Below are 288,358 nucleotides of genomic sequence, written 5' to 3' on the forward strand. Positions count from 1 at the left end.
GTTGTTTCTTCTCAGGCAGTATTAGAAGAAGAATCTACCTGAGTTTGTGTATGATCTTAGCGGACGTAACTAAGATCCATTTGCTGTTCTCGGCCATTCTGAGGAGCGAGGTAACTTCAGAACAGGGGACAGCGGGCAGGGTTCACCTGCAAAGAGGTATGTTGCAGTATATTATTTTCTAAGGAATGGAATTGACTGAGAAAATACTGCTAATACCAATATAATGTAAGTACAGCCTTAAATGCAGTAGTAGCAACTGGTATCAGGCTGTTATGTATGTATGTTGGCACTAAAGTATTTCTGGGGAATGGCACTTCACTAAGAAAATACGGTATACATATAACTTATAGCCTTTCTGCAGTGATAGCGACTAGCAACAGGCTTTTATTATTATTTCATATATTTAATCGTTTTTCTCTCTGAGGTACTTGGTGAAAATTTATGGGCATTATTTTCCACTTGGCTGTCGTTTATTTTCAATAAAATCAGTTTACTGAGCTTCCCCACTGCTGTATTATGAGTGGGAGGGGCCTATTTTGGCGCTTTTACTACGCATTAAAAATTCAGTCACAGTCTTCCTTATTCTCCCTGCATGATCCAGGACGTCTCTACAGAGCTCAGGGGTCTCCAAAACTAGTTTGAGGGAGGTAATCACTCACAGCAGACCTGTGAGACTGTGCTTTGACTGTGATAAAAACGTATTTATTTGATTTGTCAATCGTTTTTTGGTGTTAAGGGGTTAATTATCCATTTGCTGATGGGTGCTATCCTTTGCTAAATTAATGCATTTCATATGAAAAATTGATTGCTATAACTAAACCGGTTCATTGTTATATCAAAGTGACAGTTTTTTTGTGTGCTTCTTAAAGGCACAGTAACGTTTTTTTATATTGCTTGTAAATTCATTTGAAAAGTATTTGCCAAGCTTGCTAGTCTAATTGCTAGTTTGTTTAAACATGTCTGACACAGAGGAATCTCTTTGTGCAATATGTTCAAAGGCCAAGGTGGAGCCCAATAGAAATTTATGTACTAATTGCATTGATGCTACTTTAAATAAAAGCCAATCTGTACATGTTAAGCAAGATTCACCAGACAACGAGGGGGAAGTTATGCCGACTAACTTGCCTCACGTGTCAGTACCTGCATCTCCCGCTCAGGAGGTGCGTGATATTGTAACGCCAAGTACATCAGGGCGGCCATTACAAATCACTTTACAAGACATGGCTAATGTTATGACTGAAGTTTTATCTAAATTGCCAGAACTTAGGGGTAAACGAGACCACTCTGGGGTGAGAACAGAGTGCGCTGATAATGCTAGGGCCATGTCTGATACTGCGTCACAATTTACAGAACATGAAGACGGAGAGCTTCATTCTGTGGGTGACGGATCTGATCCAAATAAACTGGATTCAGACATTTCAAATTTTAAATTTAAGCTGGAGAACCTCCGTGTATTACTAGGGGAGGTGTTAGCGGCTCTGAATGATTGTAACACGGTTGCAATCCCAGAGAAAATATGTAGGTTGGATAAATATTTTGCGGTACCGACATGTACTGACGTTTTTCCTATACCTAAGAGACTTACTGAAATTGTTACTAAGGAGTGGGATAGACCCGGTGTGCCTTTCTCACCCCCTCCTATATTCAGAAAAATGTTTCCAATAGACGCCACCACACGGGACTTTTGGCAAACGGTCCCTAAGGTGGAGGGAGCAGTTTCTACTTTAGCTAAGCGTACCACTATCCCGGTGGAGGATAGCTGTGCCTTTTCAGATCCAATGGATAAAAAGTTAGAGGGTTACCTTAAGAAAATGTTTGTTCAACAAGGTTTTATATTGTAACCCCTTGCATGCATTGCGCCTGTCACGGCTGCGGCAGCATTTTGGTTTGAGTCTCTGGAAGAGACCCTTGACACAGCTCCATTGGATGAGATTACACACAAGCTTAAAGCCCTTAAGCTAGCTAATTCATTTATTTCTGATGCCGTAGTACACTTAACTAAACTTACGGCTAAGAATTCCGTATTCGCCATTCAGGCGCGCAGAGCGCTGTGGCTAAAATCCTGGTCAGCTGATGTGACTTCTAAATCTAAATTGCTTAACATACCTTTCAAGGGGCAGACATTATTCGGGCCCGGTTTGAAAGAAATTATCGCTGACATTACGGGAGGTAAGGGCCATGCCCTGCCTCAAGACAGAGCCAAACCAAGGGCTAGACAGTCTAATCTTCGTGCCTTTCGTAACTTCAAGGCAGGAGCAGCATCAACTTCCTCTGCTCCAAAACAGGAAGGAACTGTTGCTCGCTACAGACAAGGCTGGAAACCTAACCAGACCTGGAACAAGGGCAAGCAGGCCAGAAAACCTGCTGCTGCCCCTAAGACAGCATGAAGTGAGGGCCCCCGATCCGGAAACGGATCTAGTGGGGGGCAGACTTTCTCTCTTCGCCCAGGCTTGGGCAAGAGATGTCCAGGATCCCTGGGCGTTGGAGATCATATCTCAGGGATATCTTCTGGACTTCAAAGCTTCTCCTCCACAAGGGAGATTTCATCTTTCAAGGTTGTCAACAAACCAGATAAAGAAAGAGGCGTTTCTACGCTGTGTACAAGATCTTTTACTAATGGGAGTGATCCATCCGGTTCCGCGGTCGGAACACGGACAAGGGTTTTACTCAAATCTGTTTGTGGTTCCCAAGAAAGAAGGAACCTTCAGACCAATATTGGATTTAAAGATCCTAAACAAATTCCTAAGAGTTCCATCGTTCAAAATGGAAACTATTCGGACAATCTTACCCATGATCCAAAGGGGTCAGTACATGACCACAGTGGATTTAAAGGATGCCTACCTTCACATACCGATTCACAAGGATCATTACCGGTATCTAAGGTTTGCCTTCCTAGACAGGCATTACCAGTTTGTAGCTCTTCCCTTCGGGTTAGCTACGGCTCCAAGAATCTTTACAAAGGTTCTGGGTTCTCTTCTGGCGGTACTAAGACCGCGAGGAATATCGGTAGCTCCGTACCTAGACGACATTCTGATACAAGCGTCAAGTTTCCAAACTGCCAAGTCTCATACAGAATTAGTACTGGCATTTCTAAGGTCACATGGGTGGAAAGTGAACGAAGAAAAGAGTTCTCTATTGCCACTCACAAGAGTTCCCTTCTTAGGGACTCTCATAGATTCTGTAGAAATGAAGATTTATCTGACAGAGGTCAGGTTAACAAAACTTCTAGATGCTTCATTCCATTCCACACCCGTCAGTGGCTCAATGCATGGAGGTAATCGGCTTAATGGTAGCGGCAATGGACATAGTACCCTTTGCACGCCTGCATCTCAGACCACTGCAATTGTGCATGCTAAGTCAGTGGAATGGGGATTACTCAGATTTGTCCCCTATGCTGAATCTGGATCAAGAGACCAGAAATTCTCTTCTATGGTGGCTCTCTCGGCCACATCTATCCAAGGGGATGCCCTTCAGCAGGCCAGATTGGACGATTGTAACAACAGACGCCAGCCTGATAGGTTGGGGCGCTGTCTGGAATTCCCTGAAGACTCAGGGATCTTGGACTCAGGAGGAGAGTCTCCTTCCCATAAATATTCTGGAATTAAGAGCAGTTTTCAATGCCCTTCTGGCTTGGCCTCAGTTAGCAACTCTGAGGTTCATCAGGTTTCAGTCGGACAACATCACGACTGTGGCTTACATCAACCATCAGGGAGGGACAAGGAGTTCCCTAGCAATGATGGAAGTCTCAAAGATAATTCACTGGGCAGAGTCTCACTCTTGCCACCTATCAGCGATCCACATCCCAGGCGTGGAGAACTGGGAAGCGGATTATCTAAGTCGCCAAACTTTTCATCCGGGGGAGTGGGAACTTCATCCGGAGGTCTTTGCCCAAATACTTCGGCGTTGGGGCAAACCAGATCTGGATCTCATGGCGTCTCGCCAGAACGCCAAACTTCCTTATTACGGATCCAGGTCCAGAGACCCGGGAGCGGTTCTGATAGATGCTCTGACAGCACCTTGGGTCTTCAACATGGCTTATGTGTTTCCACCCTTCCCGATGCTTCCTCGATTGATTGCCAGGATCAAACAGGAGAGAGCATCGGTGATTCTAATAGCGCCTGCGTGGCCACGCAGGACCTGGTATGCAGATCTAGTGGACATGTCGTCCTGTCCACCATGGTCTCTGCCTCTGAGACAGGACCTTCTGGTGCAGGGTCCTTTCAAACATCCAAATCTAATTTCTCTGAGGCTGACTGCATGGAGATTGAACGCTTGATTCTATCAAAGCGTGGATTCTCGGAGTCAGTGATTGATACCTTGATACAGGCTAGGAAGCCTGTTACCAGGAAAATTTACCATAAAATATGGCGCAGATACTTGCATTGGTGCGAATCCAAGAGTTACTCATGGAGTAAGGTTAGGATTCCTAGGATATTGTCTTTTCTACAAGAAGGTTTAGAAAAGGGCTTATCCGCTAGTTCGTTAAAGGGACAGATCTCAGCTTTGTCCATCCTTTTACACAAACGTCTGTCAGAAGTTCCAGACGTTCAGGCTTTTTGTCAGGCTTTGGCCAGGATTAAGCCTGTGTTTAAAACTGTTGCTCCACCATGGAGCTTAAACTTAGTTCTTAACGTTTTACAGGGTGTTCCGTTTGAACCCCTTCATTCCATTGATATCAAGCTGTTATCTTGGAAAGTTCTGTTTTTAATGGCTATTTCCTCGGCTCGAAGAGTCTCTGAGTTATCTGCTTTACATTGTGATTCTCCTTATCTGATTTTCCATTCAGACAAGGTAGTTCTGCGTACTAAACCTGGGTTCTTACCTAAGGTAGTCACTAACAGGAATATCGATTGTTGTTCCTTCATTGTGCCCTAATCCTTCCTCAAAGAAGGAACGACTTCTGCACAATCTGGACGTTGTCCGTGCCCTGAAATTTTATTTACAGGCAACTAAAGATTTTCGACAAACTTCTTCCCTGTTTGTCGTCTATTCTGGACAGAGGAGAGGTCAAAAGGCTTCGGCTACCTCTCTCTCCTTCTGGCTTCGTAGTATAATACGTTTAGCCTATGAGACTGCTGGACAGCAGCCTCCTGAAAGAATTACAGCTCATTCTACCAGAGCTGTGGCTTCCACTTGGGCCTTTAAAAATGAGGCCTCTGTTGAACAGATTTGCAAGGCTGCGACTTGGTCTTCACTTCACACTTTTTCCAAATTTTACAAATTTGATACTTTTGCTTCTTCTGAGGCTGTTTTTGGGAGAGGTTCTTCAGGCAGTGGTTCCTTCCGCGTAAAGATCCTGCCTGTCCCTCCCGTCATCCGTGTAATTTTAGCTTTGGTATTGGTATCCCATAAGTAATGGATGACCCGTGGACTGACTACACTTAACAGGAGAAAACATAATTTATGCTTACCTGATAAATTCCTTTCTCCTGTAGTGTAGTCAGTCCACGGCCCGCCCTGTTTTTTATGGCAGGTCTAAATTTTTTAAATTATACTCCAGTCACCACTGCACCCTATAGTTTCTCCTTTCTCGTTTGGTTTTCGGTCGAATGACTGGGTGTGACGTAGAGGGGAGGAGCTATATAGCAGCTCTGCTTGGGTGATCCTCTTGCACTTCCTGTTAGGGAGGAGTTAATATCCCATAAGTAATGGATGACCCGTGGACTGACTACACTACAGGAGAAAGGAATTTATCAGGTAAGCATAAATTATGTTTTTTATATCTCACCCCCTCTGGTGCCGATCGCTGTTAAATCCAAATATTTAGTAAAAGAAACTTACTCACAGCCGCAGAATAGCCCAAACAGAAGCAAGCCAAGCCCCCTACTATAAGTTCAAGGGTACCTTACTTCTGCGATCGGTCACAGGCTGCTTCACCTCCTTTCATATGGCCTCAATGAAAGGGGAGGGAGAGAGGAGCTTCGACAGACACCATCAGAAGAAAAGACACTGTTCCGCAGTCGGTCCTCCGGTCTCCTGTCAAACGCGGCCCAAACTCGCCACCTCCCACGCAGCACCGGTGGGGGAGGGGGAGGCAGCCACAGTGGTTCAGATGGGAAAGAGAAGCCAAAGCACGGACCAGAAGTCGGGCCTCCGGATTCCTGTCCAGCGCAGCTCAGGCTCACCACCTCCCACGCAGCACCGGTGGGGGAGGGGGAGGCCGCCGCTGCAGTTCAGCTAAAGTCCTAGACAGTCCAGAAGGAAACCAGAGGTATTTCTTGTAGTTGCAGTATAATGTCCGTAGTAAAATTAAGACAACAGGTGCCGGAGCGACAGATAGGGGTAAAAAGCTAGCAGGTGGAATATGTGCTTTCTTAGTATAATTAATGAGAAACAAATGTTACCAGGTTTGTGAGACAGGTTCTGAGTCCTTCTTTTCTCCCTTCCCTCAGCCTCCGTGGGAAAGGAGAAGTAGCTTCTGTAGAAGAGGGAAAAAAAATAAATAAACCAATTGTGGCACTTGACCTATTTGACATCCATGCCAGGATATAGGTTCCGTTTAAGTCTTTTATTGCAATCACAGTGGGTTGAAGCTCCACCGTTACAGGTTCCAGAGATGATGTCTCTTGCTGTCCAAAAAAGCAACCTCACAAGTGGGGTAAGGCGCGAGAGTACACCGCCAAGAGCTATAGGACTGGAGAGCAGAGCTCAGCTGCACTTGCTTGCTCCTCCTCCACCGGAACCGGATCTCAGAGCGTGCAATTTTTCTAGAGCATGCAATTTTAAGCAACTTTCTAATTTACTCGTATTATCAACTTTTCTTTGTTCTCTTGCTATCTTTATTTGAAAAAGAAAGTCCAGAACCCTGGACTGCACTTGTTTATTGGTGGATGAATTTATCCACCAATCGGCAAGAACAACCCAGGTTGTTCACCAAAAATGGGCCGGCATCTAAACTTACATTCTTGCTTTTAAAATTAAGATACCAAGAGAATGAAGAACATTTGATAATAGCAGTAAATTAGAAAGTTGCTTAAAATGGCATGCTCTATCTGAATCACAAAAGAAAAAAATTGGGTTCAGTGTCCCTTTAACACTTTACACCAACATTACTAAAATATAATAGGTGTTAGGATATTATACACACAGGGCCACTAAAAATAACAGGCCAAGATATTATACATACAAAGCCCTAAAAAAAAGAACAACAAAAAACAGGCCGTGGTTTTATACATATACTACAAATAGTTGCACTCCGATGTGCTGGCTGTAATTGATAATGAAGTACATTTCAATAATTTAAACATAAAAGTTTGCTGTATGAAACGGACAGTTTACCCTACATTTTTCTCCCTTTAAATTTGTTCCCAATGATCCATTTTACCTTCTGGAGTGTATTCAGTTGTTTACAAATAGCTCATTTACCTTTCTATTGGCACTTGAAATAGCTGATTTTGTCTATCGTATCCCTACCTATACTGAGTTTCTCTACTTAAAGGGACATTATAGACTCATTTTTCTTTGCATAAATGTTTTGTAGATGATCTATTTATATAGCCCATAAAGTTTTTGTCTTAAATAAATGTATAGTTTTGCTTATTTTTAAATAACATTGCTCTGATTTTCAGACTCCTAACCAAGCCCCAAAGTTTTATGTGAATACCGTCAGCTACCTTCTCCAGCTTGCTCCTGTTTGTGTAAAGGGTCTTTTCATATGCAAAAGAAGGGGGAGGGAGGGAGTGTCTTATTTGCCACTTGCAGTGGGCTTTCCAACTACCTTTTCAACAGAGCCAAACTGACAGCAAGTTTTTAAACAGTTTTATACTGGATTTTTATATCAGTATCTGTGCATCTTATAATGTCCCTTTAAGTAGAGGCTATAAAAATAAGTGTAAACATAGGCATTAGAAGAAATTGCACTCCCAGTTGGGGGTAGACGAGAGCAATACAATTTTAATTTCTGATTGTTCACTAAAAGTATTGGGATTTGGTATACAAGAAATAAGACAAGGAAGCATTTATGTGCACAGAAAGTGATAAAATAAGGAGATCTGATTTCCCTGCCAGCTCAACCCATTTTGATGGGTTGTGGTGTCAAAGAACAAAGCCAGCTATTTCATATGCAAAATCAAATCTAAAGAAGCATTTTTTTCATACATTTTATATGCTGCAGCTGGTAGATCAAGTAATTGAAAACACATAAAGGGAAAAACAATTTACAGCATAATGTCCCTTTAAATAAGTTTACATTGGTGTCAGTGAAAGTGAAAACCCCCCAAAAACATTGTATTGTCATCAGTGAAAACAAAATATAAAATTAAGACATTTTTTGTCAAACAACTTTCCAGTTTACTTCTGTTATCCAATTTGCTTTGTTTTTGTGGCATCCTTTGTTGAAGGAGAAGCAATGCACTACTAAGTTAACTAAACACATCTCATGAGCCAATGACAAGAGGCATATATGTGTGATCACCAGCTAGCTCCCAGTATAACATTACTGCCTTTGATACAACCTATGTATGCTTTTCAACAAATGATACCCAGATAACAAAGCAAATTAGATCATGGAAAGCTGTTTAGAATTGCAAGCTCTGTCTGAATTTTGGAAGTTTCATTTAGATTTTACTGTTCCTTTAAAATTGGCATGAAATTGGTTAACCTAAATCTGTAGGTAAAAAATAGAATTGTTACAAACTATCTTTCCTATCATTGAAGAGGTTTAGTTTACATACAACAACTAGATCCTTACCTACATGCCCACACAAAAACATAATTTATGCTTACCTGATAAATTTATTTCTCTTGTGGTGTATCCAGTCCACGGATCATCCATTACTTGTGGGATATTCTCCTTCCCAACAGGAAGTTGCAAGAGGATCACCCACAGCAGAGCTGCTATATAGCTCCTCCCCTAACTGCCATATCCAGTCATTCGACCGAAACTAGCCGAGAAAGGAGAAACCATAGGGTGCAGTGGTGACTGTAGTTTAAAATATAGACCTGCCTTAAAAGGACAGGGCGGGCCGTGGACTGGATACACCACAAGAGAAATAAATTTATCAGGTAAGCATAAATTATGTTTTCTCTTGTTAGGTGTATCCAGTCCACGGATCATCCATTACTTGTGGGATACCAATACCAAAGCTAAAGTACACGGATGAAGGGAGGAACAAGGCAGGTACTTAAACGGAAAGGACCACTGCCTGTAGAACCTTTCTCCCAAAAATAGCCTCCGAAGAAGCAAAAGTATCAAATTTGTAAAATTTTGAAAAGGTATGAAGCGAAGACCAAGTCGCCGCTTTGCAAATCTGTTCAACAGAAGCCTCATTTTTAAAGGCCCAGGTGGAAGCCACAGCTCTAGTAGAATGAGCTGTAATCCTTTCAGGGGGCTGCTGTCCAGCAGTCTCATAGGCTAAGCGTATTACGCTCCGAAGCCAAAAAGAAAGAGAGGTTGCCGAAGCCTTTTGACCTCTCCTCTGTCCAGAGTAAACAACAAACAGGGAAGATGTTTGACGAAAATCTTTAGTCGCTTGTAAGTAAAACTTTAAAGCACGGACTACGTCCAAATTATGTTAAAGACGTTCCTTCTTTGAAGAAGGATTAGGACACAATGATGGAACAACAATCTCTTGATTGATATTCTTGTTGGAAACTACCTTAGGTAAAAACCCAGGTTTTGTACGCAGAACTACTTTATCTGTATGGAAAATCAGATAAGGAGAATCACATTGTAAAGCTGATAACTCAGAGACTCTACAAGCCGAGGAAATAGCCATCAAAAACAGAACTTTCCAAGATAAAAGTTTGATATCAATGGAATGAAGGGGTTCAAACGGAACTCCTTGAAGAACCTTAAGAACCAAGTTTAAGCTCCATGGAGGAGCAACAGGTTTAAACACAGGCTTAATTCTAACCAAAGCCTGACAAAATGCCTGGACGTCTGGAACCTCTGCCAGACGCTTGTGCAAAAGGATAGACAGAGCAGAAATCTGTCCCTTTAAAGAACTAGCTGATAATCCTTTATCCAAACCCTCTTGGAGAAAGGACAATATCCTAGGAATCCTAACCTTACTCCATGAGTAATTCTTGGATTCACACTAATGAAGATATTTGCGCCATATCTTATGGTAGATTTTCCTGGTTACAGGCTTTCATACCTGTATTAAGGTATCAATGACTGACTCGGAGAAGCCACGCCTTGATAAAATCAAGCGTTCAATCTCCAGGCAGTCAGTCTCAGAGAAATTAGATTTGGATGATTGAAAGGACCTTGTAGTAGAAGGTCTTGTCTCAGAGGCAGAGGCCAAGGTGGAAAGGATGACATGTCCACCAGGTCTGCATACCAGGTCATGCGTGGCCACGCAGGCGCGATCAAGATCACTGATGCTCTCTCCTGTTTGATTTTTTTGATCAGTCGAGGGAGCAGAGGAAACGGTGGAAACACATAAGCCAGGTTGAAGAACCACGGTGCTGCTAGAGCATCTATCAGCGTCGCTTCTGGGTCCCTGGACCTGGATCCATAACAAGGAAGCTTGGCGTTCTGGCGAGACGCCATGAGATCCAATTCTGGTGTGCCCCAACGATGAACCAATTGAGCAAACACCTCCGGATGGAGTTCCCACTCCCCCGGATGAAAAGTCTGATGACTTAGAAAATCCGCCTCCCAGTTCTCTACACCTGGGATATGGATCGCTTATAGATGGCAAGAGTGAGTCTCTGCCCAGCGAATTATCTTGGAGACTTCTAACATCGCTAGGGAGCTCCTGGTCCCCCCTTGATGGTTGATGTAAGCCACAGTCGTGATGTTGTCCGACTGAAATCTGATGAACCTCAGGGTTGCTAACTGAGGCCAAGCTAGAAGAGCATTGAATATTGCTCTTAACTCCAGAATATTTGTTGGGAGGAGTTTCTCCTCCTGAGTCCACGATCCCTGAGCCTTCAGGGAATTCCAGACTGCACCCCAACCTAGAAGGCTGGCATCTGTTGTTACAATTGTCCAATCTGGCCTGCGAAAGGTCATACCTTTGGACAGATGGACCCGAGATAGCCAGCAGAGAAGAGAATCTCTGGTCTCTTGATCCAGATTTAGCAGAGGGGACAAATCTGTGTAATCCCCATTCCACTGACTGAGCATGCATAATTGAATTGCAGCGGTCTGAGATGTAGGCGCGCAAATGGCACTATGTCCATCGCCGCTACCATTAAGCCGATCACTTCCATGCACTGAGCCACCGAAGGGCGCGGAATGTAGTGAAGAACACGGCAGGAATTTAGAAGCTTTGATAACCTGGACTCCGTCAGGTAAATTTTCATTTCTACAGAATCTATCAGAGTTCCTAGGAAGGAAACCCTTGTGAGAGGTGATAGAGAACTCTTTCCTTCGTTCACTTTCCACCCATGCGACCTCAGAAATGCCAACACTATGTCCGTATGAGATTTGGCAATTTGGAAGTTTGACGCCTGTATCAGGATGTCGTCTAGATAAGGGGCCACTGCTATGCCCCGTGGTCTTAGGACCGCCAAAAGAGACCCCAGAACCTTTGTAAAAATTCTTGGGGCTGTAGCTAACCCGAAGGAAAGAGCCACAAACTGGTAATGCCTGTCTAGAAAGGCAAACCTTAGGAACCGATGATGATCTTTGTGAATCGGTATGTGAAGGTAAGCATCCTTCAAATCCACTGTGGTCATGTACTGACCCTCCTGGATCATAGGTAGGATTGTCCGAATAGTTTCCATTTTGAACGATGGAACTCTGAGGAATTTGTTTAAGATCTTTAGATCCAAAATTGGTCTGAAGGTTCCCTCTTTTTTGGGAACCACAAACAGATTTGAATAAAATCCCTGTCCTTGTTCCATCTGTGGAACTGGATGGATCACTCCCATTATTAGGAGGTCTTGCACACAGCGTAAGAATGCCTCTTTCTTTATCTGGTTTACAGATAATCTCGAAAGGTGAAATCTCCCTTGTGGGGGGGAAGCTTTGAAGTCCAGAAGATATCCCTGAGATATGATCTCCAACGCCCAGGGATCCTGAACATCTCTTGCCCACGCCTGGGCGAAGAGAGAAAGTCTGCCCCCTACTAGATCCGTTGCCGGATAGGGGGCCGTTCCTTCATGCTGTCTTAGAGGCAGCAGCAGGCTTTCTGGCCTGCTTGCCTTTGCTCCAGGCCTGGTTAGATTTCCAGGCCGGCTTGGATTGCGCAAAAGTTCCCTCTTGTTTTGTAGCAGAGGAAATTGATGCTGCACCTGCCTTGAAGTTTGAAAGGCACGAAAATTAGACTGTTTGGCCCTTGATTTGGCCCTGTCCTGAGGAAGGGTATGACCCTTACCTCCAGTAATGTCAGCAATAATTTCCTTCAAACCAGGCCCGAATAGGGTTTGCCCCTTGAAGGGAATGTTAAGTAATTTAGACTTTGAAGTCACGTCAGCTGACCAAGATTTAAGCCATAGCGCCCTATGCGCCTGGATGGTGAATCCAGAATTCTTAGCCGTTAGTTTAGTCAAATGAACAATGGCATCAGAAACAAAAGAATTAGCTAGCTTAAGTGTTCTAAGCTTGTCAAGTATTTCAGTCAATGGAGTAGCTGTCTGAAAGGCCTCTTCCAGAGACTCAAACCAGAACGCCGCAGCAGCAGTGACAGGAGCAATGCATGCAAGGGGCTGCAGGATAAAACCTTGTTGAATAAACATTTTCTTAAGGTAACCTTCTAATTTTTTATACATTGGATCTGAAAAAGCACAACTGTCCTCGACAGGGATAGTGGTACGCTTTGCTAAAGTAGAAACTACTCCCTCCACCTTAGGGACCGTCTGCCATAAGTCCCGTGTGGTGGCGTCTATTAGAAACATTTTTCTAAAAATAGGAGGGGGGGGGGAAACGGCACACCGGGTCTGTCCCACTCCTTAGTAATAATTTCTGTAAACCTTTTAGGTATTGGAAAAACGTCAGTACACACCGGCACCGCGTAGTATTTATCCAGTCTACACAATTTCTCTGGCACTGCAATTGTGTCAGTCATTCAGAGCAGCTAAAACCTCTCCAAGCAACACCCGGAGGTTCTCAAGCTTAAATTTAAAAGTAGACATATCTGAATCAGGTTTCCCCGAGTCAGACGTCACCCACAGACTGAAGCTCTTCCTCAGCTTCTGCATATTGTGACGCAGTATCAGACTTGGGCCTTAAAACATCTGCGCGCTCTGTATTACGTCTAACCCCAGAGCTATCGCGCTTTCCTCTGAATTCAGGCAGTCTGGCTAATACCGCTGACAGGGTATTATCCATGATTGCCGCCATGTCCTGCAAAGTAATCGCTATGGGCGTCTTTGATGTACTTGGCGCCATTTTAGCGTGAGTCCCTTGAGCGGGAGTCAAAGGGTCTGACACGTGGGGAGAGTTAGTCGGCATAACTTCCCCCTCGTCAGAATCCTCTGGTGATAATTCTTTTAAAGATAACAGCTGATCTTTATTGTTTAAAGTGAAATCAATACATTTAGTACACATTCTCCTATGGGGTTCCACCATGGCTTTTAAACATAATGAACAAGGAGTTTCCTCTATGTCAGACATGTTTATACAGACTAGCAATGAGACTAGCAAGCTTGGAAAACACTTTAAATCAAGTTAACAAGCAATATAAAAAAACGTTACTGTGCCTTTAAGAGAAACAAATTTTGCCAAAATTTGAAATAACAGTGAAAAAAGGCAGTTAAACTAACGAAATTTTTACAGTGTATGTAACAAGTTAGCAGAGCATTGCACCCACTTGCAAATGGATGATTAACCCCTTAATACAAAAAACAGATTAACAAAACGAAAAATGTTTTTTAAACAGTCATAACAACTGCCACAGCTCCTACTTTTGAAGCCTTTTGAGCCCTTCAGAGATGTCCTATAGCATACAGGGGACTGCTGAGGGAAACTGAATGTCACAGTTTGTAATTTTAACTGCACCAACTGTAACTTTTATATTATAACAGTGGAAAGCCTCAGGAAACTGTTTCTAGGCAAAAATAAAGCCAGCCATGTGGAAAAAACTAGGCCCCAATAAGTTTTATCACCAAAGCATATATAAAAATGATTAAACATGCCAGCAAACATTTTATATTGCACATTAATCAGAGTATATACCTCTGATAGCAAGCCTGATACTAGTCGGTATTAAATCACTGTATTTCGGCTTTAACTTACATTAATCCGGTATCAGCAGCATTTTCTAGAAAATTCCATCCCTAGAAAAACTTAACTGCACATACCTTATTGCAGGATACCCTGCACGCCATTCTCCCTCTGAAGTTACCTCACTCCTCAGACATATGTGAGAACGGCAGTGGATCTTAGTTACTTCTGCTAAGATCATAGAAAAACGCAGGCAGATTCTTCTTCTAAATGCTGCCTGAGATAAAATAGTACACTCCGGTACCATTTAAAAACAATAAACTTTTGATTGAAGAAAAAACTAACTATATTTTACCACTTTCCTCTAACTACCTCCAGCTATGTTGAGAGCTTGCAAGAGAATGACTGGATATGGCAGTTAGGGGAGGAGCTATATAGCAGCTCTGCTGTGGGTGATCCTCTTGCAACTTCCTGTTGGGAAGGAGAATATCCCACAAGTAATGGATGATCCGTGGACTGGATACACCTAACAAGAGAAATAAAGATTTTACAGCACCGAAACGAGAAGTTTGGTTTATAGTATACCAACAATGATGCCAGTTATTGACAGATGGGAAGCGGCAGTGCCAAACTACTTCATTACCAGGAGCTGGAAAATCAGCTATCCTTAATTTTGCTGAATCCGATATTTCCTGCAGGGACTGAGCTGATGCAGACCACAACTGACAGGAGACGCTAGTCGGCTAGAGAATGATAGAGAGGTAGTGTGCGGTTTAGCCCCAAAACTAGGAAGAACAAAGGGTGTACTGGGGCACAAAGCCTAGGGAGTAGTGAATATATATATATATTTTTTATAATAATTAATGTATTAAATCGATAAGTGTCATAAGTTGTATTACCTAAATGAACTAGTAAAGTGTATCAGTAGTACATGTGTATAAACTATTAAAGTATTAGTATAGTGATACCCACGTTGTCTGGCTAGGTTTCAAAATACCACAATACTAGGGACTAGCTCGATGTAGAAGCAGGTTACGATAGTATTGGGGGAAAAAATATTTATATATAGCAGTATCTAAGATGCAGATTATAGTACTAAGCAGTATCTAATGTGCAGATGCTCAAGCCTCAAAAATAAATACAAAATAAATAATGAAAAAATATTATAAAATTTTAATATACAAATATCTCTAATACAGGTATGTCATGTAAAACGTTGCTCACACAAAATATATATAAAATTGTGAAATTAGACGTCCAATATGTAAAAAAAAGATGGTAGTACTATAGTAGTAAGTTAATTTCCACTATGGCTAGTCATCCCAAAGTGTCACCCCAATCTCTTGGAATAGCTTTCTCAAAGTAGCCCACTTATATTTCCACATCTCACAGAACAATTCAGCTGAGCCACGCTCCTGTCTGCAAACCAGCCAGCCAGATTATTGTGGGCTATAAAAAAAAATTCCTCCAACATTTTTGCGCTGCTCCCCACTAAGGTGATGTGTTGCTCCCACTGGTGTGCTGATCTCCACTGAGGGGATGTGCTGCTTACTTAATGACAGCACTGTCTTCTCCCTGTCTGACACTCTTGCCACCACAAAAAGCCTGCGCGCATGCGCCATATCCCCTGCTCGTCTGACCTCACTGCTGGCCGCAACCGCAAGTAAAATAGTGAAGGACAAGTGACAGTAGGTAAGGGACAATGGGGAAGAAAATTGAGGCACCAGACAAACTTTTTAAGGCGACTGGATATTCGAGCACTGAATTACGGCCATTGTCACTATAATTAATAAGTAAACTTGTGAAATTTGACTAATTTTCCTATTGCCTGCACTAGTGCTGTACAGCTTAGCTTAATGCAAAATAAGATATTTTACATTTTGGAATATAAACTGTACTTTATATTGTTTCCTTTTTCTTCCTTTGTTCCTTGACATAAAATGTGTTTACAAACAAATTTAATTTGACTTCAATGTAGATCTATGTTTGTAGCTTTTTTTGTTTGTTTAAATAACGGAATTAACACTCTGAAAGTACTGAGGCCTAGATTTAGAGTTGGGGGGTAGCCGTCAAAACCAGCGTTAGAGGCTCCTAACGCTGGTTTTTACCGCCCGCTGGTATTTGGAGTCAGTCAGGAAAGGGTCTAACGCTCACTTTGCAGCCGCGACTTTTCCATACCACAGATTCCCCTACGCCATTTGTGTATCCTATCTTTTCAATGGGATCTTTCTAACGCCGGTTAAAAAAAAAAAAAAAAAAAAAAAAAGAAATCTAACGACAAAACTCCAGCCGCAGAAAAAAAACACGAGTTAAGAGCTTTCTGGGCTAACGCCGGTTTATAAAGCTCTTAACTACTGTGCTCTAAAGTACACTAACACCCATAAACTACCTATGTACCCCTAAACCGAGGTCCCCCCACATCGCCGCCACTCTATTAAAATTTTTTAACCCCTAATCTGCCGCTCTGTACACCGCTGCCAGCTACGTTATCCCTATGTACCCCTAATCTGCTGCCCCTAACATCGCCGACCCCTATATTATATTTATTAACCCCTAATCTGCCGCCCCCGCTATCGCTGACACCTGCATATTTTTTTTAACCCCTAATCTGCCGCTCCGTACACCGCCGCAACCTACATTATCCCTATGTACCCCTAATCTGCTGCCCCTAACACAGCCGACCCCTATGTTATATTTATTAACCCCTAATCTGCCGCCCCCAACGTCGCCTCCACCTACCTACAATAATTAACCCCTAATCTGCCGACCGGACCACACCGCTACTATAATAAATGTGTTAACCCCTAAAGCTAAGTCTAACTCTAACCCTAACACCACCCTAACTTAAATATAATTTAAATCTAACGAAATAAATTAACTATTATTAAATAAATTATTCCTATTTAAAGCTAAATACTTACCTGTAAAATAAACCCTAATATAGCTACAATATAAATTATAATTATATTGTAGCTATTTTAGGATTAATATTTATTTTACAGGCAACTTTGTAATTATATTAACCAGGTACAATAGCTATTAAATAGTTAATAACTATTTAATAGTTACCTAGTTAAAATAATTACAAAATTACCTGTAAAATAAATCCTAACCTAAGTTACAATTAAACCTAACACTACACTATCAATAAATTAATTAAATACAATACCTACAATTATCTACAATTAAACCTAACACTACACTATCAATAAATTAATTAAATAAAATACCTACAATTATCTACAATTAAACCTAACACTACACTATCAATAAATTAAATACAATACCTACAAATAAATACAATGAAATAAACTAACTAAAGTACAAAAAATAAAAAAGAACTAAGTTACAAAAAATAAAAAAATATTTACAAACATTAGAAAAATATTACAACAATTTTAAACTAATTACACCTACTCTAAGCCCCCCTAATAAAATAACAAAGTCCCCCAAAATAAAAAAATGCCCTACCCTATTCTAAATTAAAAAAGTTCAAAGCTCTTTTACCTTACCAGCCCTGAAAAGGGCCCTTTGCGGGGCATGCCCCAAAGAATTCAGCTCTTTTGCCTGAAAAAAAACACATACAATACCCCCCCAACATTACTACCCACCACCCACATACCCCTAATCTAACCCAAACCCCCCTTAAATAAACCTAACACTAAGCCCCTGAAGATCTTCCTACCTTATCTTCACCATGCCGGGTTCACCGATCGATCCAGAAGAGCTCCTCCGATGTCTTGATCCAAGCCCAAGCGGGGGGCTAAAGATGTCCATGATCCGACTGAAGTCTTCTATCAAGCGACATCTTCAATCTTCTTTCTTCCGGATCCATGTTCATCCCGCCGACGCGGAACATCCATCTTCACCGACGACTTCCCGACGAATGACGGTTCCTTTAAGGGATGTCATCCAAGATGGCGTCCCTCGAATTCCGATTGGCTGATAGGATTCTATCAGCCAATCGGAATTAAGGTAGGAAAATTCTGATTGGCTGATGGAATCAGCCAATCAGAATCAAGTTCAATCTGATTGGCTGATCGGATCAGCCAATCAGATTGAGCTTGCATTCTATTGGCTGATCGGAACAGCCAATAGAATGCGAGCTCAATCTGATTGGCTGATCGGATCAGCCAATCAGATTGAACTTGATTCTGATTGGCTGATTCCATCAGCCAATCAGAATTTTCCTACCTTAATTCTGATTGGCTGATAGAATCCTATCAGCCAATCGGAATTCGAGGGACGCCATCTTGGATGACGTTCCTTAAAGGAACCGTCATTCGTCGGGAAGTCGTTGGTGAAGATGGATGTTCCGCGCCGGCGGGATGAACATGGATCCGGAAGAAAGAAGATTGAAGATGCCGCTTGATAGAAGACTTCAGTCAGATCATGGATCAAGACATCGGAGGAGCTCTTCTGGATCGATCGGTGAACCTGGCTTGGTGAAGATAAGGTAGGAAGATCTTCTGGGGCTTAGTGTTAGGTTTATTTAAGGGGGGTTTGGGTTAGATTAGGGGTATGTGGGTGGTGGGTTGTCATGTGGGGGGGGGGTATTGTATGTGGTTTTTTTTACAGGCAAAAGAGCTGAATTCTTTGGGGCATGCCCCGCAAAGGGCCCTTTTCAGGGCTGGTAAGGTAAAAGAGCTTTGAACTTTTTTAATTTAGAATAGGGTAGGGCATTTTTTTATTTTGGGGGGCTTTGTTATTTTATTAGGGGGCTTAGAGTAGGTGTAATTAGTTTAAAATTGTTGTAATATTTTTCTAATGTTTGTAAATATTTTTTTATTTTTTGTAACTTAGTTCTTTTTTATTTTTTGTACTTTAGTTAGTTTATTTCATTGTATTTATTTGTAGGTATTGTATTTAATAAATTTATTGATAGTGTAGTGTTAGGTTTAATTGTAGATAATTGTAGGTATTTTATTTAATTAATTTATTGGTAGTGTAGTGTTAGGTTTAATTGTAACTTAGGTTAGGATTTATTTTACAGGTAATTTTGTAATTATTTTAACTAGGTAACTATTAAATAGTTATTAACTATTTAATAGCTATTGTACCTGGTTAAAATAATTACAAAGTTACCTGTAAAATAAATATTAATCCTAAAATAGCTACAATATAATTATAATTTATATTGTAGCTATATTAGGGTTTATTTTACAGGTAAGTATTTAGCTTTAAATTGGATTAATTTATTTAATAAGAGTTAATTTATTTCGTTAGATTAAAATTATATTTAATTTAGGGGGGTGTTAGTGTTAGGGTTAGACTTAGCTTTAGGGGTTAATACATTTATTATAGTAGCGGTGAGATCCGGTCGGCAGATTAGGGGTTAATTATTGTAGGTAGGTGGAGGCGACGTTGGGGGCGGCAGATTAGGGGTTAATAAATATAATATAGGGGTCGGCGGTGTTAGGGGCAGCAGATTAGGGGTACATAGGTATAATGTAGGTTGCGGCGGTGTACGGAGCGGCAGATTAGGGGTTAATAATAATATGCAGGTGTCAGCGATAGCGGGGGCGGCAGATTAGGGGTTAATAAATATAACATAGTGGTCGGCGATTTTAGGGGCAGCAGATTAGGGCTACATAGGTATAATGTAGGTTGCGGCAGTGTACGGAGCAGCAGATTAGGGGTTAATAATAATATGCAGGGGTCAGCGATAGCGGGGGCGGCAGAATAGGGGTTAATAAGTGTAAGGTTAGGGGTGTTTAGACTCGGGGTACATGTTAGGGTGTTAGGTGCAGACTTAGGAAGTGTTTCCCCATAGGAAACAATGTAGCTGCGTTAGGAGCTGAACGCTGCTTTTTTGCAGGTGTTAGGTTTTTTTTCAGCTCAAACAGCCCCATTGTTTCCTATGGGGGAATCGTGCACGAGCACGTTTTTGAAGCTGGCCGCGTCCGTAAGCAACGCTGGTATTGAGAGTTGCAGTGGCGGTAAATATGCTCTACGCTCCTTTTTTGGAGCCTAACGCAGCCCTTCTGTGAACTCTAAATACCAGCGGTATTTAAAAGGTGCGGGAGAAAAAAAGCCAGCGTAGCTAACGCACCCCTTTGGCCGCAGAACTCTAAATCTAGCCGTGAGTGTGGTAACATTTAGATGTAAAAACAATTGGATAGCATTATATTGGAGACCTGCGTAATGTAACCTTTTAGATATAAAATGTTGTGTGTTTTAAGAAGTAGAAATATTTATACATTGAAAATATAAAGCTGACCCTTTTAATTTAAATGTATGAAGCTTTACAGATATTTCACAATTTATATGTAGTTGGTTGTTTTTGTTTTTACTATTTTCTTATTTTAACAAAATGCTAGATGATGCAAATCATAACAAACACACAAAACTGCAGGTCTGTTATTTTTAGAAATGATTTATTTTTATAGAAAGAAATGTTACATATCTGATGAGGGCTTCTTTTAAATACAAAACGTAATACAGTGACTACTTACAAAAGAACACAGTTGCAGAGTACAATATATATATATATATATGTGTGTGTGTGTGTGTGTGTATATATATATATATATATATATATATATATATATATATATATATATATATATATATATATATATATATATATATAAAGATAATGAATTATTGAAATACTCAGCATTGTATCTCACATGTATCTAATAACTTGTTAATATTATACATCTGTGTGCAACTAAATTATGTTAAAATAACAATTTCCATCAATAAAATCATAATATAATGCTGTATCCTGAGATATTTTTGTACACAACAGAAACATCTCTCACATTTAAATAAACAGTTTGTTTCCTCCTTACTTATCCATATGATAATCACACCCTGAGGGGGAGGCAGGGACTCTGTATTCATGTGACACCAGAGGGGACAATAGACATCTATATGAGAACAAAAGTCCAGGTGTGACCCTCTCATTGTCTCCCAACTGACAAGTTGTACTCATGTGAGTCACACAGAGAAAGGTGACACTCCCACATTAGTATAAATATCTGTGTAACACTCAGTGATATCACAGGAGGAACCAGAGAGACTTCATACTTACAGAGCTTCTGCTAAACGGTAATATGCAAACCCTGACGTAAATCTTTATTAACAGCCTCACACTGTTGTGTTTTATATAATGATGAGAAAATATTGTTCTGTATTTTGTTATGATAAAGATAAATATTTCACTTCATATAAGAAACAGAGTTTAAAAAAACAACTCAACTGCACTTATTTAATTTGTTTTCTATATTTTTCATGCTGTTTAAATCAATTTGTTTAGTTTTTCCATTTAAAAAGCCCAATTTAATACAGAATGATTTATAGCATTTATGTAAAATAAATCTCCTCAGCTCAGCAGAGTGCGTTCTGTGTAAAAAGTTATACTCAGCTACTGCTTAGCTGCAGGTAGAAAAAAAAAATGAAGAAGAAATGAACAGCAGCCAATCAACATCAACAGTGCTGAGGTCATGAACTCTTTTACTGTGATCTCATGAGTTTTCACTTAACTCTCATGAGATTTCATTGTAAACTTCCTTAAACTGAATAGGGAAATAACATGAGAGTGCACGTAAGCTCACTCCCTTAGCTGTCCTGGGACAGACATACTGATTTGCTGCTTAGAAATCCTTTACAATGGTTGTGGCTACTGAGGAACTTTTTAGGTAAAATATCTTTCTTTTTTACATAGAGATGTTCAGGCGATATTTTCTAGTCAGCTTTTTACAGCTATACTGCATCACTTTCAAGTGTTTAAACATTTGGGTATTATGGCCCTTTAAAGGGACAGTGTCCTGTAGATTTTGGTTTTCACTTAAATGTACAAAACCCCCCAAATGTTTTTCACCATTTAAATAGAACATATGATTTTCAACAACTTTCCAACTGACTTCTATTATGATATTTGCTTCATTCTCTAGATATCCTTTATTGAAGCAGCAGCAATGCACTACTGGGAGCTAGCTGAGCACCAGGGCTGGTGCTAGGTTTTTTGGCTACACAGGCGAGGATACATTTTGCCGCCCCCCCCCCCGATTACATACAACTTAATTTCTAGTCTTTGACAAACTGTTACAGAGATGTGCTAACACAACCTACAGATAACTATTATCTATAATTATAGAGAAAATAATTCCACATTTGGGTGTCCGTGTGTGTGAGAAGTGAGGCACTTTGATCAAACTGACAGCTACCAGCTAAATAGTTATGTGATTCTGCAGAAAATAGGATCACATAACTCTTTGGCTGGTTAGCTGTCAGTTTAATTAAATAAGTCCTGAATCGTACCATTACTTACCACTAGCACTATTCAGTACCTATAACCAGTGAGTGTCATCTGATACTGCTCTTTAATCAAAGTGGCTGCAGATATACCTCCCAACATTTTTAAATAGCCAAAGAGGGAAACTTTTCTTACTCCGCTGACCCCCCCGAACCCGTACTATATTCTATTACGCACTCATACACAAAAACATTTTTACACACCTATTTACACACACAGTTATACACCTACACTTACATAAATGGTCATACACACATTTACACACACACAGTTATACACCTACATACATTCATGCTCATACACACATTTACACGCAGTTATACACCTATATACTTTCATGCTCATACACACATATTTACATACACAGTTATAGAGACACGCACACTTGTACACATTTATACACACATGCACAGTTATACACACACATACACATTTATACGCAAACACACATTTATGCATACACAGTTGCACACACATATCTTAAATAAGCCTTGTGATCTAAGTAATACAAGGTACACAGTGAACACTATCAATTTACCCATGGGACTACAAATTTACCCCTAAAAGCCAATACAAATAATCACCTCATAGGAGATACTTTGAGAGCAACAAAACTACAAGTGTTGCAGGGGTTTTATAATATCACAAAAACTAAAAGTGGGGTGACTGGAGAAAGCCTAGAATACCCACCTACAGGTTTGCACAAAGAGCACTCTGGGCCCTGACTGTGAACGATTGCTTCCACAAAAGGATGTAGTAATAAAAAGTAACTTTTATTGATAAATGTTAAAAACTAAACCCTACATACAAGTTAAAAAAATCCGGATATACCTTGGTGCTGATCCTAATTCCAATTCAAAGAGGGCATAATCATGAATCTGGCCTGGATAATTTAAGATAGGTGATCCCTCAGTTGAAAATTAGCATTCACACCACTGTATCAAAGGTTTAAAATGAACTATACCATATGTATATAAACCCTCTATTAACCTTCAAATTGTATAATGACTTAGGAATGTGGAATGATAGAAATGTCCACTTATAGGATGTTTAGCTATACTGGGTTGGTTCTCCTTAAGTATAAGATGGCATATGTTATATATAGAATCCTAAAAAGAGGATTAATTAAGATAAATTTATTGGTTGACAACTTAGAAAAGTGACCCCCAATAGGCGAAAAATTGGTGGCTTGTATCAACAGTCTGACACTCTATCTGTTGAGTGTATTTTTTAAAAATGTATGCTATGCTTTAACACATGTAATTTTTAAACAAACATCTGTAGTTAATCTCTGGCAAAGTTGTTATATTGTGGGATCTGATAGGATCTCAATATAATTCATTAGTTCATATATATTTCACTTTTGTTACAACGTACATCTTAGCTTAATCTTTGGTAAAGTTATGCAGCATGTGTATTGCTTTGTAATGTTAGCAATATACACTATTGTTGCTGTTTAACCGTTCCCAGGTCTAAGAGGTTAACTATGTTTGGGGGTGTATTATAATCACTAGTTAGTATCTGTCATAGCGCAAGTAAAATTAGGACCTTATGTGACTCTGAGCTTGAATCGTACTGCACATTGAATATCAGCGGTAATTTCTATGTACAAGGCTATATTCCAATTGTAATATTAAAAGTTTGCGCTGTTTGGAGTAACGTGCTTTAGATTTTAATAGCTAGGTCACATACAGTTAATAAATGCAATAGTGCTCTGAATATCTGGTTAATTGCCTAGACTTCAAGTAACGTTAATTGATGGCTAGAACTGGCACAACCCAGATCTTTTTCTGATATAATAAAAGCTCATTCGGTTAGTTTATTCTCACAGTAGTCTAGGTATTGAATAAAGTAATAATCTCACTTGGTAGCACGTTATCTAGAGTTTCGGCAAAGCTATGCTATGACTAGATCTGACACAACCCAGATCACAATAATTTTACACTATAAATCTGTGATGTTAACACTGTTTATCTGGCAGAACCCAGATCTTAATAATAAATAGAGGTTTAATAGCGGTTATAGTAGCGTGTAGGATTCAACCTAAGGTTAGCATCTGGCAATTAAAAATTGAGAGCGTGAAACATGCTCAAGTAGCTCCCCTGACGCGTTTTGCCCCTCCGGGCTTTTTCAAAGTTTTTAACATTTATCAATAAAAGTTACTTTTTATTAATACACCCTTTTGTGGAAGCAATCGCTCACAGTCAGAGCCCAGAGTGCTCTTTGTGCAAACCTGTAGGTGGGTATTCTAGGCTTTCTCCAGCCACCCCACTTTTAGTTTTCTATATAGCTTTTTGCATGAGCACCATTTACCAGAGCTTATTGATATTATAATTTTTACAAGAATCATAATTTATAGGCAATATCATGGGAAAAGCCAGAGTGGTGCCACTGTTCAATCCTTGTGTTTGTAGTTTTATAATATCACCACTATTAGCAGAGGAGTAGGTACAATTAATTTGCTCTTATCTGTTCCAGCTTAATAAAACTCAGTAAATATTACAGGGAGGGCATTATCATAGTCAAGCTGCCTGGGACTGGAAAATCTGTTTGTGTTAATAAAATATTGCAGTTACAGGGGATACTGCCCTCCCCTGTAATATTTACAGGGTTTTATTAAGCTGGAACAGATAAGAGCAAATTAATTAATATTCTTTCACAATTTAATTTATTACTTTATACATTTTTGTTGATATTGATAGCATTTACTCCATTATCTATGTCTCTTTAACTCTATACAGCGCTAACGGTGTATCTACCTGTATTTTACCAAACCCCATCCCCACTTGTCATGTAGAATTGTTACTGTATTGCTCAGAAGTACAGATCAGTGGGGTAATCACATTTTGCCAGTCCATAAACCAATTAATAGCTATTTAATTTTACATGCATATACATTGCAATAAAGTCACACAATAAAACTGGCAGAGTGTGAATCAAATTAGTATAAATACACAAATCAGTGTGGCAATAGTTCTCTTCTGCCTTTCTGCTTCAATAAAGCCACACCACAAATCAGTCCTAAGACGTCTAATGTGCCACAATACAGTCCTGTATGGGTACAAACAATATAGGGTCAGCACTTGTGAACGTGCTCTCTTACCCACCACCTCCGACTTTTCCGGCTCCTGAGAGGTAAGTAGAGACCTCGATATCCAATCGTTGAGAGCAACGACCCCCGGTCTCTTCCGCCTCCATCGGCGTCTCTGGCCCAAAGCGCTCCGCAGGTGGCCCGGCACTTCCGGGTTTTGACGTCACAATCAATAGGAAGATGTGGATTGGCTCTTTGGCAGAGCGTGTAGTGAACAACTGTTCGTCGGCATAGGATCTCTGGAACCAGCATACAATAATCATCAAAGGAAATGTGATCCACGCCAGATAGGTTAAAACTTGAACTTTTATTCACTTCTTTAAAACAAAAGGAAGACTTTCAGGATACAGAGTGAGCGCAGCACTGGGCTGGGCTTACGTGTTTTGGCAGACAAGCCGTAATCATAGCCTATAGTGCTGTGTTCACCTCTGCTATTTAAGAACATGAGGGGTAGCGCATTGGCTTACAATCAATTGCTAATTAAAAACACTTGTCCGCCACTCTGTTAGCTGTTAACTGTTAAACGCCTGAAAACAAGGGAACACAAGAACGAAAGGGGGGCAAAACAAATAACCACATAAGCAGTTCATCATCAGCACAGGGTACAACATTTGTCTTGGTATAGTGGTGATATGTGAATTTATCCTTATACATTTGGACATTGAAGAAATAAACATATCAGGGTACCCTTATTACACGAGCATGTGCATATGTGTTCATAAATAAATATGTATATATCGAAAAAACCCAAGGATCTAGATAAAATATGATACCTGATTATTTCTGGATCTTAAATGTGACAAAATAACCCATGAAGATTACTGTTTAAATGTCTAATATGTCAAATTAGAGGAAACTTCTCCACCAAATATCTATATGAAATGTGCCTATTTCATGACTTTGTTTATTTAACTTGTCCCTTAGGACCTATTGCACTAAACCTGTCCACCTCACTCCTCATTATTGTGATACACAATCTCCTGAGTTTGTGTGAACACATCATTTCCACGGTGTGGCTGATATGCCTGGTGGATTGCCAAATAGGCACACTATTGCATGTAAATTGGTTTTATTTATTCCCAGTAATTTATCATGTCAAATTTGGAATTGAGTCCCTTAGGGACTCTAGTTTCCATTTTAAATATCCATAATATTTCTCTCTTTGCTAGAAGCTGGTCAAGGTTGCCCCCCGTTTTGGTAGGACCACTTTTTCTATTGCACACCACCTAAAGGTTTTTAAATTGCCAGTATGTATTTTTGCAAAGTGCTGTACCAACGGGGTTGATGCCTTGCCAAAACTAATAGAAGAGAGATGTTCTCTGATTCTTGAATTCATGTCTCTCGACGTGAGGCCTATATATTGTTTTTTACACTGTATGCATTTGATCAAATATATGACATAACTGGTTCTGCAATTCATGCAAGAACGTATGTCATACTTAATACCATTCGCCATTGACTCAAAGTCCTTGGTTACTTGCACAAATTCACATGGGCGACAGTGATGGCTCCCACATTTGTACATGCCCACTTGGGTGAGCCAAGAGTTGTTTGTGTTGAGAGGTTTCTTCAATAGAGTTGGTGCCAACAGTGAGCCAAGTGTTTGGCTCTTTATATAGGAAAATCTGATTCCTGTATCCACTATCCTCTTTAGCTGATCATCCGCTGCAAGCAGTGAGAAATTCTTTCTCACTATCTTGCAGATCTCATGATATTGGGAACTGTACTCTGTGACAAAGTTCACTTTGTCTAATTTGTCTTTCCTGTTGCTTGTTCTTTTATCAAACTTGAGTAACTGGGCCCTCGGAATAGAATCGACCACCGCTTCTGCCCTGGCTATGTCTTTACTAGGATACATCCTCTCCCTCAATCTTTGTTTGAGGTTAAAGGCTTCACTGCAATAGTCTGAGGGATTAGAGCAATTTCGTTTTAGTCTAATTATTTGCCCCTTTGCTATCGCAAACCTAATCTGCTTGGGATGGCAACTGTTGTAGGTTTGCGATAGACACAAGTGGCGACTCCGACTCCCTTACCTGTTATACCTTTAAGTAACAGATCCAGAAAATGTATTTCAACCGGATTAGTCTCACAGGTTAACCTTAGGCCCAAGTCGTTCCAATTAAGGAACTTCATAAACTGTTCAATGCTCTCTACTCCACCTTTCCAGACCAAAAGCAGGTCATCAATATACCTGTAATATAGTTTATGTTGTCTCTGTGGGGATTGCCAACTCCATAGATTCGGCCTAGCTCCCACCAGCCTAGATATAAATTGGCGTAGGATGGAGCAAACTTAGCTCTGATTGCCGTGCCGCATCTCTGGAGATAGCTGCCCCCCTCAAACTGGAAAAAATTATGAGTGAGAAGGAATCTCACTACCCTGAAGATGAATGTCTGAAAGTCCAAACTGAAATTGGAATAGTTCAGCAAAAAGAAATCAATGGCCTCTAAACCCTTATCATGTGGGATGGAGGAATACAAGGATACAACGTTAACTGTTAGCCAAACATAGCTACTATCCCATTTAAATCTCTGAACTATATCAATGACATGCTTGGTATCTTTAAGATGGGATGCTAACTGTGCCACTAGAGGTTGTAATATGGAATAGATCCACTGCGACAAATGTTCCAACAGTGAACCGATTCCACTTACAATGGGCCTTCCTTGCACCTTGACTAAAGATTTGTGTACTTTCGGCAGATGGTGGAAACAGGGGGTCTGCGGGTGTTGTACATAAAGATAAGCCACCGTGTGATCATCCAGAAACCCCTGTTCCCTACCATCATCCAAAATTTGTCTGAGTTCCAGTTGATAAACTTTGGTAGGATCCCTATCTAGTTTCAGGTAGTCATGAGAATTGTGTAACTGTCGTAATGCCTCTGCTACATAATCTGCCCGGTTCATGACCACAACCGCACCGCCTTTGTCTGCGGTACGTATTACTAGATTGAAAATATTCTGAAGGTCTCGCAGGGCCTTCCTCTGTTTGTACGTTAAATTATGTTTGGTCTTGGTACATGAACCGGCCAGATCAGTGAGATCCATTTAAATTCTCTGTTGAAATTTTTCCAAAATACTCCGTCGGTTGTGAATGGGGTAAAAGGTGGATTTGTTTCTGTGAGACTAATCCGGTTGAAATACATTTTCTGGATCTGTCACTTAAAGGTATAACAGGTAAGGGAGTCTCCACTTGTGTCTATTACAAACCTATAACAGGGAATACCATTTTACATGGCAACAGTTGCCCTCCCAAGCAGACTGAAAACAAGGGAACACAAGAACGAAAGGGGGGCAAAACAAAAAACCACATAAGCAGTTCATAATCATCACAGGGTACAACATTTAAATAGATACCACAACATTTGTCTTGGTAAAGTGGTGATATGTGAATTTCTCCTGATACATTTGGACATTGAAGAAATAAACATATCAGGGTACCCTTATTACACAAGCATGTGCATGTGTGTTCATAAATAAATATGTATATATCGAAAAAACCCAAGGATGTAGATAAAATATGATACCTGATTATTTCTGGATCTTAAATGTGACAAAATAACCCATGAAGATTACTGTTTAAATGTCTAATATGTCAAATTAGAGGAAACTTCTACACCAAAGATCTATATGAAATGTGCCTATTTCATGACTTTGTTTATTTGACTTTTCCCTTAGGACCTATTGCACTAAACCTGTCCACCTCACTCCTCATTATTGTGATACACAATCTCCTGAGTTTGTGTGAACACATCATTTCCACGGTGTGGCTGATATGCCTGGTGGATTGCCAAATAGGCACACTATTGCATGTAAATTGGTTTTATTTATCCCCAGTAATTTATCATGTCAAATTTGGAATTGAGTCCCTTAGGGACTCTAGTTTCCATTTTAAATATCCAGAATATTTCTCTCTTTAATAGAAGCTGGTCAAGGTTGCCTCCCCGTTTTGGTAGGACCACTTTTTCTATTGCACACCACCTAAAGGTTTTTAATTTGCCAGTATGTATTTTTGCAAAGTGCTGTACCAACCGGGTTGATGACTTGCCCAAACTAATAGAAGAGAGATGTTCTCTGATTCTTGAATTCATGTCTCTCGACGTGAGGCCTATATATTGTTTTTTACACTGTATGCATGTGATCAAATATATGACATAACTGGTTCTGCAATTCAGCTAACAGAGTGGTGCACAAGTGTTTTTAATTAGCAATTGATTGTAAGCCAATGCACTACCCCTTGTGTTCTTAAATAGCAGAGGTGAACACAGCACTATGATTACGGCTTGTCTGACAAAACGCGTAAGCCCAGTGCTGCGCTCACTCTGTATCCTGCAAGTCTTCCTTTTGTTTTAAAGAAGTAAATAAAAGTTCAAGTTTTAACCTATCTGGCGTGGATCACATTTCCTTTGATGATTATTATACATTGCAATAGCCCAGCCTATTAGACCTTTATAGAAACATGTCTGCCCCATTTACCTTACAGCAGAAAACAACCAGATGCTCCACATCCTCATTTTAGTGTAATCTAAATTAAATTAATCCTGTTTCTCAATCCGGGATTCCAGCAGGATTTTTTATACAACTGATTCCAGCCACTTTAGGAACAACTCCTCTATAGCGCTAAAGATCCTGAACTAATTGCTAGCTGGTGTAGGTTCCTGCTGAACTTCTGAACAGTCAGACGTACCTGGCTTGCAGTGCAGCCTCCTGAAATGACTGGTGTGGCCGCAGCACCTGTAAACACACGAGGTCTGCGTGGGTCGGTTTACCGGGCGGGCGGTATTAGTTGGTTGGTACCTTGGGGGGTGGGCTCAGCCAATGAACTGCAATGTGACTTCCTCTTCCTGCACCGATGTACTTACATTGCTAGTATCCAGTACTAGTGTCTGCGCATGCGTTTAGCATCCTAGCCTGAATCAAGAGTCCGCTAACGCTTACAGAGTGTTTGACTGGTAAATTTTATGGCTTCTGTCACTTCTGATTGGCCCTATTTCATTAGGAAAGGTGAGGGGAAAAATAAAAATGAGTATGGACTGGACAGTTAACAGATTTGTCTGAGACAAAAAAGATAAGGGAGGTAAAAAAATAATAAATCATGCTGCTCTAAATTGCGCCCCCCTAAGGCGGTTGCCTTGGTTGCCTATATACAAACGCTGGCCCTGCTGAGCACATAAGGTGAGCGAATGACAAGAGGACTGTATGTGCCACTAATCAGCAGCTAGCACCATAGTGCATTATAAGCTTTGTCACAAAGGTCCCCAAGGGAATAAAGCAGATTTGATAATAGAAGGAAATTAGAAAGTTGTTTAAATTTGAATTTTACAAGGTTAATTGTGACTTTGCTGTCCCTTTAATGTGTTTCTAATGACTTGTTTTACCGGTGTATAAAATAGTATAAAGTGTATGGGAAATTTCACCTTTAGCTTTCGTTTTTATATAAAATAACTGTTTGCTGTTTGTAATTTATTTTCATTATTAAATTTTACACAGCCTTTTAAATGACCTGAGGCTCTGGCTCCTACTTAGCATATGCAGGAGTTCACATTATATAAAAATATGAGTCTGTTATTGGCTGATAACTGTCACATGGTACAGGTGCAGAACTACATTTATCAGAAAACAATCTACTGCTCTTTTAAATTCATAGTAAGTTTTATTGCACTGTATTTTTATTATGCAACTGTGGTTTTGTAATTCTATATGTTATGGTCCTTTTTTAAATGGACTGAATTTGCCAAAAGAACAGATCTCATTATATTATTACTCTATGTAAGCACAAATTCTTTATTTTCTTAACTCCATCCAAAAAAAAACCAATTGAAATGAACATTTTAGTGCCTATCTCTCACACACCCTTGCAGTGTGATTTAAGACAACTCAGTATTGACCAAGAGAAGTTAAAGGACTGGGGGTGGAGCACATGACAAAATGTCTGACAGTGAGAATTAGTAGGAAGTACAATACCAATACTGCAGTATCCAATTTAACTTATATTTAAACAACTGATTTTTAACATTTCTTTCAGGAGAAAATATTGTTTCATATAAATGATAGAAAACAAAGATTATAATATATTTGTAAAGTTGTGATATGGCCCCACTTAAATAGATTTTCTACCATTATGTTGTATAGATCTGGGAAGATTCATATTTAAGGGCAATTATAACACTCACAGAGCTAACTGTACTAAATGCTTGTGCTGAATCAATAGCACATATGTAATAACCTAATCATCTGATCTGTATCGCATGAATTGTTATGTGTGCCTTTAATTATACCATACGTACAGTTAATCAGAACCATTATTTATTATTATCTGTCTAAACCATTTAATATACTTTTTACAGACACGGCCAGAGCACTGAGAGATATCAGGTATTGATGTAACTGGAGTGAATAAGGGAACCTTCTTCCTGAGCACAGACATTGGAGCCTGTTATCAGCATGAACTCATATGTGTTAGGTGAGTAAAATAGATATTATGCTGACTTTAATTACTGGGAAAATAGAATAGATCGCTCATTAAACAAATATAAACTATTATATTTATATCTGTATCTTTAAGTACATTTGTGTCAGTGACGTTATAAAGAAGGAGCAACCCCTATTGGGCTGAGGAGGAGGATAAAAAAATACTACTACCCCCTTGTTACGGTTGCCTCCAGGCTGGCTGTAAGTTGGACCGTAGAAAAGGATGCTCCTAGCGCTCCCCTACAAACATGAGTCAAGGCTGCAAGTTAGAGGGTCAGAAAAGGTCTGATGTGCTGGAGCACACAGCCTGCTTTTTATTGAGGTTACATGCAAACAGGACACTCTCAGGGGGAGGCATAAAATCCCCCATCACACATTTGATATTAGATAGAGAGACACTCCCTTTGACAGGCCACAACATTACTTCAGCAGATAACAAGTTACACACAATAAAACAATGCAGTCCACCTTATCACTAGCAGTCTGATTAGACAATGGTAAGGTTTATCACTAAACCTAATTAGAGCTGATCCCAGCAAACTTGTATTTAGAATTGAACAAAATTAACTCTTAATGGCACACAATGAAACTGAACCAAGTGGGAGAAAGCCAGGGACAAGTCATTTCACAGGTCTGGGGACATAGTCTTAAAGGGGCATTGTTCACCAAAGTCACAATATGTCCCCAGACGGTTCTTAAAGGGCCATACACACCCAATAAAAGTTAATATACTCTCAGGGGCACAATCTTCCAGGGGCCATAGTCATGAGGAAGGAGGCTGGCAAATAGGCTTCTCCAAAATCCAGGGAAGCAGGGCAATTTTCCATTTAAAGGGCCAGTTACAAATAGCAGTTTGTAACATATCTCCCCTTTTGGAGGGAGACTAACCAGGCACCTGACCTTCTGTCGGTCAGTGCCTAAGTTAGTCTCGTAACCCACCCACAAATAAACATTAGCAGCAAAGTAGCCCCCCCACAATAAGTAGTACTGGCCTGTAGGTTCCAGGTTGTAGGATGAAAGTGTAGCATCCTCGGCCTTCCTGGCGCAGCTGGGCAAATAGCTGGTGGTACTTGGGGGGCAGAGGCCAGCGGCACTCTGCCCTGGTGCCAGCGCTTCTGCTGGGGTGAGGGGTTTGCAGGCCAGCCCTGTAACAAGGGGGTCTGTAGGGCAGAGGCCAGCAGCGCTCTGTCCTAATGCCAGCTCTTCTGCTGGGGGCATTGGGGCATAGTCCTGCCCGGTGGCAAAGGGAACGTGGGGGTCAGTGGGGGTTAACATCTCCACTGTTAACCCTGGGCCCAAGTTAGGAGTTAGCTGGAGAATGGAGACTGGGCTCCCAATCCACTGCATCTCACTCTGCTGATGGGGGACAGGAGCAACTGTCTCTGCCCCCTGTGCTGTAAGTGCAGAGACCACGGTCCCATCTGCACGGTTGTGGGGCTTACTGTCTCCCCCTGGTGCGTTAAGCTGCCGCTGGGGAGAGGGGGTTACAAGCTCCTCTCCCATACATACTTCCAGCCGCTGGGGAATGGAGTCTGGGCTCCCAATTCCCTGCATATTCCTCTGCTGCTGGGGGACAGGACCAACTGTCTCTGCCCCCTGTAACTCAGCCTGCCGCTGGGGAATGGAGTCTGGGCTCCCAATTCCCTGCAATTCACTCTGCTGCTGGGGGACAGGACCAACTGTCTCTGCCCCCTGTAACTCAGCCTGCCGCTGGGGAATGGAGTCTCGGCTCCCAATTCCCTGCAATTCACTCTGCTGCTGGGGGACAGGAGCAACTGTCTCTGCCCCCTGTGCTGTAAGTGCAGAGACCACGGTCCCATCTGCACGGTTGTGGGGCTTACTGTCTCCCCCTGGTGCGTTAAGCTGCCGCTGGGGAGAGGGGGTAACAAGCTCCTCTCCCATACATACTTCCAGCCGCTGGGGAATGGAGTCTGGGCTCACAATTCCCTGCATATTCCTCTGCTGCTGGGGGACAGGACCAACTGTCTCTGCCCCCTGTAACTCAGCCTGCTGCTGGGGAATGGAGTCTGGGCTCCCAATTCCCTGCATATTCCTCTGCTGCTGGGGGACAGGACCAACTGTCTCTGCCCCCTGTAACTCAGCCTGCCGCTGGGGAATGGAGTCTGGGCTCCCAATTCCCTGCATATTCCTCTGCTGCTGGGGGACAGGACCAACTGTCTCTGCCCCCTGTAACTCATTTTCTCGCTGGAGAGCAGGTGTCCATACCCCCAAACTCCACAGTTGGCGCTCAAAGGCTCGTGCCGCTTCGTTCTCAGTAGCCAATTTTCGGATGATTCGACTGACTACCTCCTGCGCAGGGTCTGGACCATATCGGACTAGCCGCCTCTTTACCTCTGGAACGAAATCAGCGCCCTCATAGCGACGGATCAGGTTGAGGTGCTCTTCACATGGTTCTGACCAGTGTCTTGTCAGCTCCATGCTGCTGTAGGTAGGGACGCTGCGCAGTGGCTAGCATTGCCCTCAATAACTCTCCTACGATACCAGTGCTGTTGTGGTGGTGCTCCTTGCGCTAGGACGCTATCCCACCGCTGCCGCCAAATGTTACGGTTGCCTCCAGGCTGGCTGGAAGTTGGACCGTAGAAAAGGATGCTCCTAGCGCTCCCCTACAAACATGAGTCAAGGCTGCAAGTTAGAGGGTCAGAAAAGGTCTGATGTGCTGGAGCACACAGCCTGCTTTTTATTGAGGTTACATGCAAACAGGACACTCTCAGGGGGAGGCATAAAATCCCCCATCACACATTTGATATTAGATAGAGAGACACTCCCTTTGACAGGCCACAACATTACTTCAGCAGATAACATTACACACAATAAAACAATGCAGTCCCGGGGGCGTGTCCGAACCGCGACTCTATACAGTCGCACTTTTCCTGAGCTCTTACAGAGATCTTGATACCCGCCGGTAAAAAAGAAATTTTACAGCAAGGATTTATAGCCATCTGATCACTTGAACAAATCTGCTAGTCAGCACTTGAACTTTGGGGAAATTTGTGCTGTATTCGTGAAGTTTGAGCCCAGCATCGGACGAAGGAGGCCTAGAGCGGCGGCTCATACATAGGCAGCGCCACCCCCCTCGAGGACTCGAGGGTTCCTGCCTTAACTGGGGTTCCAGAAATCTTGCCTGTCCTACATAACCCCCTGCAGCACTATAATAGCTAAAAAGTGCCCGACGTACTGAATACACTGTTATTAATAATTTCTCATCCACCATAGCAAAGATGGCTGCCGCACAGGAGATGGGTCTGCAAACACGCATTGACCACAGCATGGAAAAGCTAGAACGCTGCTTCCAAACCCTGCTTGCGGGGGCTCCATGGGACTTTTTCATGCGGGCCTATCAAGGGCAACATCAGCTCAATCAGCCTGATATCAGCACCAGCGCAGATCCTAGCCAAGATGTGTCTGAGGTTGCCGTGCCTCCTTTGATACCCACACGCACAGTAAGACCTCTGTGCCCTGCACCACAATTGATAAGCCGCATGGCGGGAGTCGGTGAGAAGGACGGCTTAGACTATGCGGGCGATACCGTACTTCCGACTGGGAAACTAACTGACACCGCAGTGATTAACAGCATTTACGCAACAAAATGGATGGCAACTGGTGCGGATCTGGAGCTCCTAATGCCGGATGGGATCTCGACAGGGTCCATGTCGGTGCAGGGGACCGGGGGGGACTCCCGTGCTGACCTGTACTCCAGGATGACCTCCACTCCGGCAAGCCCTCCCAAACTAAATAATTCTGGGCTCTTAATTATTTGGACAGACTCTGCCGCTCTGCCCCAACCTGGAAAATCGAAAGTGGATGTTAACTCAAAAATTACCTCCTCAGGCCGCCGCCATATTTGTGGCTCAGGTGATCGGGACTGGGATGTTGGGACAGTGTTTTCTCTTGTGGACTGTGTGTTGGAACTTGGTCCTGAAACTTAGTATATGCTCTCTTATGGCATACATGGTTTGTGTAAACTCTCTTTTGGCATACATGGTTTATTGTGCGCTAGGGGAGAGATCCGCATATCCTCAACTTGTTCAATTAAATGTTACCCATTAATGTAGAGCAACTGTTTAAATATTTTATCTTGCAATGGCATAGTTTTGAAGATAGAATATAATTTAATCTAGTTATTTATACCGACATGCCGAGGAGGCCCCTTTGAAGTCTTTACTTATCTACTCAGCCTGCTTCCCGCGACTTACGGCCGGAGCCGGGGAAGGGGTTATACTCTGCCTCAAGGGGCACAGGGACCCGTTCTTGTCTACAGAGGTTATGGTTTCAATGTTTAGTTTATTGTGTTTGCTCACGTTATATTGTGTTCTTTACATTTACTACACTCACATTTTGAATAAGCGCATTGTATATTTGCGTCTAATCTTGTATAGTTGACACTGCTACTTTTATAAAGTCCTTAATCTCCTCTGTATGTTTTCTGGGGGTTTAGTGGGGGGGCCCTTGGGAAACATCCTACAATATATAATTAAAATAAGGGCTCTCAGATCCAAAGTGTTGCACTGTCCACAAGTAATTAGAGTAATAGAACAATTATTCATCTATCTCTTTCATATATATACGAAAATCCATAAAGTATAGCAGCTATCACCCAACACACGGCCTATAACGCACTTTAATAGGGGTGCGGCGCGGCACGGTATGTCCCCCTTGAAGTTGTGCTGATACTAACTGCTATTCCCGAGATATTAGAGGCATATTTGGATATCTATTGCTACTGCAACCCAATACGTAGGGCCTGATTTTAATTTTAATTTCAATTGTGCTAATGGTTATACACAACATAGGAGTTCCCAGTTAAGGCTCATGCATCTTCCATTTTCTTATTTAAAGACAGGAATGTCATTACAGCAATATTAGTTTAGAGATGCATTTATTTTATTTTTATTTTTTTTCTCTTTCTGTTTTCTGTTTCTTTCTTCTAACCCCCTATAATGTATTGTTGTCATATCTGAGATCCAAGAGTGATCTATTAAGTTAAGATAAGGGGAGAAAATGTCGGGGAAAGCTACTCTATCTTAGGTGCATTGTAACTCCTCAAATATGTAAGTATATAAGTATTGATGATTGTAACATGCATCTTATGTTTGTAAAACAATTTTTTTACCCTCAATAAAAATATTAAAAAAAAAAAAAACAAACAAACAAACAAACAAACAATGCAGTCCACCTTATCACTAGCAGTCTGATTAGACAATGGTAAGGTTTATCACTAAACCTAATTAGAGCTGATCCCAGCAAACTTGTATTTAGAATTGAACAAAATTAACTCTTAATGGCACACAATGAAACTGAACCAAGTGGGAGAAAGCCAGGGACAAGTCATTTCACAGGTTTGGGACATAGTCTTAAAGGGGCATTGTTCACCAAAGTCACAATATGTCCCCAGACGGTTCTTAAAGGGCCATACACACCCAATAAAAGTTAATATACTCTCAGGGGCACAATCTTCCAGGGGCCATAGTCATGAGGAAGGAGGCTGGCAAATAGGCTTCTCCAAAATCCAGGGAAGCAGGGCAATTTTCCATTTAAAGGGCCAGTTACAAATAGCAGTTTGTAACACCCCTGTTGTTTTAGATAGATCATATCCAACAACTGCCTAACTTCACCCCCTGACCTGGTTCAGTACTCAGAACACCTGCAACTCCACCTTCCCCTGCCCTGATCTCGCTCATGGAACACCCATAACTACACTTATGCCTACCTTTTTCCCATGTGTGAAACACCCACAACTCCCCCAGTGTTCCCCACCCCAGAACCACCACTAGTTCTTGTGCTTAATTTTACAGTAAGTATTATTAAACTAATAAAGTTTTTGTCAGTTTATATAAATTGAACAACCACAGCCAAAAGCTAAAGATTATCATAAAGTCACTGCTTCTTACCCTCTCAAAACATCTCACACTGATTATTAGTCTGTGATGATTAAGACATCATGTTCTCACCCAACTGGTTGAGTATGAGCTGCGCACTGCTGTATGTATTAAATGAGGATGGTGGATGCCCCCTCTCTTGCCCAGAATACAGATGTACTTGTTCCCTGGCTGAGAACATTATCCACACTCTCCTTGTTTAATGCGCCCTATAACTTGTTTTCATCAGTAATCAGTAATTTAGGTTACTATGATGTAGTAATGTTTACATTCTATGTCATGCTTTTTTAATTTGTGATTTACAGGTAAATAACTTTAAAAATACAAAACAGAAGACATTTTTGAATATAAAAAATGTTTTTTTTAATTGAGATGGATTATATTATAAAGAATAAACATTCTTATTTTTCTTTATTCCATTTCTTTTTATGTAGACAAACATGTCAATAGTTCATATCCATCCTTCACTACAAGAAGCATCAGAATGATACCGCAAACTCCAAAAGTCTTAGACACTGACGACTATTCACAAACACTAGGGATATCACAGCAGATATTTCAAGAAGATGGTGAATTGGCAGGAACTGGGCAGCAATCATTATGTACAGAGAGTAATTTAGTCATCAAACAAGAGGACACAATGTATGCCATATCTAGTGAAATTATTATCCCAGAGGATAAACCACAAATATTTACTGAGTTTTCAAAACATATTAAAGAAGAGAAAAGTCTACAGTCTAGCCAAATGATTCATATAAAGGAGGAACCTTTCAAATCTACAGAATGTGAAAAAAACTTTAGAGGAAAGTCTCATCTACTAGAACACCACACAATTTACACAGGTGAGAAGCCACACAAATGTACTCAGTGTGGCAAATGTTTTACACGAATGAATCGTCTGAAAGCTCATAATAGAATGATTCACACAGGAGAAAATCCTTTCACATGTACAGAGTGTGGCAAATGTTTTACACGAATGAATCGTCTGAAAACTCATAAAAAGATTCACACAGGAGAAAAGCCTTTCACATGTACAGAGTGTGGAAAAAGTTTTAGACGAATGGATCATCTGAAAACTCATGAAATGATTCACACAGGAGAAAAGCCTTTCACATGTACAGAGTGTGGAAAAAGTTTTACAGAAATGAATTGTCTGAAAACTCATGAAATGATTCACACAGGAGAAAAGCCTTTCACATGTACAGAGTGTGGAAAAAGTTTTACACGAATGAATTGTCTGAAAACTCATGAAAGAAGTCACCTAGGGGTAAAGCCTTTCACATGTACAGAGTGTGGAAAAAGTTTTACACGAATGGATTGTCTGAAAACTCATGAAAGGACTCACACAGGGGAAAAACCTTTCACATGTGCAGAGTGTGGAAAAAGTTTTACAGAAAAGAATAGTCTGAAAACTCATGAAAGGATTCACACAGGGGAAAAGCCTTTCACATGTACAGAGTGTGGAAAAAGTTTTACAAAAAAGAGTAAACTGAATACTCATGAAAGAAGTCACACAGGGGTAAAGCCTTTCACATGTACAGAGTGTGGAAAAAGTTTTACAAAAAAGAGTAAACTGAATACTCATGAAAGAAGTCACACAGGGGTAAAGCCTTTCACATGTACAGAGTGTGGAGAAAGTTTTACAGAAAAGAGAAGTCTGAAAAGTCATGAATGGATTCACACAGGAGAAAAACCTTTCAGATGTACAGAGTGTGAAAAAGGTTTTACACAACAGTCTCGTCTGAAAATTCATGAAAGGATTCACACAGGAGAAAAGCCTTTCAGATGTACAGAGTGTGGAAAAAGTTTTACACAGCAGAGTCACCTGAAAACTCATGAAAGGATTCACACAGGAGAAAAGCCTTTCAGATGTACTGAGTGTGGAAAAAGTTTTACACAACAGAGTAATCTGAAAACTCATGAAAGGATTCACAAGGGAAGAAACCTTTCACATGTTTAGAAAGTGGAAAAAGGGTTTTTATTGAAATTGGGTATCACAAAACACCAAATATTTACACACAAATATATGTGTGTAAATATTTAATTTCCGAGTTAATGTATATAAAATGTTATGCAGCAAGATTGAAATAAAATGCTAATAACTACGTTGCTTATGTTTTTAACTCCCCCCGCAGTTTTTTTTTTCTTCTTAAACTCTGCCCGTAAAGTTTAATGATCTAAGCAGAGCCGTTTTCTGTGTTATTATTGTAACTACTGGCATGCTGTGGGAGGGAGGGGGAAAGGGAGGCGGAAGCTCCCACGTGCGGCACGCCGCATAATATAATTTGTTCAAAAAACTTCTTCTTTTCATGACCTCTCCTGAATGTAAATCACTAAGGACCGACACCCAGCATAAGGAGACGTTTAGCAAGGGTCGTATGCATTATCTAGCAGTGTGATTTTCCTGTCACACCCTATGCAGAAACACAGTCAAACTCGTGTGTAATCAGAGGGTGTGACAGGAGTAGATGACACTGCTAGATAATGCATATGATCCTTGCTAAACGTCTCCTTATGCTGGGTGTCAGTCCTTAGTGATTTACATTCAGGAGAGGTCATGAAAATAAGACTTTTGAACAAATCCCTCTCCCTCTCAGAGCATGTCAGTAGTTACAATAATAACATAGAAAACGGCTCTGTTTAGAGCATAAAACTTTAAGGGCAGAGTTTAAGAAGAAAAAAAAATGTGGGGGGGGGGGGAGTTAAAAACATAAGCAACGTAGTTATAAGCATTTTATTAAAATTTCTGCATAACATGTTTTATATACATTAACTGGGAAATTAAATATATTTCTCCAACATTGGTGTGTCCGGTCCACGGTGTCATCCATTACTTGTGGGATATTCTCCTCCCCCACAGGGAAAGGCAAGGAGAGCACACAGCAAGAGCTGTCCATATAGTCCCTCCCAGGCTCCGCCCCCCCAGTCATTCTCCTTGCCGCTCTGAACAAGTAGCATCTCCTCGGGGATGGTGAGGAGTTTGTGGTGTTTAGCTTAATACCCCTTTCAAAGGTAAGACCCTTTTTGGGCCAGAATTGAAAGAGATTATTTCAGTCATCACTGGGGGAAAGGGCCATGCCCTCCCACAAGATAAACCTTTCAAGGCTAAGAATAAGTCCAATTTTCGTTCCTTTCGCAATTTCAGGAACGGACCGGCTTCCAACTCGGCAGCCTCTAGACAAGAGGGTAACGCTTCCCAGACTAAACCAGCTTGGAAATCAATGCAAGGCTGGAACAAGGGTAAACAGGCCAAGAAACCTGCTGCTGCTACCAAGATAGCATGAAGAGGTAGCCCCCGATCCAGAACCGGATCTAGTAGGGGACAGACTCTCTCTCTTTGCTCAGGCTTGGGCAAGAGATGTTCAGGATCCCTGGGCACTAGAAATAGTCTCTCAGGGTTATCTTCTAGAATTCAAGGAACTACCCCCAAGGGGAAGGTTCCACATGTCTCACTTATCTTCAAACCAAGTAAAGAGACAGGCATTCTTACATTGTGTAGAAGACCTGTTAAAGATGGGAGTGATACTCCCAGTTCCAACTGTGGAACAAGGTCAGGGGTTTTACTCAAATCTGTTTGTAGTTCCCAAAAAAAGAGGGAACTTTCAGACCAATTCTGGATTTAAAAATTCTAAACAAATTTCTCAGAGTGCCATCGTTCAAAATGGAAACTATTCGAATGATTTTACCTACAATCCAGGAGGGTCAATTTATGACTACCGTGGATCTAAAGGATGCGTATCTGCATATTCCTATCCACAAAGATCATCATCAGTTCCTAAGGTTCGCCTTTCTGGACAAACATTACCTATTGTGGCTCTCCCATTCGGACTAGCCACTGCTCCAAGGATTTTCACAAAGGTGCTCGGGTCCCTTCTAGCGGTTCTAAGACCCAGGGGCATTGCAGTGGCACCTTACTTGGACGACATCCTAATTCAAGCGTCGTCTCTTTCAAAGACAAAGGCTCACACAGACATTGTTCTAGCCTTTCTCAGATCTCACGGGTGGTAGGTGAACATAGAAAAAAGTTCCCCGTCTCCGTCAACAAGAGTCCCTTTCTTGGGAACAATAATAGATTCTTTAGAAATGAAGCTTTTCCTGACAGATGTCAGAGAGTCAAAGCTTCTAAACGCTTGTCAAGTTCTTCACTCTGTTCTACGGCCTTCCATAGCTCAGTGCATGGAAGTAGTAGGGTTGATGGTTGCAGCAATGGACATAGTTCCTTTTGCGCGAATTCATCTAAGACCATTACAACTGTGCATGCTCAAACAGTGGAATGGGGACTATACAGACTTGTCTCCAGTGATTCAAGTAGATCAGAAGAACAGAGACTCACTCCGTTGGTGGCTGACTCAGGATCACCTGTCCCAGGGAATGAGCTTCCGCAGACCAGAGTGGGTCATTGTCACGACCGACGCCAGTCTATTAGGCTGGGGCGCGGTCTGGGATTCCCTGAAAGCTCAGGGTCTATGGTCCAGGGAAGAGTATCTTCTCCCGATAAACATTCTGGAACTGAGAGCGATATTCAATACTCTCAGGGCTTGGCCTCAACTAGCAAAGGCCAGATTCATAAGATTCCAATCAGACAACATGACGACTGTTGCTTACATCAATCATCAGGGGGGAACAAGGAGTTCCCTGGTGATGAGAGAGGTGACCAAAATCATCAAATGGGCAAAGGATCACTCCTGCCACCTATCTGCGATCCACATCCCAGGAGTGGAAAACTGGGAGGTGGATTATCTGAGTCGTCAGACCTTCCATCCGAGGGAGTGGGAACTCCACCCGGAGGTATTTGCCCAATTGACCCAATTATGGGGCATTCCAGACATGGATCTGATGGCGTCTCCTCAGAACTTCAAGGTTCCTTGCTACGGGTCCAGATCCAGGGATCCCAAGGAGACTCTAGTGGATGCATTAGTGGCGCCTTGGACCTTCAACCTAGCTTATGCGTTTCCACCGTTCCCTCTCATTCCCAGGCTGGTAGCCAGGATCAAACAGGAGAAGGCCTCAGTGATTTTGATAGCTCCTGCGTGGCCACGCAGGACTTGGTATGCAGACCTGGTGAATATGTCATCGGCTCCACCATGGAAGCTACCTTTGAGACAGGATCTTCTAGTACAAGGTCCATTCGAACATCCAAATCTAGTTTCTCTCCAGCTGACTGCTTGGAAATTGAACGCTTGATTTTGTCTAAGTGTGGGTTTTCGGATTCTGTGATAGATACTCTGGTACAAGCCAGAAAACCTGTGACTAGAAAGATTACCATAAAATATGGAAAAGATATATCTGTTGGTGTGAATCCAAGGGATTCTCATGGAGTAAGATTAAAATTCCTAGGATCCTTTCCTTTCTCCAAGAAGGTTTGGATAAGGGATTATCAGCGAGTTCTCTAAAAGGACAGATTTCTGCTTTATCTGTCTTGTTACACAAACGACTGGCAGCTGTGCCAGATGTTCAAGCTTTTGTTCAGGCTTTGGTTAGGATCAAGCCTGTTTACAGACCCTTGACTCCTCCCTGTAGTCTAAATTTGGTTCTTTCAGTTCTTCAAGGGGTTCCGTTTGAACCCTTACATTCCATAGATATCAAGTTGTTATCTTGGAAAGTTCTGTTTTTGGTTGCTATTCTTCTGCTAGAAGAGTTTCTGAATTATCTGCTCTGCAGTGTAATCCGCCCTATCTGGTGTTCCATTCAGATAAGGTTGTTTTGCGTACTAAACCTGGTTTCCTTCCAAAGGTTGTTTCCAACAAGAATATTAACCAGGAAATAGTTGTGCCTTCTTTGTGTCCGAATCCAGTTTCAAAGAAGGAACGCTTGTTACACAATTTAGATGTAGTCCGTGCTTTAAAGTTCTATTTAGAAGCAACAAAGGATTTCAGACAAACGTCTTCTCTGTTTGTAGTTTATTCTGGCAAGAGGAGAGGTAAAAAAAGCTACTGCTACCTCTCCTTCCTTTTGGCTGAAAAGCATCATACGATTGGCTTACGAGACTGCCGGACGGCAGCCTCCTGAACGAATCACAGCTCACTCTACTAGGGCTGTGGCTTCCACATGGGCCTTCAAGAACGAGGCTTCTGTTGATCAGATATGTAAGGCAGCGACCTGGTCTTCTCTGCACACTTTGTCCAAATTCTACAAATTTGATACTTTTGCTTCTTCGGAGGCTATTTTTGGGAGAAAGGTTTTGCAAGCCGTGGTGCCTTCTGTTTAGGTAACCTGATTTGCTCCCTCCCTTCATCTGTGTCCTAAAGCTTTGGTATTGGTTCCCACAAGTAATGGATGACACCGTGGACCGGACACACCAATGTTGGAGAAAACAGAATTTATGCTTACCTGATAAATTACTTTCTCCAACGGTGTGTCCGGTCCACGGCCCGCCCTGGTTTTTTAATCAGGTTTGAAGAATTTCTTTCTCTATACACTACAGTCACCACGGCACACTATAGTTTCTCCTTTTTTTCTCCTAACCGTCGGTCGAATGACTGGGGGGGCGGAGCCTGGGAGGGACTATATGGACAGCTCTTGCTGTGTGCTCTCCTTGCCTTTCCCTGTGGGGGAGGAGAATATCCCACAAGTAATGGATGACACCGTGGACCGGACACACCGTTGGAGAAAGTAATTTATCAGGTAAGCATAAATTCTGTTTTATACCCTCACTGAGAAATAACTGTTTTCAGACACTGCAGCTCACACGCTGCAGGCAGAGATGTGATTCCTTCCTCTAAGTACTGTGTATGTATAGACAATATGGTTTGTGTATCACATGACTGCATCATGACCATGTGACAACTGTGCCCCTGTAACGCACGCTACAATATGGCAGCTTACATAGTAAATCAAGCACGGTCTCAACACTGTATTTCAGAACAATCTCCTTCAAAAGTTTGGGCTAAGAGTAACAGATAAAATAGGCAGCAGTGGTTTCTTTATTTTTATTAATAAGAAAAAGTAGGTTTCAGCAATTTTCATCAGGTGTTTAATGTCCCTTTAAAGGACATCAAATGACAGATTTGAGTTAGTATTGGAAGTCTATATGAGAGGCAAAAAAAGCATTTTAATTTGAAACATACAGTATATGCAACAATAAAACAAACACTTTTTAAAGTGTAGCATCCATTAAAACAGTTGAAAATACAGTACATGACATACATACATAAAATTATACAAGTTTAAAAGTCCATGTAAAAATAGGGGGTTGGATCCAGCAAGTAAACTTTAAACAGTTTTCGGCAAAGAGCTGGAAGAGAAAAATCTCAAATCAGAAGATACGCAAGAACCAAAGCAAAGGTGTTTAAGGCTTACGTACACCGGGAGTTGGTTCCTAGTTTCCTAAAGGTTGTGCTTGCTCTTTTTATTTAGTGAATCTGTTTAGGCAATATTTAATATTATATAGTGGGATGAATATTACACTTCATATTTTAATCATTTAGAAAATAAGACCTTTTCTAAATGATTAAAATATGAAGTGTAATATTCATCCCACTAAATAATATACTATACGGAATTTGGTGGTGCTATATAAATAAATGATGATGATAATAATAATAATATAAAATTAAATATTGCCTAAACAGATTCACTAAATTATTAATGTTTTACCTTTTGAACATGATTATATTAGTTAACACTAACTTTGCACCATAATATACTTCACTACTATAAGATCACAAATATGCTGCTGTTTTCTTTTCTCCTTTTTCTTTTTCAATGTATTTGTTTCTGTCTTATTGAATAATTTAGGGCATATGTCTCTACATATTGATTTTATCTATATCAATTATTCTCCACTTTATCCCTTTTACAAATTAGGGACACTCACACTAGATTTATAAATTTAGATACACTTTATTGTACCTATGAAGGTCTTTCATAAATGTTTGATCTCTCCCTATTGTTCATTGTTTTTGTTTTGTTTGTCTGATCGCCCCTTCTGGGCATTAGGTTTTGTAATAATACACTTTTTCTGCTTATAACTTTTAACTATGATTATTCAATTTAATTCTAAAACCTTCTAAAATCATAATACATTACTATCAATATATTGCATATGATAAATATTGTATGCAATCAAGTATTATTAATACATTGCTTATAATTAAGATGACCTCATTTGCATATGGATTAGTATATTAAGCAGTAAGGGTGGACTACTCTTTAGAGCATGAAAAAGGCCAGTTATGGCTGAAACGCGTTGCTCTATATGCTCTATCTTGCTGTTTGTGTCCCATTTGGGCATCTATAGTCATAGAGGTGCAGAGAAGGCTAGAATCGCTAGCTGTTCAGATTTTAAAAAATACTGCCAAGAAGCGTTTTTGAAAAAGAACAAGCACAACGGATTTTTCGGACGAGTCTGATTGCTAACGGGACCTTTTACCTAAGGAAACTACGAACCAACTCCCGGTGTAAGTAAGCCTTAAACACCTTTGCTTTAGTTTTTGGGTATCTTCTGATTTGAGATTTTTCTCTTCCAGCTCCTTGACAAAAGCTGTTTAAAGTTTACTTGCTTAATCCAACCCCCTATTTTTGCATGGACTTTTAAACTTGTATGATTTTATGTATGTATGTCATGTATTTTTAACTCTTTTAATGGATGCTACACTTTAACAAGTGTTTGTTTTATTGTTGCATATATCTTTCAAATTAAATGTTTTCCATCAAAAGGGGAGGAGAGTCCACGGCTTCATTCGTTACTATTGGGGATTAAGAACCTGGCCACGAGGAGGAGGCAAAGACACCCCAGCCAAAGGCTTAAATACCTCTCCCACTTCCTTCATCCCCCAGTCATTCTTTGCCTTTCATCACAGGAGGATGGCAGAGGAGTGCCAGAGTTTGAGTAGTCTCTTATGGAGGGTAGTACTCTTCACAGTGGGACTGGAGTTTTAAGTAGTCCTGTCAGCCTCTCAGTGAGAGCCTGGGTGAAATTTAGAGTCCGGAGATGCAGGGAGAGTCTTTCTGCAAAATCATCCAGACTCATATTAACAGCTCCATAAGCAATCAGCATTGACGAGTTTCGCTGCCTGTTTTCTTCACTCAAGTCCATATCAGGAGCGAGGCTACTAACCTGTCACACTTGAAGGGCCATGTTCCTGTTCGACGGTGTAGATTCTGGTAAGATCGTTTCATTTTTTTATCAATAATGATAACATAGAAGACAGGGTCACAGTGTGGCGCCTTTTTATCTTTAAAGAATCAAGGGTTAATAATCCTGGAAGGGGGATTATTGAACATGGGGGTTTATACATGATATTGTTTATTGTGTTATTGCTGCATTATGTGCGAGATGAGGCTCTGGCAATGTGTTGAACTTGCAGGTTACTTGCAGAAACTTTGCGCGGCTATTTTTTGGCACATTTTTCCCTAGTGTGGGGGCGGTCCTGCCAGGTATTCCATGTGACTGGGTGTGGCTATCTATCATTTCAGTTGATCTGTGGCGCAGGAGACCTAGTGGTTACTGTAGTCCGGGACCTAGGAGATGCTGAGTGCCCCGGCCATTGGTGGCATAAAGGTGCCTTTTTAATGAATAAAGTTAGTCTAACCAAGCATGCAAGTGATGGAAGACTGACGCGTTGGAAGGCTCTCCTTTCTTAATAAAGTCTCATTCATGTGTTTATTGTGAGGAGGTTCTGGTAGATCAGCCTGCTCAACTATGTTCCACATGCCTTGATAAAGTTACAACTTCTAAATGTAAACGGATGTCTAGTACTACTGAGCTGTCCACCTCTGAGGGTTCTTCGTCCCAGGAGGTGCGTTCCCTACATTCATCTCTGATTGCACATGCAGCGCCCCGGGGTACAACCGTTACTCCTTCAGGAGAGATTCATTGTCCATCAGACTTTGAGGACCAACTGGAATCGGCGGTTTCGAAAGTGATCCATGCCTTACCACATTCTGCTAAGCGCAAGCATAGGGTTTATCATAGCAGCCCGGCCCAGGGTTTGTCCTCGCCGATGGGAGATCCAGAGGCTCTATATGATGACGAGGCCCACTCTGACTCTTCGGAGGAGGCCCCTTCTGGGTCAGAGTCCGTGTCATTTAAACCTCTGGCGGAGGAGGAACCTGGTTATAGGTTTAGGATGGAGAATTTGCTCTTTCTGCTACAGTAGGTGCTTGCTACTCTGGAGGTTCCGGAACCTGGGATTCCTAAGCTTGACAAGGTATACAAGGACAGGGTAGTACCTCAGATCTCTAATATTATTAAGAACGAATGGGCTACAAAGTATTTCAGACAGTCTACATCTCTTTTTGTGGTGTATCCCGGGAAGCGCAAGGTGCAAAGGGCCTTTGCTAATACTTTGTCTTTTTGGTTGAGGAGCTTGATTCGCTTGGCTTATGAGACAGCGGTACATAAGCCTCCTCAGAGGATCATGACTGATTCAACTAGAGCTGTGGCTTCGTCTTGGGCCTTCAAGAATGAGGCCTCTATGGGGCAAATTTGTAAGGCGGCTACCTGGTCCTCCTTGCACACATTTTATAAATGTGATGCTTTTGCTTCTGCGGAAGCTGTTTTTGGGAGAGTTTTTGCAGGTTGTGGAGCCCTCAGACTAGGGTCTGCCTTTTACCTTCCCGGTTTCATTCAGTGTCCTCTAGAGCTTGGGTAAATGTTCCCAATATTAATGAATGAAGCTGTGGACTATCCTCCCCTTTAAATAGAAAACATAAACTATGCTTATCTGATAATTTAATTTCCATCAAGGGGAGGAGAGTCCACTGCTCCCGCCCGTATCTCCATTGGGTGGCCCTAAATTTATTCATCTTCTGGCACCTTTTTCCCCTGATATTTCTCCTACTGTTCCTGGTTCCCTCAGCAGAATGACTGGGGGATGAGGGAAGTGGGAGAGGTATTTAAGCCTTTGACTGGGATGTCTTTGCCTCCTCCTGGTGGCCAGGTTCTTTATTCCCTATAGTAATGAATGAAGTTGTGGACTCTCCTCCCCTCGATGGAAATAAAATTATCTGGTAAGCATCATTTGTTTTTTTGTCTCTTTTATAGACAAACTTCTAATACTATTTCAACTCTCTGTCATTTGATGTCCTTTAAGCTATATTTTTCCCGCGCTGCAGTGTATTTTCTCTCTGTTATGTGAGGGTGTTTTGTAAGTATCTGTTTTTTGAGGTATAGGAATCATCTATTTTTCACTGCTATCTTAGCGACTTCTTGTTTCTGAGCTGAAATCGCTTCTCCTTCTTTGCACACATCATGTGGATAAACCTTTTCTTATAGCAATAGATGCTTAGCATTGTACATGTTATATACCAGAGGAATTACTGAGGGGAAACTGATTTTATTTAATGAGACACAATATCAGTAACCGGTACATACGTGATCATAATCAGTTTAATTTAAATGACTACTATAACCTACATGTATACAGGGTATGTAATATGTGTGTCATGTGATCATAATCCGTTTAATTTAAATGGCTACTATAACCTACATGTATACTGGGTATGTAATATGTGTGTCATGTGATCATAATCAGTTTAATTTAAATGGCTACTATAACCTACATGTATACTGGGCATGTAATATGTATGTCATGTTCTGTAACTTGATATTATGTCTGTTAGATGTTTTCATGTTAGTTAGAAGCCACAAGAACTGATAATAGCACATACTGTATATATAAAGGGAACATTATATGTCTGATAAATCCCTTTGTATCAAGAGCACAAGTGTTAGGTATATTTATACCATTGTGTGCATATATCATGTAATGCTGCTTTTTACTATATAATGATATACAATGTTTTTTCATGCAAATAAAAGTGTTTGTAATCCAGACCAGGATTTTGTGTTTTTTTTTTGTATTATTAAACCACAATATCACAGAATAATTAGGAAAACATCATCAAAAACAAAAGCTGAATCTGACAGTGAAAGTTAAACGCTGATAACTCAGAGCAGCAATTTTATCCAACTTTCCAATTTACTTCTGTTATGTAATTTGCTTTGTTCTTTTGGTATCCTTTGTTATAGAGTAAACTTAGAAGGCGTATAGTATATGAACTTAGGGGCGTGCACGTGTATTTAGCACTCTGTGCAGCAGTGTTTGTAACTATGTATAACATTGCTATAAATGTTCTTGCAAACTCTGCCGTCTAAAGATACGTCTGAAGATATTTTACGTGAAGTAAAATAGAAATGGAAACAGCAGTTATGAAGCAGCGGTCTAAAGACCGCTGCTCCATAACTTGTCCGTCTGCTCTGAGGCTGCGGACATCAATCCGCCTGATCCTATACGATAGGACTGATTGACACCCCCTGCTAGCGGACAATTGGCCCTGAATCTGCAGGGGGCGGCATTGCACAACTGCTTGTGCACTTATAAATGCTGACAGCGTATGCTACATTGTATCATGTCCGCTCGCACTTTCATAAATCGGCCCCAGAATGTGTAATTCTATGACTCTTTTAATTTCATTTCTGTTATCAAACATCTGTTATCCTGGGAACTGACTGCTGATTGTTAGCTACACACATGTGCCTCTTGTCATTGGCTCACCAGATATGCTCAGCTAGCTCCCAGTAATACATTGCTGCTCTATAGCTGATTTTGCAGGAGTTAAACACATAGTTATATACAATCAGTGGTACAACAATAAACTGTAGGTGGGGTTGTCCTACAATATCGACAGGATTATCTTGATGAGGCAAACCGTATACTTAATGACAGAGTATTATAGTACTTTGTACGTTGAACCTACTTTGAAATACCAACAGGAATTATACGATATACCAAAAAAGAAATGGAGTTCTGTTTCCCCAAGTACATAGCACTGTATTTTATTATCATCTTCCAAAGATCGATAAGGATCCCCTCAAACCTCAGGGCCGCCCTATTTTTGCAGGAATCGGAAGCCTTACCGATTCCTTATCTGCGTATATTGATTTTTTCTTGCAAAAGTTTGTTGTATCTTTATCATCTTATATTAGGGATTCCACTGATTTGTTGCTCAAGCTACAAGCGATATCTTTGGATGATGAATGTTGTTGGATCACCTGTGATGTCGGAGCTCTATACTCCAACATTAAACATGAGTTGGGGATGCAGGCTGTGAGTTCATATTTAGAACAAGACATTTACATGCCCGACACACAGGTGGATTTCATCATCCAACTTATCACTTTTATTTTACAACATAATTATTTTTTATATCAAAGCAAATATTATTTACAGATGAAATGAACGGCCATGGGCACCAAGTTCACCCCTAGCTTCGCCAATTTGTTTATGGGACAATTTGAGAAAACTTGCATCTATGAGTCTCGCTTTGCGGCGAACCTGGTGTTTTATGGCCGGTATATAGATGATCTCTTTATTCATTCAGAGGACCTCATACACTTATTGTAGATTTTATTGATCATCTTAATAAGAACTCATTTGGTATTTCTTTTGCACACAACATTCAAAAAGACAACATTGAGTTCTTGGACTTGATTTTAACTAAGAACCCAGATGGGGTAGTTTCTTCTAAGACCTTTTTCAAAACAGTGGACTGCAACAGCTTTCTACACTATGATAGTAACCACTTTCTTAGTTGGAAAACCAATGTGTCCTATGGCCAATTTAAAAGGATTAGAAGAAATTGCTCCAGTTTATTGGATTATGATGAGCAGGCTAGGGTACTTGGTGACCGATTCTTGGAGAAGGGTTACCCTAAAGAACTTATTAATAAAGAACTTACTAGGGTTAGAGAAGAGGATCGAATAAAAATATTTCTGTAGGAATAATAAGACTAAGGAAAACTTTAAGGACACTAACCCTCCCCTTTTTATAACTAGATACAATTCTAACTATTGTGAGATTAATAGAATTCTACAAAAACATTGGCCTATATTAACCAATGATTCTACTCTTAAGAAAATCTTTGGAGCTAAACCTAAAGTGGTCTATAGAAGGGCACCCACCCTCAAGTCCCTTCTAGCTCCTAGCAAAATAGTGAGAGACAATTCTAAACCCCAGGGCAACTTTTTAGTAGGAAAAGATGCGGTATGTGCACTTTCATATTAGATCTAGAATCCACTTTAACGTCGTATACAACTGGAGAGGTGTTTAAAATTAATAACCATATGACTTGTGAATCATCTTTTGTTATTTATCTGTTAAATTGCGTATGTGGAGCCCAGTAAGTGGGCTGCACTTGCCACAAAGTGAAAAAAAGATGGGGTGAACACTCTGCCAATATCAAAAACAAATCTAAAAATCACAGTGTGTCGAGACATTGTCTTATGGCCCATAGGACTCTCACAAAACCTATGAGGATCTTACCTTATTTCTAGAGCTCAAACGAATGCATTTATGACACTTAGGAGATGTGAATCATATTGGATCACCAAATTACAGACCCTCCAACCCAATGGTTTGAATGAAAACCTTGATTTGGCAGCATTTATTTAAAACATTTCCAAGAGTTTTTTTGTCTGTTTAAATAAGCACATATCAAGTGCACTGATCACTTTTTTGTGAGGAACCTATGGTAGGCTCTGCTGGAGCCTAGTAGGACCAGTGGAATGCCATATCCAGATGTACATTAATTTTTCATTATTATTTCTCTTGTAAGATGTATCAAGTCCACGGATTCATCCTTTACTTGTGGGATATTCTCCTTCCCAACAGGAAGTGGCAAAGAGAGCACACAGCAGAGCTGTCCATATAGCTCCACCTCCCGGTCATTCTCTTTGCCGGCTCTAAGCAATCGGAAGGGTAAAGTGAATGTGGTGTTAGAATTGTAGTTTTTATTTTCTACAAGCAAGAGTTTGTTATTTTAAATGGTACCAGTGTGTACTATTTACTCTCTAGCAGAAAGTAGATGAAGATTTCTGCAGAGAGGAAGATGATTTTAGCAGGTTGTAACTAAAATCCACTGCTGTTCCCACACAGGACTGAGGAGTACAAGAGAACTTCAGTTGGGGGGAACAGTTTGCAGGTTAGGCTGCAATAAGGTATGTTCAGTCATTTATTTCTAGACAAGACTGTGATAATGCTAGAAAAGACTGTCAATATCCCCATGAGGGAAGGGTAAGCTGTATTCAGAGACTAAGTATGGAATTTCAAGCTTACATAACAGGGCTAGTTTATGCTGGTTGACACTACTTCAGGGCAAACGGTTTTTATTGAAAATATCGTTTTTTGAGACACTTTGAAGGTTCCTTTGGGTTTCTTTCAGGGGTTGTTATCCACATGGCTATTACTAAAACATAAAAAAAGAAGGCGCCACCATAGTGCACAATCAGATGATTATAACACGCCAAATATACAAGTAAGACCGTACTTACAAGCTGTATGACACTTGAGAAGTGTCACAAATGCCTGCTGGACTGTTAGGAGTCGTCCAGCTAACTCACACTGGTGGATATCGGAATTGCTCTGGAGTGTGGGAGCGGCGATAGCAAACAGCATGCAGTATCCAGCCACAGACTTTTCACAGAGCCGGTTCGTCTTATACTTGTCCACTGTTATGGTAGATACACTAGTAGATACAATGTATCAAATGGGTCAAAATGTTGAAAAATGTTGAATAAATGAATGGATAAAAGATACTTCGTGGCAAAAGTCTTGTAAAAGCAAACAGACTTTATTTGGAGTATAACAGCACAACGTTTCTCGGTCTCTCCTGACCGTTTCCTCAGGTGCAATATACATAATAATTAAAACCACGAACTTTTATTGCCGAATTTTCGGCGTCTTCTAAAAGGAACAGCGCATGCGTGAAGGTGTGACCACTACTGGAGCTACCATTGGTTATCGTTGTCCAATGCTAGAAGGGATAGTATTCAAGCCTCTGTGTGATATAGACAGCGTGAGTAGAACACTGCTATTAGTGTCAGATATACAAAATCAAACCATGCAGGGTACAACTATCCGAGCATGTCAATGGATCGTGTATAATATATATATTGATCCAGTAAGTGTGTGTATATATAATATAATATATGTACAATAAATGAAAATAAATAGTTATTATAAAAAATATATATATATTTCCAATAGGAAGCTCTTAGTGGTGACACCAATCGCGCAACTTAAAACCAAACATTAAACAGGTTGAGCTAGAGTATCTGTCAGTCTAGATGCAAGTAATATATTATTTACTTGATATACAACATAAAACTGTAAACAGCAGCCTCATGTAAGAAGCCTATGTTTGTGTTTCTAAAACATAGATAAAATTAAAAGTATACACGCAAATCTAGCACAACTAGTTATAAAACTAAATAAATGAATAAGTGCAGATAAAACCTACTTAAAGAACATGTATATAAAAATGCATATATACACATGTGCATGTACACGTCTGTATCACGTGTTAAATATCTAACTATACATGCACATATGCACATATACACGTCACAAATCTCCTGAGTATGGCTGAAACCACAACCCAAAAGGCATCACACATGAAATACGATATATCTGTCAAATACCAGTCATGTTATATCTGTATTGTTAGCACTAGGTGTAATAAATTTCCCAAAAGGCAATAGTGGTGGAAATATCCATAAAGAATCCCATCAATGTAATCAACATAATATATATTGAAAAGGGGTGAATATAATACTAAACAGAATTATAATAAAAATATTAAAAACATTTAGTTAAAAGCTGCCATATCAATATTGGCATTGAGACCACCCGGGGACAAACTTTTGAGTTTCCATATCCAAAAGGTCTCCCTTTGTCTCAAATGTAAAAACCTGTTTCTGCCCCACTTGGGTAGGATCTGTTCTAGTGGAAATATGGAAAAACAATCAGATGGTGTGGAGTGGCAAAGACTAGCATGTTTGGGGATACTGTGGTTTCTGATCTTGTTTTCTATATTTCTTTTGTGTTCCCCCCACCTCTTTTTTAGGGGCTTTGAGGTCCTCCCCACATATTGGAGCCCACATACACACTCTAAGAGATAGACGACAAAGGGAGAATCACACGTAAAATGTGAATTGATGTTAAATTTTTCTTTTGTGGTAAATGAACTAAATTCAATTCTATTTGGATTTGTGAAAGCACATAGGCCACAGTGTGCACGATTGCATTTATAAAAACCTGGTTTGCCTAGTAATGTAGAGTCCCTATTTTTAAGGTTATAACCATTTGATCTGTTTTTGGGCTGATGTACTTTCATGACTACCTTGCTGGGTGCCAGCTTATTTTTTAAGGTGGGAGCTCTTCTGAAAGTACATATTGGTTGCTTACTCAATGTGTTGGTGAGAAATGGATCGTTCACTAGGATATACCAATATTTTTCTAAAATGCCTTTGATCTTTTTGTGGTTATCATTGAATTGTGTTACAAATCTAACCCCAGTATTATTAGACTCACTGGGATTTTTTGGCTTATCTTCTTTGTTGGTCTCATTATTAGCCCCTGTGTATTTAAAGAAAAAATCTTCTCTACATTTCTTTCTGGCCTCAAGAAAGCTGGTCTCAATTAAACTACTAGGAAAATTTTTCTCCAAAAACCTTTCTTTTAAAAGGTTGGCCTGTATATCAAAAGTTTTCAAATCAGTGCAGTTTCTGCGCAACCTACAGAACTGATTGTATGGTATATTCTTTTTCCAGGGTAGGTGGTGGTTGCTTTTAAAATTAAGATAGCTGTTAGCATCCACTGGTTTGAAAAAAGTTTTGGTGGAGATGTTACCTAGGTTGTCCCATTCAAGTATTAAATCCAGAAAGTCTATACTTGTTTCATCCATTTTGGATGAAAACTGCAGACCCATATCATTATCATTTAATTTATCAACAAAATTTTGGGCTTCTATAGGGGTGCCTTCCCAAATAAACAGGAGGTCATCAATGAAACGGCCATAGAAGACCAGACTCGCCACCGAGTCGGAGGAATAGATGTATCTGTCCTCAAACATGCCCATAAATAAATTGGCAAAGCTCGGGGCGAATCTGGTCCCCATGGCCGTTCCCTTGATCTGCAAAAAGAATTTTTCTTGATAAACAAAATAATTGTTCTTAAGGACAAATAAGATACATTCCAAAAGGAATTTCCTTTGCTTGTCTGGCATATAGATGTCTTGTTTCAAATAATATTCAATGGCATTTGTGCCTAAATCATGGGCTATATTTGAATACAAAGCCGAGACATCACAAGTAAGCCATACAAGTTTCCTATTTTCCTTCTTAATTTTAGATATCTTATAAATAAGATCCGGAGTGTCTTGAATTTATGAAGTTAAAGTGACTACTGATTTTTTTAGGAATTGATCCACATATTCAGATAGATTACATGTGAGATTGCCAATACCCGAAATAATAGGCCTCCCAGGAGGATCCACCAAATTTTTGTGGATCTTCGGGAGGTGATAATAGTAGGCCAAATTCGGATTACTTGGGATTAGAAAATCCCTTTCTTTTTTGGTTAAGATACCTTCTAACCAGCCACGGTCTACCATTTTGACCAAACTGGCCAGAAATTTATTAGTGGGATTGAATGTAAGGATTTTGTAATACTGTTCATCATACAAGATCCTATCGGCTTCTCTTATGTAATCTACACGATTCTGTATAATAATTCCTCCACCCTTGTCTGCTTCTCTGATTATTATGTTATTATTGGAAGCTAATCTAGATAGGGCTTTAATTTCATAAACATTCAAATTGGAATCTTTGGTTTTGGCTCCTGGTAGTTTTCCAAAGTCTTCCAGTACTAATTTTTGAAATAATTCAATGTTTAAACCTGCATTAGGTGGGTTAAAATTAGATTTAGGCGTTAGATTTGAATGTATACAATCTTCAAAAAGATCAGCATAAAGAGTATCTGGATCAAAATATATAATATCCATAGAAGGACGTTCACTCATATCATTAGTTAAAATTGGTCTGTGGCCTGAATCTTTTAGTTTCTTTTCACAGAAGTAACGCTGCAAAGATAGTTTGCGAACAAACTTGTTCAGATCAACAAACAAATCAAACAAATTGTGTTGATTTGATGGACAAAACGATAAGCCCCTGTTTAAAACGCAAATTTCTTCGTTGGAGAGAACATGGTTGGATAAATTATATATATTTTTACTCATGCGTTTAAGTTTCTCTTTTTTGGAAGTCTTACCTCTCCCTCTGCTGCCACGTTGGCGTATGATCTTTTTCTTGGTGTAGTGGTAGCCAATTTTTCCCCCTCTTGGGCCCTTTCTAATTGTTTTAATCTGATTGGTGCATGTCTGAGGTGTGGCGGGGTGTACATTTGTTTTTGTTCGTACTGAAAAACCTGAGATTTATTAATCTGTCTGTTTTCATCTCTTTGATAACTATTGTTATAATTTATTTCATTTTGTTGAACTCTAGAATTGTTCCCATGGTTCCTGTTTTGAAACCCACGGTTTCTATATTCTATCTCTTCCTCCCTGTTGTATTGTTGGGTATTATTTTGATACTGGTTGTATCTATATGTATGTGGACTGTTGTTAAAATCCTCTCTTTCCCAGTTAGAGGTAGAGGGTTGACTATATTCTCTGTAGTTGGAATTGAAAGGGGTATTATTCGAGTTTCTAAAACTCAAATTTTTCTTTTTATCTCTGGGTTTCTTGTAATTAACTTTTACCCATGGTTTCTCTTGAGGTGTGTCAGTTTCCAGTGAACCACTGTTGTGTTCACTTTCTAGAGTTCCCTTTTGAAAGTCATACACTTTGCCTTCCAGATAATCTTTCTCATCTCTAGCTAGTTTTTTGATTTTAGTGTGTATAATTTTCTTTTGGAATGTATCTGATTTCTCTTGTACTTCTTTTATGTGTTTAGCATAATCAGTATTAGATTCATGTTTTATTAGGATATTCTGAATCTCCTCAATGTCAGACTCTGTTTTGTTCAATAGAGTTGTTCTAAACTCAATTAGTAAATCTATGAGTTTCAGTGAACAATCTGTCAGAGTAGCCTGCCATTTTTCAGTCAACTCTACATCTTGTTTGAAGGAACATAATTTTGAAATTCTGAGACCTCTAGGGATCTGACCTCTCTCTTTATATTTTTTGAGTGTGTCTATATCCCACCAATGTCTGTGCTCATTTTTTAAGGCATCCTCTAGTTTATGGAATAATTGTACCATGGACAGATCGTCTATGATTTCATCTGACATATCTTGTATATTCTCATGGTTACTCAGGGCTTCCCTAAGTTTTAGCCTTTGGTCTCTGTTTTGCATGGTGGATGTATTAAAAAATTGAAATATAAAGTGCAAATGTGTTAAAGTCAGTAGGTAACACTAATCTAGTAACCCAATAGTATGATATTAGTGTGTATATAGTGATAATGTGATACAATAATTATAAAAATCACATGTGATACAAGAAGTATAAATATATTCTGTATGTATAACAGTGCAGTGATTACAAGCAGGATATAAGAACCACTGTTCTATTCTATGTGTAGATGTGCACAAAAAAGTGGTGATTTAAATATGTGCACAAAGTAGTGCGGTATCTTAAATGTTACCTACCGTATGACCACATATATAGTGGCCGGTATGGTAATATATAATAAATGTAGTCGCTAACTGGTCATACCCAAAGAACAAAAATTAATTAATATATGTGAAAAAAACCAGTGCGCCAAATACCTGTATAGAAATAGAAGTGAAAATACCAACATATAGTGCATTGAAATAAGGTACCCCTATATATATAAATACAAGAGTGAAAACTGCAAAATATATACAGTGTGGAAAAAGTCCCAATCAAACCAATATTGTAGGTGATGGAAATATGATATTGGACAGTTCATCTAGTCCATAATCCAGATTCTGATATCTGGAGCGGATGGCAGGCTGCTTCTTCGAAATTCTTGTCGGTGTCCCAAGATGTTAAATTCTGCAGAAGTAAAAGATAAAAAAAGAAGGTGCCACCATAGTGCACAATCAGATGATTATCCCTTCTAGCATTGGACAACGATAACCAATGGTAGCTCCAGTAGTGGTCACACCTTCACGCATGCGCTGTTCCTTTTAGAAGACGCCGAAAATTCGGCAATAAAAGTTCGTGGTTTTAATTATTATGTATATTGCACCTGAGGAAACGGTCAGGAGAGACCGAGAAACGTTGTGCTGTTATACTCCAAATAAAGTCTGTTTGCTTTTACAAGACTTTTGCCACGAAGTATCTTTTATCCATTCATTTATTCAACATTTTTCAACATTTTGACCCATTTGATACATTGTATCTACTAGTGTATCTACCATAACAGTGGACAAGTATAAGACGAACCGGCTCTGTGAAAAGTCTGTGGCTGGATACTGCATGCTGTTTGCTATCGCCGCTCCCACACTCCAGAGCAATTCCGATATCCACCAGTGTGAGTTAGCTGGACGACTCCTTACAGTCCAGCAGGCATTTGTGACACTTCTCAAGTGTCATACAGCTTGTAAGTACGGTCTTACTTGTATATTTGGCGTGTTATAATCATCTGATTGTGCACTATGGTGGCGCCTTCTTTTTTTATCTTTTACTTCTGCAGAATTTAACATCTTGGGACACCGACAAGAATTTCGAAGAAGCAGCCTGCCATCCGCTCCAGATATCAGAATCTGGATTATGGACTAGATGAACTGTCCAATATCATATTTCCATCACCTACAATATTGGTTTGATTGGGACTTTTTCCACACTGTATATATTTTGCAGTTTTCACTCTTGTATTTATATATATAGGGGTACCTTATTTCAATGCACTATATGTTGGTATTTTCACTTCTATTTCTATACAGGTATTTGGCGCACTGGTTTTTTTCACATCTATTACTAAAACACTTGGGAGTGTTTCTTTAGGCCTCACAAGCACCGGAGTGAGGTGGGAGGGGCCTAATTTCGCGCCTCAGATGTGCAGTTATTTTGAGTAGAAGTTCAGGCTGTTTTCACATGGAGGGTCCTGCTGCAGTTTGAGGGCCTATAAGAAGCTTTTTCCCCACAAATCTGGTTCCTAAGGGCAGGTAGGGCCACAGCAGAGCTGTGGCAAGGTGCTGTAGTTTCTTTAACCGTTTTGTTTGGCTTCTGTCAATCCGGTTTGGGCATTAAGGGGTTAATCGTTTATATTGCTAGTGGTGCAATCTTACTAATGCTTTAGGTACATACTGTAAAAATTTAGAAAAGTTTGCTGCATTTTTTCACTGTTTTGCAAAATTGTGTGCCTTTTTTATCTCTTAAAGGCACAGTAACTTTTTTTTCAAAGTGTATTTTTACTTGATTAAAGTGATTTCCAAGCCTGTTTGTATTACTACTAGTCTGTTAAACATGTCTGACACCAAGGAAAATCCTTGTTCAATGTGTTTAGAAGCCATGGTGGAACCCCCTCTCAGAATGTGTCCCACTTGTACTGATATGTCTATACACTTTAAAGAACATATTGTTGCACTTAAAAATGTGGCCCAAGATGATTCTTAGACAGAAGGTAACGAGGATAGCTCGTCAACCTCTCCCCAAGTGTCACAACCAGTTACGCCCGCTAAAGCGACGCCTAGCACCTCTAGTGCGTCTAACTCTTTTACCTTGCAAGACTTGGCGGCAGTTATGAATAATACCCTCTCGGTGTTCTTATCTAAACTGCCCGTGTTACCTGCAAAGTGTGATAGCTCGTTTTTTTTTTTTTTTTTTTTAATTTATTTTTATTGAAGAGACACAGGTACAAGTCAATAATTCTAAGCGTACACAAAGTAAAGACACACTTAGAGAGTTACAATCAAAGTTCCAAATTAGGTGTTATCATTTAAGCAATGAGATAAAAAAACACACAATTGAGAAAGTTGGTTAAACTGTTTGTACATGGCAAGATACATAGAGTCTATTCAATTGTCATTACGTGTAGCACCCATGTCTCAGAATTTTATAATAGTAACAAAACAAAAATAACCAAACCAACACATTAACCTAACACACAACAAACAAACAAACAAACAAAAAAAAAAAAAAAGGGGGGGGGTGATAGAATTATAGGAATAGTATAGAAATCCCGTGTGTATACATTTACTCCAGAATGGGACATGAGAAGCTTGTTTCCTTTAAACAAGTAGTCTGAGAGACTAGGTAAAAGAACATTGAGGGAACTGTTAGACTTTTAGATTGTCCAAAAGAGGGAACAGCACCACAATGATAATGCTTAAGAAATATTTATTGGGACATCATACAAACACACCACAACGTTTCGGTCCTAATAGACCTTAATCATGTGACATAAAACATGACCAAACACCATACATATATACCCCTTGGGGGAGGAGACTTATACCTATCACAGGTGTATATCTAATATATATTAACTTATTCAGATATATGCAAAACATGCTCACTGCTCCATCTAGTGGTGAAGAGAGGTCATCACTTCCAATATTTAGTGACCTAAAAAATGCAAGTACAAAAATTAAAAACAAATATAAGGGTGGTTAACCCATTACAGTTAAATACTGACTCTTAATATGTACAGTGCTTAATTCTGGTGAGAATATAGAGTTTACAAGATTAAATTATAACAAATAACCTTTAAGTTTTAAAAAATTTTTACAGAGTGAACACTAACGTGCACACTAACTATTGCAGTACCTATGCTGTGCCCTTTCTATCTTTACTGTAGACTTTTAGTTTGTACACTAAATGAATGTTGAAGAAATGAGATATGCAATAAAACAGTACTGTGTCTGTCCCACTTCTAAAAACTGGTAATATACGAGAGCGCTAAAATTTGGACAGTAATAGATGCACTTGTAATTCTTATTAACAAGGTCAACAAGATTCCCACAAGTATAATGGGCCGATAGTCATACGAATAATCTATGGTTGTAGGTGATTAAGAGCGGAGGATGATGGTGGGGCACAGTATACTGTAGCCGCTCTGCAGGGCTGCCAAGATCATGTGGGATTGAGAGCTGTGAAGTACAAACCGTGATGTAGGACATGTAGTTAGATCTATGGGAGTGAGACTATATTGGGATTACCTATAAATGTGCAGCATGGAGTAGACCTTATCTGCATATGTGTGTTATATATCACTGAAGGGGGAGTCACAAGTATCAAATAGTAGAGAAGAGATCAGAAGCCATAGACCGTATTATAGGGCAATGTTAAGGGAAGAGATTACCATAGCTGAAAAGAACCGGTAATGATATCCAGGGTAGGGAGAGAGGCAGCCTGTGCCGGTGAGTGATTCAAGGGAAACAACGAGTGGTAAAGCGGGGCCTATTCAGACACAGTTGTAAGCGGACATAAGCAAAATACACTATATTTAAGCTGGTTCCTCTGCAACATATACAGCTTTTCGTGGACACAAAGGTTTAGTGCAGTCAAAACAATGAACTGGCATTATGCGATTAGCAAACTTATACAGTTGATTGAACAGTGAGCCTACCGTAATGTAATTAACATGTAGAGGGGTAACTGATGTTGTTATTGACTGCGAGATCGGCTGATTCCATCTGTGGGATACAGCGTTGCGAGTAGGAGTGATTGTAAATCTCCCACTACACTACACACGATAGCCCCAAGGTAGTTAACAAAAAAAAAAAAAAGAAAAAACAGTAAAACAACTAAAACCAAACATAAGTGCAACAACCATACAAACACACAGCCTAGCCCGATTCAAAACAAATTAGAGCGTCTGCTAGTTAACAGATTTACATATGTTATGAGATGAAGCAAATACATGCGGGGGTTTAAAGATGCTGGGCATTGTACATAATCTATACAGGGATATCAGCCCATACAGTCATTCGATACCCAGTCAGTTGGTACCTAGGGCTGTAACAATATAAAGACTACCCGATCCCAGCACGGGATGTAGCATGGCAACTATGTCTTTGGAGAATGCAGCTTTTCTGCGGAGGGGAGAGGAGCTGCCTCACAGCAGGAATAAAGTGTAGCAATGCTCCCAAAGGGCAACCTCCCCACCTCAAGTCCAATTTCAGGGCGTGTGGGCTGATAATCAAATGTGCAGCGAGCATGATGTCAGGACCGTAGTTGTAGAGATCATGTCGTTCCTCAGGTGTAGTAATGGCGGTACTCGGAATGATAAAAGACTCGACTGCCGTAGCAGCAGAGTAAGCGGGGTTGTAGGCAGCCACTCTTTCAAAGCCTGGGCTAAGATCTGTGACTGAAGCTGAGACAGTAATCAGACGAGCCATATCAGAGAGCGGTAAGCTGTACTTCGGATAGGCAGTCGGGTCTGTGTCGTAGCCCGGCCAGTTCTCTTGGATATCCAATTCTGGAGCTGAGACCAATAGTGGGTGGGTCAACCAAGGTGTTGGCAGGCTCTCTTTTGGTTTGGTTTTCGGTTCTGTAACGGACCCCACTAGGTGTATGTCAGAAGAAACTACTCCGCTTACCAATAGGTTGGGGGCCCTGGGGTTGTCATTAAGAGACTTGCGTGTGACGGTCTTTGTAGTGGGCTCGGCGGCTGGCCTTCCCTGTTGACCAGATTGTTTCTTAGTTGCCATCATAGCGCATAAGTCAGTGCAGGACTGCAAGAGTCTCTCTAGCTTGGGCAAGAACAGAGTTTGTAATTCTGTTAATATATAGGAGCCAGCAGAGCATTCTTTGGCAATGGATATCTCCATTGTAAGGAGACAGGAACTGTGTGAATTGAATATACAATGTGGCGGCAGTATTCCCGCCACAGTCCCCAACGGGTTTCTTCTTTAATGACGTTCCGGGGTAGAAGAGCTGTTAATCCTTCTGTCTGCTATGTATTCCCGGACAGCTTGCCTGTCAAGGGAGATGCAGATGGCGTGGGTAAGTGGCAGCAATATTAGAATAAGAAGTAGTTTGCTTCTGAGCTGATGAAGCTTGCAGCCATCTTGTAGAGCCGCCCACCGGAAGTCTGCTCGGTTTTAAGAACAGTTAATTAGCATTCTGATGCTTTAGTAGCCGTATCCGATATACCCTCACAACACTCTGAAGTGGGGGCGAGGGATGTGCTGTCTGAGGGAGAAATTTCCGATTCAGGAAAGGTTTCTCCTCAGACAGATTCAGATACGTTGGCTTTTAAATTTAAACTAGAACACCTCCGCTTATTGCTCAGGGAGGTATTAGTTACTCTGGATGACTGCGACCCTATGGTGGTTCCAGAGAAATTGTGTAAAATGGACAAGTACCTAGAAGTTCCTGTTTACACTGATGTGTTTCCGGTTTGCGGATATCGTTACTAGGGAGTGGGATAGACCAGGTATTCCCTTCGTTGTGGATATCGTTACTAGGGAGTGGGATAGACCAGGTATTCCCTTCGTTCCCCCTCCGGTTTTTAAGAAAATGGTTCCCATATCTAACCCCATGCGGGACTCGTGGCAGACGGTCCCTAAGGTGGAGGGGGCCATTTCTTCACTTGCTAAATGCACAACTATACCAATTCAAGACAGTTGTGCTTTTAAAGACCCTATGGATAAAAAATTAGAGGGTTTACTAAAGAAAACTTTTGTTCAACAAGGTTTTCTTCTCCAACCTATTGCGTGCATTGTTCCTGTAACCACTGCAGCTGCTTTCTGGTTCGAGGCGCTGGAAGATGCGCTCTAGACGGAGACCTCATATGAGGACATTATGGACAGAATTAAGGCTCTTAAGCTGGCTAATTCTTTTATTACAGATGCCGCTTTCCAACTAGCTAAGTTAGCGGCAAAGAATTCAGGTTTCACCATTTTAGCGTGCAGGGCGCTATGGCTAAAGTCCTGGTCGGCCGATGTGTCGTCAAAATCCAAACTATTGAACATCCCTTTCAAAGGTAAGACCCTCTTCGGGCCTGAATTGAAATAGATTATTTCAGAGATCACTGGGGGAAAAGGCCATGCTCTCCCCCAGGACAAGTCCTTCAAGACAAAGAACAAACAAAATAATTTTCGTTCCTTTCGGAATTTCAGGAGCGGTCTCGCTTCATCCTCCCCTGCTGCAAAGCAAGAGGGTAACGCTGCACAAACCAGGGCAGCCTGGAAACCTTACCAGGGCTGGAACAAGGGTAAACAGGCCAAGAAGCCTGCAGCTGCCTCCAAGACAGCATGATGGGGTAGCCCCAGATCAGGGACCGGATCTAGTAGGGGGCAGACTCTCTCTCTTCGCTCAGGCCTGGGCAAGAGATGTACACGATCCCTGGGCCCTTGAGATTGTATCCCAGGGATATCTTCTTGAATTCAAGGACTCCCCTCCAAGGGGAAGGTTCCACATTTCTCATCTGTCTTCAGACCAGACAAAGAAAGAGGCGTTCTTACGCTGTGTAGAAGACCTACATACAATGGGAGTGATCCACCCAGTTCCAATTGCGAAACAAGGGCTGGGTTTTTACTCAAACCTGTTTGTGGTTCCAAAGAAAGAAGGAACTTTCAGACCAATCCTGGATCTCAAAATTCTAAACAAATTCCTCAGAGTCCCATCATTCAAGATGGAGACCATTCGGACAATCTTACCAATGATCCAGGAGGGTCAATATATGACCACCGTGGATTTAAAGGATGCGTATCTGCACATTCCTATCCACAAAGATCATCACCAGTTTCTCAGGTTCGCCTTTCTGGACAAGCATTACCAGTTTGTGGCTCTTCCTTTTGGGTTGGCCACTGCTCCCAGAATTTTCACAAAGGTGCTAGGGTCCCTCCTGGCGGTTCTAAAACCGCAGGGCATAGCAGTGGCACCTTATCTAGACGACATCTTAATTCAGGCGTCAACTTTCCAAAGAGCCAAGTCTCACACGAAAATCGTATTGGCATTTCTGAGGTCTCACGGGTGGAAGGTGAACATCACAAAGAGTTCTCTCTCCCCCCTCACAAGAGTTTCCTTCCTAGGAACTCTGATAGACTCGGTAGATATGAAAATATTTGTGACGGAGGTCAGAAAGTTAAAACTCTTAACCACTTGCCGAGTTCTTCATTCCATTCCTCGGCCATCTGTAGCTCAGTGCATGGAGACAATCGGACTAATGGTAGCGGCAATGGACATAGTCCCTTTTGCACAGATACACCTCAGACCACTGCAACTATGCATGCTCAAACAGTGGAATGGGGATTATGCAGATTTCTCTCCTCAAATACAGCTGGACCAGGGGACCAGAGATTCTCTTCTCTGGTGGTTGTCTCAGGATCACCTGTCTCAGGGAATGTGTTTCCGCAGACCAGAGTGGATCATCGTAACGACCAACGCCAGTCTGTTGGTCTGGGGTGCAGTCTGGGACTCCCTGAAAGCTCAGGGCTTATGGTCTCGGGAAGAAGCTCTTCTCCCAATAAACATTCTGGAACTGAGGGCGATATTCAATGCGCTTCAGGCATGGAATCAGCTAGCTGCGGCCAAATTCATCAGATTTCAGTCGGACAACATCACGACTGTAGCTTACGTCAATCATCAAGGGGGAACAAGGAGTTCCCTAGCAATGACGGAGGTAACCAAAATAATCAGGTGGGCGGAGGATCACTCCTGCCATCTCTCAGCAATTCACATCCCAGGAGTAGACAACTGGGAGGCGGATTTTCTAAGTCGTCAGACTTTTCACCCGGGGGAGTGGGAACTCCACCCGGAGGTATTTGCCCAGCTGACTCAGCTATGGGGCACTCCAGAATTGGATCTGATGGCGTCCCGTCAGAACACCAAACTTCCTCTTTACGGGTCCAGGTCCCGGGATCCCCAGGCGGTGTTGATAGATGCTCTAGCAGCGCCTTGGTCCTTCAATCTGGCCTACTCGTCTGGTTGCCAGAATCAAGCAGGAGAGGGCTTCGGTGGTTCTGATTGCGCCTGTGTGGCCACGCAGGACCTGGTATGCAGACCTAGTGGACATGTCATCTGTCCCACCATGGACGCTACCAGTGAGGCAGGACCTTCTAATACAAGGTCCTTTCAAGCATCCAAATCTAATTTCTCTGCGTCTGACTGCTTGGAGATTGAACGCCTAATTTTATCAAAGCGTGGTTTCTCTGAGTCGGTTATTGATACCCTGATTCAGGCTAGAAAGCCTGTCACCAGGAAAATCTACCATAAGATTTGGCGAAAATATCTTTTTTGGTGTTAATCCAAAGGTTACTCATGGAGTAAGATTAGGATTCCCAGGATATTGTATTTTCTCCAAGAAGGATTGGAGAAAGGATTATCAGCTAGTTCCTTAAAAGGACAGATATCTGCTTTATCTATTCTTTTCCACAAACGTCTGGCAGAGGTACCAGACGTTCAAACATTTAGTCAGGCTTTAGTCAGAATCAAGCCTGTTTATAGACCTGTGGCTCCGCCATGGAGTCTGAATTTAGTTCTTTCAGTTCTGCAAGGGGTTCCGTTTGAACCTTTACATTCCATAGATATTAAGCTTTTATCTTGGAAAGTTTTGTTTTTGGTAGCCATCTCTTCCGCTCGAAGAGTTTCAGAGTTATCTGCTTTACAGTGTGATTCACCTTACCTGGTTTTCCATGCAGATAAGGTAGTTTTGCGTACCAAACCCGGTTTTCTTCCTAAGGTTGTGTCTAATAAGAATATTAACCAGGAAATTGTTGTTCCTTCTCTGTGTCCTAATCCTTTCTTGAAGAAGGAACGTCTGTTACACAATCTTGATGTGGTTCGTGCTTTAAAGTTCTATTTACAAGCAACTAAGGATTTCAGACAAACAACTTCATTGTTTGTTATCTATTCCGGTAATAGGAGAGGTCAGAAGGCGTCTGCTACCTCTCTTTTCTTTTGGCTGAAAAGCATCATCCGTTTGGCCTATGAGACTGCTGGCCAGCAGCCTCCCGAAACAATTACTGCTCATTCTACCAGAGCAGTGGCTTCCACATGGGCTTTTAAAAATGAGGCTTCTGTTGAACAGATTTGTAAGGCAGCGACTTGGTCTTCGCTGCATACTTTTTCTAAATTTTCCAAATTCGATACTTTTGCTTCTTCGGAGGCTATTTTTGGGAGAAAGGTTTTACAAGCAGTGGTGCCTTCCGTTTAACCCCTTAATGACCGGACCATTTTTCAATTTTCTTACCCTTAATGACAATGGCTATTTTTACATTTCTGCGGTGTTTGTGTTTAGCTGTAATTTCCCTCTTACTCATTTACTGTACCCACACATATTATATACCGTTTTTCTCGCCATTAAATGGACTTTCTAAGGATACCATTATTTTCATCATATCTTATAATTTCCTATAAAAAAAAATATAAAATATGAGGAAAAAATTGAAAAAAACACACTTTTTCTAACTTTGACTTGACATGTATATATATTTTTTTAGAAGACAACCCAAAGTATTGATCTAGGCCCATTTTGGTATATTTCATGCCACCATTTCACCGCCAAATGTCATCAAATAAAAAAAAAAGTTCACTTTTTCACAAATTTTGTCACAAACTTTAGGTTTCCCACTGAAATTATTTACAAACAGCTTCTGCAATTAAGGCACAAATGGTTGTAAATGCTTCTTTGGGATCCCCTTTGTTCAGAAATAGCAGACTTATATGGCTTTGGCATTGCTTTTTGGTAATTAGAAGGCCACTAAATGCTGCTGCGCACCACACGTAAATTATGCCCAGCAGTGAAGGGGTTAATTAGGTAGGTTGTAGGGAGCTTGCAGGGTTAATTTTAGCTTTAGGGTAGAGATCAGCCTCCCACCTGACACATCCCACCCCCTGATCCCTCCCAAACAGTTCTCTTCCCTCCCCCACCCCACAATTGTCCCCGCCATCTTAAGTACTGGCAGAAAGTCTGCCAGTACTAAATAAAAGGAGTTTTTCTTTTTTTTAATAAAAAAAAATAAAATGTTTTAGCTGTGATGGACCCCTGCCTTAGCCCCAACCTCCATGATCCCCCCCCCCAGCTCTCTAACCCTCTCCCCTACCTAATTGCCGCCATCTTGGGTACTGGCAGCTGTCTGCCAGTACCCAATTTGCCCCAAAAACAAGTGTTTTTTTTTGCAATTTTTTGCAATTTTTAATGTTTTCTGTAGTGTAGCAGCCCCCCACAATACCCCAACCCCCTCCCCCTCCCAGATCCTTATATATTTATTTATTTTTAATTCTTTTTTCCCCCCTCTTCCCTTCTCATTGGTGTCAGTGGCCAGCTAATCGCGCGCGCCCCCCCCCGCGCGCGCACGCGCCCCCCGCACGCTCCCGGCACCCGGCGTGCACATAGCACTTACAGGAACCGGATGCCGGGTAGCGATGGGCCGCCCACCCGCCTCCCTGATATGCTCCCACCCACCAACGAACCGGCACCATCGCTACCGGTGCAGAGAGGGCCACAGAGTGGCTCTCTCTGCATCGGAGTCTTCTGAAAAGGTATTGCAGGATGCCTCCATATGGAGGCATCACTGCAATACCCTGAGAGCTGCTGGAAGCGATTGCGATCGCTTCCAGCACTCTCTTAGACAACTGACGTACCAGGTACGTCTATTGTCATTAACTGGTTGTTAATGCATGACGTACCTGGTACGTCAGTTGTCATTAAGGGGTTAAGGTACCTGTCTTGTTCCCTCCCTTCATCCGTGTCCTAAAGCTTTGGTATTGATATCCCACAAGTAAAGGATGAATCCGTGGACTCGATACATCTTACAAGAGAAAACAGAATTTATGCTTACCTGATAAATTACTTTCTCTTGTGATGTATCGAGTCCACGGCCCGCCCTGGCTATTAAGTCAGGTAGTATTTTTGTTTAAACTACAGTCACCACTGCACCCTATGCTTTCTCCTTTTTCTTCCTAACCTTCGGTCGAATGACTGGGGGGGTGGAGCTAGAGGGGGAGCTATATGGACAGCTCTGCTGTGTGCTCTCTTTGCCACTTCCTGTTGGGAAGGAGAATATCCCACAAGTAAAGGATGAATCCGTGGACTCGATACATCACAAGAGAAAGTAATTTATCAGGTAAGCATAAATTCTGTTTTTTATACATTACACACTACTCTTTTAAATTCTATGTCACACATAAAGGTTGAGACATATTATGTATGTTTATTATTATTTATTAAAACAAATAACCAGAAAAAGTGTCGGATACGGTAAGGGCTCAATGTAGTGATTATTATGACATACAGTCACTGTGTCCGGGACAGCATAAACAAGTCCTACCATGTAGGTTTTTAGCAGAAAAATACCTGTATGACCACAATTTTCTTGCAAACAGTCCGTGTCTACATTCATTGTAGCAGGAGAAAAAGGAAAGGAAATGTACTTCTCAGGCTGCGGCACCCGCAGCTTACAATACAATCTCCACTCCGACTTTGTCAGCTTGTGACGTCAGTGTGGATCCTGTTTGGTTGGTGAGAAGCCCAATATACAGCATCTGCAATCGTTCCTCCTCGCTGAGTTGTGTAGATGGTCCTGGTTGAGTCACTGTATCCGTGTACTTGTCCTGTACATCCGCTCTCAGCAGGTAAACAACTGGAAGTTCCACCCTATGGACCCCATCAATCCGTGCGGGAGGGCAGGCGGCTCACGTCCACAGCAACACTACAGGTATCAAACTGCAAACAGTCCCGGTATAACCAAGTAATAGGCTATCACTTTTAAGGTGGTGTTGCTTCGGATAGGCAAAAATACATTGCAGCCAAAAAGAAGTTGAAGCAACGACCAGAGTATATAAAACTTAAACTTTTATTATGAAAAAGTATTAAAATCCATGGAGGGAAGGGGCGGAGCTTGACCATGCAGGAACATGGACGGGTAGTACCCTAGCTCCGAAAACTTTTTCCTCTGCATCGGGTAAATAACTATCTGCATGTGAAGGGAAAACATATGTGACCGTCTCATAACTCGCAGAACGAAGAGGCACCTGCATCACAACTATACCGCACGCAATAGAAAGTTTATTGTGATCTTGTCGACGGCCCTGCGCGATCCCCACGGGACAAGCGCCATATTGGCTTAATTGCGCTGACACTGATCGTCTGGCTGGGGGTGAGTAGAGCAAGGAGCGGTGGGAGATTAATGAAACAAATAACCGCAGCATACTGGCCTTGCTGGAGCAGTCTCGGTAAAACGGATTAACAGAGGGACAACAGGGCCAGAAGCAAATAAGTGGCGACGCTGAAGGAGACTCTCAGACATTACAGAGCCACGTGGGTTGTGGGGTACCGAGACCTGCACAGGGAATTAATCAGACGGACTCACAGGGCTAGTGGCTAAGGACAGTAATTAAACATATAGCGCTGAAGTAAGCTCTCTAAGCTAGCTAGCACATCTGTCACAGACTGCCTTCTTTAATAGCACTACAACCAACTAAGTTAGCCTATACTGTTGACAACACAGTGGTCTCACAGACTCTCATAAATCACAAAGATGGCCTCTAAAAGGATTACCAAAGGGGAAAAAGGGTGTAATAACAAAAACCCCACTCATCTTGGCAGCCTTAATGCTTTCTTTTCCCCACAAGAACAAACAGATCAGGAACCTAAAAAACCTCCACAACACACTGTTGGCACAGCTTTAGACCCACATCAGAACCCGCAATCCCCAATCCTACCACAAGAACAGCTGCTTAACATACAGGCTTCAATCCAAAGCCTGTCATCTAAGTCAGATATTGCGGATCTTAAAACATTCATAAAGACAGAGCTCACAGCGGTTAGAAGAGACATTAATGAACTGGGCGCCAGAATAGAAGATCTGGAGGCAGGACAAGATACACTTAATTCAATGGTCTCTGCTGCCGACGGCTGCCTGGCCCAACATGCTGCTTCTTTGCATTCTCTCCATGAAAAGGTTGAAGACCTCGAAAATCGAGGAAGAAGGAATAATTTAAGGATTCGAGGGATAGCTGAAGAAGTGGACCCAGGAAACTTATTATCATATCTCATTGCCTTCTTTAATCACTTAACTAACTCCACTCAAATCTCAGAAATCTCTATAGAAAGAGCGCATAGAGCTTTACGTCCTAGGCCGGCTACAAACGCTCCGCCTAGAGATGTAATTGTGAAGCTCCTGCATTTTCGGGACAGAGAACTCATTTGATCAGCTGCCAGAACATCACGTTCCATCAAATACAAAGACCAGGAGTTACATATCTACCAGGACCTCTGCCCTGCAACCATAGAGAAGAGAAAAGCAACAAGGTTCCTCACGACAGTTCTACAAGAACACAAGATTAAGTACAGATGGGGTTTCCCTTTAGCGTCATCATATCTCATGCAGGGAAACAGATCATCTATAAGAACCCTCAGATATTACAGCTATAAACAAAACCCTCAACATTCAAATCCCTCAACCAGCATCTATAATGGACACAGACGTTGACACAGCGTCACCCCCAATAAATGCTAACTCATCCAAACAGAGAAGATCACACTGGACCACAGTCCTCCACAAGAAAAAACTACATTTACCTAAGGAGGGACAAGACCCCCCGATATGACAAACAGAAGGTGGAAAACTCACCTATTCTAACTCAAACTCTGGATCCAGATAAGTACTCTATATGGGGATATTTATTCCTGGGATCCTGTATTGAACCTGTTACCACTGTGTTCTCCAGAATGAAAATTTATAGTTACTGTTCAGCCCTCCCTTAGGGGAGCACTGGAGATAGGTTGATATGTATAGATGGTTGTTTAGATAATTTGTATAATTGCCTGTTCTGTATGAATTCTTTAAGGAAGCACATGCAGCATTTCTTATTCTCACTATTCATTGTTTGCAGTAATCCCGATGGAGGGGATTAATCCCTTCCCCCATATTGCATCTGCATGACAGCGAAACACTGATTTCGCTCACGCACTGGCAAATGTTGTATAGTTTTAGATATAGTTACAAATTTTGATTCTTGTTATTGTTTTTTTTGTTTGATGTTTATTGACATTGTCATTCTGCCTAGGAGTGGAAAAAGTACAATACCACCTTTTGTTACAGCCAAGGATACTCTGCTAGATAATCCCTCGAGTGCTCTAGATGTCACCTGTATCAGTAAGCATCAGAGTTGTAAGTACGTAATTCACCCATGACACCACAACACCTTGATAACTCCATGCACATAATCTCAGTTAATGCTAAAGGTTTAAATTCTCCCAAAAAAAGAAATATAGCTTTGACCGATTTTAAAAGATTAAAGGGGGACATTATACTTTTACAGGAAACCCACTTCTTAAAAGGAAAAGAACCCAAGACATTTCACTATAAATTTGGTACTAGCTTTTATGCCTCAAACCCCAAAAAGAAAATACAAGGTGTGGGTGTCCTCATCAAAAAGGGAGTGCCATTCCGAGATAGTAAGATACTCAGAGACAGAGAATCGTGCTATATAGCGATCAAGGGTCTCTTGTACGGCCGTCCAGTCACTATTGTGTCTGTATATGCTCCACCAACGAAACAGTTCCCATTCCTAAAAAAGCTGACAAATGAAATTTTAACGTTTTCAAGTGGAAGCCTACTGATGGGTGGGGATTTAAATATCGCACTGAACCCCACATTAGACTGTTCGTCCACCCAATCTTCCCTACCAACCTGAATAATTCAGAAAACACATTCACTTCTGAAACAGCTTACAGCAAAAGATGTCTGGAGAACATTAAACCCTGAAGCCAGAGATTTCACATTTTTCTCCCATCCTCATAAACGTCACACACGCATCGATTACATATTTACAGACGTCACAGGGATGTCCATGTTCAGATCTGCCCAGATCACACCAATAACGTGGTCAGATCATAACTTAGTAAATTGCTCCTTCATATGGTTTCAAAACCAATTAAAGATTTTATTTGGAGGTTAGACGAATATATGTTACACGATATAGAGTTAAAAATTAAGCTGACAGAACGTATCACCGAATACTTCCAATTAAACACAGCAGAAAACACCTCACCCCAGAACAACTGGGAAGCGCACAAAGCCGTGATAAGAGGGGAGCTCATTGCTTATAAAGCCAGACAGAACAGAGTTAAAAGAGAAAAAATAAACGCCCTCATCACATCGATTGAGGAGATAGAATCCCAACACAAATTACACTCTGACGATCCACAAATTCTAGAAGTTCTTTCGGAAAAGAAGAAAGAATTAGCCTCAATACTTAACAAAGACATTAACAGACAAAGACTTCACTTAAAACGTCAAATATATGAATCACATAACAAGCCAGGCAGATCTTTAGCCCGACTAATAAAGAAAAAGTCGAACACTGCGTATATATTACATGTGAAAGACAGACAGGGACACCACTGTGACACATCTCTCTCCATAGCTGCTGCATTTAGATCCTACTTCAAGGATTTATATAACTTAAACACACAAGACACGAGGACTAGAGAACAACATAGAGAAAGTATAGACCGTTACTTGACACAATTACACCTACCCAAAATTACACAAGACCAAATGGATAGCCTACAGAAACCATACACTATAGAAGAAATATCTAACACCATAAAAGACCTACCTACGGGTAAAGCACCAGGCCCTGACAGGTTCTCCTACTCATACTATACCAAATTTAAAGACTTACTAACTCCTCACCTTCTCTCATACTATAACACTATAGATGAAACACATGTTTTTTCCAAAACAGCACTGGAAGCACATATCATATTGATACCCAAACCAGGGAAGCCTTTAGATGATCCAACCAGCTACCGGCCGATCTCCTTGTTTAATGCCGATGTAAAAATCTTTTCAAAGATCCTGGCGACACGATTAAACAGGGTTATTGCAGATTTAGTGCACCCTGATCAGATAGGGTTCATTCCGGGTAGGGAGGCGAAGGATGGCACGGTCAGGGCCTTAAATATCATTCATTATGCTCAGGAACATCAGATTCTGCTGGTCCTCTTATCTATGGATGCGGAAAAGGCCTTTGACCGTGTCAGCTGAGACTTCCTACACGCTACATTACAACACATGGGTCTTGATAGCATATCATATCGAGTGTCTGCACTCTATGCACAGCCGACTGCACGCATTCACCTTAATGGCATACTCTCAGAACCCTTTCAGTTAACGAACGGCACTAGACAGGGATGCCAGCTCTCCCCCTTATTATTTGCATGCATTATTGAGACCCTGGCCACGAAAATCCGAAATAACGCAACCATTCGAGGCATCCAGATTAAACAACAATCTTATACAATCACACTATACGCCGATGATATCCTTCTATCACTAACACACCCGGCACAGTCTATCCCCGCTATCATTGCAGAACTTAAAACTTTTTATAACCTCTCAAATTTCCTAATAAATCTAACTTAATCGGAAATCCTGAATATAACATTAGATCACAACTGTCTAAAGGAAACAGAGAGGGTTACCCCGTTCAAATGGTGCCCCAAAACTCTAAAACACCTTGGAACTAATATTACCCCCACGCTAGACTTGTTATTTCACTATAACTTTGAACCTCTAAGAGACAGAATAATAAATGATTTATCCAGATGGAGAAACAAAAGAATCTCATGGATGGGACGTATCAACTTAATCAAAATGAACGCATTCCCACACATTCTATATCTCTTACAGACATTGCCGATCCCCCTCCCCGAACCTTATATAACATCCCTACAAGCAGCCTTCAGCAATTTCACATGGAATAAGAGACACCCCAGAATAAACAAATTTATAATGATGAAACATAAAGATCAGGGCAGTCTTGGCATGCCTGACTTACGGGCGTACAGGACGGCCATCTTCTTACAAAGAATACTTTATTTGTACACACATCCATATGCTAAACGCTGGGTAGATATAGAATTAGATAGTCTCCACACAGCACGCATCGGTGAATGGTGTTGGTCTTTTGTTTCCACGCCTAACACACATACTAATAACCCAATCATCACGGAGACCCTTAACATCTGGAATAAGACCCTTACACATTTCCCCTTTCTGACATCTAGACCTTCTCCTCTAACTTCTCTGGTTAAAAATGGGGAACTCGATTTTGGTCCTTTGATATTACAAACACTACCACCCCAAACACTTAGCGATTTACCCATACATCTTCTCATAGACAGGGAACAACTTAAACCCCAAAGCAAGATAGTAGAACAGGGACTTAAAATTTTTACAAACTGGTTTAACTACTTCAAACTAAATCACCTATTACAAGCTCATCCACAGGCCAGAAATATGACAAGACCTCTTACTCACTTTGAATCCCTATTCACGCAAATCCCACATCCAAGACACACAATCTCTAAAATATATAAGTTGCTGGTTCAGAATCGACCTGGTCAGGTGCTGGGTTACATGGAGGGTTGGGAAAGAGATTTGGGGAAAATTATCCTTCCTCAGACTTGCTCGCAAATCTTTCACTATACTATGAAATCTTCGATTTCTATGAGTATTCTGGAAATAAACTTTAAAATCCTACACAGATGGTATTATACTCCGAAGAGACTCCATAGATTATTTAGCGATTCAGAGAACAGATGTTGGAGATGTGGTCATGTCGGAAGCGACATGGCGCACATGTGGTGGTGGTTCTCCTCCATCCATGACCTCTGGAGACAAGTTATTGAAGAAATTTAAAAAATTGTAGAGGCACAGCTACCACTGGACCCTTTGATTTGGCTGTTAAATAAACCACCAAAGTTGAAACACAAACCCAAACTAAAAATCCTTACTATAATGGTGAATAGCATTAAATTTCTGATAGCCAAAAACTGGAGAGGCTCAGAAGCTCCCTATATGACGATGTGGGAGCAAAAAACATCGGAACTAATAGAGATGGAGGAGTACCATTACCTAAAATTTGATAAAATGGATCTTTATGCTGAAATAGTTGGTATGTGGGAGGGGTTTGTTTGTCATAAAGAGCGTTGGGCCAGGCTGAGAACATGTCTGTGCTATAAAGGGGCTCATGCCCTGTATATATCCACACAGAAATGAGTGGCCCACAGGATTTTAACCCTTTTAAAATACCACTTTTTGGTCCTTTGATATTACAAACACTACCACCCCAAACACTTAGCGATTTACCCATACATCTTCTCATAGACAGGGAACAACTTAAACCCCAAAGCAAGATAGTAGAACAGGGACTTAAAATTTTTACAAACTGGTTTAACTACTTCAAACTAAATCACCTATTACAAGCTCATCCACAGGCCAGAAATATGACAAGACCTCTTACTCACTTTGAATCCCTATTCACGCAAATCCCACATCCAAGACACACAATCTCTAAAATATATAAGTTGCTGGTTCAGAATCGACCTGGTCAGGTGCTGGGTTACATGGAGGGTTGGGAAAGAGATTTGGGGAAAATTATCCTTCCTCAGACTTGCTCGCAAATCTTTCACTATACTATGAAATCTTCGATTTCTATGAGTATTCTGGAAATAAACTTTAAAATCCTACACAGATGGTATTATACTCCGAAGAGACTCCATAGATTATTTAGCGATTCAGAGAACAGATGTTGGAGATGTGGTCATGTCGGAAGCGACATGGCGCACATGTGGTGGTGGTTCTCCTCCATCCATGACCTCTGGAGACAAGTTATTGAAGAAATTTAAAAAATTGTAGAGGCACAGCTACCACTGGACCCTTTGATTTGGCTCTTAAATAAACCACCAAAGTTGAAACACAAACCCAAACTAAAAATCCTTACTATAATGGTGAATAGCATTAAATTTCTGATAGCCAAAAACTGGAGAGGCTCAGAAGCCCCCTATATGACGATGTGGGAGCAAAAAACATCGGAACTAATAGAGATGGAGGAGTACCATTACCTAAAATTTGATAAAATGGATCTTTATGCTGAAATAGTTGGTATGTGGGAGGGGTTTGTTTGTCATAAAGAGCGTTGGGCCAGGCTGAGAACATGTCTGTGCTATAAAGGGGCTCATGCCCTGTATATATCCACACAGAAATGAGTGGCCCACAGGATTTTAACCCTTTTAAAATACCACTTATTCAGAAAAGGTAAAATATATGAAGTGGCAAGGCTGTCACCAATTAATTGATTGCCATAAAGAGCGTTGGGCCAGGCTTACAACAGGTCTGTCCTATGAAGGGTTCATGCCTTGTATATTCCACACATAAATGAGTAGCCCAAAGTATTTTAACCTTTTCAAATGACCAGTTACTTATTCAGAAAAGGTAAAATATATGAGATGGCAAGTTTGGCACAAGTTATTTTGCTATAAAAATCATTGGGCCAGGCTAAAAACATGCTTATCCTATAAAGGGCTTCATGCTGTATCCACACAAAAATTAGTGGCCCAAAGGATTTAACCCTTTTAAAATACCAGTAACTTATTCAGAAAAGGTAAAATGTATGAAGTGGCAAGGGTGGCACCAGATTGTTTGCCTTAAAAAGCATTGGGTCAGGCTGAAAATACGTCTATTCTATAAATGGGGTTAAAGGGCCACTGTAAGTAAATATTTTCTATGCCTGTTACTAACTAACTACCCCAAATACGCTTTTTATCAATAGCATTTCATTAACATATCTCTACCGTATATCAGAAATTTTGTCTGCAAATTTAATTATTTTCCAAACCCACTCCGTGGGTATCCTTTGCTCTGTACCAATCCGTTTACAATACCTAGGTTTCAAAATTTCATTGGTTTAAGTATTTTGAACACGCAGTGATGAAAATAGTGGGCAGGATAACGTGACATCATCGGGGAATAAAATATATAACTTTTATAACGTTATGAAACTTTGTTTTGGAGAAAATATAGGTCAGTAGGTTTTAATTAATGTTTATTAACTTTAATATGTTAGTTGTTTGGCTTAAAAATTATAACAGAAAGTAATCCTTTAAAGCCCTTTATATATCTACACAGAAATGAGTGACCCAAATAATTTTAACCCTTTTAAAATACCAGTTACTTATTCAGAAAAGGTAGAATGTATGAAGTGGCAAGGATGGCATCAATTTGTTTGCCATAAAGAGCGTTGGACAAGGCTGATAACGTGTCTGTCCTGTGGATAGGCTCACACATTGTATATTCCACACATAAATCATACCCCCCAACTGTCCCGATTTTCGCGGGACAGTCCCGATTTTAGGGGTCTGTCCCTCTTTCCCGAGTTGCTAGCCATCTGTCCCGATTTTCCCCAGGCATTTAAAAAAAAAAAAAAAAAAAAAATTTTTTTTTTTTTTTTTTTTTTTTTTTACAATTCTATTGGGCCCATACTCAGAAGCATCTGGCTTTGCTCTCACAGGGTTAGATACCTGTTATATTCCCTGTGGAAAAGGAATGGTGTGTGGGTTAAGCAGGAGTAAGAAGGCTGTATACACTCTGACCACGGGTAATGGTGACCTCTCTAACCTACCTCTGGTAATGATGATATCTAACCCCTGGTGATAATACTAGCATGCTTTCAGTTTTATACAATGAGCAGTGCTAATACCAGGGTAACGAACAGTGTAACGAACAGTGGCAGCCGCAGACTGCCAGCTAATGTGCTTGCCAACCCCAGGACCCCATACAATGAATTACAGATACCCATATATGATATAGTGTGTGTGTCTATCTGTATCCATAACTGTGTGTGTGTATCTGTATGTATAAGTTTATGCTATGTAGTGTGTGTGTGTCTGCATGTATAAATGTAAGCTATGTAGTGTGTGTATGTGTATCTGCATGTATAAGTGTGTATCTGCATGTATAAGTGTATGCTATGTAGTGCGTGTGTATCTGCATGTATAAGTGTATACTATGTAGTGTCTGTGTATCTGCATGTATAAGTGTATAAGTGTATGCTGCATGTATAAGTGTATGCTATGTAGTGTGTGTGTATCTGCATGTATAAGTGTATGCTGCATGTATAAGTGTATGCTATGTAGTGTGTATGTATCTGCATGTATAAGTGTATGCTACGTAGTGTGTGTGTATCTGCATGTATAAGTGTATGCTGCATGTATAAGTGTATGCTATGTAGTGTGTGTGTCTGCATGTATAAGTGTATACTATGTAGTGTCTGTGTATCTGCATGTATAAGTGTATGCTGCATGTATAAGTGTATGCTATGTAGTGTGTGTGTATCTGCATGTGTAAGTGTATGCTATGTAGTGTGTGTATATGCATGTATAAGTGTATGCTATGTAGTGTGTGTGTATCTGCATGTATAAGTGTATGCTATGTAGTGTGTGTGTATCTGCATGTGTAAGTGTATGCTATGTAGTGTGTGTATATGCATGTATAAGTGTATGCTATGTAGTGTGTGTGTATCTGCCTGTATAAGTGTATGCTATGTAGTGTGTGTGTATCTGCATGTGTAAGTGTATGCTATGTAGTGTGTGTATATGCATGTATAAGTGTATGCTATGTAGTGTGTGTGTATCTGCATGTATAAGTGTATGCTATGTAGTGTGTGTGTGTGTATCTGCATGTGTAAGTGTATGCTATGTAGCGTGCTACTGTGCATTTTTGCTGACTTTAAAGGCCAGAATCTAGAATATTACTGGGGAATGCAGAGAGTAGTTTTAAAGAATTTATTAATAAATGTGCAATTAAGATAAAAATATTTAGCAATGTCTTTGCAAAGGCTAATTAAATACAGTGCTCACATAGCCATACCAGTGGTTTGAGCTTGTGTTTGATTTGCTGCCTAAGTGTATTAAAATATATGACTTTGTTTAGAATTTTATTTTTATTACTTTGGTCTTATGATTTTTTTAAGCCCCGCCCACCACATTTCAATTTTTTTGCCGGGGGGGGGGGGGGGGGGTGTCCCTCTTTTGAATTTTGAAATGTTGGGAGGTATGCATAAATGAGTGGCACAAAGGATTTTAACTCTTTTATAATATCAGTTATTAGAAACAATCAAAATTATGCCATGATTGCCATCTGATTATTGCAATATAAGATTTTTTTTTTATAAAAAGTTTTTTTTTAGGTTTTTGGAAAGTGTATTATTTTATTTAAAATAAAAAATAATGCTAGATATCTTTATTTTGCATATTGTAATCACTTGCAGAATAAGAAGCTGACTGAATAAGAATCCAACTTCTGCCTGGTCACAGTGGTTACCTTATAAATGACAGTCACAGTGGTTACCTTATAAATGACAGTCACAGTGGTTACTTTATAAATGACAGTCACAGTGATTACTTTATAAATGACAGTCACAGTGGTTACCTTATAAATGACAGTCACAGTGGTTACTTTATAAATGACAGTCACAGTGGTTACCTTATAAATGACAGTCACAGTGATTACCTTATAAATGACAGTCACAGTGATTACCTTATAAATGACAGTCACAGTGGTTACCTTATAAATGACAGTCACAGTGATTACCTTATAAATGACACTCACAGTGGTTACCTTATAAATGACAGTCACAGTGGTTACTTTATAAATAACAGTCACAGTGGTTACCTTATAAATCACAGTCACAGTGGTTACTTTATAAATGACAGTCACAGTGATTACCTTATAAGTGACAGTCACAGTGATTACCTTTATAAATGACTGTCACAGTGGTTACCTTATAAATGACAGTCACAGTGGTTACCTTATAAATGACAGTCACAGTAGTTATTTTATAAATGACAGTCACAGTGGTTACTTTATAAATGACAGTCACAGTGGTTACCTTATAAATCACAGTCACAGTGGTTACTTTATAAATGACAGTCACAGTGATTACCTTATAAATGACAGTCACAGTGGTTACTTTATAAATGACAGTCACAGTGGTTACCTTATAAATGACAGTCACAGTGGTTACCTTATAAATGACAGTCACAGTGATTACCTTATAAGTGACAGTCACAGTGATTACCTTTATAAATGACTGTCACAGTGGTTACCTTATAAATGACAGTCACAGTGGTTACCTTATAAATGACAGTCACAGTAGTTATTTTATAAATGACAGTCACAGTGGTTACCTTATAAATCACAGTCACAGTGGTTACTTTATAAATGACAGTCACAGTGATTACCTTATAAGTGACAGTCACAGTGATTACCTTTATAAATGACTGTCACAGTGGTTACCTTATAAATGACAGTCACAGTGGTTACCTTATAAATGACAGTCACAGTAGTTATTTTATAAATGACAGTCACAGTGGTTACTTTATAAATGACAGTCACAGTGGTTACCTTATAAATCACAGTCACAGTGGTTACTTTATAAATGACAGTCACAGTGATTACCTTATAAATGACAGTCACAGTGGTTACTTTATAAATGACAGTCACAGTGGTTACCTTATAAATGACAGTCACAGTGGTTACCTTATAAATGACAGTCACGGTGATTACCTTATAAGTGACAGTCACAGTGATTACCTTTATAAATGACTGTCACAGTGGTTACCTTATAAATGACAGTCACAGTGGTTACCTTATAAATGACAGTCACAGTAGTTATTTTATAAATGACAGTCACAGTGGTTACCTTATAAATCACAGTCACAGTGGTTACTTTATAAATGACAGTCACAGTGGTTGCCTTATAAATGACAGTCACAGTAGTTATTTTATAAATGACAGTCACAGTGGTTACCTTATAAATCACAGTCACAGTGGTTACTTTATAAATGACAGTCACAGTGGTTACGTTATAAATGACAGTCACAGTGATTACCTAATAAATGACAGTCACAGTGGTTACTTTATAAATGACAGTCACAGTGGTTACCTTATAAATGACAGTCACAGTGGTTACCTTATAAATGACAGTCACAGAGATTACCTTATAAATGACAGTCACAGTGGTTACCTTATAAATGACAGTCACAGTGGTTACCTTATAAATGACAGTCACAGTGATTACCTTATAAATGACAGTAACAGTGGTTACCGGGATGTACTAAAAGGAATGACAAGGGGGAATGACAAAATGGAATGCCCATAGACTTTAATGGGATGTAAAATTAAAAGTGTTAAAGCAACAAAACTATGAGACATATTAACTAGATATTTACTAGATATGTTCCCCAGGTACAGTAGCATATTCTGAAAGTGAGATTACATCAGATTATAGCTGCTTTCTATGGAATGACAAGGGTGAATTACGTAATGGAATGCCCATAGACTATAATGGGATTACATTTAAAAGTGCTATAGCAACAAAACTATGAGACATATCAAATAGATTTTTACCAGATATGTTCCCCAGGTACAGTAGCATAATCTGAAAGTGAGATTACGTCAGATTATAGCTGCTTTCTATGGAATGACAAGGGTGAATTACATAATGAAATGCCCATAGACTATAATGGGATTACATTTTAAAGTGCTATAGAAACTAAAATATGAGACATATTAAATAGATATTTACCAAATAAATTCCCCAGGTACAGTAGCATATTCTGAAAGAGAGATTACGTGAGATTTTAGTTGCTTTCTATGGAATGACAAGGGTGAATGACAAAGTGGAATGCCCATAGACTATAATAAGATTACATTTAGTGCTATAGAAACACAAATATGAGACATATCAAGTAGATATTTACTAGATATGTTCCCCAGGTACAGTAGTATATTCTGAAAGTGAGATTACGTCAAATTATAGTTGCTTTCTATGGAATGACAAGGGTGAATGACAAAATGAAATGCCCATAGACTATAATAGGATTACATTTAGTGCTATAGCAACACAAATATGAGACATATCAAGTAGATATTTACCAGATATGTTCCCCAGGTACAGTAGCATATTCTGAAAGTTAGATTAAGTGAGATTATAGCTGCTTTCTATGGAATGACAAGGGTGAATGACTAAATGGAATGCCCATAGACTATAATGGTATTACATTTAAAAGTGCTATAGCAACAAAAATATCAGACGTATCAAATAGATATTTACCAGATATGTTCCCCAGGTACAGTATCATATTCTGAAAGTGAGATTACGTGAGATTATAGCTGCTTTCTATGGAATGACAAGGGTGAATGACTAAATGGAATGCCCATAGACTATAATATGATTACATTTAGTGCTATAGAAACACAAATATGAGACATATCAAGTAGCTATTTTCCAGAAATGTTCCCCAGGTACAGTAGCATATTCTGAAAGTGAGATTACATCAGATTATAGCTGTTTGCTATGGAATGACAATGGCGAATGACAAAATGGAATGCCCATAGACTTTAATGGGATGTAAAATTAAAAGTGTTGAAGCAACAAAATTATGAGACATATCAACTAGATATTTACCAGATATGTTCCCCAGGTACAGTAGCATATTCTGAAAGTGAGATTACATCAGATTATAGCTGTTTGCTATGGAATGACAAGGGTGAATGACATAATGGAATGCCAATAGACTATAATGGGGTTACATTTAAAAGTGCTATAGAAACTAAACTATGATACATATCAAATAGATATTTACCAGATATCTTCCCCAGGTACAGTAGCATATTCTGAAAGTGAGATTACTTCAGATTATAGCTGTTTTCTATGGAATGACAAGGGTGAATGACATAAGGGAATGCCCATAGACTGTAATGGGATTACATTTAGTGCCATATCAACAAAAATATGAGTCATATGAAGTAGCTATTTACCAGATATGTTCCCCAGGTACAGTAGCATATTCTGAAAGTGAGATTACATCAGATTATAGCTGCTTTCTATGGAATGACAAGGGTGAATGACAAAATGGAATGCCCATAGACTATAATAGGATTACATTTAGTGCTATAGAAGCAGAAATATGAGACATATCAAGTAGATATTTACCACATATGTTCCCCACGTACAGTAGCATATTCTGAAAGTGAGATTACATCAGATTATAGTTGCTTTCTATGGAATGACAAGGGTGAATGACAAAATGGAATGCCCATAGACTTTAATGGGATGTAAAATTAAAAGTGTTGAAGCAACAAAATTATGAGACATATCAACTAGATATTTACCAGATATGTTCCCCAGGTACAGTAGCATATTCTGAAAGTGAGATTACTTCAGATTATAGCTGTTTTCTATGGAATGACAAGGGTGAATAACATAACGGAATGCCCATAGACTATAATGGGATTACATTTAGGGATATAGCAACAAAAATATGAGACATATCAAGTAGATATTTACCACATATGTTCCCCAGGTACAGTAGCATATTCTGAAAGTGAGATTACATCAGATTATAGCTGCTTTCTATGGAATGACAAGGGTGAATGACATAATGGAATGCCCATAGACTATAATGGGATTACATTTAAAAGTGCTATAGCAACAAAAGTATCAGACATATCAAATAGATATTTACCAGATATGTTCCCCAGGTACAGTAGCATATTCTGAAAGTTATATTACATCAGATTATAGCTGCTTTCTATGGAATGACAAGGGTGAATGACAAAATGGAATGCACATAGACTATAATAGGATTACATTTAGTGCTATAGAAACACAAATATGAGACATATCAAGTAGATATTTACCAGATATGTTCCCCAGGTACAGTAGCATATTCTAAAAGTGAGATTACTTCAGATTATAGCTGCTTTCTATGGAATGACAAGGGTGAATGACAAAATGGAATACCCATAGACTATAATGGGATTACATTTAGTGCTATAGCAACAAAAATATGAGACATATGAAGTAGTTATTTACCAGATATGTTCCCCAGGTACAGTAGCATATTCTGAAAGTGAGATTACTTCAGATTATAACTGCTTTCTATGGAATGACAAGGGTTGAATGACAACATGGAATGCCCATAGACTAAATTGGGATTACATTTAAAAGTGCAATAGAAACTAAAATATGAGACATATCAAATAGATATTTACCAGATATGTTCCCCAGGTACAGTAGCATATTCTGAAAGTGAGATTATAGCTGCTTTCTATGGAATGACAAGGGTGAATGACAAAATGGAATGCCCATAGACTTTAATGGGATGTAAAATTAAAAGTTTTGAAGCAACATAACTATGAGACATATCAACTAGATATTTACTAGATATGTTCCCCAGGTACCATAGCATATCCTGAAAGTGAGATTAAGTGAGATTATAGCTGTTTTCTATGGAATTACAAGGGTGAAAGACAAAATGGAATGCCTTTAGACTATAATGGGATTACATTTAAAAGTGCTATAGCAACAAAAATATCAGACATATCAAATAGATATTTACCAGATATGTTCTCCAGGTACAGTAGCATATTCTGAAAGTGAGATTACGTCTGATTATAGCTGCTTTCTATGGAATGACAAGGGTGAATGACATAATGGAATGCCCATAGACTATAATGGGATTACATTTAAAAGTGCTATAGCAATGAAAATACAAGACATATCAACTAGATATTTACCAGATATGTTCCACAGGTGCAGTAGCATATTCTGAAAGTGAGATTACGTCAGATTATAACTGCTTTCTATAGAATGACAAGGGTGAATGACAAAATGGAATGCCCATAGACTATAATAGGATTACATGTAGTGCTATAGCAACAAAAATATGAGACATATCAAGTAGATGCTTACCAGATATGTTCCCCAGGTACAGAGTAGCATATTCTGAAAGTTAGATTATGTCAGATTATAGCTGTTTTCTATGGAATGACAATGGTGAATTACATAATGGAATGCCCATAGACTATATTGGGATTACATTTAAAAGTGCAATAGAAACTAAAATATGAGACATATCAACTAGATATTTACCAGATATGTTCCCCAGGTACAGTAGCATATTCTAAAAGTGAGATTACATCAGTTTATAGCTGCTTTTTATGGAATGAGAAGGGTGAATGACAAAATAGAATGCCCATCCTATTATATAAAAGGCCAAGTGTGTTTCTCCGAAGCTGTCATGCGCAGTAGAGACAGCACGAGGACAAACACACCTGGACTTACCTGACATGCTGTTTGCGGCGGTGGGGCGAAAGGGGGCTTGGCCGGACTGGGGCGTAGCCGTGGCCGGGCGCGGGAGAGAGGGGAGAGAAATAGAAAGAGAGGGGGAGAGACAAAAAGAGATAGGAAAGAGCAGAGGAGATGGGGGAGGGAGAGCAAAAGAGAGGGGAAAGAGCAAAATAGACGGAAGAGAGAGAAAAAGAGAGGGGGGAGAGAGAGCAAAAGAGAGGGGGGAGAGAGAGCAAAAGAGAGGGGGAGAGAGAAAATAAGAGGGGGAAAGAGAGAAAGCAAAAGAGAGGGGAAGAGAGAGAGCAAAAGAAGAGAGGGGGAGATAGAGCAAAAGAGAGGGGGGAGAGAGAGCGATAAAGAGGGGAAGAGAGAGAGCAAAAGAGAGGGGAAAGAGCAAAATAGAGGGAAGAGAGAGCAAAAGAGGGGGAGAGAGAACAAAAGAGAGGGGGAGAGAGAGCAATATAGAGGGGTAGAGAGAGCAAAAGAGAGGGGGGAGAGAGAGAGCAAAAGAGAGGGGGGAGAGAGAGAGCAAAAGAGAGGGGGGGGAGAGAGAGAGCACAAAGAGAGGGATAGAGAGAGAGAGCAAAAGAGAGGGATGGAGAGAAAGAGCAAAAAAAGGGGAGAGAGACAGAGCAAAAGAGAGGGGGGAGAGAGAGAGCACAAAAGAGAGGGGGGAAGAGAGAGCACAAAAGAGAGGGGGGAAGAGAGAGCACAAAAGAGAGGGGGAGAGAGAGCGCAAAAGAGAGCGGGGAAGAGAGAGCACAAAAGAGAGGGGGAGAGAGACCCCGCAAAAGAGGGGGGAGAGAGAGAGCACAAAAGAGGGGGAGAGAGAGTGCAAAAGAGAGAGAGAACGCAAGAGAGAGGGGGAGAGAGAGAGCGAAAAAGAGAGGAGGAGAGAGAGCGCAAAAGAGGGGGAGAGAGAGCACAAAAGAGAGGGGGAGAAAGAGCAAAAGAGAGGGGGAGAGAAAGCAAAAGAGAGGGGGAGAGAAAGCAAAAGAGATGGGGAGAGAAAGCAAAAGAGAGGGGGGAGAGAAAGAGCAAAAGAGAGGGGGGAGAGAGAGAGCAAAAGAGAGGGGGGAGAGAAAGAGCAAAAGAGAGGGGGGAGAGAGAGAGCAACAGATAGGGGGAGAGAGAGCAAAAGAGAGGGGGAGAGAGAGAGCAAAAGAGAGGGGGAGAGAGAGAGCAAAACAGAGGTGGAGCGAGAGAGAGAGCAAGAGGTGGGACCGCTGTACTGCAAAAAATGGCCCATGTAAACGGGCTTTAGGACTAGTAGACTATAATGGTATTACATTTTACAAGTTCTATAGCAACAAAAATATCAGACATATCAAATAGATATTTACCAGATATGTTCCCCAGGTACAGTAGCATATTCTGAAAGTGAGATTACGTCAGATTATAGCTGCTTTCTATGGAATGACAAGGGTGAATGACAAAATGGAATGCCCATAGACTATAATGGGATTACATTTAAAAGTGCTATAGCAACGAAAATACGAGACATATCAAATAGATATTTACCAAATATGTTCCCAAGGTACAGTAGCACATATTCTGAAAGTGAGATTATGTCAGATTATAGCTGCTTTCTATGGAATGGCAAGGGTGAATGACAAAATGGAATGCCCATAGACTATAATGGGATTGCATGGAACAGGTATATATAAACTGCGCTTTCCAGTTATCACATAAAGTATTTCACAACAGATATAGAACCAACATATTAAAATACCATAGAAAGTAAGTGGTATATACAATACAGAGAATATAGGGTAAAACTTCAAAGTGACCTGTATACTTATAACCAGATCAGAAAAGTGTATATCACCCCTGTTGGTATGTAAGTTCCTGCATATAATGGAAGCAGAGGAAAATGTATTTTCCAATATATGTCCCTGGAAAGCGGTGTGGACAATTCCAAGCGGTGGCCTCAGAAAATGCTGTCAATGGATACTGCTCTTATACTGAGAGGACTTTGATCCCCCTCCCAAATGGAACTTTTTAAAACAAAAACAGAGAGCGCAAACCACTCTAAGAGTAAAAGTATTTAATTCAAATTGTAAAGCGCAAGTAAAAAATATACGTACAGGAATTAAAAACAACAAAGCATATAGTGCATATCACCACAGAAACTCTGTTGCAGGCCAGATGAGTGTTGACTTGTGCCCTTCCTACAGTCTAAGCACAACCGGAACATCGTGAAAACTTGGAGGTGCGGGGCTACTCAAAGTTGTAATAGCCTGTGTCTGGAGATCATGTGACTACGATATAGCTCCTCAACGCGTTTCATCGGGATCCGACCCAACTTTGTCAAGAAGTGATATATCAACAAACCACTTAGAACCTTTTGAATTCAGCGGGCTTTCAAAGGTCAGGTACGTTGCAGCGTCTGATTCGCTGACTACGTGTCACTTAATGATTGGCTACTGAACGCCAATGAAATCCTCCCAAGCAGCTGTCATAGCGATATGTGATATAATACATAAAGTGCTAAGAAGGCATATACCTTGCTATTGGACAATACTTATATAGCTATACACATACAAGCATGTATTAAGTAACACTGTAAAAGGGGTACAATGTAAAAAATTCAGTAATATAAAAACTTTACAACACAAATAAAACGCTTATGATTAAAAACATTAGAACACGTAAAATGCTATTTGGCAGACAAAATACAAACTATCAATAGTTAATGATGTAGGTAATTGTGTACTGTGATATGAGAAAGTGATCCAGGATACAACATTTGAAATCCTATCTGCTATCAAAAATGGTTGACTATTATGTGATCTCATAGATAGTTCTGAAGATTATCAGCTGCTACCGCTAAAACACTGTCCTTACTAAAAGAGGTTTCAGAATCCAGAAACGTCAGTGCAACACTGGATGAAAGATGCAAGGGTCTGTCAGGAGTCCAGAAACTCATTGACCTTTTATACACACACACTAATTACAAGCTCACAGGTGAGGATGGTTACCTTTAATAGCCATTCAAACCCCTTTGTGTCAACTTGTGTGCATGTTATCAGGCCAAAATCACCAGGGTCTGTAAACTTTTGATCAGGATCATTTGGGTGGTTTCTGTTGTCATTATGATTTAAAAAGAGTAAACACAGTTGATTGATAATAAATGGCTTCAGCCAAACACTAACCATGAGTGAAAGAAAAGTTTTTGTGTTATCATTCATATTCTCTGAAAAATGGCCAAGAAATCATAAATTCTGCCAGGGTATATAAACTTATGAGCACAACTGTATATTATTAGATAAACCATTGACAATATCACCCTCCTTTTCAGTCAGCTTTGTCCCGGAATTATACTGTTTATAAATACTTTAGCCAACCTTGGCGCTACTATTCCCTTTTTCGTTACTTTGAATCAAAGATCCAGTTAGGGGGTCTTATATAGTGTAGCGTGTATATATATATATATATATAGAAGTGGTATTTGTATATGCACTCTCACCAACAAACTGCAACTTGCCAGGGTGCTGTAGCCAGGTATGTAGATATGAGGAATAGAAGAAGCACTCACTGGACTGTGGACAGTAATGTGAAAAACTTTATTGTGACGTTTCGGGACTAGCAACGTCCCTTCCTCTGACAAGCATCAAATGAAAAAATAAAACTTATATAGGCCCATAAAACACTCCCCTAGGCAAACTGCCAATCGTAATCAGCCGTGTGCAAAACAGAATGAGCCGTGTGCAAACTCGGCATGAATATGTGTAATTAGTGTAAGATCATAGTGAAATATGTGTCCAAATATAGATGTGTGTATATATAATAATAGCACTACAAGTATGTAGTTCAAGTGAAACTACTAGCCCCCACCGGTACATCCGATTATATATATGTTCGCAAAACATCCGTAGCACTTATTCCTTTGTGCATAGGACAACAAATACCCTGATAGGTGGAATACCTCACACCCCTGGGTTTTCATTGGAGAGAGGCATTCGTCATGGTGTCACGCCTGTATTACCATTGCCGACAGCATAAATCTGTATAACGCCCATCAGTACAGGAGTCAACAAATCCTCTGATAGGGTGAAATAACACGCCTCTCGTCGTTTATTGGGCATGGGTTACATCATTCAGAACCGCCCACCTCAGCTTTCCACAATAGTACACACAATCTCACACCTCGATTGTGGAATCCAAATCTACTCAAAGCTACTCAAAGCTAATGTTCATATCCCTACAGAAACAACTGTTTGACCGTAGACAAAATCAGATCGAGTCACCGCAATCTTCAACAACCATGCGGAAGGTTGCCATGGCAACAAGAGTAAATACATCAAAGATCAAAGACCCAAATGCGGCCACACACCGCTACGTCCAAATCCAACCATACATCCCACATCACAACCACAAAGAATCACCGCAATTGTCAATCTAATCCTTTCATCTATACCAATGCTCTTCATAACGTGTAAACCCACATTATGATATATCAGTGAAACTGTCCCAGTGAAACTGCCAAATGTGTATTCTCCTCCTGATCATCTACCCTTATTCGAATAATACACGTGAGACCATAAAAGAAAAAGGTAAAAAGTATAAAAATATATATATGTATATTGTTAATAGTGACCCTAAAAAATAGATAAAACAAAGTATATCACTACAGATCCATACCATGGTACACATGTACTCTCCTGGCTACCAATATTGTACATAAAATAAAAATATAAATCAAAAACAAAACTTGAAAAAACAAATACATCTCTTCACTATATGTGACATAAAATAATCATCATCACTACAGGACCGGTACCCCATTAGATCAAAAGAATAATGCATTATATGCTAAACAGTCAATGCTAATATGCAGAACCAAAGTGTCAATCTAACTCTAAACCTATTAAAATGAAAACCAAAAAATTAAAACATTTGTGAGACTAAAGTAAAAGCCATTCTTCTGTTAGCTTCGTAAAAAAGTGCTAGTATGTTAATGACTATTATTCATCACAAATTAGCATCCTCCTTAGCCAAACTCATATACATATCTCGATAAATGCTATCGATGGTACCCAAGCCACAATTACAAAAACTCATAGTTATGGCAATTATAAGTGCCAATATACGCCTCCATCTCCAAGCAACATATAATAATGGAAAAGATCATGGTGTAACAGTAACCAAATGACATATTGACAAATCAGCTATACTACCGAACATGTGTAGGGGGTATATAGGACACGATGAACTACATACAGTGTTTGTGTGACAAGTGTAATGAAGTACTGAAAAATTAAAAACAAATTAAAAACAAAACACACCTCATATATTCACATTGGAAACTTGAATAATAATTATAGATAACAGGAAACACCCCATCTGTTCATATATAAATATAGCTGTAAGAATTAATAGAAAATACATAAATCTATCTCAAGAGTGGATAGTGAACTCTCATTACTGTCAACTATCAGTGTCTCTTGCTTTCATGGACTCTCATTACATGGATCGGTGTACTCTCACATATCATAAATTATAAAAAGTTCTGCCATCCCGTTTGGATATTTAGGCCTCTCGGGGTCAATGTGCATAGTTCATGTATCCAGCGTGCTTATTTTCTGAGAAGTATCTTGGCTCTGTTCCCTCCTCTTCTAAGGACTGGCACATGGTCAATGATTCTGAAACGCAAGTCACTCACAGTGTGTCCTGCTTCAAGAAAGTGTCGGGCCACCGGATGTTCTGCCTTTCCTGTGTGTATTGCCGATCTGATGCTGGAGCGGTGGTTTGCCATCCTCACTCTGGCATCGTCAGTCGTCTTACCCGTATAGAATTTCCCACATGGGCAATTAAGTAGATATACAATAAACTGGGTTGTGCACGTGAGGAAGTATTTTATCTGATATTTCTTACGACGATCAGGGTGTTGAAATGTCGTGCCCGTGTGCATGCTGTTGCAGGTGACGCAACTAATGCATTTGTAACATCTCACTTTCTTCTTTAGCCAGGTTTGTTTGTCATTGTTTGAAGGGATATCAGTTTTCACTAACAAGTCCCTCAGACTTCTGCCCCTACGATATGCCAATCGAGGTGCAGCCCATTCAGCAAATGGCAGTGTGGGGTCACTCTGGATTATTTTCCATTCCTCCTTCACTGCTTGGGCAATTTGATATTGGTCTGGATTGTATGTGGTGACAAACGTGAGTTGGGGGTTTGTTGTGGTGTTCTGTATTTTTTGCTCAACTTGGGAAAAGAGAGGCAATTCCTGTTGTTTTTCTAGGTTCTTCTTACTATAGCCTCGTTGGATAAATCTTTGTGTCATCTCTGACATCTGTGTCCACATCAGATCTTCATTGGTATTCTTCCTTCTCACCCGTTGGTATTGTGCTTTAGGAATGTTTCGTATAAGTGCTGGTTGGTGACAACTTTTAGCATGTAATAGCGTATTGCGATCAGTTTTCTTTCGAAACAATGTCGTACCCAGTCCATTTGGGGTTTTGAAAACTCTGACATCCAGAAAGTCCACTGTAACACTGTTAACAGTGTGTTGAAATTTAATTGTGCTATCCATCCCATTTAGGGTATGGATCCAATTCTCCAAAGACTGTTCTCCACCTCGCCATATCAGAAAGACATCGTCTATATAACGACAATAGAACATGACAGCTTCCATTTCATAGACCTTCATTTGTATAGATTCGTAATCAGCCATAAATAGGTTGGCTAACGAAGGGGCCATGTTTGACCCCATCGCAGTCCCTTCTATTTGTAAGTAATATATATATATATATATATATATATATAGTGATATCAATCAACCCCAAAATGAAGGAAGAAAAAGGAGCTTCACTCTCCGGTCTTTCCAAAAGTTTTAATCCAATTCACAACATCAATCAAAGAAGTCCCCAAACGTTTCGATACCTGTTGGTATCTTTGTCAATGGGTATTGTTAAAACATCTTTGTCCCAAGAAAAGGTTCCTAATCTACCCCAAAACCACTCACCTATAAGTACCCGTAATGTGCCTTTGTCACTTCCGGTGTATTGGAAGCCGCCCCCGAGCGCGCACGTCCGGCCTCACACCGGCCACATGGCTAATTACCATAAATCAACTCACGTGATGACGCTTACGCATCTGTCACACGTACCTCTTCTAGACAATGCGCATATCGGGTGGCAGAAGTTCCGATAACATCGGACTAACTATTCCAAGTACCATAATTATGAAAAAAAATAGCGAAGTGTCCCATATACCACACACAAAAAATGTTTTAAAAGAGTGTTAATGCCACACTACTTGAGATCCCAAGCGGATCGTATATCAGTACCATTAAAGCTGCACTATCTTTAAAGTACATTACTCAACATACTCTCATAAGACCTATGTTATAATATTATAAATAGTTTAAATGATAACATCAAATGCTGACAAATATACTAAGTAGATAAACACATCAAGTTACCTTAATTAATAACACATATATGTTATTCATGTCTAGTGGAGTATAGTGAGAAACATTAATCAGGCCACAGCAATACACTGAACACGGTTATTATGGAGACTTTGCATATATACATAATTAAGGACAAGTCCATCCTTTTAGCATAGATGACCTAGATCGATTAATCATAGACATCCCATTCAAAGAAAGACATTAAAGTCCAATTGTATATTTAGCCCCTTCGGGGCCACCGTATCAAGACGGTAAATCCAAGAGGTCTCAACCTGTAGTAGTTTCGTACTTCTGTCACCCCCCCTCCGTAGGGGGGGGCACGTGATCAATAAGCATAGTCCTCAGGCTTGCAGCTGTATGTCCTGCCTGGAGGAAGTGCCGGGCGACAGGTTGATCAGCTGTTTTCTTCTCTATCGCCTGTCTAATGGCATGGCGATGATTGGCCATCCTCTCACGAAATGTAGTGGAGGTCTTCCCCACGTACACCAAAGAACATGGACACCAGTATGTAGACCACGTAGGTGCTCATGCATGACAATCTATTCAAGATCTTAAACTTTCTCCCAGTATGCGGGTGATGAAAATACATCCCTGTTAACATACTATTGCACGTCTGCAGTCCCCACATCTGTAGCAACCTAATTTCCTCTTTGTGTCCAACCACGTGCCTTTTTCATAACACTTTATAGGGTCATTGTGGACCAAGAGATCCTTCAGATTAGGTGCTCTTTTATAAGCCATCCGTGGAGCAGTTTTATGTAGGAATGGTAATGTTTTATCAGTGCTGATGATCTCCCAATTCTTCTTTACAGATTCAGCCAGTACCTTGTGTTGAAAGTAGTTACAAAATTAATGTTATCACCTTTGTTTTCCACCTTCTCAATCAACTCTCGTGGTTGCAGCAGGGTCATCTGATCATCTTGCGCCAAGTTGGTGTGCACCTGTGTGATCAACCTCTTTCTGTATCCTCGCTGTTCTAATTTCATAATCATTTCATCCTCCTGTAATCTTCTCGTCTCTCTCAGTGTATTATTGCGGGCCACCCGCGTGAGTTGAGAGGAGACAACACTCTTTTTCTAATGTTCCGGGTGAAAACTTGTAGACAGTAATAATGAGTTTCTGTCAGTGGGTTTGGAATACAATGAAGTAGAGAATTTGTAACACTCACCATCCGTATAGACTGATATATTTAAGTCTAAAAACGGTATGTTCACTCTGTTGTGGGCAACCTTAAAGCGAATAGTAGACTCAATCTGATTCAGGCTATCAACCCACTGCTTTAAAGACTCCTCAGACCCCCGCCATACCATAAACACATCGTCAATATATCTTACATATAATTTGATGTTTTCTACCATACGAATCTGCATAACCATAGTCTCATACCAGGACATGTATAAATTGGCATATGCGGGAGCCATATTTGAACCCATTGCAGTTCCTGACACTTGTAAAAAGTTTTTTTCCAAACAAAACTTAAGTAGTTCCAATAGGAACTCAATGGGTGGTCCCGCATACGCCAATGATTCACTCAGCATGGATCTGATCGCCTGCACACCTCCATCATGAGGGATGACGGTGTACAGGCTGTCCACGTCCATTGTGACAAGTAAATCCTCAGGACTAAGATCCTTCCAAGTCAATAGCTTACGGATGAGTGAGGGGGAATCGAGTATAAAGGAGTATGATTCCTTTACTACTGGTTGAAGGTAGTGATCTATGAAAATGGCCACATTAGAACACAAAGAATCCCGGGCAGACACGATTGGTCTGCCAGGGGGTTTTACCAAAGTCTTGTGTACTTTGGGCAACAGATATAACACCGGAATAACCGGAAATGTTGTAGTCATATATTCAAATTCATTTTCATCAATCATACCTGATTCCAGACCACATTTCAATATTAGGTCTAATTCTTTCTTGAACAAGTTCATAGGGTTCCCTCTAAGTTTACAATAGACTCGACTGTCAGTTAACTATCTGTATGCTTCCTCTCTGTAGTCAGAATAATTTTGAACCATGATTGAACCCCCCTTGTCCGCTGCATGAATAATGATCGTGCTATAATTTTTTATTTTGAAAAAAGTTTTTATTAAATTTTTTCTTAATCTTTTTTTTTTTTTTTCCTCTTTAACAATTCCATAAGAAAATAAAACATTACATAACGTAAATTGGCATGTACAGTCAATCATAATAAAGCATTTAAAATGGTTTCAGTATTGTCCATTTCCAGAGTTTAATGCAGAATCTAATATCAGTAATTAAGCGGGAACAGAGACAGATCCTGTTCACCTGGTAATTGTGAGCTGTGGTTAACCTTCGGTCCCGGCTCTCTCTCTTGAGTTAGTATAACCGAGTGTATTGATTTTATAAGGTCTCAGCCTCCACCCGTCTCCTAGCCTCCCTGTACATAATGAATGGTTCCCATTGCATAATGAACGCATCTTTGGCGTTCAGGTTCTCTGCTGCTAAACTTGCCATCTCATAGTGATGGATTATTTTCCTTTCGATAAAGGTGAAGCCTGGAGGGGTGGATTTCCAGTGCTGTGCAATGCAAATCCTGACTACTGTACAGATGGTCCTAGCTAGTTTTTGGTGTTGTTTTAGTATGGTGGGGATAGGAAAGTGTAAAAGAGCATGTTCCGGAGATAGTGTAATAGGTCTGTGGAAGATTTTGCTAAGAAGCTCTGAGGTTTTCTCCCAGATTTCTTTTGTTCTGCTACACTCCCACCACATGTGAATGTACGTTCCTCTCTCAGCACACCCTCTGTAGCATGGGTTTCGGGAGGGTTCGTCAGATCCCCCGAATCTAGTTGGATAAAAATACCATTGGAAAGCCACCTTAAGGTAGTTTTCTTTTAAAGTGGCATTGTGCGAGAAAGAAAGGCCCTGGGCTAGGTTAGATTTCCATGTTTCTAAAGACCATGTCTTGTTCAGGTCCCGTTCCCATTTCAGTATGTTTGGAGGCTTATTTTCTCTAGGGGAGTTATTAAATATAGGGTAGAGTGCTGAGATTGTACCAAATGTCAGCTCTCTGGATAAGCATAGTGATTCAAAAGTTGTGTTTAGTGGTAATTTAGCGAGGTCTGTCACTGCTCTTGTTCTGGATTTAAGCTGTAGGTAATGATACCATATGTTTCTATCATTGGGGTCTGTGTCTCGGTATTGTTCAAATGAAATGAAGTCTCCATCTATATATACATCAGCAATTCTATATAAGCCTCTATTAGCCCATTTCTTTTGTGTAGGGAGGTCTATTAGGGTTTGTGGTAAAACTAATGGCGTTAATTTCGATTTATCCTGTATTAGGGGGTACTTGGCAGTTAATTTGTTCCACAGGAAAACCGTGTGAGCTATCGCTACATATTTATGTAGAGAAGGATGACTATATTTTTTTGGGGTCCAAAGCAATCTAGAAATCTGGTCTGTGTTAACTATTTGTGTTTCAATCTGTGTCCACACTGGTCGTTTTGTATCGTTAATCCAATGTATCGTTTGGGCCATGCGGGCCGAGTAGTAGTAGGAGACCAAGTGTGGGAGACCCAACCCCCCATCCCTTCGATGCCTGCTCATGATTTTTTTGCTTATTCTAGCACGTTTTCCTTGCCAGACAAATCGCAGAATATCTTTTTGTAGGGCATTGAGCTCCGCTATAGGGACTGAAATCGGTAAGGACCGAAACAGATATAAAATTTTTGGGAGCAAGGTCATTTTCGTGGAAACAATCCTACCATAGAATGAAATTTTGAGCTTTAGCCATTTCGTCATTAGGTTCCTGATATGTGTGAACATGGGTGTATAGTTTGCTTGGTATAGTGAATAGATGTCAGGCGTGAGGTTTATTCCTAGATATTTAAATTTTCTATGTGCCCATGTGAAAGAAAAGTTGATTTCTAGCAATTTTTTGGTGTGTTGGGGTAAATTAATGCTGAGCGCTTCACACTTATCCCCATTAATCTTGTACCCCGATAAGATTCCATAGTGGTGAAGCTTTGCGTAAAGGGGGGGGAGTGAAAGGAGGGGTTTAGTCAGTGATAGAATAATGTCATCCGCGAATAGCGAAATTTTATATTCATTGGTCCCTACACGGATGCCTGAGATGTTGGGGTCATTTCTAATCTGGATGGCCAATGGTTCAATGCAAAGGGCGAATAACAATGGGGATAGGGGGCATCCCTGTCTTGTTCCATTCCTAATTTGTATTGGCTGGGACTGGTACCCTGAGAGTTTGATGAAGGCCGAGGGGTTGGAATACAGTATGGCCAGGGCATCACGGAAGCTTCCCGTGATACCTGTGTTCTCTAGCACCGCAAACATGTAATTCCAATTAATTCTATCAAACGCCTTCTCTGCATCCAAGAAGAGGAACAGAGAAGGCGTTTTTTCAGCAGTGGCTATGTTAATCAGGTCAATAATTTTGCGAATGTTATCTGGGGCCTCCCTGTTTTTTATAAAGCCCACCTGGTCCGGATGGATTATCCTTACTAGTATGGGATTAAGCCTGTTTGCCAAAATTTTTGTCAGGATTTTAATATCTTGGTTGATTAATGATATAGGTCTATAATTTTGGCAATGTTGTAAATTCTTACCGGGTTTCGGGATGACAGCTATTCTGGCCATGAGCATTTCTTTGGGAACCTCATTTTTTTGTAGTATAGAATTGAACATTTGCGAAAGCAGGGGTGCTAGTTCCTCTAAGAATAATTTATAGAAAAGACCAGAGTATCCATCCGGGCCAGGTGTTTTAGAGCTTTTCAGATTTTTTATAGTATACTTTACTTCAGTCTCGGTAATTGGGGCATTTAGACTAGCTCTCTCTTCCTCAGTGATCTTAGGGAGATGATTCAAGTCTAAGAATGTATTCAGATTGTCGGGTCTATCAGGAGCTCCTTGGCACGTCGGGAGGTTGTAAAGTCTTTGATAGAATTCTGCAAAGGTATTGGCAATTTGTAGGGGGTCATTGGTGCTTTTATTGTCTGGGAGTTGGAGTTGTGGGACTGTGGTGTTTCTGGTTATTTCTTTGAGTTTGTTAGCTAACATTTTGTCGGGCTTGTTTCCATATATGTAATAGTGGGTGTCTATCTGCTTGATGGACCTAGCCGCTTCTTTATTCAATAATCTATTTCGTCATTTATAGTTTTTAGTTCTGCTCTCTTTTTTCTGCTAGTGTTGGCAGTAAATTGAGATCTTAGTATATTAGCTTCTGACTGTAATTGTGCAAGTTGGGCTTTGTTTTGCTTGTCACTTTGCTGGATTCAGTTATTAGACTCCCTCTTATATAAGCTTTTAGTGCACCCCACACAAAGGATGGGTTAGGTGTGCTACCTGTATTAAGTCTTATGAAGTCTACTATATGTTCCCTGATCTTCTGTGAGACCAAAGCATCTTGTAATATGCTGGCATTGAGGGACCAAGATTTGGATCTGTTGGGGTTTACGACCCCTGATAAAGTTACTTCCACCATAGAGTGGTCTGACCAGGGGCAGTTTAAGATTTTAGCAGTGGATAGGAGTGGGACCAAAATCTGACTGAGGAATATGTAATCCAGTCTAGATTGAGTGTGATGCATTGGGGAAAAATAGGTATAGTCTTTGACCTTTTCATTTAGTGACCTCCAACTGTCAATCAGATTATGGTCCAGGGTGAAATCTTTCAAGATGTTTCTTACTGACCTAGGGTGTCTGGTCTGTGAAGTTTGATTTGTGGTCCTATCCATATCTTGGTCTAGGGGTAGGTTAAAGTCACCTCCTATAATGATCTTGTGCCTTTTCCATTGTGTCAGTAGCTTACTTAGTTTAGACATAAAGGAGGTCTGTTGCTCATTGGGGGCATAAACGTTAATGATGAGTATCGGGGTATTTTGGATTAGTCCTTTAATTAGTAAAAATCTACCTTCTCTATCTCTGATAATTTCCTCCTCTTTGAAATTCAAGGATGAGTGTAGCAATACTGTGACCCCACATTTCTTTCTCCCACTTATAGCATGGTATTGTGTCGGGTATGATTTGTCCCAGTATTTAGGGGTAAAGTCTCTAGAGAAATGAGTTTCTTGTAACAGAACTATGTGGGCGCGTAATGATTTATAAGTAGTGATTGCCTTTTTTCTTTTTAAATCCGAGTTGAGACCTCTGACATTATGAGATATGATTTTTATAGACATTTTAGATATAGATGTGTATCGTTATTTGTCTGAACCATTAGGTGTGAGGGAGCAGGGGGTATGCGTGTTGTAATAGATGTTAACTGGGGTCCTATTCCTGGTGTAATGCTGTAGATGAGAGAGCCGGGACTTACCTCGAAACCCCACCAAGGGGGGATGCTTGGATCCTTGATATGGAGAAGAGTGAACATTGTTAACATAGGTGTCATAGATAGGTTAACCTTAGTGACTTGACGACATGCCTGGACAAATAGAACATACGTGATTATAAACATAATAACTTTAAACTTTAACGTAGTATCCCTTTTCAGGGATAAACTTAGAGATGTAGAGGGTAAAGGGCTCTTCTCAAACATTGAAATCAAATGTTCCTAGATTTGGACTGATAGGGGTTAAGGGGAGGGGGGAGTGGATGGTGAATGGATGGATAAGCTTTTCAATATCTTAGTTTAGTGAGGGGGTATGGGGGAAGGGGGAAGGGGGAGGGGGGAGAAGGTTGCAATAATGACAAAGATAAAAGTGATAGTATAAACATTTAGAACCTCAACGGCGACATTAGCGCCAACAGTAACAGCAACAATGATAACAGCAGCCCCTGAGTAAGGCAGAGATAATGCCCAATCTGCATGATCTTATCTAGAAAAGTTTGGGTATATCACGGCTATGAGATATAGTGTCACTTTTGAAAAAGCAGATGGGCGGCTGTGTCCTGTAAGGACTTAAGTATAGTAATACTTCCCATTCTGAACTAAAGCATGGTGGTTACAGTAGTCCTCTGCATCGCTTGTTTCATCAGGTCGGTGGAGTCTCTTCTTCCGTAGGCGACTCAGAGTCAGAGTGGTTGCTTGGAATGTCCTTTGCTTTTCTTGGCTTTTTAGCTTGACCTACCGGGGACCATTCCTTTTGTATAGGTTTCCTCTGGGTATTCTTAATAGGGGGTGTTTGGGGAGAATCAAAGGGGATCCCCAGCTTGTGGAGGATAGATGAACCTTCACTCATGTTGGAGCAGGTGTGGGTAGCGTTGGCGTGTGTGAAGGCTAATTTGAAGGGGAAAAGCCATCTGTATTTTATCTGTGCTTTGCTGAGGGCTTGTGTAATAGGTTTAAGATCTCTCCTCTTCCTCAATGCGATCGGGGCAATATCTGCATACACTTGGATTGAGTGTCCTTCAAATTTGATATCTGGCAATTGTCTGGCTGCTTTAAGGATAGACTCTTTTACATGAAAGTAGTGTAGTTTGAGGACAATGTCTCTTGTGGTGGACTGTTGTGGTTTGGTTAGAGCTCTGTGAATTCTGTCCATCAAGAGTTTATCTGGGTCAACATCTGGAACCAATTGGTGAAAAAGTGCAGTCACTGTCTCTTCCAAATTTTTATATGATTCTGGTAGATTCCTAATGCGTAAGTTAGATCTGCGGGATCTGTTCTCAAAATCTTCAATTTGCTCTTCTAATTTATATAGATATTCTTCATGTTCTGAAATGGTTTTCTGCAAATATGGTATTTCTTCCGCTATCACTTCAGTTTTTTCCTCTAGTTCTGCTGTGCGGTTTCCTATTTCTTTGATATCTTGGCGTAGCTCAGACAGTGCAGATTTCAATTCTTCTTGAAAAAGAGATTTAATTTGAGAGAGTAGTTCCTTATTATGGGTTTCAGCTGGGAGAGACGCAGAAATTTCTGTCATACTGGAGTTCAGGGTATCTCCTTGAGTAGGGGACTCTTTATTCAACTGTCTTTGTTTAAGTTGAGATTTAGATAAGCATTCCTTGACAGTTTGTGTTTTATTCTTCATCATGAATTATAGTAGGAGACCCACGAGGGATGGATTCTTTAGAGTAGTAGTTAGCTTTAGTTTGATTATCAGCTCAGGGGTTTCAATTTGAGGTTCAAGCTTTTTTTTTTTTTTTTTTTTTCAATGTGTCATTGCATTGGGGGTAAGTTACAGATCTACTGTGCAGTTTGGGAGGTGCATAGTTAGGCCACTTTACCCTCTCTTTGTCACGTTTACCACAGTGTCATAGTAGGAAATGTATATAAGCTTTGTTTAATGAGCAGAGGGGGGGATTGAATCTCTGTATTTGAAATTTAACAGTTCCTCAGTCTGCAGACTTTCTACCCACTTTAATCACTCCTAATGTAACTCCCTGGGCGCAGTCTAGAGTTCTGCTTCCTTAGGCTCAGGAGGTGTCAATGTTGTTACAGGGTAGTGTGATGAGGAACTTTATATGTTTAAATTTGTTTTAGTACATTGAGATTAGATTAGATATGTGGGTCGCTTATTTTGGAGGAGCTACCTATTCAGTTAAAACAGGCGTGGGTTCATTAAGCTGTCTTTTTCTTACAGTGATACTATGTGCTGTGATTTAACAGCTCCTCTGTCTAATGACTCAACTCCTTCTAGTGAATCTCCCAGGTTGTCCCCCAAAGTGCAACTTCACGTGCTGCCCAGGAGGCAATGTTGGTATTTTCAGCAGGGTAGACTTGGAGAGGAACTGTGCAGCCTCAGTTCTGGTCTAGCACATAGGTAGGTAGTTATTTGTGTTCTATGCGCATCAAAGTCTTTTAATGGGGAGAGCCCATCACTAGGATACTTTCAAAAGGGGTACTATGGTTTTCAGCAGCGGGCTACCCCTCAACTTAGGCAGTTTGGTAGGGAGAATAGACTATCAGGGCTTTCGTGGAAAGATGCTTATGGGGAAATTGATGTGGCGTGCCCTGGAACTTTTGTGGCTCAACTGTGTACTGCCACTGTTGCCACGTGGCATGTTGCCTGCCCTGATGTTGCGGGGGGGGGAACGGGAGCAGTCTCTTACCCCTTTTTTAGGCACCACCACCTCCAAGCAGAGTCGTCACCAATGTCCTCCTCTCGGCAGGCCGGGCCCGACAGGCCCCGGAGCTGAAGAAGGATGCTGTCAAGATGGCGGACTTTCGCGCCTCTTCAGGCCCGACCCGCCGCCGAAGAAAGGGGACCCACACAGCCTCCTCAAAGCAGCAATCTGAGGGGGGATCCACGTGAGTTCAGGTGTTATTGTAGGCAGTAAGGCACTTTTGTGTGGGCAGTTCCTGTTAAATGTGATCACTGCCTGTCGATCAGCTATCCCCTGTTTAGCTTGTGCGCTGATCGCTCTGAAGTCGCTGTCCCCTGCTTCTTACTGTAGTGCCGCTAATGTGAGCCTCCGGAGCGGAGCCCCGACCCTCCGGAGTGAAGACAAGTGGTTGATAGGCGGCAGGGGACAAGCGATCCTAACCGGTGATGTGGTCGCAGCTTCTTTTTTTTTTGCCTTCTGCCGCAAGTCGCTTTAGGGCAGCTTTCCGGGTCTTACTGTGCCCTAAAAGGTCTCTTTCTGCAGGGCTAATATTTATGAGGCAATATAGAAGGACAATTTCTAAGCCTGATCCCTATATATTTGTTTTTTAGATTAATTATAGGCTGGGATGTGAGAGCTCTCTCCAGGCACGTCTTCACAGCTCTGAAGCTAGCCCCGTCCTCCGTGCTATATTTTTTTAAACTGTTAAGGGCCAATTTCTCACCCTTTGTGAGATTAGGGAATACATTTTCCACTTTAACCTGTTCACACGTATCACTAATCATGCGAGAAAAACTGCGGATTGAAGGGTTAAGGTTAATCGGGTCAAATTTACTCTGACTCTTAAATTTGCTAAATGTGGTTAGTTCACTGTTTTTAAAGAAGTCTTTGATTTTAAGTTGCCTTTGCAATTTATAAATCTCTACATTCATTTTAAATTTGTCCACAGCTGGTGTGGGGACAAAAGGCCCTTATTAAGCAAACTTTTCTCATCCAAACTTAGAGGTCTATCACTTAGGTTATAGATAATATCTACTTTTTCTTGAGGGGGGGTCTTATATAGTGTAGCGTGTATATATATATATATATATATATATATATATATATATCTAGGTGCAGTTTTCTACAACCTCATACATCTATTTTCGTTCTTTGGTTTAACACACCATGTTGTATCACAGAGGAGTAGTGTTTCTGTATATCTTATCTCTCCCCTCTTTTAGTAAGGACAGTGTTTTAGCGGTACCAGCTGATAATCTTCAGAACTATCTATGAGATCACATAATAGTCAACCATTTTTGATAGCAGATAGGATTTCAAATTTAGTATCCTGGATCACTTTCTCATATCACAGTACACAATTACTTACATCATTAACTATTGATAGTTTGTATTTTGTCTGCCGGATAGCCTTTTACGTATTCTAATGTTTTCAATCATAAGCATTTTATATTACTGAATTTTTTTACATTGTACCCCTTTTACAGTGTTACTTAATACATGCTTGTATGTGTATAGCTATATAAGTATTGTCCAATAGCTAGGTATATGCCATCTTAGCACTTTATGTATTATATCACATATCGCTATGACAGCTGCTTGGGAGGATTTCATTGGCGTTCAGTAGCCAATCATTAAGTGACACGTAGTCAGCCAATCAGACTCTGCAACATACCTGACCTTTGACAGCCCGCTGAATTCAAAAGATTCTAAGCGGTTTGTTGATACATCACTTCTTGACAAAGTTGGGTCAGATCCCGATGAAACGCGTTGACGAGCTATATCGTATTCACATGATCTCCAGACACAGGCTATTACTTTGAGTAGCCCCGCACCTCCAAGTCTTCACGGCATTCTGGTTGCGCTTAGACTGTAGGAAGGACCGAGTGACACAAGTCAACACTCATCTGGCCTGCAACAGAGTTTCTGTGGTGATATGCACTATATGCTTTGTTGTTTTTAATTCCTGTACGTATATTTTTTACTTGCACTTTACAATTTGTATTAAATACTTTTACTCTTAGAGTGGTTTGCGCTCTCTGTTTTTGTTTTACAAGTTCCATTTGGGAGGGGGATCATAGTCCTCTCAGTATAATAAGAGCAGCATCCATTGACAGCATTTTCTGAGGCCTCCGCTTGGAATTGTCCACACCGCTTTCCAGGGACATATATTGGAAAATACATTTTCCTCTGCTTCCATTATATGCAGGAACTTACATACCAACAGGGGTGATATACACTTTTCTGATCTGGTTATAAGTATAAAGGTCACTTTGAAGTTTTACCCTATATTCTCTGTATTGTTGTAAGATATGCGCAGGGTGTCAGCAGATGACACAGTTAAAGGAAGTTATGGATCTCAACTGCAGATCTATTGATCCTAAATTATTTGAATGTATCACTTTAGTCTCTTAGCTTATATGAGTGATGAGCTCAGAGTGACATAAGTGAATTTAATTAAATGAAAAGTCTTTGAATTATAAGATGAAACAGTCCTTAGAGAAATAGTGCTTAAGGTATGATGTCAATTTAAAGTACTTCAAGCTGCAAAAGCACAGGAATATAATTTAGACTTTGAATAAGCAGGTTTCTATTATATATAAGAACCTGTTAAATTACTTACTGGTTGCTTTTATACTTGCAACTTTATGAGCAGGTTGCACTTGATAGGTTCCTTTTAAATTCCTGATAGAGTCAGAGCTGTTACATGTAACAAGGTATTGTATAGCTTACACTGAGCTGCGCGTGAGATCCTTGTGTCAGTTTACAACTTCAGAGGACTGAAGTCAGAGGGGTACTCCAAACAGTTACCGGAGCAATGCACAGTGTATTTAAGAAGACAGCTTGTTCCAGTTGTTATGTGTGAGCGAGCTGTTTAATAAGAGTTGGCTTGCAGCTCCGGTTGAAGTTGTGGGAGCGTTAAGGTGATATTTGGAGGGCGTGGCAAAGTTTCGTTATTCAACGGTGGCTTTTCCTGTCAGATAGCATAGCAAACAGTTATTAGGTGAGTCCTGAGTAATCCGCTATATTTGCAAACATCAGAATCAGAGAAGTGTCCCAGTTTGTAGCATGTGAACTTTTCTTATGAAATTGTGTAAACGCTGTATAACGCCTTCAGGTTTAAACGAATAATGAAATCCAAACAGGCGCTGCAGCTCCTCAGAAAAAGCTCCAGTGAATAGTAACAGCCTTTAAACAAATATTTAGTTCTTTGGTTCAATTGTAATCCTTGCTTAATCCACAGAAAGGAATCAGATAGGATTTTGGCGTAGTATCTAGCTGCAAATCAACAATAACTAAGCACCTGTTTAAGGTGCAGAGAAGCCTTAAATAGGGGAGTGGTAAAAGCAAAGCGGGTATGCTTAGGTGAGAAAGAAAAGCTGGAGTGGAATCCTGACAATTGTATAGTGTACGTAAAACTATATACCACTTACTTTCTATAGTATTTTAATATGTTGGTTCTATATCTGTTGTGAAATACTTTATGTGATAACTGGAAAGCGCAGTTTATATATACCTGTTCCATGCAATCCCATTATAGTCTATGGGCATTCCATTTTGTCATTCACCCTTGCCATTCTATAGAAAGCAGCTATAATCTGACGTAATCTCACTTTCAGAATATGTGCTACTGTACCTTGGGAACATATCTGGTAAATATCTATTTGATATGTCTCGTATTTTCGTTGCTATAGCACTTTTAAATGTAATCCCATTATAGTCTATGGGCATTCCATTTTGTCATTCACTCTTGTCATTCCATAGAAAGCAGCTATAATCTGATGTAATCTCACTTTCAGAATATTCTACTGTACCTGGGGAACATATCTGGTAAATATCTATTTAAAATGTCTGATATTTTTGTTGCTATAGAACTTTTAAATGTAATACCATTATAGTCTACTAGTCCTAAAGCCTGTTTACACGGCCATTTTTTGAAGTACAGCAGTCCCTTGCTCTCTTTCTCCCCCTCTCTTTTCTGCTCTCCCCCTCTCTTTTGTTCTCTCTCCCCCTCTCTTTGCGCTCTCTCTTGCTCCACCTCTCTTTTGCTCTCTCTCCCCCCTCTCTTTTGTTCGCTCTTCCCCCTCTCTTTTGCTCTCTCTCCCCCTCTTTTGCGCTATCTCTCTCCCCCCTCTCTTTTGCGCTCTCTCCCCCCTCTCTTTTGCTCTCTCTCCCCCCTCTCTTTCCTCTCTTTTACTCCCTCTCCCCCCTCTCTTTTGCTCTCTCTCCCCCTCTCTTTTACGCTCTATCTCTCCCCCCTCTCTTTTGCGTTCTCTCTCTCTTTTGCGCTCTCTCTCTCCCCCCTTTTGTGTGCTCTCTCCCCCTCTCTTTTGTGCTCTCTCTCCCACTCTCTCTTGCGCTCTCTCTCTCCCCCTCTCTTTTGTGCTCTCTCTCCCCCTCTCTTTTGCTCTGTCTCTCTCCCCTTTTTTTTGCTCTCTCTCCATCCCTCTCTTTTGCTCTTTCTCTCCATCCCTCTCTTTTGCTCTCTCTCTCCCCCCTCTCTTTTGCTCCGTCTGTCTCCCCTCTCTTTTGCTCTCTCTCTCCATCCCTCTCTTTTGTTCTCTCTCACTACCTCTCTATTGCTCTTTCTCCCCCCTCTCTTTTGCTCTCTCTCCCCCTCTCTTTTGATCTCTCCCCCTCTCTATTGCTCTCTCTCTCTCCCTCGCTTTTGCTCTCTCCCCATCTCTTTTTCTCTCTCCTTTCCCTCTATTTTGATCTTTCTCCCTCTTTTGCTCTCTCTCCCCCTCTCTTTTGCTCTTCCCCTCTCTTTTGCTCTCTCCCCATCCCTCTTTTGCTCTCTTTCTTCCCCTCTCTATTGCTCTCTCTCACCCCTCTCTTTTGCTCTCTCTCCCCCCTCCTCTCTCTCTTTTGCTTTCTCTCTTTCCCCTCTTATTTTCTCTCTCCCCCTCTCTTTTGCTCTCTCTCTCCCCCCCCCCTCTTTTGCTTCCTATCCCCCCTCTCTTTTGCTTTCTTTTCCCTCTATTTTGCTCTTTTCCCTCTCTTTTGCTCTTTCCCATCTATTTTGTACTCTCTCCCCCTCTCTTCTGCTATTCCCCTCTCTTTAGCTCTTTCCTATCTCTTTTTGTCTCTCCCCCTCTCTATTTCTCTCCCCTCTCTCTCGCGCCGAACGTTCCCGACCACGCCCACGCTCCCGCCCGACCACGCCCACTTTTGCCCCACCGCCGCAAACAGCATGTCAGGTAAGGCCAGGTGTGTTTGTCCTCAAGCTGTCTCTACTGCGCATGACAGCTTCGGACAAACACACTTGGCCTTTTATATAACAGGATGGGCATTCTATTTTGTCATTCACCCTTGTTATTCCATAGAAAGCAGCTATAATCTGATGTAATCTCACTTTCAGAATATGCTACTGTACCTGGGGAACATATCTGGTAAATATCTATTTGATATGTATTATAGTTTAGTTTCTATAGCACTTTTAAATGTAACCCCATTATAGTCTATGAGCATTCCAGTTTGTCATTCAACATTGTCATTCCATAGAAAACAGCTATAATCTCACTTAATCTCACTTTCAGAATATGCTACTGTACCTGTGGAACATATCTGGTAAATATCTAGTTGATATGTCTCATAGATTTGTTGCTTTAACACTTTTAATTTTACCTCCCATTAAAGTCTATGGGCATTCAATTTTGTCATTCACCCTTCTCATTCCAGAATATGCTACTGTACCTGGGGAACATATCTGGTAAATATCTACTTGATATGTCTCATAAATGTAATCCTATTATAGTCTATGGGCATTCCACTTTGTCATTCACCCTTGTCATTCCATAAAAAGCAGTTATAATCTCACATAATCTCATTTATAGAATATGCTACTGTACCTGGGGAACATATGTGGTAAATATCTATTTGATATGTCTGATACTTTTGTTGCTATAGCACTTTTAAATGTAATCCCATTATAGTCTATGGGCATTCCATTTTGTCATTCACCCTTGTCATTTCATAGAAAGCAGCTATAATCTGATGTAATCTCACTTTCAGAATATTCTACTGCATACCTCCCAACATTTCAAAATTCAAAAGAGGGACACCCCCCTGGCAAAAAATTGAAATGTGGTGGGCAGGGCTTAAAAAATCATAAGACCAAAGTAATATAAATAAAATTCTAAATAAAGTCATAGATTTTAATACACTTAGGCAGCAAATCAAACACAAGCTCAAACCACTGGTATGGCTATGTGAGCTATGTATTTAATTATCCTTTGCAAAGACATTGCTAAATATTTTTATCTTAATTGGACATTTAATAATAAATTCTTTAAAACTGCTCTCTGTATTCCCCATTAATATTCTAGATTCTGGCCTTTAAAGTCAGCAAAAATGCACAGTAGCACACTACATAGCATACACTTATACATGCAGATACACAGACACTACATAGCATACACTTACACATGCAGATACACACACACTACATAGTATACACTTATACATGCAGATACACACACACTACATAGCATACACTTATACATGCAGATACACACACACACTACATAGCATACACTTATACATGCAGATACACAGACACTACATAGCATACACTTATACATGCAGATATACACACACTACATAGCATACACTTACACATGAAGATACACACACTACATAGCATACACTTACACATGAAGATACACACACTACATAGCATACACTTACACATGAAGATACACACCAGGGACGTGCACTCATAGGAGGCAGGTGAGGCAGTGCCTCCCCTGGCCAATGTATGTATTACAGCCTTTTTTTTATTATCTAAAAATGTTTTTTTTTTTTTTAATAAAAAGGTGACCCCCCCTACCCCCCACCCCTCCAAATTCCGTACTTTATTATTTTGTTATTAATTGATGTAACAGTAACTTGTATATAAAAAAAACGTAATATATACAATACATTCATATTGCGCAAGAAAGTAGAGGCGAGCTATACTTCCATTGCGCAATATGAATGTATTGCACTGTGGAAGTGTATGGGCCGCTGAGACAGTGCCACCAAGAGGAGAATAAGTGCTAATGGCATTGCTCTCTTGCGGCCCATACAGCTCCCACCGGAGGCTTGACTCTGAAAGCCTCTGGAGCCCTGGCCGCCTCTCAGCCAATCAGACATCAGCATTGTCTGACAGTCTGAGTCTCAGTGCCGGGCGGGAAGGAATCAGCATGTGTCAACGTGCGGCGGCCCCGGGCGTCATGATCAGATCAGTGCACTGCAGTCAGAGAGTCAGTCGAGTCGACTAGACCACCACCCCTGAACACAGATATTTTGCCTATTGTGGGTATACTTTCTCCGCTTTTTATATAATAATTTAATCTGTCTATATAATCATTTTATGTTTCGCCTCATATTCTATAATAGATATACTGTGTAGTCGTGTGCGCTTAGGTCATCGCCTCCTTTTTTGTTCATTTTCTACTTGTAATCTAGCCCACTATTGGCAGCCAAGCCTATGTGATCCATAGTGATGAGGAGGTAACACTTCAGGAGCCAAGACACGGCCGGCAAAGCAGCAATCGGTGACTTGTGGTAAGGTAAGGTGGATATTATCTTTTTGGACTTCTTCCCGCTCTTTCATCCTGAAAATGCAGCTGATTTTATATAAGGGTGGTAAGCTCAATATTAGATGTGAAAGTCTCTGTTCTCGGGCTGAGGTGATATCCATTACACTTTTTACTTATGTCTGGGTTAAAACACCAGGCTCCTTTCTTAATACGTGTTCTTCTTGCCAAGAGAGACATACATTATATCTATAGAAAATCAATACCATTACCTTACCACCAGTTTGTTAAGAATTAACATGCCTTGCCAGTTCCCCTTGGTAATTTATTAAATGTGCTGAGCTTGAATACATTTTCCACAATTATTTGAATGATGATATTCAATATCAGGATGCAGCTTAGCCCTTTCTGTTTGCATATTGTTTTATCAGTAGTGCTCCTGAAAGTGTACATTTGCCAGTTGTAAATAAAATCATATTACTACTTTTGGGAACAAGAGGTGGTGCCTTTTTATACCAACTATTACATTGTTTGTGATCAAAAACTTTTAAATCTGGAATTTTTTTCAAGTACAGGTTTGATTACATTGCCTTGTAGTAGTAACTAAGAAAATCAGATATCCTTTGTTGAAAATCATATCTAAATATGCTCATTAGCTACTGCACATATTTAGATATGATTTTCAACAAAGGATATCAAAAGAATGAAGAAAATCAGAGGTCCTTTGAAAATCATATCTAAATATGCTCATTAGCTACTGCGCATATTTAGATATGATTTTCAACAAAGGTTATCAAAAGAATGAAGAAAATCAGATATCCTTTGAAAATCATATCTAAATATGCTCATTAGCTACTGCGCATATTTAGATATGATTTTCAACAAAGGATATCCAAATAATGAAGAAAATCGGATATCCTTTGCTGAAAATCATATCTAAATATGCTCCTTAGCTACTGCGCATATTTAGATATGATTTTCAACAAAGGATATCAAAAGAATGAAGAAAATCAGATATCCTTTGATGAAAATCATATCTAAATATGCTCAGTAGCTACTGATTGGTGGTTGCATATACATACCTCATGCGATTGGCTTACCCATGTGCATTGCTATTTCTTCAACAAAGGATATCTAAAGAATGAAGGGGTATCCGATTCCTAGCCACTGCCTCACCAGCCTCTGACCTCACCGCACATCACTGATACACACACTACATAGTATACACTTATACATGCAGATGCACACACACATTACATAGCATACACTTATACAGGCAGCATACTCTTATACATGCAGATACACAGACACTACATAGTATACACTTATACATGCAGACACACACACACTACATAGCATAAACTTATACATACAGATACACACACACAGTTATGGATACAGATAGACACACGCACTACATTCATTGTATGGGGTCCTGGGGTTGGCAAGCACATTAGCTGGCAGTCTGCGGCTGCCACTGTTCGTTACCCTGGTATTAGCACTGCTCATTGTATAAAACTGAAGGCATGCTAGTATTATTCCCAGGGGTTAGACATCATCACTACCAGAGGTAAGTTAGAGAGGTCACCATTACCCGTGGTCACAGTGTATACAGCCTTCTTACACCTGCTTAACCCACACACCATTCCTTTTCCACAGGGAATATAACAGGTATCTAACCCTGTGAAAGCAAAGCCAGCTGCTTCTTAGTATGGGCCCAACAGAATTAAAAAAAAAAAAAAAAATGTTTTTTTTTTTTTTTTTTTAATGCCTGGGGCAAATCGGGACAGATGGCTAGCAACTCGGGACAGAGGGACAGACCCCTAAAATCGGGACTGTCCCGCGAAAATCGGGACAGTTGGGGGGTGTGCGTACTGTACCTGGGGAACATATCTGATAAATAACTATTTCATATGTCTCATATTTTGTTGCTATGGCACTAAATGTAATCCCATTATAGTCTATGGGCATTCCATTATGTTATTCACCCTTGTCATTCCATAGAAAACAGCTATAATCTGAAGTAATCTCACTTTCAGAATATGCTACTGTACCTGGGGAACATATCTGGTAAATATCTATTTGATATGTCTGATACTTTTACATAGTAACATAGTAGATAAGGTTGAAAAAAGACTGAAGTCCATCGAGTTCAACCTATACAACCTATACCTTTTGTTGCTATAGCACTTTTAAATGTAATCCCATTATAGTCTATGGGCATTCCATGTTGTCATTCACCCTTGTCATTCCATAGAAAGCAGCTATAATCTCACTTAATCTCACTTTCAGAATATGCTACTGTACCTGGGGAACATATCTGGTAAATAGCTACTTCATATATCTCATATTTATGTTGCTATGGCAATAAATGTAATCCCATTATAGTCTATGGGCATTCTATTACGTTATTCACCCTTGTCATTCCATAGAAAACAGCTATAATCTGAAGTAATCTCACTTTCAGAATATGCTACTGTACCTGGGGAACATATCTGGTAAATATCTAGTTGATATGTCTCATAGTTTTGTTGCTTCAACACTTTTAATTTTACATCCCATTAAAGTCTATGGGCATTCCATTTTGTCATTCGCACTTGTCATTCCATAGAAAACAGCTATAATTTGACGTAATCTCACTTTCAGAATATGTTACTGTACCTGGGGAACATTTCTGGTAAATATCTACTTGATATGTCTCATATTTGTGTTTCTATAGCACTAAATGTAATCCCATTATAGTCTATAGGCATTCCATTTTGTCATTCACCCTTGTCATTCCATAGAAAGCAACTATAATCTGACGTAATCTCACGTTCAGTATATGCTACTGTACCTGGGGAACATATCTGGTAAATAGCTACTTCATATGTCTCATATTTTTGTTGCTATAGCACTAAATGTAATCCCATTATAGTCTATGGGCATTCCATTTTCTCATTCACCCTTGTCATTCCATAGAAAGCAACTATAATCTCACGTAATCTGACTTACAGAATATAATACTGTACCTGGGAAACATATCTGGTAAATAGCTACTTCATATGTCTCATATTTTTGTTGCTATAGCACTAAATGTAATCCCATTATAGTGTATGGGTATTCCATTTTGTCATTCACCCTTGTCATTCCATAGAAAGCAGCTATAATCTAACGTAATCTCACTTTCAGAATATGCTACTGTACCTGGGGAACATATCTGGTAAATAGCTACTTGATATGTCTCATATTTGTGTTTCTAAAGCACTAAATGTAATCCTATTATAGTCTATGGGCATTCCATGTTGTCATTCACCCTTGTCATTCCATAGAAAACAGCTATAATCTCACTTAATCTCACTTTCAGAATATGCTACTGTACCTGGGGAACATATCTGGTAAATAGCTACTTGATATGTCTCATATTTGTGTTTCTAAAGCACTAAATGTAATCCTATTATAGTCTATGGGCATTCCATGTTGTCATTCACCCTTGTCATTCCATAGAAAACAGCTATAATCTCACTTAATCTCACTTTCAGAATATGCTACTGTACCTGGGGAACATATCTGGTAAAAATCTAGTTGATATGTCTCATAGTTTTTTTGCCTCAACACTTTTAATTTTACATCCCATTAAAGTCTATGGGCATTCTATTTTGTCATTCACCCTTGTCATTTCATAGAAAACAGCTATAATCTGACGTAATCTCACTTTCAGAATATGCTACTGTACCTGGGGAACATATCTGGTAAATATCTATTTTATATGTCTGATATTTTAGTTTTTATAGCACTTTTAAATGTATCCCCATTATAGTCTATGGGCATTCCATTATGTCATTCCATAGAAAGCAGCTATAATCTCATGTAATCTCACTATCAGAATCTGCTACTGTACCTGGGGAACATATGTGCTAAATATCAACTTAATATGTGTAGCCCTTTGTCATTTTGCTGCAGGGATTAACTGCACTTTACACTTTGCCCTTTGCTCAACCCTGCATCACATGGTAGTGAGAGCCAATCAGAGGCTGGCAGTTTTTCAGAGACTTCCTGTGAGGAGAGTTTAGTCAGAGCTGTTCAGGGCTGCTGAAAGATGTCTGTGTGATTCTGCCTGGGATGATAAAGGTTGCATCCAGGACCCTGCATGCTGTGAACACTCAGCCTGATGTCACAGTAAGAAGCAGCAGCATTGGGACTAGAGTGAGCTGTCATTTCAGACTGTCAGCACTTAAGTGGAAATAAAGCATCCAGGACCCTGCATGCTGTGAACACTCAGCCTGATGTCACAGTAAGAAGCAGCTACAGTAGAACTAGAGTGATCTGTCATTTCAGACTGTCAGCACTTAAGTGGAAAAGCAAGCAGCAGAGAAAGCAGCCAGACCTTTTCTAGAACATTCTACAGGAGGATTCAGGTAGTGGAACAGTTACAGTTATCCCTCACACTAAACAGATATCTGAAACTTACTAAGGGCCCCAACGTGCACCACCACAAGGGACTTTACTTAGCAGTGTATTTTGGGAAAAAGGGTTCCCTGCAAAGTGTGGGACTGTTATGTTATTTATATGTTGTTCTATTTGCATTTAAATATATTCTTTGTTACTTTATTATCTGCTTCTGTTTATTATTGCATGTTGTGGGGAACTCATTGTCTCAGTGTTGTGGGTTCCCTGAGAATTGTTATCACTGAGTGGAGGCACTGTATGTTACATTAATCAAGATGTCCCAGACTCCCTACTCCAGCGGAGACTTAGGTCATTCCTGTGAAGCCACAGCATCAAAGGTGACTGTCCAACCTGTATCATTCTCACCAAAGATAGATAAGGAAGGGGTTACAGATGGAGGCACTGCTGAGATGAACTGGGACAGTAAGAAGTGTTTAAGCAAGACCCCTGTTCCATCACCCAGAGATGTTAGAGAGTGGGCTAGAATAATGAGGGTTCCTCCCCAGAAGGTTGTGGCTGTGCAAACTCCTATTGGACTCAGCCGGAGGAAGTTTATAGATGCCCTAAAACTGATCCCTGGGTTGGAAAACCCTGCCATAGTTCAGGCTAAGAAAACATGAACTCATGGTGTGACCCTTGTTCAGGGGGACCAGGATATAAATCCAGAAAAAGGAACAACTAGAATCCCTATACCTGGAGCAGACCCTAAAGGGTGCCTGATAGTATACCCAGAAGGAGATTCTGACCACGAGGAGGGTGATGATTCTGACCTGATATTTCAAAATAGTGACAGTGAGTCTGAAGATGATTTAAATGTAAATGATTCTGAAGGCAGTTCTTTAGTAAGTGAAAGGAGACCAAAGAATGATTCTCCTAAGCAAGAGATTTCTTCTCCCATAACAAATGTACTTAAACAATTAGCGGTGGAACTGACCCAAGCTCAACACATTCACAATTACAAGAGATTGAAGATTTTCTCTGGGATTGACCCTACTCCTGTTGGAGAAGAGTGCTTCAAATCCTGGAGAGACACTACTTTGCAGCTTCTTAGAGAATGGGCTTGTTCTGAGGATGTGAAACGACAAAGGCTCATAGAAGGTTTAAAAGGTCAGGCCTTAGACCTGGTAAGGCACCATCAAATTATCCATCCTCAAGCTTCTGCATCAGAGCTCCTTCAAATTATAATGACTGCATATGCAGAGGAAGAAGATGAGTTTGAGTTAAGAGAACGATATGCAAATACAATTCAAGTAAAAGGTGAAAAACTGTCAGCCTATGTTGTGAGAGTAGAACTCATAGTAGGAACATTAGTGGAGAAAGGGATCATTCCCGCATCTGAAATTGACAAATACCGGTGCAAACAGCTCCTTAGAGGAACACTACCTGGAGACTCCTGTGCAGCCACCTTGGAGAATCTTTTATGTATTAAAAAGGTTCTATCTTTTGCTGAAGTAATGAAGGAAGTAAGGACTATAGAAAAGACTCATCTTACTCGTTCACGGATAAGAGCTCCTGAGAAATCCTCTGCTCAGGACAGTTCCCAGAAAATCAAAAGTACAAAAGAGAAAAAAAGAACCTCAACCCAAAAATTGTGAATCAATCAATTCAACTACCCAGGATAATAAACATGACAAACCTCTCAGGTGTTTTAGATGTAATGGGCTTGGGCATATAACATCCCATTGTACACATAAAGAAGATGTTCTTCAGGTTGAAACCTTTGTCACAGATACCCTACCCAAAAGAAAAGTTTCTAGAAAAAAAAAGTGGACTCATTGGAAGAAGTGTCACATTAAGAGCCTGGAAACAGCTGCAAGTATCAGAGTTGGACCCAAGCCACTGGTATCACTTATGGTTGAGGGCATCCCAGCTTCTGCATTGCTAGACACTGGATCCCAGGTGACCATTATCTTCAGATCATTTTATGATGCTCACCTACGTCACTTACCTATTGCCACAGCTAAAGATGTCAGTTTATGGGGGCTAGGTTCACAAGCCTGTACAGTAGAAGGAGTAGTCAGAGTGCAGATTGTCATCCCACAACTGAACACTGGAAAGACTTGCTCCATGGATGTGGAGGCTCTGTTGTGCCCTACCCCTAAACAATCAAGTTTCTCCATTCTCCTGGGAACCAACACTAGTATGGTTCGAAACTTGTTTAGATCCTACTTGCAAGAGGTAGGAAATGTATCCATTAATCAGATGGCTGAATTGGAGCCTGCCCTAAGACACGAATGTCACAAATTAGCTCAAGAATCACTGACTGGGCAGTTCCATTACTGGGGCCCCCAGCCTTTGACTTTACGACCTGGAGAATTGAAATCTGTTAAAGCTGTACCCACCTTACAGGAGGGTATGATTAATTGTGCACAGATCTATTGTGTAGAATCTATTCCTGAAGAGGACATTCAAAAGGGCTGGATGATTATGCCTGAAGTCAAGGATTGGCAGAAAGGCACAACAGGCATTTTTGCAGTAACTGTCTGTAATCTGTCCCCAAGAGATGTCCATATTGATCATTGTCAAGAATTGGGAATCCTTCACCTCTTAGAGGAAATAACCCCAATTTCTGCCCTTCCCATAGAACCAGCAGTCAACTCCTCAGGAGAATTGGAGTTTGATTTTGAAGACTCAAGTTTACCATTTGAATGGAAAGAGAGATTGCTTAAAGCTCTAAAAACCAGAAGAGGAGTCTTCTCAACTAAAGACATGGATGTAAGGTGTTGCAGGAGTGCACAACACGCCATAAGATTGACGGACACTGCACCACGTCTCGACGTATAGCACCACGAGATGTGGAGGATGTGAGAAACATCTTGCAAGAAATGGAAGATACTGGCATTATCAAAGAATCTAGAAGTCCCTATGCTTCTCCCATTGTAGTGATGAGGAAAAAGAATGGCTCTGTGCGATTGTGTATAGACTATCGAACTTTAAATAAACTAACAATTCCTGACCAGTATACACTACCCCGAATAGAAGATCTACTGAATGCTCTATCTGGTAGCAAATGGTTTAGTGTATTGGATCTCAGCTCTGGATATTATCAAGTTCCCATGAAAAAAGAAGACCAAGAGAAAACAGCATTCATCTGCCCTTTGGGTTTCTACCAGTTTACCCGTATGCCACAAGGGATTACCGGGGCCCCAGCAACTTTCCAGAGATTAATGGAAAAGACCCTTGGGGACCTTAGTCCAAGAGAGTGCCTTGTTTATCTGGATGATATAATAATTTTTGGAAGAACCCCTGAAGAACATGAAAATCGGTTGCTGAGGGTGTTAGATCGATTGCAAGCTGAAAGTCTGAAGTTATCAGTTGACAAATGCAAATTTGCAAGAAGCTCAGTGACTTATGTTGGACATATAGTTTCTGCAGAAGGTGTGGCCACAAACCCAGCAAAAATAGAAGCAGTGGTAAATTGGCCAAGACCAAAGAATATTGAAGAGCTACGTTCATTCTTGGGGTTCTGCGGTTACTACCGTCGATTTGTAGAAGGTTATTCCAAGATAGCCAGAAGTCTTCACAATCTTCTGAAATTGGAGCCTGGAGAGAATGCCAAGCAGAAGAGCCTGCATTCCAAGAAACTTATAGGAGATAAGTGGACTAATTCCTGTGAAGAGGCTTTTCAGCTACTTAAAAGTAAGATGACTGAAGCTCCTGTACTGGCATATGCAGATCTTGAGAAACCATTTGTGCTTCATGTAGATGCCAGCATGGAAGGGCTTGGAGGCATTCTCCACCAGGCACATCCTGAGGGGCTGAGGCCTGTTGCCTACATTATTCGGAGCTTGTCTAAAGCTGAAAAGTATTACCCAGTGCATAAACTAGAATTTCTGGCATTGAAGTGGGCTATAGTAGATAAACTACATGATTACCTGTATGGTGCAGAATTTGAGGTGAGAACCGACAACAATCCCCTCACCTATATCTTGACCAGAGCTAAACTAGATGCCACTGGACATCGCTGGCTTGCAGCTTTGTTCAACTATAGCTTCTCATTGAAATACAAGCCTGGATCTACTAATGTTGGAGCTGATGCTTTATCTCGTAGACCTGGACTTCCTCCAGAGACAGATAAAGAAGATTGGATTGAAATTCCTGGCCCTGGAGTAAGGGCATTGTGTCAGACCTCTATCACTGAAGATGGGTGGGTTAACTTTTCTGAATTGAGATGCATCGACTCACTCAGTTGTAGTGCTGAGGCAGTTCCAGAGGCTATGTGTTACCCAGTTAACCTGCCCCAGTGGACAAGCATCAGTAATGAGGATAAACAACAAACTCAAGTTCAAGACCCAACAGTGGGCCCATTATTAAAAGCTGTTAAGAATGGGTGCCAAAAATACTTGAACTGTTTACCTGCTGAGTTGCAACAACTATTCAAGAGAGAATGGAGCCGTTTTCGTATTGAGAAGGGACTTCTCTATAGGCTCATTCAATATCATGATCACCCAGGACGAAGACAGTTGGTATTACCAGAAAAGTATAGAGGAATGGTACTAAGATCCTTGCATGACCAACATGGACACCTGGGGGTGGACAAAACTTTTGGATTGGTGCAAGATCGTTTCTTCTGGCCAAAAATGAGAGAGTCTGTGGAGAGGCATTGTCATAATTGCCGAAGGTGTATTCAGAGGAAAACTCTACCTACCCGAGCTGCGCCAATGGGCCACCTAAAGAGCTCTGGCCCCATGGATCTAGTCTGTGTGTATTGAGACTGATTCAGCAGGAGTAGGAAATGTACTGGTAGTGACTGATCATTTCACCAGGTATGCTCAAGCTTACCCTACTAAAGACCAGAAAGCCACCACAGTTGCCAAAGTGCTATGGCAGAAGTTTTTCATTCACTACGGGTTACCTAGCCGAATTCATTCTGATCAGGGTCGTGACTTTGAAAGCCGACTCATAAAAGAACTTTTGAAACTGCTAAACATTGAAAAGTCCAGAACTACTCCTTACCATCCTGAAGGGGTTGCTCTTCCTGAAAGGTTCAACCGTACCCTGTTGGACATGTTAGGGACCCTTAACGATACAGAGAAAAGAACCTGGAGTAGGCATGTTGAAGCCATGGTTCACGCATACAATTGTACAAGACATGAATCTACAGGATATTCTCCTTATTACTTGCTTTTTGGTCGAGAAGCAAGGCTTCCAATAGATCTTCAGTTTGATGTCTCCTCTGATGGAATGGCCCATGTCCCACATTACTAGTATGTTTGCAACTTGAAACAGAGTCTACAAAGAGCCTATGACCTGGCAGAGAAGGTTAGTTCCCGGATTAACGAAAATAAAAAAAGACGTTATGACGCTAAAGTCAGGCATAGTGAAATTCAGCCAGGAGATAAGGTACTCCTTAAAAACCTAGGTATTATCAGAAAACACAAACTCGCTGACCGGTGGAAAGGCACCCTTTTTGAAGTGGTTTCCAAGCTTCCAGGACTTCCTGTATACAAAATAAAAGGGCCTGAAGGCCAAATTAAGGCATGGCATCGAAATCATTTGTTACCTGTTGGTCAACCAGAAGTGAAGGAAGCAGATAATTCTAGTGAAGGAAACCATGACAATTCAGGTTTAGATCAAGAGTGGTGGACACCTCCTGATGCTCAGCCAGAAGCTTCTGACCCTCCTGTTGCTTCTCCTCAGTCAGATCTTAATCCTGAAAGCCCCAACTTCATCCCTAGATCTACTGACACAGATACATATTCTATGGGGAGACCTAGGCCTTAAGCTATAGCACCTTTTCCAAACAGAGCAGTGAGAAGATCTAACTCTGGAGGAATTCAACAGTTGCCACAAAGAGACTCAAGAGGAAGTCAAAGACATAGGCGTCCACCAAGATTATTCACTTATGACCGGGTAGGGGAACCCACATACTGGCAAGAGTCCCACTCCAAGGTCATACAAGTATTACATGCACTTGACACCTTGAATACATTGTTAGGTACAGGAACACAGCTGTATTAGATTAATTTGTTACTTGTGCCAGAGTGATGTTTAATTATTTAATGTATCTACCCTGCCAGTGGAAGGCAGGAATTTTACAGGGGGGAGAATGTAGCCCTTAGTCATTTTGCTGCAGGGATGAACTGCACTTTACACTTTGCCCTTTGCTCAACCCTGCATCACATGGTAGTGAGAGCCAATCAGAGGCTGGCAGTTTTTCAGAGACTTCCTGTGAGGAGTATTTAGTCAGAGCTGTTCAGGGCTGCTGAAAGATGTCTGTGTGATTCTGCCTGGGATGATAAAGGTTGCATCCAGGACCCTGCATGCTGTGAACACTCAGCCTGATGTCACAGTAAGAAGCAGCAGCAGCATTGGGACTAGAGTGAGCTGTCATTTCAGACTGTCAGCACTTAAGTGGAAATAAAGCATCCAGGACCCTGCATGCTGTGAACACTCAGCCTGATGTCACAGTAAGAAGCAGCAGCAGCAGCATTGGGACTAGAGTGAGCTGTCATTTCAGACTGTCAGCACTTAAGTGGAAATAAAGCCTCCAGGACCCTGCATGCTGTGAACACTCAGCCTGATGTCACAGTAAGAAGCAGGTACAGTAGGACTAGAGTGAGCTGTCATTTCAGACTGTCAGCACTTAAGTGGAAATAAAGCCTCCAGGACCCTGCATGCTGTGAACACTCAGCCTGATGTCACAGTAAGAAGCAGGTACAGTAGGACTAGAGTGAGCTGTCATTTCAGACTGTCAGCACTTAAGTGGAAATAAAGCCTCCAGGACCCTGCATGCTGTGAACACTCAGCCTGATGTCACAGTAAGAAGCAGGTACAGTAGGACTAGAGTGAGCTGTCATTTCAGACTGTCAGCACTTAAGTGGAAATAAAGCCTCCAGGACCCTGCATGCTGTGAACACTCAGCCTGATGTCACAGTAAGAAGCAGTTAGAATTGGGACTATAGTGAGCTGTCACTTTAGACTGTCAGCACTTAAGTGGAAATAAAGCATCCAGGACCCTGCATGCTGTGAACACTCAGCCTGATGTCACAGTAAGAAGCAGCTACAGTAGAACTAGAGTGAGCTGTCATTTCAGACTGTCAGCACTTAAGTGGAAAAGCAAGCAGCAGAGAAAGCAGCCAGACCTTTTCTAGAACATTCTACAGGAGGATTCAGGTAGTGGAACAGTTACAGTTATCCCTCACACTAAACAGATATCTAAAACTTACTAAGGGCCCCAACGTGCACCACCACAAGGGACTTTACTTAGCAGGGTACCCTGCAAAATGTGGGACTGTTATGTTATTTATATGTTGTTCTATTTGCATTTAAATATATTCTGTGTTACTTTATAATCTGCTTCTGTTTATTATTGCATGTTGTGGGGAACTCATTGTCTCAGTGTTGTGGGTTCCCTGAGAATTGTTATCACTGAGTGGAGGCACTGTATGTTACATTAATCAAGATGTCCCAGACTCCCTACTCCAGCGGAGACTTAGGTCATTCCTGTGAAGCCACAGCGTCAAAGGTGACCGTCCAACCTGTATCATTCTCACCAAAGATAGATAAGGAAGGGGTTACAGATGTCTCATATTTTTGTTGCTATAGCACTAAATGTAATCCCATTATAGTCTATGGGCATTCCATTTTGTCATTCACCCTTGTCATTCCTAGAAAGCAGCTATAATCTGATGTAATCTCACTTTCAGAACATGCTACTGTACCTGGGGAACATATCTAGTAAATATCTAGTTGATATGTATCATAGTTTAGTTTCTATAGCACTTTTAAATGTAATCCCATTATAGTCTATAGGCATTCCACTTTGTCATTCACCCTTGTCATTCCATAGAAAGCAGCTATAATCTGATGTAATCTCACTTTCAGAATATGCTACTGTACCTGGGGAACATATCTGGTAAATATCTAGTTGATATATCTCATAGTTTTGTTGCTTCAACACTTTTCATTTTACATCCCATTAAAGTCTATGGGCATTCCATTTTGTCATTCCCCCTTGTCATTCCTTTTAGTACATCCCGTGGTTACCTTATAAATGACAGTCACAGTGATTACCTTATAAATGTCAGTCACAGTAGTTACCTTATAAATGACAGTCACAGTGATTACCTTATAAATGTCAGTCACAGTAGTTACCTTATAAATGACAGTCACAGTGGTTACTTTATAAATGACAGTCACAGTAGTTACCTCATAAATGACAGTCACAGTGGTTACTTTATAAATGACAGTCACAGTGGTTACCTTATAAATGTCAGTCACAGTAGTTACCTTATAAATGACAGTCACAGTGGTTACTTTATAAATGACAGTCACAGTGATTACTTTATAAATGACAGTCACAGTAGTTACCTCATAAATGACAGTCACAGTGGTTACTTTATAAATGACAGTCACAGTGATTACTTTATAAGTGACAGTCACAGTGGTTACCGTATAAATGACAGTCACAGTGGTTACCTTCTAAATGACAGTCACTGTGATTACTTTATAAATGACAGTCATAGTGGTTATCTTATAAATGACAGTCACAGTGGTTACCTTATAAATGACAGTCACTGTGGTTACCTTATAAGTGACAGTCACAGTGTTTACCTTATAAATGACAGTTACAGTGGTTACCTTATAAGTGACAGTCACAGTGGTTACCTTATAAATGACAGTCACAGTGATTACCTTATAAATGACAGTCACTGTGATTACCTTATAAATGACAATCACAGTGGTTACCTTATAAATGACAGTCACAGTGGTTACCTTATAAATGACAATCAGCATAATCCATTGTGAATGAACATAAGGAACAAGAAAGCTGCAAAATGTTTCATTTCCAGAATGATTGTCTATAGGTTGTTTGTTGCATTAAAGTTGATTAAAAAAAAAAAAAAGAAGCTTTGAGTGGAGGTCACATGTTTCCTGTCTAGAGTCAGTGGTGGTCAGGTCACATGTTTCCTGTCTAGAGTGGAGCTCCAGTCTGCAGCTAGACTACTTTGGGGTGAGTGAGTCAGGCTGTGTGTATTGTGTGATAAAACTTATCTTAAAAAGTTTATAATTGTTATAAATGTTATTTTAATGCATGTTACTCATCTGCTTGTGCCAGGCAATGGGATACTAAGTCCTATTTTTCTCTTTTATGCAAGGGTTAATACACACTGGTGCTCTCTGGGCTAGTGAAGGGTTAATACACACTGTGCAGCTCTCTGTGCTAGTGAAGGGTTAATACACACTGTGCTGCTCTCTGTGCTAGTGAAGGGTTAATACACACTGTGCTGCTCTCTGTGCTAGTGAAGGGTTAATACACACTGTGCTGCTCTCTGTGCTAGTGAAGGGTTAATACACACTGTCCTGCTCTCTGTGCTAGTGAAGGGTTAATACACACTGTGCTGCTCTCTGTGCTAGTGAAGGGTTAATACACACTGTGCAGCTCTCTGTGCTAGTGAAGGGTTAATACACACTGTGCTGCTCTCTGTGCTAGTGAAGGGTTAATACACACTGTGCTGCTCTCTGTGCTAGTGAAGGGTTAATACACACTGTCCTGCTCTCTGTGCTAGTGAAGGGTTAATACACACTGTGCTGCTCTCTGTGCTAGTGAAGGGTTTATACACACTGTGCTGCTCTCTGTGCTAGTGAAGGGTTAGTACACATTGTGCTGCTCTCTGTGCTAGTGAAGGGTTAATACACACTGTGCTGCTCTCTGTGCTAGTGAAGGGTTAATACACACTGTGCTGCTCTCTGTGCTAGTGAAGGGTTAATACACACTGTGCAGCTCTCTGTGCTAGTGAAGGGTTAATACACACTGTGCAGCTCTCTGTGCTAGTGAAGGGTTAATACACACTGTGCAGCTCTCTGTGCTAGTGAAGGGTTAATACACACTGTGCAGCTCTCTGTGCTAGTGAAGGGTTAATACACACTGTGCTGCTCTCTGTGCTAGTGAAGGGTTAGTACACATTGTGCTGCTCTCTGTGCTAGTTAAGGGTTAATACACACTGTGCAGCTCTCTGTGCTAGTGAAGGGTTAATACACACTGTGCTGCTTTCTGTGCTAGTGAAGGGTTAATGCACATTGTGCTGCTCTCTGTGCTAGTGAAGGGTTAATACACATTGTGCTGCTCTCTGTGCTAGTGAAGGGTTAATGCACACTGTGCAGCTCTCTGTGCTAGTGAAGGGTTAATACACACTGTGCTGCTCTCTGTGCTAGTGTAGGGTTAATACACACTGTGCTGCTCTCTGTGCCAGTGAAGGGTTAATACACACTGTGCTGCTCTCTGTGCTAGTAAAGGGTTAATACATACTGTGTTGCTCTCTGTGCTAGTGAAGGGTTAATACACACTGTGCTGCTCTCTGTGCTAGTGAAGGGTTAATACACACTGTGCAGCTCTCTGTGCTAGTGAAGGGTTAATACACACTGTGCTGCTCTCTGTGCCAGTGAAGGGTTAATACATACTGTGCTGCTCTCTGTGCTAGTGAAGGGTTAATACACACTGTGCTGCTCTCTGTGCCAGTGAAGGGTTAATACACACTGTGCTGCTCTCTGTGCCAGTGAAGGGTTAATACACACTGTGCTGCTCTCTGTGCCAGTGAAGGGTTAATACACACTGTGCTGCTCTCTGTGCCAGTGAAGGGTTAATACACACTGTGCTGCTCTCTGTGCCAGTGAAGGGTTAATACACACTGTGCTGCTCTCTGTGCTAGTGAAGGGTTAATACACATTGTGCTGCTCTCTGTGCTAGTAAAGGGTTAATACACACTGTGCTGCTATTGGTGCTAGTGAAGGGTAAATACACACTGTGCTGCTCTCTGTGTTAGTGAAGGGTTAATACACACTGTGCTGCTCTCTGTGCTAGTGAAGGGTTAATACACACTGTGCTGCTCTCTGTGTTAGTGAAGGGTTAATACACACTGTGCTGCTCTCTGTGCCAGTGAAGGATAAATACACACTGTGCTGCTCTCTGTGCTAGTGAATAGTTAATACACACTGTGCAGCTCTCTGTGCTAGTGAAGGGTTAATACACACTGTGCAGCTCTCTGTGCCAGTGAAGGGTTAATACACACTGAAGCACAACTGTAGCACAAGTTATGTTTATGAGTTAGTCATTTACAGCAGCTACACACAGGGCAGGGGAATAAGATAAAACGTTATATAAATCAGTATTAGACACTGAGTATCATGTAATGTGTATAATGTGCAGCTCACGCGTCATCACACAGGTGTAGTTTATTCATTTGTAAAGCAGACAACAGCTAAAGTGTTATATTATAAATAAATATATGTGTAGATATGAATGTATGGGAATGATTAGCTGCATTATGGTCAGATTTGCCAGGAGTAGCACAGGGCAGTGATGGGCCCTAACTCACAGGGGCCGCAGGTCAGTATTTAGGATCTTTATAGGCTGCGTATACATTTTGTCTGTTAAACACACAAATAATAATATATTTACAACAAATGTCCAGTTGCACAGGGCAAGTTCTAGGGCTCTTGTTTGCCTACCAGAAGCCCCTAAAATGCACATTATCAGTTCTGCATTATCTAGGGGCGCACAGAAACTAGTGTAGAGGGGCGCTCAGTAACTAGCGCAGAGGGCTTAAAAGGATATAGAACAATTTATTTTCATGAAACTTGTGTGTGGTGTTGCATTAATCTAACACACAGGCCTAGTGAATACATTTTCCAAACAGTTTAACACTTAGTTTTCCAATGGCCTACCCCCCATAGTTTGCCTTATTTGTAGGAGCCAATTGGAACTTGTTACTGAGTAGACAAAGTGTTGTCACTGCTATTTTGTTCAGGATAACAAAGTGATGAGCTGCACCAGGGTACTTGTTAAAAACTTTTATTGTAGGTCACAGTATCTTCTTTCCAGAAGCACCATTACACAACAATAATGGACATTGTGGTGTGTATAGAAATCACCCAAAGAGCTTATTGCTGACGCGTTTCAGCCTATACCGGCCGTAATCGTAGCATAATGCTCATAATCCCAATTCACCTTTAAATCCCTTGTGCTAAATTGTGATTGGATAAAACAATTATCCTGGGCGGTTTCTAGGAACACACCTGTTGTATATACACCAATGTAAACTGTAATTCATATATGTTTTCGTAAACAATAGTAAGTAATATTAACATTATACATTTGCTTGTGATCAGATGTACTCGTGCTATGGGGACCAAATAATGCCATTCAGCTTTAAAGTTATGATTCTAGCTAATTATTTTGGCTTTTTAACCCAATGAACTTTCATACTTTTTGTAGTTAGTTTTTCTTACTGAGCTTTTTGGTCCATTACTCCAATGAGTAATAATTGTATAAAGAATGAGTCAGTAACTAAACAAAACAGAAAAGAACTGCTCAAAAATATAGTAACTTTCAAAATCTTATTTGCATGAATTGTTGTGGCTATTCTTTTCCTAGGAAATAATGTTGCCAGACTATATCCAAATATTGATAAAAATAAAAATAAATAAATGAATTATTATATATACTTTCTCCACATATATGTTTGTGAACTTTTTTCTCTCATAAAATCCAAATATGGATTTTAATATTCACTTTTGAATTTTAAATTTTAAATTAGAAAATTCAACTTTAAATCTCAAACAATGAAATTCAAATAATGAACTTCGTATCTCTGGATCTTTGATTGTTGACCTTACTCTGATGGTGCTTTCGGACACACAGACCCCAGACCCTTCATTCCCAAAAATTAATTATGTCAAATTCCGAATTTAGACCTGTGGGGATTCTGGTTTTGAGTCTGTGTATCCAAAAGGCTTCCCTTTTGGCTAGGAGTTTGTCTCTGTCTCCACCCCTTGCCTTACAGGTTACCTGTTCAATAATTGTCCACCTCATTGTATCTATACTTTTGTTGTGTATCATTTTAAAATGCTGCACTAATGGTGTTGTTAATTTCCCTGCTTTTATATTAGTTACATGTTCACGTATTCTGTCCCGTGTTTCTCTAGTTGTGAGTCCTGTATATTGGACTCCACACTGTACACAGGTCAGCAAATAGACTACATAAGTTGCTCGACAATTCAGGCATGAAAAATGCCTGAAATGTTCACCTGTTGTTGTACTTGAGAAGCCTTCGCCGCACTGTAAAAGTCCACATGCTATACAAGATGTATAGCTACATTTGAAGACCCCTTTAAATCTTAACCATGATGATTGATCCGGTTTTTTGGTACTTATTTGTGTGGGAGCTAAAATGTTAGCTAAACTTTTTCCTTTTTTAAAAGCATACCTGCACCCCTTAGATATAATCTCACTGAGATCATCATCAGCCGATAACATACGAAAATGTTTTCTTATGATGTTGCAGATCTGATGATATTGATTACTGTATCTGGTGATAAAGGAAACACCTTCAAAATGATCCTTTTTCGTAGGTTTCTCTGAAAAAAAGTTTAGCTAACATTTTAAAAATGTTTTTTAAAAAAAAACTATCATGATTCAGATAGGACATGCAATTTTGCACAACTTTCAAATTTATTATCAAATCTGCCTTGTTATCTTGGTATTCTTTGTTGAAAGCTAAACCTAGATAGGCCCATATGCTAATTTATTGCCTCTTATCTTCTATCTATTAGTGCATTTGTATAGCTTTTTAAGGCAAGACACTGCTAGTTCATGTGTGCTTTATAGATAACGTGCTCACTCCTGTGGAGTTTTTTTAGTCAGCACTGATTGGGTAAAATACAAGTCTGTCAATAGAACTGAGATAAGGGGGCAGTCTGCAGAGGCTTAGATACAAGGTAATCACAGAGGTAAAAAGTATATTAATATAACCGTGTTGGTTATGCAAAACTGTGGATGGGTAATAAAGGGATTATCTATCTTTTTAAAATATAACAATAATGGAGTAGACTGTCCTTTTAAGCACAGATTTAAGTGCTGTTTCTATTGGTTACAACAGATCATACTTTGGCCGTGTTTTCATTGAGGTGGTAAAGTTTAAACTGCTGGTATCATAAAAAGTCTCCATAGACTTTAATGGCGATTAAATGTTTTTATTACAAGACCAGAGACTCATAATTTGTTTTACTTTCAATTTACTGCTCTGACAGCTTTTAAAAGTATACAGTGTTAACATTAGAAAACATAAAACATGTGACAGAGAAAACAAAAGAACCAATAAGGACACAGCTCTGGATGTAGAAGATTATATCAGCCAATCAGCATGCTCATAGTGTCCATAAACAGTCCAGAGCACACCAATAACTCCCCTTTCTTTTTGCTGATCTGAATAAAGTGTCATTGCTATGTTATTATTAGTTTTCTTTTTGTTTAACCCTATTATCTCTTATATTTATTACTTATCCCTATCCTGTCGTTTTTTTCTTCTGGTGGGAATTATATGTTCCCTTGTTCCTCAATCCTGTTTTTGTTTTTTATTAATTCTCTTACCTTGTCCCTTTATCGTTTTGGGGCTTCCTTCCTAACCGCTTTTATTTATTTCGGCTAATCTGAGTCTGACCCGATTTTTCTCTCTCTCTCTCCCCTCTGTTAAGCGTCACGCATCATTAGAAACCATTTTAGTCCGCCCATTTTCCTGCCCCTTTCTTCCCGCCTCCCTCCCTAACAATCTGCCGTAGTTCTGCTGTGAGGTTGAATATCTTCCACCAGGGGGAGTTAATACTGCTTCACCGGTATTGCAACATCGTATCTAGATTTCTCAGTGCTTAAAACGCCCTTTGTCCTTTTTTTATAGTATTTTTGTTGTTTTTTCCAAATTTTTATTAAGTGGTCTAAAGATGTCTCATGGGGAGAAAAATCCAGTTAATTCTGAACCCTCTCTTCAGAACATTATGGCCTCTATGCAGTCCCTTATAAGAAAAAAGGGACAATAAAATGAATAGCTTTATTACATAAAAAACAACATGCTTCTAAAACTAAGCATCTTTCCCCATCTCATATAGAAAAAGATGCAGATAGTCTGCTTCAAACACACAACCCTCATAGCTTATTACCACTAAGCACCTTCATCTGGCCCCAGAACTTCTGAGTGTGTTGAATCACAACTCAGAAGGTACTTTTACTGATGCTAATTCTAAAAGAACTGGTTTAAAAAGACAAGCATCAACATTTTTGCAAACTCTTTCTGAGAATGCTTCCCACTCTTGTGGTGAGGAGGATTTTTCAGATGAATATAAATATGAGATGTTGCAATCCTCTGATGAGTCCGATTTTTAGCATTTTATTAAATTCAAAAGACGCAAAAAATCTTTGTCTGTTAATGGTTCGGAAATTGTTTCTCGACCCCCTTGGTAAACCTAGATTTAAACCTGAGGAGGTTAAGCATCCCAGATCCTCAGAGTGGTTTCCCTCCTCAGGTGTTGCAGAATATATAGATTTTTATTTAAGGCACCCTTATTGCAAGAGATTCGTAGTAAACTTTGCGCCGAATGTCCTCGTCCTTCTCTCCCAAATAACTCCACCATCACTCCTGATATTGACCCCCAAATTTTTAAATTCCTGAGTTTTCCTGGATCCAGTATTAAACGAGGATCTGATAAGTTGCTTAAGTATTGTCAAGACAAGCTTTTAGATATTTCTGGCCCCTTGTCAAAGATTTTTGAATTGGCTGATACAAACTATTCTACCATTGATCCTCAAATTATTATTGAGTATATACAAAGAACCTTTGTCTTATTAGGCAATGCCAATACTGCTATAGCTTGCAAACGCAGAAGGTCCATTCTTCACAGGCTTGACACAAAGTTGTCAGATTTCACCAATAATGAGACATCTACAGACCCTAATGGTCTTCTCTTTGGATAATTATACCTTTAGAAAAATCAGTGACTATACCAAAACCTTTTACCAGTTTGTCCAAAACCAAAGCCATTGTAAGAAAGACTCTCTACCAAAATCCTCGTCCCCTTTTTGATAAGGCCAGAAAAAGACGGGGTCGTTTTCCTGGCTGCCAACCCTTCATCTCTAGACCCCAATTTTATCATCAACAGCAGCAACAAGAATTTGTCTCCCCCTTTTTCCCCACAAGATCCTGCTTCTAGCCCAGAGGTGCAAGATCAAGAGGTCACTTTAGAACCCCTTCAGGTAATTTCTCTTCTTCTTCTTCTTCTTCTTCTTCTTCCCTTTTCTCCTTTTTCCCTAAAAATATGGTTGGTCAACTGGCTAATTTTCTTCCAAATTGGCTTCTACATTAGACCCCTGGATTCTTTAGACTGTCCGTGGAGTCCTTATAGATTTAATTTCCATTCCCATCCAAATTGTTTGTCCTAGTCCAATTTTATTTTCTAATTTTGATCTTCAAGCAATAGATTCAGAGATTTCCTCTCTAATTTCAAAACAAGCTGTAGAACCTGTTCTGGTAGACAATGACAGTTACATAAGCAATATTTTCTTGGTAAAAAAGAAAAATGGCCAATTTCGACCAGTCATTAATCTAAAAACTCTAAATCATTATGTAATTTATCAACATTTCAAGATGGAAGGTTTTCATCTTCTGAGGGACTCACTTCTGGACAAGGATGCATACCTTACAGTTCCTATACATTCTTCCCACAGGAAATGTATTTGTTTCTTTTGGAACCAATCTCTTTGGCAATTCACTTGCCTCCCATTTGGCCTTTCATCCGACCCATGGATATAAGACCGCTGCTCCTCAAAGGGACAGTATACTGAAAAATAGTTTTTCCCTTAATGTGTTTACAATTGCTTTTTTTTACGAGCTGCAGAGTATAAAATGTATGAGATTTGCTTTTTTAAGGTTTATTTGTGTATATGAATTAGCTGATTTTGTGTTTGAAGCCACAACCTAATAAAATGGGTTGAGCTTGTAGGTATAATCGGATCTCATTACTGTATCACATTGTGTACATTTTACAGGCTTCTTTATCTTATATCTGTCCATAAAACAATCACCAGTACTTGGAGAGAACAATGGAAAATCATCATTTGATTACCTTATCTCTGCTATATCCCACTGGGAGTGTAATTTCTTGTGCTGGCTGTGTTTGCAAGGCTTATCTATAGCTTGGACCTGCGGCCACAAACTTTCAGAATAGGTGGGGATACCACAAGCTAAATCAACTATTTCAAATGCCAATATAAGGGCAAAGGAGTTACTTGTAAGCAATTTAATACACTCCAGCAGGTAAAGTGGATAATTGGGAATAAATTAAAGGGGAGACATTTTTTGAGTAAACTGTCCCTTTAACTCGTCCGCCACCTCTGAGGTGGAGGACAGCAATCCGCCCAATATGATATGGTTGGATTTACGCCTTTTCATTCGGGATCCAATGATATTTAACCATTCTAATCCTCTGTTTTACAGCTGAGAAATACCGCATGACATTTCATATTAAAGCAAAACCATGTTGATATAAAAACATTTCATAAAACAAAATATATTCTATTTACAAATGGAAAGTGCAACCATAGATGCAGTTAGTAATGAAAAGATCCAACCTTCGTGTAATCTCTTAGAGCTGCCATTATCTAAATTATCTAAACTGTACAAATCCCATTTTCAGGGGCTGGCTAATCATGGTATTCTTAGTCGTCAGTGTCCCAGCTTAGAATAATACACATTCGAGTTGGAATTCCTTTACGGAATGTTCTCAATATATTCTCTCTGAGTTTCAGATAAATAGAACAAAGCCCATTGTCACACAGTGTATTTATTGAGTGTGCGTTAGAGAGATTAGTATTGCTGTGGGCAAAGACAGGCTGTGTATAGTAGCTTCCCGCTCATTATACTATAAGCTCACAGATCTGTTTGATGAACAGTGGTAAAACAAGTGTTTATAATGCCACAATGTGACTTCATGTAGCATAATTACAATCCTAATGATATGATTATAAATAGCATGAATTACTTGAAAGCACTAGGACAAACCAAAATTGATAGTGAAGTGAATTCCCCATAAAAACTCCACCTAGGGCGAACATCCCATAGTGGGAAGAATTAGGGGACATCAAGTCTAACGATTGGCCAGCTAAAGAGGGGCTAATGGGTATTACATACACCCTAACTGGAACGTCTACTTAGATATTACTAGGATATAGCCAAGCCTAACACCATTGTGAAATGTTATTGTATGGATAAACAAACTATTTGCGTTGAGAATGGTGGCCAATTACACTGGATCATGTCCGCTTGCACTATGATAAATCTACCGCTTAAAGTAAATGTAAAGTTGACTGTATTTTCTCACGTTATAGAATAGAATTTAAAAAAAATAAGCAGTATTGATTTTCTCAGATTTTTACCTTTTTAATGCTCCAATGATAAGCGCCGTTCCTCCGAGCACCATATTGCTCATTTGATTGACAGATTCCGAATGTGCAATCCACTAATTGTTGTCCCCCCCCCCCCCCCCCCCGGGCATGACGTTTGTGTGAAGGGGCTGAACGTGCTGGGGGGAAACAACGATTAGTGGATTGCAGATTCGGCATCTGTCAATCAATTGAATAATATGGGGGTCGGAAGAACTGCGCTTATCGTTTGAGAATTAAAAGGTATAAATCTGAGAATATCAATAAATAGTACAATAAATAGTACAACTTGTGAATGAATGTCTGCCTAATTTTTTTTAAATTCTTTCCTATGACGTGAGCGAATATGGTCAACTTTATATTCACTTTAAGTATTGGGTATTGAAAGCTATGTAAACAAGAGCGAATAGAAGACATTACACTCCTAGAGGTTAGTAGGACTAATCTCTACTAAATGTTCATTTTAAATTGTTCTCTATAAATATTGGGCTTTGGTTTACAGGCAGAGATAATATATAGAATAATTTCTGCGTGTAGAATGTGATACAATAAATTGGTATGATCTCTCAAAAGTTCAGCCCATTCTAATGAGTTGTGGATTCAGGGAGATAAAACACTAAACCTAAATAAACAGTTTCACATACATTTTATACTCTGCAGGTTGTATAACAAGTTACTGGAATTAGATTGAGGGGAAACCAATTTAACAGTAATGCTGTCCCTTTAATGAGAAGAAAAACAAAACAAAAATTCTTGATATTTAGTAAAAGTATTTTATATAATATACATAATAAAATCTATTTCTTTCATGTAATTAGCAAGAGTCCATGAGCTAGTGACGTATGGGATATACATTCCTACCAGGAGGGGCAAAGTTTCCCAAACCTCAAAATGCCTATAAATACACCCCTCACCACACCCACAATTCAGTTTTACAAACTTTGCCTCCCGTGGAGGTGGTGAAGTAAGTTTGTGCTAGATTCTTCGTTGATATGCGCTTCGCAACAGGCTGGAGCCCGGTTTTCCTCTCAGAGCGCAGTGAATGTTAGAGGGATGTGAAGAGAGTATTGCCTATTTGAATACAATGGTCTTCCTCTAGGGGATCTATTTCATAGGTTCTCTGTTATCGGCCGTAGAGATTTCTTCTCCTACCTCCCTTTTCAGATCGACGATATACTCTTATATACCATTACCTCTACTGATTCTCGTTTCAGTACTGGTTTGGCTATCTACTATAGGTGGATGAGTGTCTTGGGGTAAGTAAGTCTTATTTTATTATGACACTCTAAAGCTATGGTTGGGCACTTTATTTATAAAGTTCTAAATATATGTGTTTAAACTTATATTTGCCATGATTCAGGATGATCAGTATTCCTTATTTCAGACAGTCAGTTTCATTATTTGGTATAATGCATATGAATGATTATTTTTTCTTACCTTAAAAATTTTTTCAATTGAATTTTTTTCCCTGTGGGCTGTTAGGCTCGCGGGGGCTGAAAATGCTTCAATTTATTGCGTCATTTTTGGCGCAAACTTTTTTGGCGCAAAAATTTTGTCATTTCCGGCACTCTAATTGACGCCGGAAGTTTGTTCGTGGTTGCGTCATTTTTTGACGTATTTGTGTTCAGATGTTTTTTTGCGCCAAAAATGTGGGTGTCGTTTTTGTCGGCGTCACCGGATGTTAGGCCTGTCAAAAATAATCGTTTTGACGATGCATCGCGATGCGGCATGAAACGATTCTGCATCGATGCGCTGAGACGCGATAATCGATTAACGTTACCCACGTGACCAGCCTCCAGGACAAGTAACAGAAAGTGCTCGCGAAAGTGCGCGGTACAGCGTTTTGACGTCACTGACGTCACGTCACCCAATAAAGCAACATGGGCGCTCCATGGGCGGTCTCTGGAAGTGCCGAAGTTACGCAGTAGCAGGAAAGGAGTGTGTTGCCTGAGATTGATGATGGTGAATGTGATGACGATTCCGACTCCGAGTATACACGGCGGTATACAGCTACAAGGTGGGAGATAGAGGAGGAGACCTATGGTGAGAATTAGACTAACTAACTGCTTAGTTACCAAAACGTCGTACATTTTGCCAATGCCATGCCATAATTGCCATTGCCATGCCTATTGCCTCAATGCCTTGCCTAGTGCCTACTTGCCATGCCAATGCCATAGGTAAACTAATTATTAACTTACTGAAAGAGCAAATCAATAAGGGGTACAAATTTATTACACAATAAGGGGTACAATTAAATACTTGCCTTATTTACTTAACGTAGTATGTACTACTGCTGAGCTGACTGAGGCTCAGGCTGCTGCATAATTAATTGCTGCATTATTGAATAATATTGCATATATAAATAAAATGTATTATAAATATAGTATACTATTATTGTCTAATGTCTCTATTAGTCTAATCTCTATCTATCTATATCTACATGTTTTTCACATGGATGGATGGCCTGGCAAATATTTTAATAATATACACTTTTTATATATAATAGTATTTATTTTTTTAATATAATAAATTTTATATATGCAATTTAATATGCAATTGCATGCATGTGCTGACTCTGAGTGCTCTCTTAAAAGATGCCAATCCGAAGAACCCAATCCCTGTTTTTATTTTATAAGTTAACAAAACTTAACAAGGCTAAAAGCTGCATTTTGAAACATACTAAACTAAAGGCCATAAAACCCATTTTGTGATTCAAGAAAGTGCATGCAATTTTAAAAACTTTCCCTATATATAATTTGCTTATCCTTTGTTGAAATGCATAGCCTCCTCCTTGTGTCGTGCACTAAGTATTATATAGTAAGTAATGTGTGTGCAAATTGCAATGCATTGCTAATATGTCATCAACAAACGATATCTGAGAAGTATGAAGCAAATTAAATAATAGAAGTTAGTTATGATGTTTATTTAAAATTGTATTCTCTATCTGAATCATGAAAGTAAATGTTTGGGTTTCATTGCACCTTTAAGTGTGTAATATATTACAGTAACTTACAGTGTCAGTGAGTGATGTCCCCTGCAATGCAATTTGTTTTAAAATTTATGTTCGCAAAATGTATGGCATTGGCATTTGGCAAGTAGTTGAAGTTACTAGTACTTGTAGATTTTTACATTTGCGGCTTGACATTTTGACAACTGGAACTTAGTGTTTTTTCTTTTTTTTTTAACACTGACAGAGTTCGACGTTGACAACAACATCATCCGTCACATATGTACATGTCATGCTAAAATGACAGAGGGAGACAAAAAAGATAGAGAGATAAAAAAATGCACCTAGCATTTTAAAAGCAAGCATCTGGGCACATTTTGGATTTTATGAACATACTGGAAAGCACGAATTGGACAAGACACACGCGGTTTGTAAAGCCTGTCACACAAAAATTAAATACCTAGGGAATACTACTAACTTGAGAAATCACGTTAGACGTTTTCACCTGTTGAAGACGCTAGAGCCACGTTATAAGATCCCGTCACGCAATCACTTAACAGAAAACGTTATACCTGCACTCTACCACGAAACAAAAGCTCAGGTAATTGCATCAATGAGCCAAGCCAGTCGAGTCGCAATAACGTGTGGTTCATGGACTTCAGTCACGACGGAGTCTTATGTAACAGTAACTGCACATTACGTTAGCAAGGACTGGAAGATCTTGTCGCATGTGCTGCAAACGAGAGCAGTTTATGAGTCTCACACGGGTTCTCATCTGGCGGAGCTACTGTCTCGTGTCGTGGAAGAATGGCAGCTGTCCGATAAATCTGTAGTGCTTGTGACCGACAATGCGTCGAACATGATTGTTGCTGCTCAAGTTGGAAAATTCCCTCATGTAAAATGCTTCACCCATACACTGAATCTCGCATCCCAGCGGGCGCTGAAAGTGGCCACGCTCTCCAGGCTTTTAGGCAGAGTGCGACGAATATCAACATTTTTTCACCGCAGCACTACAGCAAACCACTGTCTGAAAGAAAAACAGAAATGTCTTGGCCTGAAGAATCATAAGCTGATAACTGATGTGACAACAAGGTGGAACAGCTCATATGACATGGTCGAGAGGTTCCTATAACAGCAACCTGCAATCTGTGCCACATTGTTGTCTCCAGAAGTCAGAAAAAGTGAGTCAGATCTCTGCACTCTCAACGAAACAGATGTGTCAAATGCAGAGGATGCTGTGAGTGCATTAAAGCCAATGAAAGATGCAACCACACTGATGTCAGAAGAGCGCAATCCAACTGTTTCTCTCATTGCCCCTCTAAATGCACAACTGCTCCAGAACACGACAGACACCATGGGAGACACACCCATGATCCATGAGATCAAGAATGCCATCAAAACAGATCTCCTGAAGAGGTACAGCAGTGAGGCAGAGAAGAAAATACTTTATACAGCCTCTGCCCTGGATCCTCGTTTTAAGGGACTGCCTTTTATTCTCACAGAGGAGGAGAGATTGGAGATATACAGAGGAGTGACTGAGGAGGCTGCATCCTTGGAGGTAATTTTAATTGCATCATGTTTCTTGAAAAATGTATAAATTGAAAACAAACATAAAACATACCATCCATAACAAAATAGGCTTAGCTAGCTAGCAGTAGCTTGATTAGTAGCTAGTTTATTGTATAAGTCAGTTCGAAAACGCCACAGTCAGTCAACTTTCCTCCTCCTCCGTCCACTCCCGAGTCCTTCCTAATAGATGTGAGCTGTTGCATGCATTTATTTATGCATTACTGTCTCTCTGAGCACACACATAGCATTAGCTGGCTGGCTGGCTGCTCGAGGTAATAATGAATGCTATTTTTTCTATTCTTTTGTTCAAACACAGATTGAGTGTACTAGTACAGTTACATCTAGGAGGACAAACGTGAATGAAGTGCCACTGCCGGAGGGAAAAGAAACTCTTGAAGAAGAATCACCCATCGAGGAGGATCAGGATAACCCTTCTCCTCCCAAAAGAAAGTCCACATCGCTGCTCATGACTTTGCTGGGACAGTCTTTCACTGACACTGAAGGTACAATAGAACCCAAGACCCCCTATGTCAAGGCTGAAGAGGAAATAGAGAAATATTGTAAAGCCCCATCTCTGCCTCTCACTGAAGACCCTTTGAAATGGTGGCATGTACATGAGGTCATATTTCCCCTCCTCTCTCATTTGTCAAAGCGATACTTGTGTATCGCAGGTACAAGCGTGTCTGCAGAGCGGGTTTTCTCCACTGCAGGAGATGTGGTAACGGCAAAAAGAAGCACCCTCAAACCAGAGCATGTGGATCAACTAGTGTTCTTACAGAAAAACCTACATATTCCATAATTCTGAGTAGTGATTCAGGTTTATAATATTAATATTTAATGTTTTTTGGCACATCCAGAAGAATGTGCTGTGTGCCCCACTGCCCAGTGCAGACTACTGTTAAGTTATTTTATATTTGTTAATGTTATAGCTTATAGCTTTTTGAAAAATGAAGCTTAAAACCTTGAGTACATCTTTGTTGGATCACAAAATATACTAGTATACGACACGACCGACCACGTCACTCACTGTCACAGTCACACACACACACAAACAATACAAAAGAAACAACACACAACTTCACAGTCACACACCTCATGTGTGCGTGTCAGTGTCACCTTTCACCATGATTCACTCTTTTTATGATGTGTGGTTTTTTTGGTATTGTTTGACTGTGTGTGACTGTGACTGTCTGTGTGTTGTGTAACAATATATTTGTGATCCCATAAAGATAATCAAAGTTAGTAAATCTAGTAGTTCAATGCTACTTGTTGTATAATGTCTATTACTACTTCTAGTGTTACTGTGATGTTTGCCATTTGCCAATCAGGAAGTGCTCTGTTTTGTAGATGTTGTGCTATTGTTTACAGCACACCCCTGTATTGTTTGCAATGCAGTGAGTGCATAGTGCATAAGGGATTATTAATATTATTCACACTAAAAAGTGTCTATTTTAAATAGACCCTTTAAGAAAGATATCATATGTTTTTGTTTATGATCCCAATCCCAAATGCCATCCCACTCCCAGGCAGATCTGTAGGGGTTAACCTAATATAACCAACCAGTTAACAATAACAATGTGTGTGTACTGTCTAACTGTCTTTATGAGTGTGTGAGTGTGACTGTGAGTGAGTGCCAGTTTGAAAAGTTTGTATGTATCTATCTATGAGTGTGTGTGTGAGATGAGTGTATTAACTGCCTTTGAATGTTTTTGTTTGTATGTGATTGTGTGTCTGTCCCAGTGTCTATGAGTGTGAGTGTGACTGTGGCTGACTGGCTGTGGTGCCTTTGAATGTTTTTGTTTATGTGTGTCCCACTGTGTCTCTAGTGTCTGAGTGTCTAGTGAGTGTGCTTGTCTAACTGTCTATGAGTGTGCACTGTGCAGAGAGTGAGACTGACGCCAAACCACTATATTAGGGGAAGGAAAAGCCTTGAGTAAATCTTTATTGGATCACAAATATACTGTACACTACAGACAGTACAGCACACACACACACAACAGCACAATACAAAAATAAAGCACACACACCTCAGGTGAGTGGCGTGCCACCCTTTCTTCACCATGATTTACTCCTTGATGTCTGTGTCCTTTTTTATGTATTGTTTGTTTGTGTGTGACTGCTGTGTACTGTTCAGTGACAGACTCAGTCACTGTTCAGTTGTGTGTAGTACTGCTTTAACAGTAACTAATAACTAACTAATTATATTTGTGATCCCATAAAGATAATATAATCATCAAGAAGAAACTGTAGTTAATTAGTAGTTCAGTTCAATGCTACTTGTTTTAAATGTCTCTCTAGTACTACTGTAAGTCTGTAACTGTGTAAACTAATTGTATATGTAACAATCACATGTGTGTGTTGTGTGCACACTCTGTGCTGTGTGTTGTGTTCCAGATTCACGTGATGTTTGTTTGCCACAAATTGACAGTCATGAAGGCACAGTGGAGTGCACCTGTAATTTTGTACCGTATATAAGGTATTTATGTTTTGTTTTCTGAGGACAATTTTCACACAAATAAGGTATTATGGTGGTAACTTAAGCTTAACCTATCTATTTTGGTTTTAATTTAATGTCTATTATTATTACCAAGTAAGTAAAGACATTAAATTAAAACCAACATAGATAGGTTAGACATTTATTTGTTGTTCATGTTTCTTTACAAGTGTATAGTGTACTTACTAAGGCCTAGATTTAGAGTTCGGCGGTAAAAGGGCTGCTAACGCTCCGCGGGTTTTTTTCTGGCCGCACCATAAATTTAACTCTGGTATCGAGAGTTAAAACAAATGCTGCGTTAGGCTCCAAAAAAGGAGCGTAGAGCATTTTTACCGCAAATGCAACTCTCGATACCAGAGTTGCTTACGGACGCGGCCGGCCTCAAAAACGTGCTCGTGCACGATTCTCCCATAGGAAACAATGGGGCTGTTTGAGCTGAAAAAAAACCTAACACCTGCAAAAAAGCAGCGTTCAACTCCTAACGCAGCCCCATTGTTTTCTATGGGGAAACACTTCCTACGTCTGCACCTAACACTCTAACATGTACCCCGAGTCTAAACACCCCTACCCTTACACTTATTAACCCCTAATCTGCCGCCCCCGCTATCGCTGACCCCTGCATTACACTTTTAACCCCTAATCTGCCGCTCCGTAAACCGCCGCCACCTACGTTATCCCTATGTACCCCTAATCTGCTGCCCTAACATCGCCGACCCCTATGTTATATTTATTAACCCCTAATCTGCCCCCCACAACGTCGCCGACACCTACCTACACTTATTAACCCCTAATCTGCCGAGCGGACCTGAGCGCTACTATAATAAATGTATTAACCCCTAATCCGCCTCACTAACCCTATCATAAATAGTATTAACCCCTAATCTGCCCTCCCTAACATCGCCGACACCTAACTTCAATTATTAACCCCTAATCTGCCGACCGGAGCTCACCGCTATTCTAATAAATGTATTAACCCCTAAAGCTAAGTCTAACCCTAACACTAACACCCCCCTAACTTAAATATAATTTACATCTAACGAAATAAAATAACTCTTATTAAATAAATTATTCCTATTTAAAGCTAAATACTTACCTGTAAAATAAATCATAATATAGCTACAATATAAATTACATTTATATTATAGCTATTTTAGGATTAATATTTATTTTACAGGCAACTTTGTAATTATTTTAACCAGGTACAATAGCTATTAAATAGTTAAGAACTATTTAATAGTTACCTAGTTAAAATAATTACAAATTTACCTGTAAAATAAATCCTAACCTAAGTTATAATTAAACCTAACACTACCCTATCAATAAAATAATTAAATAAACTACCTACAATTACCTACAATTAACCTAACACTACACTATCAATAAATTAATTAAACACAATTGCTACAAATAAATACAATTAAATAAACTATCTAAAGTACAAAAAATAAAAAAGAACTAAGTTACAGAAAATAAAAAAATATTTACAAACATAAGAAAAATATTACAACAATTTTAAACTAATTACACCTACTCTAAGCCCCCTAATAAAATAACAAAGACCCCCAAAATAAAAAATTCCCTACCCTATTCTAAAATACAAAAATTACAAGCTCTTTTACCTTACCAGCCCTGAACAGGGCCCTTTGCGGGGCATGCCCCAAGAAGTTCAGCTCTTTTGCCTGTAAAAGAAAACATACAATACCCCCCCCCAACATTACAACCCACCACCCACATACCCCTAATCTAACCCAAACCCCCCTTAAATAAACCTAACACTAATCCCCTGAAGATCTTCCTACCTTGTCTTCACCATACCAGGTTCACCGATCCGTCCTGGCTCCAAGATCTTCATCCAACCCAAGCGGGGGTTGGCGATCCATAATCCGGTCCAGAAGAGGCTCCAAAGTCTTCCTCCTATCCGGCAAGAAGAGGACATCCGGACCGGCAAACATCTTCTCCAAGCGGCATCTTCTATGTTCTTCCATCCGATGACGACCGGCTCCATCTTGAAGACCTCCAGCGCGGATCCATCCTCTTCTTCCAACGACTAGACGACGAATGACGGTTCCTTTAAGGGACGTCATCCAAGATGGCGTCCCTCGAATTCCGATTGGCTGATGGGATTCTATCAGCCAATCGGAATTAAGGTAGGAATTTTCTGATTGGCTGATGGAATCAGCCAATCAGAATCTAGTTCAATCCGATTGGCTGATCCAATCAGCCAATCAGATTGAGCTCGCATTCTATTGGCTGATCGGAACAGCCAATAGAATGCGAGCTCAATCTGATTGGCTGATTGGATCAGCCAATCGGATTGAACTTGATTCTGATTGGCTGATTCCATCAGCCAATCAGAAAATTCCTACCTTAATTCCGATTGGCTGATAGAATCCTATCAGCCAATCGGAATTCGAGGGACGCCATCTTGGATGACGTCCCTTAAAGGAACCGTCATTCGTCGTCTAGTCGTCGGAAGAAGAGGATGGATCCGCGCTGGAGGTCTTCAAGATGGAGCCGGTCGTCATCGGATGGAAGAACATAGAAGATGCCGCTTGGAGAAGATGTTTGCCGGTCCGGATGTCCTCTTCTTGCCGGATAGGAGGAAGACTTTGGAGAACCGGATTATGGATCGCCAACCCCCGCTTGGGTTGGATGAAGATCTTGGAGCCAGGACGGATCGGTGAACCTGGTATGGTGAAGACAAGGTAGGAAGATCTTCAGGGGATTAGTGTTAGGTTTATTTAAGGGGGGTTTGGGTTAGATTAGGGGTATGTGGGTGGTGGGTTGTAATGTTGGGGGGGGGGGGGTATTGTATGTTTTTTTTTACAGGCAAAAGAGCTGAACTTCTTGGGGCATGCCCCGCAAAGGGCCCTGTTCAGGGCTGGTAAGGTAAAAGAGCTTGTAATTTTTGTATTTTAGAATAGGGTAGGGAATTTTTTATTTTGGGGGTCTTTGTTATTTTATTAGGGGGCTTAGAGTAGGTGTAATTAGTTTAAAATTGTTGTAATATTTTTCTTATGTTTGTAAATATTTTTTTATTTTCTGTAACTTAGTTCTTTTTTATTTTTTGTACTTTAGATAGTTTATTTAATTGTATTTATTTGTAGCAATTGTGTTTAATTAATTTATTGATAGTGTAGTGTTAGGTTAATTGTAGGTAATTGTAGGTAGTTTATTTAATTATTTTATTGATAGGGTAGTGTTAGGTTTAATTATAACTTAGGTTAGGATTTATTTTACAGGTAAATTTGTAATTATTTTAACTAGGTAACTATTAAATAGTTCTTAACTATTTAATAGCTATTGTACCTGGTTAAAATAATTACAAAGTTGCCTGTAAAATAAATATTAATCCTAAAATAGCTATAATATAATTATAATTTATATTGTAGCTATATTAGGATTTATTTTACAGGTAAGTATTTAGCTTTAAATAGGAATAAGTTATTTAATAAGAGTTAATTTATTTCGTTAGATAAAAATTATATTTAAGTTAGGGGGGTGTTAGTGTTAGGGTTAGACTTAGCTTTAGGGGTTAATACATTTATTAGAATAGCGGTGAGCTCCGGTCGGCAGATTAGGGGTTAATAATTGAAGTTAGGTGTCGGCGATGTTAGGGAGGGCAGATTAGGGGTTAATACTATTTATGATAGGGTTAGTGAGGCGGATTAGGGGTTAATACATTTATTATAGTAGCGCTCAGGTCCGCTCGGCAGATTAGGGGTTAATAAGTGTAGGTAGGTGTCGGCGACGTTGTGGGGGGCAGATTAGGGGTTAATAAATATAACATAGGGGTCGGCGATGTTAGGGGCAGCAGATTAGGGGTACATAGGGATAACGTAGGTGGCGGCGATTTGCGGTCGGAAGATTAGGGGTTAATTATTTTAAGTAGCTTGCGGCGACGTTGTGGGGGGCAAGTTAGGGGTTAATAAATATAATATAGGGGTCGGCGGGGTTAGGGGCAGCAGATTAGGGGTACATAAGTATAACGTAGGTGGCGGTCGGCAGATTAGGGGTTAAAAATTTTAATTGAGTGGCGGCGATGTGGGGGGACCTCGGTTTAGGGGTACATAGGTAGTTTATGGGTGTTAGTGTACTTTAGGGTACAGTAGTTAAGAGCTTTATAAACCGGCGTTAGCCAGAAAGCTCTTAACTCCTGCTATTTTCAGGCGGCTGGAATCTTGTCGTTAGAGCTCTAACGCTCACTGCAGAAACGACTCTAAATACCGGCGTTAGAAAGATCCCATTGAAAAGATAGGCTACGCAAATGGCGTAGGGGGATCTGCGGTATGGAAAAGTCGCGGCTGAAAAGTGAGCGTTAGACCCTTTAATCACTGACTCCAAATACCAGCGGGCGCCCAAAACCAGCGTTAGGAGCCTCTAACGCTGGTTTTGACGGCTACCGCCGAACTCTAAATCTAGGCCTAAGTTACTATATATAAAATATACATTTAAATATTTTCTTTTATTGAAGAAGTACACTGTGAGCACTGCACTTTTTACACTACGTACTCTGTAACTACAGTTTGATGCCATAATATTGTTTCCAAACCAATACAACAATTGCCATTTAGTATTTACTGTTCTATAAACTGTTGTTGTCTGCTGTGTTCAGACTTTGCCACAGGAAGAGTGTCCTTTTTTGAGCTAATAAAATAAAAAAAGAGTTTATTTCAATATTTTGACTCCTTGAATTTTTTTTTTTTAAAACATTTAAAATTGGGCAGAAATAGTGCAGTAATCGTGATGCATCGCGATGCATCGTAGAATCGAATCGTTACAATGATAATCGTAATCGAATCGTGAGACAGGTGAAGATGCGCAGCTCTACCGGATGTGGCGTCATACTTGGCGCCAAAAAATATAGGCGTTGTACTTAGCGCCATAAAATGTGGGCGTCATTCTTGTCTCCACCTTTTTTTCACATTATTTCAGTCTCATTTTTCATTGCTTCTGGTTGCTAGAGGCTTGTTCATTGGCATTTTTTCCCATTCCTGAAACTGTCATTTAAGGAATTTGATAATTTTGCTTTATATGTTGTTTTTTCTATTACATATTGCAAGATGTCTCAACTTGACCCTGGATCAGAATCTACTTCTGGAAAGACGCTGCCTGATGCTGGTTCTACCAAAGTTAAGTGCATTTGTTGTAAACTTTTGGTAACTGTTCCTCCGGCTGTAGTTTGTGATGAATGTCATGATAAACTTTCTAATGCAGATTGTATTTCCATTAGTAATAATCCATTACCTGTTGTTGTTCCTTCAACATCTAATACTCAGGATGTCCCTGTTAATGTAAAAGAATTTGTTTCTAAATCTATTAGGAAGGCTCTGTCTGTTATTCCTCCTTCCAGTAAACGTAAAAGGTCTTTTAAAACTTCTCATACTTCAGATGAATTTTTAAGTGACCGCCATCATTCTGACTTGTCTGTTTCTGATGAGGATCTATCTGGTTCAGAAGACTCTGTCTCAGATATTGATACTGATAAATCTTCATATTTATTTAAAATGGAATTTATTCGTTCTTTACTTAAAGAAGTGTTAATCGCATTAGATATGGAGGAGTCTAGTCCTCTTGATACTAAATCTACTAAGCGTTTAAATTCGGTTTTCAAACCTCATATAGTTATTCCAGAAGTTTTTCCAGTTCCTGATGCTATTTCTGAAGTAATTTCTAGGGAATGGAATAATCTGGGTACTTCATTTACTCCTTCTCTGTTATTCCTCCTTCCAGTAAACGTAAAAGGTCTTTTAAAACTTCTCATATTTCAGATGAATTTTTAAGTGACCGCCATCATTCTGACTTGTCTGTTTCTGATGAGGATCTATCTGGTTCAGAAGACTCTGTCTCAGATATTGATACTGATAAATCTTCATATTTATTTAAAATGGAATTTATTCGTTCTTTACTTAAAGAAGTGTTAATCGCATTAGATATGGAGGAGTCTAGTCCTCTTGATACTAAATCTACTAAGCGTTTAAATTCGGTTTTCAAACCTCATATAGTTATTCCAGAAGTTTTTCCAGTTCCTGATGCTATTTCTGAAGTAATTTCTAGGGAATGGAATAATCTGGGTACATCATTTACTCCTTTTCAAAGGTTTAAGAAATTGTACCCTGTGCCATCTGATAGATTAGAGTTTTGGGACAAAATCCCTAAAGTTGATGGGGCTATCTCTACTCTTGCTAAACGTACTACTATTCCTACGGCGGATAGTACTTCCTTTAAGGATCCTTTAGATAGGAAGCTTGAATCCTTTCTAAGGAGAGCTTATTTATGTTCAGGTAATCTTCTTAGACCTGCTATTTCTTTGGCTGATGTTGCTGCTGCTTCCACTTTCTGGTTGGAGGCTTTAGCGCAACAAGTGTCAGACCATAATGCTCATAGCATTGTTAAACTTCTTCAACATGCTAATAACTTTATTTGTGATGCCATTTTTTTATATCATTAGAATTGATGTCAGGTATATGTCTTTAGCTATTTTAGCTAGAAGAGCTTTATGGCTTAAATCTTGGAATGCAGATATGACTTCTAAGTCAACTTTGCTTTCTCTTTCTTTCCAAGATAATAAATTATTTGGTTCTCAGTTGGATTCTATTATTTCAACTGTTACTGGGGGGAAGGAACCTTTTTGCCTCATGACAAAAAAATTAAAGGTAAATACAGGGCTGCTAATAGTTTTCGTTCCTTTCGTCAGAATAAGGAACAGAAGCCTGACCCTTCCCCTAAAGGTGTCCTTTTTGAAACTTTCTCCAGTCTGGAATAAATCCAAGCCTTTTAGAAAGTCAAAGCCAACTCCCAAGTCCACATGAAGGTGCGGCCCTCATTCCAGCACAGCTGGTAGGGGGCAGGTTACGATTTTTCAAAGATATTTGGATCAATTCGATTCACAGTCTTTGGATTCAGAACATTGTTTCACAAGGGTACAGAATAGGTTTCAAAGTAAGGCCGCCTGCGAGAAGATTTTTTCTCTCTCGCATTCCAATAAACCCAGTGAAGGCTCAGGCGTTTTTGAAATGTGTTTCAGATCTAGAGTTGGCTGGGGTAATTGTGCCAGTTCCAGTTCTGGAACGGGGTCTGGGGTTTTACTCAAATCTATTCATTGTACCAAAGAAGGAGAATTCCTTCAGACCAGTTCTGGATCTAAAAATATTGAATCGTTATGTAAGGATACCATCATTCAAAATGGTGACTATAAGGACTATTCTGCCTTTTGTTCAGCAAGGGCATTATATGTCCACAATAGATTTACAGGATGCATACCTTCATATTGCAATTCATCCAGATCACTATCAGTTTCTGAGATTCTCTTTTCTAGACAAGCATTACCAGTTTGTGGCCCTTCCGTTTGGCCTAGCAACAGCTCCAAGGATCTTTTCAAAGGTTCTCGTGCCCTTCTCTCTGTAATCAGAGAACAGGGTATTGCGGTATTTCCTTATTTGGACGATATCTTGGTACTTGCTCAGTCTTCACATTCTGCAGAATCTCATACGAATCAACTTGTGTCGTTTCTTCAAAGACATGGTTGGAGGATCAATTTACCAAAGAGTTCTTTGATTCCTCAGACAAAGGTAACCTTCTTGGGTTTTCAAATAGATTCAGTGTCCATGACCTTGTCTCTAACAGAAAAGAGACGTCTGAAATTGGTTTCAGCCTGTCGAAACCTTCAGTCTCAATCGTTCCCTTCAGTAGCTTTGTGCATGGAAATTCTAGGTCTCATGACTGCTGCATCGGACGCGATGCCCTTTGCTCGTTTTCACATGAGACCTCTTCAACTTTGTATGCTGAACCAGTGGTGCAGGGATTATACAAAGATATCACAATTAATATCCTTAAATCCCAATGTACGACACTCTCTGACGTGGTGGATAGATCACCATTGTTTAGTTCAAGGGGCTTCTTTTGTTCGTCCAACCTGGACTGTGATCTCAACAGATGCGAGTCTGTCAGGTTGGGGAGCTGCATGGAGATCTCTGACAGCGCAGGGGGTTTGGGAATCTCAGGAGGCGAGATTACCAATCAACATTTTGGAACTCCGTGCGATTTTCAGAGCTCTTCAGTTCTGGCCTCTTCTGAAGAGAGAATCGTTTATTTGTTTTCAGACAGACAATGTCACAACCGTGGCATATGTCAATCATCAAGGTGGGACTCACAGTACTCAGGCTATGAAAGAAGTATCTCAGATACTTGTATGGGCGGAATCCAGCTCCTGTCTAATCTCTGCGGTTCACATCCCAGGTGTAGACAATTGGGAAGCGGATTATCTCAGTCGCCAGACGTTACATCCGGGCGAATGGTCTCTTCATCCAGAGGTTTTTCTTCAGATTGTTCAAATCTGGGGACTTCCAGAAATAGATCTGATGGCCTCTCATCTAAAGAAGAAACTTCCCAGGTATCTGTCCAGATCCAGGGATCCTCAGGCGGAAGCAGTGGACGCGTTGTCGCTTCCTTGGAATTATCATCCTGCCTATATCTTTCCGCCTCTAGTCCTTCTTCCAAAGGTGATTTCCAAAATTCTAGTGGAACGTTCGTTTGTACTGCTGGTGGCTCCAGCATGGCCTCACAGGTTTTGGTATGCGGATCTCATTCGGATGGCCAGTTGACAACCTTGGACACTTCCGTTAAGACCAGACCTTCTATCTCAAGGCCCTTTTTTTCCATCAGGATCTCAAATCATTAAATTTGAAGGTATGGAAATTGAACGCTTGATTCTTAGTCATAGAGGTTTTTCTGACTCAGTAATTAATACTATGTTACAGGCTCGTAAATCTGTATCTAGGAAGATTTATTATCGAGTCTGGAAATCTTACATTTCTTGGTGTTCTTCTCATAAATTCTCCTGGCATTCTTTTAGAATTCCTAGAATTTTACAGTTTCTTCAGGATGGTTTGTATAAAGGTTTGTCTGCAAGTTCCTTGAAAGGACAAATCTCTGCTCTTTCTGTTCTTTTTCACAGAAAGATTGCTAATTTTCCTGATATTCATTGTTTCGTATCAAACCTGTCATTAAGTCAATCTCTCCTCCTTGGAGTCTTAATTTGGTTCTGAGGGCTTTACAGGCTCCTCCGTTTGAACCTATGCAGTCTCTGGATATTAAATTAGTTTCTTGGAAAGTTTTGTTCCTCTTGGCCATCTCTTCTGCTAGAAGAGTTTCTGAGTTATCTGCTCTTTCTTGTGAATCTCCTTTTCTGATTTTTCATCAGGATAAGGCGGTGTTGCGGACTTCATTTCAATTTTTACCTAAGGTTGTGAATTATAACAACATTAGTAGAGAAATTGTTGTCCCTTCATTGTGTCCGAATCCTAAGAATTCTCTGGAGAGATCTTTACATTCTTTGGATGTAGTAAGAGCTTTAAAATATTATGTTGAAGCTACTAAAGATTTTAGAAAGACTTCTAGTCTCTTTGTTATCTTTTCTGGTTCCAGGAAAGGTCAGAAAGCTTCTGCCATTTCTTTGGCGTCTTGGTTAAAGTCTTTGATTCATCATGCTTATGTGGAGTCTGGTAAATCCCCCGCCTCAAAGGATTACGGCTCATTCTACTAGGTCAGTTTCTACTTCCTGGGCATTTAGGAATGAAGCTTCTGTTGATCAGATTTGCAAAGCAGCAACTTGGTCTTCTTTGCATACTTTTACTAAATTCTACCATTTTGATGTTTTCTCTTCTTCTGAAGCAGTTTTTGGTAGAAAAGTACTTCAGGCAGCTGTTTCAGTTTGATTCTTCTGATAATAATTTCAGTTTTTTTCATTATTAAGATTAAAACTTTTGTTTTGGGTTGTGGATTATTTTTCAGCGGAATTGGCTGTCTTTATTTTATCCCTCCCTCTCTAGTGACTCTTGCGTGGAAGTTCCACATCTTGGGTATCTACTATCCCATACGTCACTAGCTCATGGACTCTTGCTAATTACATGAAAGAAAACATAATTTATGTAAGAACTTACCTGATAAATTCATTTCTTTCATATTAGCAAGATTCCATGAGGCCCACCCTTTTTTGTGGTGGTTATGATTTTTTTGTATAAAGCACAATTATTCCAATTCCTTATTTTTGATGCTTTCGCTCCTTTCTTATCACCCCACTTCTTGGCTTTTCTTTAAACTGAATTGTGGGTGTGGTGAGGGGTGTATTTATAGGCATTTTGAGGTTTGGGAAACTTTGCCCCTCCTGGTAGGAATGTATATCCCATACGTCACTAGCTCATGGACTCTTGCTAATATGAAAGAAATGAATTTATCAGGTAAGTTCTTACATAAATTATGTTTTTACTCTCACCCAGCTGTGTGACTAACACTGCTGTTTGGGTATTCAACAGTTTCCGCTTTGGACCAGCAGTTCTCTGTGGCTTCCAAGTCATATTTTACCTGTGTGTTTAACCCTTTTGCGAGGTTTAAACACATAGATTTGCAGAGTGTATAGTGATAATACTACATGATCATGTCACTTTGTCACTATAATGCCCTGGTATAAGAGTGTACCTTTAGATATATACACCCTGGCACACTCAGCTCTCTGGGCTACTGAACTGATGGAATAATCTAGTTTAGCAGATCTCTTGCTAATAATTTATTATGTACAAATGTGTTACTATATTGTGTTTACAGCAGCATTCAGCCTGTTGTGTAGTGCCCTGTATATTGTGCAGCTTTACACCGTCCCTTTATTAGTATAAATGGGACAAGAGAAAGTGATGCTAATTTAGCCCATGCTCAGTATTTAGTGTCATTGGCTGTTATATGTGATCAGGTGCAGACAATACATTGTGTCTAATAGCACCTTATGTCATTTACTGCCTCTGTGCTCTATACTCCCCTATACATTATCCTTCCCTATCTCCCTTCTTACCTTATCTACCCCACCTTCCCCAGCACCTATTCCTTCCACAACACCTTGTGCTGATTGTCACATTCTCCCTTATCTATTTGTGTATTCTCAGTTAATATTATGTTTGGTTTTATATTCTGTTATTAACCGTTTGTTTTATATCTCTTGTTACTTTACTGGTCTGTGTTTTATTAATATCTTTCTGTTTCCTATTGTCATGTGTATGTATATGTGAATATATAATCCATTAGCAAAAAAAATACTTTAACACCTTAAGGATTGGGTATTTAAGACTAAAACTTCCCCAAAACACTAGCGCATTTTTAGCATTTTTGCCATCACTCCATTTAAACATAAATAGAGCCTTGTTTTTTTTTTATTCACCTATCAAAACTATATATTTATTCTACAAGATATGACGAGTCCACGGATTTCATCCTTACTTGTGGGATTTATCCTCCTGCTAACAGGAAGTTGCAAAGAGCACTACAGCAGAGCTGTATATATAGCTCCTCCCTTCCCTCCACCCCAAGTCATTCTCTTTGCCTGTGTTAGTAATAGGAAGAGGTAAAATGAGGTGTTAGTTTTAAATTCTTGAATCAAGATATTTTTTATTTTAAAATGGTGCCGGTGTGTACTATTTTTCTCAGGGAGAAATCTTCAGTCTGGATTCCTGAGAGGAATGAAGAGATCTTTTTTCTACCCTGAGATTGATGATCTTAGCAGTCGTTACTAAGATCCATTCTGGTTCCCACAGAGTTTCTGAAGGTAGTGCAAGAAAAATCTTCAGTGTGGAGACCGGTGTCATGCTACAAGCAGCATTGAGGTATGAACAGTCTTTTATTTCTGAGGAGACTTGTTATATCAGAACTGGCTGACATTATTCCCTGTAAGGGAAAGGGTAAGCAGTAGACATATAGGAATTATGGGTTACTCTGTTTATTAGTGTATACATAAGGGCTACTACGTTTATGTAGATCACTTGGGGCTTGACACTGGGAGAGGCAGCTGTGATATTTACTATGTTTATTAAGCAATACAATATGGCATAATAAATGTGTACATAGGCACTTTTGAGGGACCACATGGCTTTTAGAAACCGCTTCCCATGCGGTTATGGAGTTTGTTAATACGACGCCCATGGTGGGCGGGGCCTGTTTCACACGCTCAGACGCGCAGTTTTCTCCTCACTTGAAGGCACTAGCTCCGGTGGGGCCTAAAGTAGATATTCAATCACCGGATCGTTGTTGAATCTTTTCTGAGTTCCCTGGGGGCAGGTAGGTGCCACAGCAGAGCTGTGGCGAGGTGCAGGGGCTGTTATTTTTGTTTAAAGTTTATTTACCAGATAAAGTCTTTTTACAGGGGGATTTAGCTTTGCTAAGATAGTGCAATCATTTTTGGCAAATTGGAACTGCTTAGCATAATTTTTTAGTAATAAAAAATAGTTTTGCTACAGTACAGTAAAATTGTTGCGCTTTTATGATTTAAAGGCACAGTACGTTTTTTTTTTTTTCTAAATTTTTTTTAATCCATTAAGAAGGTTAAAAAACGACTTGAGGTTTTTGTTAGTCTGTTTAACATGTCTGAACTTGAGGAAACTCCTTGTTCTATGTGTTTAGAGGCCATTGTGGAACCCCCTCTTACTTTGTGTACTTCTTGTACTGAAAGAGCCTTACAATGTAAAAAGCATATTTTATGTAAAGAAAGTGTGCCTAAGGATGATTCCCAGTCTGAAGAGAATCAGGATATGCCGCCTAATTCTCCCCAAGTGTCACAACCTTTAACGCCCACCCAAGCGACGCCAGGTTCCTCAACTGCGTCTAATTCATTTACTCTGCAGGATATGGCTGCAGTTATGTCAACTACCCTTACAGATGTATTATCTAAGTTACCAGTGTTACAGGGTAAACGAGGTAGAACAGGAATAAATATGAATACTGAGTCCTCTGACGCTTTGTTGGCTATTTCCGATGTGCCCTCACAGGCATCTGAGTTGGGGGTCAGGGAAATTTTGTCTGAGGGAGACCTTTCGGAACCGGGAAGTATGTTACCTCAGACAGATTCGGACGTCATGTCCTTTAAATTTAAGCTAGAACACCTCTGTCTACTACTTCGGGAGGTCTTAGCGACTCTGGATGACTGTGACCCTATTATGGTACCACCAGAAAAATTGTGTAAAATGGACAAATATCTAGAAGTACCCGTTTACACTGATGTTTTTCCGGTTCCTAAGAGAATCTCGGAAATTATCAAGAAGGAATGGGACAGACCGGATATACCGTTCTCCCCTCCTCCTACTTTTAAGAAAATGTATCCCATATCAGACACCATTCGGGACTCTTTGCAGACTGTCCCCAAGGTGGAGGGAGATAGAACGTTATGGTTAAAATCGTGGTCTGCTAATGTGTCCTCTAAGTCAAAGCTCTTGGCTATTCCTTTCAAGGGTAAGACCCTATTCGGGCCTGAATTGAAGGAAATCATCTCTGACATTACTGGAGGTCACGCTCTACCTCAGGATAAGTCTGTTAAGATGAGAGGTAAACAAAATAATTTTCGTTCCTTTCGGAATTTTAAAGGAGTACCCTCTTCTTCCTCTTCCTCCACAAAGCAGGAAGGGAATTTTGATCAGGCCAAGTCCGTCTGGAGACCCAACCAGGCTTGGAACAAGGGTAAACAACCCAAGAAGCCCGCTGCTGCTACCAAGACAGCATGAAGGGGCGACCCCCGATCTGGAACCGGATTTAGTAGGGGGCAGACTTTCTCTCTTTGCCCAGGCTTGGGCAAAAGATATTCAGGATCCCTGGGGGGAAATTGTGACCCATGGGTATCAACTGGAATTCAAAGGATTTCTTCCAAGGGGAAGATTTCTTCTTTCACGATTGTCTGTAGACCAGATAAAAAGAGAGGCGTTGTTATGTTGTGTAAAAGACCTCTCTACTATGGGGGTAATTCATTCCATTCCAAGACTGGAACAGGGGCAGGGGTTTTACTCAAATCTTTTCGTGGTTCCCAAAAAAGAGGGTACTTTCAGACCCATTTTAGATCTCAAGAGTCTAAACAAGTTTCTCAGAGCCCCGTCGTTCAAGATGGAGACTATTCTAACAATTTTACCAATGATCCAGGAGGGTCAATATATGACTACCGTGGACTTGAAGGATGCATACCTTCATATTCCTATTCACAAGGATCATCATCAGTACCTAAGGTTTGCCTTTCTGGACAAACATTTTCAGTTCGTGGTTCTTCCCTTCAGGTTGGCCACTGCACCCAGAATCTTCACAAAGGTTCTAGGGTCTCTTCTGGCGGTTCTCAGGCCGCGGGGCATAGCAGTGGTGCCTTATCTGGACGATATCTTGATTCAAGCGTCGACTTATCATCTAACAAATTCTCATACAGACACAGTGTTGTCCTTTCTGAGAACTCACGGTTGGAAGGTGAATCTAGAAAAGAGTTCACTAATTCCACAGACAAAGGTTCCCTTCTTGGAAACCCTGATTGATTCTATAGCAATGAAAAATTTTCTGACGGAGGTCAGAAAAACAAAGATTCTAAATACTTGCCGAGCACTTCAGTCCAATCCTTGGCCGTCAGTGGCTCAGTGTATGAAGGTAATTGGATTGATGGTGGCGGCAATGGACATCATTCCGTTTGCTCGGTTTCATCTCAGACCACTGCAACTGTGCATGCTCGAACAGTGGAATGGGGACTATACAAATTTATCTCCTCCTATAAATCTGGATCAAGAGACCAGAAACTCTCTTCTTTGGTGGTTGACGCCGGATCATCTGTCCCAGGGGACGTGTTTCCGCAGACCTTCATGGGTGACAGTGACAACGGACGCCAGTCTACTGGGCTGGGATGCAGTCTGGAATTCCCTGAAGGCTCAGGGTGTTTGGAGTCTCTGCTTCCAATCAATATTCTGGAATTGAGAGCAATATTCAATGCGCTTCAGGCTTGGCCTCAGTTGGCTTTCGGCCAAATTCATCAGATTCCAGTAGGACAACATCACGACTGTGGCTTACATCAATCATCAGGGAGGAGTTCCTTAGCGATAATGAGCGGAGACCCACTCTTGTTATCTGTCAGCAATCTACATCCCAGGAGTGGACAACTGGGAAGCGGACTACTTAAGCCGACAGGCTTTTCATCTGGGGGAGTGGGAACTCCATCCGGAGGTTTTTGCCTCACTGATTCTCCGATGGGGCAGACCGGAATTGGATCTGATGGCATCTCGACAGAATGCCAAGCTCCCAAGATACGGATCCAGGTCGAGGGATCCTCAGGCCGAACTAGTAGATGCCTTGGCAGTGCCTTGGTCGTTCAACCTATCTTATGTGTTCCCACCGTTTCCTCTCCTTCCCCGGGTGATTGCTCAGATCAAACAGGAGAGAGCTTCGGTAATTCTGATTGCGTCTGCGTGGCCACGCAGGACTTTGTATGCAGATCTAGTGGACATGTCCTCTCTGCCTCCGTGGAAACTCCCAGTGAGACAGGACCTTCTCATTCAAGGTCCATTCCAACATCAAAATCTAATTTCTCTGCAGCTGACTGCTTGGAGATTGAATGCTTGATTTTATCTAAGCAGGGATTCTCTGAGGCGGTCATTGATACTTTGATTCAGGCACGTGAGCCTGTCACTAGAAAGATCTATCATAAGATATGGCGTAAATATCTTTTTTGGTGTGAATCCAAGGGTTACTCATGGAGTAAGGTTAGGATTCCCAAGATTCTGTCTTTTCTCCAAGAAGGATTGGAGAAAGGGTTATCAGCGAGTTCCTTAAAGGGACAGATCTCTGCTTTGTCAATTTTACTACACAAATGTTTGGCAGAGGTTCCAGACGTTCAGTCTTTTTGTCAGGCTTTAAACAGAATTAAGCCTGTGTTTAAACCAATTGCTCCACCCTGGAGTCTGAATTTAGTTCTTAATGTTTTTCAAGGGGTTCCGTTTGAACCTATGCATTCCATAGATATTAAGCTGTTATCTTGGAAAGTTTTGTTTTTGGTTGCTATTTCTTCTGCTCGTTACGTCAGCGTTACAATGTGATTCGCCTTATCTTATCGTCCATTCTGATAAGGTGGTTTTACGTACCAAACCTGGGTTCCTTCCTAAGGTTGTTTCTATTAAGAATATTAATCAGGAAATTGTTGTTCCTTCATTATGTCCTAATCCTTCTTCTAAGAAGGAACGCAAGTTGCATAACCTGAACGTGGTCCGTGCCTTGAAGTTTTACTTGCAGGCGACTAAGGATTTCTGTCAATCGTCTTCATTATTCATTGTTTATTCTGGAAAGCGTAGGGGTCAGAAAGCTACGGCTACCTCTCTTTCTTTTTAGCTGAAGAGTATCATCAGCCTGGCATATGAGACTGCTGGACACAACCCTCCTGAAAGAATTACGGCTCATTCTACTAGGGCTGTGGCTTCCTCATGGGCATTTAAAAACAATGCTTCTGTTGAACAGATTTGCAAGGCTGCGACTTGGTCGTCTCTTCATACTTTTTCCAAATTTTACAAATTTGATACTTTTGCTTCTTCTGACTCTGGTTTTGGGAGAATGGTTCTTCAAGCAGTGGTGCCTTCCGTTTAGGTTCCTGTCTTGTTCCCTCCCTTTCATCCGTGTCCTGTAGCTTTGGTATTGTATCCCACAAGTAAGGATGAAATCTGTGGACTCGTCATATCTTGTAGAAGAAAAGTACATTTATGCTTACCTGATAAATTAATTTCTTCTACGATATGACGAGTCCACGGCCCACCTTGTTCTTTTTAAGACAGATTTAGATTATATATATTTTTTGTAAATTTCAGTCACCTCTGCACCTTTGGCTTTTCCTTTCTCTTCCTAACTTCGGTCGAATGACTGGAGGTGGAGGGAAGGGAGGAGCTATATATACAGCTCTGCTGTGGTGCTCTTTGCCACTTCCTGTTAGCAGGAGGATAAATCCCACAAGTCAGGATGAAATCCGTGGACTCGTCATATCATAGAAGAAATTAATTTATCAGGTAAGCATAAATTTACTTTTTTAGTAGACAACCCAAAGTATTGATCTAGGCCCATTTTGGTATATTTCATGCCCCCATATAACTGTGAAATGCGATCAAATAAAAAACAAAATCATTAACTTTGTCACAAACTTTGGGTTTCTCACTGAAATTATTTACATATCACTTGTGCAATCATGGCACAAATGGTTGTAAAAGCTTCTCTGGATCCCCTTTGTTCAAAAATGGTAGACATATATGACCTTGCCATTGCTTTTGCTTTTTGGTAATTAGAAACCCACTACTTTCAGCTGCACACTTCACTTTTATTATTTCCAGCAGTGAATGGGTTAATCAGGTAGCTTGTAAGGTTAATTTTAGCTTTAGTAACAAGATAGTAGGTAAAGTAGTACTAATGGTAAGTACTTATAGGTACCAAATATTTTTGTAATCAACAAGCAAGGGGGGCAATATAGCACTAAAGAGACTCATAGAAAAATGAGTTACAAAGTCTGTAACAAAAAAGAGTGCTTTACCCCTACAATTATATAGGAAAAATTCTCACTGAATAATACAGGAACGATTTAACTATACATACTTTATCTTTATTGGTTTAACTATTCATCATACACATTTAAAAATACTTAAACTCTCTAGATATCAATCTATAGCATAGGTGTGTGAATAATACCTCTGAGAATCATGTATCTAGATGTGAAAACATTGTACTTGGTTTGTTTAACATCAAGCAGTCAGATACAAACAATATCTTTTGTAGCCGGCTATTAATAAATTCAGAAATAATTCTGTAACAAGAGGACCAGTTAATATGTGGGATATCAGATTATGAGATTAAAGCTATCTAGCTAATACTCTATATGTAATTATAAAGTCCTTGCTTGCACAGATATTAAGTGTGATAGATTCTGTCTGCTTAAGCCCCTTCTATAGTGGGGGCTAAATTAACGTTTAACTGACTTGTTTCACTATCATAGCATTACGTCTTATCTCAGAATATAACACCCATTTACAAGCTATTGGCAATCAACAATTATCATAGGGAGTAAGCAGTTAAAAAATGAGAGTATGAACTCTCTGAAGCCAGACCCCTGACACGTGTTTCACTCTTTCTTCCTCGGAGGGGTTACACCCCGGCTGTTTGGTAAATCTATTTACTGGCTCATAAATCCCATCTTGTGTGTGGGATTGGATGATCTTGAGGAATTATCTTGATTCTGATTGGTTCTCATTGCATGTCATTCATGTTTAGGTATCCAATGGGGATACATTTTTCATTCAAAGCCTTATGCTATACTCAGTTACATGTTGCAAACTTATGCATGTTGGTTACAATAATATATGTTACTTTGTGAATTTATGCATGTTGGATACGATAATATATGTTACTTTGTGAACTTATGCATGTTGGTTACGATAATATGTTACTTTATCAGGGAGTTCTTTATGTTGCTGCTGAAGAATAAGTTCTAAATGTTCTTATTGGATATACTTTCACTTGTGGTGTGTACTTTGTATTATACCACAGAGATATTGTTTGGTAATAGGACCTTCTGTTTATAACAGGTTGGTATTTATAATGAAAGTATTGAATACATCAGTAGCATGGCAATAATGACAGATGTTTTAAAGACAGAAGCAGGATTACGTAGAACACTGTCTATACCATTTCTGACTTATTTTAATAAAGTGTCATAGGGGTATGGTGTCTATTAAAGTTAGTATTTCTCTAGAGTTCAGTGGGTTGTTTATACATTTCTAGGGCAATAGATACCAGTGCTGTTTTGAAGAGGAACATAGTTTAATTTGGTTCACATTAGTGTGTGTGAATTTTAAGGGTGCAGGAGTAGATGTTTCCAGATATATGAAAGTCAGTTTCTAAGAATTTGTTACTTAAAAGTGTGTTGAAGAGTAGAGTGGTTGTGTGCACTTATAGTTATAGAGGTAGGTCACATAAATAAAAATGATCGTAATAAAGTGAAGTGAATGTGAAGTATATGAAAAACAGTGATGGAATGTCACAAATGAATTGTATTATTAAATGTTGTGTATTGTTGCTTGCTAAGTAAGCATACTTGTATAGTCTACAAAGACAAGAGAAGACAGATGCGCCACATGGCCCAATATTGTTTGGTCCAAAATGTATTGACAGATGTGCAAAGATTGAACTCACATTTGTTTAAGCACCTCAATTAGTGCTATAGAGACAGTCTGGGATCTCTTACAGTCACCCAGGGGACCAACCTCCGGTAGTAGTGTGATGTCTGTATCAAAATGACATAAAGAGACACAGGTGCCTATATGGCCTAGTATTGTCTTGACAAAGTGAACGGTGTAATAAGATAGAATGGTACTCACAATAGTTGTAGCATCTCCTTTGATGCTATAGAGGCAGGATGGGATCAATATAGTCACCCACCAGGCCCACTGGATACAGATGGAAGTCAGGACCACCAGTAGTCAGGAATACCCAGGATAAGATGTGCCCTCTCAATCAGAGGGATAGCAGGCCAGCAAACAAAATGGTAGCAAGTGTTCAGGATATTAAAAAAGTTTTATTAAAATTATAAAAACAGGGCAACACGTTTCTCAGCTCTAGGCTGTTTCATCAGGCTTCATAAAAACATTTGAGAACACTTGCTATATATACACTATAAATCTAATTAGTCTTAATCAAAACCACATGGTAATAGGAGGAGTCTAGGAGGCCAAGGAAACCCTATTGGCCCATTTTGTTGCAATTAGTATAATACACCCACTGTCATATATATGATATAATGAGTCAATGATAAGTAAATAAACACAATATAATAATAATAAAAACTCAGGCTGACATATATTTCATTAACAATTTGCTTACAGAGCTCTACAAAAGACATCTCAGAAAATGTATAAAACTATGAGCTTAAATGTCACTGGTGACTAGCATTCGATAATACACAACAGTGATCTAAAACAATTTAAGCTAAAAACTGAAAACTGGATGTGTACAGATGTGAGTGCACCTAAAATATACATGATCATATTGTATACTTACTATTTCATATATAAACAGGCTCTAACCTCTATGACATGGGAGTTCTTTAACAAATGTATACCCATAGTGTTAATTAATAAAAATTATTCGATTTAAATAAACATAATATAGCCCACCTTGGTAGATCGTATGGTTCTTTGATAATGTAACACTTACTTACAACATGATCTAAATAGGGTTAATAATTTGATACATTGAAGCTGTTAGCACACTGTTATAGTGGCTAAACGGTTGGCGTGTTGACATGCTCATTGCGCATGTCTTAGAGGGGCGTGTAATCCATATCAAATTCAATTTTGTAATTGGCGCGGGTAATATGTAAAAATAGCCTAGGGGGATACGAGTTAAGACTATAACTTGTCAGAATTATACAAAACTATCGTAAGTTATATTCAGATAAACTCAGCGTTTTAAATTATCGCCATGATCTGAATTACGCTAATATACACACTATATAGAATGAATCAGAGATTTCTTAGCCAATAATGGCTAGCCTATTTAGATAACGCCCATTGGCTCTGACGTTTAGCCAAGAGATTGGACGCAAGTGGTTGTTGTGATAGAACACAAAGATGCGTAAAGGGGCGGGCCTGGGTGATACCAGCCCAAATTGTTTGCGCTTGTCCTCAAGGCTGGGCAATACGTGGCAATGTTTATTTATATTAGTAAGGGGCATGTTACAAATGTAAACGTCACTTGTAACACGTTGATAGTTTATAAACGCATAACCGAACATGACATAAGGCCATAAGGATAATAAACCCTTTGCTATTCATATTGGCCATAAAGACTGTATAATTCCTATGCTAAAAGCCAAATGGCTCTATACACACATATATCAGGGTGACTGTATATATAGAAAGTAAAATAAAATCGACTTAGGCAGCCTAATCTCTATGTGAAATACTATAAAATAATCTCAGTGTGTGCATCAAATTATTATAAACATATTCATATCAAGGTTGATTCATTCCTTTCTTTTTAGAAGAAATGCTCATTAACCCTTTAAGGACACAGCTTTCAGTTTGCTCAATTGTTTTATGACGGAAAAATTCCGTCATATGTCCTTAAGAGGTTAATAATAAATGTATATGTGTGTTGTTTATGTTCACTTGTGAAGACAGTCACACAATCTTCACAAATAGACACAGTGTTTAAGCAGTAAAAGTGATATAAATGTGTTACGTTTATCTATAGAGGCAGTCTAACAAACATGAAAGTGTAGTGCTAAAGAGCTGAGTATATCTATAAGAGACCTAATACTAATAATCTATTACTATCAATAATTATAAGTGTGTGATTATGATGAGTACTTGGTGATGTAGCGTGGGCCTAATATGATGAAACAAATTGCTTTCTACTAGTAAGCCAAGGATCTTGTTCTATCTAGTTAAAAACATTGGGACAATATAAGTGGTTGTATGGTGTCATAGGAGTGGTGTATATGTGTGGATTTAAAACTGGTGAAACTATATAGCTCTTAATGTTAAGTTAATGTGATGTATTACTTCTATAATGACTACATGAGAAAGGACTATAATGCTATATATAATAGGAGTAAAAGTAGAAATAATAGATGTGCAATCTATATGAGATAGGATACTAATACTATAGCAGCCATGCAAATTGGCCCAGGATTAGTGTGTTGTGAAGTGTGCAATCTAGTATAGCTCTGGGAATAATACTATAACAACTGAACATATTTGCCCAAGTGTAATAAAAAATGGTGAGGAACTATTACTATAACAACGATATACAATAAAGATGTAATACCCAAATATAATATCAAGATGAGATAAAGGGGTATGAGGACTATAGGTACAGGAGTGGTGAGTTATATGGATGTCTATAAGCCTAACAACATTGAATATAATATTTAATAGTGAAATTTATCTCATAAATCAAAAGCAGCTAAATCAACACATTCATTAAGGGCTAATGTGTGTAATTTATGGATCAAAAAGGTCTCTCTGCGACGCAAAGTCAGCATAGGGTTGTTACTATTCCGAGATCTGTTCAATGGGTAGTATAGATAGGTTTTTTGAACTGCCTATATGCGCAGTGTCTAGATAGACTATGTTTCAGAAATTTCCTTTTAATGTTATATACATGTTCACTCCAATGTTTTTGTGACAGACCCTTCTGTCAGGACTGAAGGAGTTAACTGTGTTTAGCTTTAAGAAGCTAATTTCTAAAGACAAGTTGCTGGCTCCAGCTATAATCTAGTTAGTGATAAGCATTCCATTGTTTGATCACCCTCAGAGAGAAGACGCCTAAGTGATAAGAAGAGCCCATTGTGTCTTATGTTTAACTTGTTATCTGCCTAAGTAAAGTAATGTATTCTATTGTATCATGTCAAAAGGGCATCTTCCCCTTTTATCTAATGTACAAGAGTCTTTCAACCCCCCCCCATCTGGGGTCAAAACCTGTATAAATACTAGGCATCTAGCCTTTAATAAAGACATTCTGTTTTAAACCTGAAAACTGGCTGGGTTGTGAATTGCTGATTCCCTATGCAGGACATTGTTCCCTGGTGTTAACCCTTGGTACACTGTTGGTACCGTAACAATTGGTGGCAAGCGACGGAATGAACCTTATCGCCCAGAAGAGCAACTACACAAGCCAGTAACCTCAGGAAGAGGGGGATTATTACAATACTGACTAAGATGGAAGGAGTACCAGGGACCGTAGGAACCAATGGGCTCAGCATATCAGACAGAACCCCCGAAGAAGCAAGTTTTGACCGGGCTGTCAAAATAAGACTGGCACATTATGGCCCAAACCCATCTGCGGAAATTATCGACCGGGTCATAGCAGCTGTGGAAGCCAACCTACTTCGCCAAAGCGGCGCTGCAGCAAACCCAGTGGAAAAGAGAAAAGTAAATTTTGCAGCTTTTAAAAACTTCCTGGAAACAGAAGGAGAGATTGATGGGTACCTTGCGGATTTTGAGAGGCAATGTGCACTACACAAGGTACCCGCAGAGGACTGGGTCACGATATTATCCGGAAAATTATCCGGCCGGGCCAGTGAGGCTTTTCGGGCCATTCCAGATGAGGAGGTTGGGGATTATAATACTGTGAAAGAGGCTCTGCTCTCCAGGTATGCGGTTACACCGGAGGCATACCGGAGGCGGTTCAGAGACACTGTTAAATTAGCTGGTGATTCCTACGTTGAGTGGGCATGTAAGGTGCACCGCACAGCATCTCACTGGATGGCGGGGTGCCAAGCAGTATCTGGGGAAGAGGTGCTGCAGCTATTCCTGTTGGAACATTGCTTCGACAAGTTACCCGCAGGAGTTCGAGAGTGGGTTCGGGACCGTAAACCCTCCACCCTGCATGAAGCGGCTCGCTTGGCAGATGAGTATACGGATGCCCGCAAACTGGACACTGCTACCACTAAGCCCCCTGCTAGAGTGGAGTACAGACCCCCAGTCACCCCAGCAGCTGCCAGTTACCAACCCCCAGCGCACCGCTATACCACACGGCCTCTGGCCACGAACTACCCTCAGAGAGCCCGGTTCAATTCGCGGGGCTACTCACAACCGATTCGGTGCTTTGGATGTAAGCAACTAGGGCACAAAAGACCAGAGTGTCCCCTAAATGCAGCGAACCAAGCACAGTCCTGGAGAAGACCTGCCGGCGGAATCACACGTAACCCTCAGCCTGCGGCCCGCTACGTAGAGGCGCAAGAATGCTGGGGCATCCTACATGAGGCAGACCTTGTGCAAGCTGCCCACCGGAATAACCGGCAACTGGTTAAAGTGAATGAGAAGGAGGTCAGTGGTCTACGGGATACTGGTGCTACCATGACCTTGCTTCGAAAGAACTTGGTGTCTGAGAAACAGCACACAGGAGACACTGTGGCTGTGAGGGTAGCAGGGGGCACTGTGTTCCGCCTGCCTGTTGCCAGGGTGCATTTGGATTGGGGAGGGGGCGCTAGACCTGTGAATGTGGGGGTCATGAAGGATTTACCAGCTGATGTTCTCCTTGGAAATACCTTGGTCCCCCTTGTTTCTGCCTATGCGCCCATGGGTCCCGCTGATGTTAACCCTGTGACTACCCGTGCCCAGATCCATGCAGCAGAGACTGACCAACCTGCTGCTGGGCCCCAGGACGCTGAGCTCAGTAGGTCTCTATCTGCTATTGATACGTGGAAGTCCCGTTACAATGCGCTGATGAAGGAGAAGAGGAGTGCAGAGGAAAAAGCACGTTTAGAACGTGAATCTCTGCTAAACAAGCTGCACCGACAGACTGCAGAAAACACCAGCTTGAGAGTGGAACATGAAACATTAAAGACAAACTTAGCGACACTTGAGGAGAAACTGACACTGGCTCATAGTGAGGTGCAGCAACTCAAGGGCACCCTATGTCAGTATGAAGGGATTGTGGATACCTATAAAGAGCAGGTACAGAAAACTCGTAAAGAAGCTGATGGGATTTTGAAGGACTGTTTAGCCCTAGTCTGGGCACTGAGGAAGTTGAACCCTTGTTTGTATGGACAGGAATTCTCTCTCATAACGGGAATACAAATGGATTGTCCCGGCAAACTGACATGCCTACCACCTCCTAGTCCGGTCATCCCCAAGTTGACCCGCCAAAGGGTCAAGCCGGGTCTGCCGGAGTGTTCCACAAGGGGGGAGCTATGTGACAGACCCTTCTGTCAGGACTGAAGGAGTTAACTGTGTTTAGCTTTAAGAAGCTAATTTCTAAAGACAAGTTGCTGGCTCCAGCTATAATCTAGTTAGTGATAAGCATTCCATTGTTTGATCACCCTCAGAGAGAAGACGCCTAAGTGATAAGAAGAGCCCATTGTGTCTTATGTTTAACTTGTTATCTGCCTAAGTAAAGTAATGTATTCTATTGTATCATGTCAAAAGGGCGTCTTCCCCTTTTATCTAATGTACAAGAGTCTTTCAACCCCCCCCATCTGGGGTCAAAACCTGTATAAATACTAGGCATCTAGCCTTTAATAAAGACATTCTGTTTTAAACCTGAAAACTGGCTGGGTTGTGAATTGCTGATTCCCTATGCAGGACATTGTTCCCTGGTGTTAACCCTTGGTACACTGTTGGTACCGTAACAGTTTTCTAATGGTGCGACCCGTGCGGCCCACATATTGGACCCCACAGGCACAACTAATCAAATAAACAACATACGTAGATTCACATGACATCCTTTTAGTGATTTTAAAAAGTTTGCCTGTTTGATTAGAGGTAAAAGAGTTGGTTCCACTTTTCACTACTCTACACATAATGCATCTAGATTTTTATTTGATTAGTTGTGCCTGTGGGGTCCAATATGTGGGCCGCACGGGTCGCACCATTAGAAAACGTTGGAGTGAACATGTATATAACATTAAAAGGAAATTTCTGAAACATAGTCTATCTAGACACTGCGCATATGCGCATAAAGGCAGTTCAAAATCACTATCTATACTACCCATTGAACAGATATCTCGGAATAGTAACAACCCTATGCTGACTTTGCGTCGCAGAGAGACCTTTTGGATCCATAAATTACACACATTAGCCCTTAATGAATGTGTTGATTTAGCTGCTTTTGATTTATGAGATAAATTTCACTATTAAATATTATATTCAATGGAGTTAGGCTTATAGACATCCATATAACTCACCACTCCTGTACCTATAGTCCTCATACCCCTTTATCTCATCTTGATATTATATTTGGGTATTACATCTTTATTGTATATCATTGTTATAGTAATAGTTCCTCACCATTTTTTATTACACTTGGGCAAATATGTTCAGTTGTTATAGTATTATTCCCAGAGCTATACTAGATTGCACACTTCACAACACACTAATCCTGGGCCAATTTGCACGGCTGCTATAGTATTAGTATCCTATCTCATATAGATTGCACATCTATTATTTCTACTTTCACTCCTATTATATATAGCATTATAGTCCTTTCTCATGTAGTCATTATAGAAGTAATACATCACATTAACTTAACATTAAGAGCTATATAGTTTCACCAGTTTTAGATCCACACATATACACCACTCCTATGACACCATACAGCCACTTATATTGTCCCAATGTTTTTAGCTAGATAGAACAAGATCCTTGGCTTACTAGTAGAAAGCAATTTGTTTCATCATATTAGGCCCACGCTACATCACCAAGTACTCATCATAATCACACACTTATAATTATAATTATTGATAGTAATATATTATTAGTATTCAGTCTCTTATAGATACACTCAGCTCTTTAGCACTACACTTTCATGTTTGTTAGACTGCCTCTATAGATAAACGTAACACATTTATATCACTTTTACTGCTTAAACACTGTGTCTATTTGTGAAGATTGTGTGACTGTCTTCACAAGTGAACATAAACAACACACATATACATTTATTATTAATGAGCATTTCTTCTAAAAAGAAAGGAATGAATCAACCTTGATATGAATATGTTTATAATAATTTGATGCACACACTGAGATTATTTTATAGTATTTCACATAGAGATTAGGCTGCCTAAGTCGATTTTATTTTACTTTCTATATATACAGTCACCCTGATATATGTGTGTATAGAGCCATTTGGCTTTTAGCATAGGAATTATACAGTCTTTATGGCCAATATGAATAGCAAAGGGTTTATTATCCTTATGGCCTTATGTCATGTTCGGTTATGCGTTTATAAACTATCAACGTGTTAAAAGTGACGTTTACATTTGTAACACGCCCCTTACTAATATAAATAAACATTGCCACGTATTGCCCAGCCTTGAGGACAAGCGCAAACAATTTGGGCTGGTATCACCCAGGCCCGCCCCTTTACGCATCTTTGTGTTCTATCACAACAACCACTTGCGTCCAATCTCTTGGCTAAACGTCAGAGCCAATGGGCGTTATCTAAATAGGCTAGCCGTTATTGGCTAAGAAATCTCTGATTCATTCTATATAGTGTGTATATTAGCGTAATTCAGATCATGGCGATAATTTAAAACGCAGAGTTTATCTGAATATAACTTACGATAGTTTTGTATAATTCTGACACGTTATAGTCTTAACTCGTATCCCCCTAGCTTATTTTGACATATTACCCGCGCCAATTACAAAATTGAATTTGATCTGGATTACACGCCCCTCTAAGACATGCGCAATGAGCATGTCAACACGCCAACCGTTTAGCCACTATAACAGTGTGCTAACAGCTTCAATGTATCAAATTATTAACCCTATTTAGATCATGTTGTAAGTAAGTGTTACATTATCAAAGAACCATACGATCTACCAAGGTGAGCTATATTATGTTTATTTAAATCGAATAATTTTTATTAATTAACACTGTGGGTATACATTTGTTAAAGAACTCCCATGTCATAGAGGTTAGAGCCTGTTTATATATGAAATAGTAAGTATACAATATCGTCATGTATATTTTAGGTGCACTCACATCTGTACACATCCAGTTTTCAGTTTTTAGCTTAAATTGTTTTAGATCACTGTTGTGTATTATCGAATGCTAGTCACCAGTGACATTTAAGCTCATAGTTTTATACATTTTCTGAGATGTCTTTTGTAGAGCTCTGTAAGCAAATTGTTAATGAAATATGTCAGCCTGAGTTTTTATTATTATTATTATTATTATTATTATTATTATTATATTGTGTTTTTATTTACTTATCATTGACTCATTATATCATATATATGACAGTAGGTGTATTATACTAATTGCAACAAAATGGGCCAATAGGGTTTCCTTGGCCTCCTAGACTCCTCCTATTACCATGTGGTTTTGATTAAGACTAATTAGATTTATAGTGTATATATAGCAAGTGTTCTCAAATGTTTTTATGAAGCCTGATGAAACAGCCTAGAGCTTAGAAACGCGTTGCCCTGTTTTTATAATTTTAATAAAACTTTTTTAATATCCTGAACACTTGCTACCATTTTGTTTGCTGGCCTGCTATCCCTCTGATTGAGAGGGCACATCTTATCCTGGGTATTCCTGACTACTGGTGGTCCTGACTTCCATCTGTATCCAGTGGGCCTGTGTCTAAGTCTGGTGGGTGACTATATTGATCCCATCCTGCCTCTATAGCATCAAAGGAGATGCTACAACTATTGTGAGTACCATTCTATCTTATTACACCGTTCACTTTGTCAAGACAATACTAGGCCATATAGGCACCTGTGTCTCTTTATGTCATTTTGATACAGACATCACACTACTACCGGAGGTTGGTCCCCTGGGTGACTGTAAGAGATCCCAGACTGTCTCTATAGCACTAATTGAGGTGCTTAAAGGGACACTCAATCAAAACTAAACTTTCATTATTCAGATAGAGCATGCCATTTTAAACAACTTTCCAATTTACTTCCATTAACAAAATGTGCACAGTCTTTTTATATTTAAACTTTTTGAGTCACCATCTCCTACTGAGCATGTGCAAGAATAAGTGTGTATGCATTTGTGAATGGCTGATGGCTGTCACATGGTACGTGTATGCATTTGTGATTGGCTGATGGCTGTCACATGGTACAGGGGGAGTGGAAAAAGGCATAACTTAAAATTGTCAGAAAATAAATATACTTCTCATTTGAAGTTCAGCCTAAGTGTTATTGCATTGTCTTGTTATCTTGCATTTGTTGATTATGTAAATCTGCTGTGTTGACTGGTCCTTTAAACAAATTTGCACATCTGTCAATACATTTTGGACCAAACAATATTGGGCCATGTGGCGCAACTGTCTTCTCTTGTCTTTGTAGATTGCTGCTTTGGATCCCGGCCTGGATCTCCACAGATAGCTGCCTTGATCTTCACTTCAGTGATTTCTCATTTTATACCAATAGAGACTCTTATCATTATATGAGCTTCCATTATACAATTTAGTACACTGCTCTATCTATGTATACATCATATTGAGAGTTTGCCTGTTTAGGTCCTATTACCTGTTTAATATTATTGTATACCAATTTATCTCTATCTTTCTCCTAGGAGGTTGTGATATATATCTATTATATCTAGGTCTAATTACCTGTTTATTATTATCATTGTACACCAATCTATCTATGTCTTTCTCCTAGGAGGTTGTGCCTTATATTTATCATATCTATATTTATGCTTATATTGATAGATTAGATTATTGTCTTCTACATTAAGCATTTTATCTTTCTCTTACGAGGCTGTTGGATATATATTTATATCTGGCCTATATTGATGGCTATAGAGGACTGATTAGGTCACATCTATAATTACTAGGAATATAGATTATTCTCCATTAGGGCGCCCCCTCCTCTGTTGTTCTGTTTTTGATACTTGTATAGTAAAGTGTTAAGTAATTAACAGAAAAGTGGAGTTTTAGAGGGAGCACCTCACATGGGGCTTTAGTACATTACAGAATGTGTAATCGGTGTTAGTGATTTTCTGTTACTTTAAACCTAATACGTCACAATTGTTGTGCACAAAATGTGATGCTTAAAACCTTTTGCTACCACAGATTAAGTGTATGGCCACAATAGTGTGCTTAAAGGGACACTGAACCCAATTTTTTTCTTTTGTGATTCAGATAGAGCATGCAATTTGAAGCAACTTTTTAATTTACTCCTACAATCACTAACACTGATTACACATTCTGTAATGTACTAAAGCCCAATGTGAGGCGCTACCTCTAAAACTCCACTTTTCTGATTCCCACCAAGAAACGACTATATTGGACAGTCGTTCTATATAGAGGTTGAGCAAGTACATTCTACATTTGGCGCTGTCCTCTACACTTCTATCGCTTCGTTAAGTAATTAACACAAATAATTATTTAGAGAATAAGTGAAAAATGCCTAAGAAAGGGATGAAATCCTTAATCAAACATTATTAAGTAAGTATTAGTAATGAGCTGTGGTCAATGTGCAGAATTAAATATATTTGGTTGTGATGTACTATAATTATAGGTATACAAAGTAATTGTTATATTCATTGAGTCCTTTTGGTTGTATGGAGTCTAATAGATATATCCATCTACATTATAACTTTAAAAGTGCTTCTTCCAGATTTCCTTCTGTTATGCCAGAGAGATTTTCTGTATCACAGCATATTTCAAGTCAGTGATTCCACTTTTGTGAATTTTTAGAAAATGTTGTGCCACTGATGTGATAGTTTTACCTTTGGATACATCCTTTGTGGCATTTTTTATATTATTGGCATGCTCAAATTCTTACCCTTGCTTCGTTTGTTGTCATGCCTATGTAAACTTTCTTGCATGAACATAAAAGAACATAGATCACTCCTGTCGACCGACATGTATAGTGTTGTTCTAGTTTATGAATTTTGCCTGTTTTGTCAGTGATTTGTTTGATTTTAGTTACATATGTACATGCTGAACATAAACAACATGGATACATTCCTGGGTCTTTTGTTGTTGGGATATGAATGTAGTGGCTTTGAACCAACTGATCTTTTAGATTTCTGGGACTTTTGTGTCCTGTGGTTATTTTATGCCCTACCATAGGTGCAAGTGTAATATCATTTTGTAGTATGTGCCAATTTGTGTTCATAATCCCAATTATCTGTTGAATTTAGGGACTGTATGTGGTAATAAATCTTGGACATATTTCTTCTTGTTTTTTGGCTTTTGGTTTTAATAAGTTGTTTCTATCTTGTTTTAAAGCTGCCATTCTGGCTGATTTCACTGATCGTTTACTATATCCTCTTTGGATTACTCTTTCCATCATTTCAGTGCTTTCTTGTAAATATGTTTGTACATTGGAACAATTTCTTCGCAGTCTTATGAATTCCCCTTGGGGTATTGCTTTGAGTGTACTTGGTGGGCACTGGTATGGTGCAATAAGGTATTTGTAGATGTTTCTTTTCGATACATTTATGTGTCAATGCTGCCATCTTCATTTTTTTCTGATGGTAAGATCTAAGAAATTCACTGTGCTTAAATCTGCTTGATAAATCAGTTTGATGTTTTTAACATTATTATTGAGTATTTGTATGAATTTTTCAAATTCTGTTTTGTGCCTTCCCATAGGAAGAGCACATCATCGATATATCTAACCCATAAGGGTATTTGCTGTGTATATCGATCCATTTCCCCAGTAAGTACATTAAAGAATTCCTAAATTCCAAGGTACAGATTTGCATATGTGGGCGCACATGCTGTTCCTTGGACTTGGAGATAATATCTATCCTTAAACATAAATACGTTGTGTGTTAATACAAATTTTAGCATTTGCAGAATAAAGGTACTTGTAACACTTCCATTGTGTCGTGAATGTAAGAAGGTAACATAGCTAGGTATTCTCTTAGTCTCAAATTTATGTATTTACTGGCTAGTTCCGTTAAGTTTGCATTTCCTGATACTATGGGACTTCCTGGTGGCTCAGATGAGTTTTTATGTACTTTTGGTATGAAGTAGATTGTGGCCATCTTTGGTTTGGTTTTCATCAGCTAATTTTTCTCTGTTTTATTAAAAATACCTTCTTTCCAAGTTTTTAGTACCATTTTGTTGTATTGTTCGGTATATGTTTTATGTGGATTGAACATTAATTCTTTATAGCATGTTGTATTATTCAGTTGTTTTAGTGATTCTGTTAAATATTTGTCTTTAGGCCATAGAACAATATTTCCGCCCTTGTCAGATGGTTTTATCATTACGTCTGTCCATGTTTTGATTTCCTCAAGTGCTTTTATTTCTGGTTGGGAAATATTGCTTTGCCCTCTGATTGATGGCAGTTTGTCAATCTGGTTACATACAATTTTGCAAAATGTTTGAACTTCTGGGGAAATGGTTGGATATGGTACAAAATTTGATTGAGTTTTATACTTTCTCACCACATAATTGAGTTAGTGTTAGAGATTTGATCAGTGTTGGGCAGATTTATCACTGTGTTAGGCAGTGATAAATATGTCTCAACAAACTCTAACCTCAGAGCTCTATAACATTCTCTCTAAAAGTTTAACATTTTGTCCAACTAACAGATTAAACAAATTTGATCGTATTAAAGATGTACACCTCTTCTGTAGAAAACTATTTTTAAAAAAATTCTATGCGGAAAAAATGGACTTAATTTGGAGTGATGAAGAATTATCTTCCTTACAGGATCTAGAAGAATTGGAAAATTAAAATCTGCCCAACACTGATCAAATCTCTAACACTAACTCAATAACGTGGCGAGAAAGTATAAAACCCAAATCAAATTTTTGTACCATCTCCAACCCTTTCCCCAGAAGTTCAAACATTTTGCAAAATTGTATGTAACCAGATTGACAAACTACCATCAATCAGAGGGCAAAGCAATATTTCCCAACCAGAAATAAAAGCACTTGAGGAAATCAAAACATGGTCAGACGTAGTGATAAAACCATCTGACAAGGGGGGAAATATTGTTCTATGGCCTAAAGACAAATATTTAGCAGAAGCACTAAAACAACTGAATAATACAACATGCTATAAAGAATGAATGTTCAATCCACATGAAACATATACCGAACAATACAACAAAATGCTACTAAAAACTTGGAAAGAAGGTATTAATAAAACAGGGAAAAATTAGCCTAGACAGCGTGCACGCGATGCGCTTAGGAGAAGAAAACAGACCCGCTCAGTAGAGTCAGGAGCGGCGTTCTGTTTTTGTTGTAAAATATCTATCTAACCCTTTGCTTTACAAAGCTGGTGCTAAGCTAATGTTATATAGTTCTGCACTATGTGCAGAATTATATAAAAACATTTGCTAGGTTTACTGCCCCTTTAAAGGGATACTGGACCCATTTTTTTTTTCTTTTTCATTCGTGATTCAGATAGAGCATGCAATTTTAAGCAACTTTCTAATTTACTCCTATTATCAATTTTTCTTTGTTCTCTTGCTATCTTTATTTGAAAAAGAAAGTCCAGAACCCTGGACTGCACTTGTTTATTGGTGGATGAATTTATCCACCAATCAGCAAGAACAACCCAGGTTGTTCACCAAAAATGGGCCGTCATCTAAACTTACATTCTTGCTTTTAAAATTAAGATACCAAGAGAATGAAGAACATTTGATAATAGGAGTAAATTAGAAAGTTGTTTAAAATGGCATGCTCTATCTGAATCACAAAAGAAAAAAATTGGGTTCAGTGTCCCTTTAAAACTTTACACCAACGTTACTAAAGTATAATAGGTGTTAGGATATTATACACACAGGGCCACTAAAAATAACAGGCCAAGATATTATACATATAAAGCCCTAAAAAAAAGAACAACAAAAAACAGGCCGTGGTTTTATACATATACTACAAATAGTTGCACTCCAATGTGCTGGCAGTAATTGATAATGAAGTACATTTCAATAATTTAAACATAAAAGTTTGCTGTATGAAACAGACAGTTTACCCTAAATTTTTCTCCCTTTAAATTTGTTCCCAATGATCCATTTTACCTTCTGGAGTGTATTCAGTTGTTTACAAATAGCTCATTTACCTTTCTATTGGCACTTGAAATAGCTGATTTTGTCTATCGTATCCCTACCTATACTGAGTTTCTCTACTTAAAGGGACATTATACACTCCTTTTTTCTTTGCATAAATGTTTTGTAGATGATCTATTTATATAGCCCATAAAGGTTTTTTTTTTAAATAAATGTATAGTTTTGCTTATTTTTAAATAACATTGCTCTGATTTTCAGACTCCTAACCAAGCCCCAAAGTTTTATGTGAATACCGTCAGCTACCTTCTCCAGCTTGCTCCTGTTTGTGTAAAGGGTCTTTTCATATACAAAAGAAGGGGGAGGGGGGAGTGTCTTATTTGCCACTTGCAGTGGGCTTTCCAGCTACCTTTTCAACAGAGCCAAACTGACAGCAAGTTTTTAAACAGTTTTATACTGGATTTTTATATCAGTATCTGTGCATCTTATTCTTTATAGTAGTGTCTATTACATGCAGTTATATGGAAATGAGTGTATACTGTCCCTTTAAGTAGAGGCTATAAAAAGATGTGTAAACATAGGCAGTAGAAGAAATTACACTCCCAGTTGGGGGTAGAAGAGAGCAATACAATTTTAATTTCCAATTGTTCACTAAAAGTATTGGGATTTGGTATACAAGAAATAAGACAAGGAAGCCAGCTATTTCATATGCAAAATCAAATCTAAAGAAGCATTTTTTTCATACATTTTATATGCTGCAGCTGGTAGATCAAGTAATTGAAAACACATAAAGGGAAAAACAATTTACAGCATAATGTCCCTTTAAATAAGTTTACATTGGTGTCAGTGAAAGTGACAAACCCCCAAAAACGTATTGTCATCAGTGAAAACAAAATATAAAATTAAGAAGACATTTTTTGTCAAACAACTTTCCAGTTAACTTCTGTTATCCAATTTGCTTTGTTCTTGTGGCATCCTTTGTTGAAGGAGAAGCAAATGCACTACTAAGTTAACTAAACACATCTCATGAGCCAATGACAAAAGGCATATATGTGTGATCACCAGCTAGCTCCCAGTATAACATTACTGCCTTTGATACAACCTATGTATGCTTTTTAACAAATGATACCCAGATAACAAAGCAAATTAGATCATGGAAAGCTGTTTTGAATTGCACGCTCTGTCTGAATTTTGGAAGTTTCATTTAGATTTTACTGTTCCTTTAAAATTGGCATGAAATTGGTTAACCTAAATCTGTAGGTAAAACATAGAATTGTTAAAAACTATCTTTCCTATCATTGAAGAGGTTTAGTTTACATACAACAACTAGATCCTTACCTACATGCCCACACAAAATAAAGATTTTACAGCACCGAAACGAGAAGTTTATTTTATAGTATACCAACAATGATGCCAGTTATTGACAGATGGGAAGCGGCAGTGCCAAACTACTTCATTACCAGGAGCTGGAAAATCAGCTATCCTTAATTTTCTTGAATCCGATATTTACTGCAGGGACTGAGCTGATGCAGACCACAACTGACCGGAGACGCTAGTCAGCTAGAGAATGAAAGAGAGGTAGTGTGCGGTTTAGCCCCAAAACTAGGAAGAACAAAGGGTGTACTGGGGCACAAAGCCTAGGGAGTAGTGAATATATACATATTTTATAATAATTAATGTATTAAATCGATAAGTGTCATAAGTTGTATTACCTAAATTAACTAGTAAAGTGCATCAGTAGTACATGTGTATAAACTATTAAAGTGGACTTCCGGTGGGCGGGCACTGGCAACGGACGCATCTGTGAGAGCTCCGTTGTCGGCTCCTAGTATTAGGCAGCAATTTCCACTAAAAGTAGCCCATTAAGCCTACATCCTTGGCAGAGAGACCCTAACCTCTGCCCGGACACGCAACGGCAAGGAGATTCTCTAACTTCTCCCCCACCGGAGCGCGGACAAGCAAAGAGCAGTAACGGAGGAACAGCAGCCAGAACGGCTCGGCTACCACTGGATTCAACTCAACTCCTCTGCAGGTGGCTAAGTGAAATAGCCAAAAAGACACGGGAGAGAAATCAGCAGCTGTAAGGCTGCGGTAGGAACTAACTTACGGAGGTCAGTAGTGGCGGCCATTTTCCTTGCACGCAGCAAAACTTTTCCTCTTAGTGACACATCAGCCTGTCACTGCAAAGTATACGCAGCACCATAATAAGAGGCTCCTGGGAGGTGGGGAGAAGTGATAGCCCCTTCAGTGTAACTAGTGTGGTGGGAAACTGTCTTAAGACTACTGCACAGAACCAAACGCTATCGGCACAACCCCTCACATACACGCAGGTGAAGCAACATAACACAACTCCTGTGGGGAACAAGGGAGATAAGACTTTTATTGCAGGGCCTACATCCATTAAAGGGCTGGAGGAATAGAAGGGAGGACCAGGCCCCCTGTGATCTAAATAAAGTGAGTGTCTCCATTCTTTCTGAGATCTTTTAGCCCCCGGTGGGCAACAGGCGATATGAAGAGATAAACTCTGAGAGGCCTGCCCTGAGACCCCCCCCAGAATTCTCCTGAGCTATCTATTGCCCTGACGATCCTTGCAGGCCATACAATCCTAAGAAGTGGTGCTGGTCCTAGTACTGGGACACCCTTTGTCTGTATGCAAAAGTATTACACTCCATATAATAAAAGAACTGATAACATGTCCAAGCAACGCCAGCATGAAAGACGGCAAAAAAGCCAAGCTGAAGTGCACTCACCGCTTGCGGCGGCGATGGAGCTTCCAGATCCTTTACCGCAAGACACCCACCCAATAGTTTCACAGCTGTCTGCTTTATTTCTACCAAAAATTGAGCAATTACAAACGGGACTAGACACCTTATCCTCAGATTTTAAGACCTTTTCTACACGACTAAACACAGTTGAGCAAAAGGTAGCAGACACAGAGGTGCAGCAGAGGGAATCAGCGCTAGACATCACGCAACTACAACGCCAAAATAAAGCTTTAATGTCTAAAATAGAGGATCTGGAAAACAGATCCCGGCAGAACAACATCCGTGTGGTGGGGTTATCTGAAATGGTTCCAGGTTCGGCCCTAATGGAATTTGCAGAGAAAGAGCTCTCGAGACTTCTGGGTATGACCGAATCAGATATCCCATGTGTCGCAGAAAGGGCGCACCGCGTGGGTCCTCCACCACCCAACAATGGACAGAAAACCTTATCCAGACAATTGATGATCAAATATCTCAACTTCAAGGACAAAACCCTTATCCTTAAAGCCTACAGACAAACAAAGGAACTAGTTTATGACGGATCCAGAATACACCTGTTTCAAGATTACTCGGCTGAAGTGGCAAGGAAGCGCAGAGAATTCTCTCCCTATTGTAGGGAACTTTTGGAAAAAGGTGAATCAGTGTCCCTCTTATACCCAGCAAGACTCAAGCTACAGACCCCTCAGGGTCCGAAATTTTTTGAATCTACCACGCAGCTGCGTGCTTTCATGGCATCACGACACCCATGCAGAATGGATCAAAATGAAGCAGATGGAATTGAGGAGGAAGAGGTTTCTTGAAGCCACAGCAACATTTTATGTGTAACATAAACTGCGAGGGATCCATGATCCTTCACTATAACTGTTGGAGTTTACTAAATCTTGTTTGCAGGGACATGATGGAGGAATGGAGGCTAAGGACATATCTGAAACATGATGTCTGCGGGCATAGCCCGGGACATCATCTCATATCCTTTTTTTGAAATATAGGGGGGGGGGGAGGGGGGGTTCATCGTTCATTATTAGTTGCTTGTTATATTGTGTTATTGCATTACTTCTTTGCTCACTGTTACTGTATTATTGAACTGTTCTTTCCCCGGTCCATTTTTCTCTCAACTGGGTGATATTGCTTTCCCAAAAATACGCATTGTAGCCAATTTCTGCCTGCTAAGAATTATTAACTGTTTTATCTTCCATAGCTGTTAGAGATTCGGCATAACTCAAATTTTGATTGTTCCTAAAGGGAGAAAACCCCAGGGTGTCAGAACCGTAAGTAGTGAAGGAGATCACACACACAAACATTTAAAACTTGGTTCACAGGTGGCTTTGGGACAGTATATTGTAGTAGTATCTAATATAAGGGTCGTCCCATAAGGGCCCCCTCCTTACACTAGCCTTGAAGATGGGACTACATATTATCTCATGGAACGTGGGAGGAATCACATCCCCATTGAAAAGAAAGGCTATTTTGAAATATCTGAAATCTAGAAAGGCAGACATAGCGATCCTCCAGGAAACCCATCTGAAACCCATAGAGCACCAAAAGTTGAAACAGGGATGGGTAGGTGAGGTCATCTACACTAAATATGAGAGCAGCAGAGCTAGGGGGGTAGCAATCCTCTTCCGCAAGAATCTAGAATACAACATAACCCACACCGTGTTAGATCCCTAGGGACGATACATTTTACTCAAGCTCACAGTTGACGGAACTCCAATGCTCTTAGGCGGGGTCTATTGACCCCACACACATAAACAAGCCTTCTGGAGTGAACTTAGAGTACAATTACTGAAAGTTGCAGATGTCCCAATAGTCCTAGGTGGGGATTATAATATTGCGCCACAGACCCCTGCTGACAGATTCCATAATCCGCTACACCCACAGTTAGCTCGTAACACCAAACTCAATGCTAGGAGGGACACAAATCTACTTGGTAGGTTCCGAAATGCACTTCTCCTCACTGACATTTGGAGGGATAGGAACCCGGAGGTTAAGAGTTTTACGTGTGCCACTCCGGCAAAAGACACTCTATCATGCATTGATTATTTTCTGATTTCTGGGTCCATGAACTCCAGGGTCAGGGACGCGGGAATAGATGATCCAGTTCTCTCAGACCATGCCCCAATTACATTAAAGTTACAGCTAGGAGCAGTCAGACCTTTCAGTACCAGATGGTTATTCCCCAAGTATCTAATACATGATGACAACTTCAGGAAACATCTTATAGGGGAGTGGTTAGCGTACGCTGAAACGAATCAGGGACATAGGAACAATCCAGTATTGTTCTGGGAGGCAGCCAAGGCAGTGCTGAGAGGCTCTACGACGATTTATGTCCTAAATTTCAAAAAGAAAAAGCAGGTCAGGGAAGAGTTGTTACTCAAGCAACTTTTGAATGCCAGAAATAGATACTTACGTAACCCTACGACAGAGAACAGACTCAAATATCATGACACCAAAGCGCACAGGGATACATACTTAACGCAAACCGTGGCATGGGATGCCACGAGATTACAGGCCAGGTACTACCGCTATGGCAATAAGACAGGAAGGATGTTGGCCAGACTGACCAAACTAAATAGAGGTAGTAACACAATATCGGCTATTAAACACAATGACATGGTTTATACCGACACAACAGGAATACAGAGGGCATTTACGCAATTCTATTCAAAATTGTACACCACACATGAGGTAGACACAACCATTCGGGAAAATTTTTGGAGAGACATTCCTCTAGCCACTTTAACGGAGCCACAGCGACAAGCGCTAAGCGCAAGCATAGCCCCAAGTGAGGTACTTACCTTTATAGGGAAACTTCCTCTGGACAAAGCCCCGGGTCCTGATGGCCTACCCGGGGAGTTTTATAAGATACTTGGGCAAGAAATAGCTGGTCCACTGACTAAGTTGTTTAATGGTATTCTACAAGGAGAAGCCTGCTTGTCGCAGAGATTCACAGAAGCAAATATCAGTTTGATTCTCAAACCGGATAGAGACTGCTTGGCCCCGGAATCTTATCGCCTGATTTCATTAATGAATTCGGATTATAAATTGTTCACGAAAATTCTAGCAGACAGGCTAGCAATAGTGCTCCCTAACCTCATTCATGAAAATCAGACGGGATTTGTGAATGGCAGATCTTCGGTAATCAATGTGCGCACCTTAGAGTTCTTGCTCACCCATTATTGGGATAGAGCAAGTAAAAATCGGGTACCGCAACAAGACGAAGCATGTGCACTGCTAGTAGACGCGGAAAAGGCCTTCGACAAGGTCCTATGGAGTCACTTGTTTCATACTCTGGAACGTTTTGGGATAAATGGGAACTTTGTGAGAGCTTTAAAAGCAATGTATGCTAGCCCCCAGGCTGCGATAGTGGTGAACGGAGTACCATCCCAACCATTTGCCTTAAGTAGAGGTACGAGGCAGGGCTGCCCGCTCTCGCCTCTCTTGTTTGACCTGGCGTTGGAGCCTCTTGCAGTGAAAATCAGACATACTACACAAGGCCTCAAATTAGGTGACAAGACATTACATTTGTCACTTTTTGCGGATGACATGGTGTTGTACATCCAAGACCCCAGACTTAACATCCCATTACTAATGGATATTATTAAAGACTTTGGCCTTATCTCTGGCTACAAAGTCAACACTGATAAAACGGAGCTAATATGGTTATCTTATGCCAACGATATACCTGACCTCCACTACGACTTTCGAGTAGCGGGGACTACCTTTAAATATCTAGGAGTCAAACTCTCGCGAGATCCGGCGAACTGGTACGAAATATATTACGCGCCCCTGAAAAAAGGTGCCTCGGATCTGATCAAACACTGGATGGGGCTACCATTGACTGTTTCAGGTAGGATAGCTCTCATCAAAATGGTCTTATTTCCCAAGCTGCTCTACATAATGCAGATGTTGCCATTACTTATACACAAGAAGGACTTGCTTTATTGGAAGTCACTCTTTCTGTCTTTTACCTGGGCTAGGAAAAAACACAGAATTCACTCCAGTAGAATGATGAGCGCAGTTCCCTCGGGGGGTATGGCGGTCCCTAATGTTGAGCTCTATTGCTGGGCAGCACAGGCGAAATACGTCCTAGACTGGCTAACGGGAAATAGTCATTTCACAATCCCAGAACTAGAGCGGCAGGTGGTTCAGCCTTGGTCGCTCTCTGTTCTTCCACATCTTAAGGCTGATAAGCTAGACAAGTCTCTGATACATTATCCCCTCATGTCACAGCCTTTACAGGCATGGAGAAAACTATGCAGCAAATTGAAATGTAGTCATGAAATATCGAAGTATTTACCCCTACAGGGGAATCCACATTTCGTGCCAGGCATGACCACGCAGACATTCAAGACCTGGAAGTCCTTGGGACTAGACAGGGTGTCCAAGATGTTGGAGGGCACTGGGAAAACTATATGTACTTTCTCACAACTCCAAACGACTTACAATCTGCCACGTACGCACCATTTCGCCTACCTTCAGGCTAGGCACTACGTCTTGGAGTTGGTTAACTCAGAAGATTTCCCTGAAACTAACAGTGGTGTCCACCAACTCTGCAGTATATACTCTCAGGGTTGCACTTCCATTTCCCCAATATACCAGACATTGTTGGCCCCCACTAACGGACATACCCTGGAATACCTAGGGGAAAAATGGACCGGAATTCTGAATGCTCCTATAGCCAAAGCACAGATTCAAAATAGTATTGAAAATGTTCGGAGAGCCACCTTGGCGATGAACATTAGAGAATCTCACACAAAAATCTTGCAGTCCGCCTATGTGACTCCTCACCAATACAGAAAATGGGAAAGGGATCACACGGGGAATTTTCCGAAGTGCTCTAAGGCACAGGCGTCCTTGTTGCATATGCTATGGGAGTGCCCCAGGCTGAAGAAGTTCTGGGGAATGATTTGTCATTGGCTACGTTCCCTGAACATACAAGTGGCAACGCTTACAACACAAATGGTAATATTCCTAGATACGCCTGAGCTGCCCAGAAGTAAGACAGCTTTTCTACACAATGTTATTCTCCAAGCGAGGAAAATGATTCTGAGGTACTGGATAGATAAACGTGCACCAACCCTATTGCAGTTAAAAAATGAGATACATGCACAGCTGATACACGAACAGGTAGACACTATGGGAGATATAGCAAACCGCACGGCACGTTTCATGAAGAAATGGGACACTTACTTACACTCACTACATGCTCCACAATTGGCGAGAATCTTATACCCCATACGCAATTCCGAATATCTGTTGGAAGCTCAGTTACGAGGAGAATGGAAGGTAGATTTTGCAGAACAGTAAATAGAGAGATATCGCTTCTTTAGTGGAAGGTGGGACGGGAGGTGGGCGGGGGGGACTGACACCCTGGGGGAGGGAAGAAGAGCCGACTGGCTGAGTAATAGGCTGCATAAGGGAGGAGGGGGGGAAAGGGGGGGGGGAATTTAAAAAACTGTGAGAGATATGTCATGTTGATGTAAAACCAATTGATGAATCAATGCTAGTTTGATACTCTGTAACAATATTCTATCCCTGATGATCTCTGACTTCCCAGGAATTGGGAAATGTTTTCTTTTCTTCTGTTTTGATTCATGTTATGTCTCTTCGCTGAATAAATAAAGAATTTAAAAAAAAAAACTATTAAAGTATTAGTATAGTGATGCCCACGTTGTCTGGCTTGGTTTCAAAATACCACAATCCTAGGGACTAGCTCGATGTAGAAGCAGGTTACGATAGTATTGGGGGAAAAATATTTATATATAGCAGTATCTAAGATGCAGATTATAGTACTAAGCAGTATCTAATGGGCAGATGCTAATACTAAGCAAGCCTCAAAAATGAATAAATACAAAATAAATAATGAAAAAATATTATAAAATTTTAATATACAAATATCTCTAATACAGGTATGTCATGTAAAACGTTACTCACACAAAATATATATAAAATTGTGAAATTGGACGTCCAATATGTAAAAAAAGATTGTAGTACTATAGTAGTAAGTTAATTTCCACTATGGCTAGTCATCCCAAAGTGTCACCCCGATCTCTTGGAATAGCTTTCTCAAAGTAGCCAACTTATGATTTCCACATCTCACAGAACAATTCAGCTGAGCCACGCTCCTGTTTGCAAACCAGCCAGCCAGATTATTGTGGGCTATAAAAAAATTTCCCCCAACATTTTTGCGCTGCTCCCCACTAAGGTGATGTGTTGCTCCCACTGGTGTGCTGATCTCCACTGAGGGGATGTGCTGCTTACTTAATGACAGCACTGTCTTCTCCCTGTCTGACACTCTTGCCACCACAAAAAGCCTGCGCGCATGCGCCATATCCCCTGCTCGTCTGACCTCACTGCTGGCCACAACCGCAAGTAAAATAGTGAAGGACAAGTGACAGTAGGTAAGGGACAATGGGGGAAGAAAATTGAGGCACCAGACAAATTTTTAAGGCGCAAGTAGTACCCAGGCGCCTGGATATTCGAGCACTGAATTACGGCCATTGTGACTATAATTAATAAGTAAAATTGTGAAATTTGACTAATTTTCCTATTGCCTGCACTAGTGCTGTACAGCTTAGCTTAATGCAAAATAAGATATTTTACATTTTGGAATAGAAACTGTACTTTATATTGTTTCCTTTTTCTTCCTTTGTTCCTTGACATAAAATGTGTTTACAAACAAATTTATTTTGACTTCAATGTAGATCTATGTTTGTAGCTTTTTTTTTTGTTTAAATAACGGAATTAACAATCTGAAAGTACTGAGTGTGGTAACATTTAGATGTAAAAACAATTGGATAGCATTATATTGGAGACCCGCGTAATGTAACCTTTTAGTTATAAAATATTGTGTGTTTTAAGAAGTAGAAATATTTATACATTAAAAATATAAAGCTGATCCTTTTAATTTAAATGTATGAAGCTTTACAGATATTTAACAATTTATATGTAGTTGGTTGTTTTTGATTTTACTATTTTCTTATTTTAACAAAATGCTAGATGATGCAAGTTATAACAAACACACAAAACTGCAGGTCTGTTATTTTTATAAATTATTTATTTTTATAGAAATAAATGTTACATATCTGATGAGGGCTTCTTTTAAATACAAAAAGTAATACAGTGACTACTTACAAAAGAACACAGTTGCAGAGTACAACAATATATATATATATATATATATATAAAAGATAATGTATTATTGAAATACTCAGCATTGTATCTCATGTGTATCTAATAAAATGTTAATATTATACATCTGTTTGCAACTAAATTATGTTAAAATAACAATTTCCATCAGTAAAACATAATATAATGCTGTATCCTGAGATATTTTAGGACACAACAGAATAATCTCTCACATTTAAATAAACAGTTTGTTTCCTCCTTACTTATCCATATGATAATCACACCCTGAGGGGGAGGCAGGGACTCTGTATTCATGTGACACCAGAGGGGACAATAGACATCTATATGAGAACAAAAGTCCAGGTGTGACCCTCTCATTGTCTCCCAACTGACAAATTGTACTCATGTGAGTCACACAGAGAAAGGTGACACTCCCACATTAGTATAAATATCTGTGTAACACTCAGTGATATCACAGGAGGAACCAGAGTGACTTCATACTTACAGAGCTTCTGCTAAACGGTAATATGCAAAACCTGACATAAATCTTTATTAACAGCCTCACACTGTTGTGTTTTATGTAATGATGAGAAAATATTGTTCTGTATTTTGTTATGATAAAGATAAATATTTCACTTCATATAAGAAACGGAGTTTAAAAAAACAACTCAACTGCACTTATTTAATTTGTTTTCTATATTTTTCATGCTGTGTAAATCAATTTGTTTAGTTTTTCCATTTAAAAAGCCCAATTTAGGGGGCGGAGCCAGGAGCCGACAGAGATGGCCGCTTCAGTGCATAGCTCTGCGCAAGTATGACTACAAAAGAACCAGTGTAATGGGCATGAAAAGTTGATTGACAAACAACTAAATCTGCTAGCTATATGGAGCTATCAACTCTGAAGATAGTCTTGGGCTATGGTGCAATGATCTGGTTATCGTATGAACTCCCCAGGTTTGCAAACATAAAATGGCGGTTTTTGTTTTAACTGCGCCACAAAACTTCCAGACACTATGCTGACCTGATGCTGTTATTTGTTCAGAGCCGGACACTACACTTGTGTTACTATCTATCAAGCACATAGTAGAGGATGGAGCCATCCACTTTTCTCACAGTGTTGGCCGATTTATTGGACATCCACCATGCGAGACTCCTAAACTCTATGGATTTAGCACTTGGCTCTTCTCCACAGAATCCGATGGATATCGGACCAGCCTTACCTGAGATAGATACTGTCCCAGAGAGTATTGACAACTACCAGGGGGTACAGTTAAAAGAATCAATGGAGACACTACTAGACACACAGGATAACGCTTCAGAGGTGGCACCGGGTGTGATGCTCAGCAGTCCGTCTTTCCCTCATACTAGCACACTTGCTCACTCTGTCGGGGATCAGCTGGATCAAGCCACGGTCAGAGTTTTGCAAGTATGGAGCATAAAAGCGAAGCGCTATGTTCAGGCTTCTCCTGATAACGGACGTTCTGTGAGGCTGAGCTTGAGCGTGGTTGGATATTCATCGTCCCGGCAACTGATGTATTACTATCCCTTACTACTCTCTCGACAAGCTGACCTCAGGCGCGGCATAGGATAGTCCCGGGAAGAGATTGGACTTTCTCTCAGTGACTCCATTCCATCAGGCTGATGGTAGCAGGATACTTGGGGAGAAACTCTTTACATTTTTCTCACTACTAAACTTTGGATCGTATATAGCACACATTAGTTCATTTTGCACCCAAGTTAAATGTTTTAAAAGTTACATAACGGAAAAGGCAGTGTGAACTTACAAAAGGGAGTCACAAATTTCTACAATACGAAGCAGACTAGCTCTCTATGAGGACATATTCCTGCACTCATATTTCCTATGATCCTGGCTTCAGCGCTTGGTTAATGACAGAGTTGCGGGTGGTTGCAGTCAGGCATAAGCTGGGTCTGCTTAATTTACATTGCTATTAGCAGTTAAACTAATAAGATACCTTAAGTTTCCAAATGAGCTGTATAAGATGATAGGCTGTATTAAAGCACTTGATAGTTTTACGGCATCATAACTCAATGGGTTAAGGACGTGCCTGCCTTTTCACAGATCAGAAAACTATGTTTGTGAGCCACATACTAGCACTTAAGATTAAGGTAACAAAGGTGTATGTTGATGTTCCCAGGTTACTTATACCCTACAAATCCTTATACTTGTCTTATATATTATTAATATTTATATGCTAATGAGACAACGTTATTAACTACAGTGAGGCACAAATCTGATGTGATATTATTCTTATTGTGTGGGCTGGGAGATCCAATTTTACAGATAGGAGATCAGCCTGATTCACACAAATAGATATTCGTTTAAAAGATTGTATTTCCTGTTTTCTGCAGATTTTCAGAGCCAAAAATGTTAATGTTGTGGATGTTGTCTATATATTGTGTTGCACATGTTTTAGTTTTTTTTCAATGTTACTGGCGGGTAATGTGGTCAGCTGGGTTCATAGATACCTCATGCATTTAGCAAGCTTCCCTTAACCAGCATGCCTTCAGCTTTCATTGCTACACCATAATATGCATGTATAGTATAAAGGGTCGTTGGAAGATTTCCCATGCATATACCAGTGCATGTCGCTATGCTGCTAGTGGCCGTGGCAGCATGGCTTCATAGGATTTCCATATGGAGACTTGTATTTTTAGCTTAGTTCAGTCTCGCACACACCAGTCTTTTATCTCCCACTCAACGTGGTAACTTCACTTCCTCCAGACTGCAGAAGCCGGTCAGTATAGCATTTATCACTTAGCACTCAGCAAAGGCTACTGTATATTTATAGCCAGCATGACCCTTAGAGATTACTCCCTTGAATTTCTTCGTATACGGCCCTTTGGTATCCAATCTACATATGATATTACTATGGATCTTCAGCCCAATAAGGTATTGTTTGCTGGTTACTCCCTTAATACCTAATTGTACCTATTTTACTCTATCACCTAAGTACTGGGCTTTATGTTAAGCTTCTCACCTTGTCTATGGATTTCTTAAGCATCCCCTATAGTTCTCAGAGTTCCTAGTAACATAATTTACATGTACATAAGTTTGTCCTAGAACTCTGACCATAAGGCCCTCTAGTCATATGGACACGCTCACATATATAGCCCCAACAAATTAACTAACCCCAATCCCCTACACATATCCAACTGTTTGCATAAGATTCATTTTTGGAGTATTTTAGTGACTTAGTTCACGCTAGAACATACCAGTCTTTTACTCTCCCATATAGCATAATATAGCATAGTAAACCTATCTCTTCCAGCCCATAGGAGCTGAGTAATATAACATATTTCATCTAGCTCTTAACGAATGCTAGTGTTTATTTCTTCGTGGAGGATACGGCCTTACGTTACTTTGTATATAGAACTTTGGTATACATCTCAATTATAGAATTGACTTTACCTATCATCCCCTTCTATAATAATAACAATAATAAAAAAAAAAAAAAAAAACATTTAGGGAAGATTGACTAGGCGATTTATCTTGCCTATGCCGCACACTACCTATCGTTGAACATTCTTACAATGTCTTATTTAATATATTTAAACCACCCCCTCCTCTCCCCACGTTAATGCACCCTCTTTACATTAATCTACGGGAACATATAATTTACTACCTACTACGGATGCGGGCTGGTCCCGCTTGACTACTATTATCTGGCTGTGCGCTACTTTTGGACCCTATTATAAAAGTTATGTTAGATACGTGGAAACAGACCCAGATTATTTTATATCAGATATACTATTAGCTCACTATATGGCTAGCTCACTTCTGGTTTTCCCTGGCTAGCTGATATGTTCATATGACCATATACATGATTACACTGCCCTCTGACACTAAAGCCTTTCTGTATAGCATTTGCTGCCTACCACAATAATTTCGTTATTTTCTCTCTAATCCACAGTGAGCCTTCCTGTCCATAAGCTACACACCCTTCCTATAATAAATAGACTTATCACCCCCCCCCCCTTCTATAATAAACCTCCTATTTTAGGTGGGTTAACTGCGCGGCTTATCTCTTCTATGCCGCACCCTAAATCTTATGTACCTATACCTACAACAACTCATATAGCCGCATTGTTTTACCAGACCCAAGAGGGTCTTTCTATGTTTTATTCGGGGTTGAACACTTTAGTTTACTACATAATTGTTTCATTAATTCCCTAAGCAACTCTTATATAACTAATTAAGCACAAAAGGTCTCAAATGTCCATTAAGGGAATTTTATTTCTACTTGTAAGAATAGCATCACAGAAAAGTAACCTACAAAATCCGAGGTCATAATTGTGAGATCCAAGAGTGGTCTCTCTTTTCTCCTACATTGGTGTGTCCGGTCCACGGCTTCATCCTTACTTGTGGGATATTCTCATTCCCTACAGGAAATGGCAAAGAGAGCACAACAGCAGAGCTGTCCATATAGCTCCCCCTCTAGCTCCGCCCCCCAGTCATTCTCTTTGCCGCTCTGTACAAGTAGCATCTCCACGGGGATGGTAAAGAGTATGTGGTGTTAGTTGTAGTTTTTTATTTCTTCTATAAAGAGTTTGTTATTTTAAAATAGTGCCGGTTTGTACTATTTACTCTGCAACAGAAAATGAAGAAGATTTCTGTTCATGAGGAATATGATTTTAGCACCAGTAACTAAAATCGTTTGCTGTTCCCACGTAGGATTGTTGAACCAGAGAACTTTCAAGGGGGAACAGTTTGCAGGCTTATCTGCTTCAGGTATGATCAGTCACTATTCTAACAAGACCAAGTAATGCTAGAAGACTGTCAGTTATCCCTTATGGGATAGGTAAGCCATTTTCTTAGACTCAGTAACAGAATTAAGGCTTATAATTTGGGCTCTCTGCTGGTTGACACTATTGTGGGCTAAGTCGTTTGCTTTTTATCATGTTTAAGTGACTTCAAGTGTTTTTTTCAAACTTTAAAACACTTTTTGGGTATGTTATTTGCGCCTGTCAGCCGTTTAGACACCTATTTTGGTCAGAAAGGCCCCTTCACTCTGGATGACAGTGGGAGGAGGCCTCATTTTCGCGCCTCAGTTGCGCAGTTGACTTTCAGCAGAAGGTTCATGCAGCTTCACGTGGGAAGTCAAGAGCTTAGAAAAGGACTTATAAGAGGTTTATTCGTTTTTTGATAACCCATAAGGAAGGTAAAAGCTGCGGTGGAGACTGTGGCAGGGGACTGTAGTGTATTAACCAATTGATTGCTGTTATCAGCTCCGGTTTGGGCATTTAAGGGTCAATTGATATAAAACTTGGTGTGCAATACTTTCATAGCTTTAAGACACTACGGTGAAAATTTTCAGAAAAATTGGATATTGCTTTGTTGTTTTTCTGACGTTTCAGTAATTAAGTGTGCTCCTTTATTATTTAAAGAGACAGTAACGTTTTTGTCTAAAAATATTTTTTTGCATTAAGAAGCTGCCTAGGTTTGTCTAACATGTCTGTGCCTTCAGATAGCCTATGTTCTGTGTGCATGGAGGATAAGGTGGTTCCACCATTAAATGTTTGTGCAAATTGTGCCATAGGGTCCAAACAAATAAAGGACAGTACTGTCACATTTAAAAATGTTGCCCAAGATGATTCTTCAAATGAAGGTAGTGGGGATAGTTCATCATCCTCTCCTTCTGTGTCAACGCCAGCTTTGCCCGCGCCAGCGATACCTAGTACATCTGACGCGCCTATGGCTGTTACTATGCAGCAATTAGCGGCAGTAATGAATAATTCTTTAGAAGCATTTTTATCCAAGCTGCCTGTTTATCCTAGAAAGCGTGATTGCTCAGTTTTATATACAGAGGATGAGCAAGCAGACGCAGGGGATAATTCATCGGTGGTACCCTCACATCAATCTGAGTTGGCGGTGAGGGAAGGCCTGTCTGAGGGAGAAATTTCTGACACAGGAAAAGTTTCTCAGCAGGCAGAGACTGATACCATTGCATTTAAATTTAAACTAGAACACCTCCGCGCCCTACTTAAGGAGGTGCTAACTACTCTGGATGATTGTGATCCTTTGGTGATTCCAGAAAAATTGTGCAAAATGGACAAATTTTTAGAAGTTCCAGTGCAGTCTGAGGCGTTTCCGATACCCAAGAGGGTGGCGGATATAGTGACTAAGGAGTGGGAGAAGCCAGGTGTACCATTTGTTCCCCCTCCTATATTTAAGAAAATGTTCCCCATTGTTGACCCCAGAAGGGACGCATGGCAGACGGTCCCTAAGGTAGAGGGGGCAGTTTCTACATTAGCTAAGCGCACAACTATACCAATAGAGGACAGTTGCGCTTTCAAAGATCCTATGGCTAAAAAACTAGAAGGGTTACTTAAGAAAATATTTGTTCAGCAAGGTTACCTTCTGCAACCAATTTCGTGCATTATTCCTGTCACCACGGCGGCGTCTTTTTGGTTTGATGAACTAGAAAATTTGCTTCAGAAAGAGACTCCTTATGAGGAGGTCATGGACAGAATTCATGCACTGAAGTTGGCTAATTCCTTTATTTTAGATGCCGCTTTTCAATTAGCGAAATTAGCGGCGAAAAATTCAGGTTTTGCAATAGTGGCGCGCAGAGCGCTTTGGCTAAAATCTTGGTCGGCGGACGTGTCGTCCAAAAATAAATTACTTAATATTCCTTTCAAGGGTAAGACCCTATTCGGGCCAGAATTGAAAGAGATTATTTCAGACATCACTGGGGGAAAGGGCCACGCCCTTCCACTGGATAGACCTTTCAAAGCAAAAAATAAGTCTAATTTTCGTTCCTTTCGCAATTTCAGGAACGGACCGGCTTCTAGCTCTACAGCCTCTAGACAAGAGGGTAACGCATCCCAGTCCAAACCAGCATGGAAACCATTGCAAGGCTGGAACAAGGGAAAACAGGCCAAGAAGCCTGCTGCTCCAACCAAGTCAGCATGAAAGGATAGCCCCCGATCCGGGACCGGATCTGGTGGGGGCAGACTCTCTCTCTTTGTTCAGGCTTGGACAAGAGATGTTCCAGACCTCTGGGCTTTAGAGATTGTCTCTCAGGGGTATCTCCTAGAATTCAAGGACCTTCCACCAAAGGGAAGGTTTCATCTTTCTCGCTTGTCTTCAGACCAGACAAAGAGACAGGCATTCTTACATTGCGTAGAAGACCTTCTCAAAATGGGAGTGATTCACCCAGTTCCAAAAGCAGAACAAGGACTGGGTTTTTACTCAAACCTGTTTGTAGTTCCCAAAAAGGAGGGAATGTTCAGGCCAATTCTGGACTTAAAAATCCTAAACAAATTTCTCAGAGTTCCATCATTCAAGATGGAGACAATTCGAACAATTCTGCCCATGATCCAGGAAGGTCAATATATGATTACTGTGGACCTAAAGGATGCATACCTGCATATTCCAATCCACAAAAATCACCATCAGTTCCTAAGATTCGCCTTTCTGGACAAGCATTACCAGTTTGTGGCCCTTCCCTTCGGGTTGGCCACCGCTCCAAGAACTAAGAGCGATATTCAATACGCTCCTGGCTTGGCCTCAACTAGCGAAGGCCAAGTTCATAAGATTTCAGTCGGACAACATGAAGACTGTAGCGTACATCAATCATCGGGGAGGAACGAAGAGTTCCCTGGCGATGAGAGAAGTATCCAAGATCATCAAATGGGCGGAGGATCACTCCTGCCATCTATCTGCAATTCACATACCAGGAGTAGACAACTGGGAGGCGGATTATTTGAGTCATCAGACGTTCCATCCGGGGGAGTGGGAACTTCACCCAGAGGTCTTTGCCCAGTTAACTCGACTATGGGGCATTCCAGATCTGGATCTGATGGCGTCTCGTCAGAACGCCAAGGTTCCACGCTACGGGTCCAGGTCCAGGGATCCCAAGGCGACATTGGTGGATGCATTGGTGGCGCCTTGGTCATTCAATCTAGCGTATGTCTTTCCACCATTTCCTCTACTCCCCAGGCTAGTAGCCAGGATCAAACAGGAGAAGGCTTCGGTGATTCTAATAGCTCCTGCGTGGCCACGCAGGACTTGGTATGCAGACCTGGTGAATATGTCATCGGTTCCACCATGGAAGCTACCATTGAGACAGGACCTTCTAGTGCAAGGCCCATTCGAACATCCAAACCTAGTTTCTCTGCAGCTGACTGCTTGGAGATTGAACGCTTGATTCTATCTAAGCGTGGGTTTTCGGAATCAGTTATAGATTCTCTGGTTCAGGCTAGAAAGCCTGTAACCAGGAGAATTTACCATAAGATATGGCAGAAATATCTCTATTGGTGCGAATCCAAGGGTTACTCATGGAGTAAAATTAAAATTCCAAGGATTCTTTCCTTTCTCCAAGAAGGTTTGGAGAAAGGTCTGTCAGCTAGTTCCTTAAAGGGACAGATATCTGCTCTGTCTGTCTTGTTACATAAACGTCTGGCAGCTGTGCCAGATGTTCAGGCGTTCGTACAGGCATTGGTCAGAATCAAGCCTGTCTACAGACCTGTGACTCCTCCATGGAGTCTAAATCTAGTTCTTTCTGTTCTTCAAGGGGTTCCGTTTGACCCTTTACATTCCATAGAATTGTCTGCTTTGCAGTGTAATTCACCTTATCTGGTGTTCCATACAGATAAGGTTGTTTTTCGTACCAAACCTGGTTTTATTCCGAAAGTGGTTTCCAATAGGAATATTAACCAAGAGATAGTTGTTCCTTCTCTGTGTCCTAATCCAGTTTCTAAAAAGGAACGCTTGTTACACAATCTAGATGTGGTTCGTGCTTTAAAATTCTATTTAGAAGCAACAAAAGATTTCAGACAGACATCTTCTTTGTTTGTCATCTATTCTGGTAAGAGGAGAGGTCAGAAAGCTACGGCTACCTCTCTTTCCTTCTGGTTAAAAAGCCTCCTGAACGAATTACTGCTCATTCTACTAGAGCTGTGGCTTCCACATGGGCCTTCAAGAACGAGGCTTCTGTTGAACAGATCTGTAAGGCAGCGACGTGGTCTTCTCTGCATACTTTTGCCAAATTTTACAAATTCGATACTTATGCTTCTTCGGAGGCTATTTTTGGGAGAAAAGTTTTGCAAACAGTGGTGCCTTCCATTTAGGTTACCTGACTTGTTCCCTCCCTTCATCCGTGTCCTAAAGCTTTGGTAATGGTTCCCACAAGTAAGGATGAAGCCATAGACTGGACACACCAATGTAGGAGAAAACAGAATTTATGTTTACCTGATAAATTTCTTTCTCCTACGGTGTGTCCGGTCCATGGCCCGCCCTGGCTTTTAGTCAGGTTTATAATTTTTGTTTTTATACACTACAGTCACCACTGCACCCTATGGTTCTCCTTTTTCTCCTGACCGTCGGTCGAATGACTGGGGGGCGGAGCTAGAGGGGGAGCTATATGGACAGCTCTGCTGTTGTGCTCTCTTTGCCATTTCCTGTAGGGAATGAGAATATCCCACAAGTAAGGATGAAGCCGTGGACCGGACACACCGTAGGAGAAAGAAATTTATCAGGTAAACATAAATTCTGTTTTTCCTTTTACCTTCCCTCACTTTCAGTTATTTCCCTTATGCTTGTTCCATGTAGGACCTCTAGCGTTGATCAGAGAAGGTTCACCTTGTTATAGGCATTACATACTATCCTTGTTGTTTTGTTTATGTTCTATTATGTAACACTTTCAGAAAACTTACTGTATGCCATTTCTCCAACATTGGTGTGTCCGGTCCACGGCGTCATCCATAACTTGTGGGAATATCTCTTCCCCAACAGGAAATGGCAAAGAGTACAGCAAAAGCTGTCCATATAGTCCCTCCTAGGCTCCGCCCACCCCAGTCATTCTCTTTGCCGTTGCACAGGCAACATCTCCACGGAGATGGTTAAGAGTATGTGGTGTTTTAGTTGTAGTTTTTTAGTCTACTATCAAGAGTTTGTTATTTTAAAATAGTGCTGGTATGTACTATTTACTCTGAAACAGAAAAAGATGAAGAGTTCTGTTTGTGAGAGGAATATGATTTTAGCAGCAGTAACTAAAATCGTTTGCTGTTTCCACACAGGACTGTTGAGATGAAATAACTTCATTTCTAACAAGACTGTGTAATGCTGGAAGGCTGTCATTTCCCCTCATGGGGACCGGTAAGCCATTTTCTTAGTCTCAAACAGAATAAAGGGCTTAATATGGGCTATAAAACTGGTAGACATTTATGGGCAAGATCGATTGCTTTATTTGGGCATTTTATACAGATTGAGGTTGATTTTCACTCTTATAAACTTTGGGGAACGTTTTTTAACGTCAGGCACTGGTTTAGACACCTTTTCAGTCAGGAAGGGCCTTCACTGTAGTAGGCTGAGCCTCATTTTCGCGCCATTACTGCGCAGTTACTTTTGAGAACAAGACATGCAGCTGCATGTGTGTGGATCTGAGAGTAGTTGAAAAGGTTCCTAGAAGGCTTCATTTGGTATCGTATTCCCCCCTGGGTTTGGTAAAGTCGCAGCAAAGGCTGTAGCTGGGACTGTAGAGGGGTTAAAACTGTAACCGGCTCCGGTTTCTTCATTTTAAGGGTTAAAGCTCTGAAATTTGGGGTGCAATGCTTTGAATGCTTTAAGACACTGTGGTGAAAATTTGGTAAAATTTGAACAATTCCTTCATTGTTTTTCACATACAGACTTGTCTCCAGTGATTCAAGTAGATCAGAAGACCAGAGACTCACTTCGTTGGTGGCTAACCCAGGATCACCTGTCCCAGGGAATGAGCTTCCGCAGACCAGAGTGGGTCATCGTCACGACCGACGCCAGTCTAGTGGGCTGGGGGGCGCGGTCTGTTACTCCCTGAAAGCTCAGGGGCTATGGTATCGGGTAGAGTCTCTTCTCCCGATAAACATTCTGGAACTGAGAGCGATATTCAATGCTCTCAAGGCTTGGCCTCAACTAGCAAAGGCCAGATTCATAAGGTTTCAATCAGACAACATGACGACTGTTGCTTACATCAATCATCAGGGGGGAACAAGGAGTTCCCTGGCGATGAGAGAAGTGACCAAAATCATAAAATGGGCGGAGGATCACTCCTGCCACCTATCTGCGATCCACATCCCAGGAGTGGAAAACTGGGAGGCGGATTATCTGAGTCGTCAGACATTCCATCCGGGGGAGTGGGAACTCCACCCGGAGATCTTTGCCCAGTTGACTCAATTATGGGACATTCCAGACATGGATCTAATGGCGTCTCGTCAGAACTTCAAGGTTCCTTGCTACGGGTCCAGATCCAGGGATCCCAAGGCGACTCTAGTGGATGCATTAGTAGCGCCTTGGACCTTCAACCTAGCTTATGTGTTTCCACCGTTTCCTCTCATTCCCAGGCTGGTAGCCAGGATCAAGCAGGAGAGGGCCTCAGTGATCTTGATAGCTCCTGCGTGGCCACGCAGGACTTGGTATGCAGACCTGGTGAATATGTCATCGGCTCCACCATGGAGGCTACCTTTGAGACGGGATCTTCTAGTACAAGGTCCATTCGAACATCCAAATCTAGTTTCCCTTCAGCTAACAGCTTGGAAATTGAACGCCTGATTTTATCTAAGCGTGGGTTTTCGGATTCTGTAATAGATACTCTGATACAAGCCAGAAAACCTGTAACTAGGAAGATTTACCATAAAATATGGAAAAGATATATCTGTTGGTGTGAATCCAAGGGATTCTCATGGAGTAAGATCAAAATTCCTAGGATCCTTTCCTTTCTTCAAGAAGGTTTGGATAAGGGATTATCAGCGAGTTCTCTAAAGGGACAGATTTCTGCATTATCTGTCTTATTACACAAACGACTGGCAGCTGTGCCTGATGTTCAAGTTTTTGTTCAGGCTTTGGTCAGGATCAAGCCTGTTTACAGACCTTTGACTCCTCCCTGGAGTCTGAATTTCGTTCTTTCAGTTCTTCAAGGGGTTCCGTTTGAACCTCTTCATTCCATAGATATCAAGATGTTATCTTGGAAAGTTCTGTTTTTGGTTGCTATCTCTTCTGCTAGAAGAGTTTCTGAGTTATCTGCTCTGCAGTGTAATCCGCCCTATCTGGTGTTCCATTCAGATAAGGTTGTTTTGCGTACTAAACCTGGTTTCCTTCCAAAGGTTGTTTCCAACAAGAATATTAACCAGGAAATAGTTGTGCCTTCTTTGTGTCCGAATCCAGTTTCAAAGAAGGAACGTTTGTTACACAATCTAGATGTAGTTCGTGCTTTAAAGTTCTATTTAGAAGCAACAAAGGATTTCAGACAAACGTCTTCTCTGTTTGTCGTTTATTCTGGCAAGAGGAGAGGTCAAAAAGCTACTGCTACCTCTCTTTCCTTTTGGCTGAAAAGCATCATCCGATTGGCTTACGAGACTGCCGGACGGCAGCCTCCTGAACGCATCACAGCTCACTCTACTAGGGCTGTGGCTTCCACTTGGGCCTTCAAGAATGAGGCTTCTGTTGATCAGATATGTAAGGCAGCGACTTGGTCTTCCCTGCACACTTTTCCCAAATTCTACAAATTTGATACTTTTGCTTCTTCGGAGGCTATTTTTGGGAGAAAGGTTTTGCAAGCCGTGGTGCCTTCCGTTTAGGCAACCTGATTGGCTCCCTCCCTTTCATCCGTGTCCTAAAGCTTTGGTATTGGTTCCCACAAGTTATGGATGACGCCGTGGACCGGACACACCAATGTTGGAGAAAACAGAATTTATGCTTACCTGATAAATTACTTTCTCCAACGGTGTGTCCGGTCCACGGCCCGCCCTGGTTTTTTAATCAGGTTGATGAATTTATTTCTTTAACTACAGTCACCACGGCACCCTATAGTTTCTCCTGTTTTTCTCCTGTCCGTCGGTCGAATGACTGGGGTGGGCGGAGCCTAGGAGGGACTATATGGACAGCTTTTGCTGTACTCTTTGCCATTTCCTGTTGGGGAAGAGATATTTCCACAAGTTATGGATGACGCCGTGGACCGGACACACCGTTGGAGAAAGTAATTTATCAGGTAAGCATAAATTCTGTTTTTTGTTACATACCTATACTGTTTGTATGCCTATTTTGAGTACCTCAATAAAAATAAATAAAAAAAAGCCCAATTTAATACATAATGATTTATAGCATTTATGTAAAATAAATCTCCTCAGCTCAGCAGAGTGCGTTCTGTGTAAAAAGTTATACTCAGCTGCAGCTTAGCTGCAGGTAAAAAAAAAAAAAATGAAGAAGAAATGAACAGCAGCCAATCAACATCAACAGTGCTGAGGTCATGAACTCTTTCTGTGATCTCATGAGTTTTCACTTAACTCTCATGAGATTTCATTGTAAACTTCCTTAAACTGAATAGGGAAATAACATAAGAGTGCACGTAAGCTCACTCCCTTAGCTGTCCCGGGACAGACATACTGATTTGCTGCTTAGAAATCCTTTACAATGGGATGTGGCTACTGAGGAACTTTTTAGGTAAAATATCTTTCTTTTTTACATAGAGATGTTCAGGCGATATTTTCTAGTCAGCTTTTTACAGCTATACTGCATCACTTTCAAGTGTTTAAACATTTGGGTATTATGGCCCTTTAAAGGGACAGTGTCCTGTAGATTTTGGTTTTCACTTAAATGTACAAAAAACCCCAAATGTTTTTCATCATTTAAATAGAACATATGATTTTCAACAACTTTCCAACTGACTTCTATTATGATATTTGCTTCATTCTCTAGATATCCTTTATTGAAGCAGCAGCAATGCACTACTGGGAGCTAGCTGAGCACCAGGGCTGGTGCTAGGTTTTTTGGCTACACAGGCGAGGATACATTTTGCCCCCCCCGATTACATACAACTTCATTTCTAGTCTTTGACAAACTGTTACAGAGATGTGCTAACAAAACCTACAGATAACTATTATCTATAATTATAGAGAAAATAATTCCACATTTGGGTGTCCGTGTGTGTGTGAGAAGTGAGGCACTTTGATCAAACTGACAGCTACCAGCTAAATGGTTATGTGATTCTGCAGAAAATAGGATCACATAACTCTTTGGCTGGTTAGCTGTCAGTTTAATAAAATAAATCCTGAATCGTACCATTACTTACCACTAGCACTATTCAGTACCTATAACCAGTGAGTGTCATCTGATACTGCTCTTTAATCAAAGGGGCTGCAGATATACCTCCCAACATTTTTAAATAGCCAAAGAGGGACACTTTTCTTACTCCGCTGACCCCCCCGTACTATATTCTATTACGCACTCATACACAAAAACATTTTTACACACCTATTTATACACACATTTACACACACAGTTATACACCTACACATACATAAATGGTCATACACACATTTACCCACACACAGTTATACACCTACATACATTCATGCTTATACACACATATTTACACACACATTTACACACAGTTATACACCTATATACTTTCATGCTCATACACACATATTTGCTCACACACACTCACATGCAGTTATACACCTACAAAATACATGCTCATACACACATATTTACACACACATACACAGTTATAGAGACACGCACACTTGTACACATTTATACACACATGCACAGTTATACACACCCACACACACACATACACATTTATATGCAAACACACATATATGCATACACAGTTGCACACACATATCTTAAATAAGCCTTGTGATCTAAGTAATGCAAGGTACACAGTGAACACTATCAATTTACCCATGGGACTACAAATTTACCCCTAAAAGCCAATACAAATAATCACCTCATAGGAGATACTTTGAGAGCAACAAAACTACAAGTGTTGCAGGGGTTTTATAATATCACAAAAACTAAAAGTGGGGTGGCTTGAGAAATTATCCAGGCCAGATTCATGATTATGCCCTCTTTGAATTGGAATTAGGATCAGCACCAAGGTATATCTGGATTTTTTTAACTTGTATGTAGTGTTTAGTTTTTAACATACCCACCTACAGGTTTGCACAAAGAGCACTCTGGGCCCTGACTGTGAGCGATTGCTTCCACAAAAGGGTGTATTAATAAAAAGTAACTTTTATTGATAAATGTTAAAAACTAAACACTACATACAAGTTAAAAAAATCCAGATATACCTTGGTGCTGATCCTAATTCCAATTCAAAGAGGGCATAATCATGAATCTGGCCTGGATAATTTAAGATAGGTGATCCCTCAGTTGAAAATTAGCATTCACACCACTGTATCAAAGGTTTAAAATGAACTATACCATACGTATATGAAACCTCTATTAACCTTCAAATTGTATAATGACTTAGGAATGTGGAATGATAGAAATGGCCACTTATATAGGATGTTTAGCTATACTGGGTTGGTTCTCCTTAAGTATAAGATGGCATATGTTATATATAGAATCCTAAAAAGAGGATTAATTAAGATAAATTTATTGGTTGACAACTTCGGAAAGTGACCCCCAATAGGCGATAAATTTGTGGCTTGTATCAACAGTCTGACATACTATCTGTTGAGTGTATTTTTTAAAAATGTATGTTATGCTTTAACACATGTAATTTTTAAACAAACATCTGTAGTTAATCTCTGGCAAAGTTGTTATATTGTGGGATCTGATAGGATCTCATTATAATTCATTAGTTCATATATATTTCACTTTTGTTACAACGTACATCTTGGCTTAATCTTTGGTAAAGTTATGCAGCACGTGTATTGCTTTGTAATGTTAGCAATATACACTATTGTTGCTGTTTAACCGTTCCCAGGTCTAAGAGGTTAACTATGTTTGGGGGTGTATTATAATCACTAGTTAGTATCTGTCATAGCGCAAGTAAAATTAGGACCTTATGTGACTCTGAGCTTGAATCGTACTGCACATTGAATATCAGCGGTAATTTCTATGTACAAGGCTATATTCCAATCGTAATATTAAAAGTTTGCGCTGTTTGGAGTAATGTGCTTTAGATTTTAATAGCTAGTTCACATACAGTTAATAAATGCAATAGTGCTCTGAATATCTGGTTAATTGCCTAGACTTCAAATAACGTTAATTGATGGCTAGAACTGGCACAACCCAGATCTTTTTCTGATATAATAAAAGCTCATTCGGTTAGTTTATTCTCACAGTAGTCTAGGTATTGAATAAAGTAATAATCTCACTTGGTAGCACGTTATCTAGAGTTTCGGCAAAGCTATGCTATGACTAGATCTGACACAACCCAGATCACAATAATTTTACACTATAAATCCGTGATGTTAACACTGTTTATCTGGCAGAACCCAGATCTTAATAATAAATAGAGGTTTAATAGCGGTTATAGTAGCGTGTAGGATTCAACCTAAGGTTAGCATCTGGCAATTAAAAATTGAGAGCGTGAAACATGCTCAATTAGCTCCCCTGACGCGTTTTGCCCCTCCGGGCTTTTTCAAAGTTTTTAACATTTATCAATAAAAGTTACTTTTTATTAATACACCCTTTTGTGGAAGCAATCGCTCACAGTCAGGGCCCAGAGTGCTCTTTGTGCAAACCTGTAGGTGGGTATTCTAGGCTTTCTCCAGCCACCCCACTTTTAGTTTTCTATATAGCTTTTTGCATGAGCACCATTTCCCAGAGCTTATTGATATTATAATTTTTACAAGAACCATAATTTATAGGCAATATCACGGGAAAAGCCAGAGTGGTGCCACTGTTCAATCCTTGTGTTTGTAGTTTTATAATATCACCACTATTAGCAGAGGAGTAGGTACAATTAATTTGCTCTTATCTGTTCCAGCTTAATAAAACTCAGTAAATGGGGGGGCGGAGCTGGCCGCAGCCAAGATGGCTGCTCCAGACCAGAGCTCTGTGAAGGGTGACACAACAACCGCACTTAGGGGTGACTTAAATCTAGAGATCAGCCTCATGCTATACCGCCATTAAGAGCAGAAACCACAGGGCACACGTTGGTGTTTTTTTTTTTTTTTAAAACAAAATTGGACACTCCTATACAGCAGGCTGCAACATAGGCCTACCACAGCGACAGCCAGCATCTGTCCTCACTTGTTGCGCAGTTGCGCTTATACAATGTTGTCAATATCAGAGACAACAGAGGGACCGGTAATGAGGTCAGAGTGACACTGCAAAGTAAGTTGAAATTTGGCCTGGGAAAGTGCAGTACTACAGACATGTTATAGAAGCCTGAGTAGGACTTCCAGACATTAACCGGCGAATGGATAATTCTGAGTAAGCATATCTCACAAGGCAAATGGCTACGGATTAGCATCGGAGGTCTCACGCATGATGCCGCAGCTCCTATAGAGCCTCACTAAAAAGGGATTACAATTTTTCTGGGAGCTCCACAAACCGGAGCAAGTAGAATTGCCGCTACTCCCTCTTTTAAGGGTTCAAGAGGGAACATTCAAGTATCAGGGCTGTTGGTCTCATTTGCGACGAGCAGGGCTGTGGAGACGCACTATGCGCCATTCTATCAGAACAGTGACTCACCGGCTGCAAGCTACTCAGCCTTAGCAACAACACTGTAGTGCCCTGTATAGAATTATTGAAAGCCCTTAAAAACCCTGACCGGAATGGCCTGATCGCTCCTTACACAGTGTCAGTAACGAGCGAGTATTTCCAGGAGCAATATGACTAAACATCACAAACAACTGCTATGCCTTAGAAGTTCCTCCTCCTACTTCGCATGAATAACGCTGTGGACAGTGAGCAGGGACTATGCTTCTTATTTGACCAAAAGGATGATGTTATGGTGGGAGCTACCGCAATTCTGAAGGCACTAACTATGAGACCTGAACTGATTGCTACTTTTCTTGGAGCCTTGCCTGGAGAGATTCAGTATTATGATTTCTCATCCCAAGATGTCTCCAAGCAAGGCATTGGCTAAAGTCTTCTTAGGACTATGTCTTTCTTGACACCTGAGTGTCAAACTTGTTTGTGTGCTACGCAGTTTTATAGTTACAGCTGTTTTAAGTAATGTTCTAATGTCTTCCATAGCGGTTGCTTGTTATAGTTATTCAGATGATCTACCTTTTTAAGCCCTATAGTTCTCTATCACTTGAGCCATTTGTGTAAAAACATGCCACATTACGGAATAAGGTTTTAAATTAATATTTTTTGATTGAGGATGCCATTGCCATTTTTTACCACTAGAGGGAAGTCAAGGTTTAATTCTAATTTGTGCATAACAATTTTCTGCGCTTTTTGAGCTTACTTTACTATATTACTTTAGTCTCCTCCAAGATTCCCTATACTTATTGGGCTGCTCCCTGCAGATACATTATATATCTCTATATCTGTAGGTCATAACCAGGAGTTTATAAATCTTATCCAATGTCTCTTACTGACCAAAGTCAATGTTAAACTTTCTACTACATGGTGGAAAGTTCCTGCCCACTCATGAGATTATGTCCCCCTGTTTTATCTTCAAGCTTAAAAGTCAGGGATTGATGTGGGTATCATGCACTTCTACATATGTATACACTAACCTATGATATAATATATATATGCACTCACTGGATTTAAAGTGAATATAATCATTTTATTGCAAGTGATAAAAAAGTGAACATGCCTTTTTTTAAAGTTTATCTCTTTAAGGTGGTTGGGCTGGTATGTTATTTGAGCTTTACACTGCTTTACACCCTTTTTACATATGTTCCTGTTTAGATAGTTACTTGATACGAAGTACTGTACACATATAACACCCTCCCATATACTATTAATATTGTTCTGATTGATTAGCGTGGTGCCATTGGTGTATCATTAAACATAGACCTGGAGTTTTTACCTTCTCTAAATAACACTGCATTGCCCTCTTTACTATTAACAATTTCCCTATATTATCTTACACTTTAGCTGGCATGAGGTATCACTGCAATACCACACTTAGCTATCTTCCTCCAATTCTAAAGCCAGTCTGTTTTTTTTTTTACACATGATCTGCTAATTGCTGAATGTCAGCTCTATATTTTATTTTTTGCTCATTTATTGTATACCCTAATACAGCGTGGGTTCCTAGGTGTGCTAGGTAATGTATGTGCTTTGTACTGTGTGTGATGGTCAATGTTTGAGCTGGGGACAGTGTCAGTTTGGTACTGCGTAAGCTGGGCATTGTTTCTTTCATGTAATTAGCAAGAGTCCATGAGCTAGTGACGTATGGGATATACATTCCTACCAGGAGGGGCAAAGTTTCCCAAACCTCAAAATGCCTATAAATACACCCCTCACCACACCCACAAATCAGTTTTACAAACTTTGCCTCCTATGGAGGTGGTGAAGTAAGTTTGTGCTAGATTCTACGTTGATATGCGCTCCGCAGCAGGTTGGAGCCCGGTTTTCCTCTCAGCGTGCAGTGAATGTCAGAGGGATGTGAGGAGAGTATTGCCTATTTGAATTCAATGATCTCCTTCTATGGGGTCTATTTCATAGGTTCTCTGTTATCGGTCGTAGAGATTCATCTCTTACCTCCCTTTTCAGATCGACGATATACTCTTATATATATACCATTACCTCTACTGATTTTCGTTTCAGTACTGGTTTGGCTTTCTACAACATATAGATGAGTGTCCTGGGGTAAGTAAGTCTTATTTTCTGTGACACTCTAAGCTATGGTTGGGCACTTTTTTATAAAGTTCTAAATATATGTATTCAAACATTTATTTGCCTTGACTCAGGATGTTCAACATTCCTTATTTCAGACAGTCAGTTTAATTTTTGGGATAATGCATATGAATCAATCAATTTTTTTCTTACCTTAAAATTTGACTTTTTCCCTGTGGGCTGTTAGGCTCGCGGGGGCTGAAAATGCTTCATTTTATTGCGTCATTCTTGGCGCGGACTTTTTTGGCGCAAAATTTTTTTTCTGTTTCCGGCGTCATACGTGTCGCCGGAAGTTGCGTCATTTTTTGACGTTCTTTTGCGCCAAAGGTGTCGGCGTTCCGGATGTGGCGTCATTTTTGGCGCCAAAAGCATTTCGGCGCCAAATAATGTGGGCGTCTTTTTTGGCGCTAAAAAAAAATATGGGCGTCTTTTTTGTCTCCACATTATTTAAGTCTCATTATTTATTGCTTCTGGTTGCTAGAAGCTTGTTCACTGGCATTTTTTCCCATTCCTGAAACTGTCATTTAAGGAATTTGATCAATTTTGCTTTATATGTTGTTTTTTCTATTACATATTGCAAGATGTCCCACGTTGAAACTGAGTCAGAAGATACTTCTGGAAAATCGCTGCCTGGTGCTGGAGCTACCAAAGCTAAGTGTTTCTGCTGTAAACTTATGGTATCTGTTCCTCCAGCTGTTGTTTGTACTGATTGTCATGACAAACTTGTTAATGCAGATAATATTTCCTTTAGTACTGTTACATTACCTGTTGCTGTTCCATCAACATCTAATACTCAGAGTGTTCCTGATAACATAAGAGATTTTGTTTCTAAATCCATTAAGAAGGCTATGTCTGTTATTCCTCCTTCTAGTAAACTTAAAGTCTTTTAAAACTTCTCATTTTTCAGATGAATTTTTAAATGAACATCATCATTCTGATTCTGATAATGGTTCTTCTGGTTCAGAGGATTCTGTCTCAGAGGTTGATGCTGATAAATCTTCATATTTATTTAAAATGGAATTTATTCGTTCTTTACTTAAAGAAGTCCTAATTGCATTAGAAATAGAGGATTCTAGTCCTCTTAATACTAAATCTAAACGTTTAGATAAGGTTTTTAAATCTCCTGTAGTTATTCCAGAAGTTTTTCCTGTCCCTGATGCTATTTCTGAAGTAATTTCCAGGGAATGGAATAATTTGGGTAATTAATTTACTCCTTCTAAACGTTTTAAGCAATTATATCCTGTGCCATCTGACAGATTAGAGTTTTGGGACAAAATCCCTAAGGTTGATGGGGCTGTCTCTACTCTTGCTAAGCGTACTACTATTCCTACGGCAGATGGTACTTCCTTTAAGGATCCTTTAGATAGGAAAATTGAATCCTTTCTAAGAAAAGCTTACTTGTGTTCAGGTAATCTTCTTAGACCTGCTATATCTTTAGCGGATGTTGCTGCAGCTTCAACTTTTTGGTTAGAAGCTTTAGCGCAACAAGTAACAGATCATAATTCTCATAGCATTATTAATCTTCTTCAACATGCTAATAATTTTATTTGTGATGCCATTTTTTATATCATTAGAGTTGATGTCAGGTATATGTCTCTAGCTATTTTAGCTAGAAGAGCTTTATGGCTTAAAACTTGGAATGCTGATATGTCTTCCAAGTCTACTCTGCTTTCCCTTTCTTTCCAGGGTAATAAATTATTTGGTTCTCAGTTGGATTCTATTATCTCAACTGTTACTGGAGGGAAAGGAACTTTTTTACCACAGGATAAAAAAATCTAAAGGTAAATTTAGATCTAATAATCGTTTTCGTTCCTTTCGTCACAACAAGGAACAAAAGCCTGATCCTTCATCCTCAGGAGCAGTATCAGTTTGGAAACCATCTCCAGTCTGGAATAAATCCAAGCCTTTTAGAAAACCTAAGCCAGCTCCTAAATCCACATGAAGGTGCGGCCCTCATTCCAGCTCAGCTGGTAGGGGGCAGATTATGTTTTTTCAAAGAAATTTGGATCAATTCCATTCACAATCTTTGGATTCAGAACATTGTTTCAGAAGGGTACAGAATTGGCTTCAAGATAAGGCCTCCTGCAAAGAGATTTTTTCTTTCCCGTGTCCCAGTAAACCCAGCGAAGGCTCAAGCATTTCTGAAATGTGTTTCAGATCTAGAGTTGGCTGGAGTAATTATGCCAGTTCCAGTTCTGGAACAGGGGCTGGGGTTTTATTCAAATCTCTTCATTGTACCAAAGAAGGAGAATTCCTTCAGACCAGTTCTGGATCTAAAAATATTGAATCGTTATGTAAGGATACCAACATTCAAAATGGTAACTGTAAGGACTATCCTGCCTTTTGTTCAGCAAGGGATTTATATGTCTACAATAGATTTACAGGATGCATATCTGCATATTCCGATTCATCCAGATCACTATCAGTTTCTGAGATTCTCTTTCCTAGACAAGCATTACCAGTTTGTGGCTCTACCATTTGGCCTAGCAACAGCTCCAAGAATTTTTACAAAGGTTCTCGGTGCCCTTCTGTCTGTAATCAGAGAACAGGGTATTGTGGTATTTCCTTATTTGGACGATATCTTGGTACTTGCTCAGTCTTCACATTTAGCAGAATCTCATACGAATCGACTTGTGTTGTTTCTTCAAGATCATGGTTGGAGGATCAATTTACCAAAAAGTTCATTGATTCCTCAGACAAGGGTAACCTTTTTAGGTTTCCAGATAGATTCAGTGTCCATGACTCTGTCTTTGACAGACAAGAGACGTCTAAAATTGATATCAGCTTGTCGAAACCTTCAGTCACAATCATTCCCTTCGGTAGCCTTATGCATGGAAATTCTAGGTCTTATGACTGCTGCATCGGACGCGATCCCCTTTGCTCGTTTTCACATGCGACCTCTTCAGCTCTGTATGCTGAACCAATGGTGCAGGGATTACACAAAGATATCTCAATTAATATCTTTAAGACCGATTGTACGACACTCTCTGTCATGGTGGACAGATCACCATAGTTTAGTTCAGGGGGCTTCTTTTGTTCTTCCGACCTGGACTGTAATTTCAACAGATGCAAGTCTTACAGGTTGGGGAGCTGTGTGGGGGTCTCTGACAGCACAAGGGGTTTGGGAATCTCAGGAGGTGAGATTACCGATCAATATTTTGGAACTCCGTGCAATTTTCAGAGCTCTTCAGTCATGGCCTCTTCTAAAGAGAGAATCGTTGATTTGTTTTCAGACAGACAATGTCACAACTGTGGCATACATCAATCATCAAGGAGGGACTCACAGTCCTCTGGCTATGAAAGAAGTATCTCGAATTCTGGTTTGGGCGGAATCCAGCTCCTGTCTAGTTTCTGCGGTTCATATCCCAGGTATAGACAATTGGGAAGCGGATTATCTCAGTCGCCAAACGTTACATCCGGGCGAATGGTCTCTTCACCCAGAGGTATTTCTTCAGATTGTTCAAATGTGGTGACTTCCAGAAATAGATCTGATGGCCTCTCATCTAAACAAGAAACTTCCCAGGTATCTGTCCAGATCCAGGGATCCTCAAGCGGAAGCAGTGGATGCATTGTCACTTCCTTGGAAGTATCATCCTGCCTATATCTTTCCGCCTCTAGTTCTTCTTCCAAGAGTAATCTCCAAGATTCTGAAGGAATGCTCGTTTGTTCTGCTGGTGGCTCCAGCATGGCCTCACAGGTTTTGGTATGCGGATCTTGTCCGGATGGCCTCTTGCCAACTGTGGACTCTTCCGTTAAGACCAGACCTTCTGTCGCAAGGTCCTTTTTTCCATCAGGATCTCAAATCCTTAAATTTAAAGGTATGGAGATTGAACGCTTGATTCTTAGTCAAAGAGGTTTCTCTGACTCTGTGATTACTACTATGTTACAGGCTCGTAAATCCGTATCTAGGGAGATATATTATAGAGTCTGGAAGACTTATATTTCTTGGTGTCTTTCTCATCATTTTTCCTGGCATTCTTTTAGAATTCCGAGAATTTTACAGTTTCTTCAGGATGGTTTGGATAAGGGTTTGTCTGCAAGTTCCTTGAAAGGACAAATCTCTGCTCTTTCTGTTCTTTTTCACAGAAAGATTGCTAATCTTCCTGATATTCATTGTTTTGTACAAGCTTTGGTTCGTATAAAACCTGTCATTAAGTCAATTTCTCCTCCTTGGAGTTTGAATTTGGTTCTGGGGGCTCTTCAAGCTCCTCCATTTGAACCTATGCATTCATTGGACATTAAATTACTTTCTTGGAAAGTTTTGTTCCTTTTGGCCATCTCTTCTGCCAGAAGAGTTTCTGAATTATCTGCTCTTTCTTGTGAGTCTCCTTTTCTGATTTTTCATCAGGATAAGGCGGTGTTGCGAACTTCTTTTAAATTTTTACCTAAGGTTGTGAATTCTAACAACATTAGTAGAGAAATTGTGGTTCCTTCATTATGTCCTAATCCTAAGAATTCTAAGGAGAAATCATTGCATTCTTTGGATGTAGTTAGAGCTTTGAAATATTATGTTGAAGCTACTATAAATTTCCGAAAGACTTCTAGTCTATTTGTTATCTTTTCCGGTTCTAGGAAAGGTCAGAAGGCTTCTGCCATTTCTTTGGCATCTTGGTTGAAATCTTTAATTCATCATGCTTATGTCGAGTCGGGTAAAACTCCGCCTCAAAGGATTACAGCTCATTCTACTAGGTCAGTTTCTACTTCCTGGGCGTTTAGGAATGAAGCTTCGGTTGATCAGATTTGCAAAGCAGCAACTTGGTCTTCTTTGCATACTTTTACTAAATTCTACCATTTTGATGTGTTTTCTTCTTCTGAAGCAGTTTTTGGTAGAAAAGTACTTCAGGCAGCTGTTTCAGTTTGAATCTTCTGCTTAGATTTTCAGTTTTTTTCTTTATAAGATTTAAACTTTATTTTTGGGTGTGGATTTTTTTCAGCGGAATTGGCTGTCTTTATTTTATCCCTCCCTCTCTAGTGACTCTTGCGTGGAAGATCCACATCTTGGGTAGTCATTATCCCATACGTCACTAGCTCATGGACTCTTGCTAATTACATGAAAGAAAACATAATTTATGTAAGAACTTACCTGATAAATTCATTTCTTTCATATTAGCAAGAGTCCATGAGGCCCACCCTTTTTTGTGGTGGTTATGATTTTTTTGTATAAAGCACAATTATTCCAATTCCTTAAATTTATGCTTCACACTTTTTTCTTATCACCCCACTTCTTGGCTATTCGTTAAACTGATTTGTGGGTGTGGTGAGGGGTGTATTTATAGGCATTTTGAGGTTTGGGAAACTTTGCCCCTCCTGGTAGGAATGTATATCCCATACGTCACTAGCTCATGGACTCTTGCTAATATGAAAGAAATTAATTTATCAGGTAAGTTCTTACATAAATTATGTTTTTTGCTTGGTGTTGTGGGTGCTGGGTGTGCTAGGTGCTGTGTGTGCTAGGTGCTGTGTGTGCTGGGTGCTGTGTGTGCTGGGTGCTGTGTGTGCTGGGTGCTGTGTGTGCTGGGTGCTGTGTGTGCTGGGTGCTGTGTGTGCGAGGTGCTGTGTGTGCGAGGTGCTGTATGTACTGTGTGTGCGAGGTGCTGTGTGTGCTAGTCACTTTGTTTACTAGGTATTTCGTGTGCTGACACTGTGTGCTAGGTTTAATGCGTGCTAGGTACTACATGTGCTCGGCAAGGTGGGTGTCGGGTACGGTGGGTTCTAGGTACAGCTTAAGCTAGGTACAGTGGGTGTTAAGTACAGCGTGTGCTAGGTACAATGAGTGCCGGGTACAATAAGTGCTAGGTTCAGTGTGGGCTGAGTATAGCGTGTGCTGGATACAGTGTGTGCTGGATACAGTGTGTGCTAGGTACTGCGTGTGCTAGGAACTGCGTGTGCTAGGTACTGCGTGTGCTAGGTACTGCGTGTGCTCGGCAAGGTGGTTGCCGGGTACGGTGTGTGCTAGGTACTGTGTGTGCTAGGTACAGTGTGTGCTAGGCGCAATGGGTGTTCGGTATAATGTGTGCTAGGTACCGCGTGTGCTAGGCAGGGCGCGTGCTAGGTGCAATGTGTGCTGGACATAATGTGTGCTAGGTGCAATGTGTGCTAGGTACCGCGTGTGCTAGGTACCGCGTGTGCTAGGTACCGCGTGTGCTAGGTACCGCGTGTGCTAGGCAGGGCGCGTGCTAGGTGCAATGTGTGCTGGACATAATGTGTGCTAGGTGCAATGTGTGCTAGGTAACGCGTGTGCTAGGTACCGCGTGTGCTAGGTACCGCGTGTGCTCGGCAAGGTGCGTGCCGGGTACCGTGTGTGCTAGGTACTGTGTGTGCTAGGCGCAATGGGTGTTCGGTACAATGTGTGCTAGGTACCGCGTGTGCTAGGTAAGGCGGGTGCTGGGTACGGCGCATGCTGAGTACAATGTGTGCTAGGTGCAATGTGTGCTGGACATAATGTGTGCTAGGTGCAACGTGTGCTAGGTGCAACGTGTGCCAGGTACAGGGTGTGGCAGGTACCGCGTGTGGCAGGTACCGCGTGTGGCAGGTACCGCGTGTGCCGGGTACGTTGGGTGCCGGGTACCGTGTGTGCTAGGTACTGTGTGTGCTAGGCACAATGGGTGTTCGGTACAATATGTGCTAGGTATAATGTGTGCTAGGTACCGAGTGTGCTAGGCACGGCGCGTGCTAGGTACAATGTGTGCTGGACATAATGTGTGCTAGGTGCAATGTGTGCTAGGTGCAATGTGTGCTAGGTGCAATGTGTGCTAGGTACGTGTGGTGGGTGCAATGTGTGTTAAGTGCAGTGTGTGCCGAGTACAGTGTGCGCCGGGTACGGTGTGTGCTAGGTATAACGTGTGCTGGGTGTAGCGTGGGCTGGGTATGGCGTGCGCAAGGTACAATGAGTGTTGAGTGTAATGAGTGCTAGGCTAAGTGTAGGCTAGGCACAATGAGTGCTAAGTTCAGTGGGTGCTACGTACAGTGTGTACTGGGTACAATTTGCATCTCACTTGTCTCTGGAATTTTTTATTATTACCCACATTTCTAGATGTTGGCAGAACCTGCTCTCAATCTCTATGGCCATACCCATTACTACATACTACAGCAATTTTTTTTTTATTTATTATTATTTTTTATTTTATTTTCTTCTTTCGAACTGGCTCTTTGGAACATTAAATTTTGTTTATAAGCATCACCCCCCCCCCCCCCATATTCTGAGCCCACACTAGGGTTCAATCTTGGTGAATTATTTTCACCACAAATCTCTGCAATTTACTTATGATGTATCAATGTTTTGACAGCTATTGCAGCCGGACCTGCGTGTCCGTTTCTTTTTGTCTGTTTATGTTTGAGCAGGGGTCCTGCGTGTCCCCAAGTGTTACTTTACATTCTAAAACTGAATACAAATTCTTAATTTAAAAAAAAACTCAGTAAATATTACAGGGAGGGCATTATCATGGTCAAGCTGCCTGGGACTGGAAAATCTATTTGTGTTAATAAAATATTGCAGTTACAGGGGATACTGCCCTCCACTGTAATATTTACAGGGTTTTATTAAGCTGGAACAGATAAGAGCAAATTAATTAATATTCATTCACAATTTAATTTATTACTTTATACATTTTTGTTGATATTGATAGCATTTACTCCATTATCTATGTCTCTTTAACTCTATACAGCGCTAACGGTGTATCTACCTGTATTTTACCAAACCCCATCCCCACTTGTCATGTAGAATTGTTACTGTATTGCTCAGAAGTACAGATCAGTGGGGTAATCACATTTTGCCAGTCCATAAACCAATTAATAGCTATTTAATTTTACATGCATATACATTGCAATAAAGTCACACAATAAAACTGGCAGAGTGTGAATCAAATTAGTATAAATACACAAATCAGTGTGGCAATAGTTCTCTTATGCCTTTCTGCTTCAATAAAGCCACACCACAAATCAGTCCTAAGACGTCTAATGTGCCACAATACAGTCCTGTATGGGTACAAACAATATAGGGTCAGCACTTGTGAACGTGCTCTCTTACCCACCACCTCCGACTTTTACGGCTCCTGAGAGGTAAGTAGAGACCTCGATATCCAATCGTTGAGAGCAACGACCCCCGGTCTCTTCTGCCTCCATCGGCGTCTCTGACCCAAAGCACTCCACAGGTGGCCCGGCACTTCCGGGTTTTGACATCACAATCAATAGGAAGATGTGGATTGGCTCTTTGGCAGAGCGTGTAGTAAACAGCTGTTCGTCGGCGTAGGATCTCTGGAAACAGCATACAATAATCATCAAAGGAAATGTGATCCACGCCAGATAGGTTAAAACTTGAACTTTTATTCACTTCTTTAAAACAAAAGGAAGACTTTCAGGATACAGAGTGAGCGCAGCACTGGGCTGGGCTTACGCGTTTTGGCAGACAAGCTGTAATCATAGCCTATAGTGCTGTGTTCACCTCTGCTATTTAAGAACATGAGGGGTAGCGCATTGGCTTACAATCAATTGCTAATTAAAAACACTTGTGCGCCACTCTGTTAGCTGTTAACTGTTAAACGCCTGAAAACAAGGGAACACAAGAACGAAAGGGGGGCAAAACAAATAACCATATAAGCAGTTCATAATCAGCACAGGGTACAACATTTAAATAGATACCACAACATTTGTCTTGGTATAGTGGTGATATGTGAATTTATCCTGATATATTTGGACATTGAAGAAATAAACATATCAGGGTACCCTTATTACACAAGCATGTGCATATGTGTTCATAAATAAATATGTATATATCGAAAAACCACAAGGATGTAGATAAAATATGATACCTGATTATTTCTGGATCTTAAATGTGACAAAATAACCCATGAAGATTACTGTTTAAATGTCTAATATGTCAAATTAGAGGAAACTTCTCCACCAAAGATCTATATGAAATGTGCCTATTTCATGACTTTATTTGTTTATTTGACTTGTCCCGTATGACCTATTGCACTAAACCTGTCCACCTCACTCCTCATTATTGTGATACACAATCTCCTGAGTTTGTATGAACACATCATTTCCATGGTGTGGCTCATATGCCTGGTGGATTGCTAAATAGGCACACTATTGCATGTAAATTGGTTTTATTTATTCCCAGTAATTTATCATGTCAAATTTGGAATTGAGTCCCTTAGGGACTCTAGTTTCCATTTTAAATATCCAGAATATTTCTCTCTTTGCTAGAAGCTGGTCAAGGTTGCCTCCCCGTTTTGGTAGGACCACTTTTTTTATTGCACACCACCTAATTGCCAGTATGTATTTTTGCAAAGTGCTGTTCTCTGATTCTTGAATTCATGTCTCTCGACGTGAGGCCTATATATAGTTTTTTACACTGTATGCATGTGATCAAATATATGACATAACTGGTTCTGCAATTCATACAAGAACGTATGTCATACTTAATACCATTCGCCATTGACTCAAAGTCCTTGGTTACTTGCACAAATTCACATGGGTGACAGTGATGGCTCCCACATTTGTACATGCCCACTTGGGTGACAATTTGACATATTAGACATTTAAACAGTAATCTTCATGGGTTATTTTGTCACATTTAAGATCCAGAAATAATCAGGTATCATATTTTATCTACATCCTTGGGGTTTTTCGATATATACATATTTATTTATGAACACATATGCACATGCTTGTGTAATAAGGGTACCCTGATATGTTTATTTCTTCAATGTCCAAATGCTCACTCTGTATCCTGCAAGTCTTCCTTTTGTTTTAAAGAAGTGAATAAAAGTTCAAGTTTTAACCTATCTGGCGTGGATCACATTTCCTTTTGATGATTATTATACATTGCAATAGCCCAGCCTATTAGACCTTTATAGAAACATGTCTGCCCCATTTACCTTACAGCGGAAAACAACCGGATGCTCCACATCCTCATTTTAGTGTAATCTAAATTCAATTAATCCTGTTTCTCAATCCGGGATTCCAGCAGGATTTTTTATACAACTGATTCCAGCCACTTTAGGAACAACTCCTCTATAGCGCTTAATATCCTGAACTAATTGCTAGCTGGAGTAGGTTCCTGCTGAACTTCTGAACAGACGTACCTGGCTTGCAGTGCAGCCTTCTGAAATGACTGGTGTGAGCCGCAGCACCTGTAAACGCACGAGGTCTGCGTGGGTCGGTTTACCGGGCGGGCGGTATTAGTTGGTTGGTATCTTGGTGGGTGGGCTCAGCCAATGAACTGCAATGTGACTTCCTCTTCCTGCACCGATGTACTTACATTGCTAGTATCCAGTACTAGTGTCTGCGCATGCGTTTAGCCTCCTAGCCTGAATCAAGAGTCCACTAACGCTTACAGAGTGTTTGACTGGTAAATTTTATGGCTTCTGTCACTTCTGATTGGCCCTATCACCCATTAGGAAAGGTGAGGGGAAAAATAAAAATGAGTATGGACTGGACAGTTAACAAATTTGTCTGAGCCAAAAAAGATAAGAGAGGTAAAAAAAAAAAAAATCATGCTGCTCTAAATTGCGCCTTGGTTGCCTATATACAAACGCTGGCCCTGCTGAGCACATAAGGTGAGCGAATGACAAGAGGACTGTATGTGCCACTAATCAGCAGCTGGCACCATAGTGCATTATATGCTTTGTCACAAAGGTCCCCAAGGGAATAAAGGAGATTTGATAATAGAAGGAAATTAGAAAGTTCTTTAAATTTGAATTTTAAAAGTTTAATTGTGACTTTGCTGTCCCTTTAATGTGTTTCTAATTACCGGTGTATAAAATAGTATAAAGTGTATGGGAAATTTCACCTTTAGCTTTATTTTTTTATGTAAAATAACTGTTTGCTGTTTGTAATTTATTTTCATTATTAAATTGTACACAGCCTTTTAAATGACCTGAGGCTCCGGCTCCTACTTAGCATATGCAGGAGATCACATTATATAAAAATATGAGTCTGTTATTGGCTGATAGCTGTCACATGGTACAGGTGCAGAACTACATTTATTAGAAAACAATCTATTGCTCTTTTAAATTCATAGTAAGTTTTATGTCACTGTATTTTTATTATGCAACTGTGGTTTTGTAATTCTATATGTTATGGTCCTTTCTTCTGTTATGTGTGATCAGTCCACGGGTCATCATTACTTCTGGGATATAACTCCTCCCCAACAGGAAATGCAAGAGGATTCACCCAGCAGAGCTGCATATAGCTCCTCCCCTCTACGTCAGTCCCAGTCATTCTCTTGCACCCAACGACTAGATAGGATGTGTGAGAGGACTATGGTGATTATACTTAGTTTTTATGACTTCAATCAAAAGTTTGTTATTTTAAAATAGCACCGGAGCGTGTTATTACTTCTCTGGCAGAGTTTGAGGAAGAATCTGACAGAGATTTTTACTATGATTTTAACCGGAGTCGTTAAGATCATATTGCTGTTCTCGACCATCTGAGGGAGGTAAAGGCTTCAGATCAGGGGACAGCGGGCAGATGAATCTGCATTGAGGTATGTGGCAGTTTTTATTTTCTGAATGGAATTGATGAGAAAAGCCTGCCATACCGTTAAAATGACATGTATGTATACACTTCAGTATTCTGGGGATGGTATTTCACCGGAACTACTCTGTTAAAGGTCATTAATCCTTTTAATAACTATTCTCATGTTAAACGTTTTTGCTGGAATGTAGAATCGTTTAACTTTGCTGAGGTACTGTGTGAATAAATATTTGGGCATTATTTTCCACTTGGCAGTTTTTTTGCTTTAATTGTGACAGTTTCGTTTCTCTTCACTGCTGTGTGGGAGAGGGAGGGGCCGTTTTTGGCGCTCTTTGCTACGCATCAAAAAATTCCAGTCAGTTACTTTTATATTTCCTGCATGATCCGGTTCATCTCTGACAGATCTCAGGGGTCTTCAAACTTCTTTGAAGGGAGGTAAATTCTCTCAGCAGAGCTGTGAGAATCCTTATAGTGACTGTGAATAAAAACGTTGTTTTATTTTCTTATGTACAAATTTAATTAGTGTTGTTTTTACTAATGGGAACAAACCTTTGCTAAAAGATTGTGTTGTTTTAAAGTTTGATGCTATAACAGTTTTTCAGTTCATTATTTCAACTGTCATTTAATCGTTAGTACCTCTTTGAGGCACAGTGCGTTTTTTTGCTAAAAAAGATTATAACCAAGTTGTAAGTTTTTTTGCTAGTGTGTTAAACATGTCTGACTCAGAGGAAGATATCTGTGTCATTTGTTCCAATGCCAAGGTGGAGCCCAATAGAAATTTATGTACTAACTGTATTGATGCTACTTTAAATAAAAGTCAATCTGTACAATGTGAACAAATTTCACCAAACTGCGAGGGGAGAGTTATGCCGACTAACTCGCCTCACGCGGCAGTACCTGCATCTCCCGCCCGGGAGGTGCGTGATATTTTGGCGCCTAGTACATCTGGGCGGCCATTACAGATAACATTACAAGATATGGCTACTGTTATGACTGAAGTTTTGTCTAAATTACCAGAACTAAGAGGCAAGCGTGATCACTCTGGGGTGAGAACAGAGTGCGCTGACAATGCTAGGGCCATGTCTGATACTGCGTCACAGCTCGCAGAGCATGAGGACGGAGAGCTTCATTCTGTGGGTGACGGTTCTGATCCAAACAGATTGGACTCAGATATTTCAAATTTTAAATTTAAATTGGAGAACCTCCGTGTACTACTAGGGGAGGTCTTAGCAGCTCTCAACGATTGTAACACCGTTGCAATACCAGAGAAACTGTGTAGGTTGGATAAATACTTTGCGGTACCGGCGAGTACTGACGTTTTTCCTATACCTAAGAGACTAACTGAAATTGTTACTAAGGAGTGGGATAGACCCGGTGTGCCGTTCTCACCCCCTCCAATATTTAGAAAGATGTTTCCAATAGACGCCACCACTAGGGACTTATGGCAAACGGTCCCCAAGGTGGAGGGAGCAGTTTCTACTTTAGCTAAGCGTACCACTATCCCGGTGGAGGATAGCTGTGCTTTCTCAGATCCAATGGATAAAAAATTAGAGGGTTACCTTAAGAAAATGTTTGTTCAACAAGGTTTTATATTACAACCCCTTGCATGTATCGCGCCGATTACGGCTGCGGCAGCATTTTGGATTGAGTCGCTTGAAGAGAACCTTAGTTCCTCTACGCTAGACGACATTACGGACAGGCTTAGAGTCCTTAAACTAGCTAATTCTTTCATTTCGGAGGCCGTAGTACATTTAACCAAACTTACGGCTAAGAACTCAGGATTCGCCATACAGGCACGCAGGGCGCTGTGGCTAAAATCCTGGTCAGCTGATGTTACTTCTAAGTCCAAATTACTTAATATACCTTTCAAGGGGCAGTCCTTATTCGGGCCCGGTTTGAAAGAAATTATCGCTGACATTACGGGAGGTAAGGGCCACGCCCTACCTCAGGACAAGGCCAAAGTTAAGGCTAGACAGTCTAATTTTCGTCCCTTTCGGAATTTCAAAACAGGAGCAGCATCAACCTCCACTGCACCAAAACAGGAAGGAGCTGTTGCTCGTTACAGGCAAGGCTGGAAGCCTAACCAGTCCTGGAACAAGAGCAAGCAGGCCAGGAAACCTGCTGCTGCCCCAAAGACAGCATGAACCGAGAGCCCCCGATCCGGGACCGGATCTAGTGGGGGGCAGACTCTCTCTCTTCGCCCAGGCCTGGGCAAGAGATGTTCAGGATCCCTGGGCACTAGAGATCATATCTCAGGGATACCTTCTAGACTTCAAATTATCTCCCCCAAGAGGGAGATTTCATCTGTCAAGGTTGTCAACAAACCAGATAAAGAAAGAAGCGTTTCTACGCTGCGTACAAGATCTGTTAACAATGGGAGTGATCCATCCGGTTCCGCGGTCGGAACTAGGACAAGGGTTCTACTCAAACCTGTTCGTGGTTCCCAAAAAAGAGGGAACTTTCAGGCCAATCTTAGATTTAAAGATTCTAAACAAATTCCTAAGAGTTCCATCGTTCAAAATGGAAACTATTCGGACAATCCTACCCATGATCCAAGAGGGTCAGTACATGACCACAGTGGATTTAAAGGATGCTTACCTTCACATACCGATCCACAAGGATCATCACCGGTATCTAAGGTTTGCCTTCTTAGACAGGCACTACCAGTTTGTAGCTCTCCCATTCGGATTGGCTACGGCTCCAAGAATCTTCACAAAGGTTCTGGGTGCCCTTCTGGCGGTACTAAGGCCGCGAGGGATTTCGGTAGCTCCATACCTAGACGACATTCTAATTCAAGCTTCAAGCTTTCAAACTGCCAAGTCTCATACAGAGTTAGTTCTGGCATTTCTAAGGTCGCATGGATGGAAAGTGAACGAAAAGAAGAGTTCTCTTTTTCCTCTCACAAGAGTTCCATTCTTGGGGACTCTTATAGATTCTGTAGAAATGAAGATTTACCTGACAGAGGACAGGTTAACAAAGCTTCAAGATGCATGCCGTGCCCTTCATTCCATTCAACACCCGTCAGTAGCTCAATGTATGGAGGTGATCGGCTTAATGGTAGCGGCAATGGACATAGTACCTTTTGCACGCCTACACCTCAGACCGCTGCAATTGTGCATGCTAGGTCAGTGGAATGGGGATTACTCAGATTTGTCCCCTACTCTGAATCTGAATCAAGAGACCAGAAATTCTCTTCTATGGTGGCTTCATCGGCCACACCTGTCCAGGGGGATGCCATTCAGCAGGCCAGACTGGACAATTGTAACAACAGACGCCAGCCTACTAGGTTGGGGCGCTGTCTGGAATTCTCTGAAGGCTCAGGGACTATGGAATCAGGAGGAGAGTCTCCTTCCAATAAACATTCTGGAATTGAGAGCAGTTCTCAATGCCCTTCTGGCTTGGCCCCAATTAACAACTCGGGGGTTCATCAGGTTTCAGTCGGACAACATCACGACTGTAGCTTACATCAACCATCAGGGAGGGACAAGAAGCTCCCTAGCAATGGTGGAAGTATCAAAGATAATTCGCTGGGCAGAGTCACACTCTTGCCACCTGTCAGCAATCCACATCCCGGGAGTGGAGAACTGGGAGGCGGATTTCTTGAGCCGCCAGACTTTTCATCCGGGGGAGTGGGAACTTCATCCGGAGGTCTTTGCCCAAATACTTCGACGTTGGGGCAAACCAGAGATAGATCTCATGGCGTCTCGCCAGAACGCCAAACTTCCTCGCTACGGGTCCAGATCCAGGGATCCGGGAGCGGTTCTGATAGATGCTTTGACAGCACCTTGGAAATTCGGGATGGCTTATGTGTTTCCACCCTTCCCGCTGCTTCCTCGATTGATTGCCAAAATCAAACAGGAAAGAGCATCAGTGATTCTAATAGCGCCTGCATGGCCACGCAGGACTTGGTATGCAGATCTAGTGGACATGTCATCCTGTCCGCCTTGGTCTCTACCTCTAAGACAGGACCTTCTGATACAGGGTCCATTCAAACATCAAAATCTAACTTCTCTGAAGCTGACTGCTTGGAAATTGAACGCTTGATTTTATCAAAACGTGGTTTTTCTGAGTCAGTTATTGATACCCTGATACAGGCTAGGAAGCCTGTTACCAGAAAAATTTACCATAAAATATGGCGTAAATACCTATACTGGTGCGAATCCAAACGTTACTCCTGGAGTAAGGTTAGGATCCCTAGGATATTGTCTTTTCTACAAGAAGGGTTAGAAAAGGGTTTATCAGCTAGTTCATTAAAGGGACAGATTTCAGCTCTGTCCATCTTATTACACAGGCGTCTGTCAGAAAATCCAGACGTCCAGGCTTTTTGTCAGGCTTTAGCTAGGATCAAGCCTGTGTTTAAAGCTGTTGCTCCGCCATGGAGTTTAAACTTAGTTCTTAACGTTTTACAGGGTGTTCCGTTTGAACCCCTTCATTCCATTGATATAAAATTGTTATCTTGGAAAGTTCTGTTTTTAATGGCTATTTCCTCGGCTCGAAGAGTCTCTGAGTTATCAGCCTTACATTGTGATTCTCCTTATCTGATTTTTCACTCAGACAAGGTTGTTCTGCGTACTAAACCTGGGTTCTTACCTAAGGTAGTCACTAACAGGAATATCAATCAAGAGATTGTTGTTCCATCCTTGTGTCCAAATCCTTCTTCAAAGAAGGAACGTCTTCTACACAATCTAGATGTAGTTCGTGCTCTCAAGTTCTACTTGCAGGCAACTAAAGATTTTCGCCAAACTTCTTCCCTGTTTGTCGTTTATTCTGGACAGAGGAGAGGTCAAAAAGCTTCCGCTACCTCTCTCTCTTTTTGGCTTCGTAGCATAATACGCTTAGCCTATGAGACTGCTGGACAGCAGCCTCCTGAAAGAATTACAGCTCACTCCACTAGAGCTGTGGCTTCCACTTGGGCTTTTAAGAATGAGGCCTCTGTTGAACAGATTTGCAAGGCTGCAACTTGGTCTTCGCTTCATACTTTTTCCAAATTTTACAAATTTGATACTTTTGCTTCTTCGGAGGCTATTTTTGGGAGAAAGGTTCTTCAGGCAGTGGTTCCTTCTGTATAATGAGCCTGCCTATCCCTCCCGTCATCCGTGTACTTTTGCTTTGGTATTGGTATCCCAGAAGTAATGATGACCCGTGGACTGATCACACATAACAGAAGAAAACATAATTTATGCTTACCTGATAAATTCCTTTCTTCTGTTGTGTGATCAGTCCACGGCCCGCCCTGTTTTAAGGCAGGTAAATATCTTTTAAATTATACTCCAGTCACCACTTCACCCTTGGTTACTCCTTTCTCGTTGATTCTTGGTCGAATGACTGGGACTGACGTAGAGGGGAGAAGCTATATGCAGCTCTGCTGGGTGAATCCTCTTGCATTTCCTGTTGGGGAGGAGTTATATCCCAGAAGTAATGATGACCCGTGGACTGATCACACAACAGAAGAAAGGAATTTATCAGGTAAGCATAAATTATGTTTTTTAAATGGACTGAATTTGCCAAAAGAACATATATCTCATTATATTATTACTCTATGTAAACACAAATTCTTTATTTTCTTAACTCCATCCAAAAAAAACCCAATTGAAATGAACATTTTAGTGCCTATCTCTCACACACCCTTGCAGTGTGATTTAAGACAACTTAGTATTGACCAAGAGAAGTTAAAGGACTGGGGGTGGAGCACATAACAAAATGTCTGACAGTGAGAATTAGTAGGAGGTACAATACCAATACTGCAGTATGCAATTTAACTTATATTTAAACAACTGATTTAACATTTCTTTCAGTAGAAAATATTGTTTTATAGAAATGATAGAAAACAAAGATTATAATATGTTTGTAAAGTTGTGATATGGCCCCACTCCCACTTAAATAGATTTTCTACCATTATGTTGTATAGATCTGGGAAGATTCATATTTAAGGGGCAATTATAACACTCACAGAGCTAACTGTACTAAATGCTTGTGCTGAATCAATAGCACATATGTAATAACCTAATCAGCTGATCTGTATCACATGAATTGTTATGTGTGCCTTTAATTATACCATACGTACAGTTAATCAGAACCATTATTTATTATTATCTGTCTAAACCATTTAATATACATTTTACAGACACGGCCAGAGCACTGAGAGATATCAGGTATTGATGTAACAGGAGTGAATAAGGGAACCTTCTTCCTGAGCACAGACATTGGAGCCTGTTATCACCATGAACTCATATGTGCTAGGTGAGTAAAATAGATATTATGCTGACTTTAATTACTGGGAAAATAGAATAGATTGCTTATTAAATGAATATAAACTATTACAATTATATCTGAATCTTTAAGAGCATTTGTGTCAATGACGTTATAAAGATGGAGCAACCCCTATTGCGCTGAGGCGGAGGGTAAAAAAAATTCTACTCCCCCCTCTGTGCTTTTAGACAGAACATGTCCAACAACTGCCTAACTTCACCTCCTTACCTGGTTCAGTACTCAGAACACCTGCAACTCCACCTTTCCCTGCCCTGACCTCTCTCATGGAACACCCATAACTACACTTATGCCTACCTTTTTCCCATGTGTGAAACACCCACAACTCCCCAGTGTTCCCCACCCCAGAACCACCACTAGTTTTTGTGCTTAATTTTCCAGTAAGTATTATTAAACTAATAAAGTTTTTGTCAGTTTATATAAATTGAACAACCACAGCCAAAATCTAAAGATTATCATAAAGTCACTGCTTCTTACCCTCTCAAAACATCTCACACTGATTATTAGTCTGTGATGATTAAGACATCATGTTCTCACCCAACTGGTTGAGTATGAGCTGCGCACTGCTGTATGTGCAGTTGCTTGTGCAATATTATATGAGGATGGTGGATGCCACCTCTCTTGCCCAGAATACAGATGTACTTGTTCCCTGGCTGAGAACATTATCCACACACTCCTTGTTTAATGCGCCCTATAACTTGTTTTCATCAGTAATCAGTAATTTAGGTTACTATGATGTAGTAATGTTTACATTCTATGTCATGCTTTTTTAATTTGTGATTTACAGGTAAATAACTTTAAAAATACAAAACAGAAGACATTTTTGAATATAAAAAATATAATGTTTTTTTAATTGAGATGGATTATATTATAAAGAATAAACATTCTTATTTTTCTTTATTCCATTTCTTTTTATGTAGACAAACATGTCAATAGTTCATATCCATCCTTCACTACAGGAAGCATCAGAATTATACCGCAAACTCCAAAAGTCTTAGACACTGACGACTATTCACAAACACTAGGGATATCACAGCAGATATTTAAAGAAGATGGTGAATTGGCAGGAACTGGGCAGCAATCATTATGTACAGAGAGTAATTTAGTTATCAAACAAGAGGACACAATGTATGCCATATCTAGTGAAATTATTATCCCAGAGGATAAACCACAAATATTTACTGAGTTTTCAAAACATAATAAAGAAGAGAAAAGTCTACAGTCTAGCCAAATGATTCATATAAAGGAGGAACCTTTCAAATCTACAGAATGTGAAAAAAACTTTAGAGGGAAGTCTCATCTACTAGAACACCACACAATTTACACAGATGAGAAGCCACACAAATGTACTGAGTGTGGCAAATGTTTTACACGAATGAATCGTTTGAAAACTCATAAAAAGATTCACACAGGAGAAAAGCCTTTCACATGTACAGAGTGTGGAAAAAGTTTTAGACGAATGGATCATCTGAAAACTCATAAAAAGATTCACACAGGAGAAAAGCCTTTCACATGTACAGAGTGTGGAAAATGTTTTACAATAATGAATTGTCTGAAAACTCATGAAATGATTCACACAGGAGAAAAGCCTTTCACATGTACAGAGTGTGGAAAAAGTTTTGCACGAATGGATTGTCTGAAACTTCATGAAAGGAGTCACACAGGGGAGAAACCTTTCACATGTGCAGAGTGTGGAAAAAGTTTTACAGAAACGAATAGTCTGAAAACTCATGAAAGGATTCACACAGGGGAAAAGCCTTTCACATGTACAGAGTGCGGAAAAAGTTTTACAAAAAAGAGTAAACTGAATACTCATGAAAGAAGTCACACAGGGGTAAAGCCTTTCACATGTACAGAGTGTGGAAAAAGTTTTAGACGAATGGATTGTCTGAAAATGCATGAAAATACTCACACAGGAGAAAAGCCTTTCACATGTACAGAGTGTGGAAAAAGTTTTACAAAAAAGAGTAAACTGAATACTCATGAAAGAAGTCACACCGGGGTAAAGCCTTTCACATGTACAGAGTGTGGAAAAAGTTTTACAGAAAAGAGTAGTCTGAAAAGTCATGAATGGATTCACACAGGAGAAAAACCTTTCAGATGTACAGAGTGTGGAAAAGGTTTTACACAACAGAGTAGTCTGAAAACTCATGAAAGGATTCACACAGGAGAAAAGCCTTTCAGATGTACAGAGTGTGGAAAAAGTTTTACAGAAAAGAGTCACCTGAAAAAACATGAAAGGATTCACACAGGAGAAAAGCCTTTCACATGTACGGAGTGTGGAAAAAGTTTTACACAACAGAGTAATCTGAAAACTCATGAAATGATTCACAAGGGAAGAAACCTTTCACATGTTTAGAAAGTGGAAAAAGGGTTTTTATTGAAATTGGGTATCACAAAACACCAAATATTTACACACAAATATATATATATGTGTGTAAATATTTAATTTCCCAGTTAATGTATATAAAATGTTATGTAGCAAGATTGAAATAAAATGCTTATAACTACGTTGCTTATGTTTTTAACTCCCCCCCCCCCCAGTTTTTTCTTCTTCTTAAACTCTGCCCATAAAGTTTAATGATCTAAGCAGAGCCGTTTTCTGTGTTATTATTGTAACTACTGGCATGCTGTGGGAGGGAGGGGGAAAGGGAGGAGGAGGAATCACTAAGGACCGACACCCAGCATAAGGAGACGTTTAGCAAGGGTCGTATGCATTATCTAGCAGTGTGATTTTCCTGTCACACCCTATGCAGAAACACAGTCAAACTTGTGTGTAATCAGAGGGTGTGACAGGAGTAGATGACACTGCTAGATAATGCATATGATCCTTGCTAAACGTCTCCTTATGCTGGGTGTCAGTCCTTAGTGATTTACATTCAGGAGAGGTCATGAAAATAAGACTTTTGAACAAATTATATTATGCGGCTTGCCGCCCGTGGGAGCTTCCCTCTCCCTCTCAGAGCATGTCAGTAGTTACAATAATAACACAGAAAACGGCTCTGTTTAGAGCATAAAACTTTAAGGGCACAGTTTAAGAAGAAAAAAAACTGTGTGGGGGGAGTTAAAAACATAAGCAACGTAGTTATAAGCATTTTATTTCAATTTCTGCATGTTTTATATACATTAACTGGGAAATTAAATATATTTATACCCTCACTGAGAAATAACTGTTTTCAGACACTGCAGTTCACACGCTGCAGGCAGAGATGTGATTCCTTCCTCTAAGTACTGTGTCTGTATAGACAATATGGTTTGTGTATCACATGACTGCATCATGACCATGTGACAACTGTGCCCCTGTAACGCACGCTACAATATGGCAGCTTACATAGGAAATCAAGCACGGTCTCAACACTGTATTTCAGAACAATCTCCTTCAAAAGTTTGGGCTAAGAGTAACAGATAAAATAGACAGCAGTGGTTTCTTTATTTTTATTAATAAGAAAAAGTAGGTTTCACCAATTTTCATCAGGTGTTTAATATCCCTTTAAAGGACATCAAATGACAGATTTGAGTTATTATTGGAAGTCTATATGAGAAGCAAAAAAAGCATTTTAATTTGAAACATACAGTATATGCAACAATAAAACAAACACTTTTTAAAGTGTTTGTTTTATTGTATGGCAGCTTACATAGGAAATCAAGCACGGTCTCAACACTGTATTTCAGAACAATCTCCTTCAAAAGTTTGGGCTAAGAGTAACAGATAAAATAGACAGCAGTGGTTTCTTTATTTTTATTAATAAGAAAAAGTAGGTTTCACCAATTTTCATCAGGTGTTTAATATCCCTTTAAAGGACATCAAATGACAGATTTGAGTTATTATTGGAAGTCTATATGAGAAGCAAAAAAAGCATTTTAATTTGAAACATACAGTATATGCAACAATAAAACAAACACTTTTTAAAGTGTAGCATCCATTAAAATAGTTGAAAATACAGTACATGACATACATACATAAAATTATACAAGTTTAAAAGTCCATGTAAAAATAGGGGGTTGGATCCAGCAAATAAACTTTAAACAGTTTTCGGCAAAATGCTGGAAGAGAAAAATCTCAAATCAGAAGATACGCAAGAACCAAAGCAAAGGTGTTTAAGGCTTACGTACACCGGGAGTTGGTTCCTAGTTTCCTAAAGGTTGTGCTTGCTCTTTTTATTTAGTGAATCTGTTTAGGCAATATTTAATATTATATAGTGGGATGAATATTACACTTCATATTTTAATCATTTAGAAAATAAGATCTTTTCTCAATTATTAAAATATGAAGTGTAATATTCATCCTACTATATAATATTAAATATTGCCTAAACAGATTCACTAAATTATTAATGTTTTACCTTTTGAACACGATTATATTAGTTAACACTTTGCAGCATAATATACTTCACTACTATAAGATCACAAATATGCTGCTGTTTTCTTTTCTCCTTTTTCTTTTTAAATGTATTTATTTTTGTCTTATTGTATAATTTAGGGCATATGTCTCTACATATTGATTTTATCTATATCAATTATTCTCCACTTTATCCCTTTTACAAATTAGGGACACTCAAGGTACATAGGTACACTTTATTGTACCTATGAAGGTACAATAAAGTGTATTGTTCATTGTTTTTGTTTTGCTTGTCTGATCGCCCCTTCTGGGCATTAGGTTTTGTAATAATACAATTTTTTTTTCCGCTTATAACTTTTAACTATGATTATTCAATTTAATTCTATAACCTTCTAAAATCATAATACATTACTATCAATATATTGCATATGATAAATATTGTATGCAATCAAGTATTATTAATACATTGCTTATAATTAAGATTACCTCATTTGCATATGGATTAGTATATTAAGCAGTAAGGGTGGACTACTCTTTAGAGCATGAAAAAGGCCAGTTACAGCTGAAACGCGTTGCTCTATACGCTCTATCTTGCTGTCTGTGTCCCATTTGGGCATCTATAGTCATAGAGGTGCAGAGAAGGCTAGAATCGCTAGCTGTTCAGATTTTCAAAAATACTGCCAAGAAGCGTCTTTGAAAAAGAACAAGCACAACAGATATTTCGGACAAGCCTGATTGCTAACGGGACCTTTTACCTAAGGAAACTACGAACCAACTCCCGGTGTAAGTAAGCCTTAAACACCTTTGCTTTGGTTTTTTGGTATCTTCTGATTTGAGATTTTTCTCTTCCAGCTCATTGACAAAAGCTGTTTAAAGTTTACTTGCTGGATCCAACCCCCTATTTTTGCATGGACTTTTAAACTTGTATGATTTTATGTATGTATGTCATGTATTTTTAACTGTTTTAATGGATGCTACACTTTAACAAGTGTTTGTTTTATTGTTGCATATATGTTTCAAATTAAATGTTTTCCATCAAAGGGGGAGGAGTGTCCACGGCTTCATTCATTACTATTGGGGATTAAGTACCTGGCCACGAGGAGGAGGCAAAGACACCCCAGCCAAAGGCTTAAATACCTCTCCCACTTCCTTCATCCCCCAGTCATTCTTTGCCTTTCATCACAGGAGGATGGCAGAGGAGTGCCAGAGTTTGAGTAGTCTCTTATGGAGGGTAGTACTCTTCGCAGTGGGACTGGAGTTTTAAGTAGTCCTGTCAGCCTCTCTGTGAGAGCCTGGGTGAAATGCAGGAGATGCAGGGAGAGTCTTTCTGCAAAATCATCCAGACTCATATTAACAGCTCCATAAGCAATCAGCGTTGACGAGTTTCGCTGCCTGTTTTCTTCACTCAAGTCCATGTTAGGAGCGAGGCTACTAACCTGTCACACTTGAAGGGCCATGTTCCTGTTCGACGGTGTAGATTCTGGTAAGATTGTTTCATTTTTTATCAATAATTATAACATAGAAGACAGGGTCACATTGTGGCGCCTTTTTATCTTTAAAGAATCAAGGGTTAATAATCCTGGAAAAGGGGATTATTGAACATGGGGGTTTATACATGATATTGTTTATTGTGTTATTGCTGCGTTATGTGCAAGATGAGGCTCTGGCAATGTGTTGAACTTGCAGGTTACTTGCAGAAACTTTGCGTCGCTATTTTTTGGCACATTTTTCCCTAGTGCGGTGGCGGTCCTGCCAGGCATTCCATGTGACTGGGTGTGGCTATCTATCATTTCAGTTGATCTGTGGCGCAGGAGACATAGTGGTTACTGTAGTCCAGGACCTAGGAGATGCTGAGTGCCCCAGCCATTGGTGGCATAAAGGTGCCTTTTTAATGAATAAAGTTAGTCTAACCAAGCGTGCAAGTGATGGAAGACTGACGTGTTGGAAGGCTCTCCTTTCTTAATAAAGTCTCATTCATGTGTTTATTGTGAGGAGGTTCTGGTAGATCAGCCTGCTTAACTATGTTCCACATGCCTTGATAAAGTTACAACTTCTAAATGTAAACGGATGTCTAGTACTACTGAGCTGTCTACCTCTGAGGGTTCTTTGTCCCAGGAGGTGCGTTCCCTACATTCATCTCTGATTGCACATGCAGCGCCCCGGGGTACAACTGTTACTCCTTCAGGAGAGATTCATTGGCCGTCAGACTTTGAGGACCAACTGGAATTGGCGGTTTCGAAAGTGATCCATGCCTTACCACATTCTGCTAAGCGCAAGCATAGGGTTTATCATAGCGGCCCGGCCCAGGGTTTGTCCTCTCCGATGGGATATCCAGAGGCTCTATACGATGACGAGGCCCACTCTGACTCTTCGGAGGAGGCCCCTTCTGGGTCAGAGTCCATGTCATTTAAACCTCCGGCGGAGGAGGAACCTGGTTATAGGTTTAGGATGGAGAATTTGCTCTTTTTGCTACAGTAGGTGCTTGCTACTCTGGAGGTTCCGGAACCTGCAATTCCTAAGCTTGACAAGGTATACGAGGACAGGGTAGTACCTCAGATCTCTAATATTATTAAGAACGAATGGGGGCGATTAGGTTCTTCCTTTTCCCCTTCCTATAAACAAAAACTGTTCCCCGTCCCGGACTTTAAAGAGCCCATGGATAAAAAGCTGGAAAACATGTTGAGAAAGATGTTTCAGCACACAGGGTTTGTTTTTCAACCAGCAGCGGCCGTTGCGTGGTTACTGGAGCTGCGACATATTGGTGTGAATCCCTGTGTGAAATGGCATTGCGGTGGCACCTTACCTGGACGACATCCTGGTTCAGGCGCCGTCGCTCAGCCTCGCAGAGGATCATTCAAGGGCTCCTCTTCTTCTGCTCCAATCTCACAGTTGGAAGATCAACTCAGGAAAGAGTTTCCTGGTTCCCAGCAACAGGGTGGAGGTGATAGGTCTCATGGTGTCGAGCACAGATGTCATCCCATTTGCCAGGTTCCACCTCAGACCTCTTCAATTGTGCTTGTTGAGACAGTGGAATGGCGATCATTTAGATCTATCACAGCTGATATCCCTGGATGCTCGGACTCAGAATTCCCTCTCTTGGTGGATTCGTCCAGAGCAGCTGTCCATGGGGACATCCTTCTTGAGAACATCCTGGGCTATTGTGACCACAGATGCCAGTCTGTCAGGATGGGGAGCTGTTTGGGGTGCCAGGATGCCACAAGGAAAGTGGTCCAGGGAGGAGTCTCTCTTTCCGATCAACATCCTAGAACTTCAAGCAATCTACAATGCTCTGAAGGCTTGTCCTTCTCTGGGCTCAGTCAGTTTCATCAGATTCCAGACCAACAACATTACCTCTGTGGCTTACATCAACCATCAGGGGGGTAAGAAGAGCTCCCTCACAATGAGGGAGGTGTCTCGCATTCTGGAGTGGGCGGAGTCCCACAACTGCTCGCTCTCAGCGATTCACATTCCAGGTGTGGACAACTGGGAAGCGGACTTTCTCAGCAGACAGTCCTTTCATCTGGGGGAATGGTCTCTTCACCCCGAAGTGTTTGTGGAGATTTGTCACAGATGGGGAATGCCGGAGATACATCTCATGGAATCCAGACTCAATTGCAAATTACCTCGATACGGGTCGAGGTCCAGGGATCCCTAGATGCCTTAGTGGTTCCTTGGGGATTCAGCCTAGCTTAACTTTTTCTTCCATTACCACTTCTACCTCACATAGTGGCACGCATAAAACAGGAGCGGGCTTTGGCCATTCTGATTGCTCCTTCATTGCCGCAGAGGACGTGGTTTGCGGATCTGGTGGGGATGTCATTCTCTCCGCTGTGGAGGTTACCCTGTCACAGGGATCTGCTGTCACAGGGCCCCTTTCAGCATCAAAATCTGGATTCTCTGAGGCTGACTGCGTGGAGATTGAACGCCTAGTCTTAGCCAAGAGAGGCTTTTCAGAAAGTGTGATTGATACTCAAATTCAGGCAAGGAAGCCAGTCAATCATCACATCTACCATAAGGTGTGGAGGACTTACTTGTCCTGATGTGAGAAGCATGGATATCCTTGGCATAAGGTGAAGGTATCCAGGATTCTGTCCTTTCTCCAAGAGAGTTTGGAGAAGGGTTTTGCTGCTAGTTCCTTAAAGGGACAGATTTCAGAATGGTCAGTTTTGTTGCATAGGAGACTCGCTGAGCTCCCTGACATCCAATCTTTTGTTCAGGCTCTGTCTAGAATCAGGCCTATCTTTAGTCAGTCGACTCCGCCTTGGAGCTTAAACTTAGTCCTTAAGGTTTTGCAGAAGGTTCAGTTTGAACCTATGCATTCCATAGACATTAAGATTCTGTCCTGGAAGGTTCTCTTCCTGTTGGCTATGGCATCAGCACGCAGAGTATCTGAACGAACTGCCTTGCAATGTGATCCTCCTTATCTGGTGTTTCATGCTGATAAGGTTGTACTTCACACTGGGTTGGAGTTTCTCCCCAAGGTGGTGTCTAACCGTAACATTAATCAAGAAATAGTTGATCCTTCTTTGTGTCCTAACCTTCTTCTAAGGAGAGGTTACTTCATAACCTGGATGTGGTTCATTCCTTGAAGTTCTATCTTCAGGCTACAAAGTATTTCAGACAGTCTACATCTCTTTTTGTGGTGTAGCGCAAGGTGCAAAGGGCCTTTGCTAATACTTTGTCTTTTTGGTTGAGGAGCTTGATTCGCTTGGCTTATGAGACAGAGGATCATGACTGATTCAACTAGAGCTGTGGCTTCGTCTTGGGCCTTCAAGAATGAGGCCTCTATGGGGCAAATTTGTAAGGCGGCTACCTGGTCCTCCTTACACACATTTTACAAATTTGATGCTTTTGCTTCTGCGGAAACTGTTTTTGGGAGAGAGGTTTTGCAGGTTGTGGTGCCCTCAGATTAGGGTCTGCCTTTTACCTTCCCGGTTTCATTCAGTGTCCTCTAGAGCTTGGGTAAATGTTCCCAAGATGAGGGAAGTGGGAGAGGTATTTAAGCCTTTGACTGGGATGTCTTTGCCTCCTCCTGGTGGCCAGGTTCTTTATTCCCTATAGTAATGAATGAAGTCGTGGACTCTCCTCCCCTCGATGGAAATAAAATTATCTGGTAAGCATAATTTATGTTTTTTTGTCTCTTATATAGACAAACTTCCAATACTATTTCAACTCTCTGTCATTTGATGTCCTTTAAGCCATATTTTTACGGCGCTGCAGTGTATTTTCTCTCTGTTATGTGAGGGTGTTTTGTAAGTATCTGTTTTTTGAGGTATAGGAATCATCTATTTTTCACTGCTAGCTTAGCGACTTCTTGTTTCTGAGCTGAAATCGCTTCTCCTTCTTTGCACACATCATGTGGATAAACATTTTCTTATAGCAATAGATGCTTAGCATTGTACATGTTATATACCAGAGGAATTACTGAGGGGAAACTGATTTTATTACATGAGACACAATATCAGTAACCAGTACATACGTGATCATAATCCGTTTAATTTAAATGGCTACTATAACCTACATGTATACTGGGTATGTAATATGTGTGTCATGTGATCATAATCAGTTTAATTTAAATGGCTACTATAACCTACATGTATACAGGGTATGTAATATGTGCGTCATGTGATCATAATCAGTTTAATTTAAATGGCTACTATAACCTACATGTATACTGGGTATGTAATATGTGTGTCATGTTCTGTAACTTGATATTATGTCTGTTAGATGTTTTCATGTTAGTTAGAAGCCACAAGAACTGATAATAGCACATACTGTATATATAAAGGGAACATTATATGTCTGATAAATCCCTTTGTATCAAGAGCACAAGTGTTAGGTATATTTATACCATTGTGTGCATATATCATGTAATGCTGCTTTTTACTATATAATGATATACAATGTTTTTTCATGCAAATAAAAAGTGATTGTAATCCAGACCAGTATTTTGTGTGTTTTTTTTTTGTATTATTAAAAACACAAAATCACATAATAATTAGGAAAACATCATCAAAAACAAAAGCTTAATCTGACAGTGAAAGTTAAACGCTGATAACTCAGAGCAGCAATTTTATCCAACTTTCCAATTTACTTCTGTTATGTAATTTGCTTTGTTCTTTTGGTAACATCTGTTATCCTGGGAACTGACTGCTGATTGTTGGCTACACACATGTGCCTCTTGTCATTGGCTCACCAGATATGCTCAGGTAGCTCCCAGTAGTACATTGCTGCTCTATAGCTGATTTTGCAGGAGTTAAACACATAGTTATATACAATCAGTGGTACAACAATAAACTGTAGGTGGGGTTGTCCTATAAGATCGACAGGATTATCTTGATGAGGCAAACCGTATACTTAATGACAAAGAGTATTATAGTACTTTGTACGTTGACCCTACTTTGAAATACCAACAGGAATTATACGATATACCAAAAAAAGAAATGGAGTTCTGTTTCCCCAAGTACCTAGCACTGTATTTTATTATTATCTTCCAAAGATCCATAAGGATCCCCTCAAACCTCAGGGCCGCCCTATTATTGCAGGAATCGGAAGCCTTACCGATTCCTTATCTGCGTATATTGATTTTTTCTTGCAAAAGTTTGTTGTATCTTTATCATCTTATATTAGGGATTCCACTGATTTGTTGCTCAAGCTACAAGCGATATCTTTGGATGATGAATGTTGTTGGATCACCTGTGATGGCGGAGCCCTATACTCCAACATTAAACATGAGTTGGGGATACAGGCTGTGAGTTCATATTTAGAACAAGAAATTTACATGCCCGACACACAGGTGGATTTCATCATCCAACTTATCACTTTTATTTTACAACATAATTATTTTTTATATCAAAGCAAATATTATTTACAGATGAAATGAACGGCCATGGGCACCAGGTTCACCCCTAGATTCGCCAATTTGTTTATGGGACAATTTCAGAAAACTTACATCTATGAGTCTCGCTTTGCGGCGAACCTGGTGTTTTATGGCCGGTATATAGATGATCTCTTTATTCATTCAGATGACCTCATAACACTTATTGTAGATTTTATTGATCATCTTAATAAGAACTCATTTGGTATTTCTTTTGCACATAACATTCAAAAAGACAACATTGAGTTCTTGGACTTGATTTTAACTAAGAACCCAGATGGGGTAGTTTCTTCTAAGACCTTTTTCAAAACAGTGGACTGCAACAGCTTTCTACACTATGATAGTAACCACTTCCTTAGTTGGAAAACCAATGTGCCCTATGGCCAATTTAAAAGGATTAGAAGAAATTGCTCCAGTTTATTGGATTATGATGAGCAGGCTAAGGTACTTTGTGACCGATTCTTGGAGAAGGGTTACCCTAAAGAACTTATTAATAAAGAACTTACTAGGGTTAGAGAAGAGGATCAAACAAAATATTTCTGTAGGAATAATAAGACTAAGGAAAACTTTAAGGACACTAACCCTGCCCTTTTTATAACTAGATACAATTCTAACTATTGTGAGATTAATAGAATTCTACAAAAACATTGGCCTATATTAACCAATGATTCTACTCTTAAGAAAATCTTTGGAGCTAAACCTAAAGTGGTCTATAGAAGGGCACCCACCCTCAAGTCCCTTCTAGCTCCTAGCAAAATAGTGAGAGACAATTCTAAACCACAGGGCAACTTTTTAGTAGGAAAAGATGCGGTATGTGCACTTTCATATCAGATCTAGAATCCACTTTAACGTCGTATACAACTGGAGAGGTGTTTAAAATTAATAACCATATGACTTGTGAATCATCTTTTGTTATTTATCTGTTAAATTGCGTATGTGGAGCCCAGAATGTGGGCTGCACTTACCACAAAGTGAAAAAAAGATGGGGTGAAAACTCTGCCAATATCAAAAACAAATCTAAAAATCACAGTGTGTCGAGACATTGTCTTATGGCCCATAGGACTCTCACAAAACCTATGAGGATCTTACCCTATTTCTAGAGCTCAAGCGAATGCATTTATGACACTTAGGAGACGTGAATCATATTGGATCACCAAATTACAGACCCTCCAACCCAATGGTTTGAATGAAAACCTTGATTTGGCAGCATTTATTTAAAACATTTCCAAGAGTTTTTTTCTGTTTAAATAAGCACATATCAAGTGCACTGATCACTTTTTTTGTGAGGAACCTATGGTAGGCTCTGTTGGAGCCTAGTAGGACCAGTGGAATGCCATATCCAGATGTACATTAATTTTTCATTATTATTTTTATACATTACACACTACTCTTTTAAATTCTATGTCACACATAAAGGTTGAGACATATTATGTATGTTTATTATTATTTATTAAAACAAATAATCAGAAAAAGTGTCGGATACGGTAAGGGCTCAATGTAGTGATTATTATGACATACAGTCACTGTGTCCGGGACAGCATAAACAAGTCCTACCATGTAGGTTTTTAGCAGAAAAATACCTGTATGACCACAATTTTCTTGCAAACAGTCCGTGTCTGCAATCATTGTAGCAGGAGAAAAAGGAAAGGAAATGTACTTCTCAGGCTGCGGCACCCGCAGCTTACAATACAATCTCCACTCCGACTTTGTTAGCTTGTGACGTCACTGTGGATCCTGTTTGGTTGGTGAGAATCGGAAGCCCAATATACAGCATCTGCAATCGTTCCTCCTCGCTGAGTTGTGTAGATGGTCCTGGTGGAGTCACGGTATGCGTGTACTTGTCCGGTACATCCGCTCTCAGCAGGTAAACAACCAGAAGTTCCATCCTATGGACCCCATCAATCCGGGCACAAAAATAGAACTTTTTTTTTATTTATTTTTTATTTTATAAATATTTTATTATTTTCTTAAAACAACAATACAAAGTTAGGTACATAGTTGCTTTACATCACATATACAAGCGAAAGAACAAGGAAGGCAAGGTCCTTTATGATAAGAAAACATTTATCCCACACAATCGGTCCTTCCTAAGTGGATACTTTTATCCTTAGTCCTAGCATTGACCAAGGGGATTGTTCTTAAATAAATTGTTTGTCACTATATCTATGGAAGTGCTTGGGGGGAAAAGGGGAGAGAAAAAAAAAAAAAAGGAGATTTCTCTCCTTCTCTCTCAATCTCCTCTCAATTCCTCTCATCTCCCCTCACATCCCTCTCCCCTCCTCTCCAAATAGTTGGGGAATACTGATAATCCAATTAATGTGATTCATATAATCATTACCCATAGCCTTAATAAATGGTCCCCAGACATTAAAGAATATATCTACTTTGAAAGGGCAAAACTTTTTATAGTCATATGCTTCAAGAATGCCTTCTTTTAGCATTGCCTTCTTAATATGACTAACATTTGGAGGTTTTTTATTGATCCAACAGAAAAAGATCAATGATCTTGTTTTTAATATCACTTTATGTATGAATCTATTATTTCCCCCCCATAGAGGAGAGTGTGTAAGGAAAAAAACATTTACTGATGATAATTTTATATCTAATTTTAATATGCTAGAAAGCCAAAAGCCTACTTTCGACCACAGTTGAAGTTGTTTAGGGCATTCATATACCAAATGGAGTAGGTCCGGATTAGTTCTTGAGCATTTAATACACTTATTCTCCACTTCTTTATTCCACTTACAAACTCTATTCGGAGTTAAGTAATCTTGGTGCATAAGTCTAAAATGTGATTCCCTTCCTGCCATTGAGTTCTCCAGTTTATGTATTGTCCCCAAACTGATTTGTATAATTTTATCTTCTCTACAGATAGGTATGCTGTTTTCCCATTTATTATAGAGGTCTTCTAATTGCCTTGACTTAAGCCCATTTAGAAGTGTTTCGTAGATAACTGAGAGTGGCCTCTGCTTAATTTTTGGATTGTCCAGTAGAGGGTGAGACTGAAAAAATAGATCAGAGTCCTGGTAAAGAAATGACCTTAAATAGTGCTTTGCTTGTATAAAATGGAATCTGTCCTTACCAGGAATTTGATAAAGCCTTTGAATTTCCTCAAATTTAAATATTTGTTTAGTCTTCCAATTACAAAAATGTCCTAAATTGGTTACTCCACATTTTCCCCAGTACTGAAATACTGAGTAATTTAGGCCCGGGATGAATTGTGAGTTCCCCACCAGTGGTACCCATCTAGCATAAACTTTCTTTTTTATTGATATTATTTTCATAGCTGCAGCCCAAGCAGCCAGAGTGTCTTTCAACATAATATGTTGACATATTTCCCTTCCTCTTTCTTTATTAGATGCATATAAGACAAATTCTAGTGCCAGTGATTTGCAAAGTCTTCTATCCAATGAACAATTTGTATAGATATTAGATTGGAAAGTCCAATCCAGTGGGAACCGCAACAGAGTGGCGTAGTTATAAAACAGCAGATTAGGTAAAGCTAAGCCCCCACTGAGAAAGGGTAAGTATAGTTTATCCATCTTAATTCTGGATCTCCTACCTCTCCAGATAAAATATCGAAGGGCTTTCATGAAATTATTCAAGTCATCTTGTTTAATTAATAAAGGGAACATGCGCAGGGTGTAAAGTATCTTTGGGAGTATAAACATTTTATACACTGCCACTCTCCCTGAAAGAGAGAGTGGGAAGTTTACCCAATTTTTTAATTTCTCTATGCATTGATTTAAGGCACACACTATGTTGTCCCTATACCAATTTTGAGGGGAAGAGGAGAGATATATACCTAAATACTTTAATTTATCCGTTTCTACAAATGGGTAAACCATATTTGTTTTTGATTTTTTAAGCCATAGAATACTAGACTTAGAGAAGTTTATTTTGTATCCTGATACCTTACCGTACAACTCTAGCTGAAAGATAACTTCATTAGTTTGAGAGATTGGATCTGATACACATAGTAAGAGGTCATCCGCAAAGATAGATAGCTGAAATATCTCCTCATCTAGTCTACAGCCTAATACTTTCCTCCTGAGCTTCATTGCCAGGGGTTCAAGTACCAAGTCAAAAAGCAGTGGTGACATTGGACACCCCTGTCTTGTTCCTCTAGAAAGGGAGAAAGGAACAGAAATATTACCATTTACTAAAATAGTGGCCCTGGCATCAGAGTATACATTAGATATTAAATTTAAAAAATTGCCTCTAAGGCCAAAATTAAACAATGTCTGCTGGAGAATGGACCATTCAACCCTGTCGAAGGCCTTCTCCGCATCTAATGACAGGAGAAAGGCCTCCGGCAGCGCGGCCGGTCCCCCTCCAGCATCCTCCTCAGCATATTAACAAATAACATGTTGAATTCTTCTAATATTCCTTTCAGAGGTTCTCCCCTTAACAAACCCCACTTGATCCCTATGAATTAAATTTGGGAGTATATCCTTTAATCTCTCTCCTATTATCTTCATTAAGATCTTATAATCCACTCCCAATAATGAAATTGGCCTATATGAGGTAACCTCCTCTGGGTCTTTCCCTTCTTTTGGTAATAGTATTATATTTGCAGCCTTAAACTGCTCTGTGATTTTAACATTGTGACAAAAATAGTTGTTGTAGAGGGAATTTAATATAGGTATGATTTTTTCCTTAAGGATATCATAAAATTCTATGGGTAGACCGTCCGGTCCAGGAGCCTTTCCCTTAGACATTATTTTGATTGTGTTACTTATCTCTTGGTCTGAGATAGGTCCATTCAAGCAATCCAACTCTGCCTCCGTAATGTGTGGCAGATTCAAATCCTTAAAGAATTCCCCTATCTCGAATCTATCAGGGGATTGAGAGTTATATAAATTGCTATAATATTGTTGGAATAGATCCAATATTTCCTCAACTCTATTAACAATCCTACTTCCATCTCTTAAAATTTTAATTGGCTTCTTTCTGTTTGTTTTTTTAAATAATCTTGACAAATAATTGCCCACTTTGTTGCCGTACCTCCTGAATTGAGTTATACCTTTATAAATATCTACTTGTGCTGAATCCAAAAGAAATAATTCCCTCTCCTTTTTACAAGCAAAATATTTATCTTTATTTATTCTATTTGGTTTCTTTCTATAGTTTGAATATGCTATAGATAATTTACAAGCTAAATCTTTATCAACTTTCTTTTGTTCTTTCTTAAAACATTTCACAAAGTGGTTAATATCGTCTTTTAAGGTGACCTTTGCTGCTTCCCAAAAGATATTACTGTTATCTATATATTCCTCATTATTCCGATAATACTCTTCCCAACAGTCAACTAAATATGATTTAAATTTCGCTGAGTGATATAAAAATTTGGGGAAGAAAAAGGTATTGTAATTACTTTTAGTATGTTCTTCTATTTTTAAAAGAATCGGAGCATGATCTGACAATGAAAAGTCTAAAATCTTAGCTTCCTTTACTCTATGTGTCAATTTATCGGAAATTAAAAAAATATCCAGTCTAGAAAGGGAATTATGTGTCTTGGAGGTACATGTATATTCCAAGCAGTTTGGATAGAGCAATCTCCAAATATCTACCAATTCAAATTGGGAACATAGTGTAGAAAATATATTTGCCTCAAATTTCAACTGTGCCCGTCTTGTTTTGGTTCCTTTATTCTGAGCTGTATTGCTTTTCCTATCTAACAATCCATTAGGGGTAGCATTAAAATCCCCGGCTAAGATAATATCAATTTCTGGTTGGTTCCCCAGTATTTTATTTATTTTCCTCCAGAATTTACTATCTTGGTTGTTGGGACCATAAATATTACCCAATAGCATATCTTTACCATTTAATGTTATTATAAGGAATTGAAATCTACCCTCTTTATCGTTTATTATTTTATTTATTTTTTTTTATAATAATTTTTATTGAGGATTAAAAAAAAAATAGACATACAGCAATTTCATTGTTAGATAACTAAAATAAACAGACAGCATATTCCATAGCAATGGAATGACATGCAGGCAAATACGTACATATATCTAATATAAAATACAATATTGCAACCAACTGTCTAAATGATACTTGCAACATAGAATAAAAGGCAGAAATATCAAATGCTAATCCTCAGTTTTCTACCTCCATATCATAAGCAAGGCCACTTTTGGACCTCTAACAAGACTATAATACTAAATAAGAGGGAGGTTACTTTAATATAAGGGCCCTTTTGGACCTTATAGGTGCTATTGGAACATATTAATTATAACTATGACATATACAACTTATAAAGAAAATATAGAGTACCACACACAATTGTAAAATTATATGAAAAGGATTCTATGGAATCTGTGTTCCGCTGTTTATTAATTAAACAAAGATTTAAAGGGGGGGGGGAGGGTGGAGCTAAATATAAAGGAGCCACAAATACAGAAGGGCAAAACCAATGTAGATAAGGGTCAATAAACTAGAGTTTTCTCTAATCTCTAGATGCGTATGAACAATTTAACTAACTGTAACAATTAAACAAAAATGTTTCCTCTACATATATGAAATAGCTTGCAAACCTGTGGTAGAATTGGTGGCTTGGTACATACAGCTCATAAAGATACATACCAAACTCACGTCTGCTGTATAGGACTGGCTTCAACTAAACTTGTTCTTGTCTCCCCTCTAGTGGTGAAACTGAGAATCTACAGTTTGTCACACAAAATAAAAACAACAAAAAAAAAAAAAAAATTCTCTCTTTTTTGTTTATAATAGAGTCCTATATATAACAACCTGTAAACACTATTACACAACGAAGTAATGGTAGTAGAAGCATATGGAAAATTATATAGGGAGTTCAAAGTCTAAAACTATGCAGTGATCTTTTTTTTTCCCCACTAGCAAGCAGAGTTAGTAAAGTTCCCAAAACGGTAAATAAGCTATTGCAGCGTATCTCAATGATACTGGTTATAAGAGGTATAAAAGCACATAACTAGATAAGTACATGAGAGAACAACCTTCATAATGTCCAGTTACAGTCATATATTATGCAGATCTGAGATTCATCGTGGCTATGACCCACCAAGTGCATATCCACCACGGAGGGTGATATTCAACCGACTCCAAGTCTCCACGCTAGCCGGCTCTCGTTGGCTGCATACCAAATGGCATACATTATGGCTATGAACTCCAATAGCCCAAGTCTGTCCTGCATAATGTGTATCCACTCAGATGACAGTCTCAAAGTTATTTTGTCGCTGGGGCTGTTAGACCAACTAGGCGAGCTACAGAACTGAAGTAGCATCAGGTTATGTGCCATCCAAAATTGGTTGCGGATCTCCACAGACTTAACAGACTTGTTAAATGATCCCACTTGATAGACCGCATCACTCCCCACAAAAGACCATGTGTGATCACAAACAAATTTGGGCATGGTGTCAGACAGTATGAGCGTTGTGAAATTCTGTGGCCTCAGCATTTGTCGCTCTGCACTGTCTGCTCTCTGCATCTCCACTAGGTTCTCTGCGAGGTCTGGGATATGAGCTGCCGTGGTAGGTGAGAATTGATGCATGAGTAATGGGGTACACACACCCGAGACCCGAACCGCCAGGGTGTTGCTCCTCTCCAAGCCCTGCCAACTAGCAACCGCTCCAAGTTTGTGGTCTCCTTTAGGGACTAGACAAATCAACTCACTAGTAGATTTTCCCTGGTGTAGGGGTTTCATTGCCTCCTTTATAGTGTTGCACATCTGAGATTCAAACTGATCCAGCAAAGTCTGTAACGCTTGGTATATCTCTTCCATAGCTGGATTCAGTTTTGCTGCTCTCTTTAGAATAATAATAGGTAGAAGCTGTTTCCTTTTAATAGCTTATGCTACGTTTCCAAATAGCAAGACAGCTCGTAAGGCTGTTACTCCTGTAATATCAGGATTTAGGGAGGGCAAATGAGGAGTCAGGTCTACTACTAGGCCTCTGCTGCATACCTCACTTATTCCGGTCTGCTTGGCTGGAATTCAAAATCAGAAAGCATATGAGTCCGTTCTGTAGACATTAAACTACAAATCAATTGCAATTTAGGGGTTAAGTTATATGCTAGTGAAGCGATAGACAGCAGATCCCTCAGCTCCAGAATTCAGCCTGAATTAAAAGCAGCCATCTTGGTCGGTGCTCGGACCCGCCCCCCGTTTATTATTTTTTTTAATGTAAAATCTAAGTGTTTATTAAATAAAACTGCAACTCCTCTTGCAGCTCTAGAGTATGATGCTGAGACAACTTCTCCTACCCATTTCACTTTTAATTTAAGATGTTCAATCTCAGAAAGATGGGTCTCTTGTAGACAAACTATATCAGGGCACCTTCTGCCTAGGTAGTTTATTATGGCCTTTCTTTTGACAGGGGAATGAATTCCCCCAACATTCCATGATATAAGTTTAACCATTAAAATGGCAAAAGTTCAAGGACATCGAAAGGGGAGAGGAGGTGAAAGAGGACGAGAGGAAGAAAAGAGGCAGGCGAGAGAGAAAAAAAAAAAAAAAAAAAAAAAAGGGGGGGGGAGAGGGGAGAAGCAAGGGGGCAGTTCCCCCTTTCCCCCAGCACTCCCTAGTTGTTTGGTACAGAATTCAAGCCTAAAATTCCCAGACATAGTCAGTCTGGCCATCAATAAATCAATTTCACAACAATAATTACACATAGTCTTTTTCCTACCGAACATAAAAGGAGCTCCTATCTACCATAAAAAGAGAAAAGGGTCAGAGATGACAAGAAGAACAATAAAAAATAAGAGGAAAGAAGAAAGGAAAGAGAGAAAAGGAGAGGAAAAGGAGAGAGGGAAAGAAGAAAAAGAAAAAAAAAAAATATATAACTAAAAAGCTTATCATATTTTAGTTTGTGACAAATCAATATTCCCATTTACCATTCACTTTAAGTATTTCCAGTGCATAATATTTTCACCATGTTTTAAACATCTTAAACAGAAACATCTAAAAAACATTAGCCCCTTTTAAACAGCAGCTTCTAATAACCATTCCACCTTGTTATATTTTAAACAGCCTCATCTGAGTATCTTCCCATCTAGTGGGAGAAAACATTAACAGTAATTAAAAAAAAACTTCTCTTGTAATGATTTGTGACCTAGTAATAACCAAGTTTACCATTTACTATTTACTATTGAACATTTCAAGTCCTTAATGCTTTAAAATTTTCATCATTTTCCTTAGATTATATATTGCAATTTCTTAAACATTGATTTCACCCTGTTAACAATCAATTTCAGTAAAGAAAAAAAAAAAAAAAAGGGAGAAAAACCTTAAACAAGATAACTAAAAAGCTTATCATATGTTAGTTTAAAATAAAACAATAATCCCCTTTACCATTCAATTTAAATAATTCCAGTGCATAATGTTTTCACCATGTTTTAAACATCTTAAACAGAAACCTCTAAAAAAAACATTAACCCATTTTAAACAGCAGCTTCTAATAGCCATTCCACCTTGTTATATATTAACCAACCACATCTAAATATCTTCCCATCTAATGGGAAAAAACATTAACAGTGAGAAGAGAAAAAACGAGAAAAAAAAAATTATTTCAACTAAAGAGCTTATCATATGTTAGTTTGTGACAAATCAATAATCCCGTTTACCATTCACTTTAAATAGTTCCAGTGCATACTATTTTCACCATGTTTTAGACATTTTAAACAGAAACAACTAAAAAAAATTTTTAAACAGCAGCTTCTAATAGCCATTTCACTTTGTTGAAAAAAAAAAAAAAAGGAAAAGGAAAAAGAACAGATTTATATCAATTATCAAAAATTTCACCTATGTCAAAAAACAAAAAAAAAACAAAAAACAAAAAAAACCCCACAACAATCAGTTTACTCCCTTCACTCCCTCCCTCCTCTCTCTCCTTTCTGCTAAAAGTTATTAACTTTCACATTAAATTGCCCTTTTCCTTCTACAGGATGAGGAGCATCCTACAAAAATTTACACTTCTTTTTCTTTATCCAAAAAGGTGCGTGCTTGTTCTGGGGACTCAAAAACAAAAAAATCTGTTCCTGACTTAATTTTCAGCTTTGCAGGGTACAGCAGTGAAAAAAATCTTCCCTCTTTCACTAACTCAGTACAAATTTTTGAAAAAAGTCTCCTTTTAGTAGACGTTTCAAAGGAAAAGTCCTGAAAAAGCAGAATCTTAGAATCTTTAAAGACCAATTGCTGGTTTCTTCTGTATGCTCTTAATATCTCCATCTTGGCTCTGTAATTCAAATATTTAATAGTGACTGGGCGTGATCTGTTTTCCTTGAGAGAGACTCCATCTTTTTCTCTGCCCAGTCTGTGAGCTCTTTCTACAGTGAACAAATCTTTCTTCCCTTCCACATTCAGGATTTGGGGCAGTATTTCCTCAGCAAATTGTAGTAAGTCATCCTGCTTAACATCTTCTGACAGGCCGATCACCCTCAAATTATTACGCCTGCTCCTGTTCTCTGCTTCTTCCAGCCTGTTGGCAAGCAGCGTGTGGGTTTTGATTACAGACTCTAACTTAGGTTCCCAAGCGTTCTGTATATCTTCACAATCTGACAATCTTTGTTCTATAGCTGTCATTCTTTCACTTTGAGCTTTCAGCTCTTCAGCTATGGTAATCAGCCTCATGTTTATTTCTTCAATCTTAGGTAGGATTAAAGCGCATACCTGGGAGGCTATAAGATTTGCTTCATTACTCTCCTCCACCCTGCCCCCTACTGAGCCTTCTTCAATGGATGTGCTAAGCAGGCTGGTATTTTTAATATTCCTTTTTTCACTAGGTTTAATCTTGGGAGACATTTTCTGTGCTTTTAAATATTTCTCCATTAAATTGAGATGTTTGCTGTAAATATCTTATTGTTTCCCTCTTTCTTGTTTTAGTTTTAATATATCCAAAGTCTTAATTAAGGCTGTTCCCCAGCTGTTATTACTTACATATGTAAGCTCCTTTTTTTTTTTATTTTGCACTGGATATACAGAAATTAACTCCTTAGGCTGCCTGTCCCTTCTTGACTTAAAGTGCTTGGAATACCCCTCTCTTTATTAATAACCACCACTGGCCCAAAGAGGGTAAGAGGGATATCTGGTGGCCATATAGCCAAGTTTAGTTCTCAGTTCATATTTAAAGAGGTGTAAGATTTTTTAGTTTTACACTCCTCTTCTTCTTCCCTTGTGCTTCTATTGTTTCGGCTGGGCACTGCATGTGTTATTTTTAAATCATAAAGAAATAACAATGATTTACTTACATGTGCCTTCTTGACAGCCACTCTGGGGGTTCAGGTCGAGAAGGAGAACTTTGATGGCGTTTACCTCCTTCTTCTCCTCTACAGGAGACTCTTCCGCCACTGTAAAAACTACAGAAGCTACGAAGCCTGTGTTGGCCGGCCACTGCAGATATCCGCCAGCCACTCTGCCGCCCGCCTCTTCACAGCTGCCCTGCAGAATAGCAGCCACTCCTGAGGTATTTTGACACACTCGGTGTCGGCATCGGGTAAGCCTGCCACTGCAGCACTTGATTTCCCCGCTGCTGCTCCCGAGCTCCACCTCTCTTCGAGACGTGCTTCCGCACTGACGTCACAATACGCCACGGACGGCTCACACCCCCCACTCTAAAATGATTACTCACAAAAATAGAACTTACAGTATACGCGTTTCGGCTAGATGCCGTACTCACTACTGCTTATCTATATACTTCATGGTTCATTCTGCTTGCACACAACGGTTGTACTATTATATATACAAACATTGTTAGTGTTTCACTGATTTAGCAATAATAGTTTTTTTCCTGAGATTTGTGCATCTCTGGGTTAAGAATATCAGTGTACATATCATATCAGTCCGATATTCATATTGCATTCTAGTATCCACATAGGGATAGATGGTATACTATCATCAAAGATTCTAACATTTTCTGACACCTTGATATTATATGGTATTTGTGTGTATGCATCCAGACATTACTGCTAAACGTTAGCAATTTACCAAAATGTATATTCATATATTATGGGCATCTTGCATGCAAGGGTAATGCGATCAGCATCAAATATACACTTTTTATACACACTTGTTTGGACAGTGTTGACTGGTTGACTACACACACATACATTGTCCTGATTGGACTAATATATACACACACCTCTTTGACGAGTTATGGTTTGGTTTTGGTATGGTTGGGTGAGTTATATTGAGGTTGCAAGGTGAATTATCAGCATCTTGACATTGTTGATAGCTGTGTGTAGGTATTTTCACATTATCGCCAATGTAGTGATTTATTGATATATATACTTATACACATATCATGGTCAAATACATCGCAAGAGTGATACGAGCAGCATCAAACGTATACGCCTATTTACACGCCCCTGTAGACAGTGGGGATTGGATGATCACACACACAAACATTGTCCTTATTAGACTAATATATACGTTTATTTACACGCCCCTTTAGACAGTGGTGATTGGACGATCACACACACATACATTGTCCTGATTGGACTAATATATACACACACCTCTTTGATGAAACTATCAGTTTCTCTGCGGTTGCGGATTGAAATTTCACCATCTTTCAGAGCGGCAAGTAAAGTTAGATCACTTCGACTTTTCACATTGTGTTTGATGTGGTTTCTATATGTATTAACTTGGGACTCCATATACTATTTTAGACTAGGGCAGATAGACATTTTAACCAACTTATTTAAATATGGTTCAGTGTATAAATAGAGGGCGATACCATTACGTTATGAACACTTGAGAATATGGTTTTAGTACCATTATATACTTATGTCAATATGTACTGCACAGGGATTAACCCATCAGATGGACTTATGTATTTAGTTCAATCATATAGGCTTGTTCCCATAGTGATATTTCCAATCAAATTATATCTCAGCTGTGTAGAAACCAGGAGGTGGGCGTGGACCAACATATCCATTTAGAAGATTTAGAGTTGGGAAGGGGGGTGGGTCGGTGCTAATTAACCTATTACATGTGTTTTAAGAGTGTATATAGCAAGAGTATCATTTTATTTTTATTTGTATAGCCTGAAGAAACAACCTTGAAGGGCGGAAAAACGCGTTGCTTTGTTTTAATAAAATATTGTTTTAACGATATATTTGCTGTTATCCTGGGATTTTTTTTCTGGCACACTGTGTGGCTGGTGAGTAGAATCCTTCAATGTCTGAGCACAATCTACTGGGCAACTGAGAGGTACCAGCTTGCCTTTACTGCACCTGGAGGTGCGCTCCTGATTGTAAATCTGACCAATAAGTGTAACCTACTGAGTGTTCAAACTGTGCTAGGCTATGGTAGCTGTGTGTTTTTTCATTTATAGGCACTGAGATTTGGATTGCTGTTGATTATACCAAGTGCTTTACACAGTGGCACACAGTGAGCTGGACCACTGCTAACTGGTCCAGTCTGCGTCATCTGCACCACTGGCTGCTTCACCTATGTGAGTAGCATTTCACATTTTGTTGGAGAATCATCTGTACAGACGTTACTAGGCTATATTGGCGCCTCTGTATCTTCCTTTTTTTCAGATCAAACATCATCAGGGACTGACCACCCTTTGACAGAGTGCGGCCTTCCGTTAGATATTAAGGATTTCTTACATATGTATCACACTGTGTTTGTTGTTGTGTTACATATGTTTTTTTTATTATATGCTAGAGGACTTTTTATCAGGAAGCACCCCCCTATGGGAATATTCTTGTTGTACACAATTCCCTTATTTGTCTTATTTTATTTAAATAAACTGATCTAATATATTTAAACATTATTACACCTTTATATCCAATTAATTAATAACAGAGACAATTAATAATTATTATATCCTAGCTAATCAATATATTGGTAAATTTGTTACAATGTTATCTTCATTAAACAAAGATTCACAACAAGATAGCAGAAAGCTAGATCTGATTAAAGGGACAGTAAACACCTTGAGACTGTAATATAAACTGACTAATTATTCCTAGGAAAACAACTTTACCATATACTTTCATTGTCTAATAGTATTGTTATATCAGCTATGTGCCGGGATATTATCTGTGTGTCACAGACGTACAGTAACAAATAATGCAATAAACACATAGAAATAACTTCACTCACTCACTATTTAATATCTAATAGTATTGTTATATCAGCTGTATGCCGGGATATTATCTGTGTGTCACAGACGTACAGTGACTAATAATGCAATAAACACATAGAAATAACGTCACTCACTCACTATTTAATGTCTAATAGTATTGTTATATCAGCTGTGTGCCGGGATATTATGTGTGTTACAAACGTATAGTGACTAATAATGCAATAAACACAGAGATAACTTCACTCACTCACTATTTATTGTCTAATAGTATTGTTATATCAGCTGTGTGCCGGGATATTATCTGTGTGTCACAGACGTACAGTGACTAATAATGCAATAAACTCATAGAAATAACTTCACTGACTCACTATTTAATGTTTAATAGTATTGTTATATAAGCTGTGTGCCGGGATATTATCTGTGTGTCACAAACGTACAGTGACTAATAATGAAATAAACACATAGAAATAATGTCACTCACTCACTATTTATTGTCTAATAGTATTGTTATATCAGCTGTGTGCCGGGATATTATCTGTGTGTCACAAACGTACAGTGACTAATAATGAAATAAACACACAGAAATAATGTCACTCACTCACTATTTATTGTCTAATAGTATTGTTATATAAGCTGTGTGCCGGGATATTATCTGTGTGTCACAAACGTACAGTGACTAATAATGCAATAAACACATAGAAATAACGTAATTCGCTCACTATTTAATGTCTAATAGTATTGTTATATCAGCTGTGTGCCGGGATATTATCTGTGTGTCACAAACGTACAGTGTGACAGACCCTTCTGTCAGAACTGAAAGAGTTAACTTTGTTCAGCTTTAAGAAGCTATTTTCTAAATACAAGGTTGCTGGCATCAGCTATTGTGTGCTGTAATTAAGTTTAGTGTTAAACATTCCCATTGTTTAATCATCTCCAGAGTCAGACTGTTGGTGATAAGGATTGTTTTCTTGTGTCTAAATTGGTTATCTGCTTAAGTAATGTGATTCTATTGTGGCATGTCAAAAGGCGTTTTCCCTCTATTTAATGTACAATATTCTTTCAACCCCCCATCTGGGGTCAGACCTGCATAAATACTGGGCATACAGCCTTCAATAAATGGCATTCTGTTTTAACCTTCAATGTGGAGCCTGGTCTCATGTTTGAGGGGGGAATTAGCTGGGTTGTGAGTTGTTGATCTCACATTCAGGGCATCTTCCATCTGGTATTAACCCTTGGTATCCTGTTGGTACCGTAACAATTGGTGGCAAGCGACGGGAGGATCCTTATCGCCCAGAAGAGCAACTACACAAGCCAGTAACCTCAGGAAGAGGGGGATTATTACAATACTGACTAAGATGGAAGGAGTACCAGGGACCGAAGGAACCAATGGGCCCAGCATATCAGACAGAACCCCCGAAGAAGCAAGCTTTGATCGGGCGGTTAAAATAAGACTGGCACATTATGGCCCCAACCCATCTGCGGAAATTATCGACCGGGTCATAGCAGCTGTGGAGGACAACCTACTTCGCCAAAGCAGCGCTGCAGCAGCCCAAGTCACAGCAACCCCAGTGGAAAAAAGAAAAGTAAATTTTGCAGCTTTTAAAAACTTCCTGGAAACAGAAGGAGAGATTGATGGGTACCTTGCGGATTTTGAGAGGCAATGTGCACTACACCAGGTACCCGCAGAGGACTGGGTCACGATATTATCCGGAAAATTATCCGGCCGGGCCAGTGAGGCTTTTCGGGCCATTCCAGATGAGGAAGTCGGGGATTATAATACTGTAAAAGAGGCTCTGCTCTCCAGGTATGCGGTTACACCGGAGGCATACCGGAGGCGGTTCAGAGACACTGTTAAATTGGCTGGTGATTCCTACGTTGAGTGGGCATGTAAGGTGCACCGCACAGCATCTTACTGGATGGCGGGGTGCCAAGCCGTATCTGGGGAAGAGGTGCTGCAGCTATTCCTGTTGCAACATTGCTTTGACAAGTTATCAGCAGGAGTTAGAGAGTGGGTTCGGACCGTAAACCCTCCACCCTGCATGAAACTGCTCACCTGGCAGATGAGTATACGGATGCCCGCAAACTGGACACTGCTACCACTAAGCCCCCTGCTAGAGTGGGATACAGACCCCCAGTCACCCCAGCAGCTGCCAGTTACCAACCCCCGGCGCACCGCTATACCACACGGCCTCCGGCCACAAACTACCCTCAGAGAGCCTGGTTCAATTCGCGGGGCTACTCACAACCTATTCGGTGCTTTGGATGTAAGCAACTAGGGCACAAAAGACCAGAGTGTCCCCTAAACGCAGCGAACCAAGCACAGTCCTGGAGAAGACCCGCCGGCGGAATCCCACGTAACCCTCAGCCTGCGGCCCACTACGTAGAGGAGCAAGAATGCTGGGGCATCCTACATGAAGCAGACCCCGTGCAAGCTGCCCACCGGAATAACCGGCAACTGGTTAAAGTGAATGGGAAGGAGGTCAGTGGTCTACGGGATACTGGTGCTACCATGACCTTGCTTCAAAAGAACTTGGTGTCTGAGAAACAGCAGACTGGAGACACTGGCTGTGAGGGTAGCAGGGGGCGCTGTGTTCCGCCTACCTGTTGCCCAGGTACATTTGGATTGGGGAGGGGGCGCTAGACCTGTGAATGTGGGGGTCAAGAAGGACTTACCTGCTCATGTTCTCCTTGGAAATAACTTGGCCCCCCTTGTTTCTTCCTATGCTCCCATGGGTCCCACCGATGTTAACCCTGTGACTACCCGTGCCCAGATCCATGCCGCAGAGACTGACCTACCTGCTGCTAAGCCCTAGGACGCTGAGCTCAGTAAATCTCTATCCGCTATTGATACGTGGAAGTCCCGTTACAATGCGCTGATGAAAGAGAAGAGGAGCGCAGAGGAAAAAGCACGTTTAGAACGGGAATCTCTGCTAGACAAACTGCACCGACAGACTGCAGAAAACATCAGCTTGAGAGTGGAACATGAAACATTAAAGACAAACTTAGCGACACTGGAGGAGAAGCTGGCGCTGGCTCATAGTGAGGTGCAGCAACTCAAGGGCACCCTATGTCAGTATGAAGGGATTGTGGATACCTATAAAGAGCAGGTACAAAAACCACGTAAAGAAGCCGATGATATTTTGAAGGACTGTTTAGCCCTAGTCTGGGCACTGAAGAAGTTGAACCCTTATTTATACGGGCAGGAATTCTCTCTCATAACGGGAATACAGATGGATTGCCCCGGCAAACTGACATGCCTACCACCTCCTAGTCCGGTCATCCCCAGGTTGACCCGCCAAAGGGTCAAGCCGGGTCTGCCGGAATGTTCCACAAGGGGGGAGCTATGTGACAGACCCTTCTGTCAGTACTGAAAGAGTTAACTTTGTTCAGCTTTAAGAAGTTATTTTCTAAATACAAGGTTGCTGGCATCAGCTATTGTGTGCTGTAATTAAGTTTAGTGATAAACATTCCCATTGTTTAATCACCTCCAGAGTCAGACTGTTGGTGATAAGGATTGTTTTCTTGTGTCTAAATTGGTTATCTGCTTAAGTAATGTGATTCTATTGTGGCATGTCAAAGGGCGTTTTCCCTCTATTTAATGTCAATATTCTTTCAACCCCCCATCTGGGGTCAGACCTGCATAAATACTGGGCATACAGCCTTCAATAAATGGCATTCTGTTTTAACCTTCAATGTGGAGCCTGGTCTCATGTTTGAGGGGGGAATTAGCTGGGTTGTGAGTTATTGATCTCACATTCAGGGCATCTTCCATCTGGTATTAACCCTTGGTATCCTGTTGGTACCGTAACATACAGTGACTAATACTGCAATAAACACATAGAAATAACGTCACTGACTCACTATTTAAAGGGACACTGAACCCAATTTTTTTCTTTCGTGATTCAGATAGAGCATGCAATTTTAAGCAACTTTCTAATTTACTCCTATTATCAAATTTTCTTTATTCTCTTGGTATCTTTATTTGAAAAGCAAGAATGTAAGTTTAGATGCCGGCCCATTTTTGGTGAACAAACTGGGTTGTTCTTGCTGATTGGTGGATTGATTTAACCGACCAATAAACAAGTGCAAGTTGCTTAAAATTGCATGCTCTATCTGAATCACGAAAGAAAAAATTTGGGTTCAGTGTCCCTTTAATGTCTAATAGTATTGTTATATCAGCTGGGTGCTGGGGTATTATCTGTGTGTCACAAACGTACAGTGACTAATAATGCAATAAACACATAGAGATAACTTCATTCACTCACTATTTATTGTCTAATAGTATTGTTATATCAGCTGTGTGCCGGGATATTATCTGTGTGTCACAGACGTACAGTGACAAATAATGCAATAAACACATAGAAATAACTTCACTGACTCACTATTTAATGTCTAATAGTATTGTAATATCAGCTGTGTGCTGGGATATTATCTGTGTGTCACAAACGTACAGTGACTAATAATGCAATAAACACATAGAGATATCTTCACTCACTCACTATTTAATGTCTAATAGTATTGTTATATCAGCTGTGTGCCGGGATATTATCTGTGTGTCACAGACGTACAGTGACTAATAATGCAATAAACACATAGAAATAACGTCACTGACTCACTATTTAATGTCTAATAGTATTGTTATATCAGCTGTGTGCCGGGATATTATCTGTGTGTCACAGACGTACAGTGACTAATAATGCAATAAACACATAGAAATAACGTCACTGACTCACTATTTAATGTCTAATATTATTGTTATATCAGCTGTGTGCCGGGATATTATCTGTGTGTCACAGACGTACAGTGACTAATAATGCAATAAACACATAGAAATAACTTCACTCACTCACTATTTAATGTCTAATAGTATTGTTATATCAGCTGTGTGCCGGGATATTATCTGTGTGTCACAAACGTACAGTGACTAATAATGCAATAAACACATAGAAATAACTTCACTCACTCACTATTTAATGTCTAATAGTATTGTTATATCAGCTGTGTGCCGGGATATTATCTGTGTGTCACAGACGTACAGTGACTAATAATGCAATAAACACATAGAAATAACGTCACTGACTCACTATTTAATGTCTAATAGTATTGTTATATCAGCTGTGTGCCAGGATATTATCTGTGTGTCAGACGTACAGTGACTAATAATGCAATAAACACATAGAAATAACTTCACTGACTCACTAATGTTGAAGCCGTTTAGTGCTTCCCCACCCCCTGCAAGTGATCCGCTTGCTTGCGGTATGTCTGAGCGTCACTCCCTTTCGTTTCCGGTTGAATTATCGATCCGTATGCAGAAAGAGCGTCCCACTCGCTACTAGTCACTTTCGGTCATGCCGAGTTTCCTGTGTTGCTTTAGGTTTCCTCCGGCAGCTGCACGCCAACACTTCAGTGGTACAAAGGGTCCCCACTGTTATAGTGATTCCTCTATTCACTACATATAAACTGTAATAATCCAACAGCAGGGAACAGCCCTATGGATTAAGGTGGCTTTATTAGAAAGAAGCAGCATTATCGTGACTTCATCAGAGACATCTGAAGAGCGAAACAGATAGAATGGCCCTGATAATGCTGCCTTCTTTATAATAAAGTAGCTGTAGTCCATAAGTTTGTCCTCTGTAATTTGCTTTATTTATTATATTTACCTTCATTATTTATTTTGCCCCATTTTCCTGTAATTTAAGTCTGAAAATTGTGTATTTTTCAGTCCTGAAAACTGAAAGTGCACATAGGAGTAACACATATCTGACCAGAAGTTGTTTCTTTTTGATCCAGGAGTTATATCTTACTATAAGGTACTGTAGAAAGGGCTCCATTTATCATTGTAATTTTCCTACATTTGCGCCTATAAATACGCTGTTGTTATATTTCTCCTATTTATCAGAGCAAAATATGCCTAAAAATTAAGCAAATACGACTGCAAAATTCTTCCACTCTATTCTCTCTCGCCAAGGCGCACATTCGCCAAATAATGTTTAAAAATGCTCTTTTTCCATCGTATCTTTAGAAATACGCCTCACTAATCACCGCAAATCAGATTTATAATTATTTTGCACCTTAGGAGAACCGTTAATTCTCTTACAAATATGACCACAAAAGTTCTCCATAACCACTGTAGAGAACATTGAATTCACTCCAATTTTTTCGCAAGAGAAGATGGAATACATCTTAATTTTGGCTGCTATTTCATTGGCTAGGGGCTGTGAAAATCATCTACATGATGCAAATATGCCCTTGTGGAGACGCCAAAGAGTGCCCAGAGTTTCTACCCCATTGTAGACTTCAGGCATTGTCAGATAAGGGGATTAAGCAAAGATTAAGGATTAATAGGGAGAGTATACTCAATCTCTATGCCCTTATACAAAATGACATTGATGCTGGAAAGGGCTATACCTGGATTGTTAAAATTATTGGCTGATTTGCATTTTCTGGCAACAGGTTCATTTCAGGCTGTTTCTAGTGCTGTGGTGGGCATGAGTGAGCCTTCATTTTGCAGATATTTAAGGATTGTTTTAAAATCTATTCTGAAGCATCTGACAAAGTGTTTTTATGTACCCAGAATTGTACACTAATGGCACACAGTAAAGGCAACATTTTACCAAGTTGCTGGTTTGCCTAATGTTCTAGGTGCAATTGATTGCACCCATATTGCTCTTAGATCACCATCCTTAAGGGAGGAGCAATATAGGAATAGAAAAAACTTCCATTCACTCAATGTGATGCAAATCTTAGAATTTGGGCTGTGCATTCAGGATTTCCAGGGTCATGCCATGATTTCCACATTCTAAAACAATCAGCATTATTTGCATCATTTGAACGTGGAGACATGCCACACGGTTGGCTATTGGGTGAATATAACATTATTTCTTTCATGTAATTGGCAAGAGTCCATGAGCTAGTGACGTATGGGATATACAATCCTACCAGGAGGGGCAAAGTTTCCCAAACTTCAAAATGCCTATAAATACACCCCTCACCACACCCACAATTCAGTTTTATAAACTTTGCCTCCTATGGAGGTGGTGAAGTAAGTTTGTGCTAAGATTTCTACGTTGATATGCGCTTCTCAGCATTGTTGAAGCCCGATTCCTCTCAGAGTACAGCGAATGTCAGAGGGACATGAAGGGAGTATCACTTATTGAATACGATGATTTCCCTAATGGGGGTCTATTTCATAGGTTCTCTGTTATCGGTCATAGAGATTCATCTCCTACCACCCTTTTCAGATTGACGATATACTCTCATATACCATTACCTCTACTGATAACTGTTTCAGTACTGGTTTTGCTATCTTCTATATGTGGATGGGCGTCTTTTGGTAAGTATGTTTTTTATTACTTTAGGCACCCCAGCTATGGTTTGGCTCTTTATGCATTTATATAAAGTTCTAAATATATGTATTGTACTTATATTTGCCATGAGTCAGGTTCTATTATTTCCTTCTGCAGACTGTCAGTTTCATATTTGGGGAAAATAAACATTTTTAAGAATTTTTTTCTTACCTGGGGTTTAGTCTCTTTTTAATTGACTACTTTCTTGCAAATTGCGGGCGGTATTAGGCCCGTGGGTGCACCAAATGCTAGACTTTATTGCGTCATTCTTGGCATGAGAAATTTTTTGGCGTGAAAAATACGGCTATGACGCAACTTCGTCATTTCCGGCATCATACTTGACGCCGAAACCTTACACACGGTTGCGTCATTAGTGACGCGAGTGTGTCATTTCCGGTTATTATTGGCACCAAAAAAGTTTTCAGTTACGTTGTGCGTCATACTTGGCACCAAACTTATTCATTATTTTAATACCCCATTGATGTTTGCCTCTTGCCTTTTTCTCTATCAGAGGGCTATGTTATTTGCATTTTTTTACCATTCCTGAAACTGTCATATAAGGAAATTGATAATTTTGCTTTATATGTTGTTTTTTCTTTTACATTTTCCAAGATGTCTCAATCTGATCCTGCCTCAGAAGTATTTGCTGGAACCTTGCTGCCTGACATTGGTTCTACCAAAGCTAAGTGCATTTGTTGTAAGATTGTGGAAATTATTTCTCCGAATGTCATTTGTAATAGTTGTCATGATAAACTTTTACATGCAGATAGTGTTTCTATCAGTAATAGTACATTGCCAGTTGCAGTTCCTTCAACTTCTAATGTACATGATATACCTATGAATTTTAAAGAATTTATTTCTGATTCTATTCAGAAGGCTTTGTCTGCATTTCCACCTTCTAATAAACGTAAAAGGTCTTTTAAAACTTCTCATTCAGTTGATGAAATTTCAAATGACCAACAGCATAATAATTTATCCTCCTCTGATGAGGATCTATCTGATTCATAAGATCCTTCCTCAGACATTGACACTGACAAATCTATTTATTTATTTAAAATAGAGTATATGTGTTCTTTATTAAAAGAAGTGTTAATTACTTTGGATATTGAGGTAACCAGTCCTCTTGACGTTAAGTCTAATAAACATTTAAATGCTGTTTTTAAACCTCCTGTGGTTTCTCCAGGGGTTTTTCCTATTCCTGAGGCTATTTCTGATATGATTTCTAAGGAATGGAATAAGCCAGGTACTTCTTTTATTCCTTCTTCAAGGTTTAAAAAATGGTATCCTTTACCAGCAAATTCTCTAGAGTTTTGGGAAAAAATCCCCAAAGTTGATGGGGCTATTTCTACTCTTGCTAAATGTACCACTATTCCTATGGAAGATAGTACTTCCTTTAAGGATCCTTTAGATAGGAAACTTGAATCTTATATAAGGAAAGCCTATTTATATTCAGGTCATCTTCTCAGACCTGCAATTTCTTTGGCTGATGTTGCGGCTGCATCAACTTTCTGGTTGGAGAATTTAGCCCAACAAGAATTGGATTCTGACATATCTAGCATTATTTGCATACTGCAACATGCTAATCATTTTATTTGTGATGCCATTTTTGATATTATCAAAATTGATGTTAGATCCATGTCTTTAGCTATTTTAGCTAGAAGAGCTTTGTGGCTTAAATCTTGGAATGCTGATGACATCTAAGTCCAGATTATTTTCTCTTTCTTTCCAAGGTAATAATTTATTTGGTTCTCAGTTGGATTCTATTATTTCAACTGTTACTGGGGGAAAGGGAGTTTTTCTGCCTCAGGATAAAAAACCTAAGGGTAAATCTAAGGCTTCTAGCCGTTTTCGTTCCTTTCGTCAAAATAAGGAACAAAAGCCCAATCCTTCCCCCAAGGAATCTGTTTCCATTTGGAAGCCTTCCTCAAATTGGAATAAATCCAAGCCATTTAAGAAACCAAAGTCAGCCCCGAAGTCCGCATGAAGGTGCGGCCCTCATTCAGCTGGTAGGGGGCAGATTAATGTTTTTCAAGGATATTTGGATAAATTCTGTCCAAAATCAATGGATTCAGGGCATTGTCTCTCAAGGGTATCGAATAGGATTCAGAGTAAGACCTCCTGTGAGAAGATTTTTTCTCTCACGTATCCCAGCAAAAGCTCAGGCTTTCCTTAAGTGTGTTTCAGGGGTAATCATGCCAGTTACTTTTCAGGAACAAGGTTTGGAGTTTTATTCAAATCTATTCATTGTCCCAAAAAAGGAAAATTTATTCAGACCAGTTCTGGATCTGAAAATTTTGAATCGTTATGTAAGAGTACCAACTTTCAAGATGGTGACTATAAGAACTATTCTGCCTTTTGTTCAGCGAGGACATTATATGTCCACAATAGACTTGCAGGATGCATACCTTCATATTTCGATTCATCCAGAACATTTTCAGTTCCTGAGATTCTCTTTTCTAGACAAGCATTACCAATTTGTTGCTCTTCCATTTGGCCTAGCAACAGCTCCAATAATCTTTTCAAAGGTTCTAGGTGCCCTACTCTCTGTAATCAGAGAACAGGGTATTGCGGTGTTTCCTTATTTGGACGATATGTTGGTCTAGCTCAGTCTTTACATTCTGCAGAATCTCACATGAATCAACTAGTGTTGTTTCTTCGGAAACATGGTTGGAGGATCAATTTACCAAAAAGTTTCTTGATTCCTTAGACAGAGGTCACCTTTTTAGGCTTCCAGATAGATTCAGTGTCCATGACTCTGTCTCTAACAGACAAGAGACGTTTAAAATTGGTTGCAGCCTGCCGGCACCTTCAGTCTCAATCATTCCCTTCAGTAGCTATGTGCATGGAAGTTTTAGGTCTCATGACTGCAGCATCGGACGCGATCCCCTTTGCTCGTTTTCACATGAGACCTCTACAGCTTTGTATGCTGAACCAATGGTGCAGGTATTATACAAAGATATCACAATTAATATCCTTAAATCCCAATGTTCAACACTCTCTGACGTGGTGGATAGATCACCATCGTTTAGTTCAAGGGGCTTCTTTTGTTCGGCCAACCTGGACTGTGATCACAACAGATGCGATTCTTTCAGTTTGGGGAGCTGTTTGGGGATCTCTGACAGCACAAGGGGTTTGGAAATCTCAAGAGGCGAGATTACCAATCAATATTTTAGAACTCCGTGCAATTCTCAGAGTTCTTCAGTTTTGGCCTCTGTTAAAGAGAGAACCGTTCATTTGTTTTCAGACAGACAATATCACAACAGTGGCATATGTCAATCATCAGGGTGGGACTCACAGTCCACAAGCTATGAAAGAAGTATCTTGCTTGGGCAGGATCCAGCTCCTGTCTAATCTCTGTGGTGCATATCCCAGGTGTAGACAATTGGGAGGCGGATTATCTCAGCCGTCAGACTTTACATCCAGGGGAGTGGTCTCTCCACCCAGATGTGTTTTTTCAGATTGTTCAGATGTGGGGTCTTCCAGAGATAGATCTCATGGCCTCTCATATAAACAAGAAACTTCCCAGATACCTGTCCAGGTCCAGGGATGTTCAGGCGGAAGCATTGGATGCACTGACACTTTCTTGGTGTTATCATCCTGCTTATTTCCCGCCTCTAGTTCTTCTTCCAAGATTGATCTCCAAAATCATCATGGAACAATCGTTTGTGCTGCTGGTGGCTCCAGCATGGCCACATGGGTTTTGGTATGCAGATCTGGTTCGGATGTCTAGTTGCCAACCTTGGCCACTTCCGTTAAGGCCGGACTTACTGTCTCAAGGTCCGTTTTTCCATCAGGATCTCAAATCATTAAAATTTGAAGGTATGGAAATAGAACGCTTAGTACTAAGTCATAGAGGTTTCTCTGACTCAGTGATTAATACTATGTTACAAGCTCGTAAATCTGTCTCTAGAAAGATTTATTATAGAGTTTGGAAGACTTACATTTCATGGTGTTCTTCTCATAAATTCTCTTGGCATTCTTTTAGAATTCTTAGAATTTTACAGTTTCTTCAGGATGGTTTGGATAAGGGTTTGTCTGCAAGTTCCTTGAAGGGACAAATCTCTGCTCTTTCTGTTTTATTTCACAGAAAGATTGCTATACTTCCTTATATTCACTGTTTTGTACAGGCTTTAGTTCGTATTAAGCCTGTCATTAAATCAATTTCTCCTCCTTGGAGTCTTAATTTGGTTTTGAAGACTTTACAGGCTCCTCCATTTGAACCTATGCATCCTTTGGACATTAAACTACTTTCTTGGAAAGTGTTGTTCCTTTTGGCTATCTCTTCTGCTAGAAGAGTTTCTGAGCTATCTGCTCTTTCTTGTGAGTCTCCTTTTCTGATTTTTCATCAGGATAAGGCAGTTTTGCGGACTTCTTTTCAATTTTTACCTAAGGTTGTGAATTCTAACAACATTAGTAGAGAAATTGTTGTCCCTTCCTTGTGTCCTAATCCTAAGAATTCTTTGGAAAGATCCTTACATTCTTTGGATGTGGTAAGAGCTTTGAAATATTATGTGGAAGCTACTAAAGATTTCAGGAAGACTTCCAGTCTATTTGTTTTATTTTCTGGTCCTAGGAAAGGTCAGAAGGCTTCTGCTATTTCCTTGGCTTCTTGGTTAAAGCTTTTGATTCATCAAGCTTATTTGGAGTCGGGTCAGGCCCCGCCTCAGAGAATTACAGCTCATTCTACTAGATCAGTCTCCACTTCATGGGCCTTTAAGAATGAAGCTTCAGTTGATCAGATTTGCAAAGCGGCAACTTGGTCCTCTTTGCATACATTTACTAAATTCTACCGTTTTGATGTATTTGCTTCTTCGGAAGCAGTTTTTGGTAGAAAAGTTCTTCAGGCAGCTGTTTCCAGTTTTATTCTTCTGCTTTTGATTTAAGTTTTTTTTTCTTTCATTTATGAGAATAAACTTATTTTTTTGGGTTGTAGATTAATTTTTTCAGCGGAAAATGGCTGTTTTTTTATTTTTATCTCTCCCTCTCTAGTGACTCTTGCGTGGAGTTCCACATCTTGGGTATTGCTATCCAATACGTCACTAGCTCATGGACTCTTGCCAATTACATGAAAGAAAACATAATTTATGTAAGAACTTACCTGATAAATTCATTTCTTTCATATTGGCAAGAGTCCATGAGGCCCACCCTTTTTATGGTGGTTATGATTTTTTGTATAAAGCACAATTATTTCCAAATTTCTTTTGTTGATGCTTTCTACTCCTTTCTTTATCACCCACTGCTTGGCTATTCGTTAAACTCAATTGTGGGTTTGATGAGGGGGTGTATTTATAGGCATTTTGAGGTTTGGGAAACTTTGCCCCTCCTGGTAGGATTGTATATCCCATACGTCACTAGCTCATGGACTCTTGCCAATATGAAAGAAATGAATTTATCAGGTAAATTCTTACATAAATTATGTATTTCTATTGTGTTATTGTAACAGTGAAATGTGATTTGTGTTTAAATTAAAATGTAACCATTTTTCTATTTTACATTTTTTCATATACCTATTTTTTGGTTTATTTCATTGAGCATAGAAGTAGATGACCTTTAGTTCAATGTACATCAAGGTTTATCAACAATCAAAAAGCAAAAAAAAAGAAATTGTTTCTTAATGTGTAGTATCCTTTTTATTTATTTTTATTGTTTTGTTTACATGTCCATATATATCCATCAATATGAGGTTTTTTTGTTTTGTTTTTTTTTTAGATGTGTTTCAAATATATTTCCATCTTAATATGGGAAGAGTCCACAGCTGCATTCATTACTTGTGGGAAATACTGAACCTGACCACCAGAAGGAGTCAGACACCCCAGCCAAAGGCTTAAATACCTCCCTCACTTCCTCATAACCCCAGTCATTCTTTGCCTTTCATCACAGGAGGTTGGCAGAGAAGTGTCAGAAGATTTTGGAGAAGTCTCTTATGGAGGGTAGTATTCTTCGAGAGGGGACTGGAGTTTTAAGTAGTCATGTCAGCCTCTCAGTAAGAGCTTGGATGAAAGTTAGATTCTAGAGATGCAGGGAGAGTCTTTCTGAGAAACCATCCCGACTCATATTAACAGCTCCTTAAGCAATCAGCGTTGACTAATTTTGCTTCCTGCTTTATTCACTCAAGTCCATGTCAGAAGCAATGTCACTATCTGTCACACTTGAAGGGCCGTGTTACTGTTCCACGGCATAGATTTTTAATAACGCAAAAAGACAGGGTCACAGTGTGACTCCTTTTATCTGTATTGAATCAAGGGTTTATATCTCCTGAGGGGGATTATTGAACAGTGGGGAATAATCTTAAATGTATGTTTTATTTCTCTTGTAAGGTGTATCCAGTCCACGGATCATCCATTACTTGTGGGATATTCTCCTTCCCAACAGGAAGTTGCAAGAGGATCACCCACAGCAGAGCTGCTATATAGCTCCTCCCCTAACTGCCATATCCAGTCATTCTCTTGCAACTCTCAACAAGCATGGAGGTAGTAAGAGGAAAGTGGTGAAATGTAGCTGTTATCTTGCTTCAATCAAAAGTTTGTTATTTTTAAATGGTACCGGAGTTGTACTATTTTGTCCCAGGCAGAAAAATAGAAGAATCTGCCTGTGATTGCTATGATCTTAGCAGGTTGTAACCAATATCCATTTCTGTTCTCACACATGACTGAAGAGAGCGGTAACTTCAGCGGGGGAATGGCGTGCAGGTTATCCTGCTATGAGGTATGTGCAGTTAAGATTTTTTCTAGAAGATGTGAATGCTAGAAAATGCTGCTGATACCAAATTTATGTAAGGTAAGCCTGAATACAGTGATTTAATAGCGACTGGTATCATGCTTACTTTCTGAGGTAATACTCTTTTATATTTACAATATAAAACGTTTGCTGGCATGTTTAAATGTTTTTATATATACTTTGGTGATAAAACTTTATTGGGGCCTAGTTTTTTCCACATGGCTGCTTTTTGTGTGAGATGTTATGGGTTCATAGGCTGTTATGGAATATACAGGTTTCACTTTCACTTTGAGAGTCATGCAGCTTACAAGCTTGGCCCGCTTTTTCTCATAGCAGGGACTGTCCTGCATTGTGCACCATGTTCTTTCCCTCTTTCCTTAACGGGAGTCTATCAAAGATGAGTCCATAAATCTCTGTACTGTCTGGGTCATGGGAGGGGGTGAAAGCCTCAGCCATTGGGATATAAAGGTGCAGTTTTTTTTAAGAAAATAAGATGTTTTATTTTCTATAGTTCTCCGGTTATTGCTCTAGCGATGGAGGATTCTGTTACTTTAGAGGTACTACCTCTATTCCTAAGAGTAATTCCTGTTTATATTGTGAGGCGGCCTTAGATCCTCCCCCTCAATTATGTTCCATATGCCTTGATAATGTGATTATATCAAACATGTTTGATACCACAGAGTCGTCCACCTTTTGAGGAGTTGTCGTCCAGTGAGGTGAGTACCCTACATTCATCTCCCTCTACACATGCAGTTTCCCATAGCATTGCTGATCCTCCATCTGGAGGGGGCCTTTTTCCCGCCAGACGTTACTGTGCAGTTCAAATGGCTGTGTCTGCGGCATTTAATGCTTTATCAAGCGAAAAGTTACATATTGCACTCCTTCCCAGAGTACATCAGATAATTTACTGGATTTCTCTGATAGGTTACCCAAGGATTCTGGGTCGGAGTCTGCTGCCTCTAATCCTCCGGCTGCGGAGGAACCAGACTTTTGTTTTAGGAAATTGCGCTTTCTTCTAAAGTAAGTTTTTGGGGAATTCAGCGGTTCCAGAGGCCAAATTGCCTGATGAACCTTTGATTCCTAAATTGGATAGAGTTTGAGGACAGTGTGGTACCTTATCCTTCCCTGCTCCTGTTAGATGGCGAACATTATTAAGAAGGAATGGGACAGGATCGGATTCTTTGTTAGTAAATAACAATCTTAAAGCTGTACTAACAGAACTAGTTTTGATATTAAAGTGTGCAATTTCACGTAATAAATCAATAGAATAAATAAAGGAATATTATCATAATTTTAGTGTGTGTATAATATATATATATATATATATATATATATATGTTTAAAGTTGCTTTTTAACTTAGCTGCTTATATATACACTTTGCATTCTCATTCTTTTGCTTTCTATCATAAAATGTATCATTATTTTTATGTTTTAAACTAAAAAGATACATTCTAAAGAATTGTGTCACAACAAGAACTATTTTTATACACAATATCAATTTCTATGTGCACAATTTGTTACTGTTACGAATATTAATACTAAGCAATTTATTTTCCAAAGAGTTTATAAAGAAACAAATTAGCTATTCATATTGAATACCTTTCGTTTCTAGAAAAGTTTTGTATATATTATTAAAATGTTAAAAAAACAACAACAACAAAAACGATCACATGACCAGAAAAAATGGCAAATAGAATGTAGAGTGTTATAGCTAATGTAACATAGGGCTCTTTTCAGAACAAAATAAATCTGTATACGCCCCTTTGTAACAACTTTATAGATACATTGATTTCAAACCGTTATAAAGCAAAGTTTATTTGAGCAAAACAGTAGATCACTTTTGTGCCCATTAATAACTCAATTTTAAGATGGCATCTGAACAATCTGGAAAAACAAAAAGCAGAAGAAGTATTATGTTTACCCATCAACAGAATTGTATCTTGGTAGAATTGGTGATTGAACCATATGATGAGATAATTGGGTACCAGGCAAGAACAGTAAACCCACAGAGAAAGAAAGCGATATGGGCACCAATAAGTAGATCTGTGTCTGCAGAAGGAAGTTTTCCAAGGGATGTACGGGCCTGTCTTAATAGGGTGACCGATATTCAAAAGAAAATGAAGAAAAAAGTATCCAGAGAAAAGCAATCTGCAAAAGGAACCGGTGGAGGCCCAGGATATAGAGCAGAATTGACAGATTTCGAACAGCAACTGTATGCCAGGATGGGTGATGCTGTTGTGGTGGGGCCTTGATTTTCCTTCTAACACAATGGATTTCAGAGATAAATTTATTATTTGTTTTATATTCAAACTAGTTAATTGATCAACTTTTATTATTTTGTTAGAGCAACATGAGGGATGTGATGAAGAGGAGGTCCATGCAGGAGGATCAACCTTTTGCCCATGAAGATACCTGACAGGAGCCACAAGCATGAAGAAAATTTTAAAATAAACACTTTATTAACAAATATGCAATGACAAACAATTATATCTATAGTTGGAACAGTTTTTTAGAAGTGGGAAATCACCATCCACTCATAACTATTCACTGGTGACTGATCCAACAAAGTTAAAAACATTTAAAAAGGACTATGTGTCCAGAGGTAATGATGTTAATGCACAGAAATTAGAGCAAAATGAGCTAAAGTGAATACAGGAATAGATTAAATCACACAGACTATCCGCTCAAAGGCGTCCTCCTGCCTGCGTACTGCTGGGATTCAACCCAGTCAGCCGATTGCTAGATAAATTCCCTATCACTAAAAATCACACACATAACAGGAATTCACTCTGTTATTCTGCATATTAGCAGTATGCTGATATTGAACAGCTAGCTCAATAATGCTCGAAGTGGCTTGTGTAATAAACAGATAGATACAGTGTGTCACCAGTAATCACTATCTGACACCAAAGTGAATAAGCGTTAGATCTGTATCTATAGTATCTCTTTGTAAATAGTTACAGACGATCACCAATGTTCTATTAGCCCAATATAAACTAGTAGAAAGTTTCTATATGTACAAACAGTTAACAGCAGTCATATTTAACTGACCAAGAATGCGTATGGAGTAAATATTTCTATTTTACATAAACTAGGCTATATGGTAATCCACAGAACTAAAGTTTACAAGCCGTTCATTTAGTGCACAACATGCGCGCCTCTAAGACACGCCCACCGACGCGTTTCGTCACTATAGCGTGACTTCGTCAGGGCATAGGGGCCGTCCAGCCGTACTCTCAGTAAGATATACTGTTGCGTTGCCATGGGAACATTGCGCATATGCGGAAGTGTTACCCGCATCTGTCTGGCGATTTTGTTTTCAATATTCCGTATTTCAAATCACCTAAAAATTGGTAGGTAGCGTTGTCCAAATGTCATAATAAACACTAAATAAAAGTCATGTTGTGTTATTATTTGTGAAATCATTAATGGGGACAAAGTATTGATCATGAACCTTACAGAAAGAGGCATTTTATTATGTACAATTATGTTCAGCATTTATACAGGGACATATTTTGCACATTTTTGAATTCCTTTCAACCCCTCTACGGGCTAGTTAGATGTCATTTTATCATAAATAGAAATAACATTAAGATGGTTATTATGTTGAAAGATTGGAGACTGTGTATAGATCTTATCATTACATCATGTTATGTAGTGTAAGCATATGCAATACAATGGCATATACCTTTTGAGTGGTTTATGTCCATTTTAGGGTTATTTTATGTTGATCAATTTTAAGTGACAATATCAATAACCAGATTTCATATCAGTTATATTTAATGTTCAAATACATGGTTAGTTAGTAACTGATGTTACTGTTCATATTAGGAGTCACTGGTCAAATAGCCTTTTGTATGATCACCAGATGGAAAAGTTTGCTTCAAATGTTAAAATTAACCAACTAGGAAATTACCAAATTCCTATTGCTTCCTTGATTAATGCATTAAGCTTATCAATGTATTTATACACTTGTAGAATACACAGAAACATTTGGCATAATACCACTTTTCAACTAGGTACTTTATCTATAGCTTTTCATCTTATGTAACCATATCATAGTACTAATTTGGATGTCAGTTGTGTATACTGATTCACTTCTTATTCAGAGGTAACCATTGTTACTGGTGATGTAAATATTAACACCCATTGTGTAGTTACATTTGGACTGTACAGATGTAAGTTTAAAAATTATTATTAGGTTATGCTTATATAGTACTCTAGTATGGCAACTGTAAAGGTTGAGATATTATAAGAAACTTTTAAACGATATTACTTCGTTGAGACCTTTGGGGGATGCTGATCGTAACTCATGTATCCACCTACATTCTTTTTGTAAAAGTAGCTTATTTATATCTCCCCTTCTCCCTTTCAATTTAAGTTGTTCAATTGCAAAGAAATGTATTTGGTATTTATCATCCTTATGTACACTATTCATATGTTTTGCTATGGGTACATTGCGATCCCACTTTATGTCTCCTAAATGTTCCAGCACTCTGGTTCGTAATTCACGGGAGGTCTCACCTACATAAATTAAGGGACACTTGCATGTCGCTACATATATGACTCTTTTTGTTCTGCAATTCATGAAATCATTTATCTGATAGTTTTTCCCTTTTTGGGGGTGTATGAATGTTTTCGTTGGTGCCATATTTTTACATGCCTGGCACCGGCCACATTTGAAGAAGCCTTTAGTTTCTTGGAGCCATGTTCTTTGTTTCACTTGGCAATAGTGACTTCTAGTCAAGATATCCTTTTAGATTCTGAGATCTCCTGTTTGTTATATTGGGTTTCTCAGTAACTACTTCTAACAAGTCAGAGTCCTCATGCAGGACATGCCAATGTTTTTGGAAGATATTGCGTACAATGCTGTTTTTCTCATCAAAAGTACCAATCATTCTGATTTTGTTGGTATTGACATTTTCATTAAATTTCCTTTCTTGCAATAGAGGTGGTCTCTCCAGTGCTTTCGCACGCTGATAAGCTTTTTTAAGGCATCTATTAGGATAGCCCTTTTCTTTAAATCTTTTTCTCAGTTCTTTTGCTTCTGACTCATAGTCTTCCATAGTGCTACAGTTGTGTCTAGCCCTCAGATATTGTCCATAGGGGATACCCATCTTTTGACCTTTTGGATGATGACTTTTCCAATTTAAAAGGTTATTGGTGGATGTCTTTTTTTCTGAAAAGCTTAGTACTGAGGGAACCATCAGATTCTTTTTGGATCATTAGATCTAGGAATGGGATGCATGACTCCTAAATTGCAGAGGTATAATGCATGCCATGTCTATTATCATTTAGCCAATCTATGAAGCTTTTAAAATCATCCTTTGAACCTGTCCAAAGTATAAGGACGTCGTCAATGTAGCGAATGTATAGTTCCATGTATTTCATGAAAGGATTAACATCTTGGTTGAGGATATGTGTGTGTTCTATCCACAAAGATTGGCATATGTAGGTGCACAGCAAGTCCCCATTGCTGTGCCCTTTTTTTGTCGGTATATTTTATTGTCAAAAAGGAAGTAATTATGTTGTAATACAAAATCTAGAAGCTCAAGAACAAAGTCATCTTTCTCATTACCACGAGGATTGATTGTTTTCTGAAAATATTGTATAGCTTCTGTGCCTAAATCATGAGAAATGTTAGAATACAAACTCTCAACATCTATGCTTGCCAAAAGGGTGTTTTCTTGTACAAAGATATATTCTAGACACTTTAGAACATCTTTTGTGTCCTGAACATATGTAGGTGAGGGTGTACACAAATTCTCTTAGCTTTTTGTCAATGTATATGCTAGTGTTTTCAGTCAAGCAACCATTACCGGACACTATCGGCCTGCCCGGTGGTGCCTTAATATCCTTGTGGATCTTAGGCAAGCTATAGAATGTTGCTATCCTTGGAGTCATATTGCACATGTATTGATATTCAGATTTGGTGATTATTCTTTCACCATAGCCCCTATCTAATAGTGATTTGAGATCTTTTGTAAATCTCACTGTAGGGTCCTGTGGTAATATCTGATAGTACTCTGTGTTTTTTATGATGTCGAGACACATTTCTTTGTATTGGGTATTCTTCATAATAACTAAGTTACCACCCTTATCAGCATTTTTAATTGTTATCTCATGATTGTTTTTAAGGTCAGTTAGTGCTTTTCTTTCTTTAAAGCTCAGATTTTTCTTGACTTTGCTTTTGTAATTTAGAGCTTCTAATTCAGTAGTGACAAGGGAGACAAATTTATCAATTGTGGGATATTTAGATATGGCTGGCATAAAGGTACTCTTAGGTTTTACTACACTGTTTGTACATGTGTAATCAGTGTCATCATTTTCATCAAGTAGGGTTATCATCAAATTAACGATCTCTTGATCCTCTTCTTCAACACCCATATCGGAAAGACACGCTTTGTTAGCCTCCTTGTGATATTTATGAAGTGCTAATTTTCTCGCAAAGAGGTGTGTGTCTTTGATCCAGTTAAAGTTATCGTATTTAGGAGTGGGAATAAATGACAAACCTTTTGATAAAAGAGTGTAGTGTTCAGTTTTTAACTCTATGTCTGCCAGATTGATTATTTGTAATCCCTCATCTTTTACTTCTGTTTGTTTGGTTTCATTTTGGTTTGCTGCCTTGTTCTCACTGTTCTTTTTGGTGGGAACAGATCCTTCTCTAAAAAAAATCCTTGTTATGGAGGGTTCAGTTATAGGCAAGGTTGTACTTGTATTGGCTGTCTGTATAGGTTCCTCATCTGAAGCCTCAGATTCAGTAGAGGAATTTTCAGATAGATTCCCTTTTCCTCTAGTTTCTTGTGTGTATCTGATGTTTTTACGTTTGTAATTGGCCTTATATATATTTCCCTTCTGATGGTCAGACCAATCCCTCTGCAATTTTCTATTTTTAGTTTCACTTAATTCCTCTTTTAGTTTGTCAATATGGAATTTTAATTTTTGATCTAAAGCATCAAAATCTTTGTGTGACGTGAACTTGTTAGTTTGTACTTTGGCCTCATCCACTAGTTTAGTCAATTGCTCATATTGATTTCTTTCATATTTTAATGTAAGTTTCATTAGATCAAGAGAGCACTGTGTTAAAATCTCTTGCCATCTTAAAACAAAATTTTCATCAGAGATGTGAAAGGAGGGTGCTAATTGTATCCTTAACCCCCTTGGTATAAGTTTATTTTTAACATAGTTTTCAAGACTAAAAATCTCCCAAAATTATTTCACTTGTTTTTTCATAATTTTAGCTATGCTTTTAAATGCTTCTTCAATATTAGAAGCTTGAGGACAAACATTACCTACATTTAGGGTGAAAAGCCTTTCGGCTTCTTGTTTCCATTTATCAAAGTCAATGGTTGAGGATAGATAGCCCGCCATAGCTATCTATTCTCTGTACCCTTAAAAATACAAATTCTGTAGTGTGAATTTAATCACTAGATAAATATCAATATGTTAGAAAAGTTAAGGGATTTGGCATTGAAGCCAAGTGCTGAATTAGGCACTAATAATAACGTGAAGAAAATTTTTAAATAAACACTTTATTAACAAATATGCAATGACAAATTATATCTATAGTTGGAACAGTTTTTTAGAAGTGGGAAATCACCATCCACTCATAACTATTCACTGGTGACTGATCCAACAAAGTTAAAAACATTTAAAAAGGACTATGTGTCCAGAGGTAACGAGCCACAAGCACCCACTTCTCATGAATTAACACACAGAGAAGAAAGCGCCTGTAAGTTAATGTTCATAGAGTCAGATTTGTTTGTTTTTCATACGTTTGAGTATGGAGATATTAATGTATTATCAAATATAAATAAGGGTCCTGTTCTATTTCTTACAGCAAATAAATGAAAAGTACACACGTTGGGGCAGTTTTCATGTTACAAATTTTTTAAATAATATAATGGACATAGATGTTGTTAATGATATCCCTATTTTTAAGTCACAGAAGGTAAAGTGACATCTATCAAAATTTATATGGATATTTCTGTTATAAACCAATTTTTTTTAGAAATCATTTAAGAGATTGACTAAATTGAGTATTGATGCTTTTGTTGTTAGAGGGACAGGGAAAACATTTTTTTGAGAATTTGAAATAAATATTTGACCTTACTTACCCATTCCACAGATTAGCATAACCAATACAGCCATAATAATACATTGTTACGACTGAAATTTAATTTTGACTATGCAGACAGTAACTTAAATTTAATTGACTAATTGTCAATTTTACATTTGCATGGGCAGAAAGCACATTTATTTCAGTTATATTGTTAAAATATAATTGTAGAAAGGTAATTGAATTTGCCTTTAAATAAATAATTAAATTGGTTTATTGTACTACAATCAATATCGTTTGATATCTAAATGTAGGTATCTTTTTTTTCTATATTAACACTATTAATTATAAATATAAAAATGGTTGATATTGAAATAAAAGTGTAAATTTTTAGAAACTTAAGTTGCAAAGTTATACTGGAGTAGCCTTCAAATAAGACTTATTTTATTTTTTTAGTGCAAGTGCCCCCTAGGTAAATTGTACTGTTGATTGGTTTATCCATGATTGGCATATTTGATTTACTGGTAAGTCCCTAGTAAAGTGAACTAGAGGTGCCCAGGGCCTGTAAATCAAATGCTACTAGTGGGCCTGCAGCACTGGTTGTGCCACCCACATAAGTAGCCCTGTAATCATGTCTCAGACCTGCCACCACAGTGTCTGTGTGTGCAGTTTTCAACTGCCAATTCGACTAGGCAAGTGTACCCACTTGCCAGGCCTAAACCTTCCCTTTTCTTACATGTAAGACACCCCTAGGTAGCCCCATGGGCAGGGTGCAGTGTATGGTTAAGGTAGGACATATAGTAATATGGTTTATATGTCCTAACAGTGAAATACTGCCAAATTCGGTTTTCACTGTTGCAAGACCTATCTCTCTCATAGGTTAACATGGGGGCTACCTTTATAAATTATTAAAGCATAGATTCCCTTTGAGAGCAGATGGACAGGTGGAGTTTGGGGTCCCTGAGCTCACAATTTAAAAATACATCTTTTAGTAAAGTTGGTTTTGAGATTGTGTGTTCGAAAATTCCACTTTTAGAAAGTGAGCATTTTCTTGCTTAAACCATTCTGTGACTCTGCCTTGTTTGTAGATTCCCTGTCTGGGTCAGTTTGACAGTTGGGCTGTTTGCACCTCTCACTAGACAGTGACACAAAGGAAGCTGGGGTGTAGCCCGCATTTCCTGATGAGCCATCTCTGCTAGGAGGGAGGGGAGGAGTGGTCATTCACACCTGAAAGGACTGTGCCTGCCCTCACACAATTCAGACTCCAACCCCCTGGTGTGTGTCTGAGGCCTTGCCTGGGCAAGGCAGGATTTCACAAGCAAGTGAGAATCTTCTTTGAAGTAAACCTACTTCAAAGCAGTGACATGCGGTGAGGTCAGAGGCTAGTGAGGCACTACTGGCTATGATATGCTGGAGAGACAAATATATGAACCTGGTAGAGGTAGCTTAAATTTACAGTTAAATTAGGCTGTACAATGCCAATTATCATTCTTTACAACACACACATACAAGACAGACACTAAATTAATTGTTTCTCAACTGCGGTCCTCAAGTACCCCCAATAGGGCAGGTTTTCATTACAGCTGATCCAGTGCACAGATATAAAAAAAACAGCTAATTGGTGAGAGCAGGTAAGTAACCATGGTGTTACTGATTAGCTGATTGGCCTGTTTGGGGGTACTTAAGGAGTAGACCGCAGTTGAAAAACACTGCACTAAAGCACCAGCTCATCTGCAATGTGTTGATTACCTGGAGAATAATGCACACATACTCTGTTCACTGACACACACACTACATGCACACTAGGTAGGTATAAGGCACAAGTAGCTAACTAGGTGTAAGCACAGGTAGCCATCTTTGAAAGGGGCACAGGCAGCTATCTAGAGATAAACCACAGTTTGACAATCTTGGAAAAAGGCACATACAACTATCTAGATTTAAGGCAACTTTGGATAAAGAACAGTTAGCTTTCTATCATGATTAAGGCATCCATCTAGAGGTGAACACAGACATCTTGAAAAACACATATGTTACAGAAGCATTAGTTATTTTGTTGTGAAGAAACTTATTTCCCAGCAGCAATGCCTGAACCAGCCAAGCCAGCGCCTAAGAAGGGCTCCAAGAAAACTGTAACAAGTATCATTTCATAAAGGGTTAACTCTGTTCAGTTTTGAGAAAACTATTTTCTGAGGCAGGTTTCCTAGCATATTGTGTACTGTAATTAAGTTTGTGATAAGCATTCACTGCTAGGTGATAAGAAGGACTCAATTGTTTTCTTGTGTGTACTTGTTATCTGCGGTGGCCTGTCCAAGGGCTTTGTCTAAATGTGTGATGGGGGATTTTATGCTTCCCCCCCTGGGAGTGCCCTGTGTGCATGTAACCTAAATAAAAAGCAGGCTGGGCATCCCAGTCCTCAGTTCTTGGTTGTCCCTCAATCGCAGCGTTGACTCGTTTTTGTGGGCAGAAGGGTATCCTAGCTGTACTACAGCTAAGGGGGATTATTCTACATTTGCGAGACTCATATAGAATACTATGGAAAGCAGTTTCTCCCCTCTTCAGCAATAGGAATCCAGGCTACTAAGCGGTCCATCTCTCAGCGAGACTAAGGGTAACCGTAACATTTGGCGGCAGCGGTGGGATTTTTCCTGGATTTCCTAGAAGAGGTACAGAACGGATGGAGAGCGCTTACGAAAAATTGAAGCGTACAACCCTAAAGGATTTACTTGAAAGCAGAGGGGGGTACGCCAGCAACCGGCCGAGGAGAGAGCTGATCGCAGAATTGACCGAACTGGATCAGAGCTTCACAATGGCGGAAACACCGACCACGATTAGTGACGAAAAAACCAGGATTGTTCGGGAGAGGCTCTCACTGTACGGGCCGAACCCCTCCATGGAATTGGTACAGCAGTTGATGGCGGAAGCGGACAAGGATATACGAGAGACTCGAGCCCACGAACTCAACCTAGCGAACGCACACCGCAATGCTGAAGCCCCGCAGGTAATCATCCCTGTCGAAAATGCTGGGAGGCCCAAGATACCCTATGCGGCATTTCGACCCTTCCTAGAGAGCGAGACAGGGATTGATGAATATTTGGCGGACTTCGAAAGGCAATGTGCCCTGCACCAGATTCCCAACAGGGAGTGGCCCACGATATTGTCTGGGAAACTATCTGGGCGAGCCCTGGAAGCCTTTCGTACTCTGGGTGCTGAGGAAGTGACACAGTATGAGCTAGTTAAGGAGACACTGTTGCGACGGTACGCAGTAACTCCGGACGCGTATCGCCGACAGTTTCGGGGCACGAAAAAGAAGCCTAACGATACCCATATGGAATGGGCGCACCGAATGCGGAGAGCGGCAAATCACTGGATGAGCGGAAGTAAAGCGGTGACTGGTGAGGAAATTTTACAATTGTTTCTCTTAGAACATTTTTATAATGGCATGGAACAGCAAGGGAAGGAATGGCTGCGAGACAGGCGACCTTCTACCTTAGAAGAAGCAGCCAAATTGGCCGATGAACATTATGACTCCCGTCTTCACGAACCCAGAGAGGTTTACCGTGCACCCCCTCGTGCTGAATTCCGAGCCCCGGTGCCCGCAGGGCCCGCCCGACACTCAGGACCACCCAATAACAGCTCTGAGCGTCCCAGACCGACTTGCCACCGATGCAAGCAACCAGGGCATTTCATGGCTAGCTGCCCCCTTAATACGCACCAGACACCCAGGAATTACAATTACCCCTCTGGGGCATATCGTCCGGCCCGGACCCTCTGTGTTAACCAAGAGGCCCCTATGGAGGAATATTTGGGGCCGCTTCACGAGGCGGACCCTGTATATGCTGCCTCAGATAACCGCCAGCACCATCGGCAGAAGGTATGGCTCGAGGGGCGATCTATCGAGGGATTGAGAGACACAGGGGCTACTATCACGCTGGTACAGAGTCATTTGGTGCCGGAGCACAAGCGATCTGGACAGACTGTGGCCGTTAGAGTGGCGGGGGGGGATGTGTACAAAATTCCAACAGCTAAAGTGCATCTTGATTGGGGAGCGGGAAAGGGGGCTGTGAACGTGGGCATAATGGATAATTTACCTGCCGAAGTACTACTGGGCAATGATTTGGGCCCCATGACTTCTGCCTATGCTCCAGTATGCAACAACGAGGCGGACCCAGTGACTACACGGGCCCAAGCCCGGACGGAGCGAGAACTCTCACCAGTGCGGGAGACACAGGTAAGACCTACCCCGACATTGCCTGACATGTTAGGCCCCATACCCTGGGACACCCCAGATGCTTTCGAGACAGAGTCTAAGACTGACCCGACCTTACAAAAGTACCGGGAACGAGCAGAGACCGGAGGGGGCGGGGCAGATAATGAAACATTCTTATGAGAAAAAGGGAAACTATACCGCTGGACAGAGAAAAGGGGACAGCGTAGGCGACAGCTGGTAGTGCCCCACAAATACCGTCAAGAAATCCTCAAGATAGGCCATGACATCCCCTTAGCAGGCCACCTAGCTGTAACCCGTACCCTACACCGCATTACTCACACGTTCTTTTGGCCAGGGGTACACGCTGATGTTAGAACTTACTGTAACACCTGCGATGTGTGTCAACGAGTAGGAAGGCGAGGCGATCACCCTAAAGCCCATCTAGTAAATATGCCCATTGTAGAGGAACCCTTCAGCTGGGTTGCTATTGACCTAGTGGGACCACTGGCTACCCCTAGTCCCTCCGGTAAGCGCTACATTCTTACCGTAGTGGACTACGCTACCAGGTACCCAGAGGCTGTCGCCCTATCCAACATACAAGCGGATACGGTAGCGAATGCACTAGTACAGGTGTTCTCCCGGGTAGGATTTCCAAAAGAAATCCTATCCGACCGAGGCACCCAATTTACGGCTGAATTGACCCAACAACTCTGGCAGGTTTGCAAAATTAAGTCCCTCCTGAGCTCCCCATACCACCCCCAGACGAACGGGCTGTGTGAGAGGTTCAATGGGACCCTCAAGCAAATGCTCAAGACGTTCACTCAGGAATACCGAGACTGGGAACGCTTCCTGCCGCACCTCCTTTTTGCTTATCGGGAGGTGCCCCAGGAAACGACAGGGTTCTCTCCCTTCGAGTTGCTCTACGGAAGAAAGGTACGGGGACCCCTAAACCTGATCCGGGAGCACTGGGAGGGAGAGATGGAGACTGACGGTGTCCCCATTGTGCCATACGTGCTGGAACTCAGGGACCGAATGGAGCAATTAGCCAAATCCGTGCGGGCTAATCTCCAGTCGGCCCAGAGAAGACAGAAAGTATGGTACCATCGGGGGGCCCGAAAGAGAATCTTTACCATAGGACAAAAGGTGTTAGTACTTAAGCCGGTGAAGACAGACAAATTGCAGGCGTCCTGGCAGGGCCCCTACCAGATCGTAGAGAAAAGGGGAGACACCACTTATGTGATAGCTAGCTGCCACGACAACAATCTTAGAAAGACATTCCATGTAAACATGCTCAAGGAATATTTTGAGCGACCAGAGAACGTGACGGCCGTATGTTGTTCCCCTCAGGAAGGCCCCGACAGTCTACCCATTCCAGACCTATTAGAAAAGAGTCTCCCCACAGGTATAGTGGCTCAGGTTCAGATAGGAGACCGACTTAGCCCCACTGAAAGGGAGCAGCTCAACCAACTCCTACAGTCCAAACACCTCACCTTCTCCCCGAAGCCAGGGTACACTACTTTAACCACCCACCAGGTAGATACTCCGGGACAAGCTCCCTTGCGCCAGGCTCCGTACCGAATCCCCGAAGCAGTTAGGATAGGAATGAAGAAGGAGATCGATGAGATGCTCCAACTCAGGGTAATTGAGCCCTCCGATAGTCCCTGGGCCTCCCCAGTTGTCTTGGTGCCCAAGAAAGATGGGACCACCCGGTTCTGCATAGACTATCGGAGGCTCAATGAAAAGACCGTGACGGACGCTTACCCTATGCCCAGGGTAGACGAGCTACTCGATCGTATAGCCAGGGGAAATTACCTGACCACTATTGACCTCTGCAAAGGTTACTGGCAGATTCCCCTGGCCCCGGAGGCTATCCCCAAGTCGGCATTCGTCACCCCATTCGGCTTATATCAGTTTAGGGTAATGCCGTTTGGGATGAAGAATGCCCCAGCTACATTCCAGCGCTTGGTGGATAGGCTCCTGGATGGCTTCCAGAGTTTTGCTTGCGCCTACCTGGACGACATAGCGATCCACAGTGAGTCATGGGAGGACCACTTAGCTCACATAGGAATGGTTCTGGATCAGATCCGGGCTGCTGGCCTGACTCTGAAGCCAGAAAAATGCCACTTTGGGATGGCCGAGGTACAGTACCTGGGTCACCGGGTGGGGTGTGGAAAGCAGCGACCAGAGCCGGCCAAGATAGAAGCTGTCGCCAATTGGCCCACCCCCATCACTAAGACTCAGGTCCTAGCCTTCCTGGGCACGGCAGGGTACTATAGACGGTTCGTACCAGACTACAGCACACTTGCCAAACCCCTGACTGACTTGACCAAGAAGAACTTACCTCGACAGGTCCTGTGGTCTCCCCACTGTGAAACGGCTTTCCAGGCTCTCAAAAATGCTCTAATTAACGCTCCTGTCTTGGCGGCTCCAGCCCTTAACAAACGTTTTATCGTCCACACAGATGCTTCCATGTTCGGGCTGGGAGCCGTCCTCAGCCAAGTAGGCGAAGATGGAGGGGAGCATCCAGTTGCCTACATCAGCCGGAAGCTCCTGCCCCGCGAAGTCAGCTATGCAGCGGTCGAAAAGGAGTGTTTGGCTTTGGTGTGGGCATTAAAGAAATTGACTCCCTATTTATATGGGCAGGAGTTCACTCTGGTCACCGACCATAACCCGTTGGTGTGGCTGAACCGGGTCTCTGGAGATAATGGCAGGCTATTACGTTGGAGTTTATCGTTGCAACCCTTCAATTTCACCATTACTTACAGACCTGGGAAACAGAATGGCAACGCCGACGGGTTGTCCAGACAAACCGACCTCAGCCCCGCATAACCAGCGGTCTGGACAGCCTTAGTCTGCCCCGAAAAGGGGTCAGACCGTGTCTGCCAGAGTGTTCCACAGAAAGGGAGCACTGTTACAGAAGCATTAGTTATTTTGTTGTGAAGAAACTTATTTCCCAGCAGCAATGCCTGAACCAGCCAAGCCAGCGCCTAAGAAGGGCTCCAAGAAAACTGTAACAAGTATCATTTCATAAAGGGTTAACTCTGTTCAGTTTTGAGAAAACTATTTTCTGAGGCAGGTTTCCTAGCATATTGTGTACTGTAATTAAGTTTGTGATAAGCATTCACTGCTAGGTGATAAGAAGGACTCAATTGTTTTCTTGTGTGTACTTGTTATCTGCGGTGGCCTGTCCAAGGGCTTTGTCTAAATGTGTGATGGGGGATTTTATGCTTCCCCCCCTGGGAGTGCCCTGTGTGCATGTAACCTAAATAAAAAGCAGGCTGGGCATCCCAGTCCTCAGTTCTTGGTTGTCCCTCAATCGCAGCGTTGACTCGTTTTTGTGGGCAGAAGGGTATCCTAGCTGTACTACAGCTAAGGGGGATTATTCTACATTTGCGAGGCTACTAAGCGGTCCATCTCTCAGCGAGACTAAGGGTAACCGTAACAACATAACTGTTTATGTACAGAACACAGCAGCCACCTTGTAATAAGCCACGCATTTCTTTCTATTTGTAAGGTGCATGAAACTATTATTAAATAAGTTACAATTAGTATCTGCGGGTACCGGGGTAAGACAGACAATCATAAAACTAAGCACAAGTCACTATTTAATAAATATACTTAGGGAAGCCACCTTGAAATGAGTAACAGATCTTTATGAATTTTGCACTTATCTCATCAGTCATTACTGAATACATATTTTTACTCCTCTATTAAAAGTCAGTACTCCATTACTCATAGTGAATACCTCATGTCCCAGTTCATCAGACAGCATCTACTGCCCCATTATGTAGAGCATCTCTCTTCATTACCTCATAAAGACATCTCACTTTAGTGAATTAGTCAATATTACTAAAGTAATTACATCATTAATACCCCATGATATAAAGTATATTTTTACTTTGGGATTAAATATATAATTTAATGGGCATTTATTTTTAGAATTTAATTTCTGTTACAGCACTTAACGTCTTGGCTTCCAATGAGTTGCCATGGAATGTAATGTTTTGCACCTCTTTCTGGTGAAGTGGTTAAAACCTGGAGTTATACGAATGGCAGGCTACTATTTGTGTGCATGATAATGGTTATTATCAGACTTTTGTACCTTCCACTGGCATTGTCCTATTAGTATTTTGATTGCATTTTAAATTAAAATTGTATGTAGTCCCTAAAGACTGGGGCTGTCACTGTGCCAGTGTGTGTGGTTGAAAACAAATAGAATGAGTTCAGCACCCAATTTCTTTAGAAACTTTCACAAATACTTTTTCAGAGTGCACCCTGCACCATGTTGTAGGGGTCCTGCTCACCCTTAAACTCAGTGTAAATGACATGAAGAAACAACAGCACTTTTGTGCAAATGAACACATCGTTCTTTATTATACTGATAGGTCCAAAAACTGTTTTTGGACAGGACCTATCACTATAATAAAGACATTTGTGTCCATTTGCACAAAAGTGCTGTCATTTCTTCACGTCATTTACACCCGTGTGTGGGGTTCCTGTATGACAAAGATCATGTATAGGTGAGTAACAGTAAGAGGAGCTGCCTATGGTTATGGTAAACAAGTTATAGAAGGAGGTACATAGTGCAGAGCGTACACATGTACATGTACACTATTAGTACACACTGCACAACATACACATGTACATAAACATTCACACACACTGCGCAACATACACATGTACATAAACATTCACACACACTGCGCAACATACACATGTACACAAACACACACTGCACAACATACACATGTACACAAACATTCACTGCACAATATACACATGTACATAAACATTCACACACACTGCACAACATACACATGTACACAAAAATTCACTGCACAACATACACATGTACATGAACATTCACTGCACAACATACACATGTACATAAACATTCACACACACTGCACAACATACACATGTACACAAACACACACTGCAAAACATACACATGTACATAAACATTCACACACACTGCACAACATACACATGTACACAAACACACACTGCAAAACATACACATGTACATAAACATTCACACACACTGCACAACATACACATGTACATAAACATTCACACACACTGCACAACATACACATGTACACAAACACACACTGCACAACATACAGATGTACATAAACATTCACACACACTGCACAACATACACATGTACACAAACACACACTGCAAAACATACACATGTACATAAACATTCACACACACTGCACAACATACACATGTACATAAACATTCACACACACTGCACAACATACACATGTACACACACACACTGCACAACATACACATGTACATAAATATTCACACACACACTGCACAACATACACATGTACATAAACATTCACACACACATACACAAACTGCACAACATACACATGTACATAAACATTCACACACACACTGCACAACATACATATGTACACAAATATACACACTGCACAACATACACATGTACACAAACACACACACACACTGCACAACATACACATGTACACACACACACTGCACAACATACACATGTACATAAACATTCACACACACTGCACAACATACACATGTACACAAACATTCTCACACACACACACTGCACAACATACACATGTACACAAACACACACACACTGCACAACATACACATGTACACACACACACTGAACAACATACACATGTACACAAACATTCACACACACACTGCACAACATACACATGTACACAAACACACACACTGCACAACATATACATGTACACATTCACACACACACACACACACTGCACAACATACACATGTACACAAACACACACACACTGCACAACATACACATGTACACAAACATTCACACACACACTGCACAACATACACATGTACACAAACACACACACACTGCACAACATATACATGTACACATTCACACACACACACACACTGCACAACATACACATGTACACAAACACACACACACTGCACAACATACACATGTACACATTCACACACACACTGCACAACATACACATGTACACATTCACACACACACTGCACAACATACACATGAACACAAACATTCACACACACACTGCACAACATACACATGTACACAAACATTCACACACACAGTGCACAACATACACATGTACACAAACATTCACACACACACACTGCACAACATACACATATACACAAACACACACACACTGCACAACATACACATGTACATATTCTCACACACACACTGCACAACATACACATGTACACATTCACACACACACTGCACAACATACACATGTACACATTCACACACACACTGCACAACATACACATGTACACATTCACACACACACTGCACAACATACACATGTACACAAACATTCACACACACACTGCACAACATACACATGTACATAAACATTCACACACACACACGTACACAAACTGCACAACATACACATGTACATAAACATTTACACACACACTGGACAACATACACATGTACACAAACATTCACACACACACTGCAAAACATACACATTCACACACACACTGCACAACATACACATGTACACAAAACACACACACACTGCACAACATACACATTCACACACACACTGCACAACATACACATGTACACATTCACACACACACTGCACAACATACACATGTACACAAACATTCACACACACACTGCACAACATACACATGTACATAAACATTCACACACACACTGCACAACATACATATGTACACAAACACATACACTGCACAACATACATATGTACACAAACACACACACTGCACAACATACACATGTACACAAACACACACACACACTGCACAGCATACACATGTACATAAACATTCACACACACACTGCACAACATACACATGTACATAAACATTCACACACACACTGCACAACATACACATGTACATAAACATTCACACACACACTGCACAACATACACATGTACATAAACATTCACACACACACTGCACAACATACACATGTACATAAACATTCACACACACACTGCACAACATACACATGTACATAAACATTCACACACTGCACAACATACATATGTACACAAACACACACACTGCACAACATACACATGTACATAAATATTCACACACACTGCACAACATACACATGTACACATTCACACACACACACTGCACAACATATACATGTACACATTCACACACACACACACACTGCACAACATACACATGTACATAAACATTCACACACTGCACAACATACACATGTACATAAACATTCACACACACACTGCACAACATACACATGTACATAAACATTCACACACACACACTGCACAACATATACATGTACACATTCACACACACACACTGCACAACATACACATGTACATAAACATTCACACACTGCACAACATACACATGTACATAAACATTCACACACACACTGCACAACATACACATGTACATAAACATTCACACACACACTGCACAACATACACATGTACATAAACATTCACACACACACACTGCACAACATATACATGTACACATTCACACACACACACTGCACAACATACACATGTACACATTCACACAGACACACACTGCACAACATACACATGTACACATTCACACAGACACACACTGCACAACATACACATGTACACAAACACACACACACTGCACAACATACACATGTACACAAACACACACACTGCACAACATACACATGTACACAAACACACACACACTGCACAACATACACATGTACACATTCACACACACATACTGCACAACATACACATGTACACAAACACACACACTGCACAACATACACATGTACACAAACACACACACACTGCACAACATACACATGTACACAAACACACACACACTGCACAACATACACATGTACACAAACACACACACACTGCACAACATACACATGTACACAAACACACACACTGCACAACATACACATGTACACAAACACACACACACTGCACAACATACACATGTACACATTCACACACACATACTGCACAACATACACATGTACACAAACACACACACACTGCACAACATACACATGTACACAAACACACACACACTGCACAACATACACATGTACACATTCACACACACACACTGCACAACATACACATGTACACAAACACACACACTGCACAACATACACATGTACACATTCACACACACATACTGCACAACATACACATGTACACAAACACACACACACTGCACAACATACACATGTACACAAACATTCACACACACACACACTGCACAACATACACATGTACACAAACATTCACACACACACACTGCACAACATACACATGTACACAAACATTCACACACACACACTGCACAACATACACATGTACACAAACACACACACACTGCACAACATACACATGTACACAAACACACACACACTGCACAACATATACATGTACACAAACACACACACACTGCACAACATACACATGTACACATTCACACACACACTGCACAACATACACATGTACACAAACACACACACACTGCACAACATACACATGTACACATTCACACACACACTGCACAACATACACATGTACACATTCACACACACACTGCACAACATACACATGTACACAAACACACACACACTGCACAACATACACATGTACACAAACACACACACACTGCACAACATACACATGTACACAAACACACACACACTGCACAACATACACATGTACACAAACACACACACACTGCACAACATACACATGTACACAAACACACACACACTGCACAACATACACATGTACACAAACACACACACACACACTGCACAACATACACATGTACACAAACATTCACACACACACTGCACAACATATACATGTACACAAACACACTACACAAGGTGTTAACTTTCAGATTTTAATAATGAAAATTATTAGGAAAACAAAAGGAGGTTCATGGTGTAAAGCTATACATTTTTTACTGCCAGTGTTCTACACAAACCTTTTGGAAAAGATTAGCCAGCATAAAGTGAAGTATTACTTTCATAATGCACATTACTTACTGTTTTTAGTAGGAGTGGGTTTCCTTGTGCCCCTGAAGTAAAAGCATCAGTATGTGTTGTCTAGCCTGCTGCTCTATGGGGGATAGAAGCACTGGGCAGCTTTTCAATCACGTAGCTGCAGAGGGGAAAGCAGTGAGAGAACAGACTCAGCAGAGAAAAGAAAACTGAGTGAAACTAACAGTCTGCTCCTATCACTGTTTCTTTTTCCTCTGCAGAATCTCTGCTGTTCTCTCACTGTCATTACTTTTCCTTCTGCAGTACTGAGGTTACAAAGCTGCCTAGTGCTTCCCAGCTCACACAGCCACAGCTAGCACAGGGAATTCAGAATAAACAGGAGTAAGTCTGAAGCAGGGAAGTCAGTGATGCGAAGCTACAAGGAAGACCTCAATGGGTTAAAGGTCAGCCAATAGAAGGAGCAGGGAAAGCTAGAGAGGGGAAACTGAAGCTAGTCTGCGGCTCTGCCAGCTCATGTTACAAGCACCGTTGCTAACAGCAGTAACAACAAAGTGATCATATTTACTAACTTGTTTGAGCAACTGGACTCAGCATTTCTTAATGAACAATACATAACCGGTCACAATTCATATGGATCCTAACGATCATTTACAGTTAGAACTTAGCCAATACACCACAGTAACAGTTACACAGTTACACACAGATCATTTTAATATTAATTTTGTGCTGATCACTGTGTCTGAAAAAATTCAATCGATTTACAGTCAACATTTCATCTGGATTGTTAGCTTGTTTGATCACAATGTGATCAAACAAGATAACGATCCACTCCAGATGAAATGTTGACTTGACTGTAAATCGATTGTATTTTTTTTAGACGCGTCACACACTGCAGAATAGATCGTTGAAATAATTCTTCTATTTAATTTTCATGCCAGTAGTGACTCAGATGCCAGTGCTACTGCTGGGACTGTGGGACATACAGGGGCAGGGCGGCAGGGCCAATACCGTAATAAATATAAATACAGTCACTACAGTTAGTCTCAGACAGAGTCAGTCAGTCAGTATATAAATTATGTTATGTCTGGTCTGTGTGCGACTGTGATCATCACTGTCACTGTGCGTCACTCTCAGTCTCTGACCGACCATCATCACCAGTCCAGTCCACCAGGAACCACCTACCTTGTTATCAGTAGTAGACACTGACAGTACACACGGGGGTCACCGGTCACCCCGTCAACTCGCTTCACTAGGACACTGACTAAGCAGAGCAGACAGCCAGATACTGACTATAGTGAGCACTCTTGCCTCCAAGCTCCTGATGACTGTTCTTGATGCCGACAAACACCTGACCAGTCCGCTGCGCCTGCCATCCGATTTCGCATCTGCCGCCTCAATTTCCCGCCCAGCAACTCAGCCCCGAGACTGAGAGACTCAGTCACTCAGACATACTCACAGACTCTGATTGGCTGAGGGGCGGGCAGGCAGGGCTGAGGGCTCCCGGAGGCTTGAAGATACAAGCCTCCGGTGGGAGCATTATGGGCTGCAAGAGAGACTGCTGCATTGGCACTTATTCCACACTGGGTGGCAGTCTCTTGCGGCCCATACAATACAGTATTACAATTACATTCATATTGCGCAATGGAAGGATAGCTAGCCTCTACTTCCTTGCGCAATATGAATGTAATTGTAATTACTTAATATAACGTCTTTTAAACAATGAATAAAATAAATGTCAATAAAATAATGAATTTGGTGGAGGGGTAGGGGGGGTCACCTTTTTAGATGGAAAAAAAAATATTTTTTATTTTATTTTTTTATAAAAAAAGGCTGTAATACCCACATTGGCCAGGGGAGGCACTGCCTCACCTACCTCCTATGACTGCACGTAACTGCTTCAAAGGCCAAAATGGGTATAAGAAGAGCACCCAAAACTACAGACTTTAGAATCTTTCTGGAATCTTTCTAGGATCTTGCTGGTCTCACGAGGAACATCTGCAAGGAGAAGAGCTGGAGGAGGAGTACTGTCCCTTTGCTGTGTTGCTTTGCTGGACTGGCCTGCAGTTGCTGCTTCTGCCTGAAAAGAGTGCAAAGGGTAAACTTTGCCGTGTGTCCTGCTTGAGAAAGTTCTCCAAGGGCTTGGAGTAGAGCTTGCCTCCTGTTGGAAGTCTCAGGGACACTCAGTTTCCTCGACCTGCAGCACTGGGAACTGTGTGTTTTGTGCTGTTCAAGAGGAGAAATCACTGCAACGCCGCCACCGACGCCGCTGGCCTGCACCGTGACTTGTCGACGCCGCACGGAGCCGCATTGCCCCACTTCGCACCGCGATCCTGGTCTCACGGATGCTGTCATCGGGATGACTTCACCGAGCCGTTGGCTATTTTTTCTAAAACTGGTATGGTGCCCTTTTGTAGTGTTTTCACTGTGTTACTGTGTGTTATGTGCAAATGCTTTACACATTGCTTCTGAGATAAGCCTGCTGCTCGTGCCAAGCTACCAAGGGGGTGAGCAGGGGTTATCTGAACGGGTATCTCCCTTATCCTAACTAGAGTGAGGGTCCCTACTTGGACAGGGTGCAAACCGACTGCCAACTGGAGACCCCATTTCTAACAATTACCAAAAAAAATTATAATACATGAGTAGGAGATATCCAAATCCATGATACGTTTGTTTTCCATTTTCATAGTTCTGCACTTTTTGTTACTGTTTTGTGAATAACGTTTTTTTTATTTGTTATTTTTAAAAAATTCAAAAATTTGAGTGTTTGTTAAAGTATTTGTTTACAAGAAATACTGTATTAAAAATGTTGCTAATAAATATGGTTACAATATTAACATTAATAAAAAAAATTGAATACATACAAATCTTATAAATTTTTATTCATAAAATAATATTTTTATTGATGGAAGGTAAACACAATAAAATAAAGTTCTGTGTTAGCCTTAAAAAGCAGTGTTAAGGGGTCCTAACGCTGCTTTTTAATGCCCGCTGGTATTACAAGTTTGGAAGGTACAGGTGTACCGCTCACTTTTCTACCTCAACTTTTCCATACCGCAAATCCCCTTACGTCAATTGCGTATCCTATCTTTTTAATGGGATTTTGCTAACGCTGGTATTACAAGTCTTGGAAGAAGTGAGCGGTACAGCCTCTACCTCCAAGACTCCTACCGCATATAAAAGTCAGTAGTTAAGAGTTTTATGGGCTAACGCCGGAACATAAAGCTCTTAACTAAAGTGCTACAAAGTACACTAACACCCATAAACTACCTATTAACCCCTAAACCGAGGCCCCCCACATCGCAAACACTATAATAAAAATTATTAACCCCTAATCTGACGACCGGACATTGCCGCCACCTACATTATACCTATGAACCCCTAATCTGCTGCCCCTTACATCGCCGACACCTACATTATATGTATTAACCCCTAATCTTCCGCCCCCAATGTCGCCGCCACCTAACTACAATTATTAACCCCTAATCTGCCGACCGGACAGTGCCGCTACTATAATAAATGCATTAACCCCTAAACCACCACACTCCTGCCTCGCAAACACTATAACATTTGTTATTAACCCCTAATCTGCTGTCCCTAACATCGCCGCCACCTACCTACAATTATTAACCCCTAATCTGCCGCCCCAACATCGCCGCCACTATAATAAATATATTAACCCCTAAACCTAAGTCTAACCCTAACACCCCCCTAATTTAAATATAATTTAAATACATCTAAATAAAATAACTACAATTAAATAAATTAATCCTATTTAAAACTAAATACTTACCTGTAAAATAAACCATAAGATAGCTACAATATAACTAATAGTTACATTGTAGCTATCTTATGATTTATTTTTATTTTACAGGCAACTTTGTATTTATTTTAACTAGGTAGAATTGTTATTAAATAGTTATTAACTATTTAATAACTACCTAGCTAAAATAAGTACAAAATTACCTGTAAAATAAATCCTAACCTAAGTTACAATTACACCTAACACTACACTATCATTAAATAAATTACCTAAACTACCTACAATTAATTACAATAAAATAAAATAAAATAAATTACGGAAAAAAACCCCATTAAATTACGAAAAAAAATAAACACTAAATTACAGAAAATAAAAAAAATTACAAGAAGTTTAAACTAATTACATCTAATCTAATCCCCCTAATAAAATAAAAAAGCCCCCCAAAATAATAAAATTCCCTACCATACACTAAATTACAAATAGCCCTTAAAAGGGCCTTTTGCGGGGCATTGCCCCAAAGTAACCAGCTCTTTTACCAGCCCTTAAAAGGGCTTTTTGCGGGACATTGCCCCAAAGTAATCAGCTCTTTTACCTGTAAAAAAAAGAAATACAACACCCCCCCAACATTACAACGCACCACCCACACACCCCTACTCTAAAACCCACCCGATCCCCCCCTTAAAAAAACCTAACACTACCCCATTGAAGATCACCCTACCTTGAGACGTCTTCACCCAGCCGGGCACCACTTGTCATCCGATGGGGCAGAAGAGGACATCCGGACCGGCAGAAGTCTTCATCCTATCCGGGCAGAAGAGGACATCCGGACCGGAAGACATCTTCATCCAAGCGGCATCTTCTATCTTCATCCATCTGACAAGGACCGACTCCATCTTGAAGACCTCCGGCGCGGAACATCCTTCTCGGCCGATGACTACCCGACAAATGGCAGGTCCTTTAAATGACGTCATCCAAGATGGCGTCCCTCGAATTCCGATTGGCTGATAGGATTCTATCAGCCAATCGGAATTAAGGCAGGAAAAATCCGATTGGTTGATTTAATCTGCCAATTGGATTGAAGTTCAATCCGATTGGCTGATTGGATCACCCAATAGAATGCGAGCCAATCGGAATTAAGGCAGGAAAAATCTGATTGGTTGATTTAATCTGCCAATTGGATTGAAATTCAATCCTATTGGCTGATTAAATCAACCAATCTGATTTTTCCTACCTTAATTCCGATTGGCTGATAGAATCCTATCAGCCAATCGGAATTCGAGGGACACTATCTTGGATGACGTCATTTAAAGGACCAGCCATTCGTCAGGTAGTCGTCGGCCAAGAAGGGTGTTTCCGCGCCGGAGGTCTTCAAGATGGAGCCGGTCCTCGTTGGATGGATGAAGATAGAAGATGCCGCTTGGATGAAGATGTCTTCCGGGTCGGATGTCCTCTTCTGCCCGGATAGGATGAAGACTTCTGCCGGTCCGGATGTCCTCTTCTGCCCCATCAGATGACCAGTGGTGCCCGGCTAGGTGAAGACGGCTCAAGATAAGGTGATCTTCAATGGGGTAGTGTTAGGTTTTTTTAAGGGGGGATTGGGTGGGTTTTAGAGTAGGGGTGTGTGGGTGGTGGGTTGTAATGTTGGGGGGGGTATTGTATTTCTTTTTTTTTACAGGTAAAAGAGCTGATTACTTTGGGGCAATGCCCCACAAAAAGCCCTTTTAAGGGCTGGTAAAAGAGCTGGTTACTTTGGGGCAATGCCCCGCAAAAGGCCCTTTTAAGGGCCATTTGTAATTTATTATAGGGTAGGGAATTTTATTATTTTGGGTTTTTTTTTTTATTAGGGGGATTAGATTAGGTAATTTTTTTTATTTTCTGTAATTTATTGTTTTTTTTCGTAATTTAGTGTTTGTTGTTTTCCGTAATTTAGTTTATTGTATTTAATTGTAATTAATTGTAGGTAGTTTAGGTAATTAATTTAATGATAGTGTAGTGTTAGGTGTAATTGTAACTTAGGTTAGGATTTATTTTACAGGTAATTTTGTACTTATTTTAGCTAGGTAGTTATTAAATAGTTAATAACTATTTAATAACTATTCTACCTAGTTAAAATAAATACAAAGTTGCCTGTAAAATAAAAATAAATCATAAGATAGCTACAATGTAACTATTAGTTATATTGTAGCTATCTTATGGTTTATTTTACAGGTAAGTATTTAGTTTTAAATAGGATTAATTTATTTAATTGTAGTTATTTTATTTAGATGTATTTAAATTATATTTAAATTAAAGGGGGGTTAGGGTTAGACTTAGGTTTAGGGGTTAATAACTTTATTATAGTAGAGGCGACATTGGTGGTGGCAGATTAGGGGTTAATAAATGTAAGTAGGTGTCGGCGATGTTAGGGCAGGCAGATTAGAGGTTAATAAAAATTAACTAGTGTTTGCGAGGCGGGAGTGTGGCGGTTTAGGGATTAATACATTTATGAAAGTGGCAGCGATGTCCGGTCGGCAGATTATGGGTTAATAAGTGTAGTTAGGTTGCGGCAACGTTTGGGGCAGCAGATTAGGGGTTAATAAATATAATGTAGGGTTCGGCGATGTTAGGGGCAGCAGATTAGGGGTTCATAAGTATAATGTAGGTGGCAGCGGTGTACAGAGCGGCAGATTAGGGGTTAATAATATAATGTAGGTGGCGACGATGTCGGGGGCGGCGGATTAGGGGTTAATAAGTGTAAGATTAGGGGTGTTTAGACTCGGGGTTCATGTTAGGGTGTTAGGTGCAGACATAAAATTCATTTCCCCTTAGGAAACAATGGGGCTGCGTTAGAAGCTGGACGCTGCTTTTTTGCAGGTGTTTTTTTTCCAGCCAGCTCAGCCCCATTGTTTCCTATGGGGAGATCGTGCACGAGTACGTTTAGCCAGCTTACCGCTACCGTAAGCAACGCTGATATTACAATGAGAAGTGAAGCTAAATTTGCTCAATGCTCACTTTTCTGAGGCTTACGCAGCCATTCAGAAAACTTGTAATACCAGCGTTGTTTAAAGTGAGCGCTGGAAAAAAAGGCTCGTTAGCACTGCAAGTCTTTACCGACAAAACTCGTAATCTGGCCGTATAGAAATTAATAATTGTATTTCTGCTTTTCCAAGTCAATAAAACTCATGTTATTCGGGGGGGGGGGGGGGGGGGGGGCGGAGCCTACAGCCGGAGCAACAGGTTGTGTTTCAGCGGAGCTCCTGACATTATTTCACAATATTGAACTATTTAACTTAATTCTGGAGCTTAAGCTTTAAATTAAGTTCCTTATATTTTCAAGAAACTATACCAAGCACGATACAAGCATTCAGCAGCAAACCTCAAGCTCATTTACTCTGTCTATACTCCTTGGTCGAGACACGGGACCGTTGTCTGTTTGGGGCTTCACAAACTTACAGAGTAGGTCTCTAAAACTTATACACCCTTAAACATGCCTAGAGGGATCACAGCTGCGCTTGAAGTTTGGGAAGCCGAGGTACAAGACATCTTGCA

The 288,358-nt window shown here is 40.1% G+C and overlaps 2 protein-coding genes across 3 annotated transcripts; both read left to right on the top strand.

Moving 5' to 3' along the window:
• Nucleotides 1-31,755: 31,755 nt before the first annotated feature.
• Nucleotides 31,756-222,882, top strand: LOC128659893 (oocyte zinc finger protein XlCOF6-like). The gene is made up of 4 exons (XM_053713480.1): nucleotides 31,756-31,872; nucleotides 38,212-39,704; nucleotides 80,878-80,887; nucleotides 221,795-222,882. The coding sequence occupies exons 1-4, from the start codon at nucleotides 31,854-31,856 to the stop codon at nucleotides 222,739-222,741; spliced, it is 2,469 nt and encodes an 822-aa protein (XP_053569455.1). The 5' UTR covers nucleotides 31,756-31,853; the 3' UTR covers nucleotides 222,742-222,882.
• Nucleotides 136,521-220,295, top strand: LOC128659891 (E3 SUMO-protein ligase ZBED1-like). Of its 2 annotated transcripts, XM_053713478.1 has the most exons (3): nucleotides 136,521-137,457; nucleotides 137,785-137,971; nucleotides 220,240-220,295. In XM_053713478.1, the coding sequence occupies exons 1-3, from the start codon at nucleotides 137,155-137,157 to the stop codon at nucleotides 220,272-220,274; spliced, it is 525 nt and encodes a 174-aa protein (XP_053569453.1). In that variant the 5' UTR covers nucleotides 136,521-137,154; the 3' UTR covers nucleotides 220,275-220,295. The 2 variants fall into 2 exon arrangements, with proteins under 2 accessions (XP_053569453.1, XP_053569452.1); XM_053713477.1 differs by lacking the exon at nucleotides 220,240-220,295 and having other exon boundaries at nucleotides 137,785-138,348.
• Nucleotides 222,883-288,358: the final 65,476 nt, after the last annotated feature.

The sequence above is a fragment of the Bombina bombina genome, chromosome 5 (genome assembly GCF_027579735.1).
Source record: "Bombina bombina isolate aBomBom1 chromosome 5, aBomBom1.pri, whole genome shotgun sequence".
Lineage (NCBI taxonomy): Eukaryota > Metazoa > Chordata > Amphibia > Anura > Bombinatoridae > Bombina > Bombina bombina.

What these genes read in the sequence shown, in the direction of transcription:
- LOC128659891 (XM_053713477.1), top strand. Translation starts at nt 137,155, where the DNA reads ATGAAAGATGCAACCACACTGATGTCAGAAGAGCGCAATCCAACTGTT. An exon ending in AGGAGGCTGCATCCTTGGAG is followed by an intron (nt 137,458 to 137,784) that starts GTAATTTTAATT and finishes GTTCAAACACAG; the next exon opens with ATTGAGTGTACTAGTACAGT.